Source organism: Podarcis liolepis (assembly GCF_965112155.1).
Source record: "Podarcis liolepis genome assembly, chromosome: 17".
NCBI lineage: Eukaryota > Metazoa > Chordata > Lepidosauria > Squamata > Lacertidae > Podarcis > Podarcis liolepis.
In genome coordinates this window covers 3,764,061-3,985,144 of record NC_139571.1, presented here as the reverse complement: position 1 = coordinate 3,985,144, position 221,084 = coordinate 3,764,061, and the positions used below count along the sequence as shown (strand labels likewise).

The 221,084-nt window shown below is 46.7% G+C and overlaps 3 protein-coding genes and 1 long non-coding RNA gene across 18 annotated transcripts; 2 read left to right on the top strand and 2 right to left on the bottom strand.

The window, feature by feature from the left end:
• Nucleotides 1-13,108: 13,108 nt before the first annotated feature.
• On the bottom strand, nt 13,109-35,075 carry DUSP9 (dual specificity phosphatase 9). Of its 3 annotated transcripts, none has more exons than XM_083482823.1 (4): nt 35,005-35,075; nt 23,023-24,342; nt 18,265-18,687; nt 13,109-15,831 (listed from the first exon to the last, which is right to left on the bottom strand). In XM_083482823.1, exons 2-4 carry the CDS (start codon nt 23,378-23,380, stop codon nt 15,533-15,535), a joined length of 1,080 nt encoding a protein of 359 aa, XP_083338949.1. In that variant the 5' UTR covers nt 23,381-24,342; nt 35,005-35,075; the 3' UTR covers nt 13,109-15,532. The 3 variants fall into 3 exon arrangements, with proteins under 3 accessions (XP_083338949.1, XP_083338950.1, XP_083338948.1); XM_083482824.1 differs by lacking the exon at nt 35,005-35,075 and adding an exon at nt 28,490-29,003; XM_083482822.1 differs by lacking the exon at nt 35,005-35,075 and adding an exon at nt 28,190-28,966.
• Nucleotides 35,076-46,572: 11,497 nt separating this feature from the next.
• LOC310696844 lies at nt 46,573-49,422 on the top strand. The gene is made up of 3 exons (XR_014520764.1): nt 46,573-46,862; nt 47,122-47,185; nt 48,466-49,422. It is a non-coding gene; the product is annotated as an uncharacterized lncRNA (long non-coding RNA).
• Nucleotides 49,423-50,683: 1,261 nt separating this feature from the next.
• Nucleotides 50,684-64,421, top strand: CCNQ (cyclin Q). Of its 4 annotated transcripts, XM_083482850.1 has the most exons (7): nt 51,094-51,303; nt 51,376-51,404; nt 54,087-54,198; nt 55,107-55,290; nt 57,489-57,621; nt 58,641-58,868; nt 63,328-64,421. In XM_083482850.1, the coding sequence occupies exons 3-7, from the start codon at nt 54,111-54,113 to the stop codon at nt 63,415-63,417; spliced, it is 723 nt and encodes a 240-aa protein (XP_083338976.1). In that variant the 5' UTR covers nt 51,094-51,303; nt 51,376-51,404; nt 54,087-54,110; the 3' UTR covers nt 63,418-64,421. The 4 variants fall into 4 exon arrangements, with proteins under 4 accessions (XP_083338978.1, XP_083338976.1, XP_083338975.1 ...); XM_083482852.1 differs by lacking the exons at nt 51,094-51,303; nt 51,376-51,404 and adding an exon at nt 50,684-50,728; XM_083482849.1 differs by having other exon boundaries at nt 51,166-51,404.
• A 1,888-nt stretch (nt 64,422-66,309) lies between these two features.
• Nucleotides 66,310-200,893, bottom strand: ATP2B3 (ATPase plasma membrane Ca2+ transporting 3). Of its 10 annotated transcripts, none has more exons than XM_083482779.1 (24): nt 200,545-200,893; nt 155,297-155,459; nt 154,865-155,179; nt 140,645-140,842; nt 138,948-139,205; nt 138,185-138,310; nt 135,145-135,270; nt 130,614-130,652; nt 128,733-128,774; nt 125,333-125,497; nt 122,247-122,461; nt 120,909-121,151; nt 119,436-119,677; nt 118,202-118,436; nt 117,237-117,416; nt 114,917-115,004; nt 114,571-114,677; nt 106,501-106,692; nt 104,976-105,189; nt 104,612-104,823; nt 103,059-103,166; nt 90,021-90,203; nt 81,562-81,648; nt 66,310-69,780 (listed from the first exon to the last, which is right to left on the bottom strand). In XM_083482779.1, the coding sequence occupies exons 3-24, from the start codon at nt 155,067-155,069 to the stop codon at nt 69,457-69,459; spliced, it is 3,789 nt and encodes a 1,262-aa protein (XP_083338905.1). In that variant the 5' UTR covers nt 155,070-155,179; nt 155,297-155,459; nt 200,545-200,893; the 3' UTR covers nt 66,310-69,456. The 10 variants fall into 10 exon arrangements, with proteins under 10 accessions (XP_083338905.1, XP_083338911.1, XP_083338909.1 ...); XM_083482785.1 differs by lacking the exon at nt 130,614-130,652 and adding an exon at nt 159,309-159,563 and having other exon boundaries at nt 81,495-81,648; nt 200,545-200,892; XM_083482783.1 differs by having other exon boundaries at nt 81,495-81,648; nt 200,545-200,892.
• Between the last annotated feature and the right edge of the window lie 20,191 nt (nt 200,894-221,084).

The window sequence follows — 221,084 nt, the reverse complement described above, 5'->3', positions numbered from 1 at the left end:
TTGTTCTGGGTCCTCCTCCTCTCTCTTGTGTGTGAGGGGAGCACCCTGTTGCAACAGTTCAATAAAGATCAGGCTTACTAACTGCTTTGCTTATCAATATTCTCTGGTTGGCCTCTGTTATTTTATCCTACCGATGGAGAACCTGCAAAGGACTCTATAAGGGCTCTTATGTCCCCCATAAGGGAATAAGGGCAGATTTTGTTTACAACATCCTATTTTAAGGGTCCTGGGAATTGTAGCTTTGTGAGGGGTAAACTACAGTTCCCAGGATTCTTTGTGGGGAAATGCATGCTGTGTATGCCACCCTAGTTTTCTGCATGGAGTTTTCTTCCCTTCTAAAATGGAGGAGTGATTTACCCTACAAGCTCCCACCTGCAGTATGAGGTGCTACTGCCCAGATGCAACCAAGCCTTTGCCTCTTAAGAGTTAAGCCCTACACCTGATATGTGAAAATGCCCAGTTGTGAACATACAATGCAAAGTTGAAGGGAGGCATTTGTAATCTGAATGAGCACTCCTGGCCCCTTGCAGACTACTGCCCTTGCTACTTGAAACCACATGTGTGAAAATGCATCTTCCTGCTTGGACGAGCTCGCTGGTTATGTAAGCTGTGTTTGTGCTGGCTGAGAGCTGTAGATGTCTCTCGCGATCTCTCTCTTGCTGCAAGCGCTCTTCCCCCTGCCTGTTCTTCTGCCTTTATAGTATGTGGTTGCCAGGTTGCAACCTGGAGGGTCTCTCTGTGCCTTTACGCCATTCCTTCCACCCTTGTGTGCTCTCCTCCCTGCTGCGCTGTGCACCTGGTACCTTGCTTGCTAGACCAAGGGGAGACGGATGGAGGGCAAAAGGACGAGAGAAGGAACAGGCAAGAGAAGCCGTGGCTCACTTTGTTGGTCGTTTTAAAAGCTTGTAGCAAACTGACCTGGCAAACACCCACCCCTTTCCATTTGTGTTCTCTCTGCACTTTAAATAAATGCCACTTTTAGACTGACATTTGCTTGCACAAATGTGGTCTTCAATGACGGTAGGACAAGCAGAAATCAAAAAGGCGATGCTTTCCCCATCATCACTTCTTCATGCCGGGAAAAGCGTTGCTTCCTAAACTGGTGCATGGTGGGCTGCTTCTGAATGCACAAGGGTTGTGGTCATTTCTAAATGCTGGCAGCTGGTTCTCGTCTCTCTAAAAGCTCCGAAGTTAGGCAGCATTCAGGAAGTGCAGCACCAATAGAGTTTCCTCTGAATTTTGAAAGGAGCTTCAGCAATAGTGTTGCCAGCACAAGGCAGAAGTGTGGGGTACCACTAGGCAGAACAGGGAAGGTCCACAGTTCATTGGCAGAGCATCTTCTTTCCATGCAGAAGGTCCTGGGTTCAAGGCCCACTGGCATATCCACGTATGGCTGGGAGAGACCCCTGCCTGAAATCCTGGAGAGCAGCTGCCAGTCAGTGTGGACAATACTGAACTAGATGGACCAAGGGTCTGACTCAGTGGAAGGCAACTTCCCTCCTACAAATGAGTATGAGTCGCCGCTGCCACCCCAGGCAGCAGGGTTGGCTTACCACGATTTGAAGCAAATGAAATAATGCACAAATCACCAACTAAAGAGGGGGGGACAGGAGGTTCTGTAAGACCATTAAGTCCAGAGTGCAAAATTACCCAACTGTCCCATTGAACGTGAGTCTTTTTTATATATAATAAATTTTTATTAGTTTTCAGTTATAGGCCAGTATAACAATACCAATAATAGCCTCAGTATAACAATACCAATTTATGATACAAATATTAATACCAATCATTCTAATACTGAATTAAATAATTTAGTTAATGTTGCCCCCCGTGTGCTAGGTTTGATGATTTCATAATCTTTAATTCTGCGTTCCAAAATCTTATTAGTTTCATAATAATAATCTCTTATACAACAACTACAATATTAACAACTTCTATTTGTGTTGAAACATTAAATGATTTATAAAGCTTCAAGTGAGGAATAATAACAACAATAATAACAATAACAATAATAACAATATTATTATTAATAATAATAATAACTTATTATTTATACTCCACCCATCTGGCTGGGTCTCCCCAGCCACTCTGGGTGGTTCCCAGCAGAATATTAAAAACACGATAAAACATCAAACATTAAAAACTTCCTTAAACAGGGCTGCCTTCAGATGTCTTCTAAACGTCAGGTAGATGGGAGGGTGTTCCACAAGATGGGCACCACTACTGAGAAGGCCCTCTGCCTGGTTCCCTGTAACATCACTTCTCGCAGGGAGGGAACCGCCAGAAGGCCCTCGGAACTGGACCTCAACTCAAACTATATTCTTGCTCATCCTGTGTGTGGCAATTATTCTGTCCATGGTATTTCTTCCTGTCCTTGTAAGATGTTATGTCTTTCCCTCAATTGAGGCTGTTATTCATCATGCCTTGGGCGGAACTGATATCCAGAAATTTCTCCATTGCTCTGGCTCATTATTCGTTGTTTTGCACCAAGAGCTTTAACAAATGCAAAAGTTGCTCTGTCCCAGTAAATAAACTGTTTTCACCATTTTCCCTCTCAGCCTGGGAAAAAGAGCGGTCTGTCAAATTGCAGATGACTCAATAAAGAACCTTATCAGTTCCTTGGCAGCTCACAGACTCCTTTCATCCTTCCTTCCAGCTGAAGATATATGGCCAGTTATCCTTCCAATTAAATTAAATTCCAAGCCCTCTTAGTGTTATTCAGTTCACTTCATAGATTATTAAGTTTCTAAGTTTCTGAGAGAGCCAGTGTGGTGTAGTGGTTAAGAGCGGTAGACTCGTAATCTGGTGAACCGGGTTCGCTTCCCCGCTCCTCCACATGCAGCTGCTGGGTGACCTTGGACTAATCACACTTCTTTGAAGTCTCTCAGCTTCACTCACCTCACAGAGTGTTTGTTGTGGGGGAGGAAGGGAAAGGAGATTGTTAACCGCTTTGAGATTCCTTAGGGTAGTGATAAAGCAGGATATCAAATCCAAACTCTTCTTCTTCTTTTCTTCTTCCATCGTAAACCTTTTGCAAAATATAGCTTCCCTCCCTTTCCCCTTATTTTTACACACACAGTTCTGTTTGATGTTATATTCCAAATTTATAATCCAATTTCTTCCATCCTCACTTGTACAAATATAATTTGAACTAACATTCAGTGGAGGGTTGCCGAATCCTAATTGTAGAGAAGGAAACTTTAAATAAAGAAATTGTAGGCTCCCCTCCCCCCATCTTTTGCACCGAATGAAGTCTTATCTCAAATTCAAACTTTAAAGTCTGCACTTGGTTTGTTCTGCAGTTTGTGATCTCATTTCTTCTAGCATGCACCTGTACTTTAGTCCAATTAAGCTCTAATTAACAGGAGTTGCTCTGCTTCTTAATGGCAGCGTTGGAGTGTTTTTGCCAGGCAAAGAGCTTTTGCACTCAGCACCTCCTTGCCCCCTGCATTCCATGCAGGAGTGAGAGCCAGATACCAAGACAAAATGCGAGTGAAGCCAGTTCCAATCGTCCCGGGGGGGGGGGGGTTGCAAGGATGGTTTACCCTCAATCATCCTTGTTTTTCCTTCGCCTACGATCTCCCACTGTCATGGGGGCTGCCTCCATTAAGGCAGAGCTGAACCAGAAGCCCCACTAAACATGAGTCTTGTCCCTTTTGGAATGTGGTCACTCTTAACTAGATGGGATATTCATTCAGCTACACCTTGCTTCAAAGTGTGACAATAGGGAGCATGAGAGGGAATTTTAGCAGATGCAGCTTGTCCTCAGCCCTGCATGATGTGCTGCTCTTGCCTCAGTTCTGTCTTCTACACTACTAAATCGGCAAGAGCCCTATTGCTTCCTAATGCCATAGCTTGCTTCCTGCATTTTTACATAGAAGGTAAAAATCCCTGCCTGCTTCTTACATTCCTGCAGTCCTGGATAGGAAACATACTGGGCAAAGCTTTCTCTTCTCTAGAGAGACAACATGGCAAAACCTGGCTCCTTGAAGGAGGCTGGGGTATGTCAGGCCCAGGGGCCACCTGCCCTCCTCTGAGCCTTACTCTCTGGCCCTTGGCACCCTCTGCAGGCCACACTGCCTGACTAGACTGTGATGATACATGAGAAGGGGGCTCTGTGTGTGGCCTTTTGTGCAAAGAAGAGCCACGTTCTTGTGCCACCCGTGCCTTTTACCTCTTGGAGCGTGGCCCATGGAAGGCTGTCCACAAGGGAGCGGGGCTCTCGGGCTGAAAAATATTCCCCACCCCAAGATGCAAGGATGGAGAAGAGCCTCTTTTGCCCATGCAGTTCCCTTGACTCCCAGCAGATGGCAGGCACACCTCGCCTCAGAGTCAGTTTGCCTCTTGGCATCCCATGCGAACTTGGTGGGTGTTTTGAGGTTGCTGCCAGGATTATGCAACCACCAATGACGAATCCCTCCTGTCTCCTGGCTGAATCACACCTCCCCACACACATCAAGGCAGCCTCTCAGAGCCATCCTCCTCCTCCTCATCCAAGTGCACAGCTGATCTCGGTGGCCCTTTTGTGCTGTGTGAGCGGGGATTGGGGGTTCTTGCCCCTGGAGATGCTGCTGCAACCCAGAGAGAACCGAGAGGGATTATGAGGCACAGGAAGGAGGAGCAAGAGGAGGAAGACTTAGCAGGAGCCATCCAGGGCCTCTTGCCATGGCTCCTTCCCTCCCCACCAGTGCTGCCAGCAGGACAGGGCTTGCGGTGTGTTTGAGGGGGAGAGTCCCAGGGATCGAATGAGCAGTAGGGCTCCCAAACACAGAGTGGGCCTAGCTCACCACACATAAGAAAATAAGGAGAGTCCTTCTGGATCAGGCCTAGCATCCTGTTCTCACAGGGTGCCAATGAGAAAGCCACAAACAAGACCCTGACCACCTGCAATTCCTGGCCACTAGTATCTGTAGCTGCACCACTGTTCCTCTCCCTCGGCAGCGTTTTCATGGCAGAGGGGAAGCTGGCGCCATGAGCAAATCTGGGGGCAGGGTTGGCAGTTAAGCAGAATGGGGGCAGGGACAAAACAGCTGAGCCTGCTCTGGTGCCTGTAACAGCAGCATGATGCGCAGCAATGAGCATGTGAAGCCTTTTCCTGCCCACAGCATGGAGGGTGAAGCATCACCATCACCTGCCACTAGCAGGCATGGCCAAACTCGGCCCTCCAGGTTTTTTGGGACTACAACTCCCATCACCCCTAGTTAACAGGACCAGTGGTCAGGAAGATGGGAATTGTAGTTCCAAAACAGCTGGAGGGCTAAGATTGGAGGGACGCCTGTGTCTTTAACAGTCCTGGGTTTTCCCCATGCTTTTCTCCCTTGCATGAAAAGCTGCCTCTGTTGTGGTTTCCTTTTCTATGCCAACACAGCCCTGTCCTCCTTTGAACCTGGCCATCCCACTTGTTCACACCTTCAGATAAAGTGGCCATTAAAGGAAAGGACGGGGGGGGGGGGAGGAGTTATAAAGTGGGCAACACTGCCTGTGCTGAAGTCCCTGTCATCAAGAGTCTGTGGCACAGGCCCTATGCATTCTGATACATGAAAACCTTCTTCCCGACTCTCCAAAGCACATGCCTGGTAAAGTAGCCAATGGAACCTCATGCCTCAGTAAAAATGGTCAAGTTTTTAAGGTGTCACATTGCGATGGTTGACTTTAGTCAGATATATTTTTCTCCTCCTTTGTGTGATTTCTGAAATGTCGAAGGTTCAAATTACGCACCTTTGTAAACAATGATTGTGTGTGTGTGTGGGGGGGGGGAATCCACCCTGCCTTATAAATATGAAACCCTGTCCAGCAGAACTTTCCTATGATCCTGTTTCATGTTGTCCCACCCTGTTTTTGCCAGAGCTGAGAATGGCTTTCTTTCTTAGGAAGGCCAAGCGCTTCAGCGGAAGCGGCACTTCCCCTTCTCTCAAAGAAGGAAGCCAGATCTGGCTCCAGGATCAGGCTGGCAGGAAGGCCTGTTGATCTGGCGCAAAAGCCATCATGAAAACAGAAACAGCCTTTTTAGTGCAAGTAGTGGCTTGTTTTGAGGATGATAATAGGTGGCACCAGAGGTGGGGGCATGGGGTTATGCGCTCCCCGAGAGAGGAGCCTACCCTCCATTTCTGAACTTCTGTCGTTCACACATGCTGTTATTTTTCCTTTTCACCCACCTAGAAGTATACTTTGCCTCCACATATTTCCCCCCCTCATGCTGCCACTGAGAAGGATCCTTACTATGCTATAGTTTAGTTCAGAGTTTTCCAAACTGTGTGTTGCGACACGTTAGTGTGTCAGCTGCAGTGTGTAGATGTGTTGTGTGAACACTCCCTGCCCTCTTCTCAGGGCTGGAAAGGGGTTAGTTTAACCTTTGGTTTGCTAGTAAAACTACGGTAAATTGCTATGTTGCAAAATGATGCAAGTCTAAAAAGTGTGTCACCAACATGAAAAGTTTGGTAAGCTTTGGTTTACTCTCTGCATGCCTTTCCTTTCAAGGGTTGAGCACAGGGCAGCAGTAATGCGTAAGCTCACGGCGCCCGGGGCAAGCTTGCACTGGAGGTGGGGCATGGAGGGTGAAGCAGCCCACCGGGGCACCCAGCCCACACTGCCAACCCTGCCGGAGCAACCTCACCCCAGAGCCAAGCAGGGCTGCGCTGTGCCACCTGCTCACCCATGCAGGGGGAGCCTGGCCAGATGATGTGGCACTTGGTGGGTACAAACTAGGCATCTCCATGCCGGCACCCCCAGTGTGGCCCAGCCCAGTGCTCCTCTACATGAGCAAAATCAAAGCTTTTGTGGCCTCAGCCACACTGTGCATTTAGCACATTCTTATATCCATTGAATAATCATGGTTTCTTCCAAAGAATCCTGGAGAACTGTAGTTTGTTGGAGTGCTGTTAGGAGACACCTCACGGAGCTAGTTCCTAGCAACCTAAAAAAAACTACAGTTCCCAGGATTCTTTGGGAGAAACAGTGACTGGTTATAAGAGTGCTTGAAATGTATGGTCTGCATGTGACCAATGCAAAACCTCCAAGTGTCCCTATTTTCCAGGGACATCCCTGATTTAGAGAAGCGGTCCTGGTTTCTGATTTCACCCCGAGATGTCCTCCTTTTCTTTAGGATGTCTCTATTTTCATTGGAGAAATGTTGGAGGGTATGGAGTTACCCGACCCCCGAGCAGTCTGAAGGTAATCCTGTATAGGGAAGTTTTTAAATATTTAATGTTTTGTTATGTTTTCATATATGTTGGAAGCCGCCCAGAGTGGCTAGGGCAACCCAGTCAGATGTGTGGGGTATACAGTGGTACCTTGGGTTACATACGCTTCAGGTTACAGACTCCGCTAACCCAGAAATAGTACATCGGGTTAAGAACTTTGCTTCAGGTTGAGAACAGAAATCGTGCTCCGGTGACGCGGCGGCAGCAGGAGGCCCCATTAGCTAAAGTGGTGCTTCAGGTTAAGAACAGTTTCAGGTTAAGAACGGACCTGCGGAACGAATTAAGTACATAACCAGAGGTACCACTGTAAATAGTAAAATTATCTTTATGGAATGGGACGTCCCTTTTTTTCATCAGCGAAATGTTGGCGGGTATGCCAGTGATGTGAAAATGCATAGAAAAGTGTGGGATAGCACTTGCTGGATGATGTTGTATAACCTCCCCACAAGCTAATCAGAATGAGTGCCTAAGAAACAATTGACATCACTTAATGTCCCCGCAAACTTCATGCAAACCATTCAGGATGAATGAGCTGCCCTGGTTTCAGTTTCTCTATCAGTTATGAGACACATTGGGTGACCTTAGACCAGAGACAATAAAAGACACTATGCTGCTGCACAGTCTCCCACCCTAACCTATTTCACAAGGTTGTTGTGAGGATAAAAAGTGCAGAGGCATTTTATGCTACCCTCTCTTCCTTGGAGGAAGAGCAGGGTGGAAGAGGGTGGGATATGATTTGGTCCTCGGTTCGACCAAGTGGGCTCTCTAGTCCACAAAAACTTTTGCCACAATATATTCTTTCATCGTTCTGGTGCCACAGATTATCTCTTGTCATTTTCCCACCCACAAAGCATTTAACGTCCTGTCTTGTGGCGTTTTTTGTGTGGACACAATAAGGACTGTAAAGCACATAGCACAACACAATGAGGACAAGAATGACTGTTCAGGCGACAGCAATCTCCTCTGCATAGGAAGTTGCCCTTCCTGTCCTCTGACAGGAAGAAAACTGGGTGAAAATAATCCCTCGGAAACAGCTTGCAGGAAATGGCTGCAAACAGGGGAAGGGTGGTGGTGGGAACGGAAGCTCACAACCAGAGAACCAAAAGTGTGCCTGTGGAAGAGAGACCAAGACACACCGGGGCAGCTAGTTCTCCCTATAGGACTGTGACATACCCCCCTCCCGTCCCTTTAACACAATGACAGAACTGTTTCCTGGCATGGAGAAAGCATTTTTATTTAGCAAGAACCTCTTGCTCCACCACAAGCTGTGGAGAACCTTTGCCTGTCCCCCTGATGCTGCTGAACTATAACTCCCATCACTCCCGGCCATTGCTGGGGCTGATGGGAGATGTAGTTCAGCAACCTCTGGCAAATCAATGGTTCCCCACACCAGCCATACAAGAAGCGCAAAGTCACACACGTGGTTTTCTCCACACAACCCTTTAGCGCCACAACAACTCTTTCAGGTAGGTCGAGAAAGAGAGAGAATGGCTGGCAAGAGAGAATTTCATATCTGAGTGGGAGCTTGAACCCAGCTCTCCAAGGATCAACATTATAACCCTTCCATCTCCATTCTCTTCTAAGGTAAACGAGGCTGAGAAAGAAATGAGTCCCTCCTCAAGACCAAACCAGGATGCAATCCATGTCCACGCTTGCCTACTCTGACTTTTAAATGGAGGATTTTTCTGTTCTGCCTTTGGGCAACTTTTGAAGGCCCAGCCTACTGAGTGGCGTGGGGAAGATGAGAGCTGGATTAAAGTGGTAGAAAGAGATTGTCACACGTGTATATATTTCTGTCTTCTCGTGCTGCAACCATTTATTTTTGTCCTCAGGTGCCTCCGTCCTTCAGGGCCAGGAATGATAGCTGGTCTGGGCCTCCCCACAGCTCAGTCTGGCATTCGGACGATACCTGCCTGACGGTGGGCCTGGTTGTGACGTCTAATTGGCAGGTTTCTCCCACACTCTTTTCTTTTTAAAAATGGGATAAATTTGTCCCTCTAAAATCTGGTGCGACTGTCAGCAGTGTGACATTCCCAGGAACCCCTTATATGTTGTGGATGCCAGTGACACAGGCCACGCATGCATTGCCCCCTGGGGAAGTGAAAGTGTGTTTGTATGCGCACACACACACACACACACACACACAGTGCCAACTGGTGGAAGGGAAAGTCCAATATGGGCATCCCCCAGGATTACAGCTAGTTTCCCTCCCACTCCACCCTCTTCTCAGAACAGAAAAGAGCCTGGTTACCAAGCAACTGAGTAGAAGAGTTTTTAAAAAACACAACGAAATGAAAAGACACAAAACAGACACAGATGGGAAGAGTGCAGAGAGCGCCAAGGGAGGAATCTTGTACTAAAGCTGAACCAACCACCATGCTGAAAAAGGGAACCACAAATTATATTTGAAGCATGAAACAGGAACATGCAGCCCAGTGCAAAAGGGCACGGATTTGCGGGTCAGCTGAAAAAAATAAGTACCATTAGATGTGTGGAGATCTCCATCTGAGTTCTTTGCTGCTCATCATCAACATGGGCACCCTTGCCCTTTCTCCCACTCTAGCAAGGTGGCAGAAACTTCCTAGAGCAGCCAGGACCATCTTGGATGTGACCAAAAGAGGCTGCCATGTGAGGAAGCAAATGTTGAGGATGCCACTGAGACACTAGCATTTTCCTTCCAGGCTGTGGAGTGCAGCTAGGCTTTTGGTCAGGTTGTTTTGGCCTGAAATTCACCCAGTTATAGAACTAGGTTACAGAAAACTACGTATCTGCTTATGAGCAGCGATTCCTGCCCCGCAGAGTAACATCCAAATCTCCCCCTTTGGCCTGCTGGCCTTCGTTTTCTTTTACATTTCTGAATTCTGAACCTCTTTTTCATTCAGCTGCACTGCACTAAAATATTGACCAACATCATCCTGCAATGGTTGGGTTATAGCTGGAGTCGTGGCAGTATCTGGGCAAGCCTGGTAAAACATGGCCAGGGATGACGGAGGGATTATAGTCCAGAAACAGAAACAGAAGGAAGAGGACAGTGAGATGAGGAACAGGCACACATAAAAGGTTAGAATGAAATGTGGTTTAAATGCTTTGAGGGATAAGTGACCTTAGGAGGACATTGTCCTAAAAGGCAGAATAAAAGTATATAGGTATATTTGCAAGGCAATCTTAAATAGCAATAGCAACTGTCTTTGGAACTGTGCATGTGCAGCCCCCAAATACATTGGGGACATAAAAAGAAATGTGTGTGATGCAACACTTGGATGTTGTAAGTGGTTGCGGGATGTGGGTGGCGCTGTAGTCTAAACCACTGAGCCTCTTGGGCTTGCTGATCAGAAGGTTGGTGGTTCGAATCCGCACAATGGAATGAGCTCCTGTTGCTTTGTCCTAGCTCCTGCCTACCTTGCAGTTCATAAGCACGCCAGTGCAAGTAAATAGGTATCGCTGTGGTGGGAAGGTAAACAGTGTTTCCATGCGCTCTGGTTTCTGTCATAGTGTTCCGTTTAGTTTAGTCATGCTTGCCACATGACCTGGAAAGCTGTCTGTGGACAAACGCCAGCTCCCTTGGCCTAAAAGGGAGATGAGCGCTGCAACCCCAGAGTCAGCCACGACTGGACTTTACCATCCAGGGGTCTTTTACCTGCTGTAAGTGGCCTAAATATGAAACTCCTGGATTTGCCAGGTCTGGTTTAAATACTGTCAGGCTGGCCTACCAATTCTTCCTTCCCTGGTCAACAGCATAGCCAAAGGGACGGGACCCTCCCAAAAGTTGCCGGACTACTCCCATCATCCATGGCCAGTGACCACACTGGCTGGGGCTGAGAGGAGTTGGTTCCCCACCTCTGCCACAGCCCATCATCACAAACTGTGAAACACCAGGCAATTTCGGTTACAATTAGTTTTGAAATGGTTGCCACTCTAGGCTTCAGGTCTCTGTTAGTGCTTCCCAGAACTCAGTTCTGTCCACTTGCAGAGCAATTTGGTTCCTATCATCATTGTATTTGGCAAGTGTTGCAGATCTGAAGATCTTTCTTTGCTTATGATCTGCTTTCACTTACACACATCCTCTGGAAGAAAGAGTAGCTGTTAATCAAAGACCCTCTGCTCCTCTTATAGCCAGTAATTGACCACAACCATCCTGGGATGCAGGGGTGGGGGCAGGAAAATAGAAGAGTGTTGTACAGGGAAAACATGTTGCCTACATCCATAGCTCAGTCCCAGGCATCTCCAGCTAGAGCAGCCAGCAGCCCTGGAAATCCAGTCACGGTCAGTGCAGACCAGGAATGGGCAACCCTTTTCTCCTATGTAGGAGACACATTGACTCAGGAGTAATTTGTGGGGACAGAACAGAAGCAGTGAGCAGAGACAGAGTTGAAGATGGGTGAAGTGAGAGACAATGTCCTGAATTAATCATCTAGAATAAAGACCCTCAAACTTCAGTCTTCCTCAGATTAGAACGCCAATCCTGTGCAGGTCTTCTCAGAAGTAAAACCTACTGGGTTTGATGGGGTTACTCTCACCTAATTAGGAGGGGTTTTTTTTGTTGGTGCTGTAGTACAGCAGACCAACACAGCTGCTGTTCTGCAAAGCAAGTGAAAGTAACTCCCAATTTTAGTGCCACACATGGAGAGCAGATGCCTACCTAATTATTCTCAGATAGCTGGCAGGTGGACTCATTTTTCCAAGGCATAAAACTGGGAGATGGGGCGGAATCAAGCAAAATACTGTACCAATTTTCCGGAACCTACACAAGAGGGAAGAAACTATTTTAAAAGCCTGGAAAATCGAGGAATTCAAGGAAACCTGGCAGCTAAGGAGGTAGAGGTTAAGGGGCTTCAGGTGTAGAGAATTCTGAGCTAGTGGTCTGACTCTGTGTAAGACAGCTCCTAAAATCACCTCATCTCAGGCTTCTTCTGCCTTCCTGGGAATATCTCTCCTCCTTGAGCTGCAGTCAAAACCAGAAATCTCTCCATTCCCCCTCCCAGCCCTATCCAACCCTCCCATCCTAATCCAGGCTAGAGGCACACACTTAACTTCACTTAACACAGATTACTCTGAAAGAGAAGCTGTTTGCTGACATTCTTCTTTTCTTACATTGGTTCCCCAGATGTTGTTGGACTACTAGGACCCCATCACCCCCGAGCGCTGGCTAAGTAGCCTGGAGATGATGGGAGCTGCAGTCCATTGAAATTCCGGGACCCAAGACTGGCTCTGTGGTTCCTGCCATCACCCACCAGCTTTTGCTCTGACTTCTGATCAGCCACAGTCAAGGCCACTGGCGGAGAATAGTGCAGCTGGTTAGAGCATGGGGCTGATAATGGCAAGGGTGCAGGATTTCTCCCCATAAGGGACATCTGCACAATCCTGAATTGCAGCGGATTGGACGAAGGATCCTCAGGGTCTCCTCCAACTAATTCTGATTCTCTGTATCTAAGAAATGACAATAAAAATGGTAAATTCTGCAGAGACCCACCTCTTTTGCTTCTCCCCACATACTTAGTCAGGGGAAGGTTAAACAGTAAGTTGTCTTCTACTCAAAACATCAATGAGTGAGGTTTTTATTTATTTCTGAGTATGTCTATACAGCCACATTTTAAATTATAAAGATGATGTACACTATAAAACACCATTCTGTTTTTTATTTAAAAATCCAGATGATCTCAGTGATGACAGTCATGGTAGATGTGAGGAACCTTTTCCCCTCCAGATGTTGCTGAACTACAGCTCCCAACAGTCCCAGCAAGCCTGGCCAATAGCCAAGAAAGATGGGAGTTGTAGTTCATCAAACATCTCCAGGGCCAGAGGTTCCTCACAGCTGGGTTAGTGGCTTTCTTTGGATTGGTCTTGTGCATGTGAAGTGGTTCGCCATCAGCTGCTTTCATCAGCATCTACACCAAACAAATCCACACTCCTTTGTATTGTTTAAAGGCCTGTTTTTATTGAAGTGACTGTGTTGCCCATGGCAATGACAGTCCTTGCCTGTCTCTGCAGTTGGCTCCGGAGCCATATACATTCATTTCAAAAACAAAGAGACCAGGATGCCAACCATTATTATTATTATTAATTATTATTATTAAAAAATGATCATCCTAAGGCAGTTCTCTTAGCTGCCATGAAGAAAAGAGGAAAAGAGAAAATGACGGACCTGCATTTTTCACATACAGGTACACAGGACTGAAGTCTACAGCCAAATAAAATTAAAGGTTGTGTCCAGGCAGTCCAAATTCCCCCCTGCCCAAAGCTGAATTCTGCAACCCACATGAATGGTACTAGATGAGCAAATTTGCATAATTGCTTGTATTTTGCACAACCTAAGCTGCAGTCCTCTACACCTTTACCTAGGAATAAGTCTCATTGGACATCATAGGACTTAATTCTATGCAGACACATGTAAGATTGCACTGTTACTCTGCAAATTTTTGCTTGCAACTCTGCATCCTTTTTCCTGCTTTTGCTAATCATAAGGAGGTCCACTATGCAGGACCCTGAAGCCCACCCGCTTTGACCCCTGGAGCCCCTCATTCTGCAGCTGCTCAATATTATTTAGCAACCTTTGCCTGCAAGCACTTTTAAGCATATCTTCATAGCCAAAAGGGCTAAGAAAGTTGCTTTAAAAAATATCAAGAAAGAAAGGCGGGATCAGGAGAGAGCCAATCCTGCAAAAATACCAACTTATGGAATTGCAGCAGATCCACTGTGAAGAAACCTAGGGAACTATCGTTAAGCAGGGGGCACCAGAATGCCCTGGACATAGTTTAGAACATACAGGCACAATCTGTTATCTGACTACACTCACTTACAGGCAATGGTTAAGTTAATTCATTTTTTTAAAGGAAGTGCTGAGTGCATGCCTACTTAGTAGAAGTCACATCCTTTTACCCAAGAACTGTAGCCTATTGCAGGGGAGCAGTCTGTGGCCAGCAGTCTGCCCATTTATTTACGTACTACTTCTTTGATTGTTTTTCTGCCCATGCTCAGAGGTGCTCTCTTCTTTGTTACTACTTAACTTGTGCCTGGACGGAGCACCTGACACTGAAAGCAAGTTTCAGCCCTACGTTCTGGCCACAAATTAAGCCCTGCATGCAGGCCAAGCAGACGCTGTCTAGTACTCACATACACAGCTCTGGCTGCTTACAAGCAGGCATTAAGGCATACACACATTCAAAATTTGTATAAACACAGACATGAAATTCTGAGCTGCTCCACTTTCTCCACCTCTGTGCAGGAACTGATCACCATGCCCCCTACTATCTGGGTCTTCCAGCTGGCTCCCTGATGCAAATCTGCTCCAAAGCTTCGACCCCACACATTTTCCTTCTGCTTTTCCGAAATAGCTGGATTAATTCCAGAGTGGCTGGCCGGCCTGCTTTTGGGATGGGAAGTTGTGGGGCAGATGATGGTTGAGGTATGATGAATGATACAGGCTTCTGAATCTGCACCCAAAGCTCGCAGGTTCTTGACCCAGAGATTCCTTAACTGTCCCAGTTCCAGAGCTGCAGTTCTTGCATCAGGCATGATAGGATTAATTCCTAGAACTGGAGGCCAAAGGCTTAAAAAGGTGTAGATTCTTTTGTTTGGTGTCTTATACCATTCCTGGCAGGGGCTCCTTAAGGCAATTCTAGAGTCACAGACAATACACCGTTTTGGATTCTGCGGTTCATGGTTCTAGAACCAAGAACAAGATAGATAGTTGGGGAACCTTTCACCTTTGAGATATAGGTTTCTAATCTGGATTATCCCTTTATTCATTACAGAACTGCCACAGGAGACTTGTTTCTCTCTTTCATATCCCCCCCATTTCCCCCCTTAAACTGAATGATGTCACTCTAGAACCAGACGTCCTGGGGAGAGAGGATTCTCATGGGAGCCGTAGGTCTGCAACCTAACCAGTTTCTAGATTATGGCTGTAGAATGGGAAACGTCCTATATAAGATGGGCATTTTAGCAACCAGCAGGTTCCAGCCCTGAAAACGGCCCATTCCAAATCTTTTAAAATCTAACAGGGTGGTCTGGACCACACGGTCTGTGTGTCCAGAGGAAACACTCAACATTTGTCCAGGGATCTTGGGGGAATGGAGAGGCAGGTGGAAGGGTTGTGGGGGCAGGGAGGGTCTTTGGTTATGGATCTGGCCCCATCAGCTGAGCTGCATGTTTGGGAAGGTGTGCAGCATCCACAGCAACCAAGGCAGCTGTAACAGGTGCCTTCCTCTCTGGCGTGAGGTATTCAGTTGGTCCCCCAAGGGACTCTGCCACCAGGGCAGGCAGGTAACACTGAAGAGGAGGAGGAGGAGGCCAACGACGATGACAAGAAGAGAGGCCACTGCCCTGTTTTGGCCCTACGTGGGATCCAGCTCAAAGACGCTGTCGTCAGTTGGCGAGGTGAAGAAGCAGCTCTGGCCAGAGGGGGGGCGCCGGCTGGCCCTGCTGAGCCCCAGCGACTTCTCAAAGTCCAGCAGCTGTCCCATGAAGTTGAAGTTGGGCGAGATGTTGGACTTCTTCCGCTTCACCAGATCGTAGGCGTCGTTGAGCGACAGGTTGAGCTTCTGCATGAGGTAGGCTACAGTGACGGTCACCGAGCGGCTGATCCCCGCCAAGCAGTGCACCAGAATGCCACAGTTCCGGGACAGGGCCTCATCTGGGACAGAGAGGGAACGAGAAAGGGAAAAGGGAAAGAACAGGTCAGGCGCGTGAATACGGCTGCACTGGGGGAAAAAAAGCAAAAGCAGCGGCATCACCTTGCCAACAAAGGTCCGTATAGTTAAAGCCCTGGTTTTCCCAGTAGTGATGTGTGGAAGTGAAAGCTGGACCATAAAGAAGGCTGATCACTGAAGAATTGATGCTTTTGAATTATGGTGCTAGAGGAGACTCTTGAGAGTCCCATGGACTGCAAGAAGGTCAAACCTCTCCATTCTGAAGGAAATCAGCCCTGAGTGCTCACTGGAAGGACAGATCCTGAAGCTGAGGCTCCAAGACTTTGGCCACCTCATGAGAAGAGAAGACTCCCTGGAAAAGACCCTGATGCTGGGAAAGATGGAGGGCACAAGGAGAAGGGGACGACAGAGGATGAGATGGTGGGACAGTGTTCTTGAGGCTACTAAGATGAGTTTGACCAAGCTGCGGGGAGGCAGTGGAAAACAGGAGTGCCTGGCGTGCTCTGCTCCATGGGGTCACGAAGGGTCGGACATGACTAAACAACAACAAAACTGGGGCTGTAAGGGCTGGGGCAGAGAAAAAAGTGGGGATGAGGGAAGGGTGGCAGGACAAGGGAGGCAGGTGGGGAAGAACCCAAGTGTGTGTGTGTGAATGTTCAGGTTAAGAGCAGTGCTGAGGATATCCTGCAACTTCACTAGTGAAGAACTCAGCTTCCTAAGAATCCTATAGTAAATATATATATCAAAAAGCAAGTTTCTAGTCCTCAGGGCAGACTGTATATAGACATTGACTGCTGAGATTTCACTAGCCAGCGTGGGGCTGAGTAAAGCTCCCAGTGATTCAATAGGACTTAAGTGCCCCACATACTGCCATGTTCCTCCAACTATATGAAGCAACTAAGAAAGATGTAGATATGCTTGGTCACATAAAAGTAATAAAAGTGATCTTGCTTTGACTTTTCACACAGACAGGCTTGCCTAAGCACCACCGCAGCAGGGCAACGGCCCTTTACATCCAGATGGAGACAACTTTGACAAAAGGTCCTTGGTGGGCGTCATCTCTCCTAAACTGTCCCAGAGACTATTCTTCCATCACTCTAATTCTTTTTTAAATGGAAGATTTTATGCTGAATTTTCCAAAGGAAAAGTCTGAGAATTGTATGTCCATGATTGCGTGCACTGCAACAGCATATTTCAAACTGTGCCAAAGAAACACAAAATCTAGGTTTAGAAAAGAGTGTGAAAATTGTTCTCTTCTGGCTCCAGTTCCAGAAAGGCTTGCAAAGAATTTGGAAGTTTGGGGGCAAAAGGAAGTGGGCAGCAAAAGAGAGAATGAAACAATGAGGAAAAGGGCATTCGAGCTGACATTAGAGGATCAGGGGAGAAAGCTAAAAAAATAGTTGTGGCCCATGATAAGGGACAAAGGTAGGGAAACTAGGAGGCAAAGCTCTGGCCCCACTGACTTTGGGCAAGGCCTTTGGATCACCCAAGCCAGGGATGAATCCTGGAAGCCAGGCCTCCTGCCCTTCCTTGGTCCTACCTGACCTTAGTTCAACCACCAGCAACTCACTATGGGAACCCAGGCTTGGAAAACCACCCATTTTCAAGTGTATCTACCTGCCCACTGGCCCCAAAAACTAGATGCACTAGTGCAGGCATCCCCAAACTCGGCCCTCCAGATGTTTTGGGACTACAATTCCCATCATCCCTGACCACTGGTCCTGTTAGCTAGGGATGATGGGAGTTGTAGTCCAAAAACATCTGGAGGGCCAAGTTTGGGGATGCCTGCACTAGTGGGACAATCTCTGGGGTGTTGGTCCCAGCTCCTTACCAGTGGCGTAGCGTGGGTTGTCAGCACCCGGGGCAAGGAAAGTAATTTGCGCCCCTAACCCGTGGATTTGCGCCCCCTAACCCGTGGATTTGCGCCCCCTAACCCCCAGATGTTGCACCCGGTGCGGCCGGGCCCCCCTGCACCCCCCACGCTACGCCACTGCTCCTTACTCACTTGCAAGCCCCAGGGTACTGAAAGTTCCCAAGTGGTATGTTACAAAAAACTGTGGTAGACACAGTGTTTCTAGGTTCTCCGCCTCCTTATGAATCAATCATGAATCACAGAATTGCAGAGTTGGAAGGGACCCCGAAGGTCCATAAGTCTGCCCCCCCCCGCCAACATGAAGACACAAAGGTGAGTGACGGGGCCCAACTAGTAGTCAGCCAGCTGTGAGCTGCAGTGAGAGCCAGTTGCCTCTCAATGGACTCAGATGACTGTCTCGGGGACACAAGCCCTATTCCCTCAAATGCTTTGCAGGGGCCATGTGAATGGGTCCTCCGATGGCCAGCAGACAAGAGCCACAGGAAAACGCAAGCGGGAGGCCAAGGGGGGGGGGGGGGTTCTGCCTGCCTTTCCCTTCACTCACCAATGAACTCAATGGCCTCAGGGAAGAACTGAGAGAGGTTCTGGCTCCAGTGGTCCGAGATGGGGATCTGCTTGTAATGGAAGTCGCCGTTCTTCTCAAAGAGGTTGGGCAGGTTGGGGGTGACGTTGAGGATGTAGCGGATGCCCAGCTTGGCCAGGGTGTCCATGTTGGCAGAGTCACGGGCGCTGCCCAGGTAGAGGTTGGGTAGAATCTGCACGGGGAAGGAGGGGGGGCTTGCCCCTTCCGACTCCATCCCACTGCTGAGGGGCCCCGTCTCTGCATCGGAGCAGTCGGAGCTGAGGCTCAGGCCGCCCAGTCCCACCACAGGAGCTGCCGGGGGCACAGGTGAGCTACTGGCACTGGCTGTGTCCAGGTTGGTCTCACAGAGGTGCGGCCATTCAGCCTGAAATTTATGGAAGCCTCCTGCAAGGAAGGACAAAGCCAAGAGACAACTCAGCAGCAGCAGCACAACCACAGTTGTTACATGCAGAATTAAAACACTGACAGTGGAGGTTAGAATCATAGAATCATAGAGTTGGAAGAGACCACAAGGGCCATCGAGTCCAACCCCCTGCCAAGCAGGAAACACCATCAGAGCACTCCTGACATATGGTTGTCAAGCCTCTGCTTAAAGACCTCCAAAAGAGGAGACTCCACCACACTCCTTGGCAGCAAATTCCACTGTCAAACAGCTCTTACTGTCAGGAAGTTCTTCCTAATGTTTAGGTGGAATCTTCTTTCTTGTAGTTTGGATCCATTGCTCCGTGTCTGCTTCTCTGGAGCAGTAGAAAACAACCTTTCTCCCTCCTCTATGTGACATCCTTTTAGAGGTTCCCCTGTCATAGTGGGGACACCCTTTCCTATAATAATTATTAACAATAATAATAATAATTTATTATTTGTACCCTGTCCTGAGTTGCACCAGCCTCTCTGGGCAGCTTCCAACAGAATATTAAAAACATAAGACATTAAACATTAAAAAAATCAGTCCCCTAAAGGTTATATAATTACTCATCTCCTTAACATCTAATGGGAGGGCATTCCACAGGGTGGGTGCCACTACCAAGAAGGCTCTCTGCCTGATTCCTTGTAACCTCACTTCTTACAGCAAGGGAACTGCCAGAAGGCCCTTGGTGCTGGACCTCAGTGTCCGGGCTGGACGATGGGGGTAGATATGCTCCTTCAGGTATACAGGACTGAGGACATTTAGGGCTTTAATGGTCAGCACCAACACCTGGAATTGTGCTCAGAAATATACCGGGAGCCAGTGTTGGTCTTTCAGGACCGGTGTTGTATGGTCCCAGCAGCCACTCCAAATCACCAGTCTATCTGCTGCATTCTGGATTAGTTGTTTCTGGGTCACCTTCAAAGGTAGCCCCATGTAGAGTGCGTTGCAGTAGTCAAAGCAGGAGATAACTAGCGCATGCACCACTCTGGCGAGACAGTCTGCAGGAGGCAGGGTCTCAGCCAATGTACCAGATGGAACTGATAGAGAGCCGCCCTGGACACAGAATTAACCTGCGCCTCCATGGGCAGCTGTGAGTCCTGCACACCTGGTCCTTTAGGGGCACAGTTACTCCATTCAGGACAAGGAGTCCCTCACACCTGCCCCCCCCCCGAAGCAGTACTTTTGCTCTACCCATATCCATGACTTTCTGTACTTGGCAGTACAGTTAAGAGGCAGTCGGGAGCTCCAAGTCCTGAATCCTTTCTGCTGGAGGCCAGACCTCTTGCCCCCACTTTAACACGCCCCCCTCCCTTGCTTACAGAGGCTGCTGCAAAGTGTTGTGCTGGGAGATTGTTTGTTTACAGACTGTTGTCTTGGTGATATTACCTTTTGATTGCAGAAATCTACAGGGCATGTTTATCATAGATTACATAACAAGACACTTTAACTGCTACCATTCCAGGATTTTTACATTTTCTAAAAGAGCACAGAATCGTAGACCTTGAGGATCATCTAGCGCCAACCCCTTGCAATGCAGGAATGCGCAGCTGTCCCGAAACACCTGCACTCCTGGCAGTCTTCAGTGTTGTGGGAGCAGGGGTGCGGAGAATGAGGGAGACCTGGTGAAAAAGGGCCGTTCTCCTGCACTTTTAATAGTTGTGCAGAAGAGAGAATTTCAGAGCAGCTTGCACTGTGTGGGGGAAAAACCTGCGTTTTCATCTTCCACCTAATCATTGTTTCCAAAGGACAAAGTGAGCAGCGAACTACATGTTAAATGCTGCTGGGTGTAGCTTTGCCTCAATATATTTTTAAGACCATCTCACATGAAAAGGGAGCCGCAGAGAGAGTGGAAGATCTGTGGGTGGGAAGGAGAAGCTTTGCCTACGTTGCCTTTGTGCTGAAAATCACTCACAACTACGTTTCTCTCCAGGGAGGGAAAAACACAGGTTCAAGAATATTTTCCCTGATGTGGAGAAAAAGAGATGAAGGGGTGATTTTGAAGAGACAACCACCGCTGCTGGTGGAAAGGTTAAGCAGTCCCTCTACCCAAAAGGTTAAGCAGTCCCTCTACCCAGTCCCTCTACCCAAGGCTACAGCAATAAATAAATAAATAAAGAGTATCAAAGTTACACAGAACTGTGCACTGTGTTTGGCAACCCTACAATTAGTCAGTCAATAGGTGGACCCGGATTAAGGGTAGCCAACCTGGTGCCCTCAAAATGTTGTCGAACTACAAATCCCATCATCCCTGACCATGCTGACAGGGACTGATGGGCCTTGTAGTCCATAATCTGGAGGGTGCCCTGTGGTCTAGCTAAGGGGTAGCCAAGGGCTGAATCACAGCAAAGCTCCATGCACAAAGTGGGAGCTTCATATACCCTGCTGTAGGAGCTAAAGTGGCATTCTCATAGTTTGGACTGCACTGGTGGCACACTTGCCAAAAGGCTTGCTGAGATTTAGAGTCGCAAACTGATGATGGGTGGGGGGTGGATTGGCAAGCTCTTTTGCATTTAGCAGCAGCATGTTGTGCAGAAATCTGCAAGTGAAGCTTTTCACAGCATTGCAGAGAATCACCATTTGCTAAGGGTCTGCAAATCAAACTTTTGTTTAAAGCACAGCTACAATGACCAGTTGAAAAGCTGGCAGCCTTATTCACTACTGTTCTTCTATTCTGGCTCCCGGCCCAGTTGCTCTGATGGGTCAGGCCTAGGGTGACACTTAACAGGCTTGGGCAGCGGCCAGGGAAGTTTCCCAGGGCAGGCCTGTGCTGCGTTGCCATCCAACCCCCCACCCACCCACCCTGGCAGTCCCTCTTGTACATTTAAGAGCTGGGTGATAAAGGAGACCTTGAAAGCATGCAGATGTAGCCAGGGGAAAACACTTCACTTTCTGAGTTTCTGCACTTCAGGACTTCCTTTTTTTAAAGTCACAATAACAAATAAACACAGTACCCCATCAGTTTAAAAGGCCTGGGAGATGCTTTTGCCAGGCGCCTAAAGATATGTAATGAAGGCGCCGGGCGAACTTCCCTAGGAAGAGACTTAAAATCTCAGGCAGGTGTGAGGAACCAGTGGTACCTTCCAGATATTCCTGGACTCCAGCTCCCACCATCCCCCAAGCCTTGGCCATGTTGGCTGGAGCCGATGGGAGTTGGAGTCCACAAGAGGGACACAGGTTCCTCCATCTCTGATACAGGATAATATTCCTGGCTAAGGTCACTAGGAAGGGATGTGTAACAAGACCAAGACTGTGTCCACACCCCAATTTACTGTGTCCTCACTGCACTTCCAGGGCTGGGTTTGTAATCCATGTTCCCACAGTGTTATCCAAAATACATACGTATCCTGCACTTTGTTATCAGATGCTACCGTTTGAGGCGTTGTTTCTCAAACTAGCTTCACACTTGATTGGAGGCCTTAAGCCATCCTGTAATTCATCTCTAGCCAATGTGTTGCAGGGTGAAATCATCTGCTGCCTTGTCCCCCCACCCCCACGTGGCCCCTGTGTGTTGCACAAACAAAAACTAACTGAACTCTATGGTGCTAATATGGACACACCCTTATGCCAAGTCAAACCCCAGGTCTAACCCTGATGGCCAAGTTCTGCCTCGGCTGTCAGAGGCAGCAATTCTCCTGAGTTCCAGTTGCTGGAAACCTGCTCTGCCCCGTTGCCACAGCTGAAAAACTGCTGATTAGAACAGCTGGGGGGGGGCGGGACATGGCAGTACAGGGAGGGGTGCAATTGTGGTTATCTGCTCTCCTGATTCAGCAGCAAATTTAAAAACAGAGGAAATCTCTGGCTTGAAATCTGGCAACAATATTCCCTGCTCCACTGGAGAATGGACTGGTTAGGGGAAGGGTCCACAGCTCACAGGTAGAGCACTGCTTTGCATGCAGAAGGCCCCAGTTTCAATCCCCAGCATCTTTGGGAAGGGTTGGGAGAGGACGCTGCCTCAAACCCTGAAGAGAAGCTGCCAGTCAGTGCAGACAACACCAAGATGGACCAATGGCCTGACTGAATATAAGGGAGCTTCCACATCTTTTAGGCAAGGGCCACAGCTCAAAGGTAGAGAGCATCTGCTTTGCATGCCGAAGGTCCCAGGTCCAGTCACCAGTATTTCCAGGTAGGGCTGGGAACGCCCAGCCCCCGAAACCCCAGAGAACCTTTGCCAGTCAGTGTGGCTTGTCCCGAGACTGATGATCTGGACTCAACATAGGGCAGCCCCCTAGGAAAGAGATAAGTTTCCATATGTCAGGTAGCCCCGCCCCATCTCCCACCTTCTCAAATCCTGCTTTCCTCAGCACACCCACCTTGCAGGTAGTAGGCGGGGCAACCTTCCTCCCGCAGCTTCTGCAGAAGCGTCACCAGCACTGACCCTTCGTCCTCCTCCTGGCTCCCTGGTGGGGGCAGCTGGAGCGTTCCCTCGTCATAGAGGAGCACCGTGCTATCCCTGAGGGCCTGGGGAGGCCCCGGCAGCAAGGACCCGACAGAAAGATTCCCCTTCCGGAGACGACGTAGCAGCAGCCCCGGGAGGGCCACGCTCAGGGCCCGCTCCACGTGGGACGAGTCGTACAGCTCCCGGCTGCGGCAGTCCAGGATGTGGAGGCACGGAGACGGGGAGGCCAGCTCAGCCCGCAGCCACGACGTGGACTTTCCCAGGTCTTCCATGTGGCTACAAGCCACGGTCTGGAAGATGAGAATCTTCACGGTCAAGACTGCCCAAGCCAACCCTGCCAAAATCTCAGAGCGCCGCCTGGATTTCCCCCACTTGCAATGAAGCTTGCCACTTCCAGGACCTGAAAAAGGGAGTCTGCAGGGAAAGGTTTTGTCCAATTGCCAGATTGTTCCAAACTCAGGATCCAAAGTCCCAGGTGCCTTTGCCCTGAAGGAATCGCTACATCATGTTACCCATCCATCGCAATCCAAACAGCCTGGGCTAGCAAAGCAAGAGGAGGGTACAATGAGGGGTGCCTCCATGCGTGGAAATCATCCTTCAGTCTCTTTTTTGGGAGGGGGGAGAAAGGAAAGGAATGGTATGGTGCCCAGCCTCTCAAGAGGAGAAAGTAGAAAAGGAGAGATGGGTCCCAGGGCTTTGTGACAGCCTGGAGGAGAAGAGGCTACAGAGGATTCTCGCAGAAGGAGGGAAAGTGGCTTCTTGGACACTCCGCTCAGGATCCTGACCTGCCTTACCACTGTGGTTTCCCTAGTGCTGCCATGCAAGGGGAGATCTTCCAAATCAGGGTCAGCTGCAGCCAACCAAAATTAGGATCGCAAGTTGTGCCAGATTAGCCTCCCCTGTCTCTGCGTGTGAATCCAGCTAATATTGTTCCTGAGAGTTACCGGTAGATCTCTGCCAGTCAAGGAGAGCCACAACTTGTGTCCCAGCCTGAAGAAAAATCCCTCGATCCTCCTGCCAGCTGAAGTCTATCCAATGTCGCTGGAGAGGATGTGCTGAAGCAGAGGCCAGGGAGGCGTGGGTCTGTGGTAAGCAGGCATCCAGGTAAGCCAGTGGGGGGGGGGGTAGAAAATGAAGGAGGGAGAGAGAGAGAGAGATGCAGGCTCTGGGGACCAAGAACAGCACCTCAGGCTTCCAGAGAAGAAGGGGATGCTAGCACAGATCCTGGAGGAACCTGCAGTGGGAAAGCAAAACGGGAGAGTGAGGCTGGGGAGTGAGGGAGAGGGAGCACACAGGCAGCAGGCTAAGGGAAACAGGGGAAGTGCGTGTTCCCTTCCTGGCACCTTGCTGTCCCCTCCATCCTGGCCAGATGCTGACGAGAGACTTCCTGGCAACCAGAGGGAAGACAGCAGTAACTGCCAAGAGTCGGATGACAACATAGGCTGTGTACACACTGCAGGCACCCGGGGCTTTCATTCCTTAATTTCAAACCAGCCACATTTTGCACACCCAGGAAGCTTTTCGCTCTGAATCCCAGGTGTGTGGGGGGTGACTAAAGGCAGTCGGCGTGGGCGCAGGAGGGGAAGAGGCACTCCGCACGAGCTCAGAAGCACCCTCTAAGGACCATAGCTCCAGTGGTAAGAGCACGTGCTTTGCGCCTGAGCAAAGGTCCCAGGTTCAACTCTTGGCTCGTCCACCTAATGGGGAAAGGGCTCCGTCTGAGACACAGGACAGTCACGGCCAGGCAGTGCTGAGACAAAGGGACCCAGGCTGACTCAGGACAGCGGCTTCTTGCGTTTCTTATACTTTAGGGTTTCAAAAGGAGGAAGCTGGCAATTTCCTTATTCATGCTTTTCAAAACTATTGTGCAAATCTCTATGTCCAGTTACAGATTATGAATCAGTGGCACATACAATTAATTTATTGTATTTAATCAATTCGGAATAATCACCACCCTTGGCTCCATAATGCTCAGTCGTATTTAGGGTTGTCAACACCTAACCCCACCCCTAAAAACCCCTGCCCCATAACCTGGCCTGCTCTTTTCCCTTTAAGAGGCGATTGATCTGCAGAAAATCAGCAGAAAAAAAGCTTTTTGAGGCCTGGAAATAAGCATCACAGGCTAATGCCCGCAGATCAAGTGCGTCTGCTAAACATGCAGGTGCAAGAGCTGGTTGAAAAGTTGGCCAACCTAAAGCTGAGAGAGATTAAAGCCTCCACTCAGCAAAACAGAAAAGCACACATCTATTCTACAATGCTTATATAATGAACACAAGCAGGAAAAATTAATCAGCATTTTACAAGTTCCTAGTATTATTATTATTAGCAGCAGCAGCAGTAGTAGTGGCATTTATTAAATTTATATACAGGCAGCAGTGTTTTAGGCACATCTGATATGCTGAACTTGGAAGTAACCTGAAAATGTCAGAAAAAAGGGAGGGGTGGGGCCGGGTAGGGGTGTTTGCAGGCTTTTTCAATGGTGTTTCAAATATACAATATTTCACTTAAACGTGTGGTGCCTTGGAATGTACCACCCACGTAAATTGGGAGTTGCCTGTACTGCCCTTCATCTAAAAATCACAGGGAGGCTTACAGCATAAAAATACAAAATGAGAACACAAAATACATAACAAAAACAAACAAATCAATAACCCCTCTCCCACAAGCACACAGAAAAGGCCCCAGATCGTTTAAACAGTCAATGGCCTGGTTGTAGAGGAACATTTTCACCTGGCACCTAAAGACATATAGTGAAGGCTCCAGGCAAACCTTCCTGGGAAGAACATTTCCTAAGTGGGGAGCCACTGCAGAAAAGGCTCCTTCTCGTGTAGCTATCCTGAGGACCTCTCCTGGAGGGGGCACACAAAGACCCTCCAATAGTGATAACAGACAACTCTTCCTCTTCTAAGATCTAGGATAACTTTGAGTTAGGATGCATAGGTTTGGTTTAGATTCCCCCCCCAAGGGCTTTTTTCTGCAGGTCTATTCTGCAACATGACATTCAGGCAATAACGGAGCACTTGTCATGGATTTATACTGACCGTTTACACATCATTCTGCTTTATGAGCTGTTCTGTGATGCTTTCCCCATGTTGCCACATTACTACCGTCTAGAGGGGCACCACTGCGCTATAGTCAACACAAGCGGGACAAGACGCTTATTCCAACAGGCTTTTGGGAATTGACTGCTTTTAATTAAAAGGCTGGTGCTGTGCTTTTTATCGTAATTATTTGTATGTTTTAAACATATTTTATATATGTACAGTCATACCTCGGGTTACAGACGCTTCAGGTTGCTTTTTTTGGGTTGCGGGCCACCGAAACCCAGAAGTACCGCAACAGGTTACTTCTGGGTTTCGGTGGTCGCGCATGCGCAGAAGTGCTGAATCATACTTTGCGCATGCACAGAAGCGCCGAATTGCAACCTGCACATGCGCATGCGCGGGTTGCAAACAAGCATCCTGTACGGATCACGTTCGCAACCCGAGCATCCACTGTATACAGTTTTAATTCCATTAATGTTTAAAAGATTGTGGTTCCCCCCCCCTATGTTTTTAATGACTTGTTTTTATCTGTAAACTGCCTCGAGTCCCACCAGGGAAGAAGATGGGGTATAAATAATAAATCTAATAATAAAAAGCAAACTGAAACATTTTATTCTGTAAAAACTTACAGCGCTCCAGCAGGAGGTTATGGGGAATGTATCAACTGGAAAGAAAGCAGCATGTCCACCTCAAATCTTTAGCAGGCACCAACAGTATGGAAAGCAGGGTCCCATATAACCACCCCAATAGTACCACGAATCATCACAAAACCCCCCCAAAGGGTGTCTGGAAGGCGCCCAATGTGGAGAGCATGCTGAGCTTGCTGGAGCCTTGTTGGTAGTGGCTGGTGAGGTGGTACAAGTGGCTCCCCAATACCGCAGGTTGCTGCTGCTTTCAGAGAGGGTGGAGGTGCAGGGAGCATGGTGTGGCTTACAGTGGCAGGAACATCGGATCAGCTGCACTGCCATGTGCCATCCCGCCTAGTTCCCCGTGCCTGTCTACCCTCCTTCCCAGTAACCCAGGAGAACAAGGGAGTCCCACCTGCACCAGCCACAACTCAGACTAGTGACAGTTTATAATTTATTTGGAACGTTTCATTCGGTAAGAATTTTGCAGGCTTCGTCTTCACAATACTGCTGCCAAGTAGGACACCGCTGAAACAGACAAAGTTCACATGCAGTCTGCCTATGGCAAGAGGTGACACAAGTCAAGGTTGCCTTAGATCAGGTGTGGGGAAACCTTGGGCCCTCCAAACATAACCAAACTACAACTCCCATCTACCCCAGCAAGCATGACTAATGGCCAGGGATGATGGGAGTTGTAGTTCAGCAAACCTCTGGAGGGCTACAGGTTCCCCACACCTGCTTTAGATACAGTGAACTTTGGGAGGCATAAAAGGTAATGGAGCGGATGGCTGGGGTTCTCCTGTGCAAGTCCTGGGCGGGGGGAGATTGCGCCAGGTCAAGTACTGGGAGGGTAGTAGTGATGATGGTGCCATTTGGCTGTTCTGCCTCAGGCCTGTCTTGGATCTGCTCCATCTATCCCTTTCATCAGTGCTCTTCAATGCTGGGTTCTCAGATGTTGCTGAACTATAACTCCCACCAACTATAGCTCTCTGTGCCAAGGCAACCTCTTTCCTGCTGCAGCTGAAGCCAACCAAGACTAAACTTTTCATCAAAAAGTCTATTGTTTGAGTCTTGCCTCTGCCATGATCCCACTTCACAGACAAGCCTCCACTCTCTTGATCTCACCCTAGCAATGGAGATATTAATAACGACCTTTCTTAAAGAGTGGAGGCAAGGATTGCAAGGTGTGTACAGAAAGGGCATTCAGTGGAAAGAGCGTCCAGTGGAATAACACCCTCCCCCTCAAAATAATAATAATAAATAATAATAATAATAATAATAATAATAATAATAATAATAATAATAATCTGTTTTGCCTAGTAGCCCTTCTCTTAATCTCTAATGTGCACGGGAGGGCTGCCCGTGGTTCCTTAGTGATGGCACTTTACACATGCTCAAAAGCACCATTTACCTTGTACCGCTATGCAAGTTTACTTAGGGCCTGTAGCTAAAGCAAAAGTACTTCGCGCGTGCCCAGAAGCCCCGACTTCTCTTGAATCCGCCTCCCATCTTCTCAGGGCTGGAGTCAACCTGCCCGCCCTCCTGAGTTCAACGAACGGGATCGAGCTTCGGGCTGGTGTCTTTAGGATTAGGACTTCCCGCGAACTTTGCGCAGCTTCAGCCTCGGCCCGGCAAAGCAGAGGTCCCGGGCTGAGCCCTGGCCGCCTCAACGCTGCGGAAAAGCGGAGCCCAAGGCGCGCCTTCCTCTTACCATCCCGCCGGCGTCTGCGCCCAGGACGGGCCGCGGTTTTCGGAGCGAGCCCGACGCCGAGGCGCCCGCAGCGCGTCTCCTTCGGCCTCGGGAGAAGAGCGAAGCGGGCGGGGAGGACTCCTGCGCCAAGGCGGCTCTCGAGGCCAAGCGCTCCGCCGCCGCCGCCAGCTCGGCTGCTTCGCTGGGCTTCGGCTCAGTCGCCTGATGCGGCTCCTGCGCTTCCGTCGCCGCGAGAAAGGCGACTCGCCGCTGCGGCAGCGGGAGGAGCGACGGAGTCCTCGGCCGCCTCCATCTGCAGGGCGGCGGGGCGCGCGCCCAGGGAGCGCTGCTGCGAGCAAGTTCCGCGCGGGACGGAGAGAGACGCTGGGGAGACACTTCTTTGGTAAGATGCGCGAGGGAAACGGGCAGGCGAGGCGGCCTCGAGGCACCTTCTCCAGCGCCGCGCGGCCGGCCAGCCTCTCTCTCCGCCTCTCTCTCTCTCTCTCTGCCCGCCCGGCCAGGCGCGTCCCCACCCCGGCTCCACGTGGTGGCTGTGTACAGCCCGGAGCCCCGCCCCGCCGCCGCGCCATTGGCCGGAGGCGCCGCCCCGGGAAGGCGGAGCCGCGCAGCGAGGCGGCCGGGCGCGCACACGCGCGCGCACTTGCGCATCCAGCCAGCCAGCCGGACAAGGACGGGGTCAGGTGGGCGCCTTGGGCCGGGGCTCTGCTCCCTCGGCGTCACGGGGGTTTTAATACGCTTGGTCCCCTCCCTGTGCCAGAACGGCGGCTGTGCGGGCTTTCGGCTGCGTCCGCATCATACGGTTACGGATATGAGGTAACAGGGCCTATTAGTGAATAGGAAGGAAAAGGTAAAGGGACCCCTGACCATTAGGTCTAGTCGTGGCCGACTCTGGGGTTGCGGCGCTCATCGCGCTTTATTGGCCGAGGGAACCGGCGTACAGCTTCCGGGTCATGTGGCCAGCATGACTAAGCCGCTTCTAGCGAACCAGAGCAGCGCACGGAAATGCCATTTACCTTCCCGCCAGAGTGGTTCCTATTTATCTGCTTGCACTGGCGTGCTTTCGAACTGCTAGGTTGGCAGGAGCTGGGACCGAGCAACGGGAGCTCACCCCATCACGGGGATTCGAACCGCCAACCTTCTGATTGGCAAGCCCAGGAGGCTCAGTGGTTTAGACCACAACGCTACCCGCGTCCCGCCTATTAGTGAATAGTAGAAGGTAATAAATGGTAGCGTTTTGATTATCTGGGATATGAAGGGAAAATACCAGCTGCAGAGGGATTCCTTGGCTAGCCTAGGGCAGATGACCTGGCAAGCTCTGGCCGTTGAGAACCAGTACAGGGCCATTGAGGGCCATTGGCAGTGCAGGAGAACTGTCCCCTGAGATGTGAAGAGAGACAGGGGATTTGGAAGGTTGCCAGGATAACGGGGTGAGTTGTCACAGGAAGAGTTGGGGGGCCTTTGGTAGGAGCCTTGGACTAGCTGAGAACAAAGGGCAGAGCCATCTTGGCAGGCTGGCTGAAGGCAGGCTGGGAGAGATGCCTTGGGCTCCAGTGCTGCACTGCTGTGGGGAACAAGCCCCTCTTGAGGTGACCACACTGGACTTCCTCTATGTAGACTAATGGTGTAAATATATGTAATTTAACCATAATTCTAAAAGGATAACAGTCTCTGCTGTGTCTTAATTCTCACTGGAGCGTAGACTGTGGGTGAGCACCTGGAACCCCCTGGAATCTTGACACAGCTTGGCAGAGATTGGGGGTGGTGTCCAGCTTTTGTAACAATGCATTTAAAACACAGTCCCCACCCCCAAATCCCAGGAACTGTAGCTTACCCACCTCAGAGCTACATTTTCCAGCACCCGTAACAAACTACAGTTCCCAGGATTCTTGTGGGGAGGGAGGGAGGGAGAGGTCCTTTAACTGTGGCATATGTGCTTTAAGAGCCATAGTTCTGTGGCTGTGGCAGATTAGCATATTCTGTGTGATTCCGTATAATGGGAGTGGCAGCTTTGGCAAGAAGGGGTTTCCTTGCAAACAGGAATGGGGAACTTGTGGCCTTCCAGGTGCTATTGGGCTCTGACTCCCAGCATGACTGTGCTGGCCAGGGCTGATAGGAGTTGGAGTCCAACAGCATCTGGAAGACTGCAAGTACCCCATGTCTGGTGTAAAAGCATGCACAAGTGCTTTATACAACTGTGTCATATTTCAGTGGAGACTGCAAAGGAGAATTCTCTCCAGGATAGTGCTCGTCTTTATTTAAAACATATTTGTACACCGCCTTTCATCAAAATTGAGTTCAAGATGCTATACAATATTTTTGTAAAAGTAGAAAATTATCATGTAGTAAACTGACAATAAAGAAACATTTGTCTGGAAGAGCTGTTTCAGTTTCTTGGGACAGGTATAATGTTATGTAATGCAGGTTATGGCATTGAAATAGAAAACAATTCAGTTGACATAGTCCTAATCCCTGCAGGAAAAACTCAAAAGTTTCATTGGCCATGACAGGTGCAGAGAGACATCACTCTGCGCCTTGGTGAAAATTTATATAGCTTGCCATGAAAGTTAGAATGAAAAACCAGTTTTCAATTTTAGGTCAGAGACAACAAAGATGATTTGTGGATTTAAAGCAAAACAAAACAAAGTAAAAAGCACAAGAGGTGTGATAAGTGATGACAACGGATGAAATCTGTCTGAGCTAAGAATCTGAGGAACCCACTGGCAACAGATGCACCCAGCCCCCCTCCTTGACTGCTGCCACGACTACCTTTCCACTGTGGCATTGCCAGTGGGCAAGCAGCTGGGGCTTAGGACAGATGGGGGTGAGAGGGCATTGGTAGGTGACTCAGGCAAGTGCAGTAGGTGCCACAAGGGTGTCAGAGTCAGCCAGGATTCAGAGCTTCCTGGAGTTGGAGCTGGAGGAAGAAAGTGGCAGTATTCTGCCCCCCTTCTCAAACCAGTCCCTGCAAAGTTATCCACCTCACCTCCCAGCCGCCTTCCCAGCCATTTCAAAATAGCTAACCCACAAATAGTTCTAGCTTTTTACCTTAGCAGAAGCCAGACGCTGGCCTTGCTTGCATGGCCTATTATCTGTTTGCTTGTTTGTCACTTTATTTATTTTGTGAGTTGGTTTTCTTTTTAAGTCTCAAAGCAACTTAAGAAGATAAAATAGAAAACAAATAAAATCAGTTAGAAGCAATTTTTTTAAAAGTGTACAATACAAAATTTCTAGAATACTCATCCAACAGCACAGTAGGAAGGACAGGGCCTAACCCAACTCCCTGAAAGGTGATCAGCACAGCAGAGTCTAGCCTCAATACATTTAAAGCACTTGCCTTCCCCCAGAGAATCCTGGGAACTGTAATTGACCTCTCACAGAACAACAATTCCCAGCCCCCTTAACAGGGGCGCCGACTTATAAAAAATATTGGGGGGGCCCATACCGGGGTCCATACTGGCGGCAGGATGGCAGTGGTGCTTTTGCATGCAAGAACCGGCCTGCCCTCCCCAGGCTTCGCGCCGGGAGGCGGCCACCCCCTCCTACCAACGTCACCTTAGCCGAACCCAGAAAAAAAGCCCCGCTCCGGCGGCGGGAACTCCCGTCCCCTCCATTCTCCCCTCACCCCAGTCCCTCGCCGGCGACGAATACGCCGTTCCTCGGCCCCGCGGCTCCATTCCTTTCTAAAGTCCCACCGCTGGGGGTCTTCCTCTGACTGACCGACCTGCCCGCCCCTTCTCAGGAGCTCCCGGTCACTTTGGGAGGCGCGCGCCGGAGTCCCCTGTGCGGTTTTTGGCAAGGTGCCTAATAATTTTCTTAAATTATTGGGGGGCAGAGCCCCCCCAAACGAATTTTTGAGGGGGCTCGGGCCCCCTCAGGCCCCATGGAGTCGGCGCCTATGCCCCTTAACAAGCTACAGTTCCCAGGATACTTTGGGGAAAGTCATGCACTTTAAATGCATGGTGTGCACACAGATTTCATCAGAGACTCTGACTCAGAATCAATTCTGTCTCTGGATTGGCCCTCTTGCGGATCTGTCCCATTTCTGCACAGCTACTCTTCTGGGACTTGCTCCTTCAAGTCTGGCTCTTTATAGCCTTGCACTGACCAAGGTGATGGGCATAATACCCTTGCTTGGTGGCCCATTGAACTATGTATTGTGACATGGATGCAATAAGCAGATTTTAAAGAGCAATGCTAGATGGACATGCTTTGCATTTTTCTATCCCATCTTTCCTAGTGTTCCTATTGCCCTTACTGTGCAGGTGGAAACACATGCCTACAGCCTTGTTTCAGTCATGGAGAACTAGCTAAACACGGACCTAGGTAGAAGCTCTGTCAGTGATTCACAGTGAAGAAAGAATCTAGGCAAAGTAAATTTCCAAGAATAGTTTTATGAAACACACACACATGTGTCTGTGTTCTCCCCTCCTCCTCCAGTTCTGATCTCCTTAGCAACCTATCCATTTTCAACTTGTGGCGGGGGGGGGGCATGGGGGGGGGGGAAAGCTAAAACAAAAATGGATTTTCCAGTTTCTATGCTATGAGTGGGTGATTTTCTCTATTAATAATGATCCGTAAATCTTGGTACATGGTAAGGTTTTTCTGTTCTTACATTAGCCAGGAGGGCTCATGGACACCACTTGATTTAACCCAAGCATTCCTAAAGCTTGCTAAAAGCAAATGGCAGAGATGGTTGATGGGGGAGAGGAGGGAGGGGCGGGGAAGCCAGCAGTGACCCTGCTTTGAGTGCAACATCCTTTGAAAAACTGGTTGTTGGCCACTGTCCAAGAGAGGAACCTGGTGCTGTGAGCAGCAGAGAGGGTGGCTGCCCCCAAATCCATACCTGAGTAGGCTCCAGCCTCAGAAACAGAAATCAGAGATTCCATACCTGGATTTTGGAATATTCACCAAAACCAGTAAGCAGAAGGTACTTCTCTGCTCTGCCCCTGCCATATATAGTAGAGCTTTCAGTCCATTTAACTACTTTGCATCCCCTTGCCTCCCTCCCTGTTCTTGATTACAATTCTTACTGCATTATAGAAAGCCTTATAGAAGTTGTTACCAGCACTTTGACAACCCAAGAGCCATTACTTTACCACCCACCATTCAAAAAGCCTTAGCATTAACCGGTGGGCACTGCAGTGTGGTGAAGTTCCACTGGGTGGTTGTTTCTGCATTTGATATTGGGTCAGAGGCGCCATCTTCTTAACAGGATTGAGGGGGCCCGTGCACAATGCAAGGAGCCAGGGGGCAGAAACTGTCTTGGGCCTTGGAGTTGGTGCTCCTGTGCTGGTGCCTCTCCTCACCTGCTCACCCTTACTGGCGCCCAGTTGCCTTTCAGCAGCCTTTGGTGGGCGAGTGCAGAGTTCTGGCTGGCTGGCCGCCTGGCAGCAGCAGCAGCAGCCCAAAAAAGGCCACAGGGGATCCAGTGCTTCCCAGCTGGCCCCGCCTTGGATGCTCCTTGGAAGGTAGAGCTGCAGGTGTGCAGCCCCACCAAGCCCCCACGCTACCTCACTCACCTCCCTGTTCAAATGGGCTCTGCTCCAGTCCTCCCCATCTGTGCTCCCAATTCTCAGGCCCAGGCTTGTGGATCTCCCAGGAAAAGTGCCCTTGCAGTGCTGCAAGGAGCCTGGGGGCAGAGCTGAATGCTCTGGGAATATGGGGGGCTCTGCCCCCTCAAAAATACTGGGGAGGGGCAGAAACTGCCTCGTCTCCTAGGAGTTGGCACACCTGTATTAGGTGGTGCTACTTTTTACTCATGGTAATCCTGCCGTAATGAACACTCTGGTTAAGGAATGGCAAGAAACAGTCCCTAAAATGAAGGTGGCAAATAGGGGTGCTGGGCAGAGGTAGCCTTAGTCCATATTGTTCCATAGCTAAGCAACTGGTGGGTTTGTATCCATTGCCAAACTCTGCACAGATTACATAAAGGAAATCACTATATATTTCACGCATATGCACTTTCTAAATAATTCATCCTGCTTCCAAAAAGAGTGATGGAAAGCTTGTGGAGTCTGGGTGAAACTGATCAACAACAGCAGAAAATAATCACGGTCGTGGTTGTTTTTTAGGATACATTTTCAAGCTGCTCCTGGAAATCCTGAGGGCTAGGAAGTTAAGGACTCTGCTGATACAAAGGCTGGCACCAACCCAATCACAATTTTAGCAGGTTTGAAGGAGTCCCTGCCCTAGCGATTGCCTCCCCTCATTATGATTAAAATTGTAGAAAGGGTGCAAAGGCAAGCAGTTGTGTTGTATGGCAAATGCTTCAAACATTATTCCTGAAGCAAAGAGTGAAGGGCTGTTGGGAACTTTCCCCTAGGAAGTTTGTTCATTCCCAAAGGGCATTGTAGCATCAACCTCTCTTGACTCCCCTTGATGGCAATTCTCCCTCCTCAAATTACTCACTGTCCGCCTACACATCATCCCAACTGTCTCTTCCCTCGCACACAAGGAGCATTCCCATAGCCACACACACAATGCAGACTAAGCCTGTGGTCCTCACATACACTTACCTGGCAGCCAGCCCTGTGGAACTGAAGGCGAGTACACCCTCGCAGCCATACACACACCGCCATTTTCATTTTCATCCCACTAGTACATTTACCCCACAGATGTAAACAGCCGCAGCACTCGCCCTGCGGTGGGACAAACACACGCAAAAAGGAATGCTGCTTGCTCCCTCCCACGCACGCACACTTCAAAACACAACTGCAAGCGTGAACACAAACATCCTCTTTTCTCTCTCATGCAAATAAAGGCATCCATTCATCCCACTTGTGAAGCCCAATCATACCACTCATGGACTGGAGAGTCGTTTCTTTGGCCAATATGTGGAATGAATCTAGGCCCTCCCACCGTCTCTGAATGAGCTGGATTGGCTAGCACACTCTGGCCTGAGACCGATTCTACTTCCCCTCTCATCAAGGCAGGGCTATGGGATTCCTCGTATTTGTATTTGTTTTCATTTCTAAAATTTATGAGTGGCTTCTTTGCCAGGCACTTCAGGTGACGTGGGGCTGTTTAAAACCAACACCCAGAGCGGATTTGCACACAATGCTAAGCCAAGCCATGATTTCCTTGTAGGTGGACATCATTAATATCCTTTGGTGCCAGCCAGCTTGAACTGTTTTCCCAGGCTTTTGGCGGATTATGACAAGGTGGTTGATGACCTGTTGCAGTGGTTTCCAACCAGTGTGCCGTGGCACCCTGGAGTGCCTTGAATGATGGTCATGGGTGCCGCGGGCAACACTGGCCTTTGTCCCTCTTTCCTTCCTTCCCTCCTCTGATGCCCTCTCATGTCTCTGCCTCCCCAAGGCTTACACAGCTGTTCGGTGCAGCAGCCCTGGCTACAAGCCTTGCAGGCAAATGGTGTGTCTGGGGCTGGCCAGGGGGAGCTTCCCAGGCCTCTGTGGGGCAGTGTGAGGAGGCACCTCTATTTGGGGTGGGGGTGGGGAGCTCAGAGACCAGGGGCGGCTGCAGTGGCTGCCCAGAGGACGCCCAAGGAGAGGGAAGAGGAGAAGAGGCTGAGGGAACCCTCCACAGGGGAGAGTGTTCGAAAAGGGGTGAGGGGCTGCTATCTCTGCAGGCAAGGGGTTACATAACTGGACTCCTGAGCCCCACAGGGGTGCTGCAGAATGTGTGTAGTTGGTCAAGGGAGCCATGGACTCAAAAGGGTTCAATGTGCCTATTGAATGAAATGCCCTTGCTTTTTCTGCAGGGTTTGTTTATGGGTTATTGGAATGGTTTTATTGTTTTATATGGTGTATGTTTTTGGTCTGTCGCCTTGTGGTGTAGTGTGGTGTGGTGTAGTAGTTAAGAGCAGGGGACTCGTAATCTGGGGAACCGGGTTCGCTTCCCCGCTCCTCCACATGCAGCTGCTGGGTGACCTTGGGCTAGTCACACTTCTCTGAAGTCTCTCAGCCCCACTCACCTCACAGGGTGTTTGTTGTGGGGAAGGAAGGGAAAGGAGATTGTTAGCCGCTTTGAGACTTCTTAGGGTAGTGATAAAGCGGGATATTAAATCCAAACTACTACTACTACTACTACTCCTCCTCCTCCTCCTCCTCCTCCTCCTCTTCTTCTTCTTCTTCTTCTTCTTCTTCTTCTTCTTCTGTAAGTGACTTAGAAACCTTTTTTTTTGGGGGGGGGTATGTCGAAATAATGGAAATGGTGATGTGTGCTCATTTCCCCCCACTAGTGGGACAAGCATCAGCTAGATAGAGGACTGAATGCAATTGAGGTTAGGAGAATAGCAGAGGGGAAAGGGTTAAGCACCCTTACCTCACTCTGCTCCAGCCTAGATCCTCACTCCCTATCTGCTTTAAGTGTAAATAAATCCATACTGTTTGGATGCAGTACTAAGCCTTAACCATGGTAGCACCTGCAGCTTAAGGGCTCCCACTTGGTCCCTTTCTTCCTCCAGTAAGGAATCAACCTGCAGGAGTTGGCTTAGTGCTCTGCCCAAACTACTGATCATGGTTTGTTTTGCTTCGAGAGAAACAAGCCATAAGCTTTGTTCAGGTGAAACATTAAAACCAGACATACATCTGATCCAGGATGTAAATTAAGGATAGGAGGCATATTATGGATGCCATGTGTGGCAAAGCAAGGCTTCTCACGCATTCCAATATTTCAGATAATTAGTTTTAGATTTGTTTCTGTTTGTGTTCACACCAGGAGTGCTGACCAGGTGTGTGCTCAATGCGTGTGTATGTATGTATGTGTGTATATATGTGCCTTACTGGCAGCACAATCCTAAACATGTCTACTCTGAGTAAGTCCCATTGATTTAAAGCCTAATATTATGAAATATAATAAAAAAATTCCTTCTAGTAGCACCTTTAGAGACCAACTAAGTTTGTTATTGGTATGAGTTTTTGTGTGGTGTGCATGCACACAGAAGCTCATACCAATAACAAACTTAGTTGGTCTCTAAGGTGCTACTGGAAGGATTTTTTTTTTATTTTGTTTCGACTACGGCAGACCAACATGGCTACCTACCTGCAACTAGAATTATGAAATATATGCTTTTAAAAATGTGTGTATATCACAAAAATTGTACAAATATGTGTATATTATGTGGAAATGTGCACCAAAATGCTGAGGAATTCTCATGAGGACTTTTTTCAAAAGAACTCACAAACTGGTGTGAAAATGACCTGTGAACCAAACTTTAGATTGGAGAAATAGGAAATCGAAAGAAACTGAAATGAACTTATTTGCTGAGCCCTAGTGCTCACAGAAATATAGGAACAACCTACAGAACAAGAGAACAACTCACATAACATGTTTATTAATGCCCTGTTTCCTTTTCTCTTTTACTTCCAAGATGCAGCAATAACTTATGAAATGTAGTGTGAAGGCCAAGGACTTAAGACAGTTTTAAAAGGGGATTATACAGATTCATGGAAGAAAAGGCTGTCAATGGCTCGTCATCACGATGGCTATGTATTTCAGCCAGAATCAGAGGCGGCATCTCTAAACACCAGTCGCTAAGGAACCGCAGAAGGAGAAGGAGGGCGCTGCCCTCATGTCCCTTAGGCATCTGGCTGACCACTCAAGGAAACTGGATGCTGGACGAGGTAGGAAGTTGATCTGATCCAGCAGAGTTCTTATTATGTCTGCAACTCAACACAAACACCTTGTTGATGGTCAGTGGGCCAGCCATGACTCCCCTCTTCCCCGCAGCTTTTACTTAGCTGAAATGCTGCCGGCCTCTGAGTGTATCTCTCAGATGGCACCATCTCTTTTGAAAGAGAGAGACATGCCAGGAGCACATCATCAGTCAGGCTCACACACAAAGGAGCAGAGAGACGGCAAGAATCATCCTGACAAACAAAGGGCTAGTTTCACAGGCCAGCGATCACCCCTTAAAAGCCTCCCTCCCCTCCCCACTTTAATGGAAGAAGTAGTGAGTATAAACAGATGATCTCATCCCTTGGCTGGTTCATTCTGTTTCTCCATTACCCACTCAAGAGATGCCAGTGTGTGATTCCCGTACTCTCGGCAAAGCTGAGCCAGAGCAGAAAAGAAAGCACAATTTATGATATGTGTCAGAGAAGTCGCATGTCCTTTATCAAATCTTTCTTTCTTTCTTTCTTTCTTTCTTTCTTTCTTTCTTTCTTTCTTTCTTTCGATCAGAAACAGTTGCCTGATGCTTCCCAGACTTCTGATATAAAAAACACCTTTATTTTCTTCCTCAATTAAAATTGGAGTAGCACTTCCCTCTTACATACTCCTGGGAAGGATTACTTTTAACAGGTGAAAGACAGGCAGGCATTATGGAACAGGATGCAGAAACCGGTGGTTGTTTCTTTAAACAAACCTCAGCTGCGTTCTGATAAAGCACCTGTATTTGGGACACAAATGTTTAACCCAGCCTTTGTCAGACTGGTGCCCTCCAGCCAGATGTTTTGGACTACAGTTCCCATCAGCCCCAGGCTGATGAAGGCTGGGATAGCCATTTCCTCTACTGCACTTTGCAATGCATGTCTATCACCGGTCTGGTTCTCTCTGCACATGCACAGAGGGAGGGGTGGACTAAGGCTCTGTCCACACAACAGCCTGTTGAAGGGACCCTGATTGCATAGGCTCCTGAAGATGCTTAGGGAGTCAGGGCAGCAACCTTCTGGCCTGAAGATGCTTTGCTGCTTCTGTCCATGGCCTCTTGCCTGATGTGTTCACTGCACTCTTGGGCTGGTGAAGAAGTCTGGGAGGCCCTGAATTCCTAGGGCCCGAAGGAAGGTGCCTGTGAAGGTCCTGGCTCTGATTTTATGGGCCATGGTCCAGTGGGAGCCAGTTTAGTGTGCACCAGCCTGCCAGCATCATGTTCCCTGAGTCCCTGATCAGCAACATCAGGACCAGAGCCAGGAACCTGGTCCCCCTCCTCAGCTTGGGGCACCATGGCTTCCGACTTGGAATCTTGGTTGCTGCTGGACCATGAGGCCCTGCACAAAGAACTAGGATGGGCAGAGGGAAGGAGAACAGGAGCAGCTCATCAACAGTTTGTGTGGATAGCTGACTCAGCAGGCCGACAGATCACTTAATCACGGACTTCCTCACTTGAGTTGTACCAATTTCTAAAATGGCACCTAGGCATATAAATTAGCATAGGTTAATAAATATGTGTTGCCCTTAAAAGTGTGTGTGTGTGTGTGTGTGTGTACATGCCTTCTGCATTTCCTTTTCTTTTTTGGATGATGCAGAAGTGGCCATCCCAAGATTGAAAATGTTGCGGGAAAGGGGACAATTTGACAACTCTTCCTGGGCTCGGATAGTTCAGTGGGGCTGGAGAAACAGATAATTCTATCCATTGATTTTTAAATAAGGTTTAGCTCCCATCATAGAATAGCAATGACATCATCTTAAATTCAGGACTACATGCCTTGCATGAGTCATTCAAGAGACTATACCAAGGTGAAGAAAAGAAAGATAACATGACATAATACGGTCTGTGGAGAAACAATTGGTTTGTTGTATAGGCCTCTTCATGGGGGAGTGTTCAATCACAGGGCCTTATCTATAGTTTTTCTTAAGGCTGGATACAGCTGATATAGATATAGATATAAATACAGATATAGATGATAGAGCTATAGCTATAGATATATGGATTCAGCCTGCTGTGTGTTTTTCAGTCTCAGCATCCCTCGATACAACCTGAAAACCTACGTCCAGGAGAATCTTATCCAATTCAGGGCATTCCCAGGCTGTCTCTGTTTTTAGGTGGGTTTCAATCACATGCTAGCAAATTCAGGTTGCACAGTTATGATTGATTTCAAACTCTTGCCCAATAACCCCTCTCCCAAAGTGGGCTTTTTGCAATCTGGGAAGTGACAGAATAAGTGTAGGATAACATTTGCTTGATGTGGCATTGTCTAACCTCCCTGCAAACAAATCAGAATGAATGTTCATCTGGAAGTGACAAAGCTTTTCATCTGTTTCTCAGAGGGCGCTTCAGACTGCTGCTATTTTCAGGTGGGATTCAGTCACATAGTCATAGTATGACTTTGCTTACATTGCATTCTGTAATTTCTAAAGGGCAAGCGGGTGGTGCAGCGGAATTACAAGAGCAGTGCCCTTAAGCACATAGCCACAGGCCCACACCCAGCCATGCTGCTCCTGCTCTCTGGTGACGGGGGTGGAATCAGTGCCGTGGGGATGGTACCTGGAAGAGGAGGGAGCTGTCGAGGAGGAAAGGTGGGCCTCAGAGCCATGCTAGCCACAAACAGGCCTTCATCCCTGACATGTTGGTGGGGAGCTGCCAGTGCTTTGACTCCTTCCCACCGATGCTTCCCAGGAGTCTCCCTGCCCTCAAGCCAAGGGTCATTGTCACAGACGCTTTGTCAGGATGCAGTGATTTCAGCTTTGTATACTTGATTTTATAGTTTATACACTTAGCTGGAGTGCAGCCATCTTGGCTCTTGAGAGAACCTGTATGAATGTGGAGGTGGAACTGTCCATCTTATTTAAGATGATGGTGCTGATGGTGCCATCGTTGTGGCTGGTGCTCTTTCCCGCTGGCACTACAAGCTATGCTATCCTTGCACAGCCCAAATCTCTTCCCGGCCCCCTCCCAGCTGTCTGGCTTTGCTGCCTCCTTTCTCAGCCCTGTTTCTGCTGGAGCCTGTGACCGCTGAAAGAGATTTGACACTGAGTGAGGCTGCTATAAATAGAAAAAGGAGAAAAATCAATAACTAAGAGGCCAGACATAATGCAATTGTAAACCACACTGTATCCCATCCCATAGTGCTTGCTCCCCCCCCCCCCGGTGTCTTGGCTACCTTGCTTATATTCCTCCCCCCCCGCTCCCAATTGACATTTTAACCAAGATGGTGCTCTTCTTGAATACAGAGTATTTTCAGTGACAGGAAATGTACTTAAGAACAGCTCAACGTAGTTCCCCCCCCCCTTTAATTCTATATGCACAACAGTTTCTAATTTCATATTTGGAAAAGTTCTCTTTCTGTTCTCATTCTCACATAGCATGTCCCCAAATAACCTCCAAACATGGGATAGGCAGGGATTTTCATTTAAAAGTCTCAGTACTTCTGAATCACAGATTATTAAATTTATTTTTCCTGGCAAGGCAAAGTCAATTCATAGTTGAAAGCCTTTGAGGCTGGAAATATTACATATCATAATGGCTGTGTAGACTCCTGTCCAGTTTTCAAAGTGCTGAGATGTCCTGTCCCTGCAGTCCATTCACCCAGGTCTGGTTTCCTTGGGAAAGAGGTCACTGTACCAGAATTGTGCGACCAGTTTGGCCACGCTGGGTGCTGTGCTGCAGGGGGAGCCACTACAGCGCTGCACAGTGGATCATGAGAGGCAAAGTCTGCCATTGGCTGGACAATTACTGACATTCTGTGTTATATGGTTTGTGTATGCATACATTCACATACAGGTTGAGCAGATCTCCAAGCCATGCAAAAAAGAAAAGAAGAAAGAAAGGTCAAGCACATGTGAATCAGCCTCCTATTGCAGAGCCCACTGCATTATTCAGTTCTGTTGTGAAATAAAGATAGTACAGTCTCTAAAAGGCTGCACTTATACCCATTTACCCACTCTGAAGTAAGCCACATTGAACTCAGATGTGCATAAGATGGTTCTGTAGACCTCTGGTCAGCAGCTAATTTTCCTGAAGGGTCATTTAGAAGGAGGGGGGGGCACAGGCCCACACATCTGTCCTCTTCAGTGGCCTGTCAGAAAAGCTCCATTGCAAAGGAAGCCAATTTCTTCACACCTCTTTCTCTTTTAAGAGCTAGGAACCTCCAATAGTTGACCTCTATTCTAAACCATTTGGACTTTTATATTTGGATGGGCAGCTACTTGCAAGGTCCACCCAAGACATTGTGCTGCCTGAGGTGAAAGACAAGGTGATAGCTCCTCCCCATTCCAGATATAGAAGATGACTGCGTTGGTGGTTGAATCTTGTTTCAACACTGGTGACTAGGCTGATGTCCTCCCTAGCACACAAGGGCAGCAGGCTAGCTTAGAAGTCACAGGGTAGACTGTGGCCCTCCACGCCTCTCTGTTTGGCCCTTGGAAGTGTCCCCAGGCCACACTTCCCACTTGCCTTGCTTCACAGCCCAAATATGTTGGTCTGACCAGAATGTATCCTTGCTTATTTGGATAAAGAAATGGATAGGAGTATGTGAGGGCGGCTGTGTACACATTCCTGTTTACTCTGCGTCCAGCACGCTCCCACTGCTGCCTTGTGAGGCTGCAGACACACAGCGTTAGCCGCAATACATGTCTATTCTGCAGTTCCCACCAAACCAGGTCCAATCTGATTGAAACTGTAAGTCAAATGGACACCTACTTCCCCTCTCTACCCACTGGTGTCAGACTGTGGGCAACTTGGAAATATATCCAACTATAAGTGCTGCCCACGGTGCTTTTCTCACTGTGCCTAATGGTAGGGATGGCTCTGCCTGGGTCAGGCAAGGAGGGCTCATCCATGGCCACCTGGATTGCTGTTTGACCCTGGGCAAATGATCCTGAGATGGATAGGAGGAGTACGTGGTGGTCGGAAAACGTCTCTGCTTCCTCACCTTCTTTCATAGAATCATAGAGTTGGAAGAGACACAAGGGCCATCGAGTCCAACCCCCTGCCAAGCAGGAAACACCATCAGAGCACTTCTCTTCCCCATGACCTGCAATGTCTTCTCTCTCCCTCCCCCCCAAACCCAATTTGCAGTTAGCATTCTGCCCGCTTCCCTGATGAACAGCGGTGACTTCAAGGAGATGTGATACCTGAGACTTTTAAAAGGCTCACTACTTGACATACTCCTAATGGGTCTGATTGATTCTCAGGCTGTTCCCTGCCCACCCCACCCCCATGAAGGCTGCTGGAAATCAGCATAGATCCTAGCTAAACAGTAGCAAATAATAAGTTGTTCTCTCCATGTCCCCCCAGCCCAGGGAAAAAAAGTTTCTAGTCACAAACTGATGGCTCACATGTGAATGGAAACCACGGGAAGTGGGGGGAGACTGTTTTAGCTTACCTCCCTATGGTGGTTGTCGTTGTGTGCGCGCATACACACATAGCGCTGTGGTTCTTCAGACAGTGCATTACTTTGTGGCAAATGTAGCACATCAGAGAAAAGGGCTTGGACCTTTAGCTGCAACGGCCAGATGGAATGAAGGTTGGGAATCGTGAATACAGAGTGAGTCTCACCAGGCTTAATACGTCGAGAACGGCTGCCGCCTACATCTCCTCTTACTGCTTCAGCTCTAGATGCCTTTTTGCATTTATAGGCAGCTTCCGCAACAGCATGGATGCGACCTTCTAGAGAACAAACACTAACAAGCTTTGGGATGCTACAGTGTTCTACCTCGTGCCAAACAGCTCCATGCACCTCAAAAGCTTTCTTTCTTTGATCAACTCAACATGGCTGACCATCCAAGGAGCTGTGACGCCACATGTGAGAGGGGCTGGATCCATGGGAAAAGTGAGGGGATGCCTCACCAGCCTCTGTCCACATGCCCCTTTTGCAAGCCCACCAGCCTCTGCTTTACATGGGTTTCTCCCTCTGAATCTGCTCCACACTTGAACTGGGATAATTCTTCTTGCTTGCCTCAGAAAGAGGCACGTGCAGCAAACACTCTGGCTTCCTTGGGGCTGAAATGGAACCTGCAGTACGAAGGTGAGAGTCCCATCCATTGCTGTGGCCGCTCTTCTCTTTGGCCTTGGCTGCTATGGCAGTGTGGACCTCGGATGTGGCCTTTGGGCTGAAAAAGTTTCCTCATACTTGATGTAAAGATGCAGTTCTGACACTGGCTGCTTTTTTCAGTAGCACACGGCTCAATGTCCATGCAGGAAAGGCGATATACAAATGTAATTAGAAAACCTTAGAACTAGAAACCAGCCTTACAAGGTGCTTTCCTCGGGGCTCTTTGCAAAGCTTTGCAGTTATTAATCTATTCCAGAGGCCAGAGGTGGGGAAGATCTGGCCCACAGGCCAGTTTTGACCCTCTACGCCTCCCCATTTGACTTGTAAGGTTGTTTCCCCTGCAGGCCCCGCCCTTGATGTCAAAGTGATGTCAGGCATGGGTCTGGATCAGCTGCACCCTGTGGAAAGCAGGATTGACCTTCCTGCGCATCAGCTGAGGGACAGGGAGTTCAGTCTTGCTTTGTTCAGGTGCATGAACAAGTTCCCTGTGGGAACTCAGATGATGTCAGATGAATGAGAGGTGGGGTGGTTCTGCCTATCTGTCAAAGTTTGCTCATAGGGTAGGGGTTGATGAAGATCTGGCCCACTGGGCCAAAAAGGTTCCTCTTCAGTCAGCCATGCTCTTTTTTTGGGGGGGGGGGAATAAAAGCTAAAGGACCCCTGACAGTTAAGTCCAGTCGCAAATGACTCTGGGGTTGCGGTGATCATCTCGCTTTACTGGCCAAGGGAGCCGGCGTTTGTCCCCAGACAGTTTTTCCAGGTCATGTGGCCAGCATGACTAAGCCTCTTCTGGCGAACCAGAGCAGCGCATGGAAACGCCAATTATCTTTCCTCCGGAGCAGTATGTATTTATCTACTTGCACTTTGACGTGCTTTCGAACTGCTAGGTTGGCAGGAGCTGGGACAGAGCAACGGGAGCTCACCCCGTCGTAGGGATTCAAACCACCGACCTTCTGATCGGCAAGCCCTATGCCTAGTGGTTTAGACCACAGCGCCACCTGCATCCCTTTGGGAAAATACTCCATTCCATTTCCCCCACAGGAGTCATTCAACATACTGTGACCACTAAGAATGCTCAGTCTTTGTTTTTTGGATTATTTTCTAAATATTTTGTTTCTATTTCCAGGAACTGTGGGTTTTGCATGGATGGTGCCCCTTTGACTATATGAGTGTTGGCACTGAAATGATGAATTTGTGTGTGTGCTCTCTCTCTCTAATAACATTATTGATACGCTAAAAGCCCCCCCCCCCCACCATCAGAGGGAAGTGGGCTGCCTTCTTCAGTAGCATGTGGCTCTGTTCCCCTCAGTGAGTCACACAGATAATCTAGTAAAACAAATTCCTTGATCTGGAAATACATCTCTGTCGTAGAGTTAAAAGCTGAACCCCAGCTTTCTATTTTCAGCCTTTATTTAATTTAGAGTAGTTCTGTTGCCACTTTATAATCCTGAGGGTCTCTCAAACTGCAAAAAAATCTCAATAAAAATCACATCCAGGTCTGGTATCAGGGACATTACTGCCAGAGTGTCTCTGTGGTGCCAGGATTAGTCAGCAAGCATTTCCTGCCTTGGTCTTCCTTTTGGCTGCCATGTGGCTTCTGCCTAGTAGGTAGCAGAGCCTCCTTCTCGGCACAGGACTGGTGCTGGACAGCTGGACCTTTCTCAGCTCATGATGGAGGTGCATCTTCCCTTTCTGGCAGTTGCCAGGCAACAGCTCCCTCTGAGGCAAGAGAGTAGGGCTGAGCATCTGGAACAATGTGGGAACCTCTGTTCAAAGGCAGCACTTAGGAAATTCATTACCACACATGCCATGGCAGCTCCCATTGCCACAACCTCAAGGAAAGTCCAAAATCCAGGGAGCTGTGTTGATCCAGGAGACATGAATTTACATCCCTGATCATCCATGAGGCACAACTGTGGTTCTGTGCATAATTTCCTGGCAGTGAACTGCATTGAACTCAGTAGTGCTTACTTCTGACTGCATAGGTTCAACTTGCAAATCACACTGAACTTTAAGGCAAGACCTGGGAACACCTTCAGCCAACTGATACACAACATGTAGCCTAGAAAAGCAAACAACTCTGCAAAGTGGTGTTATCATTTTAAGTTGCGGGCATGAAGTAGGAACCCCAACAAAAGAAAGCCGTCTCCAGCCTCGCCTTGTTTATTCCCCATCCTTCTCCGACTTCCTTTATGTAATTTGCAAGAAACTTGAAATCTTCTTTACCACTTCATTCCATTGTCAAAGCAATGAATGTTCATTAGCTACCTCCTGGTAAACTGATTTGGCAGATTTGATCTTGTTTCAAAAGCATGGAAAACTTGTTTGACCAGGGATTTGTTGTTGTTGGCATCCGCCTGTCTTAAGAGACAATAGAGTACTACACTTGGGGGGGGGGGAGGTGTGAAGTAATACCACTGGAGAATCACAGCACCTGCTGTGGCTGCAGAGACCAGTAACTTGTAACTGCTACCTCCTGCATTGTTTTTGCTGTGTTAGCAGCACCAAAGGAACCTCCTTGTGGCGCACGCTTGGGCAGAGTGTATGGGGGTCCTGGGCAGCCCAGACAACAAGACCCCCTCTCCCAGCCTCACTGATATGGTCCAAAGGAAAGCAGAGCAATACATTTGGCACCAGCGTGGCTGCAAGAGTTTCCGGAAGGAGGCATACAAGAGACTACTGTGGAACAAAAGGAGTATGTGAGTAGCACACCACATGAGTGCAGTTCTCTCATGTTTTAAAAAACTATTGTCTGTCACTGGCCTAGAATTAAATTTATTTCTGCTAAAATGCAAAAGTAGCTCCCATTATGTTTATCCTGATTTCTCAGCACTCAGCAAAACCCTCACGATGCATCTCTCTGAAGGGTCAATTCATTCTGTTGCTTGTGGCAGCAGTCTCATGCCCAGAGTTTTCCCTGTGTTAAGTGCTCATGCTGCTCTTTCTCACTGAATTCAGACGGAGTTCAGCCTAGGAGATGGCCAGGTTGCAAGCAATGCCTCCCTCTGCTCTTCTGACCCAGGTAGTAGCTGGTGATGATGTGTATGAAACATTTCTGTCAAGGTTGTAGTGTTCTGCACACCAGCAGTGCAAGCTGCCGAGTATCAATTACTGATGGGAGTACAACAGTATGGAACTGGGCAGGTGCCAACTCATGGCTCCTTCACACCACACTGCAGCTTGGCATGATGTGGCTTCTGGCAAGGGTGCTAAAGAGAAGTTTTAATCCACTCCCCCCCCCCCCCGTGTTAATGAGATTCAAGCAGGATGTTCAAATGGGATGAGGGGAGGTAAAGGGGATTTAAAAGAAGTTCATGAGCCCCACCCTTGACTCACCACCATTTCCCCTCTTCTAAAAGCAACCAAGAAGCCCTCACAAAAGGCAAGGGGGACAGATCCCCTCTGCCCCCCTCCATATATCAAACACTGGTTTTCAGCTACTGCAAGTCTTAGATACTTAGAACACATAATCTAAGACACAAAGCACAGGTTTTAATATAGTGGAAGATTTTCACATTCTTTATTGGAATAACTCAGGTGAATATAAACTGTTAACCATCACGGCTGTGTGATATTGAGGAAAACCTGAGAATACGTTAGTCTTGTTAGAATTCACCTTTAAGGAAGCTTCATTTACTATAAACTAAACTAAGCTACTTTCTGCTCCTTGTGGTTTCAAAATTCTGTTTTGAGGTTCTAAACAACTTCAGCCTTTGAACGTTGTTGTAATACTACTACTACTAGTAGTATACTGCCCTTCAACCACAGATCACAGGACAGTTCACAACATAAAAATACACAAGAATACATCACAAAGCAAAACGAAGAATAACAACAAGCCAATAAACCCTTTCCTTAATTTACACCATCATAATAACTTACGTACATTTCCCTCCCCAAATGACCTACAGATATTGAAAGATAATATGTAGGATTTGCGGCTGAGTTGGATTTTGAAACCAGGTTTTACAAGGCCAAGGCTACAGCATTATTTGCTGTGGCACACAGTATTCAAGCTCTGATGTTCCAGAAAATGTAGGTCATGTTTTGTTTGTGGCTTTTATCTTGCTATCTGAATGTGTTCCTTGTGTTCCTGTTACCTTTAAATCTTGTTCACTGGGTTTTTTCTTCTGGTGTACCTCAGTGCCCAGTGTGCTCTTCCAATTTACTCTATGTATCTGGTGAAAGTTAGGTTAGACTTAGTAAATTTGTATTTATATGTTAATAATTTGCACTTTGTGAAATCGACTCTTGACTATGGATTTGAAAGTGCACGTCACAATAAACTGCTTGATTTTTCAGATGCCGCAGGACTTTTTCACTGTGACAGAGACTTGAACCTTGGAGGCATGTTCCTCAACAGCCTTCTAACGAAAAGGATATCCTCCCAAATGTTGTTTCAGACCCCCAGTCACTGCAGTACAATTGCATACATTGAAAATGTGCAACCAGCCATGAGTTGAGCAGTCTACATGAATGCAGGACATTTCCTTTTTCCCAGGCTTCATTGGAGAACTCCACTGGAGGCTGGATGGGGTTGGGGCTGGTGAGGCAGTCGTGGGCTCTCCCATCCATTTTTTTCCCACCTGCTTTTATCATTTGTCTCAACTCCCAGCCCCCACCCTACCAACCTGCTTGGCGAAGAAGTGTGTGAATGGCAGCACCAGATGGAAGAGAGGCAGGAAAAGCCCCATTCTCAAATTTAAAGGGGGAAACTCTGGGTTGCAAACTGACAACTGTGCTGAAACTGACCAGAGGCTTCCAATAGGGTAAACACCATGTGTTTTCCTGTAGAAACACCATGGTGCACAACTGGATGCCCTTGTCTGCACAAAACATGCCTCTCCTGCATTGGTCTCAACAGCCATAGCAGGAGTTGTAACTTTCCATGGGTTGACTTTGCCCCCCAATGGCACACTCTGAGACAGACAGATGCCATCAAGAAAACCAAGATCAGCTGGCTCTGATGTATATTACGGTATAGAAAAAACAGGGTGTTGGGCTTTTGCTGCCCAACTCCCAAGGGACTGAGTCCCCTAAGTCCATGATCAGAGATGAATGGATGGAGGCAAGATCCATAGAAAGCAAGGCAGATCTTTATTTTTCTGTTGCAACAAAGTTCCCTCCCCTCCTTGCAAGGAGGTAGGAGAGACCCAGAACAATGGTGCGCAAGCCCATATTTTGAAATTGCCCACCCTATAACCCCAAACCACCCCCAAAACATCATACCTACATCACAGAAAGAGGCGGTCTCCAGCAGAAATTGGAGTGTGTTACGTGGGGCCAGCCGGGGAAGAGAGGGCGAGCCCCCTCCGCCCCGGCCCTAAATAGGGCAAGCCACGCCCCCTCCAGCCAGCCGATTGGCTGGCCGGGAGGCGTGGCCGGGCGGGATTCCCTAGCTCTCGCGGGGGCTGAGACCAGCCCCCGCTCACGTGGGGAAGGGCGTGATGCCCGCAACCCCACCTCCTGGGGCAGGCCCGGAAGTGGCTATACCAGATAATGCCTTACTTGACTGCATTTTCTGGGTAGCCTGGCCATTCTTTTGAGATGGTAAATACTTTAGTTACTGAACCTCTTACACATATTGATAGTTTGCTCAGCTTAACAGATACTTGCCAGACTGTTTTTGCAGGGAGGTGTAAGCCCCTACAGTCCAAAAACAATTGGAAAACTTTACCCATTTCCTTCCTCCTTGCAGAGAAATACTTGAGGTCAATTTGGGAGAGTCAAACTGGCTTCAGGATTGCTCTCCTGTACTATTTCAGAGATGTGGTTTATATATGTTTGCCTTGTACATTTATGAACATTGATTCTGTATTTGAGACCTTAGAATTCTTGTAACAATTGTCATCAATGTGCTTGGTGCTTTACAGTCTAATATTTATTTAGCTGTGATTCCTGCGCTGCAGGGGTTGGGACTCGATGACATTTTGTGTCCCTTCCAAGTGCAGAGTTCTATGAATCACAGAAATGTCGAGTTGGAAAGAACCATGAGGGTCATCTAGTCCTACCCCCTGCAGTGTAGGAATATTTTGTCCAATGTGGGGCTCAAACCCCAAACCCTGAGATTGAGTGTCTCACGCTCTACCAACTGGGCTATGATTTGTATTATAACATAAACAGGAAAGCAAGAGGACTTCTTTTTCCTATTTTTTATATATGTTGTGGTATTGGTTATATCTTTTTGGTAATGCACTATATTGTTTTTTCTTATACTGCCTTTTTTGTTTTTCTTCTTTGTGCTTTGTTTGGTCCATAAGTGCTATAATTGTGGAAAATGTAATAATTTTTTTGGGGGGGGGAAGGAAAGCAAGAGGACGTGAGTGGAGGCAGAGCAAACATGTTTCAGTTGCACGTGCTTAGGCTTAGGTCTAGTGTGCGCTGCTGCTTAGCAATTTACTCAGAAGTAAATCCCACTGTGCCCAATGGGAGGCTTCCTCCTTAGCGATGGGTAACTCCGGACTCATCCATCCGTCAGGCCACTTGGTTCCAGATGAATTTTGAACCGGCACCCTCTCGTGGGGAATCGTCGTAAAACACACGCCACGGCTCTTCTCGGTTACAGGTAACTCGCATCTTACACTTGCACGACCACAGGTTTATGCGGGTAACGGGGAAATAAAGAGAGAGCTGGCAGGGGGGACGGGGACCTGTCCGTGGAAAGAGCTCTGCCTTGCTCCCGGAGCCCTCGCCACTCCTTCCCGGAACCCGGAAGGCTCCAAAAGCTCTTTCCGCGGTGTGTTTCCCCGTTTGTGTTTTCCTGCTGTGCGCGGAAAAACCTGCCCGGGCCGGAGCTTCAGGCCTCCGCTTCCCTTGCTTCCCCGAGCCCCAGAGGCGAGGCGGAGGGCGAGGACGTGTTTCCCCGCGGAGCCCTGGCACTGCAGCGCGGCGCCGAAGAAGCGCGCCCGGGGCAGCAGCCGGCGAGCGCAGAGCTGCGCCTGGAAGGGGCTCCGGCGCGTGGGCAGCCTCGGCGGGAATGAAGTCTCCGCCCCGGCGAGGAAGGGAAGGCCGGCCGAGGGGCGGAGAGCAGGAAGAGCCGCGCGGGAGCGCGCGGAGGAAGAGGGCGCCGCGCCCGAGAGGACGTTTCCTGGCGCGCGCCTCCGGCCCGGCTCCGCTTAAGGGCGACGGGGCCGAGGGAGCGTCCTTCCCCGCCAGGGGCTTCGGGAGCTGCGCGGCCGGGCCGGGCTCCTCCTCCTCCTTCCGCCTCGCCAGCTGCGCGCCTCGGCTCCCGCCAGTAGCAGGTCCGCGGAGGCGAGCGAGTGCCCGGGGTGGGTCGGGGCCCCGGAGGGGGCGAGGGCGAGGGGGGCCCCCTGCGCCCTCCTTTCCTTTGTGCAGATGGAAACCGGGGAGGCTCCGGAGCGGGACGAGCCCCGGGCGGGGGGTGGGCTCTGCAGGGCCGGCGCCATCCTCAGGGGCGCAGACCTCTCGAGGGGCGCAGTCTTATGCAGAATGACCTTCGTTGTATCTTACAAAGTTCTGATAACACTTTACGTTTGTATTTTATATTTTGAAGGATGTTATAATTTGTACAAGACATGTTTTGTTTTTTTTTGACAAATCGAGGTGAGCAACCAAAAAAATTGGGTGGAAGTACTTTGCCTTGCCTAGGGTGCAAACTAGATTGGCACCAGCTGGGCTGAATTTTGCAGACTCTGGGTGCTGCCGCGTAGGCCCCAGCGCTCTGGAAGTCTGGCGCCCTGGCACTGTAATGCCAGAAGGACTTTCCTACCGTGGTTCAGGGGCTGAGCATGGTGTGCCTTTCTTGCGCTCATCCTTCCTTCCACTCCACTGCCTTCACTGACTGGAGAACCCATTTTTGAAGATACCTTAGGAAATGTTGCTGGATGCAACTCCCTTGATCTCTTAAAGGTAAAGGGACCCCTGACCATTAGGTCCAGTCACGGCCGACTCTGGGGTTGCGGCGCTCATCTCGCTTTACTGGCCGATGGAGCCGGCATACAGCTTCCGGGTCATGTGGCCAGCATGACTAAGCCACTTCTGGTGAACCAGAGCAGCACACAGAAATGCCATTTACCTTCCTGGCGGAGCGGCACCTATTTATCTACTTGCACTTTGACGTGCTTTCAAACTGCTAGATTGGCAGGAGCAGGGACCGAGCAACAGGAGCTCATCCCGTCGCAGGAATTCGAACCACCGACCTTCTGATCGGCAAGTCCTAGGATCTGGACTCGCTCTGGACACAGTGCCACCCACGTCCCCCCGATCTCTTACTGTTGCTCAAACCGGCTCGGGCTTTTGGGAGTCCCAGCAGTACCACAGGTTCCTCCATCCCTGTCTTTAAACAGTCCTGGCATTACTGAATTGTGGGTTTCCCATTGGGGCATCTGGTCAGTCAAGGTGAGAGCAGGATGCTGGGTTGGAAAGGCCATTGACATGATCCGGCAGAGCTCTTCTTCCGTTCTGATTCATGTTAGTTGATTCTGCGTGTGCATACTTACTCTAGAGTAGAAAAGATAGCTGGGGGAGGAGAGTGGCTGCCAATATATATATGCATATATATGTGTGCTTATATATGTGCATATATGCACATGCTCCCTCCCTTGCCTTCCAGAGCCATATTCTCTCGCAGGTGCTCCCCCACTTACACAGAGAGAAAGACACATCACCCTCCCCCACACACGAAGATGTATCATCAGGATGGGGAGGGAGGGCAGGTTTAACGCCCCCCCCCCCGAATCCCACGCACACTGCTATTTGCTTTTCTTAACTCATTTTTATTGGATGGGGAAGTGAAGGCTTAAGACTCCCCCACCCCAGCAATCCTGAGGAACATCACCCACGAATCCCGCCTCTGCCGAACTGTGGGTGAGGTTTTCCCTGCTCTTCTGACGTTTGAGGAGGAAGAGGAGGGGTGTGTGGCTGTGGCAGAGGTGCCATGGGGCAGATCCAGCCTGTAGCCTAGTGGGTCTTCCTCACTGGCCTGTACAGATACTTTCATAGTGTCCTGCTGGGAACTCCTCTGATTTGTTTGCAGTGGGAGGAATATCAGTGTCGCACTCTTCCAGTTTGGCTTGCATGGCAGATTCATCTTCCCTCCTCCTCCCATGTGCTGTTCTGGGGGTTCTCCAACACCCACCCACTCCCACCCACACCGCTGATTCAGTGGAAGTAGGCCAGAGCTGCATCCCTTCTCTTAGTGCATGCATATAAAGTGTTGCCTTATCATATGTTAGGAACAAGCACGATCTTGTATTTTCTGGATGCCGTTTCCATTTAATCCTGTCCTCCTTGCACTACAACTTGCTCTGAGCATGGGCGCTAGTATTAGGTGCTGTCCTGCTCCTCTTGACAGGAGTTATAAATAGTTGCCCCCAGCTGTTTTATATAATGTTTTGCTTTTAGGCAGAGATGGACTTCCCTCCATAAAAAGGTAAAGGACCCCTGACAGTTAAGTCCAGTCACGAAAGACTCTGGGGTTGCGGCGCTCATCTCACTTTATTGGCCAAGGGAGCTGACGTTTGTCCGCAGACAGTTTTTCTGGGTCATGTGGCCAGCATGTCTAAGCCACTTCTGGCAAAATCAAACGCTGTTTACCTTCCCGCCGGAGCGGTACCTATTTATCTACTTGCACTTTGACGTGCTTTTGAACTACTAGATTGGCAGGAGCTGGGACCGAGCAACGGGTGCTCACCTCGTCGCAACTGGCAAGCCCAAGGCTCAGTGGTTTATATCACCACGCCACCTGCGCCCCTTCCCTCCATATCTCCTTAATTCAGTGCAGCCTGAGCATGCAACTCTTGCTAGACTGCCATGGCCTTAGGGAGTGGGGCAGGTGGTAGCAGCTGTCAGTCAAAGGAATGGGACTCAAAGAGCAGCATCCTACTGGGAGCAAGGGGCTGTGCCTAGGACGTTTCCTAAGGGGTGTTTCCTAAGGCGGTTTTGGGTTCTTTTTGCTTCTGCAGACTCTTTGGAACACACCAACATTCATGGATTCTGCTGGCTTGTCAGAGGCCGGTCGGGTATCTGCCGATGCCAGGACACACTTCAAAGTCTGCAGGTTCATCATGGAGGCAGGTGAGAGGGGTGCTGGGCTCTGCATTTTGCTGCAGCTGAGGAACGCTTGGTCAGTAGTGCCCCAATCCCTGTGAGAAAGGAGGGTTATGTTGGAAGGGGAAAGGTGATTTGAGGAGACACAGGACCAGGTGTGGCAACCTTTGTGGCTTGGAGGGTAGAGGGTCCTGCCTGGTTGGGTTGGAGACAAGCCCAGAGCTGCGAAATGGAGGAGTTGGTGGGCGTCATTGTAAGTCAATGAGAAACAGGAAAACAATTCAAGCAGTATGCTCTTTTAAAATTAATGCTGTTTTCAGTTAACTGTAATAAATTGTTAAGCTCAATGACATTTTGTTTTTAAAAATAAATTGCATAGTGTCAGTACTTTTGCACTCACAGGAATACTGAAAGGTGGTGGAGGCAGGCTTGGGGTAAAAACATTGTCTGAATAATTTGTCATATCTCCAAAAGGAAAAGGCTGGTTGCTTCATTTTAGAACGGAAGCTAAAACGTCAAGGAAAATCAAGAAATATTGTTTAGGAGGAAATCTGCCTTGATTGAGGGAAGGGGGAGCCCTTAGGAATCTTGAGGGTGGAAGCGACATTTAGGTGCCTACAGGCAGAAAATCTGAAAGCCCCTTCCTCCCAATGGTTAAAATGGGATGTAATCCACTGGGAAAAAATTCTGAGTCTGCATCACTGAAAGGAATTGGATCTGCGCATGGTTTTGCACAGCTCCCATTCATTTTAGAGAGGTTTGCGCAGGAGAACTTCCCAGTGGAATTTCCCTCACCACAACCTTGTTAGTTTGCCCTCTCCCTCTTCTGCACCCTGCTTTGTGGCCAAGCCACCTGTGAGTCAAGGGGCCCTGCAGTTTGCTCCCCCCCCCCAGCCCCCAGTCCTTGCCTTGCTGATTCTCTTTTCCATTGACAGGTGTGAAGCTGGGCTTGCGCTCTGTCCCCATTGCCACAGCATGCACCATTTACCACCGGTTCTTTATGGAGGTGCCTCTGGAACCTTATGATCCCTACTTGGTAGCTATGGCTGCCCTTTACCTGGCGGGGAAGGTAGAAGAGCAGCACCTGCGGACAAGGGACATCATCAATGTCAGCCACAGGTAATGTGGACCGAGTGTGAGAGCTGGACTTAGCTGTACAGTGGTGCCTCGCAAGACGAAATTAATTCGTTCCGCAAGTTTTTTCTTCTTGCGAGTTTTTCGTCTTGCGATGCACGGTTTCCCATAGGAATGCATTGAAAATCAATTAATGCGTTCCTAGGGAAACCGCCTTCAGACCAGGTCCGGGGACAGTCTGTCCCCCGACCTCTTCTGAAGGCTGAGGGGGGGGGGAACAAGGGCTTTTCTTCCCACCCCCAGCCTTCAGGGAGGGTCGCAGGGGGCTGCTTTAGCCCCCCCACGCGCTCTCCCAGCTGGAGAGGTGACCCGCGCCTATGGAGGCTCCTGCCATAGGCACGCGTCACCTCTCCAACCGGGAGAGGGTCGCAGGGGGCTGCTTTAGCCCCGCGCGCCCTCTCCCGGCTGGAGAGGTGACGCGCGCCTATGGAGGCTCCTGGCCTGCTCGGGATGGCAGTCCCGGGACGGCAGACAGCTCTGCGCCGGCATCCAGAGCGGGGCGGGACTTAGCGCCCCGCTCGGGATGGCGGCACACATCTGCCTGCAGTCCCGGGATGGCAGACAGCTCTGCGCTGGCATCCAGAGCGGGGCGGGACTTAGCGCCCCGCTTGGGATGGTGGCGCAGATGTGCCTGCAGTCCCGGCAGGGCAGACAGCTCTGCGCCGCCATCCTGAGCGGGGCGGGACTTAGCGCCCCGCTCGGGATGGTGGCGCAGATCTGCCTGCAGTCCCGGGACTGCAGGCAGCTTTGCGCGGCCATCTGGAGCGGGGCGGCTTTGCCCCCGGCTCCCGATGGCCGCGCAGAGCTGCGCTGAACCCGGGACGGCAGACAGCTCTGCGCCGCCATCCCGAGCGGGGCGGGACTTCTCTGCTGTCCCGGGGAGATTTTAAAATGCTGGGGGTCGGCAGCGAACGCTTCGCTCCCGCCCGCCAGCATTTTAAGATCGCCGGGGCAGCGGAGAAGTCTCCACTGTCCCGGGAAGGCAGGCGGGGGGGAGCAAAGACTTTTGCCCCCCGCTGGCCTTCAGAAGAGGTCCAGGACCTCTTCTGAAGGCTGGCTGTGGGCGAAAGTCTTTGCTCCCGACCGCCAGCAATTTAAAACAGGTCCCCGGAGATTTCCCTATGGGCTTTCGTCTTGCGAAGCAAGCCCATAGGGAAATTCGTCTTGCGAAGCGCCTCCGAAACAGAAAACCCTTTCGTCTTGCGGGTTTTCCGTCTTGCGAGGCATTCGTCTTGCGGGGTACCACTGTATTAGGAGTATATGTCTACATGGATGCAGAATAAGGCAAGCAGTTCAAATTTTTCTATTCCCTCCCCAACAGCCATTCCTTAGCCACTGAGTACGCTTTGTTCTCACTGGCCTTTTGGGGGGGGAGTCCCTTTCTAATTTACTTTTTTTGTACTTCTGCAGACCTTGGGGTTTCCCCAAGCCTGCTGATTCCGCCTTCTTGGTGTTGTACCTACATAAGGAGGCATACTTGGAGAACTGAGTTTGCTCTTCGGATGTACGGAATGAGGGATTATACAGTTGTGCCCCTCCTCGCTCATCTTGCCATTGTACCCTCAGCTTTCCACAGTGGGTGGGTGTGCTTGCAAGAGCAAGGAATAACAAAACCACCCTTCTTTTAATTTGGTTAAAGACGTACACATCCCCACTTGCTTTTCTGAACTGCTTAAATCCAGTTATCCTCTTGACTGGCTTATGTCAAAGTTTATTCACAAGTGGCAGTGCAGACATTTGCCCTGTATAGTAAAATTTGTAGGTCAACCCTAATGTGAACAGCCCATGTGGCATAAACAAAAAAGGACCCCTTGCTGCAACCATCAGCCAGACTAAAGAGAAAACCGACTTAAAAAGTGAAATAAATGCTTTATCAATTAGGCTTTCTTCTTGTTGATTAAAAGTGCCCCCCACCAATTAATCAACTAACAGCTGTAGTTGATAAACCTACTAGTTGTGGGGAACAAAGGCTGTAGCCCCATTCAGAATTCTAGGCAAGGGATTTGGCTTTCCACAAGATTTCCATAGAAGATTGTTCAGGCTTGGAAGGAACGCCTCCCTCTGTAAGACATTTGCACGCAGCTTTTTTTGGGTGTTCAGAGAAAGAGAAAAATCAGTTTAATTTGTCACCTGCAAGAAGGAACCCCATAAACCCCCAGAATTTTTCCTCTTCTCCCCCACAGGTACTTGCACCCACGAAGTGACCCCCTGGAACTGGACATGCATTTCTGGGAGCTGAGAGACAGCATTGTCCAGTGTGAGCTGCTCATGCTGCGGGTGCTGTGTTTCCGTGTCTCCTTCCAGCACCCCCATAAGGTGCGGGCTGCTCAGTGTGGGGGCTCAGGGTGCAAACAGGGTGCATGACTTGCTTGGGAGGCAAAGGGCTACACCTTCACGACTCTCCTCCCACCTGGAGGAACTGTTCCTTGCACCCCAAGCCTCTGGGTTCTGCTTCCACCTTCCAGATGGGAACAGACTGCAGAGGGTTAGACTAGGAGGAACAGATCAGAAGTCACAGTTCTGGCCAGAGAAGGGAAGGCAGACCTAGTAGTGGGGAGGAAAGATGGTACCCAGCAACACTCGTTCCCCAAGTGGTGGGGGAATGAACCCAGGCAGGCTGGGAGCCAGCACTCCTGACTTTGGAGCCCTTCTCCGTGGTTGAGAGCAGGTGCAGTAGGATTGGACCCTGGGGCATCAGGATGTAGGAATGCAAAAGCCAGTGTGGTGGCATGAATAAAGTACTGGGCTTGCGGGAGAGACCTGAGTTCAAATCCCTCACAAGTCATGAAGCTCACTGGGCAAATAGCTTGCCAGTTTCATCTGTTTTCCAGGGTTATTGTGAGAATAAAAGCAACACCTATTTTGCTTTGAAGAGTTGTGTAGAGATTTTTCCACTACCAAGTGGCCAGGTGGTCTTCAGTGGGGCTGGGGAAGCTGTGGCTTCCACCGTTCTCAATCATTAGTTGGGCTCAGGTTGTGCCTGATGGGAGTCCAGCAACACTCAGGGCCACAGTGGTTCCCTGTCCCTGGTGTTCAGGAGTTGTCCAGTTTTTTTTCTGAACCAAGGTGACCGCCATGCTGGAGAGCCACACACACGTGAGGACAAAGTGGGGAAAAGTTGTGAGATTGTGTTGTTAGCCCCAAGGGACTGAATCATGGGACCAGAAACCAGTGGGGCTGAAGCAAGGGACGTGGCCTTTGAAGAGCATCTGCCATGGATTTGCCACAAGCCCTAATCCCTTTTTGAAAGGAAGAGCTTTTGTGAGAGATGCTGCTCACAAGCGGAGCCCCGGGGTTTTCAGCCATCGCTGACACTTGCTGTTCTCTTTCTGCAGTACCTTCTCCACTACTTGTTGTCCCTGAAGCACTGGATGAACCGGCACAGCTGGGATCGGACCCCAGTGGCCGTGGCAGCCTGGGCCTTGCTGCGGGACAGCTACCACGGGCCTCTGTGCCTGCAACACCCCCCTCAGCATATCGCTGCATCCGTCCTTTACCTGGCCCTGCAGTGTTACGGGGTGGAGGTGCCTGCTGATGCTGAAGCAGAGAGGCCTTGGTGGCAGGTAAGGGCGCGGGAGTGAGAGGTGGGCGGGCCGCTGGCGGGGCAAGCAGTCAGGTATCCCCCTTCAGCTCGGCCTGGACGTGGACCTGGACTCTTGTCTTGGAGCTGGCCCACGCAGTATCCTCCTTCCTTCTTAATGGTCCGTTTTTATCCTGAATCAGAAGTATATAGTGCCACCCATTGGCTACTGCGCCTCTGCAGTCACATGGACTCCATGCTCCACACCAGCCACTTCCCTGCCTGTTACACAGTCATACCTCAAGTTGCGTTCCACTCTTGTCATGGACTTTCAGCTTATGAACGCAGCAAACCCAGAAGTGTTTACTTCTTGGTTCGCCACATGCGCAGAAGCGATCTGCGCACTTTGTGCACATGCAGAAGCGTTCGATCGTGCCGCGCACATGCACAGAAGAAGCGCTCTAGTTGCGGACTTTTCAGGGTGCGAACGGCACCCTGAAATGGATTAACTCTGCAACTAGAGGTACCACTGTACAGGGATGTGCTAGGCCTGGGAACCAGCACAGGGGGAGGTTGCAAGGCTGCCCCTGCTGCTCATCAGATCCTCCTTCAAGCTTTGGTGTGCTCTTAAGGGACAACTCAGGATTCAGAGGCCAAGTGATGCAGGTGATCTGCAGTCCTCCCAGTTTCTTATGGGAAAAAGTAAAAAGGCAGATCAGCCACAGGACCATTGCGCTGGATCAGGACTGGGGCACCAGGGAGCTGCTGCTTTGTATAGAAGCCCTTTCCCATACCTTGTCTGCTTGGTTCAAGTGTGCCCCCCCCAACCAGCTGCCCTTTAAATTGTAAGCCTGAGGGCAGGGCAATCCCTTGTTTGGTTTAAATAAATTGACCACATATAAAATAATAAATTGACCCATGGAACAAAACATTCAAGTTCCACATGGGGCAAACAGTAGCTGTGTATCAGTTTCAACTGGGGAAATTTTTTTTGTGTGTGTGTGGGGGGGGGGGGGGAGTTAATTCCGCCTCCCATTCCGCCGGGTGCAGCCTATGCATTCGTCATTTAAAAAACCCATGGGAGGTCCCAAGCACAGATCTCTGCAAATTCATCTTGTTGCATCCAGAGACTGGAGCACATCCTTGCTTCTCTTTGGTGAGAGGAATGGTCACCAGTGCTCCCCCCCCCCCAAATAAAGGTTCCAGTACTCACTATGAAGTTACAACACACACACACAGAAATGGGAGTGGGGAGAGGGAAATGGAGGACTTTCCCAATATCTGCAGCCATTTTACAGATTCTCTCCACCCCCCCCCCAATATTTAATTCTTAAGCGAACATGTGATACGTGTAGCCAATAGGAAACGCACCTATTTCCTACTCAGCTACTAAATAATCTTCATACTCCGGAGCTGTGACAAATTCCAAATATATTGGAGCGCTGCAAAATGCATGTAGTAAAGGAAGCCTAAGGCTTTCCCATAAGGTGGGTAGGTAGCAATTGAGCAAAGGTGGAGGGTGGCGGCAGAGGAGGAAATTCTCCCGCATGAAGCAACAGAGTTTCAAGGCGCTGGGGAGGCAAAGAGGTTGGAGATGGGCTTCACCAGCTTCAATGCTCGTCAGGAAGTGGGAGCAGCTAGGTCTTGGAAGAGGGAGACAGGGGCGCCCACTTTGGTGCTGCCAAAACCAAAGCTGCTGCCGCTTCTGCTGCCACCGGGGGAGACTGGGACGACACAGCAGCCTGCCGGGAGTGGCGGCTTTGGACCTGGCAGGTTGGCCTCTCCAGGAGGCCCATCGTATTTTGGCAGCGGCGGCAGCTGCTGTTAGGCGACTCCTCATCTTGCCCTTTGTCATCCTTCTCGGACTCATTCCTCTTCCACACAGAACATTCTGCTTAGGCCCAACTGCCCCTGGTGCACGGGAAGGAGCTGCCCAGAAAAAAGGAAGCGAGGCAGAGCACAACCACCACAGCAGCCCGGAGAGCGTGCACACACTGCCGCCTGCTCCTCAACGCACTCCCTGCAGCTGCATCAACACCACCACAGCCCGGGAGTTGTCACAGTGCCCCCTTCCCCTTTCTGCCATGGGGGAGGTGGGGAAGTAGCTGCTTTCTGTGGCTATGAAACACTTCCCTTCGTCACTATAGATGGTGGCAAGATCAGCCACCAGGGTGCAGACTATAGAAATCTTGTTGTTAAATATACCCAAGAAAAAAGCACACCAAGAACTCAGGCCAGTGTAAGTTTCAATAGTGGGAGTGGTCCCTACTCGCAAATCAATAGTCAATAGTAACAAAAACTAATTCATTCAAAAGTATATATTCTGACAAGGATTACAAACTCAAATAGAGATTACAAACTCTAACAGAGATTACAAACTCAAACTCATAAAAATATGTATAACACAATAATTCATTACAGAATTAAGAGATAAGAGTTTATGAGTAGTTATAAGTTCATGTTAGTCCAGATTCGTCGTGGAAGTCTTAGTTTTAATCATTGAGCAGAAGTCAGAAGTCAGTTATGGATTAGAAACCAGGACAGGGCCCTGTTTCGATGTATTCACCTTCATCAGCTAATTTTTAAAGGGTTGTGTAAGTTTGAAGACTTTCAGATAAAAATATCCTGCTATTTTCTACGTTTCTCAAGGATAACAAGTATGGGTAGATCAACGTGTATCTTGAGCTTGAGTTTGTAATCTTTGTTAGAGTTTGTAATCTCTATTTGAGTTTGTAATCCTTGTCAGAATACATACTTTTGAATGAATTAGTTTTTGTTACTATTGACTATTGATTTGCCAGTAGGGACCACTCCCACTATTGAAACTTACATTGGCTGAGTTCTTGGTGTGCTTTTTTCTTGGACTATAGAAATCTGCCATCTTGAGCCTGCAGAAGCATTGTGGGGAGTGAGGGAGAGGAAGGGTTATTATGGGATTATTTCTGCTGGGAGTGGCGGTATTATTGAAGGAAAAAAACATTAAAAGTGGTTCTGGTATTAGACTAGTGCAATGTAGTGGAAGATTTTTTTTTGGGGGGGGAGGAGAGGTTCAGGTATGGTGTACTGGCAGAAAAAAGCACTGTCCCAACTCCTCCCTAGAACATCTTGCAGAGTGTAGTAGTGTGTTGAAGTCACAAATCCTGTATCTCGGTTTTCTTTGCGGGTGTGGGCAGCATTAGTTGTGGCAAATCGTCACTCTAACGGGCAGGACCTGCTGTTTTCTCTGCTTAGGATGAGGATTTGCCGTAGCACTGGTGTAGCTGTGAGCATGAGAAGGGTACTCTCAGCCTCACTTTTCAAAGACATGGTTTGCCACCTCTCAGACTTTTGGAGGAACTCCTACAGAGCCTCTGAGATAGGAGATGTTGGATCAAGACCTGGTGTTTTAACTTGAGTGATGTCATTAAGTCACTCCTCTTGGAGGTAGAACTCCTGTCCAGGTACGGGAGTTTTTGTGAACTCAAGGGGATAGGCGAGAGAGGCAGGGTCCTGCGTGGTTGACAATTAAGGCTGGAGACAAAAAATAGCTTAAAAATAAATAAGCAGCTGAAGGTGACCTGAGAGAAGCTTCACTTCCATAGTGCTTATGCACATTGTTTTTGTCTTCCTGTTCCCTCTAGTGAAACAGGTATCCAAAGCCTGTTGCAGAGTTGAAAATAGGCAGAGTAAACATACCACAAGCAGCAATCTACCTTTCCAATCACTGTAAACTGGAAAACCACCACCACCACCTGTTTCCACCTTAGTGACTTCCCTTCTCTGCAGAACCTTTTCCTTCCTATCTGGTTCCTTATGAGGAACAGTTGAAGGAGCTTGTATGTTTAGCCCGAAAAAGAGGAGACTGAGAGGTATAATAAAGGTAAAGGGACCCCTGACCATTAGGTCCAGTCGTGGCCGACTCTGGGGTTGCGGCGCTCATCTCGCTTTATTGGCCGAGGGAGCTGGCGTACAGCTTACGGGTCATGTGAGCAGCACGACTAAGCTGCTTCTGGCAAACCAGAGCAGCACACGGAAACGCCGTTTACCTTCCCTATTTATCTACTTGCACTTTGATGTGCTTTCGAACTGCTAGGTTGGCAGGAGCTGGGACCGAGCAACGGGAGCTCAACCCGTCGTTGTGGGGATTCGAACCGCCGACCTTCTGTTCGGCAAGCCAGAGAGGCTCAGTGGTTTAACCATCTCAAGGGTTGTTGGGTGGAAGAGGGAACAAGCTTATTTTCTCCTGCTCTAAGGTAGGAGAATGGATTTGAGTTACAAGAAAGGAGATTCCTAGTAAGCATCTGGAAGACCTTTCTGACAGCAGGAGCTGTTTGACAGCAGAGTGGTCTCGCTCGCTTGGGAGGTGGTGGCCTCTAATTCCTTGTAGGTTTTTAAGCAGAGGTTAGATGGCCATCTGTCATGGATGCTTTAGCTGAGATTCCTGCATTGCAGGGCGTTGGACTAAGTGATTCTTGGGGTCCCTTCCAACTCTACAATCCTATTCTGGTTTTCTCTCCTTCTAGGTGTTCAGCGAAGATCTCTCCAAGAATGTCATTGACCAGATTGTCTTGGGCTTGATCCAGATTTATACTCTGGATACAGAAATTTCTTGAGTATATCGGGCCGTAAGGAGTAAGCTTCAGCGCCCCAAGTCGACTGGCCACTTTAAGTGGGGTTGAGGTGATAGTGTTGCTGCCTCAAAACACACCAAATTTGTATCCTGTTTTTTTTGAGCGACCCAGTAGAACAGAACGGACTGGATTGGTCTTTGTGCCTGGATAGACTGTGTTCTGTGGTGTCCCTGAATCCCTCTCCAGCCTGGAATTAGTCTGAAGCCTTTGATCCTCTACTCCCAACTTGGTGCCAGCTCAGAGTCCATGGGGAAAGAAGACCATGGAGAAGGAACCTGTTGCCTCCCTACTACAGGTGAAACATGTTGCCAGGATATTTCCCCCACCTGTTTCTGGAATGGTTCCCCAAAGCTTCAACGTACCAGTCATAGATCTTGGATGAAGTACTGTGACTCCATGACATCTGACAAAGACTCCACTGCTGTGAATGCCTTAATTCCAGAGTAAGAAAATTTCATGGATGAACTATGGCTGCCAATGAGTAGAAAAAAATGTCACTACTCATTTCAAGCCTCATCATGCCCCCTGCAGTTCTTTCCTCCCAGTGTTAGAAACTCAGACGTATAAACTAGGAGCCAATTGGCACCTTGAATCCAGGTTGCGGTTGCCCCAACAGACTGCCTCTTCACCAGGGGGTTGGACTAGATGACCCGAGTTCCATCTGACAAATTGAAATGTTGGCACTGATTGAACAGTCAGAAGTTCAATCCTTGAGTTCTTCCCTTTGCTCTTTCAAAACTCTAGAACTCGAGTTTCGTCCAGTTACACGGCAGTATCTTCAGGACATGCCAAAGTCTGTATGCTGATAGCACAAAATAATTAACGTGAGATTTATTGCCATGGAATGTGATGGCTCTTAAAAAGGATTTGGCAGATTCATAAAGCCTTGGACTTTCACTGCTATTAGCCTTGGTAGCTACTGGATGCCTTACTGGGAGCAATTCATAAATAAAATTAATAATAATAAGTAATGTGTCCACAGACAGTATACCTTCTGAGTGCCGTTTCATTCTTATACCTCTGCCTGTTCCACTTGGGGTGGGAGTCAATTCTCCATGCTTCATAATGGCCAGATAACAATTGTTAGCCGGTCCTAATGTGGCAGAGAAAGCTCAGGGAGGCTGTGCCTGCCTTTGGCAGCGAGACCAGTGTGGGCCAACTCTCAAGGACATGCTGCAAGTCAGGTCGAAATGGTGAGCCACTGCTGCTGCCATGTGCACTACAGTCAAACCCCCCCCCCCATTTGTGGTTTGGGGTGGTTTTGCCCCCACCCTGCTGTGAATGAGTGGAGGCAGATGCCAGGAGAGCCCTTTCTAGGGCATAGCTCTTGCGCCAGAGCCCCCTGCTGCCTGTGCCACCGAGGGCTGCCAGCTCACCACTTGCTAACTAGATCTATTCCAGATTGACCTCTCATTGCAGTACATTTGCAGCTCAGCTCCTGCATGTCTGCCATATTTCTACTTTAGCATATTTCTCCTTTATATTTCTACTTGAGTGACACACATCCTGAACTTGTAGGAATGACTCTTCAGTCTTCAGTGGCCCATGGAAGCAAAAATGGCATTTCTTCATCTCTAGGGTGAATGCCCTTTATACTTCGTATTAGAAGTCAGAATGGAAAACCAGTTCAGTTTTCAAATGGAAGTGAACTTAAGGACTGTGGTGTGTCTTCCAAACCTGGCAGTACCCTTAGCCAGCATACTCTAAGAGACAATCTACAGAGAGTATTGTCAGGCATCAAGTGGAGAGGATGCTGGAAGTGGAGTTGTAACAAAGGAAGCATCTGCTACTGGTTAGAGCAAGTTGGACCAGCCACACGGTGTTGCAGAGAGACGTGCTCCAGCTCTTGGTTCTAGCAAGCCAGCCACCCCCTCTCCCCACCACTGCCAGTCAGCATCTTGTGTCCCACATTGCATACTTAGCTTTCATTGTTTTGGGACCCCCTTCTGCTTTTAGGGTTTTTTTTCTACAGTTTTTTGGGACAGTGAATGGAGCTTACTATTAGTGTATAGTCCTTAGGATGGAGGAGAGTGGGGAAAAAGGTTTACCAAACTTACGCAAACTCTAGGTCCCTTATGGATGGACCCCAGTGTGGTCCACTTGACACTGATGGTGGTAGCAGCCAAAGAAAGGAAATAAACTCTACATATTATTTATTACAGCCCATTGCATTTTGAGAAAAAGTCCTTTATCAAAGGCACTGTAAATGTACAAATAACAAGAAGGATAACTGGTACAAAATGCAATAAATTATCATAAATTTCTTTTAAAATTTATCCGATACCCAAGTTCAGTGGTTTATATATTACTTGTACATTTACAATGCTCTTGATAATTCCCCCCCCCAAAAAAAACAAATCGGGCTTACAAACAATATTTTGTAGCACTTGTAGTTTATTTCTCCCCCATTTTTGCTTGAAAGTGTTGCTATCCTGGGACTATGGCTGGTTTTCTGCTTTCGCTTTGGGTAGCAGCCTGGTCTTGTTTTAATAATCAAGTCGTTAAAGCAGGCTTTGTGATTTTTGGATGGCCTCTTCCATTTGGACAAATGTACAAGCGCTTTTTTAAAACTTATTTATTATTATTATTTATTATTATTTTTAAAAAACCTTTCACCCTCTCCCCCTTTTTACTATGATTTAGGAAAAAAAATATCCCCAATGAAACGGAATCCCCCCTCCCTTAGAAGGAATGCCCTTACCCTCCCACACTTGTGAAATAGCAGAAACTCACTGATAAACACCTGGCAAAATTGTACAGCAGCAAAGTGATCTCTTTTTTGTTCGGATGGGGTGTGTGTGTGCATATATAAGCCCAGACTGGGACTAAAGCTTTCCTTAGGCGGCCCATTCCGTTTACTTGAAAATCAAACACTTAAGATTTCCATTTTTATTTTTTTCCCCTTTAAACACTCAGATGAGGAAAAAGAAACTTTTTTTTGTTTTCGTTGTTTTTCTTGGAAAGAAAAGATGACGACAAAAAGATTTACAGATGGGTTTGGCATTTGCCCTTCCGAAGAAGGGATGGCTTTTCTGACAGTGCTGCAGCTGGTATTTTCAAGCAGGTTTGCCCTGGGAAAACGCAGAGTATGTTCCACAGTTTCTAAATATTACAGACTTTTAGTTACATGTTTTTTATATGCGGAGAAAGCTGGGGCTGCAAGGGCTTGAGGGCGACTCATCTTTGCAGCAAAAGACAAAACAGTCTGGTCAGGGACAGCACCCATGAATCCTGACTCCTTCCCCATCTCTCCCTGGCTGCTGTAGGTACAGCTCCTTTGTCACCATGTGTGACAGAACCATGAATGGTTCTTTGGTGGCCTCTATGTAGCCCCACATTGCGGAACTGCATCAGTGCAGACCACGGCACCAGGTACTTGTAAGAAACTCTCAGCATCAGCAAAAGGGTGCTGGCCCTTCATTTAAGTTCAGGGGTTGCACTCTGCCCAGATCCGTGCTTGCTGCCATGGAGAGCCAGTGGCAGTTTGGAGCTTTTTGCAGGTTCTTTCTGGCAGGAATGTTGTATAACTGAGGTTAAGATAAGCTGGTTTGGTTTGGAAGAAGATGAACGCAAGCTTAACCTGGTGGAAGCCAGTATTCTCTCTGGGCAATAAAGGTGTTTTTCTGACCTTATGACACCATGTGCTGCTGTGCCGTGAACCTCAACTTTTCTTTCTCTGCCCTCGCCTGCTAGACCAAAGGTTCTCTAAGCGAGAGCCAATGCAGTGCATCCATCCAATAGCACGTCAGAGTTAAACAAGGGAAATCACACCCAGCCATGGAAGCTACTTGGTGGCCTCTGATACAGCATGAGATTCCTGATCTCAGGATCGTGCGTTTGATCCCACCTTGGGCAAAAGACTGCTGCAATTTTGGACTAGATGGTCCCTTTCAACCCTAGGATTCTATGAACTCGTTCTCTAACTCTTTGTCCTGATAGGATTGTTGCAGGACTAACATAGAATAATGCGCTATAGGCTACCCTGAACCGAGAGGAAGAGTGGGATATAAACGAGCAAAGAAAACATTACCTCCTCACCACCTCCTCACAGCACTTGTCTGTGCATAGGATCAAGGTAGCATGTGAGCCAGGAATACACACTGTTCAGCAGCCGGAATCTCTGCCACCTTCAAACGGTTGCTTTATGATTTTGGCAGAAATGTGTACAAATGGTACGCATTCTCTACTGCTGACTAGAATGAGGCACAGCCCACCAGGTCATTCACCTAAACGGGCTGAACAGTAATGCATGGGAGCTGCAAGAAAAGGCAGCAGTGCTCTCTTTTCTCTGTGCGGCAGACCAGCTTCCCAGTGCGTTGGGCCTCATGGACCTGTCTCCCACCTTGTCACTCCTAAGGGCACCCCAGTCCTCGCTGCCATGGTACCTTTGGGATCTTCCCTGATTGTGGGGATTGCAGAAGCTGAATTTGTGGGTTCGTGGCTCCCATGGTACACAACTGTGTGAAGGAAAAAATAGTGAAGTAGAATGGAAATGCATGAAGTCTCCTTAAGGAAAAGTGGAATTCTCTTAATAACCTTGTTTCTTCCAGCCCAGCATTTGCAGGTACTGTCATTGGGTCTGGAGATATGCAGTCCTTGAAACCAGTGTAAAAGGAAAAGCATTATAACATGACTAAACTCTGGAATAAAACTGAATATAAATCAGCATTATTAAGTAAAAATGAGTGGAAGCCAGAACTACTCGATGAGTAGTCATTAACTGCTGGCCACTAAGCCTGCATGCTTTCAAATGTCTTTCCCCAACCATGAGGGCTAGAAAACCTATTCCTTCATTTTGGGCACAAAATATAAGATTATCAGAAATACAACTTCTTTGCCAGTCTGATCAATGCTTTGAATGAGAAATTTCAAATATCAAGAAAGTGGTTGCTTTCTTTCTTAGTAGATTAAAAAAAAGTAGTTCAATCTTTATCTTTCTCCCCCTTCTAAACAGTCTCTTTTGCTCAGATATTTATTGGAAGCTGATCAAAATTACCAGCTTTAGGAAGCATTTGGATTGAGAGTACTTCCAGGGAGGGGGCTTGGTGGGCAGCACACCATGTCAGGGAGGCCTGCTTTGGGTCAGTTTCTGGATAACTGCCTGAAAAGGCCCACATTTTTGCCAGTGCAACTAGACTCCTAATTTCCGCCACTCCGCATCTGTGCAAGACCCAGCCCATCAGGGCTTCTGTTACTGTACTCAGCAACTGCCCCACAGTCAATTCCCACTCCCAGGAGGAAATAATCAGTGTTCTTTCCCCGGCAAACCCTGATATAAAATACAAGCTACAGCAAGCAATGATCTTTTTTTAAAAAAACAAAACAAAAACAGATTTGCCCCAGGCTGAAATTCCCTTGGGGGAGAGGGGAAAGGAGAAAAGAGGGTTTGATAACAGGCATGCGTTTATGGTCAGAAGGTCCGTTAATACATCTGTTGGTTGGTATCATATATATATATTTAGGATAATAGATGTCTAGATTATTCCTCTTTTTTCCTTTTTCCTTTTTTTTGTTCTTTTTCTGGTGCAAATATAGTTCCTTTTTTAAACTTTTTTTTGGGGGGGAGGGGAAACCTGAAAAGAGGTCCCAGAAATAAATCAAAGCAACCCCCAAACGGGGGATTATCGTGGGTTCGGTGTGTGTGTTTTGTGTCCAAAGAGAAACGAAGAACAGACTAGAGAAATGGGTGGTTGTTTTTTTTCCTGTACACCCTCCGGGACTCAGCCACAAACCCCTCATGGGTGATTCTGAAGAAAACTTTTCTCCCCCTTCACAGTTTGTCTATCGCTTTTCATTGCATCCATTCAGTTTCTCGTCTTCATTTGCCTGAGCCAACCAGTGGCAGAAACCGTGTCCATTTCCACCCCGTTAAGAGAAAAAACCTCCAGTGTCAAGAGGAGAAACGCCATCTCCTGCCCGCTTTCTTTTCTGACTCACTCAGCTAGTCCTTGTCTCCCAGGAGGAACTGAGCACCCCTGCTGTGCACAAAGTCATTTTGACTGGTTGCATGGTGGGGTTGTGTTAGAGGGAAGTTTCCATGCTGTGGAGCGGGCTAACAGGGCTGGACGAGGAGGTAGGTGTCTTGCTGGCATCAGTGCTTAGGTAGATGCCGCTGTCAATGGCGTTGTTGTTCTTGTTGGGGGATGGTGGGGGACTGGCTCGGAAGCGCCGTCTCGGGGGACCCTCGCTCTCCTCCACGTCTGTATCATCAATGAGGGGGATGTTGTGGATGTAGTCGTTGATCAAGAACTCGGGCGTTGTCATGAAGTTATGGATGGAGGTCTTCGTATCTGGCTTCTCCAGCCCTTCGTAGAGGGAACTACGGAACGCTTTCACTACGCGGATCTGCAGGGAAGGCCAAGAGGAAAGAGAAGAGAGAGAATGAGAGCTTGACTCTTGAGAGCCGGAACTGACGCCAGGCCACATTGGTGGGACTTGCTAACTTTGTCCTTTGCCAAGCTGGCTTGGTCAAGGAGAAGGCTGAGGAGAAGGGATAGGACCTTGCAGTCCTAACACTTAACTTTCCTCCTCATTCCAGCCCATGTCAGTGCAGGCCAAGCATTGTCAGTGGTTCTCCAGGGTTTCATAAATATCTCAGGTGAATTTGTTTTCAGCCCTGCTAGCTAATTGAGGGCACTTCTATGCTACAAAACAGCATATATCAGCTTTATGCCAGTTTAACTGTCATGGCTTCCCTCAGCAAATTGAAGCACAGTGAGGGGGCTAAGAATTCTGTATGTCCCTAATTCCAATTAAAGAGTTACGATTTCATGGGAATGACTGTTAAGCCAGGATAAGTCTGTGATGGCAACTTGGACGTAAGCTAAGCCATACAAATTTTGTGTGCTGCATAAGCTCTGCTCTGACCCACCTTTCATAGGCTATAAGCAGAAGCAAAGAGGCCAAAGAAGGCTTGTGCAGCTTTATACTGTTCTTGATATCACCTCCCGCCACCCGACTTCATTTTCTTTGGCTTCTAAGTCCCAAGGCCCGACTCAAAGCTGGTGGAAAGAGCGGCCGCCCATGCGGACAACCAGCCCCTCTGCTTTCTTAACTATAACCAGTTTTCGTGTGTTTTGTTGTTCTTTATTTTCCATTTCCTCGCCATACCTGGGATATTATTTATGATTCCTGGTGGACATTGATGGAAGGGGTGATTGGGGAGAAAGGTGAGGGGGACTAAAGGAGCCCTCATCAGCAGTGAAGAACTAAAAGGGATGAGAAGAAGAATCAATAGAAAAAATGGCAAGTGCGGATGGTTAGAACAGGAATGGGGAAGGGTGTTATGTGGCCAACATTTTTTTATTGGGTGAAACAATCTAGTGGCTTTGTAAGGGACAGACAGTGGAGGGTGGAAATGAATTTAATCTAAAGAAAGTGAGAGAATGGAAAAGAAATTGTGTGTGTGTGTGTGTGTGTGTGTGTGTGTGTGTAAAATCCTCTACACTCAGGAAAAATCCTGAACTTTTTCTTTTGGGGTACAGCATTTCATACCTGCTCTGTTTCTTTGCTGCTTGTTTCCCCCCATCTTCTCGCCCCTCAGTCTGGCAATTGACACAGGCGTTTAAAATTCAGTTGGGCTCCCCTTAATTTCCTCAGAGTTGAGAACATAGCAGCTAATTTACCAAAGGTGACAGGGGAGTAGCATTTGATTTCCCAGCTTCAGAAAAAGCTTAAAATATTCTCAGCCTGTCTGGTTTCACGAATGGAATGAACCTGCTGCCTCTTTCAAGGCAGGGCTGGGGGGAAATGGCCCAAAAATAAACAAGCAGTGTGCTTACTGCCATGTCCATCTTAATCAGCCCTGCAGTGCTTTGTGGGTAAAAATCCTACACAATTCTGCTCCTAGCTCAAAATTTCTGGTGAGTTTTGGTGTGGGAGAAGGGGGAACACTTTTTCTCTCATGAGAGAGGAGTGGCTCATCTTGATTAGCGCTTAGGAAGCTGGTGGTGGACAAGAGACGCATAATGTGGACTCGTCTGCATGCCCAGTGAGCAAAAGAAGTAGGACAGAAGCACAACATTCTAGGGCAGCACATGCAGTTGGGTGCCTTCATGCCACATCATGCTTTAGGGGCCCAGAATCCAGTTCCTGTACCCAGGAGATGGGGTGGGAAGGATCAAGCTGAGGAGAAGGCCTAAAAGAGAAAGACAGAAAGCAACAAAGCAAAACCCAGAACCCCAGCACAATTTGGAAGCATGCAGGAAAGGCAGAAATACTGGGTCATATACTGAAAGGTAGCTAAGCAAATAATGATGGAGCTTAGAGAGAATATGGTATTTGAAGGTCTGAGGCTCCTAAATGCTCTTTCCTCCATTGGGAACGATGTGCGGCTATTATGTGAGAAGAGAACCATTTTAGGTTCTACAGTCAGCAATGAGAAAAATATGGTTCTGTTGCTGTTCATGGTAAAGCAAGGAGTCCTACAACCGACTTTCAGCTTTGCGCAGAAAGTGAAAAACAAAACTAGAACCCAACATTTTAATGTGGCTGCTCGGAGTAAACTTTTAGTGAATACACACGATTTTTTGCTGGGTGGTAAGATACTAGATGGTGCACACAACCATTTGGTAAGCCCATTGTTTCTATTGTTCTGCCAGGTTGTGAGGAAAATCTTCATACTTATCAGAAACCCAGGAAATAAGGGGAGAGGTAAAATTTGTGTTAGCACATGATAAAACCATGCTGGCTTAACAAGTGGTTACATGTACACTGGTAAATTACCAGCTAGTAAATGGTCAGCTACATGAAGGGAAAGGGGGCAAGTTCCTATGCAATTATGTAGTCATGAATGTAGCAGGTGCTACATTCTACTTAGGCCTCGCTGGGACTGGGAGTGGAAAGATTTGTCTTAGCATCATATAATAAATCTAAAAGACTAGGAATATGTTCAGTTTACTCTGTTTCATGCTGGCAATGTCATTACTTTGCTCTTCACCCCTGGCCTCTGATTAGTCAAAGAAGGTAATTATATCACCCTGGGTTATATCATGTTTCAGTCCCAGGTATCTTGGTTGCTGCATTATGTGTTTAACTTGACATTATCTGTTGAGCCTTTACCCCTCAGGGTAACACTGTGCCCCTGCCATGAGGTAAAGTGAGCTTGTTACCTCAGGCAGATTTTGTGCACCATTAAGGGCAGCAGAGTTGGAGACCAATCCAACGCATGAAGCTCAATCCACCAGGATGTTCTCATGCACAAGTCCCACTAAAATGAACAACTGCTTCATAATGGAACAATGGTTCATTTCAAAAGGGTGTGGATATGAGACATTTTCAAGGTTAGTTAGCAGGAGGGAGGCCATGTTGTTTTTCCATCTCAATATGTCTTTGGTCAGCCTTGTCTAGCTTAAACATTGCTCTCCTTTTTGGTTTCCTGGCTCTTTCTTGCTCCCTGAACTGTTGGCAGTTGACTATCTTGGACCAGTGACCTCTTAGCATATCACCATCTACAGGGCAAGTTTTAAACGTTTCCAAGCACAATTCAAAGTGTTGGTGCTGACCTTTAAAGCCCTAAACGGCCTCGGTCCAGTATACCTGAAGGAGCGTCTCCACCTCCATCGTTCTGCCCGGACACTGAGGTCCAGCGCCGAGGGCCTTCTGGCGGTTCCCTCGCTATGAGAAGCCAAGTTACAGGGAAACAGGCAGAGGGCCTTCTCGGTAGTGGCGCCCACCCTGTGGAACGCCCTCCCACCAGATGTCAAAGAGAGCAACAACTACCAGACTTTTAGAAGACATCTGAAGGCAGCCCTGTTTAGGGAAGCTTTTAATGTTTAATAGGTTATTGTATTTTAGTGTTCTGTTGGAAGCTGCCCAGAGTGGCTGGGGAAAACCCAGCCAGATGGGCGGGGTATAAATAATAATAATAATAATAATAATAATAATAATAATAATAATAATAATAATAATGTATTATTAACTGGTGATTGTTAGGGTTCTGCCTATCAAAGAAGGTAGATTGCCAATCATCATACTAGAAAGACCTAAATCACTCTCGGAACTACATTTCTCAGAGTTCCTTAGGCAGTATCCCACGAGAGGCAAAAAGCTTTTGGGGGGCTGGGGGGGGGGTTCTTTTTAGTAGATAAAGACCTAAGGGGCAAAGGGTAAAAAGTAAAAATAAAACAGCCCTACATGCAGCATGTCTTCATGTGCAGTTTGTCTCTAAAACCTGAAGGTGGAGCAGGGATGCATCACCTTTTCTCTGTCCGGTTCAAATTGTCATAAATGGGTATTGTAACCATACTGTATGTAGCTCACAGGAGAGTTGAGAGGATGGATTCAATGAGACCTACATAATTTGTAATTCACCAAGCCAGCCCACAAGCTTCCTGTTTTTGGTATCTGCCTGTTTGTGTCAAGTATCTACCAACTGGTGGTATCTACACAGCTGGTGGGCTACATTCAATTTGCAGGGCCAAAGGCTGTGCAGAGCTGAATGAAATGGCCCCATAGTGCTTTTTCCCTCTTAAGAAGGGATGGAAACAGAGGATTATTACTGGGGCAGGAAGGGAATCAACTAAAACAATTTGAGATTTGAAATAGGGATATTGGTCGGGGGGTTTTTGTTTAAAGGAAGCTGGTGATGCCATCAGACTACATTCCTAACCAAGCCATGGACCCACTTGGAGTGCTGCCCTCTTAGGAAAAGGTCGCAGTGTTGTGCTGTGCAGATGGGAATGCAAGGTGGTGGATGGTTTGCAGCTGCTGGTACATATAGCAACGCGCCCCCCCCCCCAATGCACCACTGGGAGAGTGCAAGTTTTGGATGGAGGAAGTGGAGATGAGGAAGGAGGGGTTGCTTTCATGCTGCAAGAAAACCAGGGCAGAAAACCCCAAACTGTGACTTCAGAGAAGCAAAACAGCTCAGACAGACAGACAGACAGTGAAAGATGCCTCCAATCACAGCCTCAGGACACGAAGTGAAGAAAGACCCATGCATTGCTGCAACAGTACGGTAAACTTTCGAGTATTGAGGCCCATCCTTGCTGTTTTGGGGAGGAGACAAGGGAAGGGAGGATTATGAGTTCATGCTGTGCCACTGGTGCCTCCGTCCATGCCCCACAGGCTACCCTCTTGCCCCTGCCCCAAAGCGGATGGTAAGACACAGAAAAGAAAGATGAGCCAGCAGGTTGAGGGAAAGCAGCAGGTGAGGGGGGCAGGATAGGACCCTTTTGGAACATAAGGGTTCAAGACACTGGGTATATAGTGGAAATACATATGATTTAGCATTGGCTCTGCACTAGCAGTTCAGGAAAGGTTACAAAACCCACTGCTAACACCCCCCCCCCCGACATGTCTGAATTCCAGCCATAAACTGATCAAGTAGCAGTTCTGCTTCTGGGAAACTGCAGTTCTCTGACAGGAGCTATGCTTCTGTAATGGAGAATTCTCACCACCCTTACCAAACTACAGTTCCCAGGTTTCCCAAGGGGAAACTGACCTGGGCCTGCCCCACTAACAGGCTGAAGTTTCAAGTGTTCCAGATTTCATAGAATTTACTTTGTACTCTAGAACTCAGATCTCAGATGAAACCACTGATTCCTGAAATTGCCTGCCATCCCTTCGTCTCAGCACTTCTTCCTCAGCAGAGCCTGCCTCTAGGTTCCATATTGTGGTCATGTTAGAGCAGGGGTGGAGAACCTGGTAGTCTCCAAATGTTGTTGAGCTCCAGCTCCCATCAGTCCCAACCCAGCATACCCAGTGGTCAAGGATGATGGGAATTGCAACATTTGGAGGGCTAGAGGTTCCCCCAGCCTGTGTGACAGAACCCCTGGCTTTTATAAGATGAAATTTAGATGCCAGATCTAAACTCCAGCCCTCTTGTGTCTCCAACCTTAGCGAACTCATTCAGCCAGGGGAGGACTTTGGTCCTTCAAATTTCAGCAGCACCCTATGCAAGGCAAAAATTTGGCACCTGACCCTTGCCTTCCTTTCTGCTCAATTCACTACTTCATAGTTGTGGTGCCCTGTGCTGCCCCCCTAGGCTGAATGCCTGGTGCAGTGGAAATGGTTGTGCTGCCCTAAACCCGCCTCTGATTGAGCTACTGTAGGCACCCCTTGCAAGAGAGCCTTCTTATATTAATGGGGGCTGGAGAAGTAGAAGCTCCTCCCCTCCAAGAATGAATGACACCACTCACATACATGGGTGGAAGTAAAGACATGTATTCAGGAATACCACATGGATAGGTGAATCCAGTGGGTCTTCTTCCTCTCAACACTGTTCTGGATTTTAGCATTTACTTTATTCTAACTTCTGATTGGGGATTTTTCCAACTAGGTCAACCATGTGGGGCCTCTGGATTTCAGATCTGCTTTCTCCTTCATTAAGAGGCCCAAATGCCTGGTGAGCCTCACTCTCAGCTTTCTAAAATGCCCTTTACACGGTCAGATAGAAACAGTATTCTAAAACTGATGGTGCTGGTTTAGCAGGCATCTCTCTCTTCGTTGATCCTAAAGAAGCAGCCACTATAGAAAATCTGGACCTTACTGGGCTATGCTAAAATAGCTGAGGGTCTTCCTATCTTTTTCATTCTTTCTTTGTTTGGTGAGGTGGCAAGGGTTCCTGGGAAGGCAGGCTGCATCCTATACCTGCATGTGATGACCCAAGTCCCCATGAGAAAGCAGAAAGCAGCAGTGATGAGATGAAGGTGGCAGGTGAAGAGAAAACGAGGAAAGGGAGTTGGGGGAGGGAGAAGGGAACACTTTGGCTGGTTTATTGTTTGGGGTTATTGTTTTTTGTGTCTATTTTTTCTTTCTTTCTTTCTTTCTTTTTTTTAATTACAAAAACACTACAGGAAATCCCCGGCTGATACTGAGGTGGTTCCATCCATGATATCTCGGCAGCTGCAAAGGGGAGAGAATAGGAAGGGAAAGTTTGTAAGGGAAAGGTGCAAGGGAGAAGGAAGAGGGCAGGGGGTTCATGTCAGGCTCTAGTGAAAAGGGGTTCCAAAAATAGGTTCCAAAAAAGTCCAATGCAGCCTTCCCTCACCTGCTTCCATCCACCTATTTTGGATTACTGCTCCCATCAGCCTTAGCTACTGAGTTCTGAGGCTGATGGGAGATGTTTTCTAAACTCCTAGAGGGGACCAGGTTAGGGAAGTCTGGTCTAGTGAATATTGGGCAGCAGCCTGTGGGAGGCTGCAACCTTCTACTTAGGTATCCAATAGATCTTAGACTTGGGTATCGAATATTGGGTTTTGTTTTATGTTGTTTTTGTCAGGCATATTGTGCTTTGTGTATGTAATATGAACTCAGCCTCCCTGGGAAGGTGTTAGCGGAACTGGGAGTGTCTCCCCAATACTTCCTATTGTCAACTACAACCAATTATACCTTGATAACGTTATTAGTACAGACTTCAACTACCACATTCTGGTTCCAGATTTACAAACATGAATCAGAGCCCAAGTCTTTACTAGCCCTTGTTATTACGACAGCAGGATGGCTATTAGTGGGCAACAAAGTCTGTGTTGTCTTATACATGCTTATCTGGGAGCAAGTCCCATTGAATTCAGCTTATTTCTGAGTAGAGAGGTTTAGGCTTGCAGTGAAAGTTGCAAGTTGTGATTCTGATTATGCACTCCTAGGATGCCTCACGTCATGGCTGAGCTGGCAAATTGTGTACAGATTATAGCTTTCCAGATCCATGGAGCTGGTATTGTAGAGACCATACAATACATGTGCCCCATTTTGTGTGTATGTGCGACTGCTCTCACAGTATTGGCCAATTTGATTTTGCAATATAACAAATTCCTGAATGTATAACCAGGACTGCTGTAGTAGATACTTTTACCTCAGCAGTGGAGCACTTGGGTAATTTTAGATTCTGACTAATGGTCTTATGTGTGAGAGATGTCTTTAGAATATTTGATTATTTCAATATGTAGCTAGCCAGTCCTTTTGCGTTTGGGGGCTCTCCTGATCATTCTGCGGAGTAGAACCTTGGACATCTGCCCCAGAATCCTGCCCTGACAATATCACTGCTGCTCATGATAAACACAACTAATTTTGTCTTTCTAGCTTATGGTCAGGGAAAGTAACGCTATGATAAAAACATATAAGCAAACATTTAAATTGAATGAATTTTCTTAAAATAAATATTAAAACTCCGCCCCACTCTTATTTAAACACTAGCCCTAGCAAATAATGAAATGCACACCCACATCCAGATATGATTCTTACGTAGGGTCTACAATACCTGGCACATCTTTAAGAGTACAGGTAACTCACAACTTACGCACATTTAACTTGTGTGCATTCAGCTTTACATGCTTGGCAAAAAAATGTGCTTTGACTAAATGCAGAATGTAAGCCAGTATAAGTTGAGAGTCGCCCGTATATCAAAACAGATGAGCACTTGAGCAGTCAAAGTTTTTCCAAGCAGGCAGCTGCAGCCTTGAAGGAACTTTCACTTGTCACCAACTTGGATGTCGGAGTCTGCTATGAATGGCACAGAAGTCTTGCCAATAACTGCTCAGCTCATGTGTATAAGATATGATGTTAAGGGCTCGTCCACACTTCCACTTGTTCCACTGCTTTTCTACTGGGGAAACCTGCTGTTTACCACTGAATCAGAACAAACCTGTTTTTCTGCAGATTGATGTTTGTCATAATTCAGCAGTGGGTTTTCCCAGGGGAAAGTGGTGGGACAAGCGGAAGTGTGGACGAGCCCTAAGCTACAAGGGGAATTGCAATTGACTTTCCACACTATCAAGAGGTATATGTGTAGTTTTCTGTGCAGGCATCCTGTTGTGTTCTATCCCAACCTGCTGTGGTTGAAGCAATCTGAAATTCATTCACTATAACCCATGCAGTGAGTGGCGTTTTATGACACCACTTTTTTAAAAAATCATTTTAGATTAGATCTGAAATGTTATTCCACCTTTATTTTATTTAATGAAAGACAGTTATGCAACAGGAAAATGCTGTTAAGTGTCTTTCTGTATTAAGGTGTTATAGTGCTAAAACACTGTTAAATAATAATGCTAACTAGTGATTTGTTGCCACCCTGCCACAGCCCTGTCTAGGTAAGCTGCAGCAATGCTGGTCTCAAATGGTGTTGTTGGTTTTTTACAGCTCTGCCTACTACCGATGCTAATTCTTTATTTAAAAAAGATGTAATAAACTTTTGGGATGCCATCCATTTTATCAACATGGTTAACGGCAGTGGCCAAAAAGGGTTCCTGGTGTATAGGACTATACACCTCTTTAAGTAAATACATCTACATTTGTGGAAATTGTGTCACTATTCTGTTCATGTCAATTTCACCCTAATCATTTAGTGTAGAAGCACTCTTAAGACAGAAGCATTTGTGCCACCATGATAAGAGGAGGAAGGTGACATTGGACTCTATCAGGCTTTATTCCAAGAGGTGAGGTGAGATAGCTGCCTGTGGCAGTGATTTTAGGTGTCATTAACAGTTGCAGGACACAATCCACCGGGACGTTCTTGTGCAGCTGCCACTTTGAAATGAACTGTTACATGGGTTTATTCATTTCCTTATGACTTAATCAGGGGAGCTGCTCAGTATTTTGTGCCATGTGCTAATTAGGGGCAGGGAAGAGGGAGGGTGGAAAGTGCAGTTTGGATTTTCTGTTTCATGCACCAAAATGTTTCAGGTGGTCCCTGTTTATTCTGTGAGCCTGAAATGACAAACTCCCCTTTGGAAAAATTAGGGTGGAGAAACCCATTTGCCATCCACAACATGGTTCCTAAAAAAGAAACATAATCATCATCAAAACAAAATAAACCAAAATAACTGACACAGCACTTCCAAGATGCAAGAGGTGGGGGAAAGACCAAAGGCCATTAATGGATATCAATTTCCCAAGGAGCAACAGCAGTTCGCTGGAAGGGAGGAAGAGAGTTTAATATAAAGGCAGCATTTAAAGAGAAAAAGAGAGAGAGAGAGAGAGAGAAACAACTGCTGAAATTGCAGCAAAGATTACGAGGCCATACTCGAAGGTTTACGTGGTAGGATGCACACCCTTTGAAAAGCGAGGCCAGTACATGTCATACCAAAAGGTACCATGAAACTGCCACACCACAGCGCTGGCATGACCACCAGCATGGCTTTGATTGGTTAAAAGAAAAGAAAAGAGACTGTTGAAATATTCTAAACAAACCAACTTGCTGAGAATACCTGAGACCTAATCCGAGAGCTGGAGTTCAGGGAGTGGACAGCTTACCTCTTTGGTTCTTTCACTGTCGTGCAAAAAATGAAAAATAAAGAGGGGTTTTGTGCCCCCCCTCCAAGAAAGCATTGGCATAGCATAGTTTCTGAAGAGGGAAGGATAGGTGAGGCACAGGAAGGAGACTGAGGAGGAAAAAAGGAGCAAGGGAACCACTTTTTTCATTAACATACGGAGGAACTGGTCCATGACACCCCTGTGGGTGCCTTCAAGAGGCATATTCTCACCTTTTGCTTCTGAGCAAAGTGAAAGGCTCCCCTTTCCTGACACATCCCAGACCCCAGAGTTTCAGTCCTTTCCATAAACATGCTTTTCACTCTTGTAATGCCTTGAGCCTTCAGAGCAAGGATTGTTGTTTTCTCACACAATCTCTTTCAACGTATTTGTTTATTCAGAGGCTTTCTATAATAAATTCACTTTGAGTGGGGGGTGAACAAGAGCTGCTATGACATCTTCTCTGGACCCCATATGCTGTCTACCATGCATATTTAAACCAGTTTCAAACCTGCTGCGCTGCTTTGGCTCCCAGTCTAGGAACCGAGACAGGGCTGATCTAACATACAAATAAATGTAGTTTGCTGAGGATGCTGAGAATTCTGTTCAAGATCCTTGCCCTGCTCCTCCACACAGAACTGCAGTTCCCAGGGTTCCCAAGGAAGAAGGAGGAACTGTTAAAGCAGTTTGTCTCTAGTGCAAATGTGCCTGGAATCATAGATTTCTGATAGCTATCTTACAAAAAAAAAAAAAAAAAAAAAAAAAAGACAAATCTACTCAACACCCTGGATTTTTGATGGGCAAGCCTGACACTAAACCTGTCTGCACTGGTTTAAATGTGAAGTGTAGGTGGAAGATGATATTTGGAATCATGTAAGTGAAGATGTTTGCAGCTGCTGTTGAGCAAAGCCTCTTTATTCCAATGTAAATTGCACTACAGCTATTAGTGGCCTGAATCAGCCTCATCTGGTGTTTAGAGGTAACAATGCGAGTCTGACCTGCCAGCTCATTCTAGTGTCCTCTCCAGTCAGGGGCATGAAGTCACGGTTAGAAGGAAGAACTTCTCCTGTGTTTGGTGAATGGTTCTATGCAAAAAACTGCATTTCTTTTTCTTTTTGGTACTGGCTTCCTACAGATTTAATCTACACCAGAATTGCCTTGATCCTCACTATGCTCAACAGATGACTTCATATTTATCCCAGGAATGGTGATGCAATAAGCTGTTATTGTCCAAAAGTTTGATGTTGTGGGGTCTGGTACCCAATCTTTTGCTCTCCTCTATGCAACACCCATCCACCCCACCCCAGCAAAACTCTGACGTGCAACAGTGAGTGACACACACCAAACACCACAATAAACACCAATCACCATCAAGATGTGTGGCTAGGCCGAGAAAAGAAGCTGGATCCCCAGCTGGTAGTGCTCTACGGTGCTTCAGTTCCTTTGACTGAAACAGAGCCCCCTGCCCATGCAGACCCCTCCCTCCGTGCCCATGACCTCACCAGCTGGGGATCTGACTCCAGTCCATTAAAAACCAGCAGCCACTGATAGAGAAGGTGAAAGAGGTGAGCAAACGAAGGAGAAAAGGGGTGCAGGTGGCTAAAGAAGGAGGGGCAAAGCGCAGAAATTGTATGGCTTTATATAAGTTGTAAATCCGGCGTGACTGAGACCGGACAGAGAAAAAACTGAAATAAATAATATTGCAACAGTGATTGCAGCAACGAGGGGCCAAGGGGGTGGGTGGGTGGGGTGGATAGAAGAGAAGGGAGGGGATACTGGAGGAGGGCAGCAATAGGATGGGGGGTTTTTTGTCTTTGTTTGGTTTGGTTTTTTTTTTAAAAAATCACAAGCAGTAAGAGGAAATCAAGACTCACTCCCGGCACCGGCGCTGGCATTTGCGGCGGAGAGAATTACGTGAGTGGGGGTAGAAATATTGGTTACATCGTGCAGTTGGCTGAGGACGGAAGAGCGGCGTCGGACAGCCCCCTGAAAGGAGCCACTTCTCTTGAAGGTGCTAACTACCTCCATCTGCGGGAGAGAAAATGAGATAGAAAATTTGGATGGCAGCGGGCAGCGGCTGCAGTGGAACAGCGCATACCAGCCAGAATTGGCCATGCTGGGGGTTTGGCCTCCTGCCACAGTCTATGAAGCATTATGCACCAGAGGCCAGCTAGTGGGAGTTGGCACCACACTGATGTTCTTTTATGGAAAGAGCAAATTGCACCAGCAGAAGATCGAGGCAACTGGTCACACTTGAAGGCTCCATTTCTAAAGAGTTTACACAAAGTACAAACCCTTAGCAGCACATTATACCAGAATTGTTGGAGGGAAATCCAGCAAGACACAAATGGCTGTAGCCAATCCATTAAGAACAGAGTGCAAGGCACAACTGACCTGAGAAACTCGTTGCTACAAGATGTTTGTGAAGACCAGTGTTACAGCTTCGTTGGGGGAAATAATAAAATAATTAAAAGACAAGAATCATGGACAATAGGTTCATCATTAGCCATCACCAAGGGGCAAAGACTACAGCCTCAAACAAGAGGATGGTCATAAAACATTTGCACATTTCAAATTGCTATACAGTGGTACCTCGGGTTACATACGCTTCAGGTTATATACGCTTCAGGTTACAGACTCCGCTAACCCAGAAATAGTACCTCAGGTTAAGAACTTTGCTTCAGGATGAGAACAGAAATTGTGCTCCGGCGGTACGACAGCAGCAGGAGGCCCCCATTAGCTAAAGTGGTGCTTCAGGTTAAGAACCGTTTCAGGTTAAGAATGGACCTCCGGAACAAATTAAGAACTTAACCCGAGGTACCACTGTATAACTGAGCAGTAATACAAATCTCTCATTCAAGAAAAGTCTGTTCCTTCTCAACGTCTGGCCACATTCTAGCATGCCCAAGGAACTGAACCCAAGTTAGGATTTAACACATGAAGGGGTGGGGTTTTGTAGAACAGCTGGCTGGATCCTTGAGGACTGGGGTGACCAGCGATAGGGAGTAGGGTTACCTCCACTTATAACTGTGTCCCAGTGTATACCGTTTCACTTCCTCTTGTGCATGTGAACAGCTGGCATTAATTCCTAAGGGGAAAAGAAAAGCACTGCCCTTGAGGTCACAGTTGCTGTCAAGGCAAAATCTACTCCCTAGTGCCTGGCCTTCCTTGGCAGGACTCCGACAGAAGCAAGTGCAGTCTCTAAATGGTGCATTTTACAGTTCCCCTGCTCTGAATCTTGGGGGATACTATGCATGTTTTGAGCAAGATTGCCCTGAACCCAAGCACAGTTGATTGCATGAGAAGTCGCTGTAAGAATATACCCAGCTCCATGAAACTGTCCACATGTGTGGAAGCCCACCAGGAGCTATAAACAAATGAAACATAGTTGTAGGTCCCATTATGTTATGTCAACCACTTTGAGATCTTCTTGTGGATAAGCAGCATATAAATATTTTCTAAATAAATCTGAGACAAATTATAAATATAAGGCTAATTCACACATTCATACAATGAGATTCTATTTCTTTTATACTGTTGAAGTTGCCAAAGAAAACCGATTCTCCACTTCTGATTTGTTGAAACAACATGAACACAGTGGGCTTACTCAGAACAAAGTGCTATTTTGTTCTGTTGTTTTTATTTCCTGCTAACGCACTTAGAATTGCAGCCTAAATATTGTATATAAAAGCCATCCCTATTTATTGCTGAAGGTTGATTATGAGTAGCTATTCATTCTGTAGCCTATCTCATTGTTGGAGGCTGGCTATGAACTTATTTTGTTTTGTTTAATCTTAGTTATGCAAATAAAAATTGTTGGCAAAATTAAGTATAAAATAAAATGTCTGGCAGCCGAGTCCTGGGCGTGTGGCCGGTTTGTGCGCACTGGGCGCAGAGCCACAGGGGATGTCAGAACTATACTTCAGAATGTTAGAAATTATGTGGTTTCTAGCTGTAATGATTAAGTAAAAAGAAAAGAAAGGCTAAAAATTTAAATGGATAATAAGGGAGAGGATTTGCTAAATTAATAATTGGAAATTGGAATACAGAAAGGGGAGGTATGAGGAAGTTGGGGAAGTAAATTACAAGAAAATAAGGGATTGAAATTATACTTGTTTTTGTTTCTTTGTTTGTTTGTATTAATGTTTTGTCTTGTTATTATATAATCTGTGAAATTTTAATAAAAATCTTTTTTTTTTAAAAAAAAGAACTATACTTCAGAATGGAGAGGGGGCAGGCACTGGATTTTGGCCCTGCCCAGAGCGCCGGGGAAATTTGAGACCCCGAGGTCCCCCACTGCTGGCATGGCTAGGGCAATATTACGTCTGGGCTGGAAGAACAAAGTAGCCCCCCTGCCTTCCTGTTGCATATGCCTTCTGGGAAAAAACGGAAGAGTGTGCTGTTGTGCAGCTAGCTACATGAGTGCTCCAGTGTTGGTCTGTATAGAAAGGGAACACACTGCTGCCCAAGAGATAAATAAAAGAACAAAAAGAATAGTAAATTATCATTAAATTGCTCGGTCGTGTGTGAGCGGAGACGTTTGCCACTTTTTTGCTTTAAAATTGAGCTGCCCTACATTGAAGCATGCCGTGCCGTGCTATATAAGTAATGAATCAAAGGACTAATATTAGAATATTACTGTGTAGAAAAGGCTGTCTACCTGAACAAAAAATCACAGAGCATCTACCTCCCAATCCTGCAAATTACCCTCCTTGAATTCTTCTTTGATATAGTTCACTACTATACCAGAGTGTGAAAGCAAACAGGCCAAGATGTTTATCGAAGACTCAAGCAAGCGAGTCATAGTCACATGGTTAGGAAGACACCCCCTCCCCAGATTTAACGGGGTGGGGGGCATTGCCCCCACCCAAATATAGCAGTTGTAATTGGTACTTCTGAAACACACATAGCTAATTCATGCAGCAGGGTTATGGGAGCACTTTATACAGAATTGGGGTGGATAGTGGTGTCATCCATTTCTGCAAATGCCTAAGTGAGTATGCATAGCTCACATTACTTGTCCATTGAGAAAAAGGAGTGCAGGCATCCTATGGACAAGTCTGCTCCCATAGGCATTTATGTCTGTAGACCCTGGTTCAAAGTTTTTGACGGAGGTAAAAACACACCTGACTGCCTGTGTCACCTGCATGCCAGGGTTCTCTTTCAGCCAGCCCTTAGCCACTAACCACCTCATCTCATCTCCTTCCCACCCAAAAAAGCATAATGAGGTATTAAAGCTATTGATAGATTCAGCAGAATTAACCAGTGAAGCTTTTCCTAACACTTTGGGGAATGTTCCCCAGAAACAAACTTGCACAAGTAGAAAACTAGTATGTCAGGGAAAACATGCCTTGATATGCCATTTTTCTAAATGCAAGGATGTGTCATTTATTTTTATTTTTATTGTAGGAGGAATCATTCCAGTATGTAAACAACACCTGCAATAGGAAATGGTATAGGGATAGTCCATAGAAAGCCTTACCATTTGAATTGCACTCAATGTATGAACAAGGTGTGTCCCATGCACCCGACTGAGCAACTACGTCTAGGGGGCTCAGTGATGCCACAGGGGAAAGGGATGGTGGGGAAGGGAAAGAGCCCTTCAGTGAACCATGCGTAAATAGCAGAACCATAGAATATAGGAGTTGGAAGGGACCCCAAGGATCACCTAGTCCAACCCCCTGCAGTGCAGGAATCTCAACAAGAGCATCCATGACAGGTGGCCATCTGAAGTACCAGAATAAGAAACGAAAATCTGACTGCCGTTAGCAGTTCTCAAATATAGGCAATTGTATGGAACATGTGATGAATTTCTTCTGTTGCAGAAATCACAATTCTCTCAATTCTCAGTCTTGTGGAGTATTTGAGTCACACTGCAAGCTCACCTTCATTGCACCTTCACTTTTTCATGACTACCAGCAACATGTGAGCAGTGGCGCAAAGCCAGTGTGGCTCTGCAGGGAAAATAAATTAAGTGTGAGAGTTTTAGCTCAGACATGGACTCACTGAGGTGGCCTTTGGCAAGTCACTCTCTTGGCTGCACTTCCCCCCAGTTATGCAATGGGGAACTTGTCCTCACTAGGTTGCAGCAAAGGTTGTGTATATTGTTATAAAACCAAATGAACCCATCAGGGAATGGAGGGAAGGCCATGGACCAGTTGGGAATTCTTGATCTCCTGCTGGTGCAAATGGGATGAGCAGCTGGATGCAGGGCAGGAGAGGCTCCATCATTCTGAGGCCAGTCATCTTTTTATGCAAGGCATATTCTGAACCACAGGAAGCACCCTGCTCCCTTCTTCCTAGGCTGGCACCACAAAAAAAGCAAACGCATCAGCCAAAAAGGAGGACAAAGGAGGACACAGATTGCATACAATTTGTATATGCTAGTTTATATGTATAGGTGCAAGTTTAGAAATAATTACTATAATTTAAGTCAAAACACAACACATCTCACCATAGCAGGGAAGAAGACCATGACTAGCTGAGCTCTGTGTGTCTGCACAGTCCATATGCTAACTATTGATGGGCAACTTCAAGACAGGGCTCTTTAAACAGGGCCTGGACCACACAGACAGCCCTTCAGGTACAGGATTATCCCCTGCAGAGCAAGACACATGGTCATCCTACCTCTTTAACAGCTAGCCGGCCTCTTGGGAAATGCTTCCACCTTGCAAGTTGATGCAGATTGGTATTAACACCAGGTTGCTGCCATGCTTTGCCACCATCTCACAGGATAAAGCCAGTTTAGCGGGCTGGGGATAAGGCACAGCGCTTAAAAGTGAAAGAGCTGGGGCCTGGGCCTGCCTGGTAGCCCTACACTCCATTCTGGAAGCCCTGCTCCTTCATTCCTGCAGGGGAACATCTTGTGAAGTTTACCGTATGGAGCAAAACCAGGATCCCTGGGTTGCATTGCATTGCTGACACATGCTGCAGATGAGTGTGTGTTGTTTTCTCCTTAGAAAAGGGAATAAGAGGGTGGGGACAGCTGAGCAGTCTCCCTCACTTTGGAATGCCTTGGAATCAGCCATATTTACATGGAATGGAGCTGGTGCAGGAGAAGAGTTGGGTTTCCGGGTTCTATTCATTTCATTTCATCCATTAAGCAACAACTTTGCTATGCAACATGCCATTGGTCATTCCTCATCATGCTCCAGGCCTGAGAACTTCTGAGATCCCATGAGCATCAAGTCTTAAGGCAAACCACCTTTTGTTTGACTTGCTAAAGGGAAAGAAAAATTGCCAGGCACATGTCCCACTCCCTCTTTAAGGCAGTTTGAGGAAGTGGGAAGGGAGGAGGGGGTGGGTGGGGAAGGGCTGCAATCAGAAAGCATGTTGTTAGAACATAGAAGCTAGACATGGTTGTCTTGAAATCGTTCCTCTCACATGGACCTAGTTTGAAGTATGTGGCACAGAAGCCCCACAATGGCTAGAGGTGGTAAAACCTGCCCTCAGGTGGGTTTTGTGTCCGAGTATAATCTTGCATTCTTTTATTGCAGAGCTAAGACTGTGGTACTTGATCTTCAGTGCTCATGTCAGATACCAGATAATCCTAGATTTGATTTGCCTTTTAGAAATAAGACACAAGTTTCTGGACCTCATGGTTGTTTACAAGCCTGATGAAGTAAAAGTGGTTGCCTGAGGGTGCTTCCAGACTGTAGGCTATTAGACATTGCTCTTCTGCTTTAAACAACATGTGAAACTGAAATGAACTTCCCATACTTCACTCAGCATTGCACTTTTGCAGTATGTACATCTTATTCTGTTCTGTCCATATTAAAGGGCGTGACATGGCATTATGGGTAAGAAGGTACGGCAGGTTATTGTGGACACTGGGCTTAGCCACAACTTGAATTTTGCTCCACTCTTTAGTGTGGATAAGCCCACTGTTCTGCTCATGCTTCCAAGTTTTTCACAGCATCCACACAGCAACAACACCATCAAAAAGATGTCCCATAACCCCCCCCATTTAATCCCCATTTATCATTTTCACAGGTTCCCTTTTGATGAAGACGACTTTGAGTGGGTGCTGCACAAAGCTTGTATGTATGAGCAGCACCAAGGCTGCTACAATAAACTGCCACGTGGAAGCGGTGTAAAAATGCATTTCAGCAGCATGTTCATTTTATTTGTTAATTTTAACATTTGCAGTAGAATGCTTTTTCACTGAAGTGTTATTGTGTCGTTGCTCTTATTTTTTTGTTAATGTGACAAAGCATTTTAACACAAATCTAAAAGTAAAGCTTAAAAAAATCAACACACTGCTAAAATGGAGCCAGATGGATAGGTAATAATGAGTGTTCTAAGGTGAAAAGGTGTGGCTCAGTTGCCCCAAATGTCACTGCACACATCAAAACCGCATTTCTTAAAAAGATAAAAAGAAGGACAGAAGAGTAGAGTTAAGGTGCTTCTGCAGCAGTTCCAACCATGTCGACATTTGTGGGCTCTCAAAAGAAGTTGAAAAAAGTACAGGGAAAATATAGGGCAGATGCAATTTAACGACAATGTCATGTAGATGTCCCTTAAAAGAGTAAGTGGACAAAGAATGGCAGTTCCAGAATAAACCCCTAGTGTGGAAGCAGCCTGAGACTTGAAGGAGAGTTGCAAGGTTTCCAGTGACTATGGAAGGAGTTCTTTTCTGTGTGTCATAGTGCCTATTTTCTGTGAATACCTCTTTTCCTTATAACTGGGATAATGTCAGTGTCACTGGGTGGTATTCAACTAAGATTTACTCAGGATAGACCTACTGAAATTAATGGATCTGACTTAGGGCTTATCTGTATTTCCTGTTGTCCTGTTGCTTTTCCCTGGGGAAAACTGCTCTTTAGCGCTCCATCAGAGCAAACAGCAATCAGGTTTTCTGTAGATGTGGATGAGCCCTTAGTCATGTTCATTAACTTATATAGGCCTACTCTGAGAAAAAACCTGGATGAAAACACCCACCGTGTCACTGTTGTAGGTGCCAAATGAAACCTGTGTCTAATAAATCACATTTGAATGATTTATGGGTGTGATAGAAAACTAAGTACCCAGTCAATTAAGCACATTTGCAGAATTTGATCTCCATAGTTTATTCTTATTGTGGCAAACTTGTAAAATCTGGCTATAAGGAAAGCAAGGACTGTCTTACAGAGGAAACAAGGTGCATGTTCATACTTTGAGGCTCTAGATGCTATTCAGTGCAGTCGCCACCATATGGGGACTATAGACATCATTAATCTACAGGGAGGTATGTTCCTGCCACTAGTAGGATGAAGGGATATAAAACCCAAATGACTTGAAGGGCCAAATTCCTCATCACTCCACCACTGAAATGCCCATTCTCCTTCAATTTGACAAATATCATTTCCCCCAAACCTATATTCCATTTGTCCACCACCCACTGCAGGTGCTTCACTTTCTAAAATATATTCCAGGCAGGGAAGAAAAGAGGCTTTGAAAGAGGGTTCATAGCAAAAGTCTGCTTCCTGCACCTCCCCAGTACAAGGAGGCACACAGACATTTGCAAGTATGTCTTAGGCACAGATACCAATTTAATGTCAATAGCTTGGGCTATTTCAACAGTGGCTTGGTTTGAGAGTAAGTACACCAGCCTGTGGCTTTGTGGCCCAGCAAATGTTCAGATCGTGTAGACTATAGTAGGGTGAAAACACTGCAGGATCTTATGTTTGATGCCCCAGTTTTAACACCACACTGGGGTCCTGAAAAAACAGGAGCAATGGAGCATGGAGCATAACATCTTGGGTGATTTAGACAGTGCATGTTCTGCTGGCCTTACTATGGCTGCCTTCTGCCCTTCAAATGGGGCAAGAGCACAGAATATGGGCTCAGCTCCGGGAGCATGTGGCTTTGCAGGGATCCTTGCTGCTATCAGAGAGGTCAGAACTGAGTCCGTCTTTAGCTACAGCCACACTGGATGGCCTTGGACAAGTCACCATCTCTCATCCTCCATTCCCTACAAGTAATATGGGAATTCAAATGACCTGCCTGATAACTATAGAAAGGACTACTCTATGACTGCTGTTACTACTGCTACTTCCACCACCAACATTTCTGCTGCTACCATCTCAGCCACAGATTTTGTTCTCATTTTTCTGGGCATTTCCAAACCACCCAGCAACTCGTCATCCCATTTCTGCTTCTATAGGCTGCCTCTGTTCATGCATCCAAGCACTGCATTCATTAGTTCTTTCTGCTGAAACAAGGCAGCGGGGAAATGAAATGCTTAGACCAGCATTGGAGGTCTCTCTCTCTCTCCCCCAGGCATGAGCATCAGGTGTCTTGGGATGGGGTAGGAGATAACCAGATGAAAGGCTTATCGTCAAGTCACTGCTAAAGCAAAGGAAGGGTTGGGCAAGGGTGAGGGAAGCCCTGGCGGGAGGCGCCTCCCCATTATCTCATACCTGGGTCTGGATACGGTTGAGGCCACGGAACCAAAGGATCTGGCCACGACGGAGTTCCCGCTCAGCATGGTCAATTTCCTCCTCATCCTCCGCCATTTCCTCATCAGTGATGTCATCCTTCCCGGGGCCATGCCCTGCCTCCTTCAAGCATTTCAGGTGGCTGCTGGGGATCGTGGCAATGACCTACAGAAGGGAGCAGGTGTCGGTTGCACATCTCAACATTTTCTCAGTAGAATAGGAGCCCTTATGTGACTGCATAGCTTAAGCCAGGGGTCAGCAAAGTTTTTCAGCAGGTGGCCAGTCCACTGTTGCTCAGACCTTGTGGAGGGGCGGACTATATTTTGAAAAAAAAATTATGACTGAATTCCTATGCCCCACAAATAACCCAGAGATGCATTTTAAATAAAAGCACACATTCTGCTCATGTAAAAACATGCTGATTCCTGGACCGTCCATGGGCTGGATTTAGAAGGCAATTGTGCTGGATCCAGTCCCCAGGCCTTAGTTTGTCTACCCATGGCTTAAGCACACAAGAGCTGAATCTGGTTGGCTAATTACGTGTTACTTACGAATGCATGCCACTTGATCTCAATGCCATTTACTAAATTACATTAAATGAAAAAGCCACTTTAGGAGTGGGGAATTGGGAGAGAAGTATTAGCAGGGCAGAAAAGGGGCACTCAATCATTTCCCATGTGACTTTCATCCCTATCAAGATCCCCAGAATCTGCCCAAACTCTCTATCACCTCCAGAAGCAGCAAAAACAGTTTTTTTACAAGTATAAATTTGCTTGATTGCATGTGTTTGCGTGCAATGTTTGGTTATAACTCCCAAGATTCACAGCATTGGTTTTTTTGTTTGTTTTTTGTTCAACAAAAAGTTTCTAGCTCTTCAGGTGAGGCCATGGGTTTCAGACAGTGGTGGATCACCTTGACCTCACAGCACTGGAGTCGCTGCAATTTACCCAGAGGATACGAGGGGCAAGGCCAGCATTCTGCAAACATATCTGTGGGAGCTCTAGACAGACTCCCCAGCGCCTTGCCCCTCTCTCAGTGACACCTGCCAGAGGGGTCAGGTGAGAAGGCCCTCCACTCTGCTCTACCTACTAGTGGGTAGGGCCTGAGGGCTCCATTGCCTTCTGGGGAGCCCACTGAGGATCATATGCCAATGCCCCAAAAGTGACCACCCCACAGCTCTAGTATGTCCAGTTAATGAGTCAGCTCGTTAACTGGACATACTAGAACTAAACAAGGGTGTTGATTGGTGCTTCCCCAGTTTCAAGAGAAGGTGCCATGCCTGTCTTTAGTATCTGACTATATGGTGCACTCTGACAACTCACAATAAAAGAGGAGGTATAATAAAGTCAATCTTCTAACCCTACACGGTTGTTGTGCCAGTGGGCAGGATTCAGTGGCTTGCAATTTCTCAGGACAGCAAGAAAGAAGTACCTACACATGCTGCCTCTGTGCACAGTCCTTCCTAAACATTAGTCAGCCAGATCAGCATTTTGTTCCCAAGCCAGGGCCGGCCCACCCATGAGGCAGTTGCCTCAGCTGCCTGCCTCAGGCTGCCTCAGGTGGCAGCACAGGCATGCAATGGCATTTTCCGTTTTGCCCAGGGCAGCAAAACAACATAGGCCCAAGGTAGCTAAAATTCTGCGCATAGAAAAGCTAGAGTCTGTAACATATGTACATTATGCAAAGTAAGCATATTTTCATATATCTGTGCTGAGTTCGCAAGATATATTCTGTTTCTCCAAGTCATAGGAAAGAGGCAGGATACAATCAGCACACTGAAACCATACTCATGGCTTCTGAGATTTTACTGTGCATTTCAATGCCATCTTTGTAGCCACAAGGGCTAGGAACTTGATCTTTGTTTTAAAAAATGAAAGCAAAGATTCTTAGGAAGCTGAGTTCTGCACTCTGCACCCATCAGTTTTTCTGCACTTGTTTGGGATAGTGCAGTGTTACAGCATGGCTGGGAAGTTTAAATGCTACGTGAGTGTGGGAAATAATCTTGAGCCAAAATAATATTCAAGTTTTGCTAGATAATCAAAGGTTAAAAGACACATGGAGTTCCTCTGTAAATTCCCAGAGAGGACACTCTGTGAGGTCTCATCTCCTGCTTGCCCCGGTGGGAAAAGTAACAAAGGAAAAGAATCCTTACTGCTTCCTCTCTCCTCAGAGTTCAGTCTCGTTTTGCCATGGAACTGAAGAGAAAGGATGCTTGTTCTGTGTTCTCCTGAGAGCAGATTTCATTTTTTATCTCAACCATACATTTTATAGCATAGAAGTATATTCTGCCTGTCTTGTTTTCACTGCTGTAACTGAGGCATCAGGCATAAGCCTGCATTTTATTAATGTTTGATCAGGACTTGTATATTAGAGAGAGCCTAAAAGATTTTCAAATGTTTCATGCCAGGCAGAGAAAACCTTGGCCATTCTCCTAAGACAAGGGGCCCCTTTTGATTGATAGCAGAAAGCAATTCTCAAAGTCGTAAAAGCTGAAAATACAGACTGAGTAATGACACTGACCCTACATGTTACAGAAGATAACAAAGGCAGAGATAAATATAATTAGGAATGGGCAAATAGTAAAATGATACCATGGGCCTCTTTTAAACCTTGAGCTGTATTTTCTAAGGCCAGAGGCAAATGGGAGAAAAAACATCTAGCTGACAGAGAAAGAGAGGCTAGCTGGGAAGTCTTTTTAAAGCATCTAGCTGGGAAGTCTTTTTAAAGCTGTTTCTTCCTTAAACAGATAATGGGAAAAGCAGCTTGCTGAAGGGGGGGGGATGTAAACTGAAGAGGCTTCTTCTGAAACTGTTTTAAACTGAGTTCTTTTTTTTTTTTTCTTTCTCTCTCTACTTTAAAAAGGCCTTATTCCTTTTAAAAGGTTACCTATGATAATGTATGAAATATATTAGCTTAAATATATTGGCTTAAATGTAATTATGCAAAGGATTTAACAAATGCTAGAAGAGTTGTATTTATCCTGGAATTAAGTCAGCCAGCAGTTTAGCCCCCCTGCCAGACAGGAAGACGCCATCAAATGCTGTCCTGATATATTAGCTGTCAGACATTTGTTTAGAAACCTTCAAATGAAGGATATCTTTCAATGTTGATGTGAAACTCAAGATCCTTGACATATGTTTAAGATAAAAATTTAAGATTAACCATTTGTTTTAGAAGGCAATAGGGCAGGGAGGGCAAGAGGTGAGCTGGTAATTAAGATTCCTTGTTGAGACACATGTAAGATATATTACTACTTATTTGTCATTTATAGATGTAACAATATATAGCTGTTTGTGTTCCATATAAGGACAGGAGGATGTGGGTGTATCTTTTAGGATTGGATATAGCAATCAGCCAATAGGAAATCCAACCAGGCTGATTGGACAGAGGCAGCCCAAGGAGGAGCAAAGGGGGCTGGATTAAGGGAATATAAGTGCTGGCCATAATGGCAGGAGGCCAGGCCAGAGCTTGGTAACCATATACCACTGTGCCTCTCATTTATTTGTCTGACAAATAAATAATTATTTTAAATTCTCTATTGCTGCGTTGAATATTTCATTCCAGCTAAGCGTTAACCACAAGCAGGGTGCTACATTTTATGGTGCCCTGTGACTCGGATAAGTGGTCTGCTGGAACGCAGCCCCTTCGCTCTACTGAGCAGGGTACAAGAGAGAGGATCTCTAAACTGCTTACCCAAGCGCGCACTGGTAAATTTTTCCAGGGGGAACGCAGAAGTCTCGTCTGTCTGATACCCTGCTCACTGGCGGCGACGGACCGGGGGGAAACGGAACCAACCAGGGGTAAGTGCACAAAGGGATTTTTGGCCCTCCAATTAATTGGGAGGAAGAGAAGTCTTGATCAAACTTCTGCGTCTCAGTAAGTGGGAACTGAGTACGCTAGGTGGTTGGATACATCAGATGGTGGTCTGGTGGGGGAAAAGGGAAAGTTGGGAGGTAGTGTGTGGTGAAGTATCTAGCGCATTGTATGTGTGAGAAAGTACAGAGCAATCTGTAGCTGACCTGAGTGTGGAGTGGGCAGTACTTCGGTTCCTGGTAAGGCGACTTCACCAGGCAAGGAAATCCACGAAGCGTGTGTGTGAGTGACTGAGTGGATACTTCACAGGGCCATACAATGGGAGTTGGGGGTTCAAAAGGGGAAAATACACCTCTTGAATGTATGTTAAATAATTTTAAGAAAGCCTTCTCAGGGGCATATGGAGTCAAAATGACGCCAGAGCGCTTGAGAACGTTATGTGAATTAGAGTGGCCGAAGCAAAATACTGGATGGCCATCTCAGGGAACTTTTGATATAAATTTAGTAAGCAAACTTTGGTCCAACATCGCCAAAGAAATTGGAGGGTGCCCAGAACAATTTTCATATATAGATTCCTGGCTGAGCACATTAAATAAAAATCCTCCATGGATAAGGGAATGCAAAGTCCAACGATGCAAATTATTGGCTGTAAAAGCCGAAGCTAGGAAAGGAATCTTGCCAAATAAACTCAAACCCATTTTTGAGGGACCAGAGGAAGAGCTGCTTCCACCTCCACCTTATGCTCCACATCGAAGGGAGCCTAATCCAAACCCTCCACCAGTTGTAACCCCAAGGCAAGAAAGTGGAATGAATAATGGGGCTGGAGTCACAGAACTTGATTCCTTGATAGATTATGATAAATATCTTCAGGAGGCATTGGAGGCCTATAATAAAGCCCAAGCAGAAGTGGTTATTCCATCTGTGAGTCCCAGTAGAACTCCATCTACAGTCTCTTTTAGTGAAACAACTGATTGCCTACCCCAAACTCCTGTACATCCAAATCCTAGAGAATTATTACAGAAGTTACAGGGAGACCTTAATCGGTCAGCAAGCAATACAGCCAGGCGTATAAAGCTGCTAAAAGAACGCCTTGGGACAAATACCATCCCCTATGATTTGAGGCCCCTAGAGCAAAGCGAAGAGAAAGATCACGTAGTAGCCCCTCTCAGAAGAGTATTTGATGCACTTGAGGAGCCTGTGCTGGTTAACGGGCAACTCGGACCACGGCCACCTCGAACTTCGACCCTGCAATATATTCCATTCACGACTACAGATCTGATGAATTGGAAAACACACACCCCATCTTTCGCAGAAAAACCTCAGGCTATGATGGACTTGGTGACTTCAATAATAAATACTCATAGTCCTACTTGGACAGATTGCCGCCAGCTCCTGAATACTCTGTTCACCACTGAGGAAAGGAGAGACATAATTGAAAAGGCACAGATATATTTGCGTGAGCAGGCCAGAGTGGGAAATATTTTTAATATTGACCGTCATCTCCAAGACAACTTTCCCTTGGAAGATCCTAATTGGGATCCAAACAATGTAATTCACCTGGCCAGACTTACCACCTACCGCCAGACGCTTGTGCAAGGTATCCGCAGGGCATGCCAGAAGCCCACTAATATGTCTAAAGTCTCAGAAGTAGAACAGAAACCAAATGAGAGTCCAGGAGACTTTTTAGAGAGGCTGCAAGAAGCCTATCGTATATGGACTCCTTTTGACCCTGAAGCCCCTGAAAACAGCAGAATGATTACTGCTACATTTGTGGCCCAGTGCGCTTCTGACATTCGTAAGAAAATTCAGAAATCAGAAGGATGGGAAGGGATGCTGATGAGCCAAATTATGGCCATTGCACGCCGAGTTTATCGGAATAGGGATGAGGCTGAGAAACAAGAGAAGAAGAAGTGGCAGAAGGAAAAGATGGTAATGCTAGCCACAGCAGTGAAGCAAGACTACCGCCCCTTAAATGGAGGAAGAGGGCGGGGAAGGAATCCACCACTGGGAAGGAATCAATGTGCAAATTGCAAGAAGGAGGGTCATTGGAAGCGGGAGTGTCCTGAACCCCTGAGGTTGGAAGAAGTACGCCCAGGCCCAGGCCCAGGCCCAGGCTCCGGCCCAAGAAACCAGGGACGGGGACGGGGAATGATCCGAGATGGAAGATATCAGAGACCTGGACAAGGACGGAGTAGGGACAATGTCATTGGACTGGCAGAGGAGGATTTTACCCAAGACTAGGAAAGACCGGACTCCATAAAGTTAGGCTTCCAGGAGCCCACGGTCACGATTCAATTAGGAAGCCATTTAATAGACTTTATGATTGATACTGGGGCTGAATACTCAGTACTCCCAGAACTATTGCAGAAAAAGGCATCCAAAAGTGTAGTCATTAAAAGTGCCACTGGTCAGTCAGCTAAGAGGTCTTTCCTCCAACCTTTGGAATGCCAGATTGGGGGACATCGTTTAACCCATCAGTTTTTGTATATACCTGAGTGTCCAATACCTCTCTTAGGTAGAGATATGCTGTCCAAATTGCAGGCCCAAATCACCTTCACTCCTCGAGGTCCAGAAATGAAACTGCCATCAAAGGCAGCAGGAATAATTTCCCTCTCCGTACCTAAGGAACAATCATGGCGCCTAATGTCAGCCCTGCAAGTCCAACCCACATTGGATACAGAGTTAAACAAGCTCCTCCGAACTCTACAGGTGCCACCAGGAGTATGGGCCGAAAATAGCCCACCAGGAATGGCCAAGAATATAGCTCCAATTGTAGTAACCTTAAAACCTATGGCTACCCCTGTATCTGTAAAGCAATATCCTTTACCCCGGCGAGCAGCAGAGGGCATCCAGAAACATTTGGACCGCCTATTAAAATATGGTCTGCTTAAGCCCTGCCAATCAGAGTGGAACACACCCCTTTTGCCTGTTCGAAAACCTGGGACAGATGAATACAGGCCAGTGCAGGACTTGAGGCTCGTAAACCAGGCTATCGAGACCTTGCACCCAAATGTACCAAACCCATACACCCTGCTGAGTTTGATCCCACCAGAAGCAACATTTTTTACTGTATTGGACTTGAAAGATGCATTCTTCTGTTGCCGGCTGGCACCACAGAGCCAACCTATATTTGCCTTCCAGTGGGAAGACCCTTTAACAGGAACAAAAGGCCAGCTAACTTGGACGAGATTGCCCCAGGGATTCAAAAATTCCCCAACTTTATTTGGCACTGCCTTGGCGAAGGATCTAACAAGTTACCCCTCAATACCTGGAGAAAAGGTGGTTCTGCAATATGTAGATGACCTTATACTAGCAGCAAAGGATTTTGATACCTGTAAAGAAGGTACAGAGGAACTGCTCCACTTGCTCTGGCAAGCTGGCTACCGAGTTTCCCAGAAAAAGGCACAGTTATGTTTAGAAAAGGTCAAATATTTGGGCTTTGACATCTCACACCAACAACGAGCATTGAGGCCAGAGAGGAAAGAAGCTATTTGCCTTATCAAGGAACCTACCACAAGGAAACAACTCAGAGGATTCCTGGGAACAGCAGGGTTTTGTAGACTATGGATACCTGATTTCAGCAGTCTGGCCAAGCCCTTACATGAAAGCACTCGAGGTGCAGAAAAGGACCCATTCGTATGGGGACCTGAGCAGCAACAAGCCTTTTTAGTTATCAAACAACGACTTATGGAGGCCCCAGCCCTTGGACTGCCTAATTCGGAAAAACCCTTTCAGCTGTATGTACATGAACAGAATGGGATTGCAGCGGCAGTCCTGACCCAGAGATTAGGAAGTTGGAACCGTCCAGTAGCTTATTTGTCAAAACAATTGGACTCAGTAGCAAAAGGATGGCCTCCATGCCTAAGGGCAGTAGCGGCCACTGCAAGCCTTGTCAAAGAAGCTGATAAATTTACCTTCGGCCAGACAATGTATGTGAATGTACCTCATGCTGTTCTGACACTCATGGAATATAAGGGTAGTTATTGGCTAACGAACCCAAGGATGGCTAGGTACCAAGGCCTATTGTGTGAAAATCCCAGGATTCATCTACGAGTAGTGAATATGCTCAATCCAGCGACTTTGCTGCCCCTACCAGAGGTAGATGATGAAGAATCACATGATTGTCTCCAAATAATGGATGAAGTTTATTCCAGTAGACCCGATCTGAAAGATGAACCATTGAAAAATCCAGATGTTGTATATTATACTGATGGTAGCAGTTACCTGCATGAAGGTGCCAGACGAGCAGGATATGCTGTGGTCACCAATGAGGAAGTTGTGGAAGCTGAAGCTTTGCCTGCTGGCACCTCGGCACAAAAAGCTGAACTTATAGGTTTAACTAGAGCTCTGCAATTGGCAGCCGGATGTAAGGCAAACATCTATACTGATTCTAAATATGCCTTCTTAACCCTGCATGCACATGGTGCTCTATGGAAAGAAAGAGGTCTAATAGGAGCCCACGGGAAGGCCTTGAAATATGGACCTGAAGTAGAAATCCTGTTAGAAGCAGTATGGGCTCCAGAACAGATTGCTGTAATGCACTGCAAAGGTCATGGACGAGGAAGGGATCCAATAACCAGAGGAAATCATGCTGCTGACAAAGCAGCCCGAGAGGCAGCCCAAAAGCCTGTGGGAGGATTTATAGCAGCCCTCATACCAGAGGTAGTTCCAGAAGAAGTTAAACCTCACTATACCCCAGAAGAGAGGAAGTGGGCTGAACAGGAAGGAGCAGTTGTGAAGGACGGTTGGATGATCCTGCCAGACAATAGGATTTATGTACCTCATCATCTAGCAGGCACAATTGTAAGAAATTATCATGAATCTACTCACCTTGGTGGTACTGCAACCAGAGAGAGTCTCAGTCGGAAGTTGTATATTATTAACCTATCACAATTAGCAACTTGCATTTCACAGAAATGTGTTCTTTGTGCTAAAAACAATCCCAGGCAGGGACCGGTACAACCTCCTGGAATCCAACATGTGGGATATGTCCCCATGGAAAGCCTAATTGTGGACTTCACAGAGCTGGTCCCTTCTAAGGGATTCAAGTATCTCCTTGTGTTTGTAGATACTCTTACCGGATGGGTTGAAGCTTTTCCCACCCGAACTGAAAAGGCACGAGAGGTAACTAAGAGACTCCTCACTGAATTGATCCCGAGGTTTGGATTACCTAGATGCATTGGAAGTGACAATGGGCCAGCGTTCATTGATCAAGTAGTACAAGAAGTATGTCGAGTCTTACAAGTGAAATGGAGACTGCATGCAGCCTATAGGCCTCAGAGTTCAGGGAAAACTGAAAGAATGAATCGGACTCTGAAAACCCAATTGGCAAAATTAACCCAGGAAACGGGATTGGGATGGGTAGATGTGTTACCCATAACACTGTTTCGTGTTCGGTGTGCACCCACAAAAAGACTTAAGTTGTCACCTTTTGAGCTCCTGTATGGGAGACCGCCCTCCTTTGTTCAGGATATTCCAGCTGATCTTAAACAAATAGGAGACCATGTGACACAGGGACAAGTGCAATCTCTCTCCCGTGTTTTTGTTTCTCTTAACAGGTGGGTCCTCGAGCGCACGCCGTGCAGCATTGCCGAGCCGATTCATCAGTTCCAGGCTGGCGATAGCGTATGGGTGAAAGAGTGGAAACGTGATCCACTTGCACCTAAGTGGCGTGGACCTTACACCGTCTTGCTCTCTACTCCAACAGCGGTGAAGGTAGCTGAGGTGACCCCCTGGATTCATCACTCTCGTTTGAAGAAGTCCGAAGGCAGTTGGACGTGCAAAGGTGACCCCTCTAATCCTCTTAAACTGACTCTCTCCAAAAACCCCTGTATCTAGCCCTACCGGGAACGGGCTAGGTCACGGGCAACATTAGACGACCGGCCTGCTGCAGCCACAACCTGGAAGCTGGCTGACCTGCGCACGCCTGAAGCTTGAGGAGCATCTGAACCAGCGATTGTGAAAGGACAGATTCTCTTATACAATTAATTGACTGCCCACCCCCTTGTGGAACAATTATCAGAGATATTACTCATTGGGGATCCTCGGGATATATGTTTTGGTCTTGGTGGTTCCCCATTTCTGTCACTGGGGGAATTATATTGGGACTAATATTTATTTGCTATCACTATAAGGTAATCTTTTGTGGAAGGAATGCATATGCTAGACATCAACATGATTCTATTATTAATCCTGATCCCTTGGGAAGGGGAAGGGTCCTTGAATCTGGCCAAATTGACTAAATATGGATTCCACCATGACCACAATATGTGGGTAGGTTTAGCTGAAATGGTAGCCAATGTTGCAAATAGGACCAATTGCCTTGTTTGCTCTCTCGGGCCAGATGATTCAGAGGGAGGTATGCCCTTATTACCGATACCATTAGATGCCATTGGTATGGTAAGCGAAATACCACACCAAACAGAAGTACAGAATTTCCCCGGATGGAACTCAACTAAACCATTACGAGTTATACCTGTACAAGGGGAATTCTGTGTACATAAATCATCAGATGCAGCTGATTCTACCATGATAGGCTCTTCTCATTGTCACTACACTTGGGATAATATTAAGAATACCTGGGCACACGATACTACCTATCGAACTCGGGATGCCTTGCCCTGTGCACCTCCTTTTATTCATGCATGGAAAGTGGTATGGAACATAACTGTGACAGAAAAAGGCAATCTAACATACTGCACTGTGAACTCTCTACCTCTTTTGCTATTTCGCCTTCTGTACTCCACGTACCAAAGACCTCAGACACGATGGTTGTGGTGGATATGTGGAGAATGGGCATACAAGAAACTCCCCTCCAAATGGAGTGGGACTTGTTTCCTGGGATGGGTATTACCACCAATGTGGATTATGCCTACTAATTTGCCCAAGCGAACACGAAGAAACGCTGATATTTCTCGTATAGCAGGAGGAAGTACCCAAAGTTGGAGCGGTACTGATGATTGGCCACCAGAGCGCATTATAGCCTATTATGATCCTGCCTCCTGGAATCCTGGTGAGCTCATACAAGGGGCACGGGATCCTATTTATAATCTAAACAGAATAATTCGATTGCAAGCAGTAGTGGAACTTGTAACCAATGCAACGGCCCGGAGTTTGAGACTTATTGCACAACAATTGGATGAAAGTAGAGCCGCAATTTTGCAGCTGAAAATGGGAATGGATTATGTACTTGCCAAGCAGGGAGGCCTATGTGGAGTCTTGAACTTGACAGGGAATGCCTGTTGCTTTAACATTTCAGATAATGGTGAGGCAATCCGTGTGTTGGCCACAAAGATGGAGAATATAGCACATGTCCCAGTACAAACATGGGAAGGATGGGATATGGGATGGCTCACCAATTGGTTACCTAATGTCACAGGACTCAAAGGGATACTATTGTCTTGCTTGTTTTTCTTGACAGTAGTGGTAATGGTTTTATGTATGATGCCATGTATCATTTCATGTTTTAGAAGTACAATTAGCAAGATGGTTTCAAATGAAACTCTACCTCATATCATGGCCCTATACAGAGCTTTACCTCAGGAATATGATGAAGGTCAAGCTATCAAGGACACTTGGGACGAAGGTCCTTGAGCTTGAAAGGGGGGAATGAGGCATCAGGCATAAGCCTGCATTTTATTAATGTTTGATCAGGACTTGTATATTAGAGAGAGCCTAAAAGATTTTCAAATGTTTCATGCCAGGCAGAGAAAACCTTGGCCATTCTCCTAAGACAAGGGGCCCCTTTTGATTGATAGCAGAAAGCAATTCTCAAAGTCGTAAAAGCTGAAAATACAGACTGAGTAATGACACTGACCCTACATGTTACAGAAGATAACAAAGGCAGAGATAAATATAATTAGGAATGGGCAAATAGTAAAATGATACCATGGGCCTCTTTTAAACCTTGAGCTGTATTTTCTAAGGCCAGAGGCAAATGGGAGAAAAAACATCTAGCTGACAGAGAAAGAGAGGCTAGCTGGGAAGTCTTTTTAAAGCATCTAGCTGGGAAGTCTTTTTAAAGCTGTTTCTTCCTTAAACAGATAATGGGAAAAGCAGCTTGCTGAAGGGGGGGGATGTAAACTGAAGAGGCTTCTTCTGAAACTGTTTTAAACTGAGTTCTTTTTTTTTTTTTTCTTTCTCTCTCTACTTTAAAAAGGCCTTATTCCTTTTAAAAGGTTACCTATGATAATGTATGAAATATATTAGCTTAAATATATTGGCTTAAATGTAATTATGCAAAGGATTTAACAAATGCTAGAAGAGTTGTATTTATCCTGGAATTAAGTCAGCCAGCAGTTTAGCCCCCCTGCCAGACAGGAAGACGCCATCAAATGCTGTCCTGATATATTAGCTGTCAGACATTTGTTTAGAAACCTTCAAATGAAGGATATCTTTCAATGTTGATGTGAAACTCAAGATCCTTGACATATGTTTAAGATAAAAATTTAAGATTAACCATTTGTTTTAGAAGGCAATAGGGCAGGGAGGGCAAGAGGTGAGCTGGTAATTAAGATTCCTTGTTGAGACACATGTAAGATATATTACTACTTATTTGTCATTTATAGATGTAACAATATATAGCTGTTTGTGTTCCATATAAGGACAGGAGGATGTGGGTGTATCTTTTAGGATTGGATATAGCAATCAGCCAATAGGAAATCCAACCAGGCTGATTGGACAGAGGCAGCCCAAGGAGGAGCAAAGGGGGCTGGATTAAGGGAATATAAGTGCTGGCCATAATGGCAGGAGGCCAGGCCAGAGCTTGGTAACCATATACCACTGTGCCTCTCATTTATTTGTCTGACAAATAAATAATTATTTTAAATTCTCTATTGCTGCGTTGAATATTTCATTCCAGCTAAGCGTTAACCACAAGCAGGGTGCTACATAACCAAGTCTGGAACTTTATGTAAGCAAACAATATTTTTATCCTGACATGGCTTCTGTGTGATTCTTTTGTTTAGAGGGATGAAAAGGGGGAAGGCCCAGCCTGCTAAATTATTATCTGTCCTGGATAATTATTAACAAGGTTAAGCAACCTTGTCCCAGAAGTTTCTACATTTTATGCTGCACCCTGCTAACCAGACATTAAACTCACACAAATGAGGAAGAGGAAGGATAAATAATAAATAATATCCTATCCTACACTCCAAAACCATCCAATGATGAGCACAAATGAAGACGACAGAAGAAGGGTTTTCTTACCTGTCCCCAGACAAGCTCCCCAAAGCCCACAAAGAGACACCAGAGCCATTGCTGCGCATTCAGCGGCGAGCAGCTGAACGGTTTCCCCCCAAACTGCACAATGACGATCTGGGGGGGAAGAGAGGCAGAGTGAGACAAACTCCTGTAGAGGGAAGCCCACCCTCTGTATCTATACACACTGTTGGGAAAGGGGGGGCTCATGGGAGCTGGTGGCCAGGCAGGACTGCATATAGACGAGAGGAGATAGAAGACTGGATCCAGGAAGATCAGAGTGGGCAATACTGACAATGGGAGCGGAGAGCACACAAGCAAGGCTGCTTAATACTCTCAATGGGGCATTGGCAACAAAGCTATTGTTATTATATTGGATTTCCCCATAAAGGGCTAATCTGGATTAAGAGTCACCTTGGTTCCCAGCTTGAGAGAAAGGTGGGATACAAATATGGTACATTAAATAAATAACTAAATATATGGGCTAGAATATTGATGACAATAACATTGTGCAGACACTGCAAAAAAAAACTTGTATGCATGAGAACCAATCCCGCAATAAAAACATGTCTGGAAGCACCCCAAGTTGAAGGAAAGAGTCACAGATGTAACAGCAGGTCAAGGAGAACCAGAGGTCTGAAGAGGACAACCATGAAGATACAAGGAGCCAGAGCTCTCTCTGAGGCAGCCATATAGCTCTGAGGCAGAACTATGGAATTTGCTCTTCTCATGTTCTTAAACAAACTGCCCACAGTCTTGTCCTGACTTTTTCAAGGGCTGCTGGGACATGGGGCTAGAGCAATGGATGTTTATTCCAGCTGTGCCTCATTCCTCACCCCTCAAGAGAAAGAGAAACCTAAATACATATATATGCAATTGCACACACCTGTCTTCTGTTAACGTTGCCTCCCCCTTTCCCTCCCTCCCTCATCTTCCTCACTTTCAACATTTATACAGTAAGTTCCTTTAAAGCATATTCAAAACACATACTTTCCCTCAAAGGATTCTGGACACTCGTTTGCCCCACACGGAGTTACAATGTTCAGCAACCAGGGCTCCCCCCCCCCCAGCTGGAACTCACCAGAGCTCAGTTCTGGCACCTCTCATGTGGGTGCCCTTTCCATTCTAAGAGAACAAGGAAGACATTGAATCCTGGCACCTCTTTTTCTAGAAAAATAGCACTGCCAGCAACCCTCAACAAATGACAGCGCCCAGAATTCTTTGAAGTGGAAATGTGCTTCGGATATGCTTTAAAGGTTTAGTGTGTACACAACCTCAGTTAAGATGCTTGATATATTGATATAATAGCAACAACAGCCTATGGGGCCAGGGGCCTATGAAACCTTATAAGACACAAAGAGCACAAGCAACAATGTATGATAAAATTTATTATTAAAGCAAGAGTGTATGAAAAGCCCAGTTTCTTAAAAAAACAAGAGCAACTAGCCAGCCAGCCAGCCACCAATACACATTTCCATCCATGTATTCATCCATCCATCTTGTCTTTCCCACCCGCCCCAACTCAATTTGGTCCTTCACATCCATTTAGAGCAGGCCTGTACCTGTATGCCAAAGGTTCCCAGCACAATACTGCAGAAAATGGGGTTGCCAAAAATGCCATCGAAGACATTGCGCTCGCCGTGAATTTTGCGGGCGTTGATCTCATTGAAGAGTTGCATCATGACAAAGGTGTTGAAGATGATGGTGTAATGCTCTGAGGGCGGGGAGTGCAGGGGCGCATTGCGGCCGCTGTCAATGTCAAAGAAAACCTCACCTGCGGGTGAGGAAGGGGTGTGTGTAAAGCAGTGCATCACAGAGAAGACACTACACCCAGCAAACCAAGCCTCTCCCTCCTCCCTCTCCGAACCGTGGACCCAGGCCCACCCCTGCCCCTCCCAACTCCAGCTCAGTGTCCTAAGAACCCACCCACAAAGAGGAGGGTAAAGATGATAACAAGCTGGTAGACAGCATGGCCCAAAATATTCTTCATCATGGTGCGGGAAATGAGGGGTTTGTTCCGTCCGTACGGCTTGCGCAGCAGCAGGGCCTCCGTCGGGGGCTCGGTGGCCAGAGCCAGGGAAGCAAAAGTGTCCATAATCAGGTTAACCCACAGCATCTGAACTGCTTTGAGTGGAGAGTCCTGCAAGAGAAGTGGAGATGAAGGGGCATTGCGGCATTGGAACGTCAGGTATTTGATGGGAAGGGATGGCATTTTGATGGCAATGACATTGTACGGATGCTGTGAAAAAACATACATACATCAGTCCCACAATAAATAAGCTGCTCTGTCTGGAAGTATCCAGTGCCATCGGGCGAACAGGGTGGGAACTCCACATTTGTCTTGAAATAGGTAGTTCTGCCCTGAGGGTTTGGAGAACTGTTGGAAGTCAGAGTAGTCATTGGCTCAGGAAGTCCTTAGACTAGACTGGCCAATGATCTAAGTGAGCCTCATATGCTTGCATTTATTTTGGTTCAATCCACTTTGCAAAGGTTTGTTAGGGCATGGAAAGCAATGAACTGGACCGGTATTAAAACATCTACAGGATTAGTTCAATCCAGAGAGAATTTACAGATCAAATTTGGAGGTGTTTCTTCACGCTGTTCCTGTCTGCTAAAAACTCCCCTGTTAAGGGTGCTGGGGTTTTTTCTGTCTCTGAAATAGTCCTGATTCAAAACCACGAAGCAGTGGTTTTGTTTACCTTTATCCTTCAAGACAAATGGGCCTTACCTCACATATTATCTTTGGAGCCTGGTAAGCAACTACTCCTAAAGGACCAATTTACTCATCCCCAGAATTCTCCCCACTTTTTCAACATTCTGCTCAGAACATGGAGCTGGGCCTCAAACCTGCTTCCTGCCTGGTTCTCAAGTATGTTCTTATAGGAGAGCCTGACTTGATATTCTCCAAGAGCCATATATAATAGAGCAGCTGTATTCAGCATTTCTCTCATGTCAGATTAACCTCTCTGCTCCTCAAACATTCATTTTCCATGCACCTTTCCATGATTCTCCCCATATGGCTACTCTTTTCCAGAAAGACTATGAGATATACCTACAACTCCCAAATGTGTAATTTCCTAATTTTCGGGCAACATTAGTTATGTTCAGCAGGCATTTGCTTAGACGTGCAGTTGAGCAGGGATGGGAACAAACATACAAGGGACATACAAGCACCCCACCCCCAGTGCCCCAGGGCACACACGTCAGATCTCTATGCAGGTTGGTGAAGAGGGTTTACACACCTCAGAAATGGTCCCCACAATCAGGAAGTCTGATATGGCTGGCTCCTACTTGTGGGGAAGTTTCTAAGCACATCGCATCAAACACCCTCAGAAATCCTCTCCCGGGGCTGGCTGAGGGCAGGCTGAGGTCGGTGGGGCAAGTGTCCTCTTCCTCCTCATGGGCCAGCCTCCTCTACGCTTTGCCACTACTGCACAGCAATGAAGCCTACCTGTGTGATGCAGGCGCCAGTGAAGGCCACAATGACTGCCACCACATTGACTGTGAGCTGGAACTGCAGGAATTTGGATATGCTGTCATAAACGTTGCGCCCCCACATCACTGCCTTCACAATGCTGGAGAAGTTGTCGTCAGTCAAGATGATGTCAGAGGCCTCCTTTGCGACATCAGTGCCTGCTATGCCCTGGGAATGGCACAAAACGAAGGGTACTTTATGATAAGAATCCTCAACCATCTCTCTCCCTTGGGCCCAGTGGGTCAACTTTATAATAGCACTTTAGCAATTCAGAGAAGGACTTCTTCTGCAGGAGCTTGAATTTTTTTTTTTTTTATAAAATTTTTATTGGTTTTACAGATTTTTTAAACACAAACAAACACATAAAAAACCAACAAACACGTATAATTTCATAGCATTTTTTCATAAACTTCTTTTCCGGGACTCCCCCATACCCCCCCTTTCTGCATCCCAATGTCCAAAGTATTTTTTAGCAACTTCTAAATATACCTTTCCAACCTCCGTCATCTTAGTTATCTCTATAATCTGACCTTATATCACTGTATCCCTTTGTTCCTGAAAACCACAACACTCTAACATTCATCAAGTTTATAATAGTCCTTAAGATAACTTTTGAATTTTCTCCATTCTTCTTCCGTCTCTTTTCCTTGGTCACGGATTCTGCCTGTCATCTCGGCCAGTGTCATGTAGTCCATCACTTTCATCTGCCATTCTTCCAGAGTGGGTAGATCTTGTGTCTTCCAATACTTTGCGATGAGTATTCTTGCTGCTGTTGTGGCATACATAAAGAAAGTTCTATCCTTCTTTGACACCAATTGGCCGACAATGCCCAAGAGAAAGGCCTCTGGTTTTTTATAGAAAGTACTTTTAAGTACCTTTTTCATTTCATTATAGATCAATTCCCAGAAAGCCTTAATCTTTGGGCATGGCAGGAGCTTGAATTGATTCTGCCTTCATTGTCTCTTGTTGGAAAAGATGTAACCTGTTAAGTTTTTCTACCAACATCACAACCACAAATTTCATGCCTTTCTCCACCACTTCCTTTCCTCTTGGATGTCAAGATTTACCTTGCCAGAAAACTCTGAACACTTTCAAAACTTGACTGCTGGGAATATAATACATTATGGGTGGTAACCAGGCAGGTAAATTACAGTGGTATCTCAGGATGCGAACGGGATCTGTTCTGGAGCCCCGTTCGCATCCTGAACGGAATGTAAGACAAGACGGCACGTCTGCGCATGCGCGGGTCGCATTTCGCTTTTCCCACGCATGCGCGTGACATCATTTTGAGCGTCTGCGCATGCGCAAGCGGCGAAACTCGGAAGTAATGTGCTCCGTTACTTCCAGGTTGCTGTGGAACGCAACCCAAAAGCACTCAACCTGAAGCACATTCAACTCGAGTTATGACTGTAGTTGCATTTCCCCCAGGAAAATAAATGAGGCTTAAGATATGTCACACAACTAACTTCTTCAACTGATTTCAGTGGGATCTGTGTTCAACTAACTGGTTAGTCTGCATCCATCCCTGTGCAATTTGAAGCATGCAGTTTTATTTGCTTTACATAATTAATCGGATTGCGGAATTTGTGTTTCATCAGGTAGCTGCATTTTAATTGCATATTCAATGTTAAGTCTTCATTTACATTTATCACACATCTGCAGAACATATCCATAAACTGAATAATAATAATAATAATAATAATAATAATAATAATAATAATAATAATTTATTTGTACCCCACCTATCTGGCTGGGTTTCCCCAGCCACTCTGGGCGGCTTCCACAGAAACCAAAAAACACTAAAATATCATACATTAAAAGCTTCCCTGAATAGGGCTGCCTTAAGATGTCTTCTGAATGTCAGGTAGTTGTCCATCACCTTGACATCCGATGGGAGGGCATTCCACAGGGCGGGCGCCACCACCGAAAAGGCCCTCTGCCTGGTTCCCTGTAGCTTCGCTTCTCGCAATGAGGGAACCGCCAGAAGGCCCTCGGCGCTGGACCTCAGTGTCCGGGCAGAACGATGGGGGTGGAGACGCTCCTTCAGGTATACTGGGCCGAAGCCGTTTAGGGCTTTAAAGGTCAACACCAGCACTTTGAATTGTGCTCGGAAACGTACTGGGAGCCAATGTAGGTCTTTCAAGACCGGTGTTATGTGGTCTCAGCGGCCGCCCCCAGTCACCAGTCTAGCTGCCGCATTCTGGATTAGCTGTAGTTTCCGAGTCACCTTCAAAGGTAGCCCCACGTAGAGCGCATTGCAGTAGTCCAAGCGGGAGATAACTAGAGCATGCACCACTCTGGCCAGACAGTCCGCGGGCAGGTAGGGTCTCAGCCTGCGTACCAGGTGGAGTTGGTAGACAGCTGCCCTGGATACAGAATTGACCTGCGCCTCCATGAACAGCTGTGAGTCCAAAATGACTCCCAGGCTACGCACCTGGTCCTTCAGGGGCACAGTTACCCTATTCAGGACCAGGGAGTCCTCCACACCAGCCCGCCCCCTGTCCCCAAAAAACAGTACTTCTGTCTTGTCAGGATTCAACTTCAATCCATTAGCCGCCATCCATCCTCCAACCGCCTCCAGGGACTCACACAGGACCTTCACTGCCTTCACTGGTTCTGATTTGAAAGAAAGGTAGAGCTGGGTATCATCTGCATATTGATGGACACCCAGTCCAAAGCCCCTGATGATCTCTCCCAGCGGCTTCATATAGATGTTAAAAAGCATGGGGGAGAGGACGGAACCCTGAGGCACCCCACAAGTGAGGGCCCAAGGGTCTGAACACTCATCCCCCACCACCACTTTCTGAACACGGCCCAGGAGGAAGGAGCGAAACCACTGTATAACAGTGCCCCCAGCTCCCAACCCCTCTAGACGGTCCAGAAGGATGTTATGGTCGATTGTATCAAAGGCCGCTGAGAGATCCAGCAGAACTAGGAAACAACTCTCACCTTTGTCCCTAGCTTGCTGGAGATCATCAACCAGTGCGACCAAGGCAGTTTCAGTCCCATGATGAGGCCTGAACCCTGATTGGAAGGGATCCAAATGGTCCGCATCCTCCAGGCGTGCCTGGAGTTGTTCAGCAACCACACGCTCAATCACCTTGCCCAAGAATGGAAGATTTGAGACTGGGCGATAGTTGGCCATACTGGCCGGGTCTAAAGATGGTTTTTTAAGAAGCGGTTTAATGACCGCCTCTTTCAGCGGATCTGGGAATGTTCCCTCACAAAGGGAAGCATTCACCACCCCGCAGAGCCCATCGCCCAGCCCTTCCCGGCTTGCTTTTATTAGCCAGGATGGGCAAGGATCAAGGAGACAGGTGGTTGGTTTCACGCGTCCAAGCAGCCTGTCCACATCCTCGGGGGTAATGGATTGAAATTGATTCCATGCAACTTGACCAGACAGGGCTCTAGCACTCTCCCGCCCCAGCCCTGCTCCCACGGTGGTGTCTAGCTCCTTCCGAATATGAGTGATTTTATCTGCAAAAAACTTTGCAAAATCGTTGCAGGAGATCTTGGGGTCTTTACAAGGCCCCGGTGGCAAAGGTGGTTCCGTTAAATTGCGGACCACCTGAAAGAGTCTCCTGCTACTATTTTCTGCAGATGCAATAGAGGCGGTGAAGAAAGTCTTCTTCGCCGTCGCTATCGCCACTTGGTAGGCTCGATGTTGAGCTCTAACCTGTGTCCGGTCAGATTCGGAGTGAGTTTTCTGCCACCGACGCTCTAGCCGTCTCAGCGATTGTTTCATCGCCCTCAGCTCCGAGGAAAACCACGGGGCTGTCCGGGCTCCATGCAATCGGAGAGGGCGCTTCGGAGCCAGACAGTCGATAGCCCTGGTTAACTCCGCATTCCAGCGGGCCACCAGGGAATCAGCTGAAAGGCCATCAACATGGGATAAAGCATCCCCTACCACTCTCTGGAAACCATTTGGATCCATTAAGTGGCAGGGGCGGACCATCCGAATTGGTCCCACCTCCCTGCAGAGGGGAAGGGTCGCGGAGAAGTCCAGTTGCACCAGGAAGTGATCTGACCATGGCACTTCTTTGGTTTCACTTTTACTTAGTGTCAGATCACCCACGTCACTAGAGGTGAATACCAGGTCTAAGGCATGTCCATGACTATGAGTTGGGCCCAACTTATTCAGGGACAGCCCCATGGAGGCCATGCTTTCCACGAAGTCCCGAGCGGCCCCTTGTAAGGTCGTGTCGGCGTGGATGTTAAAATCCCCTAGGACAACCGAACTAGGTGTCTCCAGGAGAACATCCGCCACGAGCTGAAGCAGCTCGGGCAGGGAATCCTTGGTGCAGCGGGGAGGTCGGTACACCAAAAGGAATCCTGTACTGCCCCTATTGCCCAACTTCCAGAACATGCACTCAGAAAACTGGGTCTTCCCAGTAGGACGCCTGATGCAAACTAATGACTTCCTAAAGGATAACTGCTCACCTGGGGCTCTGGGTGGGCGACATTTGCCACATGGCATGGCTCTGGGTGGGGCTCTGGGTGGGGCTCTGGGTGGGCGACATTTGCCACATGGCATGGCTGCCATCTTCTTCAGCGGCCAAGGGGAGGGGTCGGTCACCTGGTGCCACCCCACCTCCGGCTGCGACAGTCTTTCAGATATGGGCAGGCAATGCCCAAAAGGCCAATCAGGGGGAGGGGCTTGGGGGTGCACCCAGCCCACTCCTAGCCTATTTAAAGGAGTGGCAAGGGGCAGGCTGGATTTCCCCAGCCACCCACCCTGTCTGTTAGGGCCTGATCAAGTGAGGAACAGGCGTGTGGTGTATGGACCTTGCTATGGTTTACTCACTTGCCATATTCAGGGCCAGGAAGGAATTTTCTCCTGGGCAAGCAAATTGGCCAGCTTGCAGGTTTTTGCCTGCCTCATAGCAACAGTAACAACTTTGGCGGATAAGGCATTGGGCTGGATCCTTAGTCACGGGAGTTCCCTGTTAGAGGGGTCCAGGAGGGGTGACTCTGTCCAGCAGTCCACAGGGGGCCCAATGGGCCAATACACTTTGCCCCATGGTGGCCTGTGTGGGGTCATGGCACCCAATCCATGTTGGGGGCAACTCCCCAACACAGGCTGACCCCCCCAGGTTCATAAACATGCCCAATGCCTGAGCCAAACCTACTCTTTCCTGTAATCAAAGTTGTGGCCCAATTCAACACAATACCAGTTTCCACTATGCGCCTGCGCTGGCAAAGAAATGTCTATGGAACATATTTTAACCTCTCCTTTCTCCTGCCAACCTAGAAGCCTGCCTAACCATCACTCTGACAGTAACCTCTCATTTCCCTCTACATCCCACATGTTTTGCTCATCTACATTATTCCCACAATACACTAGGCATGTGTATTATCTTAGTTTGATCGATTTTAAATTTAAAACAACATAAAAAACAAATGTTAAAATAAAGGGTGTGATGCACTGTACCTAATGGGATATATAAGAGAGCACTGCAATATTTTACCACCAAAGCATTCCAGAATGGTATTCATATTTTCCCCAAATTATCTGTCTTTAAAAAACCAACCTATGTTTGCTGTTTTGTTCTTCTATCTATGACTGGTGTGGGATAACCAGCCTCATATAATCAACATGCTTAAGTCTAATTAATGCCTGAAGGGGTTAATACCATAGAGTAAGCTGTCCTGCCAGGCTTAGCTATGTCCACTTCCCTTACCTTGGGAGGAAATAGGTAATCAGGCCTATTCTTCTTCTCCAGTCTACCTGAGAAGCTCAGGGTGTGAAGAGGTTTAAGCTGGTTGCTCCAGCTCAGACTGCACACCAAACCACTTATAGTTCCTATACCAATAATTTAGAAACTTATACTACTTTGTAACTAAGCCAAGTTTTACTGCCTGTGCAACTTTTTCTGAATGCTGTATGGATAAAGCACATGAATCTGATCATGGGGGACTTTATAAGTACACCATTTTTAACTTACCAAATGTGTGGTATTTTTCTATGCTAGGGGAAGAGGGAAACTTCGGAACTCACTTTAATAGGGCACATCTTAGGGTTTTACAGTTTATATTTCTACACTTTACTTTGTTGCATGTTTTGTGCATGCAAAATCTCTACAGTATTGGGGTTCTCTCATGAAAGAGTACTTGCCCCAAATTTGGATCAAGGAATTCTCATTTGTATATACTGATTTTTTGCTCACACTGACAAATGGAATACGAATGGAATGGAATTTAGTGAATTTTCAGAGAAATTGTTTGGCAGTTACAGAAGTTCTTCCAGGACAGGCTTCTTGTGATTCACTCATTGTGCAAATTTCTGGGATATGACAAAATATTTGGCAATTGTAAAGGTGAAATTGCTCACTGCACTGATAACCAACTTGTTATATAGAAATTATCCTCCGAAGGAGCAATGACTGAACATGTCCCACAAGATGTGGACTAGAAGCAGCCATTCCATCAGGTTGCAGCAGAAGGAGAGATGAGACTACAGGGCCACTCCATCAGCTCTGCTGGGAGACCAGCTCCATGTGGTTCCTCTCAACTGTTTCCACCTCAGCTGGTCATTATGAGAACTTTGCAACTTTAAGAACTGGTGCCTCAGTTTGCTTGTTGTCCTCTTCCCTCCTCTTCCCTTTTGCGTCCTGTCTTTTAGATTGAGGGCAGGGGCTGTCTTATCATTACTGAGTTTATGTAAGCTGCTTTGGGAGCCCTTTCAGCTGAAGAGCAGGGTAAAAAAAGCTTCAAATAAATAATTAAACAGTTGCCCCCAGCATTTTGCTTTTGCACTTGGGATTCACCTTTTTGTCAGTCTTTATTGAGACCAGTAGGCTCTGAGACATCTTCTGCAGCACAAAAATGCACATGGCTATCTAGTGAGATTTCTTTGATATATTTTTGGATTGGATACTTGGGTAGCCTGATGCCATATTTCAGGTCCTGTAAAGTGAATTCAGCATCAGAGTTTAAAATTTCGTAAACTAATATTGTACCTTTATTCTGAATGTTTGCTGTTTTCAGGATCATACATATTTATGGAGCAGGTTCCTGGACCACAAAGTTTAAATAAAAGTTGCATCAATTGAATGCAAATATAGGGAGTGCACATTTTTGTTGCAACTCCAGAAACAAAAGGACATTAGCTTCACGATTAATGTCATTGCACTGTTATACATACAGGATTCACAAACACAGGTTTTTGTAGAAATTCTTAGATCCTGAGATATTTCCATATTGGAGAGAGAATATGTATAACTGGGACTATTCCTTTTTACTAGTTTAAAAATCACAGGAGTTTCAATGTGCAAGATAGATTTGTGCTTTGCAGTCAGTGCTGCTGGCCCTTCAAGCAGAGCTGTTACCACTGATCCAAATCTTACTCAGTTCTTGTACAATCTGATGGAGTCCATTTCATTGGCTTTCAAACCACTCCTATACATGTCAGAAGGAAGAGATTGAATTCAATAGCCTGTGCTGTATGATAAATTTAAAGATTAACAAGGTTAAAATTAGGGATGTGCTGAATTTTCATGTTTGAACATTTTTGATGTAAAAATAGTGCTTTTAAGGGCTAGAATAACCACCAGCCTGAATCCTCAAACTCTATTTTCACTCTTGTTTGAGGTCTGTTCACTTTTCAATTAACTGTTTGTTCTGCACCATTATTTGCTTATTTTCAATAGTAGGGGTTGTGTTCAATGAACTTTTACTCTAACTAACTAACTAACTAACTGACTAACTAACTAACTAACTAACTAACTAACTAACTAACTAACTAAAAACTATTGATTTCACCAGATCTACTCTGAAGAAAGGTTAGCTGGATACAGCACAAGGGCTTCTTCTTGGCTATGAGATTCCAGCTAATAGGAGATCAAAGAACTAGAATGACAGTGACAAAACATCAACATGTAGCCAATGGGATCTGGCTATGTGATGCCAATTCAGAGCGAGGGCAGGCAAACTGTCCTCACTCTACGTGGGCAAGCATTTCCCTCCCTGTCTGCAGACCCCACAGACAAAGGATATGTGAAGGAAATGTCCCTGTGGACACAGGGAACTCAGTTCAGCATCTCTTACCATGGCAAAACCCACATCGGCCTTCTTGAGTGCTGGTCCATCATTCGTCCCATCACCAGTGACAGCAACCACCTGGCGCTGGTCCCCAATAGTGCTGTCGATTATGCCTTCAAGGGCAAGAATGTGGGTTAGCTAGTAGTGAGTGAGCTACACATCCAAATAAATACCAGTGACTTTACAGAGAAGTTTGCATCCATATATGGGTAAGACTTAGATAACCTGATCTGCATATTTGGAGTTCACTGGCTGAAAATGACAACCAAACCCCATGAAAGTCCTGACTCCCACCACCCCATGTTGTTCTTCCCTGCACTGACTAAGGGCAAAGAGACTGGCAATCTCTTACCTTTCACCAAGGTGTGTTTGTCGGTGGGTGACGATCGAGCCAGAACCCTCAGTTTTGGCCAGATTTTATCAAGGCGTTCTTGTTCTATCTGCAGGGCAGAGAGGCAGAGACAAGTAAGATATGCCTACCAGATTTTTTTCAATGAATCTGGGGACACTTTTTTTTTGGAAGCTGAGTAGCAACAGGTACTGGGGATGGTGAGGCAAAAGACCCTGGGCCCAAGCACACATGCATATTGTATAAAGGTGCAAAGCCCTTCTTTCGCACCCTGTAAAACATAAATGTGCAGTTTTTAAAAAACTGGGCGACGGCGTGCTGCCTGCCAGTGACTCCCAAGCCTTCCCTGATCTCTTGCCCCCCTTCTCCCTTTGTTTTGACAGGTCATGGGAGGCTTGGGAGTGGCGGGTGGCTGGCCGTTGCCCAGTTTTTTAAAAACTCTGCGCATTTATGTTTCGCAGGATGCAAAAGAAGGGCTTTGCACCTTGCCTGGCACAGAAACCATGTGCCTTGCTGGACAACGGCCAGCAGCCTGCAACTTCCTCCAAAGGGGGAAGGGGGCAGGAGATCTGTACCGCTGGACATCCCCGGTTCACCTTTGGCAGTGGTGATGGCAGCAGGCAGCTCCTGAAGCCAGCTAGAGCCAAGTGCGCTACCAGACTGGCTCTGGGCTGCTGAGGCTGCCGCTGCCATGTTTCCCGGGGACAGATTTGCAACTCTAGGGACATTCCGGGATGGAATTTGTCCAGGGACAGATTTGCAAATCCGAGGGCTGTCCCCGGGAACCAGGGACGTCTGGTAACCCTAAAGTAAGAACTACTCACTAATAAAGCGAAATGAGCTGCCTTCTATTGAGTCCATAGAGTTTGGTATTGATTGGACCAACTGGCAGTGACCCTCCAGGGTTTCAGACAGGGTCTTCCCAGTCCTACCTGGAGTCGCTAAAGATTGAACCCAGAACCCTTTTCATGTAAAGCACGTGCTCTGCTCCTGAGACCCTGGACCTTCCCAGACACGGAGCACACTTGTTGCAGACTGAGGCAGAAATAAGGCCGTAGACTGGGCTGCATATTTCATTCATTAATAGAAGGATCTATACCCCACCCTTAAGTATGACCTATCAGGGCAGCTAATAATATAACAAAACAATGTAAAAGTCTGTCGATTTTGGAAGAAGAATTCAATTCTTTTAAATGTTCCTCCCTGCGGGAAAAGTAGGCTGCAGAGCTGGGAAAACTTCCCTGTGGTTTGTTCAAAACTGAAAAACGGAATGCAAAAGCTTCTGACTTCCTCTTCTGGTGTGCAAAAAAGGAGGAGAGAAAAAGGAACACAGGAAGCTGCCTCACTAAGTCTGACCATTGGTTTAGCTCAGTGCTGTCTGCACCAGGGAATAGAAGCCTCAGGTCTGGAGCCCACCAAACCTCTGTACCTGACCCTCAAGAATCTCTCCAGGCCACATCCTTCACCAGCCCTCACTGAGTGTTTTTGCCTGGCTGCAATTTGTCCTTGAACTCTGACAATGCTACTTGCTTGCCTGGCTAGAGGATGGTGAAGGGTGTGTGACCATGAAGAAACTAGCCTGCTGTGCAAAAGTAAAAGTCACAGTTAATACTTGCCCGACTTTTGCCTCTGGCCCTGCCCACCATTGGCATGTGGCCCTCATAAGGTTGACCAGGAGAGAATGTGAAAAAGGTCCTAGGGATCTTAGTGAACCACAAGCTTAACATGAGTCAACAGCAGCAAAGAAGAAGAGGAGGAGGAGGAGGAGGAGGAGGAAGAAGAAGAAGAAGAAGAAGAAGAAGAAGAAGAAGAAGAAGAAGAAGAAGAAGAAGAAGAAGAAGAAGAAGAAGTAGTAGTGCTATTTTAGGCGGCATCAACAGAAGTCTAGTGACCAGATCAAGGGGAATAATAGCACGATTGTATTCTGCCTTGGTCAGACTACACCTGGAATATTTTATTGCGTGTTTTAAAGTTATGTTTTATTATCACATTTTTGTATTGTATTGCATTGGATTGTTATAAGGTGTACATTCTTTGTTTCTTCAGCTTGTAAACCGCCTGGTTTTGGCTATTGTAAGATAGAAAGATGGTATACAAAGTAAAAGTGATGATGATGGAATACTGTGTCCAATTCTGGCCACCACAATTTAGGAAGGATGTTTACAAGCTGGAACATGTGCAGAGGAGGGCAACCAAGATGATGAACGGTCTAGAAATGAAGGCTCAAATCTGCTGTCACTTTGCACTGCTGTTGATAATCATAGAATCCTGGAATTTTAGGAGCAGCACCATTCCAGGCACTTAAAATAATTTATTCAGTCACCTCTCCCTTTTCATTGCGGATCCGCCGGTTGAACTCCTTTCCTTCTATGCACAAGAAGTCCTCCCCTGGCTGGATGATGCCACACTTGGCGGCAATGGCCCGGGCTGTGTTTATGTTGTCTCCTGTCACCATGCGAACTGTGATGCCGGCACGTTGGCATTTGCGAATGGCATCTGGCACCTGCAAAGGAGGCACAGGGCTCACGTTGATTTTCTGCAATTCAACATGTTTGCTGAGCGATCACTTGCCCCCATATTGAAACTGCTAGCTGGTTTTGTTGTAATATACAGTTATTGATTCCCTCACATGCATGAAAGGGTTAACCTGAGCCCTGAGCTCAAGTTACCAGAGAGGATCAGTCTCTCCCCAATCCCCTTCTGGGTCTTTTCTCTTGGTGCTTCCTGGAACAAACAAGAAGCCATGTAAAGCTGACTTCTATATATTACTCAAATGAAGGAAATGGGCACAAATTTTCTTACATTTGCAAGTTATTCTACTAATTTTGCTAATGATGGGAATTCCTTCTCCAACTACTGGAAATCAGTTAGCCATTTCTCTGGCTTCTAAAATTTCAGTAGGCATTGCTAGTTATGCCTTTGCTGCCATGAGAGCTAGAAACATGATGCCCATTTTGCCTAAAATTATAAAAGCAGAAATTCTTAGGACGCTGAATTCTGCAACAAATTCTGGGTTGTTGTTGTTGTTGTGCCATTCAGCAGAATTGCAGCATTCATGGAGCATTAGCAAAGTTCTCCCTGGGTCCAAGTCCAACATACTATCCACTGTATCATGCAGGTGGTTGAAATCCATATTTTTGTCATTGTTATTAGCAGGGGTCCTGTCTGTCTGAGATCTTAGAACTGGAATCAATTCTCCTCACCCAGAAAACACCCAGGATGGGCTGTGAGTCCCAAAGGACAGACAGGGATTTGTTCATAGAAAAGGCACCCTAGTTTAGCTGTTACCTCAGGCCGCACGGGATCCTCAATTCCCACCACAGCAATGCACGTCAAGTCTATTACAATATCGTTCTCACTGTCCCATTCGGGCTCCTTCCCTGCTGGGAAATCGCGGTAGGCTATGCAGATAGTCCTCAGTCCATCACATGCCATGGGCTCTATCACCTTCTTCACCATTTCATCTCGGTCACGGGGCCGGAAGGTGCGCAACTCCCCATTACTGTTGAGAATGTTTGTGCACCTGGAAAAGGGGTAAAGAGGAACAGTTTACAGAGGATTATTTTCTCTTGAATATGCAGCTTTGCCACACATGATATGCAGCAGCTTGGTCCTCCAGGCTCCTTATTACTTGCGCCTGAAGGGGTGCCTCAGGGTTCTGTTCTAGGCCTGTTGTTGTTCAACATCTTAATACACAACTTGGATAGGGGAATTGAGGTGATGCTCCTCAAATTTGCAGATGACCTCCAACTGGGGGCGGGATAGCTAATGCCACCAAAGACAGCATTGGGATTCAAAACAACCTTAACAGACTGGAGAACTGGACCAAAACTAACAATATCAATTGCAATATAGGGCCAAATGTAAGGTTTTACACTTAGGCAGGAATAAGCAGCTGCACAAATCTAAGATGGGGAACACTTCCAGTGTGATTACTTTTGTTGGCATCCATCTGTTGCAATAGACAATGGAGTGCACCTCCAGGGGTGAGTCAAGATGCTGGAGAATCATAGCACCTGCTGTGGCTGCAGAGACCAGGCTCTGACTTCTGGACATTCTCAATGGTCTCACTGCCTTCTGAAGTAAGGCAACCTTCTCAGTACAGTACTGACATCCAGTAGTCCAAAAGTGCCCTGAAATTTCCTTTCCCCCATGTGAAGACCTTTTTATGTGCCTTACTTCTTAAAATATAATTTGAAACTGTTTGAACTTACTGAGTTTTTTGTGTCCCCTAACATCACCGCCATTAGTGATGTATACTTCTCTGCGGCTTTCTTGTTTTAGTAAAATTTGCTCTTTTCATTGGTTTTAAATTGTGAGCAACATTGAAAGCATTTTTGGAGTTGAAGAGCAGGGCAGAGATGCTGCCAAAGGACTGCATGATACTGTACATACATTATCGTGTATTCTCAAGTGTTGTTGTTATGCTGGTGCAAATTTCAGAGCACTCAGCTAATTCCGGGGCAGTAGCAACAACTTGTGTGGGCATCATTTAAACTCATACAAGGGAGCACAGACTCACTTTTTAAGGACGATTTCAGAAGCGCCTTTGCTGAAGAGGCGGTAGCCGCCATCAGGCATGCAGATGACGGTGCTCATGGATTTGCGGACAGAATTAAAGGTGTAAACCTTGTAGAGCTTCTCCTCAGGGATCTGTTCACGCACAGGCTGGTAGTCACGCCGCAGGTCAAGCACAAAGCCCAGCAGTGAACACTCCGTCTTGTTGCCGACCTGGCGTGGCAAGCCCCCCTCTTTCTCTGGAGGCTGGAGGAAGCAGAGAATAAGAAAGGAGAGCCTCATTCTTCAGTTCTCCAAACCTCATCCGTTTCCTCCGCCAATGGGCTGAACTAAAAGTTTTGGGATCCCACAACCGCAGCCCTGCAACAGGCCTTGAATTTGGAGGAATATCTACACATACATTTATACTGTGGCTTCCTCTCCACATGGATTTCTGGGAACTGTAGTGGATTACAACTTTCTGATCAAAAGTTCTTAGTGTCCTCAAACTACAATTCCCAGGGTTACTTGGGGAGCACAACAACAGAAATACAGCTGTGTAACCAACGTAAGTATGCAGAATGCAGCTGAGGAGAGTTGAATCCTCCCCAAATCCTCTGTCTATCTTCCTGCAGGCTCGCTTCCTTATTTTATTTATGTTTATGATTATCATTGCATTTATTCATTGCTTACTACATAAAATATCTCAAAGTTACTTACAATTAGGAAAGCGTGTGTAATACAAAAGCAAAAACACATCAGAAAGTTAAAAGAGCATTATTGTTCATCCTGCAATAACATAAAAAGGAAAAATCCTATGCCAATCTACTAGACACTTTTTATTCTAACTGGGGGAAAAGTGTCTGGGAAGCAGATTGCAAGGAGGTAAACGCAAGGAATCAGGAGGGTTCAGATCCAATCTCACTCATATGCCATAAAGGTAAAGGGACCCCTGACTGCTGACTCTGGGGTTGCGGCGCTCATCTCGCTTTATTGGCTGAGGGAGCCGGCGTACAGCTTCCAGGTCATGTGGCCAGCATGACTAAGCCGCTTCTGGTGAACCAGAGCAGCGCATGGAAACGCCGTTTACCTTCCCACCGGAGCAGTACCTATTTATCTACTTGCACTTTTTGTGCTTTCGAACTGCTAGGTGGGCAGGAGCAGGGACCGAGCAACGGGAGCTCACCCCGTCGCGGGGATTCGAACCGCCAACCTTCTGATCGGCAAGTCCTAGGCTCTGTGGTTTAACCCACAGCGCCACCCACATCCTCATATGCCATACCAGCTCTTAAAACTGATATTTCTCCCTTGCTTTATAAATGACGGGGGCAAAATAACATTTACAGTGGACCACGAGAATATGCCAGAGTCTTCCACAACATTTATGAGTTCCATCCTTCTGAGCTGCCCTAACATTCAAATGGCACCCAAAGTTGGAATTGCAGCATTGGCCTATCTAGCCTGAGGATGCAGTGGGGCATCCCTGGCCCCCACTCACTAGTATCTTGGTGGTGTAGGCACTGTTGATGGCGATGGCGTGCACAAGCAGATCCAGATTCTTGGGTGTAAGGTTGCTGGGGTCAGGGGTCTCCTTGTAGTAAGTGTCACCCATGTAGGACTGCACAACGGTCATGCGATTGGTGGTCAAGGTGCCTGTCTTGTCAGAGCAGATGGCGGTGGCATTGCCCATGGTCTCACAGGCATCCAGGTGTCGAACCAGATTATTGTCCTTCATCATTTTCTGCAGTCAAAGAATGAGATCAGGAGTTTAGCTGTACCCTAGTGTCTTCCTCTAAGGTGCTGAGGGGTGTGTGTTGAACCAGGACCTCCCACAGTCAGCTACCATCTAGGCTGTCAGCTGACCCCACAGAAGACCCCACAGTCAGCTGACATCCCAAAATATGCTGAGGCACCAGCCATTCCTTCTAAGCATGTCAAGTCATCTGAAAAATGCTTCCCATCAGCCAGCAATGAAGACTCTCTCTTGCTTTGCCTAACATCATACTAGCCCCGAACCACCTCCCTTTACATCATATATCTAATGCAGTATTTGATCTCCAGCCTCTTCTGCTTCTGTGTCACGGTTCAGCTGACACAGACCTTGAGCCTGATGAGGACCAAGGGGAGCAGGACCCTCCAACGATCTTCATACTACCAATGACTCCAACAAACCAACACATCTGGACATATTTGCCCCAGGACTGGAGACACCTTACACCAGTTGCCATTCTGCCCCTTATTTCTCACTCTAGGGTCAAGGAGCAATGGAGACAGAGAGCTGGGCAGGAACTTCAGAATTGCTGCTGAAATGCTTGCACATGAGGCTATCCAGGGGATGGGGAAGTGCAGGGAGACAACTGCTTGGACCAGGGCTTGGTGGGCCTCCAGCTTCCAGTTTGAGCTGCTGCATTGCTGAAGCAACAAGACCCATCTAAGCTGCAGCCTTTCTGACCTGGGGAAATGGACACTCCTATTTTCCTGACCTGTAGCTTGTTCATGACTATGCCTCCTGTCTAGCATGTCTACGGCCTTATCAAGGTCAGGCCCGGATTCTTTGGTACCTTCTGTAAGCTAGGCCCCAGGCCTGGCACTCTTCTTGACTGAATCTAACAGATATTGTACTGAGGGCAGAGCAGAAACAAAACACAGAAGGATCTAAACCACCATGCATCTAACTCCCATGGAAGTCTATCAAATCAATGCTATACCTTAATTTGTAAGAGATGACTATCAGAAGGCACTACTTTTGCCAACCTGGTATTTTAGAGACAGTCTCTCACATGGGAAGGATACCAACCCTGTGATGTATGCCAGACACAGAAAATTTGATTCTTACCTTCACAGAATAGGCTAAGGAGATCGTGACGGCCAGTGGGAGGCCTTCAGGGACGGCCACGACCAGGACAGTGACACCAATAATGAAGAACTTGACAAAGTATTGCACATAGACAGGGGTGCACTCAGCCAGCCATGCCTTCCCATCGATTACAAATGTCTCAATAACAAAATACAGAACCAGGATGATGACAGTGATGGCTGACATCACCAGCCCTGGCAGGAGTAAGAGAAAGAAAGAGAAACGAACAATCAGGTGTGACAATTAGACCTACGCCTGAGTACCTGTGATAACCCACCCAGCCCAAGTTCCACACTTTAAGAATATTCTGGCTCTAAAGCCAGAACACGAGGAATTGAAACTAAGGCTGTGTACACACAACATTATATTCAATGCTCACTGAGATCTCTTTTTTCCTATCTAGTCTACACACATTCAGGACATATTGCACATTTTATGCTCCTGAAAATAGCTTTTCACAGCAGCGGCATAGCGTGGGTTGTCAGCACCCGGGGCAAGGCAAGTAATTTGCGCCCCCTAACCTGGGGCAAGGCAAGTAATTTGCGCCCCCTAACCCGGGGCAAGGCAAGTAATTTGCGCCCCCTAACCCCTAACCTGCCGCCGCCGCCAGCTTCTTCTTGCTGCTGCATGGGCTGGGCTGGTGTGGTTCTCTCCCGCGCTCAGCGCTGCGCTGGGCGGCCGCTGCACTGTCCCTCCCCCAGATAGTCCCTCGCTCTCTCTCCACACCGCACGCCTGGCACCCACCCCCTCCACAGTGGGCGGTGACCCAGCGGCTCAGATAGGATTCGCACAGCCAGCAATACAGTGAGAGAGATTGAGTGAGCCAGGTAGGGGCAGAGAGCTGTGAGTGCGAGCGCGCCCCCCCCCCCGATGTTGCACCCGGTGCGGCCGGCCCCCCCTGCACCCCCACGCTACGCCACTGTTTCCCAGTTCCAAAAATAAAGGCTCAATGCAAATTGATTTTGCAATACACCTCACCCCTCCCATGTCCATTTGAAAATGGACGGAGTCAGTCCCAGTAATGAGGGTGTATCCACACCTGCCTAACAATGTTGTGGGCCTAACAAGGTCACAATTACCAATTCTTCATTCACCTGGGGCATGTGCAGGATGGAAAAGGTGTGGGTAACCTAACTGAGGGATTTCAAGCACATTGTCAAGGAATCCCACCTACCCTTGCGGGCAGCAGGGTCATTCTAGAATTTATGTTGAGGATTAGCATGAATGATTCCATATTCAAAAAAACCACATTTTTGCACTACAGATAGGAAGTGTGTCCACATCCTAAGTCTCCTTTGCAAGGCCCCTTTGCACATTACTCATTCAGTCCCCAAAGCCACGTCAGTTTTTTCTGCTAAGACAAGGGTTGATAGGAGCAGGCTATCTAGAAAGGCAAAGGAATTAAAATGTTCAGAAACTTGCAGGGTGATGGGGTGGAAGAGAAAGAGGATCAACGGGTAACCTCTTTTATATTGTTTCATATCTAAGTTGAGCAGTGAGAAATTGGGGGCAGCCTTCACAGGTCACAGATATTTTTGGAGAACTGAGCACTGGAGACTTGTTATTTACAAATATGCAAATTGATTTATGGAGGTGCCAGAGGAAGCAAACAGGTGATCAGTGCTGCCTCGCTGCAACAACTGAGTTTTTAACCACTTTTTTGCTACCCAAATTCAAACTACCGTATTTTTCGCTGTATAACATGCACCCGACCATAACACGCACATAGTTTTTAGAGGAGGAAAATCCGTAGGCATGCCACCCGTAGGCATTCCCTCCGTAACACACATAGACATTTACCCTTACTTTTTAGGAGGAAAAAAGTGAGTGTTATGGTGCAAAAAATACGGTAAACACTATTCAGTTCTCTTTGTTCACAAAGTTCTTTTGACCTTCCTCAGATCGGAAAAACCTGATTTCCCACCTTCACCTTAGCGAGTTAGGTGTGATTTCCATTCTAGACAATTGAAGCAGCCAAGTGCCCATTGTCTCCTCTCAATGACCAGACCAGGCAGATCTACTATGAAACTAATGAAGCTTAAGCTTCAGGGTCCCTAATCTCTGAGGGGCCCCAGAAGTGACTTTAGTACACATTGCTTTAGTGCACATCTAGTACAACTCAAATTTGCTAATTTTTTGTTGTATACACAGTATTTCCAAAATCCCAAGTTTGAGTCTGCAGCACAGATGTTGTAAAGGTGGAGGATTGCGTTAAGTTGGCTGCTAATTCTTTCCCCTTTTAAACACAGGTCAAGACCACTGAGATGAATAACAATGAGTTCATGAAAGTACTTAAGCGGATACCAAAAATTGCACTCACAGAAGATTTGTGGAGATCTGCCATGGAACAACCCCATTGAAGAAGATAGCAGTGGTTACCCGGACCTTGTTGCTGGTTGTGAAGGTCCCCCCCAATAGTTCAAGCTTCAGGGCCCCCAAAATGTAGGTCCACCACTGGACCAGACCACGCAAGGCTTAAGGAGAGACCCATTTCTCCGCAGAGCAAAGTGGGGACTGGGTCACACAACATTACTAATTGGAAGAGTTCTCCAAAATGGGGCAGGCCAATGATGCATTGGGCACCACCACCTCCAGTCCGTATGGGAAAAGGCTGCGTGTCAAATTCAGCTTCCTGAGAATCTCTGTTTCTAGTCCTTGTCATGGTTATGACGATATGCCTCAAAGTGGTCAATGCCTGCTGAAACCTCAGAAGACAGAGGAGAGGCTGAATATGGTTTTCATTGCTTCTGGCTGGGGCTCCAATAACCAAGACATTTCATTTCATTGTCCCTCCCAAACATTGATAAAACCTGAAGGAATGATCAAAAGTGTAAAAAGAGAGAAATAAATTGTTCAAAATAAAAGGAAATAAATTCATGCAGAACTTGCTTTTCTTCTTCTTTTTTGGGGGGCGGGAAGGAGAAGAGGAATTCATTTCTTTTTGTCATGCAGAGCACAAAGTCCTAGCTGCATCTTGTTTCCCATCCCATAAGAAAGGCCACCCTCCTGCTATTTCTCAGCATGGGTCGCTCTGCTTGGTCCTGTGAGACGGCATCCCAACATACCTGCTTTCCCGATCTGCACAGCCAGTTTGGTGAGCTTCCCTTGCAGGACAGATTTCTCTTTTTTGGGCACACTGGCTTTCTTCTTCTCTCGCTCTTCCATCTCACCACCTTCTGCACTTTTCAGGGGTTGCATCTCCATGGCAACTGCCCCATCCTGCTTTTTGGCTACAGAGAGGGGGGGGGGAGCAAAACACTGGTTCACCCATAAGGGAAGAATATCTGTCCCACCCTACTGTCATATTAATCCTACAGCTAGGATTGACACAAAACAAAACAAAAACAAACAAACAAAAAAGCCATCCTGCTCTTGTGCTGTTAAACAGCGTCCTGAGTCACTAGAAATAAGATACTGAAGCAGGAGCTGGGCAGCCATCTGTCAGGGGTGCTGCCATTGCAAGATTCATGCATGGAGCAGAGGGTTGGATAAGATGATACAGGAAGCTGCCTTCTACCCTTGGTCCATGTAGCTCAATATTGTCTACACTGGCTGGCAGCAGCTCTCCAGGATTTCAGGCAGAAGTCTCTCTCAGCCCTACCTGGAGATGCCAGTGGGGACTGAACCTGGGACCTTCTTGCATGCTCTATCACTGAGCTACAGCCCTTCCCTTAGGGTCCTCTAATGACTTCCAAGGCCCTTTCCAACTCTAAATTCTATGGCAGATGAGGTTTTCCACATATAAAGGTAAAGGTAAAGGGACCCCTGACTGTTAGGTCCCGTCATGGCTGACTCTGGGGTTGCAGCGCTCATCTCGCTTTATTGGCCAAGGGAGCTGGCGTACAGCTTCTGGGTCATGTGGCCAGCAGGACTAAGCCGCTTCTGGCGGACCAGAGCAGCGCACGGAAATGCCATTTACCTTCCCGCCAGAGCGGTATCTGTTAATCTACTTGCACTTTGACATGCTTTCAAACTGCTAGGTGGGCAGGAGCAGGGACCGAGCAACGGGAGCTCACCCTGTCGCGGGGATTCAAAACACTGACCTTCTGATTGGCAAATCCTAGGCTCTGTGGTTTAACCCACAGCGCCACCCATGTCCGTTTCCACATATATCTCCCCCCTAAAAACCCCACCAGCTGAATTTCTGTGTCACAAGGGTCTGGGTCACAGAAAAAGTGGCAGCCCCATCCCCTGACTGCTCTAGTGGGGCTCCATTCCCTGCAGCACATCTGGTGCCATCAGGGATGGGGAAGCTTTCCCCTTCTGGGGGCCGCATCCTGCTGATGATCGGGGCCAAAGACAAAAGCCCATGGGGCAACAGGTGTGACTTTGTACAATTTGCCACTTTCCAGCAATAACCACCCCGGAGTCCCCACCTCTCTCTCATACCCCCCCCCAAGCAAGCAAGAGGCAAGCAAGAGTTCATGGACACATTCAAGCAGCCAATGCACTTGAGGAGGGGGTGCAGTAGCGAGGAGTGTGGCCTGGGGGGAGTCCTGTTGAGGGCCAGACACAGAGGAGTGGAAAGCTAGATTTGACCCCTGGCTTGATGTTCCATTCCCCTGTTCCAGATGCTTCCTTGGGGGAAATAGGAATTTGCCTCCTCCTAGGGTAAGGTCGAGTGAAGAGCTGGTTTCTTAGAGGACCAGTTTCAGATCTGTCTAGCACACACAGGCATCCACACTGTCTCTTGTTGCCTCTTTCACATTTTCTCTCAACCCACAATACACCCCAGCTGTCCAAAAATATATACAGCCACTCTAGTGCAGTCTTATCGCAGGAATATCTCCCATTTAGAGACAGTGGAACTAAATATAGTTTAATTGTCATAGCCTCTCCCAGTGAACTCTGGGAATTGTGGTTCCCTGAATGAGATCTTTTAGACAAAAATCTCAGCACCTTTACACAAAACTACAATTCCTGGAGTCCTTTATAGGAAAGTCCTTCTAGTGCACAATTCAGGTGAACAATTCTTTACATGGTAGGTCCAAAAAAGCTTGTGTTCAGTTGGACAGCACTTTCTAATACTTACATACATGGCTATTGAACCAAGAGAAACACAGGCGTGCATGTGTGTGCACACATGTACACCACTCCTATCCCTTGTGATTCTAAATACCCAACACTGTCTGACATGCCAACATGTATTTTGATAACACTCTCCCACTAGCCTTTGTACAAGATGCTTATTTCCTGTGAACCATAGGAGTGTCAGGTCCAATACTGGAGTTCCAAAATCTCTGAGTTTATATTCCAGCTCCATAACTGACAAATACCGTATTTTTCGCTCTATAACACACACCCGAGCATAACACACACGTAGTTTTTAGAGGAGGAAAATCTGTAGGCATGCCACCCGTAGGCATTCCCTCCATAACACACACAGACATTTCCCCTTACTTTTTAGGAGGAAAAAAGTGAGTGTTATGGTGCAAAAAATACAGTATATGCAGTCTCTGCACTTTGGTACACCCCTGTCTGTAAACAGGGGATATTTTTATTCTTTTGTAACAACTACAGGAACTTTTCTGGTTGTGTTGGCTCTGCTTATTCTGAGCAGCACGTGGCAGGCCAAGGACTCTCTTAGTGTGACCAGAGGCAGAAGGAGATCAACCCTCTTGCTTTCATAATTGCACAGAAGGAAGAATGTGGAGAGGTGCAGCTTGGCGTGCAAAGGTTGGAAAAATTGTACCCGCTTGCCAACTGACCAGGATAAATACAGCTTGGCTACCTTTTATGATTTTTAGGTCAGTTGCCAGAAAAACAAGGGGCAAAATCACTCTACCCCTCAGTCCTCATTCACATGTGTGTGTTTTAAGCTGTACAGCTAGGTGAATACAAATATTTTGTGTTGGTGCTACCAAGGGTTACCATCTGAAGACCTCCAAAATCAGGAACTCACTGTGAATTTTTAAGAAAATAATGTATTACATGTGTCAGAACATTTTAACAGCACTTCATTTGAATATACCACCCTTGTAATGTACAAAATTGAAGTTGTTTTGTGCAGTTATGGTGCATGTCACAAATCAATGAGGTTTCTTGTTTGCCTTGAAATGAGAAAGTCTCAACTGCTAGACTTGTTCAGAATGTATGGGCTCTGCCCACAACTTACCCAAACCTCACTGGGCTCTGCTCCTGTCTCCATTGCAGGCTGGCTCTGGGCTTTGCTCCCCAAGTTAGCAAGCTTATTACCCAGCTCCACCTCTCATGTATTTCAAGAGATAACAACCCTAACAGGAGCTCTGCATGCTTTTGCCTTTGGTCACACAAGGTCTTGCTTTGCTTTGTTTAAACATGTCAGTTTTCTGAATGCAAATTACATATAGGGCTAGGAAATCTAGAATCAGTCTGTTAAAGCCTGGTGATGACTAACTGTTTCCACTATGGATACTACTCCAGCTAAATGTAGAACTACAGGGGAGGCATTCAAAATGTGTTGGGGGAGTGTCCCGGGATTTTTACCTTTGTTCTGATTATTCTCCACTGCCCCATCCTGCTGCTTTCCTACAACAGAAGAAGGGAACGCAAACACAGGACGCTTGAGAACAGACAACACGGCACCAGCACAGAACACACAGTATGGAGACAGCATGGGCATTGACAAACAAGACATTCCACCCCATCCCACTTTGCCCCATGGAAGAAGCTGGCTAGGTGACTTTACAAGGACATATGGACAGGCAGAGCATCTATTGAGAAAGAAAACGGACTTAATCTGGAGGGCTCCATTTCTGAGTCAGTTAGCAGATTTCCTGCTCCACCCACTACAAAACCACACACATAGCCCAGGCTGGGTGTGATCAAGAAGGATATCTTATTGGTTGTAGAAGTGCAGAGGGTGGGAGCTGGTTAAGGCAGGTTACTGTTAGTGCACAGTGCTCAAGGTGAGAGAGAAAAGGAAGTGGGACAGTTTAGTGTCTGGTTAGGCTGGACTTGAACTGCATCCATTGAAAAGAAATGGGATAGCTTTAGATCCCTCTGAAAAAGAGGGGGTAGCAACTGACTCTGTCTCAACCCATAGCAAGCCCTGGATGTACATGCAGAATACATGGATATAATGAAGTGTGCATTAATACAGCAACAGATATGCATATGTTTATTGGTTATTTAAAGTGAAATGCACTGAAAAACAGCATGTTTCCTACTATAGAGGATGTTTCTTAGGGAAGCCCATTAATATTGCCCTATGAGGACCTTTAGAAAGCTGGTAAAATGTTTCTTATTTTGCAAGAGAATGGGAATGTGCATATGTGAACTTTTGCTACTGATTCTGTGGTTTGGCTGTTGGAGTTGATGCTGTTTTTGTGTAAACCCAGTGTTTCCATGGAGGCAGCCACGGTCCCCCCCCCCAATACAATTCCCTCAGAGAGTGACAGAAGGTCACCAGATACTGATATTTTTAGGGGAACTTGCTTGTTCCACTGAAAGCAGCAGCAGCAGCAGCAGCAGCAGCAGCAAGAAGATCTGTCACATCAGCTGCTCCAGAATTCTTCTGCAGCTTTCTAAAGACGGGAAGGGCTTTTGGCAGAGGACCAAGGCCGGCATTGCTGGGCCCTCAGATTGGTAGGATTGTGAGTTCTAAAGTGGGCTCTGTGATCTGGTCATGATGATCCACTTGGCTCCCATCAGGTGAGATCCAAGCACTGCTGCTTCCTCCTCCATCCCTGCCCATATATTATAAACTGCTGCGGCTTTGACAGCATCAACTACATTCCCCGGGCTCTCCTGCCAGGCTTTCCTTTTTGGTTTTAATGGTGCTGCTTTAAAAAGGATTGATTGTGCTGCTGTTGCAATGTTGCAGCGAACCACCCTGGTGCGCCTCCGGCAAGTTGGATGGCAGGTAATGAACAAGCAAGCAAGCAAATAACCTAAATGGCAGCAGTGTGGGTTGTCTGTGTTGCAATCACAGCTGACAGGAGTGCCCCTTCAAGGGAGCTGTGGCCTAGTGTGTGCATCTCTATGTGTGTGGAGGAATTGCTGCCTTCTACGAATGTGCAAGGATGAAGGGGGATGCTTAGAAATGCATGTTGTCAGTGTCACATAGTGAGGTGGCAGCAGCATGCCTCTGATTGACAGCTGCTAGAAGGGCAAAGAGGACGGTGGTGTTAGGGATGCTGTCCTCATGCCCTGCTTGTGAGCTTCTGAGGGGCATCTGGCTGAACATTGAGAGGAACAAGGCTGCTGAACTAGGTGGACCTCTGGCCGGAACCAGCCAGGCTCTGCTAATGTTCTCGCTGGTGGGGACATACGTGTCATGGATGCATGTCTAGCATGCATGGTTGGCCTGTCTGGGAGTGTATGCATGTATTCTGGAGACGCAGATATATGCCCTTCTGCACATACCCCCCTTGTTCTCAGTTTCGGAAGTCTCTGCATTAGCGTCTGGGGAAATGAATGAAAGAAGGGACCATGGGAAGGAGAAGGTTGGAGTGCAAGAGGAGGGGAAGAAGTGCAAGAGGGGTCAGACGTGGTGGGGATCAGGGAAAAGAAAAACAAAACATTAATAAATAAATTTTCAGGGTGAACTGACAGAACGCAGCTGCCAGGGGGCCAAAAGGCCCTCCTCTCCCAATGCTCCTTTCTGGGCTTGGTCCTGAAGGCAGGTTCAGAACCAACGAAACACAGTGCTCCAAATTCCTCCTCCCCAGAGCTGATCCAGGAGGATATGAAGGCTGATGGTAGACCTGGGTGATATTTCAGTTCAATAACAGTCTGAAACTGGTATGAAGTTCAAATCGTGATACTGGCTTCAGAATTTTTGAGCTGGCAATACATTGTGGCTCCCTGGCTGCCACCAGCACAGGGCATTTTACTCCCTGTATGTTTGCCTTTGCCCGAGCAAGCTGGGTCGGTCAGGAGGAAAGAGGCAGCCTGCTCCGCTTGGCAAAGGCCAGCACACAGGCAGGCAGGCAGGCAGGCAGGTGGAGCACCTTCTCAGGCTCTCTCTGCTGAGGTTGGGTTGCAGAGGGAGGGAGGGAGCGCGGGGGCAGGATCTCCTTTGCCCAAGCAAGTGGACAGCCTCCTTCCCTTCCTCCTGGTTGCTCCTCTCTCCCTCCACAGCCCAGCTGCTTTTTCAGCCTTTCCCTGTGTTATTTCAGACACTGTTATTTCACTATATTGCAATGGTTAGCTGGTGATATATCACAATGTTGAAAACCAGATATTGCCCAGCCCTTGTTGATGGTATCAAATGCCAACCAGAGATCAGGAAGCAGGAGCAAGGACACACTCCAGCTGTCCTGCTCTCTGCAGAGGTCATCCATTTGACAAAGGCCAACTCAGTTCCATGAGCAGGCCTGAACCCAGATTGGAACGGATCTATATACTACTACAGTGATACCTTGGTTCTCAAACTTAATCCATTCTGGGAGTCTGTTCAACTCCTGAAACCATTTGAAAACCAAGGCATGGCTTCCAGTTGCCTGGAGGAGCTTCCTGCGCTCATGCAGAAGCAGCATCAGATGTTTGGCTTCCAAAAAACGTTTGCAAACTGGAACACTTATGTGTGGGTTTGCGGCATTCTGGAACCGATTTGTTTGGCCACTAAGCCGTTCGGGAACAAGGGTTCCACTGTACTAACAATAACAATGATGATTTTATTATGTGTACCTCGCCCATCTGACTGGATTGCCCCAGCCACTCTGGGCAGCTTCGAATAAAATACAAAAACACAGTAAAATATCAAACATTAAAAACTTCCCTCTACAGGGCTGCTTCCAGATGTCTTTTAAAAGTCAGATAGTTGTTTACTTCCTTGACATCTGATGGGAGGGTGTTCCACACGGCGGGCGCCACTACTGATAAGGCCTTCTGCCTGGTTCCCTGTAGCTTAACTTTTCACAGTGAGGGAACCATCAGAAGGTTATTATCCAGACCCTTGGTGCTGGATCTCAGCATTTGGGCTGATTGATGGGGGTGGAGATGCTCCTTCAGGTATACAGGGTTGAGGCCATTTAGGGCTTTAAAGGTTAGCACAAACACTCTTAAACATACTGGAAGCCAATGTAGGTCTTTGGACCAGTGTTGTATGTTCCCATTGGCCACTTCCAGTCACCAGTCTAGCATCCACATTCTGGATTAACTGTAGTTTCTGAGTCATCTTCAAAGGTAGTCCCACATAGAATGCATTACAATCCAAGTAGGAGATAACCAGAACATGAACATTCATCATAGAAACATTCATCATAGAACTGTAGAGTTGGAAGGGACCCTGAGGATCATTTAGTCCAACCCCCTGCGAGGCAGGAATAGGCAGCTGTCCCATAAGGGGATCGAACCTGCAACCTTGCCATTATCAGAACCACGCTCTAGCCAAGGGAGCCATCCTACTCACTCTGGTGAGACAGTCCAGAGGCAGGTAGGGTCTCAAGCAGGCATATTAAAAGGAGCTGGTAAACAGCTGTCTTGAATGCAGAATTAATCTGGCCTCCATGGACAGCTGTGAGTCCAAAATGACTCCCAGGCAGCACACCTGGTTCTTTAGGGACACAGTTACCTCATTTAGGACCAGGGAGTCCCCCACACCTACTCACCCGCTGTCCCCCATAAATAGTACTTGTCGGGATTCAACCTCAATACATTGACTGCCATCCATCTTCCAACTGCCTCCAGACAGGCACACAGGACATTCACTGCCTTCACTGGTTCCAATTTAAACAAGAGGTAGAGCTGGGTATCATCCACATATTGGTGAACACCCAGCCTCAACCGCCTGATGATCTCTCCCAGTGGCTTTATATAAAAAGCACAGCAGAGTGGACAGAGTCCTGAGTCACCCCACAAGTAAGCACCCAGGGGTCCAAACACTCACCCCAACACTACTTTCTGGACATGGCCCAGGAAGAAGGAGCAGAACCACTGCATAACAGTGTCCCCAGCTCCCAACCCTTCCACGGTTTTTGGGAACGATAGACCAGCAGAGTTGTTTAGCTTTTTTTTTGGAGGGGGGCAACAAGGATCGACAAGGAATGGCCCGTGATCGACTGGTTGGACATTCCTGGATTAAGATATGTTTGTCTTAAGGAAGTATAGAATTAGGCTGCCTGTTGGAAACAACAGAAGGAGAAGACTGGGAGGAGTGAAAAGATTTCGTCCTATAGAGCTATTTTCCTTGAAAACTGGAACCTTGTTGAGCTGGGAGTGATTGAGTGGAGTTACTTCAGTGTTTCTACACCTTATGTGGGTCTGAGGTAGTTAATGAGTTGAACCCTTCTTGTACTGAAGGCCCAACAATAAAGAGACAAACGCCAAAGGCTTTGAGTCATGACCAGTCTCTTTTCTGAATCAGACTCCAAAAATGATGAGCCATAATTCGGCAGATGAGTCAACAATGTTGAGCAAGAGTGCCGAGTCAAATGCAATTACACTGTGATGCCCTTTAGATGTTCTCCTGGCTGTGTGGGAGTCACTTATCCATGTGCAACTGAGAGGACATTTAAATGGCCCAATCACATGGGCCTTTCCCATGGAATCAGCAAACCCTCTCCCTGCTCCAGGAGCAGCACCTTTTCTGTGCAAAGGACCCTCGTAGTTTACCTCTCTGCATGTGGCTGGGCTATTTAAATGCTCCCAGTTGCATGAGGAGCTGCCTATGAATAAGCAGCTCCTATGTCGCCACAAGAACATTGAAAGGACACTTGTGCCAAAGGACAGCTGGATGGGACTGTTTTACATCAGGGAAAAGAGGTGACCTGCACCTGGATCTGGATCAATAGGGCAAAGGGATGGTGGGGAAATTGAGAGGAGGGCTGGCAGCAGAGCTGGCTGGTCAAGCATTTCTGCTTCAATTTTTTATTTTCTTTTTTTAAAAACACACAAGTTCTTGTGAAAGTTCATCAGTATTTTAGTGTAGATTTCTTCAAATAAATACATTTTTGTATGCCATTTTGCCTAATATGTGGGAACTAGGTAAGCTGAAGAGAGGCTTAGACTGTCAAGAAGTGAAGCATGTTAGACAAAAGCAGGAATGAGGAGCAAGGTCTGTAACAGCTGTGTCTGGTTTCACAGACGGAGAAGTCACAGGAAAAGGTAGTAGGGACTGAAAGAGGCAAGATCCAATCCAGATAGGGAAGGTGGTAAAGTGAGGGACAGAGCCAGAAAAGCTGGTGGGCCCAGGAGACTTAATGAGCCCAACAGAAGTGCAGTTCTGTCTCAGCCCTCAAGTTTGAGTCTGCTCTCCACCACTGTAAGAAACCCCCTAAACTGCTATCCAGGAACAACAGGTCAACATCTACAGCCCACAAAATACTTATTTGGTATCCAGTGCTACTGACCAATGATGCTGAGTTATAGTATGAGGCAAACATGTTTAATAGTGTAAGTTAAACTGCCGATTCAGGGAAAGATCTGGGCAGCAATATAGTACTGTGTGAGATATTGACTCTGTCCACATTCTACTTTTGCAGCACTTTTGAGTCACATTATTTCCCTCAAATAATTCTGGGCATTGTAGTTTGTTAAGGGCTGGAAATTGTTTGTGAAAGGTAAACGACAGTGCCCAGAATTCTTTAGGGAAAGAATGCCTGAAGGCACAGCTCTGCTTGTATAACCAAGGACAGCAGGATGATGCTAAACTTGAGGGCACTTGAATGAATTTGATGATCTTGAAAGCAATATCTAAGTAGTGAGGTCCTATTATGATGTTGTAACCATGATTGTGTGCATTGACTTAATACTACACAGATGAGAGACATTGTGGACAAAAGCTGGCCAATTTTGAAAACATTGTTGAAAGACAGACCCGAGAGAGACTGGTCATGTCACTTTTGCATTGGTAAACAAATGGCTGACCTGAACATGAAGACTTGAAATGTGTCACAAAGGCTACAGATATGCACTGGGGAATGGCTTACCTAGGCCAGAGGGAATACCTTACCTTTTTTGTCTTTCTTTTCCTCCTCTTCTCCACCAGCACCCAGCAAAGTGAAGATAATCCCAGTCTGTGAGTTGACCCCAACGGCTGTAACAACCATTCGCCCAGAGCCTTCCATGACGTGGGTGCCTGGGAAAACAAAGGGAGAGTCCGTAGGGTATCAGAAGAAAGTTGGGAACCAAGCCAGGAGCAGAAGCCTCAGATCTCTTGGAGTCACTACAAGATCCCATAGGCCAGTGGCTATTCAACCGTGCCCTGGGGAACACTGTGGTTCCGTGGAAGCTTAACAGGAATTTCTTGATGAGAAGACCAATAAAGGCAAACAACTCCCCTGAAAGGTAATTTGCCAACCACTAACAATTTCCCTTCAGGATCTGCAGCCACGGGAAAGTACAGGGTGATTTTTAGGTACATTATGTTTATGTGGGACATTGGTGAGCCTGAAAGTCCTGGCCAACGCTCTGCATATGCCCCCTAGACCACCCTCCAGGATCCTTTGTAAATGTTCATGAGTGTTTTGACAGACAAAATGAGGCACAAAAGGTTTCCTGAAGGTGGAAAGTTTGAAAACCATGGGGTGGTTGCCTACTAAGTGTTGCTCAGAGTAGACCAATTGAAATGAATGAACCTAAATTAGCAAGAGTCATTCATTTCAGTGGGTCTGTTCTGAGTAAAACTTAGTTGAATACCACCCCACAGTTGAGTAAATGATCACTTGGGTAGCCCCACTTCTCCCAGCTTCAGCCCCTTGTTGTACAGGAATTATGGGACTTGGGTGCCAACTGTAGTGGATGGATGAGGAGGGAGATTGTCAGGGTCCTCAAGCAGTGTGAGGTGCCTCCAGCCCCATATTTCCTGAAAGGAGGTGGGGAAAATGCAATTTAGTAGAATAGTAAAAATAATGGGCATTGGTGCGTGTCAGAGGCGCCAGCTTGCAAGGGTGATTGGGGGCCCCTATGTCATGTGTGTGATGTTGTGATGTTCCAATGTTGCACACGTGACATCAAGATGTTGGGAGGAGCCAGAGATGGGTAGGCTTTGGGAAGATGGTGGGAGGGCTCCTGGACCCTGTTGGAGCATTGCACCTCCCCCCCTAAGCTGGGCAGAAGCTTCCTGGGCTTTGGGAAGGGGGCGCCAGGCATCTGACAGGATGCTGGAGCCCTCCTTCCTCCTTCCCAAAGCTCTGTGCTTTTGGGACTTCGGGGTGGGGATGGCAGTGGCTTCTTTCTCCTCCATGGCCGTCTCTGGATATGTTCTTCTCCCTCCCTTTCACTGTCTAGGCTTTAGACTGTCTGCGCTCTCTCCAAATTTCAACTCTCCTTAGAATCTTCTCTAGTTCTCTCCCAGCCTCTTCAGAATCTCCTCCAAACCCTCCAGGCTCCTGCAGTAGCTCCTGCAACAGCTCCCAACGTGCTTCAGATGTGCTACTGCAAGCTAAATGGTGTTAAGATCAGCAGAGAGAGCCTTCTAAGCTACTGAATAGCAACAATAATAATTTTATTATTGGTAGCCTGCCATCTGACTGGCTTGCTCCAGCTACTCTGGGTGGCTTCCAACAAATATAAAAGCGTAAGAAAACATCCCTTCTCACAGAGGTCCATGCATCTGGCCCCTTCATTGTACAGTGGTACCTTGGGTTAAGTACTTAATTCGTTCCAGAGGTCCGTTCTTAACCTGAAACTGTTCTTAACCTGAAGCACCACTTTAGCTAATGGGGCCTCCTGCTGCCACCGCGCCGCCGGAGCACGATTTCTGTTCTCATCCTGAAGCAAAGTTCTTAACCCAAGGTACTATTTCTGGCTTAGCGGAGTCTGTAACCTGAAGTGTATGTAACCTGAAGCGTATGTAACCCGAGGTACCACTGTATAGCTTTTGTCATATGCTGAAGACCATACCCTATTATTTCAATAATAAATTGTTTTAACTTATTTTAAGATTGTGTTTTTCAATTGCTGTAACACACCCTTATGGTGAAGGCCGAGTAATAAATCTAATAAATAATAATAATAAGTTGCATTTTGCAGTTGCACTTTGTTTTAAAATATTGTTGCAAGGGTGACTGTCACACTTATTGTGAACGGAGTATGGTTTTGCAACAGGAGCTGGAACTGATGGAAGGCAATAGGAGAACTGGCCCAGTCGCCGAGGCAATGGGGGCACACTTCTGCTCCTGACACCCATTCCTACATCATTCGGCATATGCCAAAGTCACCATGGGTGCCACAGCAGCATTCGCAAGCTCTCCTACAGCAGAGGTTTTCAAGTTGTGATCCAGGGATCTCCGAGGGAAGTTTATCTGGGGCTTTGCAAGGAGAAGATCAGCAATGGTGATAGCAGCTACAGGTGAAGCTACAGGGTGGTGCTTTAAGACTCAGTTTGTGTGAGGCAAGTAGGCCCCCAGCTCCTTAAACCAAAGGGGGCTCTATGGCAGCCACACTCGTCCCTTGCAGATGCACCACAGTGGAACGGGTTTCCTGAAACCAGAGAATTTGGAGGCTACTGTCAGGGGTGGAGGAAGGGGTGTGTGGTGGGGGCGGTGCGGCCCAGGTGTCATCACTGAGGGTAGTGACATTCGGCGTGCCGCCCGCCTATGACTCCCAAGCCTACCCTGAGCTGTCGGGGGAAGGGGTGGAGCTGTGCCACCTTGCCAGCGGCCTTTCCCCCTCCCTCCTTCATTTTGACAGCTTGGGGGAGGCTTGGGAGTCACGGGGGGGGGGTGGCGTGCCATTGCCCCCCACTCCCGGGCTGCTTCCTGGGGGAGGGAAGCCTCTCCTGAGCTGTCAAAAGGAATGGGGAAGGGAGGAAGGCTACTGGCAAAGCAGCGTGGCTCCCTCCCCCCCCGCCCAGGAAACAGCCTGCCATGGGTGGCTCACTCTGCCCCATGGGCGTCTCGCCCCCGGGACGCTGGCCCCGCCCCATGGGACACTGGGTGCACAGGGGCAGCTAGTTCCGCCTCTGGCTACTGTCAGTGCACAGCAACCAAATCAGCACATGATCCTTCTGGCTTTCCTGAACTGCATCCCTTTCTTTCTTGTTCGCTCACCTGACAGCAGCATGGGATCCTTTTCCACTGATTTGCGCACGTGATCTGACTCCCCCGTCAAGGAGCTCTCATCAATCTTGAGATCGTTCCCCTGGATAAGCACCCCATCTGCAGGAAGCAAGTCACCTGGAGAAAGAAGCAGGTCAGAGTCATGGTCTCAAAGAACAACTCTGCTTAGGCTGCAATCCTATAAACACTTACCTAAGAGGAGTAATTCCCACAGGACTCAGTGCATCTCAGGAGACATGCACAGGATAGTGCTGTTCGTCTCCAAATACCACCTTCTGTTCCCTATCCCATCTCAGTTTCTTAGCGCTAGCAGGGGTGCCCATTTAATTACCCAATCCATATACTATGTTTGGAAAATGTGGTCTGCTAGAAGGATGTTCTCAATGTTTGTTCTACCACTGCAAAGCTTTCTGAACCTGGAATTATGAGGATGCCTTCTCCCCCATGTGCCACTGCAAATCTCTTGACAGTGCACCCATGCATCACATCTGCAAGGGAACCTCGCATAGAGGTAGTGTCTTGGTAACTGCTCCACAGCTGTGAACCAGCCCCATCTGATGCCACAGGCACCCTTCATGCAGCAAGGATCTCAAGGATTCCTCAACAGATGTTAGATCTCAGGACTGTCACAGATCAAATCCCAAAAGTTTATCTTGATATCACCACCCAGGCCCTCCCTGTAACAGTCATGCCTTCAGCAGGCCCCCAGTAATAAACCCAGCCCAGCCCGCCCAGCCCCTTCCTTGTCCCTTACCATATTTGATTTGAGCAATGTCCCCAGCAACCAGTTCAGCCACAGGGATCTGGACCTGTTGCCCATTGCGGATGACGGAAAACTTCTGCTCCTGCTCTATGCGGCTCTGCAGACCTCGGAACTGCTTCTCCTTACTCCAGTCATTGAAGGCTGTGACCAACACTACACAGATCACCGAGAGCAGGATGGCAGCACCCTCAATCCAACCAGCTTCTGACTCACCCTCATCCTCTGCACTGGCTGCCAGGTTCCCGCAGACTAGGAAAATGGGGGAGAAAAAGAAGGTGTTGGAGAGGCAGGAGGCTCCTATCATTATGACCACATCATCCTTCAGTCAGGGATGACGAACTAAGGTACCTCCAGAAGACACTGGGTGACAACTCCCATCATTCTTAGCCACGGAGTGGGGATGGTGGGAGTTGGGGTACAACAGCCTCTAGATGGCCACCATTTCCCCATACCTGTCTTAAGTCTTCGAGGTTTTTTCTTACAATCAAGTGGTACAGAATTTTTATTAAAGGCAGAGATCTGGGGCCCTGCTCAGCAGATCACTTTGCCATCTAAAGCAGGGGTGGGGGCTAGACATTAAGATCATGGAGTCCAGAGTCTGAAATTACCTAAATCACCTAGCCCTAGTCCTTCTTCCAGATTGTCAGTTCCCATTCTGTGAATGAGGCAAGTTAGTTTTCTGGAGTACATATGTCCCGAACATCTCACAACCTTCAAGTATGTTCCATAAATATAAATTTATCTTGGTGAATTTGCTTGTTGTTAACTACCAACCACTACTACATGGATCTGGATGATTGCCAAAGGCTACCCTAAATGGGTCATTGCATGGGTACGCTTGCAGTGTAAAGCCCAGTTCAGACATGGACTTGTGCAGGAGGACTATGGGAATAGCAGTCCTCTACCTCAGCTGAAAGAAGTAGAGAATCACATAATACTCTTTGTACATTAATAGTACTTCATAGGAACAGGAAAACAAATGAATCAGCAGAGTAGGTAAATGGAGCAGTCGGTGGAAAGTGATGGAGAACTCAATAAATTTCAGAAGACTGGAAAGCAGAAATAGTTGTTGATTCGATGGACGTTTCAAGAAGGCACATTGATCTTCTGTTGAAAGACAGATCTTAGTTTTGACCTCAGCAACGTGAAGCCAAAGGCAGTCTGTGTGGGCCTGGGATCAGGCCTGGGATCCCCAACATATGACGCTCACCTTGCTTCTACAAGATAGAAGGGCATTCAAGTCTGTTAGCACCTAGGCTGTGGGACACCTTGCCTTGTAATATTAAGCAAGCACTTCAGCACTTTGCTTCAAATGCCTGCTTAAGACCTTATATTGTTGTTTAATGAATGCTAGCTGTCCTGGGATCTTATCTTCAGGTGGGACATAAGGTGACCAGCTAGCTAGCTAATGGGGGAACCTATGGCCCTTCAGGTGTTGTTGGACTTCCAACTCCCATCAGCCCAGGCCCTCACAGCCAATGGTGAAGGATGATACAGCTCAACATCTTCTGGAGGGCCACAGGCTGCCAGCCCTGCTGCAGGGTCTTATGGGAAAGGCAATATCCTAGATAGGCTGGCTCAGAGCCCGCCTTTTTCCTTTAATTCCAAGACTAGCAGGCCATTACCTCCTTGAGAAGGGAGTTCTGCTCTCCAACAGACCTAATGACTCTATAAGGAGCACATCTCACCTTCACTTTCTTCGCCTGGTGGAGCATAAAAAGACAACCCCAGGGAGATTATGGCAGCAATTTCAAGAATGATCAATGTCACATCTTGGAGGGCCTCCCATACTAACTGCAGGAAGGTCTTAGGCTTCTTTGGGGGGATGAAGTTCTGTCCGTAGATCTGCCTTCTCTTTTCCAGGTCAGCTGTGTTGTCTGAGAGGCCTGTGGAGGTGGAGGGGGGAAGAAGAGAGAGCAGATGACATCAAGCTGTACAAGTTGTAATTCCAAAACTAGGTGATTTATGGAGGGCTGTTGCCTGATTTTCCATAAAAATGCTCCAAGTGGTGTGTAAAGTTCAAATGTACTAGGAAAAAATACATTTAAAAAGCAAAGATTAAAAAACAAAGAGTGGATTTCCTGAATTGGTGAGGGGTTGGGTAGATGGCTTTTGAGGGTCCCTTCCATCTCTAGTGTCTCTTTGTGTAATTTCCAGTTCCCAACATTCTTTCTCCCTGTGGCCTAGGCTTAAATACTTGCCCTTGATACGCTACTCTTCCATATGCAAGCTATTTTCTTTTAGCGTGGAGGAGCATCCAGTCAAGTGAACCCATCCCCTTATACTTTGAAATGGTACAGCCAAGACACAGGCTAACTATCCCAGTGAGAAATTCCTGACTACACGTGCCTAGACCTGGGATGGGGAACCTGTGGCCCTCAGATGTTGTTGGACTCCATCTTTCCTGATCATTAGCCATGCTGACTGGGACTTGAGTCCAGCAGGTTCCCCACGCATGACCTACACTATGAAATGTCATGGATGGAACCAGGAGTTCCCTGTTGCTGTTGTTTGGTTTAAGAGAGACAGGGAGCACCTCCAGTCTATTGCTATTTTGGAGTGGGATTCAATCATATACAGTGGTACCTTGGGTTACAGACGCTTTGGGTTACAAACTCTGCTAACCAGGAAGTGGTTGCTCCAGGTTAAGAACTTTGCCCCAGGATAAGAACGGAAATTGTGCACCAGCAGCGCAGCAGCAGTGGGAGGCCCCATTAGCTAAAGTGGTACGTCAGGTTAAGAACAGTTTCAGGTTAAGAACAAACCTCTGGAACGAATTAAGTTCTTAACCCGAGGTACCACTGTACTGTACTGGCAAATTCAGGATGCACAGTTATAGTTGATTGGGAGGTCTTCTGCAATAAACCCACTTCCCCCCAAAGTGAGGGAAAGTGAAAGTGAAATGCAGTGGAAAGGTTGGGGCACATTTGCCTTGATGCAACATAATCTAACTTCACAAGCAAATCAGAACAAATGCTCATTATATATCCAGCCTCCTCTGATCTCCCTGGAAACAACTCAGGATGAATGCTCAATAAACAGGTTGTCTGGAAGCAGCCAAAGAGAGGCCCAATAAAGTCATTGCCTGGCTTCCTGACTGGTGTGTCCTCTAAACTGGGGATGGGGAATCTCTGGCCCTCTAGATGCTGTTAGACTCATCAGCCTCAGGCAGCAAAGGCAAAGGTCAGGAATGATGGGAATTGTAGTCCAACAAATATCTTGAAGGCCACAGGTTTCCCAAACCCTGCCCTTAGCTTTCCACAACAAAAGGATATATTTTTGTTGGGAGGAAAGGGTGATGGAATGGAAGTTGTGCACTGGCATTTGGATATTTCACCCAGAATCATAGAATCATAGAATTGTAGAACCTGCTTCACCACAGCTTGGGCTTGGTCACATGAGGATCCACAAAGAGGAATTTGTTCATTCTGTTAAAGGTACTCAAGGACTGCCTATCCCCATATGAACTGACCGGGACCCTGCAATACATGGGGCTGCCTATGATGACCGTTCACAAACTTCAGATGGTGTAGAATTCAGCAGCCAGGTTGCTCACTGGGGCAAGACAGTTTGAGCATATAACACTAATCCTGACCCAACTGCACTGGCTACCAATTAGTTTCTGGGCCCAATTCAAAGTGCTGGTTTTGACCTATAAAGCCTTATGGCACACAACAGCAACACCTTAAGGACTGCCTCTCCTCAGATGAACCTATCTGAACCCTGTAATAATCATCTGAGGCCCTTCTTCTGTGCCTCCTCCACGAGGGGTCCTAAGGATGTGAACACAAGAATGGGCCTTTTCTGCAGTGGCTCCTTGTTTGTGGAACGTGCTCCCCAAGGAGGGCTGCTTGGTGCCTTTGTTACATATCTTTAGGCATCAGGGACAAACATTCCTCTTCTCCCAGGCCTTTGGCTAATTAAACAATGGGGGGTGTTATTGTTTTTGTTTATTACTGTGGTGTGTATTTTTGTGCTTTTATATTGTAAACTGCCCTGAGATCCTCAGATGAAGGGTGGAATATAAATTAAATAAATACAGAATTAAAAAATACCCCCAATACTCTCCAACCTTATCTGTTTAGTACTCCCTCTTCTTACACTGGTGGGGAACTATTACGAGGATCAGCTACATACCTGAGTGGGGGCAGATGCACCTGGACTGTGGTGCACCTGGATGTCAACCAGTGTTAGAAACTCAGGTATATAAACTAGGCGCTAAATGGCTCCTTAAACTGTAGCACCCTGCTTGTGGTTAACGCTTAGCTGGAATGAAATATTCAACGCAGCAACAGAGAAATTAAATAATAATTTATTTGTCAGACAAATAAATAAGAGGCACAGTGGTATATGATTACCAAGCTCTGGCCTGGCCTCCTGCCATAATGGCCAGCACTTATATTTCCTTAATCCACCCCCCTTTGTTCCTCCTGTGGCTGCCTCTGTTCAATCAGCCTGCTCGAATTTCCTATTGGCTGATTGCTATAACCAATTTTAAGATACACCCATATCCTTCTGTCCTTATATGGAATACAAAGAGCTATATATTGTTACATCTATAAATGACAAATAAGTAGTAATATATCTTACATGTGTCTCAACAAGGAATCTTAATTACCAGCTCACCTCTTGCCTTCCTTGCCCTCCAAAACAGATGGTTAATAATTTTAAATTTTTATCTTGAACAGATGTCAGAGACCTTGGGTTCATATTCTCATGCATCATCAATGAAATATCTCCTTTTGGAGGTCTTTAAACAAAGGTCTGACAGCCATTTGTCATAAGTGCTCGATTGGCGTCTCTTGTCTGACAGGGGGCTGGACTCATCTGCCCCCCTGGTCTCCTACAGCAATATGACTCTATGAAATAAGAATTTAACATTTCTTTCTTTCTAGATCCTTTGCATAATTACATTTAAGCCAGGATATTTCATACATTATCATAGATAGCTTTTTAGAAGGATAAACTTCCTAAAAGTAACAAGGAAGGAACAGTTTACAGCCTCAAAATAAAATAGGAAAAAAGCCTCTTCCCCTGTTCACACTTCCCCCCCTTCTCCAGCCGGTTTGTTTTCCATGTGCTCTTGGCCTTTTGACCTTAGGCTCAAGTTTAAGGCACATGGTTTTATTTTACTGTTTACCAAACTCTTAATTATGTAGGGTCTGTGTAACCTTGGTCTTCAGCCTGTAATTCCAGCTTTTACGACTTTGAGAATTGTTTTCTGCTATCAATCAAAGGGGGGGGGGCCTTGTCTAGGAAAACATTGCCAAGGCTCTCTGAACAGCTGGTCTGCCTGGCATGAAACTTTTGAAAGTCTAAGCCCATTTACCTGATCAAGATATAAGCCAATATATGCCTTGATTAAAAATGCAGTCTATATTCAGATGCCACAAAACAAAGGTTGCAGTCACCAAAACAGGATGTCTAGTTGCCATTTTGGGGCAAGATGGCTCTAAAGTCTTATTTTCCAAATGATGGACTGACTGTGATTGATTCTCAGTTAAACATCTGGCTAGCTGAGATGACAACCTTGAGCTAGGCTAAGAACGGTGAGAAGAAGTTCTTCTCAAAACAGAAAAGTCCCTTGATCCAGGGACAGTCCACATACTGTATATATTGGCCTATTCCTCCTTCTTTTTCTTAATGGTGACTGCTCCTGCTCAGGCTGCACAGAAAAAGCCTTTTGGTTCCTGAAATTCATTCTGATTGTGTAGATAAAATATAACTAATAGAATTCTATAGGATGTGGTGTCAGTGTGTGAAAACAGTCAAGATCCAATGGTCCCCATACATGCACCCCCAGGTGGTGCCAGCCTGTTGCCTAGGCATCTTCACTTGGCTGGAAGTGGTTGACAGCCAGGTGCAAAAAGCGCCTGGCTACTGGTTGATTTCGAACACTGATATTGGCCACTAAACGCCAGTGTGTGGCAACCCTTGCTCTATACTCTTCTGTATACAAAGGACAGAATGTTCTGAATGTGTTTGAACTCACAGCTGATCTCTCACAGCCTGATCTGCGATATCAAACATTGTGAAAACATTCTAAAGTATTATCATATTTTTCCATATATAAGATGCCCCCTATTTTTTTGAACCCTAAATTAAGAAATCAATATTTTAAACATCAAGCAGAACAACTTTGATATTTTATTAAATATTCAAAGCACCAGCACCGGTGTAACAACTCCTGCTGGTTCCTGGGGTGGTGGGGGTGCTCGTTTGTGGGGAGCAGCACAGCCTGCCCCCCAACTCCTGAGATCGCCCAAAGTTGTTGTGTTTTTTGGGGGGAGATCAGCCAAGCCAAGCACCTGGGAAGGTCAGTGGCAGCTTCTGGCAGCTTCTTCATGGCAGCTGCAGGAAGGCACCATAAGTAGTGTTTTGTTTTTTTTAACCCCTGTGCATTTACCATCCGTGTATAAGACAACCCCCAAATTTTGTCTAAACCTTTTTAGCAAAAAGCATTGTCTTCTACAAGAAAAAATATGGTATTTTCTTTTGTTTCAAGTAAATGGTTATGGGCTGTATACACACCATACATTTAAAGCACATTGCACACCTCAAAGAATTATGGAAACTGTAGTTTACCCCCCAGCGAGCTACAATTCGCAGCACTGTTAACAAATTACAGCTCCCAGGATTCTTGGGGGTGGGGAAATGTGTTTTAAATGGCTGGTGTGCATGCAGCCAGGATGGCCAGTTTAATTTCATAGAGACTTTAGCTATGTGCAGTCAAGACAGTGATCCTTTCTCATGTTAATAAGAATTTATCACACAAGAGTGTTACTATTTTCAACGGCAAAATGCTGGAAAGCCTGGGCATCCCAAGTATTCTCAAGAAACAGACAACAATGCCGAAAGCACTGTTGTCATGCAGCAAAAATTGTTCTGAACTGCTGTACACCTGTGTTATAGACATTTCAAAGAGTTAACACCTGTGGTGATGGAGGAGGCCTTCGCCCCAGGCCCGGATCCCACTCCTGTGAGATGAAAGAGCCCCAGGGTAGCACCGCAGTCATTCTCTCTTCCTTTGCTTAGCCTTGGACTCAGGGTGGGAGGGCTTTGTGAAATATTAAAAATGTCAGAGACCCAGGCAGCCAGCAGGAACCACAACTCAGGGTCTGTTGTCAGATCCCCCCACAGCTGGCCATGAAAGAGACCGGCCAGCAGATCACAGCAACCCTGAGTCCCTCTGACTAGGTGTGACTACCTTCCCAAAGCCAGGGATTCAGATTCCACTGACACTACCTCCCAATCTGCTCCTTCTCCCTCTGACCCAGGGGTGAAACAAGGCTTTATTTCACCCGGGTCAAAAACCCAGTTTGGCATCACCAGCACACAAATACACACAGGCTGGACGCCTCATTGGTGCATCACCCGGGGCTACAGCTCTGCTCTGACCACTCATTGTCATCCCACCACCAATCCTCTAACTCTGAGCCCTCTTCCCTGGGGGTTCCCGACTGGTGCCTCCCACCGCTCCTCTGGGGAAAGGGTTAAACCTGCACCTCCCCCCTCACTCAAATAAATCAGAACGAATGCTGAATAAACAGCCAACACCAGGAGCTTCCAGACAACCTAGTTACTGAGCAATTCATCCTGATTTGTTGGCAGGGAGATTAGACAACATTGGCTATTTAATATGCATGTTTGTTTGTTTGTTTGTTTGTTTGTAGGGATATTAGATGCTGTTGCATTCCAGTGCATTTTTCAACCTTTGGAGAATGTGGGCTTGTGAGAGGCTTCCCAGCTGCTTTGTGATTGAATCCCATCAAAATATAGTGACAGTCAGGAAGTGGTCGTCATGTAACCTCTCCACAAACTTTGTGCAAACATATCAAGATGAACACTTAATAAACAAGTTGTCCAGAAGTGACCCTCTGCCCACAGGCAGAAAACAAGGGCCAGTCTTTTCTCCTTAGATTAGAAAACAAAATGCCATAAACCTTGATGGTGCTACATAATAAAGCTGCAATTCTAAATGCATTTGCTAAGGCCTAGGCTCTCCTGAACACAGTGGGACTTGTTTGGGTAAGCATGCAGGGGAACTGTGCCCAAAGTATTTTGGGGGTGATTGTAATAAAGAGAGTCTATAAAGATCAAGGAGAGAGTTGCTGTTTGATGGACAAGATCGTATAGATGCCTGAGAACTTTGAGGCCAAGAAGGGATCTACTGACATTTTCCTGTCTCTGATGCTATTGCTACTCTCCCCCTGAACATTCAACTTGGATTTTGTAGTGCTGCAGGCAGATCTGAGTCACCATCACTCCCCACCCTCCAATCAAATTGTTTGCTCCCTCTCACACATTGAGAAACTCCAAGTACAGGATGGGGACTTCCCCCTGGTGAAAAAGGATGACTTTTTCCAGTCACACTTGATGCCTAGAGCAATTCTACCTTCAGCCCATATTATACTCCACTTGTGGCTGTGAACAGGGCTGGCCCCACTATTAGGCAGAGGGAGGAAACTATCTCACACAGCTGATTTTGAAAGTCACAGCAGGACAGCACCATGTGACTTTTAAATTTATTATTATTATTATTATTTTGCTCCCAGGGAGAGGCGCTCATAAGATGTTGTGCCTCAGCTGCCAACAGCAATCGACCAGCCTAGGTATAAGGCACTTTGACTTGGGTTGCGTTTGCAGCAAAATGTCCGGAGCTGGTCCTGGCAGTGAGGCCTCTAACACAGAGTGGCTGAGCTGGGATGACACTTAACCACTTGGCCTTTGGGTCTCTTTTGACTTTGTTGTTCTGTTTAATCTGGAGGATTTTGTGTGTGCGCACACACAGTACTTCGATTTACAACATGCAAAGTTTCCAAAGCACTGCAGACACATTATTATCAGGAATTCTTAAACTAGCACCCTGTGATGTAGGACGGTATAGCACCTCTTATAAATGAGACTGAAGCCTCGTTTATAAAAACACCAATCAGAGGTGACATGCAATGCCCACAAACAGTTCCCTGAACTGGACCCCTGCTTGCTCCCTGAAATCCAGCCTCAAGGGGTGGGAAAGTGACTTTGACTGGAGAAGCAGTTTGGGGAAGGAAGGAAAGAAGTGTTGTGGTGTGTGTGTGTGTGTGTGTGTGTGTGTGTGTGTGTGTGTGTTTAACCCTTTCCCCTCAGGCCATTGTGGAAACAGCACCCTGGGTGTGTGTGGATTTTGGTCAGAAAAACAATGCCGTGGCCAGAGGTGGGGGGGCACTTCTAGAAGACCTGCTTGTTGAGTGTTCAGCCTGATTTGTCTGCAGGGAGATTAGATGGTGCTGACTATTTACTGGCTGTTCATTCTGATTGGTTTGTGGGGAGGCAGGAAGACAGACAGATGCATCAAGGCAAGTGTTGTCCCACACTTCCCAGTGCATTTTCCCACCACTTTCCTCATGCAGGAAGCCTGATGTTTTTTGCAGAAGTGGGTTTACTCAGCAAGTTTCCCCAATCAGCTGCAAATGCACATCCTGGGGGCTTATCCATACTCCCCTTTATCCCTCCCTGCTCTTTCCAGGCACAGCTTTAAAGCTCCATGTCTGAGCACCCCCTTTTTTTTGCCCCTGAGCTTTCCCCGTGAAAACCTGCTTTTTAAAGCTGACACACAACAAATGGCAATTTGGGTTTTCTGCTGGAGAGCGCGGAGGAAATGTAAGTGTGGAGATGTCCTGAATTTGCCAGTGTGTGATTGCATCCCACCCCAAAATAGTGACAGGCTGGAAGTGCCTAGAGACAGGACTCCTGTTATCAGTGATGGATGGATGGAAGAGGAAATATCAGCAGGTGTGGCTGGTTGCCTGGGGTGGGGTGGGGGGAACGACATCACCTAAATCTGGACCCATGAAATAAAAGTGCAGGAGCCCTGCAGCCTTCCTTTGCATCCTCTCATGCAGACAACCTGCCAGCAACCATTGCATTTGGAATGTTCCCTGGGCTCACCTGTTTCTCTCCCCCCTTCCTCCTCCCCACAGCCTTGCTCAGACAGCTCCCGCTCCCTCCCCTGCTCCTCCTCAGTTGCAGGCACCTGCTGCCCTCCTCGTTTGCCTGATTTCTCCTTCCCTTCTCCTCTCTGTGTGATGGGGAAAGGAGCCTTTAGCTCCCTGCAGCAGAGAGACAGTACAGTACCGGCTGCTGCTGCTGCCGCAACCTCAAGGACAATTCAAGGGGAAACCGGCAAAGGGAGAGAGGCAGGCAGGCGTCTGGACCAGTCTGCCATGAATCTTCTGGCAGTTTCCGAAGGTCTCCTCGCCAGGCACCATTGCCCTCAGAGGAAGGAGCCTTACAGGGGGCTAAGAGGGGACCGCCTGAGCAGAGCAAGCCCCCACCGCCTCCCCACACACAGACAAAGGGAAGAGAGATGCAAACATGGGCATGCCAAGATTTGAACCTATAGCAGATGCTGGCCATTAACCATGGTCAGGGGCAGGTCTTTAAAAACAAACCACCCCCACACCTCAGAGAAATGCCTTCGATAGACTGGATATCCTGCCCCTAAACCCAGAGGTGTGAGGGCTGTCTTTGGTCACTCACTAGCTGCTAAATGAAATATATTCTGCATGTGTTCTGAGGCACTCTTTCTTTTCACACCCTTCACTGTGCTGAGGGGCAGACCAACAGGAAGATTAAGCACATGACTAAAAGTAAAGGTGAAGGGAACCCTGACAGTTAAGTCCAGCTGCAGACGAGTCTGGGGTTGTGGCACTCATCTCACTTTACAGGCCGAGGGAGCCGGCATTTGTCCACAGGCAGTTTTTCCGGGTCATGTGGCCAGCATGACTAAGCTGCTTCTGGCACAACGGAACACTGAACCCAGAGCAGTGCACGGAAACGCCGTTTAACTTCCCGCTAGAGCGGTACCTATTTATCTACTTGCACTTTTTGGTGTGCTTTTGAACTGCTAGGTTGGCAGGAGCTGGGACTGAGCAACGGGAGCGCACCCAGTCACGGGGATTTGAACCGCCGACCTTCTGATCGGCAAGCCCAAGAGGTTCAGCACCATCCGCATCCCCAGGCACATGATTAGGGCATCAGTAAAGCAGAGGCACAAAAAACCCACCTAATTTCTAGGTTTTTTGTGGGGGGTGGATCTAAGTAGCCACCTGGAAAACCTAGAAAGAGTCTATTTCCATTTCAGCATACCTGTAAATTTGGTGTCATTCTGAGAACTGTGCCCTGCAGCATCTTGCATTACCCATGTGGGCTCAGCTTCCACATTAGAAAGGTAATGTGAGGAATGACCCGTGATCTTTTTCCCTTTTTCTTTTAAGGGAAGGGGGTGGCAGCCCAAGAGCGGGTATTCTCTGCAGCAGCCCCTAAATTGTGGAACTCCCTCATTAAAGAGCTGCACCTGGCACCACCAAGATGCGGTTTGGGATGCATGCTGAAGATGCACTTCTTCACCCTGGCCTTTAACTCCCCATTCTTTATTTCTGATTGCAATTTGTTTTAAATGTTATGTTTTAAATTTTAACCTCCTCTGGGAACTCAGGACGAAGGGTGGGTAATAAATTAAAATAATAATGATAACACACATCCACACCCACCCTTACACTCAGGCATTCATACATAGCTGTTAATTCAGACATGCACTAACCTACCCATTCACTCACCTGTTATATTACTTACATCTGCTCAGAATGATTTAAGTCACGACCCCACCCACTTAGCTTTAACAATGCAGCTGGGCCATGTCTCCTCTGACTATTCTCTTCTTCCACCTTTCAGTGACCCGGGTTTTATGAAAATCTTCAACCCAGACAGAAATAGCCAGTGAATGAGTCACAAATGCCAAAGGTCCTTATAGTGTTAGAGCTGCCTATGTTGAGTCCGTCTAGTCTAGTGCTCTATCTAGCAACTGGATGCATCTTGGAGAGTGTTCAAATGGGTTGTAGTGGGGAGAAAGGGGGCTTTTAATGAAATTGTGAATTATGTGAATTATTTCCCCCCATTGTTAGCCAAATCATGCTCCTTAATCTTCTCAGACAGGAGCCAAGTGGCTGTCTGAAAAGGTAGGGCACTGGCCTCTGTTTCCCCTTTCTCTCTCCCCCCCCCCCCAAAATAATTTGAACACTGCTCTGGAAAACTCACAAATGAAGAAGAGAGTCAGGGGCAATTCTTTGTTGTTTCCCCCCAACATTTGGTAACTGGAGGTATAGTTCCTTTAGATATGGGAGACAGTATTTGGAATCACAGCAGAGACCTCAATGCCAAGATGGTGTAGGAGGGGAAAGCAATGTGGGGGTCCTCAGGTATAAGAGCCTTCGCAACCTAAGCTCCAATTCTGCAGGTCAGAAATGGTACCTAAATCTTCCTTTCTGCCCCTGGAACCACACCCATTGACCAACCCACATGGTCGCCCGTGTAAGTCACAGTGGTAAGGAGAGGGGAAGTTTGAATATGGGTCTGAAAACTTGTTGCAAAACAACTGGATGAGGTGGGATCAGGGAGGAATCAGTGTCTGCACTATCCTCAGGGAGCCCTGGCTAGTCCTTTGAGTGCCATAGTTTTACTGAAGCAAGCTCTGTGAGTGAAGTTTCTTTTCCACTTTCTCACCATAAACTTACTGTCAAGTCTTAGGAACATAGAATTCCATTTTATATGGAGTCAGGCCGTTGGTCCACCTAGTCAGTATTGTCTACACTGGCTGGCAGCAGCTCTCAAGAGTTTCTGGCAGGGGTTTCCCCTGGGGCCTTCTGCATGCACAACAGATACTCTGTGCCTTTTCTCTTCCCTTGCCACGAAGTCAGAACTGAACAGATGATGAAGCAGGAGGGGATCCATTTCTGACACCAGAGCTTTTAAATGTCAATGCTGAATGGCACAGAGGATCAAAAAGGAAAGACAGAGCTCACTTTCTCCCTTGGATGAACTGTGGCCTAGGCAAAAACACTGGTTTATGCAACCGTCAAAGGAGGATAGCAAGCTTTGGGTCAAGCTGCCCGCAGGAGGGGTGAGCTACTTTCTTTTCATGGACTACCAAATCAAACCCAGTTGGCTATTAGCGCCTGTCTGTATTAACCTTTGATGGCCAACCAGCCCAGTTCCCTTGCTGTGTCAAGGGAAGCAGAAGCTGGAAGCTAAAGGTGGCACAGCTCCACTTCTATCCATTTACACTGGGAGTGAAACCGCACAAGCTTTGCTCAGCCTTTGCCTTCACTCCCTTAACACATCCTAAACACATTTACTAGGAAGAAAGTCCTGTCTGCCCAAAAGCTTAAGGGGGTACTGACTATTCTGCTGCCTGGGGACGGGTCCTAGCTTACCATGCAGAAGGTCCCAGGTTCAGTCCCTGACATCTCCAGGTAGGACTGGTTGATACTGAGCAAGGTGGACCAATGGTCTGACTCAGAGTAAGACAACTTTCTATGCTGCTGTGTTTTCATGGCTCAGCTGATTCATCCTCGCCTCATCCTTGTGTCCATGGACCAAACCTCAGATTGCATTCAACTGGACTTATTTCCAAGCGTTTGCAGAGGACGACTAATGCTTGCTTTTTAGCAGTACCTTGGCCCTGCCCTATTATCTCTGAAGGAAACAAAAGTCTGCAAAACACGAATCAATTTTCAGCGTTTATGCCTCCAGCAATCCATCAGCCAATTTTGCTTCTGAGTCGCAAACGCAGCAGCAGAATTGACTAAACAGATGAACATCAGTTAGATTATAAATAACAATAACAATAATAGTAATAGTAATAATCATGCCAAAGTGATTCACTATACTTAAACCTAGAAATTGCCACGAAGATATGCCTGTCAGTCTAAGACTAAAACAGACTGTAATAAACAGCTGGTCTTGTTCCACAACTGAGAAGTAGCTGCATCTCAGCCTCATAAGAAGAGGGATCAGACCAAAGGAGCCAATTGCATGTCTACGGGAAGCTCAGGCACATGAGGCCAATAGCCTTTTCCTGCTGCTGGTATTCATGAGGCAGACTGCCCCTGCGGTAATATAAAGCCTTCATGGCAAAGAACCATAGAGGGCCTTGTCTTCCAAGTATCTGTCTAATTTCATTCCACATCTCAGAACATTTCGTTGTTTTAACTATGGTGCAGAAGTCCTCTTTGCTTGCTCTAAATTTCTCATAGTTCAGCTTCATTGGGTGACCTGCGGATCAAGTACTGTGAGAGATGGAGAAAAAACTTCTCTCAATCCACTTCCCCCATGCCATGCATGCTTTTTGCACTCCAAGGTGCAAGTGAACCTCATTCCATGCACATAGCATAGTTTAATCCTGCCTGTTTTGGGGATTCCAAGTCCCACCAGCCCCAGCCAGCAGGGACAAATGCCAGGGGGACAGGAAGTTGCATTCCAACAACGTCCAATGTCCCCCACCTTTAGACTATGGCGCTCTAGGAGCCAGGATCATTGGCCCCTATTAATTCTGGGATAAAAATAAGATTTGCTGGTGATAATAAAAGTATTATCAACAACAACAACAACGTTGCTATTAATAAATTAACTAAATTTATATCCTTCTCTTCCACCCAAAGGAGCCCAGAGTGGCAAACACAAAAGGATCAAAAATAAAATAAAAGCACATTTAACACATTTCAAAACATGTAAAATTAGGTTGAGATGGGACAGACTGGACCATTCCATTCCTCTAATGAAAGTATGATAATGAGAAAGCAGCAAGTGGAGTTTTAAAAAGACACTGGAGGCAAATATCATCACTTGCTTGCTTGTCGCAGAGCTGCCACTAAAGGGTCAGAAGAAGGAGCATGTTAAAAAGCTGGCAGCCTCAAAAATGGGCAAGTTTAAGAGCCAGTGCTCCTGGGTCCTGTTCTCACAGAACAGGAGAATCTGGAGGCTCTGAGGTTGTGTCCCCAGCTCTACAGATTGGGGGCAATTCGGGTGGTGAGATACAGGTTTCTTAACAAGTAAGAGAACAGACACTTTGTGTTCTGGGTTTTACGTTTAAACTGCATGAGTCACAAAGCAAAGAATTCACAAACTACAGTTCCCAGGATTGGGAGAAATCATGCACTTTAAAGGCATGGGGTGTGTGCAGCCTAAATAAAAGGGCTAAAAGCAATAAATAAAACAAAACTACAAAGCCCAAAATTCAAGGAAGTGGCCTGCTGAAACATTCCAAATTGGGCTAGAAGTTTTCAAGCTCTCATTGTAGCTGCGGCTTTGGACTGGTGTGTAAGGGTTGTGTGAACACATGTCATAAATGTGAGAGCTAGTAAAAAAGAAGAAGCAGAGACATCACCTTGCCGACAAAGGTCCGTATAGTTAAAGCTATGGTTTTCCTAGTAGTGATGTATGGAAGTGAGAGCTGGACCATAAAGAAGGCTGATCACCGAAGAATTAATGCTTTTGAATTATGGTGCCGGAGGAGACTCTTGAGAGTCCCATGGACTGCAAGAAGATCAAACCTATCCATTCTGAAGGAAATCAGCCCTGAGTGCTCACTGGAAGGACAGATCGTGAAGCTGAGGCTCCAATACTTTGGCCACCTCATGAGAAGAGAAGACTCCCTGGAAAAGACCCTGATGTTGGGAAAGATGGAGGGCACAAGGAGAAGGGGACGACAGAGGACGAGATGGTTGGACAGTGTTCTCGAAGCTACCAGCATCAGTTTGACCAAAGTGCGGGAGGCAGTGGAAGACAGGAGTGCCTGGCGTGCTCTGGTCCAGGGGGTCACAAAGAGTCGGACACGACTAAACGACTAAACAACAACAACAACAGTAATGCTTCTGAATACCAGTTCCTGGAAACCACAGAAAGGGTGAGGGCTCTTGTGCTTGGGTCCTGCTTGCCAGATCCCCACACGAATCTGGTTGGCCAGTGAGAACAGGATCCTGGATTCGATTCCCTGAGTCAGCAGACTCTCTCCTTCTGTTCTTAAGCATAGGAGACTGTGGGGACTGCCTGCCTATTCTGCCCACCCAGCCCCACCCAAAGCCTGGTACCTTCAGTGGGGGAGGTCTTGAGTCTCCTGCAGAGCCCATTGACATCGGTGTAGGTCTCCTGGACTTTCTGGATCGCCTCGGCGCCACGCAGCTCCATGAGGGAGCGCAACTCCGCCAGGGTGCAGCCAAAGCCGCCCGCATGGTTCAACTCTTGCCGTTGGCTTTTGGGGTAGAAATCCACTGAGCTGTTGGCCATGTCTCCCATGGTGGAGGTGAAGCTGCAGCTGAGCTATGCTGGGCAAAGGTGTGGGGAAAGGGGGCAGGGGGTGAAGAGTTGCTTTGGGCTAGGTCAGCCTGGTAGACAGAAGGAGAAACCTGTGGGGTTGGAACAGGAAAAGCCGTTCATTGGAAGGAAAGGAAGTAATTCCAGTAAATAACTTTGATTCCCCTCCCCATGCCCTGCATAGTAACCTGCTCAGCTTCCCTGCTTACCTGCTCAGTCACAGTGGTGTCCTCTGTTCATCCTACAGAGCCCCAGATGGAGGGGCCACAAAGTGTTATAGAGGCCAGCCAGGGGACCAAGCCATGGAAGAGGCAGAGGAGAAGTCCTTGTCAGAGTGTAGCGCCACAGGTCTCCCCACTGCAGAAAGAGAACCTGTCAGAAAGGCAACATGGGTGTTAGCAGAAAATTAAAAAGACAACCTTGCCACATACATACATCTGCGCAAACATAACCTGGATGTTTCTCTCCCCCACCCCTGCAGCCCCTTTCATTTATTAATCCCTTGTTTGTTTGTTTGTTTGTTTCCAGTATGGCCCTCTACATCCCAAGGTGTAGAGTCCTGGGTTCGAATCTCCCCGTGACCATGAAGCTCATTGGACCAGTCACAGTCTCTCAGCCTGAAGTACATCACAGAATTGTTGTGAGAATAAAATGGGGAGGAAGGGGACCCTGCATGCCACTTGGAGCACCTTGGAAGAAATGTGGGATAAAAATGTGATAAGTAAATATACAAATAACAGTTTAATAAACAAAAGCTACTACTTGTTTATAGAAGGAATGGCCATCTTTAATATTTTCTCCCATTTCCTGTAATACACCTGAGATACTTTCTCTCTCTCTCTCATGCACTGATCTTGCTAGGTCAATTCATCACCAGTGGTCAGTAGCTGACAGTAGGTCACATCCATGTTCATAACAACTTATATTCATTTGAGTCAATTCTGTGATATAATAATAATAATAATAATAATAATAATTATTATTATTATTATTATTATTATTATTATTATTATTATTTATACCCGCCTATCTGGCTGGGCTTCCCCAGCCACTCTGGGCGGCTTCCCAAAAAATTTAAAATACTATAATACATCAAACATTAAAAGCTTCCCTAAACAGGGCTGCCTTCAGATGTCTTCTAAAAGTCTGGTAGTTGTTGTTCTCTTTGACAGGGCGTTCCACAGGGAAGGCGCCACTACCAAGAAGGCCCTCTGCCTGGTTCCCTGTAACTTGGCTTCTCGCAGTGAGGGAACCGCCAGAAGGCCCTCGGTGCTGGACCTCAGTGTCCGGGTAGAACGATGGGGGTGGAGACGCTCCTTCAGATACTGTAACACACTTGCCTGCTATCTCTTGCTCTGCTTGGTAAAACACACACACAAACATTTTCTCCTTCTCTTTCCATTCATGATAAACCCATTCACTTGAGATTCACTTCATTCACTTCATGCATCTGACAAACTAACTGTGGCCTACAAGGTTTCTGCCAGAAAAAGTTAGTCTTTACAGTATTAAATAATACTATTACTTCTAAAAATATTACAAAACTCTTTGTTCTAAAACCTTTTCCTTGATACGCTATTTCTCTGCATGCAGAGTGTTTTTTGAGGGCACACATAAACATGAATACACACCTGTAGCTGAAGTGATGTGCTCCAATGAAATTATCACTCAATTCAATGGAAATCCATTGAATGCGTGAACTTGCCCTCATTAGACCTCAAATGCAAACCAAACTGGTCCCAGAGAGTGTTCTTTCCCGATAAACAGGTGGGGACTACATGCTTATTCCTGATTCTGAGGGAGGATTCCTTTACATAGTGTTTAGAGCAGGATGGGGAACAACTGCTGGGGTCCAGGACATGACTTTGTCCCCAGCTCAGACAGCAAGCCTCATGGGGGGTCTGTAGGTTTGCATAAGTGCTGCCTGGGGCTGAGTAACAAAGGGACGTCTCCAATCCGCCCCCCCCCCATGCTTTAAGAAGTTAAGCACAATATTAAACTTTAATTGTTACATATTGATTAAGGAATATACTGCATGAATGCTTGCTGAATGCATGTATGAATGCATATTTTAACAGCTGGGTAACTGACACTCCTAAATTAAAGCTTTGAGATACCAAACAATCAATGTACCCACCGGTGTCTAAGGCTATAAACAAGATATACACTGTCTGGGGCCTCCCAATCCAATGCTGCTCGCAGGATGTGATAGCAAAATAAAATAAATCTGCATTTATTAATATATTTTACTTTATTTACTTCACCTCCAAGATCCTGAATGAGTATGGCACAATAAGCTGTTGGAAAGGATGGAGAGCTGTCCAGGGTCCTGAAGCAGGCTCCTCAGCCCAAAGCTGTGCTTGGAGCTGATGCGGAGGAATTTAGACAATCTTTTATGATGACTGTACTAGTATTCCCACAATGGAACTTCTGTGTGACTATTACTTATGTAAATATAGTAACATGTCACAGACAAGTAGTGAAATCGCGGCTTATCTCCTCCTGAAATTCCTCTGAAATATGGGGTGTTTTGGACATATATTGCTTGCCTATTAATACATTGGCTAACCTCTGCTTTAAGAATGTTCTCTTTGAAAAAGTTTTGAGAACCCAGATCTACAGCAAAGATCTATCTTTCTTTGTCTTAAACACTTAAATCACTTCAGTTCTTGTATGTGCAGGGAGTTCCCACCCTCGCCCCAAGACAGCAACCAAATATGCTATTTCTCACCTGTAAGATACAGTCCAGGAAATGTTTACCCCTGAATCTGCTGACTCTATAAACTGTATCTCATCTGTCACTGTTCATAAACCTGGCATCTCCACTGGTTCTACCATTACTGCCTAGCCCTATTTTCATGACCTTGTCTCATTTCATACTCTTGTCTCATTTTAGCAAGGAGAACCCCCTGAACTCAGCTATAATCTGTTAGAATGCTCTGCATGTGTTAATTTCTGTTTTGCAAGATCTGATGCATGAATACGTTCCCTTTTGTAGGAGACGAGGAGTCAACAATGGCACTGTAACCATGCAAAATTATAAAATGCTCTGAAGACCATAAGACAAACCAATCCTTCCTAAAATGAATTGTGTTTGAGGGAAGCATGTTGCTGAATGTCTTGTGCCAAGTGATTCAGGTGTGTGTGTTTTCCCAGAAGAGACATGTTCCCATCCACCTGACCCCCCCCCTGTCCCCACTAGAATCATCCTTATCTCTGCTCTTCTAATTGTAATCATCAGCCAAGAGTTAAGTAACTGGGTGTTGTGTTATGCACACTCAACAGGGCTTTGGGCTTGGGATTGTTGAACAAGCATTGCCATCAGCAGAATGCCACAAAGCAAACTGCTTAAAAACCAAAGGGAATTGCAAAAGCAGCTTGTGACATTGGACAGGAGGGAATTACCACTGTTCAAGGTGGGGGGAAGTGAAAACCCCCACATGGTATGCCCAAACACTCAAATTTACAAAAATATATAGCAATTACTTTGATCCAATACGTAAGCTGGAGTAAACCTAATCCCTTCCTATTTCCCCAAAAATTGTGGGAACTGAGCTGTCTTCACATACTCAACCAGGCATGTGCGAGCCTGGTGTGCAATGTGTGCAAACACCAGGAGCCACTTGGGCAAGGCCAGTCGCATGGGCTGACTACAATGTCTGAAGGAGGCCTAATTCAAGGGACAGATTCCAAAGCCATGGCCAGGGCTGTAGGAACACTGCTATTCTGCGTAATGAGAGGAACTGTGCAGAGCTGGCTATTGGATACCAATTGGAGCGGCTGATAGAGCTCTTTAGTGGTCAGTGGGTGGTGCTTCAGTCTCCTTTGCATATCTCTTTGTTCCTTCCCAGTAGCAGCCAGTGTGGTGGGGAGGGGCAACTCTCCTGCCACCAGCATTGTCGCAGTTCACATGGGCAGGGGAGGTCACAGCTGTGTGGGTGCACTGACAGGGGTGCTGGTTTGGCTCTGCCAGTGCATCTGCACAGCCCAGACCTCACCACAATGCTGCTCCACCAGAGCCCTGTTCAGCGAAGCTGCACCGATGCTGGTGATGGGGTGGCTGTTCCGTAGTCCTCTCCCACCACACAGGTTGCTATCACTCTTCCCCGTCTCTTCCAGAAGTAGATATACCAATGACACAAAATAAAAGAAACCATGTAAAGGTGCTTAATTTACACAGATTGCAGATATCAGCTTTTCTTGGCACAGAACTGGGGTTACCTGGATGCAGAATTTTGCTTATTTTAGCACACACAGCCCTGGTCATGCTTGCACTTGGATCTCCTCCCTTCTCTTGCTTCTGGTTGGCGGAGTTGACTGAATGGGAATTCGAATCTTTAAACAAAGTCCTTTGCAGCTGCCTAGTAACTGGATGACATGCTCCTTAACCACTTCCAGATCAGCCCCAAATGGGTGGGAGTGCATCCTGCCGTTGCTAAGAAACCATACAAGGCTTCTCCCCTAGTGTTGCAGTTTCTGCCAGAGATAGAAAAACAGCAATTGCTCATTGGCATGTATGCAGATCTCCTCATACCCTAGTAATGAGCCAAGGCTCAGTAACTACTCAACCAGGTATCAAAAGATGCTTAAATTGGGAGCCTCTAGACCTTCACTGGACTACAATTCCCATAATCCCTGACCATTGGCCATGCTGGCTAGGGATGATGGGAGTTGGAGTCCAACAACATCTGGAGGACCACAGATTTACCATCCCAACAAAAAGCATACACAGTGATCAGTTTTTAATGAATTTAGCATAAAGTCATCTACCTTACCATTACACGTACATCATTTTGTTAATTGCTTTCTATTTGTTATTGCTCAGGTTTTTTAAGAACCCGATTATATTGGGTGCATATTTCTTTTCTGAGAGTGGGTGATACACATTTCAGCTGCTGAGCTCCCAAAATACTACCAATAGATATAAAGGGATTAAATAGCTGGACATTTCTGTAATAATACCTAAGAAATTCTTTCAATAATACATCTTTAATACTGCAAACAAATACTAATGAAACAGTCTTTTCCTTCATTACAACCTCAAAAGCTATGTAGCAATTTCTAGCATACTGTATTTTATTGATCTTATATGGGCTCAACTACCATTGATAATGGTTTGCAAAGACACCTTTTTAAAAGCCTAAACAACTGATGAGGAACAATATTCCAGATGGTAGCCTGCCAAGGTGGTTTAGAGAACAGGGTGCTGAATTTAGTACTGGGGGAAATTGTTTCCAAATCTTAACCAGGAATCTCACTCAGTGACTTTGGATCAGTCATTATCCTCTCCATCTACCCTGCCCTGAAGGATTGTTAAGAGCATCAGAGCCAGCCCAACACATTTTTCTACCTGGGGAAGAACAGCAAACATTACCTACTCCCCAAGTCCAGGTGTATAGGATCCTAGACTGGCCAAGTTATTTTGGCACTCATGGCAGAAAGTCCCATAAGCGCCATTCATTCCATGGGAGTAAAGATAGAACAATAAATGAAAAAGTAACATTGGCTAGTTTTTCATGGCACCCAGACTCTGCTGCCTAAGGCAGCTGCTGAACTCTGCCAAACAGTAGGGAATAAAATGGAGAAAATTGCGATCCAGCTGCCCTGAACTCCTTGGAGGAACAGATAAAAATGTGGTGAATGAATAAACAATGCTAGTATTCCATGTTCCCTGTTCCTAAAGTAGGGAAACTTATGTAACTAGGAAGAGAATTGAGGAGAGCTTCCCCACTTTTGTGGCTATCTTTCAGCCCCTAATGAAGGCTGGGCCATAAGTGCCTAAAATAAAATAAATCAGTATCAACTGAAGGTATGAATGGACTAGTAACTTTTTGCAAACCTATTTACAAGGCTGAGCTAAATAAAGAATGTGCAGTAGGCAGCTGGGAGCAATGAGGGATACAGGGAATGTGGACTTTTAAGGCCTGCAGCTCATGCCTGAATCTGTTACAAGGACAAACATTAAATCCTAAAGTGCCCCCTAAAGGTACAGTATATAGAGATGCTCTCTCACTTCTGTTCGTTGAGTGCCCAGCTGCTTCTGGATTCAGTCCCATCATATAATACTGTATTCACAAAGCATCCTCTTGAAAACAGCCACACCTGAATAATTCTGAATTTTTAGCATCCATTTACAAACAACTAAATTTTTGCTGCTGCACTAGTACCAGGAAATCCTGAATTCCTGGACATGTGTAACTTGAATACAGAGCTAACTCATGCTCTGGCAATTTATGCACACACCTGCCCCCACATTACTTGCTCTTTGTGGGGCTGCCCTTGAAAATGGCCTTGAAACTTCAACAGGTGCAGTAGTAATATAATAATAATAATAATAATAATAATAATAATAATAATAATAATAATAATAATAATATATTTATACCCTGCCCTTCCTGGTTCAAAAACCGGGCTCAGGGCAGCTAACAACAAATTTAAAACACTTAATTGTAAAATCACCATAAAATACAGTATAAAACATGAATAACAATAAAATTCAAAGTTCAGAAATTAATTTAGGGGAAATCCATCTAATAAGCATTAGATAATCACTAGGGCTAGCTGGCTGAATTAGTCCTACTTGGGCCAGCGAAGAGGCCAGGGGAGAATTAGCTGTGGGATCTCAGAGTGGGTAATCTTCATAAAAGGGGAGGGGGAGGGAAGAGAAGGGAAATAAAAGATCAGGCTGAATTCAAATTAAAGGCCAGGCAGAATAGCTCTGTCTTACAGGCCCGACAGAAGGAGGTTAAATCCTGAAGGGCCCTAGTCTCATGGGACAGAGCATTCTGGAATCATTCTGGAATACTTGTACTGGTTACCTATACGCTTCTAGGCCAAATTCAAGGTGTTAGTGATGACTTATAAAGCCCTGGATGACTCGGGACCTGGGTAGCGAAAGGAGCGCCCCTCCCAGAACTAGACTTCCCCTGTTTAAGATCTTTATACTGTGGTGTGGGAAGGGGCCTTCTCTGTGGTGATGCCCTGTTTATGTCACGCACTGAGGGACAGTTGTTGCTGGCTCTGCCTTTGTTTGTTCTAACTTAAGATGTAGCTGTATACCAAGGCTTTAAAAAGACAGGATTACGGCAGAAGGAAGGAAATATTCTGCACAGCAAGGATGGGGAACCTTTGGCTCTCCAGATGTTGCAGGACTACAATTTCCATAATCCCCACTGGCTGAGGCTGATGGGAGTTTGAGTCCAGCAGCATCCCAAAGGCCACAGAATCCCCACTCCTATCCAACAGTCTTAAAGGCAATAAGTGCTGTTATTATTAATATTTTATCTGCTCTCCCATTCTGGGTAGTGGATTGTTGTTGGTATTAAACCTGTGCGATTTTTTAAAAATTCCGGTTTCAGTACATGTTTAACATTAGCTGCCCCGTTGGACTATATGGAACTGGCGGAAATGACTGGCAGAATCCGAGACCAGGGAGAAGAGTCGGTGGAAGAAGACTGGAAGAAATTTAAAAACTATTTACAGAAATACTGCAAAATTAATGAATGTTAGATTGATGTTGGAATGAAGTTAAGTGGTTTTAGCAGCAATGTTACAAAGGAGTATGTAAAAATGGATTGTTAATAGGTGAGAATCTAAAGTTATAATATATTAAGATAAAGGATTAAGATAAAAACAAAGAGGGAAAGGATTTGCTGAATTAACTAACTGAACTGGAATACAAAAAGGGAGGTGTGAGGAGGTCAGGGAAACAAGTAAATGAAAGACAAGACATGGAAAGATTGATTTGTTTTTAATTGTTTTTATTTTTCTGTATTTTGTATTTTCCTTTTTCCTTTTTTTCTTTTTTTTCTTACTTTTGTAATCTTTTCTGAAACTTTAATAAATATCATTAAAAAAAAAACACATTAGCTGCCCCGAGCCCAGTCTTGGCTGGGGAGGGCGGGGTATAAATAAAATTATTATTATTATTATTATTATTATTATTATTATTATTATTATTAATTTAATTTTTACCACAAAACAGGTATTCAAATGTGTAATTCATGTCAATATTTGAATTTCCAAATGTGTTTTATGCTAAATTGTGTATCTTTTTAATGGATTATTTGAGATGGGAATTGTATATCACAAAATTCAGAGAAGTGCAAAATGTGAAAGGCAAATATGTTCCTGTCCATCATGTGCGAATGGGCTCAGTTCACTTAAAATTCTCCCTTATCCCTGGACACAAAGAGACTGCTATTTTCTAACCATGTCTGGAGCTAGAATATCCAGCCTAGATTTCTGTTTCACATGAGCTTCTGCTTTTCTGCTTAAGAGAAAACTCTTTGCCGTCACCAAGGGTCATTCTTAAACTCGTGAAAATGGCCACACGTAGTCAGACCAGTGGCCTAGTTAACCCTGTTGTCTATTAACAGGGACCACACAGAGATGACAGGCGGACTCTCAAGCAAGGCAAGGTTCTCAAATTGGACCCCTTCCCTGCTATTAGTCTCTGCTCCCTGGTATTCAGAGGCATACTATCTCTGAATACCTTTCAGAAACCTATCTTCAATTTGTTTACCAAATCTACTTAAAAGCCATCACAATGCCATGTTGGCCTGAGTTCCTCAGGACAAATTAAGCACTGTGTGAAGAAGCATTTAGCCATCTTTGAAACTGTTGTTTTCACTTTGAAAAATGATGTGACATATATGTGCTATGAAATAATAACAAAGTATTTAAAGTTTTACTAGTGGCAATCATTTGTTCCTATTATTATTATTATTATTATCAGCAGCAGCAGCAGCAGCAGCAGCAGCAGCAGCAGCAGCAGTAAGGCAGATTAGAAGGCACATCCATAAAGTGAATGCGTCACGGCTCAGTGTCAAACTGCAGAGACACAGAACGGGTAACCTGATACCTTTTATTGGACCAACTTTCACACACTTACACCAAAAGAAGTTTGTCCAGCAAAACAAATCTCTTTCCTCATCTCTTTCCTTGGAACCAATAGATCAATAATCTCTGCAACTTGCTGAGAGGAGATAACAGGCAGCATTCCACTAGAATGGGCACCATTTCGTAATGACTTGAGTGAAGGAAACTCATCTGATCTTTCAGATAATTAAAACATATAAATGTTGCTAGTTGCAATGACTGCAGAGGATGTGATTTTAAATCTAAAATGATTTTGCTTTATTTGAGTACCAGGCTGGAAGCAATAAAATTAAATTGAGCACATTCAAACCATTACATATGAGAAATAAAAACAAAATGAGCGACAGTTATCTTGGCTTAGGAGCTGCTGTGGAATATCATATGTAAGCTACAAGGAGACCATTTAGGGCTTAGCTGGACTATCGCATCTGTTTTGGTCAACATAATTTAAGGAGCAAACAAGCAAATTTGAGATTATTTGTGTTAGCAGCAAAGGATTAGAAATGGCTTGAACATGTCACTAGTGAAATATTATTTATTTTATTTCATAAAATTTATATACCACTTGACTGTAAAAAAAACCAAAAAACCCCTATCCCTCAAAGCACTTTATAACAATGAAACTACCAGTAAAAACAATTAAAACAGCTATTTTAAGCATTCAAATTTTCCCAACCCCATATTCAGGTGAATTGTTCTATAGGGATTCACATGGGCTCTCTAGGGTAGTCTGGTTGGCAAAGGTTGCTCTGGGGTTTCAGTGAGAAGGGGGGGGGGGAGAGATACTGCTCTGGATGCAGGGCCGGCCCACCCATGAGGCAAGGTGAGGCAACTGCCTCAGGTGACAGGATCCACAGGGGCAGCAGATCCCAATGCAGATCTTTATTTCCCCTCTTGCTCCTGATGTAGACCTTCACTCCCCACTTCTTCTCTAGCAGGGAGAGCAGAGGCATTTTGTCGTTTGCCTCATGTGCCAAAATGTCTCAGAGAATACTGGGCAAAGAGGTATTGAGAAGCTTTTGTTGGGGTGTTATTTTTGCTGTTATTTGAATTATGTTCTTGTATTGTTAAGGTTTACTATGAATGATGAGAGATTTGTTTGATTTTATTATGTGATTCTCAATGAGATGTTTTCATTAACATATTATTTGAATATTTAAATGTTGCTATATTTTGTAATTGTGAATCATGTAATCCCCCCTCCCCTTGTTGTAAACCACCTTAAGCATGGTATATAATGGGAAAGCAACATGCAAATAAATGGGGATGTTGCTGGGGGTCAATCCTGTGACCTTCTGCATGCAACCTGATATGCCTTGCCACTCAGCTGTGGCTCTTGCTAGGCTGCAGCCTGCAGGATTTTTCTATAGAACAAAAGGGTTGTAGGTGTCTGCACAGGTGTATTTTGATGCGCAGGTGTGCATGCAAATGAATCTTTTGCAATTAGAATAGATTTGATACCGATCGATGTCTGCTTTGTGCATCACCTTGAGGAGCCTTATGGCCAAAGAGCAGTCCCAAAATGTTATAGATAAATAAATATTGTGTGGCCAGCTCTTCTGGGCATCTCAGTGGAGGAATCTGGTCATTGGTGTGGGCTGTCACAGCAGCCCTGTGGGGCCCCCTCCCCCATCAGGAAGTGGCACTATTAGAGGTGTGAGTGGAGCACCCAGAAGATGGAGAGAGTGGGCAAGAGTTGCAGGAGGAGGGAAAAGGGAGGGAGGGAGGCAGACAGATGGACCAATGGAGAAGGAGTAGCAGAGCAGACCTGACCCCAATGGCCACATAAGAAGTCACTGGCAGAATGTGAAAAGTGACGAAAAGCAAACTTTTTGAGTTTCTGGTCCATGGTCTCTCCTGGCTTTGGAGGCGTCAATACATCTCCTTGCCAAGGGCACAAGGGAGCCCAATACACCTCTGTTGCTGTTTGCTCCATCCAAGCGCTAAAGAGCAGTTTCCCCAGGGAAAACAGTGCTAAGGCAGCTTCCCAGGCTCTTAATGGCATAAGAATTGGCCAGGCTGTTCTCTTCCTCACCCCCTTCTGGTCAACCGGCTACCCTATTTATATCCGGCAGCATTGATGGTGGCTCCCATGGCCTCCCCTCCCCCTTTATAGCCACACAACAACCCTGCGAAGCAGATGAAACAGAGAGGACTGCTCAGCTTTATGGTGGAGCAGACATGTGTGAATCAGGGCCTCAGAGCTGACTCACTACCATACGCTACTCCACACTGGCTCAGAATTCACTGCTTCTGTTGGGGGCTTTTCAAAATCAAATTTGGCAATCTTGGCTAAATATATTCATTATACTGCTTTCTGCCTGATTTCTATCCACATCAAGGTGTGAGTGACCACTCAGCCTTCGCCCTGTTTCTGAAGTCTAGAGGAGAGTGTTGGTCCTTAATTAGGGTTGGTACCCAACCTGTATAAGACAGAATTGTCCCTTATTTCAATGTAAAATGCTATATCCTGTATTGATTCAATACAGGATGCAGTTTATATTTCCCCTACTTCCTCTGCACTCCCTCTTCCTCCCCCTGCCTCCGCTCTCGCATCTTTCCTTTTTTCTCCTTGCTCCCTCTCCTCATCCCGCAAGGAGGAGGAGGACAAGGCTTTCTTGTTGCCCCTTCCAGTTCCTGCTCCTTTGGCTGGGCTAAGGAGACCATCCACAGAGCTGCAGCCTGGAAGTGCTGGGCCCAGTCCCTCAGAGAGCAACAGGTTCTGTGTCACTGTAGCTCAGAAGCCCCAATTCTGAACACAATCTGCATGATATTTGAGAGAGGAGGAGCGAGGGCGAGAAGTCACTCCCCACAAGGCATGTCCTCCCCCCCCCTTTAATGTTTTTTCTTGCTAAAGCACCACAACTCACATGTTGGGAGGCTCCTCTGACTAGCCTATCAGGGAGAAGGGAATATATTTGTATGAAAAAGCCCTCCATTGTGAGAACCTGCAGTCTGAAGTGACAAAAGTCCAGATGCAGGTACCGTATATCCTTCAACTATCATGAGGCAGCTGTTTCCAGAATGGGGACTTAGCTCGGCTTCCATGCCTTCTCCTTCCACACCACAGGGATGGCACATCAAGCTCCCTTAGACAACTGTCCATACCACTAGCAGAGCCATTAACAGGCCATTAACACTTTAAGGGATGCGTCTTCCACAACTCACAAGAGAGAAAGTAAACATGGTGCTTTCTAGCTGTCCTTGGACTTCAGCTCCCATCATCCTTGACAGACTGGCCAAGCTGATGAGAGATATAGTTCAGCAACCTCTGCAGTGAGGAGAAGCACCACATTCTTACAGTAACAACATCAGGTTTATTTAAGGATTCCAGTTAACTCCTGTTCTTATTCAAACTGCAATAGCTTATTCAATGCAATAGCTTAAATTGGACAGCACTAAATTGCATTCATGGGCATCATGTGAGTATTTCTTTTAATTATTATCGTATGATTGCTAAACCACTCTGCTGTAAGGAATGGTTTTAGTGAAAGACATTGCAACCCCTAAACTGGTAAAGGGGTAGTTGGAAGGGCATAATGCCCTAGGAAGGCCTGCGAGCAATTTGGCAGGGTTCACTCATGTCTCGCCCTCATTTATCCTCAGGTTTAGTTAACACAGTCAACTGAAAGAGGCAGAAAAACTTTCCCCCAGAAGTCTACCAATTTAGATTATGGGAGGGGTGGGGTGGAGGATAAGAAGGGTGTTAAATGTTTGAATGGCACTCTGCCATGGAGCAAAGCAGCACTGCTGCAGCTGGCAATGACTAACACCACCTCAGATTCCCAGAGAATGGCCTAGAATTGAATCCCCTGGTGCAGCCTTCCAGCTCACTATTTCTCTCTCTGAGCCAAACTGCACATTGGCTCCACATTTTTCTGCCATCCCTGCTGCCTAGGCGCAAGGGCTAAAGAGACCAACTCCAATGGGTGTTACATTCCAAAAACTGGAGAGAGATTCTTAGTTATCAGGAACGCATCTCCTGCAGTTCGCTTTCACTGATGAAAAATGATCGTTAGTAAGTAATAAAGAATGGTCAGCCAACATCCCCACAGCACCTTCCGGACTGCAAAAGTTGCCAGAGCTGGGATCTGTGTGAGCTCCCTGTTCACCCCGTGGTTGCTTCCTTTGTTCTCAGACCACAGACAGGTACGACCATCTGCCAAGCCAAATGTGGAGAGATAGGTACTTTAGCTTGCTTAGCTTGCTCTGAACACCAGCTACACCTGGCGAATAAGAAGGTGTGCATTCACTAAGCTTTTAAAGTACTCCTGCAGGTTTAAGAACAACATATAGTTTATTTCTTCAGAGTGCTGCTAGTTCTGGAAACTCACTAGTTGTGCACACACCGACACATGGGAACAATTAAATGGGCATATGCACTAGGCATGCATGCAAACAGAGGCAGACCTAGGCCCCCTTGGCAAGGAGCTGTATTGGTACCCCACCCCCATCCCTTGTGCCCTTGGCAAGGAGCAGCCTGGGAAGTGTGCAAACAGCATACTCCTTGCCAGTCTGGAGAGGTGTGCTTTTTGCACTCGCTCTGGGCCTGCACCCTTGGCAGGTACCCCCCTGCATGCAAAAGACACATGTCCCTCTTCTTGACTACAATGTACAAATAACATTGCTGCCTACCTATCTCCCTGTTTATCTGCCCAGCATCTACTGTATATATTAACACACGGCACACTGTTAAAATATTATTTGCCATTTCTTCTTGAATATATACAAGAAAGGGCCTTTAAACTTGGCTGAAAATCTCACCACTGCTTTTAAAATCTCACCTTTGCTTACAACTGAAATCTAAAATGGCAGATTTGCAAGTAGGTATTCCAATGAAAGATGCTCACACAGTTATTTGGTAACCATGGTGAGCAGCCTGAAACAGAGTCAAAGGAAAGGCTGAAAGGGGGGGGGGGGGCTAGATTGAGAAAAGGCTGAAGCAAGCTAGCAAGTCAGGTATGGCCCATCATTGATGGTGGACCACCAGTGATTTGCAGCCCTGACTTTTAGCCTAGTCTGTCAAGCATAGATTCCCCCCCAACCCCGAGAGCTGTTTATACAACACACTCTCTGTTATTTATTTTAACTGTCTTTCTTAATAACTGTTAATATTGCTGCATTTGTCAGGTTTGATTTTTAGATTATTATAACCCATGGCTCTTCCAGACTGTTTTCAGGTGGGATTCAATCACATAATGGCAAATGCAGATTGTACACTTTTGGCAGACTGTGAACCCCCTCCCCCAAACACAGGACTTTTTGCAATCTGGAAAGTGACAGAGAAACTTGTTGGAAAGTGTGAGCTAAGACCAGCTTTGATGCAGCACCATTTAACCTTCTCACAAACAGATCAGAATGAACATTCATTAAATAACCAACATTGCCTGATCTCCCTGTACACAAATCAGGATAAAAGCTCATTAAACAGGTTGTCTGGAAGTGCCCAGTCCCAAATATGACATGATCTACAGCAAAATATGCCTCAGTGGGAATCACAAAATTACATATGCTTTGAGACCCTCAGATCCCATGGCTGAACATGACTTAGGGTGAAAAATATATGTGTGTGAGGATATGCAGCCTCAAGAATACAACCCCATGTACATCACTACATTATGCATATAAGAGACTTATGTGGGAGGCAAAAAAACCCAAATGAATGATTGCAAGTGGAGAGCAAGAATTGCCTCCAGGGACCCTTGTTCTATTTCTTTTAGGCTATAGAACACCAGCAATGCTCATTGAAAGGAAATTCCAGGAGAGCCCTTTAAAGTGTCCTTGGAAAGAAGAAGAGTGCTGCAGATTTCTAGTGCTTTTGCCATATCATCTGAAAAGCATGCTCAGCATTTTGTGACATTTTAGTCAGTCCTAAAAAAGGCATAACACACTATAGATCTTGAAAGTTTTCTTATGGACCAACATGGCTGCTTTGATTCTTGTATTAACAACAACAACAACAACAACAACAACAACAACAACAACAACAGTTATTCAGTCGTTAAAAAGTCTCCAAGTGACCCCCTATCTGGTTTAAATTCTGGAAGAAGCAGGCAAATACCAAGACAGAAAGTGATAGTTAAAGATAACATCATCTTCCCAAATGTAACACCACTTAAGAGACAGTACTGGTATTTAACAGTACCGGTATTTAAACATATGAAGTAAGTAAGTAAGTAAGTAAGTAAGTAAGTAAGTAAGTAAAGCAACAATATACACCATGCCTTCTCTCCTCTACCACCACTGCACCAAACAACCTTGCTTAGTAGCCAGATGCTGTTCAACTACAACTTTGATCAGCCTCGGTCAGAATGGCCACTAGCAGTGGCATAGCGTGGGTTGTCAGCACCCGGGGCAAGGCAAGTAATTTGTGCCCCCTAACCCGTGGATTTGCACCCGCTAACCCATGGATTTGCGCCCACTAACCCATGGATTTGCACCCCCTAACCCTAACCCCCAGATGTTGCGCCTGGTGCGCCCGGCCCCCCCCCGCACCCCCCATGCTACGCCACTGGCCACTAGGCAGGGATGATGGAAGTTGTAGTCTGGCCACACCTGGAGGGCTACCCCTCATCTGACCTGGTGTAAATGTAAGCGCTTCTTCCAATCTCATTCGCCTGAGCTGCAAGATCTGCAGACAGTAGAGTCCTGTACAGCTTGCAATATTGTTTTGTGGCATTTTGGCTGGTCTAAGAAAGACAGTGTGCATATCTGTGGTGTGTATTATAATGTTTTGATTATAGGTGCTGCAATATGTTTTTTGATACCTGTCTGTTTTTTGTTTGTTTGTTTTTGACTATAACCTGTATTTGGTTGACATATAAAATCTGATGATGATGATGAAATTGCCCTAATGCAGATTTCTTTTGGAATCTTTCTTCCGGGCCGAGGCCTTTACATTTGACTTCACACTTTACGGCTCTCCAAGATTCTGAGGCAGGTGGGTAAAGGTGTCCCTAGGAGGGCTGTTGGCTAAATGGGCTTCAGATGAGGGCAGTGAGGGCACTTGGCACTCCATTCCCTGCTGGGGCCTCCTGTTCCACAACCCCTGTACTCCCAGGGAGCTCTTGCTATAATTAACTGCAGCCAGCTGGAAATTCCGCTCATCTGTTCCTATGAGCTCTATTTCCTTGGCCACCTTCTCAGAAGCTTGTAAAAATAATTATGCAAAGGGGAAAAACCTCAAGAATCAAGCAGTGGATGTAGGACTCCCAAGGGTGTGTGAATGCGAAAAAAGGGGGGGGGTTGGCGTATTCTCTAGAATATTGCTTTTCTGAATTAAAAGGCTAGCTAGCACAAGTTTCCAAACAGGCACAGCTTGGATGCTGTCATGCTGGAATGTCACTACGACTCTGACCAGGAAAGATGCCACCATGTCAGAGACAGCTCAGCCAAGGCAGCCCTCAAGAAAGCAAGGGGAGGGGAGTGAAGTTGGGGGCACATTCGTTGATTTATTAAATTTAAATCCCAACTTTTCCTCCATGGAGATCAAGCGGGCAAACATGGTTCCTGCCTTCTGATCCTCTCAACAATCCTGTCTAGCAGTAAGGAGGGCAAAACAAGGAATTATTCTGGAAATCCTTGTCAAGATTCTGTGGAACTGTAGTAAGCTCCTGTCAGGGGTTCAGGAGCAGAGGCAAGGGCAAGGGAGGAAACAGAGAGCGAGGGGGAGGAGGCAGAAGAAAAGATGAGTGATGACGACGACCCGAGATCTCCGAGTCTTTCCAGTGAATCAGAAGATTCACAGAAAGGAGCACCAGTGGCCAGGGCAAGGGGGGAGCCTAGGGGGACACCCCAGGAAGAAAGGGCCAGAGGGGGCTCAGAGGGGAGCAGTTGGAAATCGGGACCAGCGTCACCAACAGAGAGCAGGGGAGAGGAAGGGCGCCAGGGATCAAGCGCTGGAAGCTCACAACAGGAGGGAGGGCACGAGTCAGGAGTGGCCACACCTCCATCGGGGAGCGAAGAAACGGTCAGACGGAAAGTGGAAGGTTGGGCGCACGCGCCAAGTTCAAATGCACAGGAAGGTGGCGCAGTAAGCAGCCCGGAAAGGGAGCCAGGTCCTAAAGCCCGGCGCAAGGAGACAGGAGGGTCCGGGGGGTCAGCGTCAGAAGAATCTCGGAAGGAAGAGACCCCGGGGGGCAGAGGGACCCAGAGAAGAACAGTCAGGCGGAAAAGGTGGAGTAAGGCTAGGGTATTAAGTTGGTGTACAGGGGGCGGAGACTCAGACGGAGCTTCGCCGGTCTAACCCTTTAGACGTAGAGTTGCGCGCAGCAGCTTGAGAATGGAAACTGTAACTCAATAAAAGACTTTTACAAGTGACCGCTGGCTAGCGTGATCCTCTGTGAGCTAGGATCTGGAAGCAGCTCTGACAGCTCCCATTTGGATTTTATGAACATGCAAAGACATATGTGAAACAGAAACTAGCAAATATTTGGACTCTATGCATGAACTGATCTATTGGGACTTCTGTTTACTTTGTTGTACTTTATGTGTTTATGTGCGAGAGAAATATTTGATACTGTGATAAATACAGAAGAGCATTGTTTATGTGAATGCAAAACAAAACAAAACAATCCTGAATAGCGGGATGACCCATAGTCGCCTTTGACTGTCCTTAACCATCCCAGGGTCCTTTGCCTTACCTTTAAGTTAGGCTGAGACTTAAGTCCCTGGCACATGGTCACCCAGTGAGCTTTGTAGCCGAGGGAGGACTGAATCCAGTCCTAGTCCAGCACTCTGCTCACTATACCAGAGATTAGGAACATGTGCCTATCTAGCTATTATTCAGTTCCAATTCCCATCAGCCTAAGCCAGGATGGTCAATGATCAATGATTCACGGGGAAAGCTTCACCTATGGGATTTCTACCTGGCAGGCACCCATTAAACTCTATATGTTGCTGAACCACAACTCCCATCCTCAGTGGCCATTGGCCATGCTGGCTGGGCTGATAGCTGTGGTTCAGTAACATCTGGAGGGCCACAGAATCTCTGCAAGAAATACAGGTGGCAACTTTACTGAGCCTTATCATTTGAAATAGGTTCTGGAGCTGAGCTGTGGCAAGTTCTGGTTCAAGCAAGCATTGCTGCTCCGCCACCAGGGCCACAGCCACTCACTGTGGCCTCCCATCTCTGCCCATTTGAGTCTCTGTGTTTGTTGCCTTGCCTTTCTTCCTAAAGTCCGTGGGCTGGGGGAGAGATGGAAATAACCCCGGGACAACGCTGTTCCCTGCCAAAGATGCCCCATCCCAAAGTACACTGTCCAATCGGATTAACGTAGGGAAATCAAGAGAGTGCACTGCTGTTGTGCTTTATTTTATTTACATGACTCATTCACATCAGATTTGGATTTCTCAGTAGATAATTGAAGGGTTTTTATGCAAATAGTTATCACGACCAATATATAGAAGCAAGTGTTCAAGAAATCTCTGAACATTTCTTTGACAGTTTTTCCATAATGACATATCTTGTCGTGGGTGACCTTGGTCTCATAAACAAGGGCAATTCAGGTATCAGGGGTGGGGGTCCAGAACAAGCAACACTGCATCGTGCTGAATAATGTCTCAGCATCCCTGAGACAATTCTGGCAAGCTGAGCACATAAAACAGAGCAGGAATTCACTTGGAGAAGGCGCTCGGAGCAGAAATGACTGGACATTTCTCCTGCAGCTTCCCCCGCCCTCCAGCGCTTGAAATAAATAGGGCATGCAGAAGATTCCTGTGCTGGTGCCACTCACCCTCTCCCTCCCCCACCCCACCCGCCGCCCCATATCTCTATATTTGCAGAAGGGTGTTTCCCAAAGTGGGACATCTGGCTTCCTATGACAATTGGAGCAGCCCAGTAGGTAGGAGCAGATATCGACTCAGGGAAACTGCTGGTTGAGGAGTCTTTCCGCAGCACAGGGAGGCTGCGGGGTTGCAGAGGAGACCTGCTGGGATGGAAAAGAGATGGAAGACTGCAGAGCTTTGTCTGTCCTGTCTGGCAAGGCAAAGTCCCTGGCCAGGCAAAGGGGTGACTTTTCATTCCATGCCCTGGCGAACGGAAGCTGGTGGCAGGCAAACTTCCCAGACGATCATGATTATTTCGATTTATAGCTTGCCCTTCTTCCCCAAGGAGCCCAGGACAGCAGACACAGCAATAACAAACTTTGTTAAAAATTCTGAAAACAGTTGAAGACATTTTGAAGAGAGTTTAAAAAACACTATAAGGACATAAAAAAAATTCTTTAATTTTCAGTTGCAAAAATACATACAACACTATAGCTTCATATTGTAAGTAAAACAGTTACTTCAGATTTGCCAGGAACAGCACCTTTTGGTAACCAATGCCTAGGTAAACAGGAACATTTAAAAATTTCTCCTGACAATAGTGAAGGTGGCGGACACACCTCACTTTTGAAGGTCCCAAACTTGGAACCACTATCAGAAGGCCCTCTTACAGGTCAACACAAACCAGGCAGCACTTAGTGAAGGCACCACCAAGAAGGCTTGAGGTGGTTGATATTGGGGGATGCCTGCTTTTAGGTACTGGGTCCCAATATATGCTAGTGCTAGCACCCTGAATTTGGCCCAGTAGCTCCTTGTCAGCCAACGCAGTACAATCCAGACACAGGGTCTCACCAGGCAACAGTGCTTACTAGCACTCACATTCTGCGCTAGCGGCAGCCTGCAGACCGTCTACAAGGGCAGCCCCACATGCAGTGCATGGGAGGAAGTCACCAGGGCATGGACAACTGAGACCACTCTATCCCAATATAGGAATGGCCATGGCTGGTGAACCAGTTTAAGCTGGGCAAAAGCCCTCCTAGCCACGTTTGACTCCTGTGACTAGTTGGAATCCAGACCATGAACCTGTTCCTTCAGCGGGAGGGCAGTCCCTCCCAGAAGAAGTGGTGCACCCAATTCCCAGACATGGGAACCACTGACCAACAGCATTTCCGTCAGACTCAGTATTTATTGGCTACCATCCAATCCATCACTACCTCTAGACACCTGCCCAACACCTTCACAGCTTCTCCTGATTCCAGAGACATGTCACTGTACTTCCATAGCCCAGGGCTGGATCTAGACACATCAAAAAAGGCATTTCAGAAAAACGCATTGCAAACCTCAAAGGGGGAAATCACGTTGGTGAAAGATGGAACTCCACAGCGCCATCTGGTGTCACGGTGCTATAACACATACAGTATTTATTTACCAATACAGCTGAGTCCCAGGATGAGAGTTCCCAACATTTTCATATGGATATTAAATATCACACACAGCCCCCAAAGCCAAGGAACTGAGCAATGTTCTCCTAGTGCTACTTTCTGGTAGTGGTTCTGCAAGTAGGAGTAGAACAACTGTAATACAGTCCTTCCAACTTCTATCTAAGAGGTTCCAGAACACCAATAGTGTCAAAAGCTGCTGAGAGGTCCATCCATCCATCCATCCATCCATCCATCCACCCCCCCACATGCCTCTCCTGATGGCTCAGAGAATCAAGAGTATGCCCCCACCTAGCCCCACACAGAGGTCAGATTAACTTTGAGCCTAATTTCCTTAAACCCACGCTGAGCCTCAGTCAGCCCAAACCAGCAGGCTTTACCATTCTTATGAAATTTCATCAAGGTTGGACTGAATCTGCAGTGGGAAGGAATTTCTCAAACAGAGAACAGCCACCACCAAGATCCAGTCTATTCCTGCTGTCTGAAGCTGGCAAGTGGTCTGTCCCATTAAGGCTCCAAGGGTGTAATATGTTTCTCAGTTTTAAAAAGCAACCGTAAGGCAGCCCCAGGGGGAGAAAAACAACAGGAGAGGGTGGAAAATTCAAGAGGAAAAACACACAGCAGGTTAAGTACTCCTCTTACAGCTTCTGACCAGTCACTCCTCACTCAAGATTGCAGCCTCTGAGGCCGCTTTGCATTAAGAAAATTAAAGTCAGAAGAATGTGACATGTATCTGTGAGTAATCTCTCTAGTCGTCTGATCTTTTGCAGATTTCAGAGTGCCATCGTCATGTGCGGTGGGTGGGTGGGGGACTTGATGGAAAGCTGTCTGTAAGGGAAGCTGTTTCTCCTGGGTTTTCTGGATTCAAATGACCCAGTTGCGTTTTCCAGGCCCTGCAGTTCGGTAACCCTGGGCTCCTCTGTTTCCTTTACAGCTAAGACAAAGTGAGATGCTGAGACAGAAGATGGCACAGCTGACCTTTGTCTGATGGTGACAAAGCCAACTTTGACTGAGGTGCTTTTAATCTTGAACCATGCTATTATTAGCCAAACACCTTGTGAGAGTGAAAGAGAATGAATGAACAGCATCTCCTTTCCCAGGAGAACATTCAGGTTGGCCATCAAACAAAGTGGGGAGTGCGGCAGGGAAGTTAGCAGTAGAAATAACCTCAACTCTGCCCCTGTGCTTCAGTCAGAGAATTGGTTTGTCCCGTCCCCGCCCCGTCCCCCTGCCCCATGAGACACAAGACTCGTTTTGAGGGTGGTGATTTATAAAAACAAAATGTTGCCGTGCTGCTGAGTACTCCTGTTCCACATCCCAGTGAGCCAGCCAGCCAAGCTCCCCTTCCAAGCTATACCATTGCATGTTTCCATACTTCAGGGTCTATTCCATTCCACCTCCCTCTTCCCTGGCCCCCCAACACAACAGGCAGCATTCTGTGGGCACTGAGCATGCCCAGTCCATGCTGGATCATATAGGGTTTTTATTTCCTTTTCTAGAGATGCTTCAGCAAACCATGCGAACCCTCCTTACCTGTTGATGACACTGTTTTGGCTGCATGTCATGCAGACAAGAACTTGTAAATCTGTCTGTGCTTTGCTACCTAGAGCTGAAAGAGATGACCTTTCACACCCCTGCAGTACTGTACAGAAATACATGCAGGCCAGGGCAAAATAAACAAATAAATAGGGGGGGGGGGCATATTATGATGAAGGCACGAGCTTTTCCACATATTAAATTTCTGAAGGAGAGAAAAAACTGACTTGGGAGGGGTCAGGAGAACCCTAAGAACTGAGAACAGGTGAAGGAGAAGGAGGGTGTCTGTCAAGCTGCAATGCTTGTGCAGGAGGAATGCTTGTCATAGTGTAACATTGAATCCCCCCAATCTAATTAATCAGACCCTCCAAGTGTCCCTATTTTCCAGGGACAGTCCTGGATTTACAGGAGCTGTCCTGGGTTCTGATTTGATTCCTGGAATGTCCCACTTTTCCTTAGGATGTCCCTGTTTTCATTGAAGAAATGTTGGAGGGTATGGTGTTCTATGACTCCAGAGCCAAGGAGGTAAGTAGCTAAACAATCTTTAGAAGACATCTGAAGGCAGCCCTGTATAGGGAAGTTTTTAATGTTTAATGTTTTATTCTGTTTTTATATATTTTGGAAGCCGCCCAGAGTGGCTGGGGCAACACAGTCAGATGAGTGAGGTATAACAACAACAACAACAACAACAACAACAACAACAACAACAACAACAACTGAATGGGACATCCCTATTTTCATCAGAGAAATGTTGGAGGGTATGAATTAATGGGATGAACAGATCTCCAGTAGAATGAACTTCTATAACCCAGGTTCAGTCAGCTGGTGATTATAGAAGCATAGCATAATAGAATTGTACAGCTGGAAGGGACCCTGAGGATCATCTAGTCCAACCCCCTGCAATGCAGGAATGTGCAGCTGTCCCATACAGGGATAGAACCTGCAACCTTGGCATTATCAGCACCATGCTATAACCAACTGAGCTATCCATCAGCCCCAGCCAGCAATGGCCAACAGTCAGGGTGATGGGAATTGTCGTTCAGCATCATCTGTGGGGCCTCAGGTTCTCCATCCCTGCCGTAAAGCAAGAGGAAATGGTCCTTCTCTTCCCAGAGCAAGAGAGGATGCTCAGGCGCAATGGGTCAGCAAGCTTTTTCAGCAGGGGGCTGGTCCACTGCCCCTCAGACCTTGTGGGGGGCTGGACTATATTTTGAAAGAAAGAAAAAATGAACGAATTCCTATGCCCCACAAATAACCCAGAGATGCATTTTAAATAAAAGCACACATTCTACTCATGTAAAAACACACTGATTCCCGGACCGTCTATGGGCCGGATTTAGAAGGTGATTGGGCCGGATCCGGTCCCCGGGCCTTAGTTTGCCTACCCATGGTGTTCATCATCACTGCTCTAATCCACTGAAATCCCACAGTGTCATTCAGGCTCCGAGCCCTGCATTCTCTTTGCCGTGTTCCAAAATTTGCAGGATTTTTGGGGCTTCTGATTGTCCTGCACTCTCTCTCTCTCTCTCTCTCTCTCTCTCTCTCTCTCTCTCTCTCCTCCCCATCTAGTGCCAGGACTGGAGCAGTGAGTGGAAGCTGCAGTGATGCTGCCTGTGAAATATTAATGAGACTCTCTCTCTCTCTCTCTCTCTCTCTCTCTCTCTCTCTCTCTCTCTCCACCCCCAGCTAGTTCCAAAGCAGCAGCAACAACAACCCCACAAGGTAGGTGAGGGTGACTTGCCTAATGGGAGTGCCATAGCTGAGCAAGGATTTGGGCGACCCACGTCTCCTTGTTTCAAGTGCAGCCCGACCCTGGTGGCAGTGCTGACCCACCATCTCCATAAGCAGCGGAGTTATATGTCGTTAGGCCATCAAGCTGCACACTTCCTGCGCTGTTGGCAGCAGGGGCTCCCCGGGGTTCCCAGGAAAAGGCCTTTCCCAGCTCTGTTACCTGATGGCTCTTAGCTAGAAACAGCAGCAACAACCACCACCATCTTTGAGGCTAATTACAGCAAAAGCTTTCATGGACTAGAGAACGCTTTCACCAGTTGCAGGTGGACCAGATTATGATGCCATAATCAATTTGCTAGTCTAGCCTTCAAGACCTGTGGTGCAGTAAGGCAATTTTAGACTCTGTATTACCTCACTGGCTTCACAATGCAGCAAGCCACTTCTGCTGCCTCGAGAGGCCCTCTTGCTCAGTGGGGCTGGATTTGCCCCTCAAAGTCTCTCCCACCCACGTGGCATTTTGCTACAGCGGACCAGCACAGCACAGCCTGTCCTCTAGTTAAAAGTAACAGTCAGGCGTGGACTGAACCAGGAGCCTTCTGCCTCCAAAGTGTGCACTGCTGCACCACTGAGCTTTGGCGCTTCCCCATAATCCTCTCACGGGCCAAAGGCCCTCATAGCGGAATGCAGCTATCCTTCAACATTTGCGCTTCTCTGAACAAATGCATATATTAGGGAACAGCCACACCATGATGCATGGCATTAAAATAAACCACTTCCAATAATGTGTGTATCACGTACAATTTGAAACCAAAATATGTACCTTGGGTTACATATGCTTCAGGTTACAGACTCCGCTAACCCAGAAATAGTACCTCAGGTTAAGTACTTTGCCCCAGGATGAGAACAGAAATCGCGCGCTGGTGGAGCGGCAGCAGCGGGAGGCCCCATTAGCTAAAATGGTCTTCAGGTTAAGAACAGTTTCCGGTTAAGAACAGACTTCCAGAACGAATTAAGTTCTTAACCCGAGGTACCACTGTATATTAGAAGTGACCACAAAATGCGTACAAATTATTGTGTTGGCATTTTCGGGGGGGGGGGGGAGCAAGATTGCAAACTGATGTGGAAATGGGGTGAACTCAACTTAAAATTGGAAAAATAAGAAACAGAGGGCCATTGAAATTGACAGATTTCTTCACTCCTATTCTACATAAAATTGTAGAACTGGAAGGGACCCCGAGGGTCATCTAGTCCAACCCCTGCGATGCAGGAATCTCAATTTAAAGCATGCATGGCAGATGGCCAGCCAACCTTGGCTTAAAACCCCCCCAGGAAGGAGAGTCCGCCATCTTCCCAGAATGGCTCTACTGTCAAACAGCTCTTACTGTCAGAAGGAATGTCCTGGTTCTCTGGAAACTGTAAGAAGAGATGCTAGATTTCTAAGCAATAGAAATCTTGCACTTGCTCTGCTCTGAGGTGATTTGATCTGATGGATCATTTTTTTCCATATTGAAAACATCCCATAGAGCTTTTTTCATGTTAGAAACAGCAGCGCATGGCTCCTCCCACCTGCAGTCTGAAGTGGTACAGTCCAGAGTCCTACCAGCTCTTCCTCTATACATAATGTACCCACTGACTCTTAGCCTTTTGTGTAGGAGAAATGTTGTGTGCATAAGATGCAGCCCAGGCACCTATGGAAACGAAGGAGAGAAAAGCAGAAGGGAAAGAGGCACAGACATGGTGGGCTGATTGTCCACAGGGCCAGATATTTCTCCCAAACAACCCAGAAAAGGAAAATTTAAATACAGTGGAGGTGAAAACCTTCTTTCCTGAGGCAACAATCTCTGGGGAAAACAGCAAGTTTTGTCCATCTCAGCTCTGCTTTGTAATAATATTTATTGAAACAAAAGAATTTTTTAAAAAATACACACAAAAAGACAACATTACAAAAAAGAAAATAAAAACAAAAACATAAGAAGTAAAACAAAAATAGAACCATCCTTTTCAAATTCTCCAATTTCCATTACCTTCTTTCCATGACCTCCTCCTCCTCCCATCTCTTGTATCTTGATTAATAATTGTCACAGCAAATCCTTTTTGTCCATCTCAGCTCTGGCTGGTATTCTGATCTTGCCCACATCAGAACCCAAAACTTCTCACTCAGCCCACCAAGCCAAGTCCCCAGAGTGATGTGATGCAGCTTCCAGGAGCAGCAATGGCAGGAGCCCCCTGGAGAGGGCATCCCTGCCTCGACCGAGAGAGGCGAGGGCAGGACTGGGCAAGCAGGAGACAACTTCCAAATGTCTCCATTTCCTAGGGCCAGGGCCATGTTTTCTGGTGCTTGTCCTTGGCAACCACTGCCCTGTTTTAGCTTTTGGAGAATACTTTTTTAAAAATAAAAAAATAAATAGAATTTTGCACTTCCTTCGTTTCTGCTGCACTAGTACAGCAGCCACATACAGGAAACTGTGAGGCCTGCTTTTTTTAGCAAGCCGTGTGCCAGAAGCCAGTGCAAAAGGCAGACTACTTGCAGAGTAAAACAACTAACCTACACCTAGGATTGCCAACACTTCCTCCTGCGTGTTTAACAGCAGCTTGATCTGCAGCAGTGAGCAGGTGATGACATTTCTCTCCATGCTGCAAAAAGGCTTTTCCTGTTGCCAACCCGACTACACCTACAGCAGACAGAGCACACGGGCCTTCAGCAATTTGCCATGACAGAAGAGGTGAATCATAGAACTGTAGGGTTGGAAGGAACCCTGAGGATCGTTCTAGTCCAAGCCCCTGCAATGCAGGAATATGCAGCTGTCCCATACGGGGATCGAGCCTGCAACAGTGGCGTTATCAGCACCAGCTGAGCTATCTAGGCTGAAGGGCCACTGCTCGGTGGCAGGCACAGGCTCTGCATGGGTTCAATCCTCAGCATTTCCAGGTAGGGCAGCCAGAGACTACTGCCTGAAAGCTTGGATTGCTGCTGCCATTCAGTGTTGGCAGTACTGAGCTAGGTAGACAAGTGGCCTGGCAAAATGATACTGGGTGTGAGGACAGGGTGGTACACTGTTGCAGTGGCCCTATTTTCAGTTGTGAGATGACCTTGTGCTGGGTCCATCCAGCCCAGCTGGCAGTCCCTCTCCAGTGGCATCTTTCTCGCCCCTAATACCCAGCATAAGAAGAGCCCTGCTGGGTCAGAGCAAGGGCACAGCAAGGTCCAACATCCCCTTCTCACAATGGCCCTGACAGTAGAGGAGGGACACAGCCATTGTGGCTGGCAGCCACTGGTAGCTTCATCCACTGTTCTTGTGCTCTGTCGCTCTTGCCCTGCCCCTGTCTGCTTCCACCCACTGGCCCCTAATCTTAGGAATCACTGCTCAACCTCTTTTCTCCCACTGGGGTCCCGTTTCTCTTGCCTGGCCCTTCCTTGCCCCATTGGCATAGTGTTGGACCATCTGCCTGCCTGCTGCCGTCCCTGTGTAGCATCGAGGGCAGTGCCACGCTGGGGGAGGGGGAAACGCCTTTGATCTCCAGCTGCTGAGCAGGTGCTCCAGGTGTCTGCCTAGTGGCGGAGTTGCCCCTGCCTCTTGGTGCTGCAGTGCCCTGGCCTGCCAGTGCCAGGCAGCCTATTCCCCTTGAGGCCTGCCTCTCATTTCCAAGCCACAGATCCCTCCTAGCTCAACCCACCAGCCACTCTCAGCCCAATTACCACGTCAGAGCCGAGATATATACCGTTGCTATATTGACCGATGCAGCCGTCTCTGTGTCTGGCCAAGGGAGATTGAAGGGGTGAGGTCGGGGGAGTGACTCAAACTTCTCTTCCCCATTTAGGTCATTACTCAGGCCCTGAGCAGTTCCAGCAGGTGCTGGGAAGGACGATGTGAACTCCAGGCCTGGCTTCTAATGGAGCCATTAGCTGCTTGTTAGGCGGAGAGCAGATCTTTGGTGGAAGGCCAAAGCAGCTTAATGCACTGGCTCTGGTGCCCAAAAGAGGGTCCCCGAGGGCAAGGCAGGGTAGGGGAAGAGAGGGAGAAAGTGGGAAATGGTGGGTGAGACATTCAAATTCAGACCAAAGTCCTTGCTTTAACTCATTGGGATTTATCACCATTTAAATTGGGCCCACTTATGTATCTGATTGGCTATTGACACCCTCCGGCCTGGCCCACTACTTGGGGTCAGGAAGGTCTCCTCAACCCCACGTCAGATCAGATAATAATTCTAAAGAGTGTTTTTCTTTTTTAGCTTCCCCTATTACATGTAATTTAAGATCACTTGCTGAAATAATCTGAAAACAAGACTGTACTTGGGGGGGGTGTATGTGGTGCAAGGGTAGGGGTCGTATCTCTGGTGGGCTTGGGCCCCAAAAAGGCCACCAGTGCTTTTTTTTTTTTGCTTTTTTTCCTTCTATTTTTTTTTTAAAGATTTGTGTTTGTTAAATGTTTTTGTTTTTTCTTCTTCTTTAATGTTCTGATGTACTGTTGATGTTTTGTTTTATTGTATTTTCTTTTGTTTTTGAGGTTTTGTAACTGTTCATTGCTTGTATTTCTTTTTCTCTTTTTTTGTAATACTTAAACTCTAATAAATATCTTTTTTATATATAAAAAAAGGCCACCAGTGCTGTTAACACAGTGGTTTGGCTTGCACCTCAGGGAGGTCACTTCGATGCTGCCAGGGGTACTCCATTGTCTCTCAAGGCAGACGGACGCCAACAACAACAACAACCTACTGGTCTGGTGGGGCCCAAGGCAGGGCACCCTGCCATTGGTTGGAGCCAGAGCCAATGACGAGTGGAACTGTCTGAGTCTAGTTTTGCTCCATCGCCCTCCCTGCTAAGTTCCACAAGGAGCAACACTGAGACTAAGGAGGTGAAACCTGGCAGGCAGCACTGCCATCCCCAACAGAATGGTTGGAAGAAGGCAGGCAGGTGGAGACTGGCTAAGGGCAGACTGGGGTTGTTGGGGCAGCGCCCCATTCCCCTAATGGACCAGCCTCCATTGCTCAGCACTAATATTTATACAGGGCTGAATTCTGTAACCTATATAAAATTGTGCAAATTGAGCACATTTGCACATTTCTTTTTTCTTTCTTTGCATAATGCATTTTGCAATTTTGGTTACTATTTTTGCCAAAGTCTTGTTGCGCTAATCACAAGTGCCGGAGGCAGGGATGGCAAGAGAATGAGCTACGCGGAGTGCTGAAAACCTCCCCACCCCTCAGTCCTCTGAAAATCTATTTTGGCCACCCCTCTCACTTCCCAGATTTCAGCAAGTGTTTCACCCACACACTTTCAGGCACAGCTTCACAGCCATAAGGGCTAGAAACTAACTCTCTCTCTCTCTCTCTCTCTCTCTCTCTCTCTGTGTGTGTGTGTGTAGGCTGAGGTTCTCTAGAAACCACATTCATAGCCTAATAGCAATTTCTCCTCATTTTCTGTACACCAGTGGAGATCTCAGCATGCATGCAGCCCTGTCTAAAGCTACCGGTTCTGCCAGCATTTGACTGCAGTACATCTGCATGCACACCTCCACCTTTATAGGCAGGACCATCCCTTCTATTTCCAGTGTTCAGGCTGTGATGCCATGGATTACGGTGGCAAAACATAACGACCCATTCTGAAGAGGGAGATATCAAGAGGCTTTGATGATGGTGAGGGGGGAGCAAATCCCAGGTATGCAGTGCTCTGGAGCACAAGGTCTTGGCTACAGTTGTCTGCTAACTTATTGAATTATTGTGGTGACAAGGCACATTTTAGGAGACAGCATGTGGTTGGAGGCTGACCTAGGACCCAACTCTCCTCTGCGTAGGGGGTGGGAGGACCATTCCTTGTTTAGCAGCATCACATAGCTTCTTGCACCTCTGTTGTTTTGCATTACAACAGGGTTTCTCAGCCTTAGGAAGCTGCCTTCTACCAAATTGGTTCATTGGCCCATTTTAGCTCATTATAGTCTATGATGATGGGCAGTGCTTCTGCAGGGTTTCAGACAGGTGGCTTTCTCAGCCCTGCCTGGGGATGCCATTGGGGGCTGGACCTGAGTCTGTCTGCATGCAAGGCTTCAGGATACTTGCTCAGGTAGTGGGAGGACTGTGGCTTCCCCTTATGCCTAAATCAGGTTGAAGCCTCCAGTCACTTTGCGCTCCTGTCAGTGTGGGTGGGTGGGTGTGGGTGTGTTTTCAGGAGAACCTCTCCAAATCCCCCTAATGACTGCCATCTGGGCAAGCCCTAGAAGAAGAAAAGCCACTACCTAGAATGGAATTTTAAAAGCAGCATTTCCAACAGCACTCTCTCTTGGAGATGCCAGGGATTGGACCTGGAACCCTCTCCTTGCAAAGCACATGTTCTGCCCCTGAGCTACAGCCCTTCCCCAACTCTAGAAAAGGGGCTCCCTTGTGGGGCCCTGGACACCTGGAAGAGAGAGTGCAAAATTCCAGGGGAAAGGTCTGGGCTTGAGCCTTCCAACCCTTATCAGCCAAGACTATGGTGGGAAGATCTGAGGTCAAAAAGTTTAAGAAAGTCTGCATAACAGCATGCTGAGCTTGCCCCAGAGACTATCTCTTTGCCCCAGGCCTGTCACTGAATGCCTGGTCCTCTAAGACTGCAGCATCAGTACAGCCAAATTCTTCCAAAGCCTGTGCTATTTTTACCATCTGTTGCCAAGCGATGGGAGGTGGAGCCGCCTGTTTCCAGCTTTGCCACATTCCCTAACTTGGCAGAAGCCCATTGCAGGGAATAAGAGGGCTTAGGGGCTGCGGTAAGTATTCCCAGGGTGGTCTTAATCTACAGGATGGGAATTTCAAAAGTCTTTATAAGGCCTTGCGCGCCATTTTTCTGGGTCCTCCTCCTCTCCTGCTTGTGAGGGGAGCACCCTGTTGCAACAGATCAATAAAGATCAAGCTTACTAGTTGCTTTGCTTCTCAATATGCTCTGGTTGGCCTCTGTTATTCTCTCCTACCAGTAGGGAACCTGTGTAAGGACTCTATATGGGTTCTTGGATACCCCATAAGGGAAAAGGACATATTTTTATTTACAACAATAGATAGATAGATGATAGATAGATAGATAGATAGATAGATAGATAATAGATAGATAGATAGATAGATAGATAGATAGATAGATAGATAGATATAGATAGATAGATAGATAGATGATAGATATAGCTAGCTAGCTAGCTAGATGATAGATAGATAGATAGATAGATAGATAGATAGATAGATAAATAGAGATAGATAGATAGATAGATAGATAGATAGATAGATAGATAGATGATAGATGATAGATAGATAGCTAATAGATAGATAGATAGATAGATAGATAGATAGATAAATAGATAGATGATAGATAGTAGATAGATAGACAGAGATAGATGATAGATGATAGATAGATAGATAGATAGATAGATAGATAGATAGATAGATAGAAATAGATAGATGATAGATAGATGATAGATGATAGACAGATTGACAGAGGTGTGGGTGGGTGTATTTAGTAAGTATAAAGATAAGATAAAGACATGAAAATTAACCAGCAGTTCTGACTATCAGGCCTTCCACTGTTCCCTTTAAGGCTTCTAAGGAAGGCAGAACATCCAAGTTAATGGCTGGCAACCTTAGAAAATGAAGGAATTCAGATTCAGGCCTCAGCTGTGACCCACCTCCCTAGTCAGATGGGTAGCCAGATGGCAACCAGATGGCACATCCTTCAAAACCTGACATAGGAAAACAATTGCATTTATTTTATATATTCAGCAAGCCAAATGAGTGTACCATTTTTGTAGAGTGTGATCTTGGATGCCATGTCCTGCAAAAGCAACTGTGAAAAATAAAATTTGGGGTTTACATTTCCCTACTACTCGATAAACACATTTTCACTTTACGGTGTTATAAAATTGAAAGGGGACTTTAAAAAGAAAGTGTCTGTGTTCTACTGCAAACACACCTTCTTCTCCAAATGCTTAAATCTGCCAGAAATTTGGTGTGTTAGTAAAGTTGTGAAATTCAGTTTCCAAGTAACTCAGATGCTATTGTGCCAAACCACACTGAGGCAAATGGAATGATTGCAACAGCACATAATCCTTTCCAGTGAGGCTTCCAGAGGGGTGAAGGCCCCCAGGGAGATACACCAATATGTATAAGGGAGATTATTAATTTAAGAAAACTGACAGCATATCAAGGGCATATAAGAGACTGCAGGAGAATAGCAGAAAGCTGGGAACCAACAGTAACATATATTCACAACTATAATATGATTCTTGTTGGGCTGTATGGAGTGTTAGGGGAGGGGTAGCACCTCCAGTGTAGGACCTGTCATGCTCCTTCTGGGGTTGTTTGCCCACCTTTGGTCCCAACCCTGCACTCAGCTCTCACCTGTGGCTCCTAGAAGCTGTCAGCATGCAGCAGTGGCCACACCTGGGAAATAGCTTCGACTGGCCAGATAAACCAGGTGAAGGGAGCTGATGGGTCTCAAGCCCTCGGTGAGTTAGAGACTTCACCTGCATGCAAAGGCGGGGGGGGGGGAGTGTAGTGAAGTTGGGAAATCTTAGCAGGCTAAAACTTTGGCTCATGTTAAAGAAGAGCATTGTGGGAGAGCCAGGTGCTGTAGAATCCTGGGAATGTGTATCTGTTTCTTTAAATGCAGACTTTCTGTCTTTAAGAGTGTGAGTAAGTTATCTTCTCCATCTGTAGGAAAGGGAGTTTCTAGCTGATTTGTGGTTCTTGACACCTGGCTGTCCCGGACAGGCATGGATTCAGTGTGAATGGGTTATCTTGTTAATTTACAACTCAAAGAATCTGGTTGTCTGTGGGAATGCTTTAATCTTCAAGGTCTTGGGACAAACAGGATTCAGTTGCCAATTCTGAACACCAGTTCTGAAAGACCTACATCGGCTCCCAGTACATTTCCAAGCACAATTCAAGGTGTTGGTGCTGACCTTTAAAGCCCTAAACGGCCTTGGTCCAGTATATCTGAAGGTGCATCTCCACCCCCATCGTTCTACCTGGACACTGAGGTCCAGTGCTGAGGGCCTTCTGGCGGTTCCCTCACTGTGAGAAGCAAAGCTACAGGGAACCAGGCAGAGGGCCTTCTCCATAGTGGCGCCCACCCTGTGGAATGCCCTCCCATCAGATGTCAAAGAGATAAACAACTACTTGACATTTGGAAGACATCTGAAGGCAGCCTTGTTTAGGGAAGTTTTTAATGTGTGACATTTTAATGTATTTTTGATCTTTGTTGGAAGCCACCCAGAGTGGCTGGGGAAACCCAGCCAGATGGGTGGGGTACAAATAAATTGTTGTTGTTTCTTTGACTTTTGACAGCTGGAGCACAGAGTGGTGGTTGTTAAAACTGGAGGGACACATCATCCTATGCACAACAACAACAACAACAACAACAACAACAACAACAACAACAACATATTCTTTCAATCAGTTTGTGGAACAATGGGTGGGTATCCTTCAGAAACTGGAGGGTAGCAGCCCAGTGCCTCGTGTCTCTGGGGTTTCCCACCCTGCCATTTGCTTAGTCGCTTCAGGGTCCAGAGAGATGGAGCAGTGCTCTCTGGGCATCAGTGGTGCTTCTGGGGTTCCCCTGCACCTGTCAGGGGCTGGAGGCCGGGTTGCATCTGGGAATCCCAGAGTGTCCTTGCTGCTTTCTTCAAGATGATGTTAATGCCCAAATACTGGCACCGAGGGAAGACTGTCAATAATGCAAAAGGACTCCCTACCCCCAGAACTGATGGCTGTATCCAACTTGATGACCTGACTTTTCAAGGTGCAAAAATCTGCGCCTCTGACAGTAACACCAGTGTGCGCCAACATACAGTTAGGGAATCAATGCTTCCCAGGTTCAGCACCTTGGACAGCGTTTCCTTGCATTGCCTTTATTTGAAATAGGGATGTCATCTTCTCGTTTGAGAGGCTACTACTACTTCTTACTTACTTCTCTCCATCACCACCCACTATGGAAAATGCTAGACTATAAGAGCAAGGAAAATCATATCCACTGCAGCAAGTTCACAACACATTATTGATTAATTGGTGAAATTTATATCCTGCCGTCCTTCCATGGAATTCAAGGAGGCAAGCATCCTAAGTGATCTCCCATCCAGATACGGACCAGAACTTGCTCAGCTTCAATGAGATTGCTGCATAGAGTGCCTTCAGGCTTAAAGCAAAGCAAAATATCATGGAGGAGGAGGAAATCTACAACCTCAGCTTTACCACTAGAATCCTGCCTTAAGGCACCACCAGAGCTCTGCAAGGCAAATATTCTGCAAAATATCTGAGCTGCCACTAATCCAGATTCAAAGCCAACACAATTCTAGTGCTCTCCAAAGACCTGGTCTGCTATCAAGTATTTTTGTAAAGAAATCAGAAATCAGAACATGCAATTAAATTATTGTTATTTGAGATAGCTTTCCTTACTTATGAGTAAGCCTCACTGGATGCAGAAATAATACAAGCATCACACTTCACTCTTAACTCTCATTATGTGTATAATAAAAAAGGTAAAAGTAAAGGACCCTTTGATGGTTAAGTCCAGTCAAAAGCAACTATAAGGTTGCGGTGCTCATCTCCCTTTCAGGCCAAAGGAGCCGGCGTTTGTCCACAGTCAGCTTTCCAGGTCATGTGGCCAGCATGACTAAACCACTTCTGGTGCAAAGGAACACCTTTATGGAAACCAAAGCGCACAGAAATGTCATTTCAATAATAGGAATAGGATAGGAATAGGAATAGGAATAGGAACAGGAACAGGAACAGGAACAGGAACAGGAACAGGAACAGGAATAGGAATAGGAATAGGAATAGGAATAATAAGCTCCACTGAAAACACTGGGACTATATCAGAGGAAATATTCATAGGATCAGGCTGTTAACAATAAGAATATTTTTGTTTGTGTTACAATGGTACCTTGGGTTAAGAACTTAATTTGTTCCGGAGGTCCGTTCTTAACCTGAAACTGTTCTTAACCTGAGGTGCCACTTTAGCTAATGGGGCCTCCCGCTGCCGCCATGCCACCGCCTCACGATTTCTGTTCTCATCATGAAGCAAAGTTCTTAACCCAAGGTACTATTTCTGGGTTAGCAGAGTCTGTAACCTGAAGTGTCTGTAACCCGAGGTACCACTGTATTGTCAAATACTATAGTGATGTTTTCTCTTGCAAAAGAAAATATACTGTATTTTTCTGTGTATAAGACTAGGTATTTTTCCTAAAAAATAATGTCAAAAATTAGGGGGTGTCATACATGGATATATCTCCCCCCATTTTCTTAAATCTGAGTCCCCCAAAATAGAGGGCATCTTATACATGGGGATGTCCTATAGATGGGAAAATACAGTATATCTTCTGCAGATCTGTGTTAAAATTCTGACTTTTCTCCAACTTAGTTAACAGCAGCATTTTATTTATTTCATTAATATTCCTGTTTATTTCAGCACCAAAGGTGTTTTCACACACAATGCTAAAAGCCAAGTGTACAAACTGTATTACATCTGGTTTAAAAATGACTCCTGCCAGCTTTCCATCATGCCTTCACATTTGCATGTGAGCAAGAATGTACAAGGAGGGTTGAAATTCATTTTTGGTAGTGGTGGGCTTTGATTTTTGTTTTTTAAGTCCATACTCCCTCAGGATCCCAGATAATTACATGTCTCTCCAAAATCACGCCAAATGCAAAAAGATAACCTTCCTGGGTTAACATTAGCAACCAACGCTGGTCCAAATGAAAAAGTGTCATAGCATTTCTGGAAAATGTTCAGATTCTGTCCATGCTCGGTGAAGTGCGCCATAATTGTGGAGCTGCTTTAGAGAATTATTACCTATAGCACCACATGGATTTGCCACATTGTGGGAGCGGTTAGAGGAGTGGAGCCTGCAGAGATTGTGATGGGGGCCTGGAACAATAGAGCATGATGAGGCCAAGCAAACTGAGGGCTTCAGGAAACTCATCATCTTGAATTCTGCCCAGAAAGCAAGGGAAAGGCCCTAGAGCACTGGATTAATGTGCACCTGAAAATCTCCAGAGGAACATGAAACATTGCCTTATAACCAGTTCAGGGCCCTTCCAGTCATCCTTTTATTGTGCCTTCATAATGATCTGTGCTCATGATGCTATCAGAGCAGTTATACACAAGGCCGCTTTCAATATTGTAAGTTTAGGGGTGGACATTCTGCTTCATTTCCTATTAGTTCATGCCCTGTAGCTTCCTGTTGAAATATGGCAGCTGCTCATGCCACAAGGCCCTGACTGATGATGCTCTTTGCATTAGACACAGCAACTTTTGCCCTGTGCTTTCCTGGCCTGTATCTTGAGTGTTGTTGTTTTATTTTACCACATCACTTTCCCCAGAGAAACGTGCTTGTTACTGCTTAATCAGAGCAATGGGCAATTCAGCTTTTCTACGGATTGCCATTTGCTCCAATTTGGCGGTAAAGAGCGGGTTTTTGCAGAGAAAGCAGTGGAAAGGGAAAAACCACACTTGGACACAGAGCTTTAAAGAATAGACCAGTGCCTGGAAAGAGTGTACGCAAGCCCTTACATAACTTCAGTGTAAGAGCATTCTTGTATTTAGGTATTCTGCAGCTTCTCATTAAGATACAGGTCCCACCCATTTCCTTTTGCAGTACTTGAAATGTGTGAAAAGGCACCAGATCAGACAAGGAAAAGAACAGGCCACAACTATGCTCAAGGGAGGGAGTCAGATTACACGTTGCCTCACATGGAATAAAAACCAAGATTCCACCTAGACCAGGCGTCTTATCCTGCGCCCTAGAGGGGCTGCCACTTTTCAAGGAGGACGAGGTGCGTCCGGCACAGTTAACAGTTGTGCAGAAGACGTTCCACTCAAGAGGCTGAAATTCCTTCTACACGGCCATTAAAAAGGCAGGAAGAGCCTTGTCCTCTTTTCCATCTGACCACTCGAATCCTGACTGCAAGTCTCAAGCTGGAGCCTCGCCCAAATTGCAAGCGCAGATTCTTGAAGTTAGGTTGCTATGGATAATTGGTGTGGGGGCACATTCATCAGCCCCTCCACCTTTTATTTTTATTGAGCAAAGGTCCAGGGTCGGGTCTGCGATTCAGGAACACTGGATTTTTCTCAATAATGTTTCTTAAAAGTTAAATTAAATAATTAAATTAAAAATTAAATTAAATTAAATTAAATTAAAAATTAAATTAAATTAAATTAAATTTGGAAATGCAGTAAAATATTATAAAAATAAGGAACTGCAGAAAAAGGGGGAGGGGAGTCGAAATTATATATACTTAATAAATTGTTTTGTTTTTAGGGGGGGTTGATGCTGTAAAACTAATTGTATAAATAAAAATTTAAAAAATGTTTTTAAAAACAGCACCCCAAAAAACTTCTATTGCCAATACTCTTGCATAAGAACCTTTCTCACTGTCTCCTGTTACAGCCACTCTCATCTAGCTGTTCTGCCTTCCATCTGCAACCCTGGCGCCACTTTAATGAAAGCTACTAAGCAAAGTAAAAAGCGCTACAGGCCAAACATGTCTGAACATGTGCAGCAAGGTACCTCTTATTTACCACTCAAGCAGCTTCCGCACCCTGAGCAGCCCACCTCCCAGATGCTGCTAGACGACAGTTTCCATCTTCCCTGTCCATTGGGGCTGATGGGCATTCAGAGTCAAATATCTGGAGGGCACCAGGTTGGGAAACGCTGCACAAAAGCAATTGCAGCCAGTCACTTGCTCACTTAGAGTTAGTTATCAGAGCTTCCTTCCAGGTCAAATGGCAGGGTTGCCATCTCTGCCTGAACCCTAATCTCTCTCTTTAAAAGAAATGAAACTGATATGACAATATGGACTTCAAATCAGTTTGTGATGATACATTGAGGTATCACCCAGCCTTACTAATCAGCATGGCCAGAGGACAGGAATGATGGGGACTGTAGTCTGTTAACTTCCGGATGGACACTGCGGTTCTAGGTTATGTGCTCTCAAAACACTGCTAAATCTTATACCCGTGTACACCACCTTTGAATTCTTTTTCACTCCATAAGTTTTTTCATATATGACTAACTCTTCAATCCAATGCCCATTTATCTTGAATAAACCCCATTAAACTCTGTGGTGTGCACTTGAAAATGTCAAGGCTGGATGTGACAAAAGAAGTGTGTTGAGGGTATGCTGGACTGCGGCCAACCAGAGCGTGTTGCCATGTATTATGGTGAATGGCTGGGTGCCTGTTCACATTTGCCACAGATTTCTTGCAGTGTGGCCCTGAATTTCTAGTCCACCTAACAGGGCAAGCAACAAACCGAAGGGGAAGAAATGCAACGTAAACTGAGTGCTCACAGCACACCCCTCCGCTGTAGGATCAGCTCCAGCTTATTCCCAAGTTCCTAACTGAAATGACAGGCAGGCAAGTCCGCAGACCAAGATGATGGCTCAGTAGTGCTGTCCCTCTCACCCACTGAAACAAGTGGTTTGCCCTTTTATTTTCACAAGCACTATGTGAACATTCTTGCACTTATCTGTTAATTTGTTGTGTTATTAATTTTTTCTTTTAAAGAAACTGAAGTCTTGTCATTGGAGTTTCCCCCCCAAGCATTTCACTGATGTAAAGGCTGTGGGCCACTCAGCACCCTGAACCAGCCTCTTCCTCCAACCTTGCAGAACCAGTATTCACCCCCCCCCCGCAGCTTTGCATCCATCTTCACCCATAAATTCTGCCTGCAGTGTTTCTGAGGCAGGAGCTGCACTCCATTGTCTGATTGAAATGGGTACTGGCTGCCTAAATAATGTATAAGCTGTTGATAGCAGAGAGGCCTGGCTGGCTGCGTTCGGCCAAAGGGGTAGGAGACCAAGGCTGATCAGTAATGCACTGACCCCTGGCAAGTGCCAAGCAGGAGAAGTGAGACACAGACACAGAGAAAGAGGCAGGCAGGCTTCAGTTGAAATGGATGGTTCACAGTGTTTTAAGGGAAGTATCTGTAAGGATGGATGAAGAAACCTGGATGAAAAGAGGAGGAAGGAGCTTGAGTAGGAGGTCATCATCCACCTGCTGGGACTCAAACCAGGAGTCTCCTTGGTCTGTGGGCTAGTAGCGCCCCCATCCACTTGAGATCACAGAGGGGGAGAGGGAAAATGAATTTGATGTAAGTGAAACATGGCTCAGATGGTAGAGCATGAGACTCTTAATCTCAGGTTCATGGGTTTGAGCCTCCCATTGGCAGGGGCATAGGAAGGGGTGTGTGGCCCACCCCGGGTGTCATCCTTGAGGGGGGTGACAAAAGCGCACACTGCAGGGGTCGACACTTACTGCGGGACCTGGCCTGCAGTGCGCCTGAGACACGCATCTCTCCTGGGAGTAACGCAGTGGATCCGGGCCCCACGCTGCCCAAAATGGCAGCGTGGGGCTTGCGTCCACCAGGCGGACTCCTTGGTCAGCTCGCTACACCGCCCCCCTGGGCAGATCGCCACAGCGCCCCCGTGCATGGATTGCCGAAGCACCCCCATGCAGTGCCCCCGTGCATGGATCACTATGGCGCCCCTGTGGGCGGCTCGCCCCGCCCCTGCCGCTCCGGGTGCTGGAGCAGCTAGCTACGCTGCTGCCCATTGGTCAAAAGATTCCTCCATTGCAGGGGGTTGGACTAGATCAACCTCACGGTCCCTTCCGACTCCACACTTCTGTGATTCTATTCTCTCCCTGCCCTGCAACTCCAGTCTTAGCAGAGCTCCATCAAAGGCAACCCCTTGCTCCCATCTAATCAGATCTGCATTTAAGGATCTCTGCCTGCCTATTCCTCCCCACCTCCCTGCTGCTTGATTCTGGCCTTCATTTCAGCCCTCCTTCAGGTGAGCTTATCAGAGCTCAAATCCTGGCATACCATTAGCACAGCTTCCAGGTGGGCTGGCCTGTGGATCTGCTCCAGGATGCCAGCAAACTCTGGTCCTAATCCTTCCAGGGCTCCTACTTCAACTCCATGTGCTTCACTGCCTGTGGCCCAGTGCAGATGGTGGGTCACAGATGCGTTGGACAAAGGAGCCATCAAATTCAACACATAATCATAAGATTATGACCACCATAATCTTGGTGAATCTCAAATGGAGAACACCACGCTGAAGCCCCCCCCCCCCCCCCCGCATACCAAGCAGAGCCATTTGCTATGATGAGGGCTGTAGACATGTTGATTCTTTGAAAGTGAAGGAAGGTGAACCAATACTGGGCACAGTATTCAGTTTCCTTTAATGTATGAAAAGCAAGGTCCTTTCCCTAATGGAAACAAAGCTATGTTGAGTGCTAAGTCTAGCAAAGTTTTCTTGGAAATCAGAAAAACTGCTGAATCATCTTTCATTTGGGCAGAGTTCTTAACCTTCTGGTTAAAGAAAAGCAGCAAAAATTATGCAAAATAATATTTTGCATATTTTATACAGGTAACTGAATTCTGCTCCTTGAGGATTTGATGTTTTTTGTCCCTGCACCCAGTGCTATTTTTCTAGAAAAAGAAGTGCTGGAACTCACCATGAACACCTCCCTTGTTATCTTAGAATGGTAATGGTGCCACCTGAGAGGCTGAGAGCTGAAAAAAGCCCTGCCAGAACCACAAATCATCATGTTCAGTTAAAAAAAAATTCCCTTCCCAAAGATAATCAGTCAGTCAAATCATGAGCACGCATGATCATGAGCTACATTCCAATGTATACCAAAATTTTCTCCTTTATATAATAATATACAGAGAGTGGGCTACTAGTGGGTTTCTTGGCCTAGTAAAAATATTTGGCTTCTTTGTGAGGTATTAATATGATTGTTTTCACTTATTATTACAGACGGAAGGCCTTTCAAAACGCAACTTCTGCCAGGGCCCAGGTTTGCGGGCCTCTCAATATCCCACCAGTGGATTAATGCACAGATGGATAGAAAACATGTAATCGGGTGACAAATGAAAGAGAATGAATGAGTAGCAGAAAATCAATGCATTATGGCAGCCTTGGGCACCCGGGCACCCTCCAGATGTTTTGGACAACCAGCTCCAGCCAATTATAGTCTGAAACATCTGGAGGGCACCAGGTTGGCAGAGGCTGGATTAGGGCCTGGATGGAGCTATGAGTGGAAGTGTCTGAAACCAAACCTGGCATTGATCTCTTGCCTGAAATGAACTTCCAAGGACTAGGAAAACTACTTCTCAATTTCCCCCTGAAAACGCCCCCTTCCCCCAGGCCATTGTACATTGTGTTCCCCCGGCCAGGTTCAGAAATTGGAAATAAGCTCATCTGGAGGAGGCAGGCGGGGGGGGGGGGCAGAGACACACTAGGAGAAATAAATTGAAGGCAGGGGATTAAGCATCATTCTCATCTATGCATTCTCCTCTGCAGTTGCCCCTACACACACACAGGAATTGTGCATTATCTTGGCAGACAAAGGTTTGGAAAGAAACACACACTCAGTGGTTTTAGCAGGAGCCCCGGAGCTCACCTTCCTAGTATTTCCATCAGATCTGGCCTATCCAGAGGATTCATACTGCCTTCCAATCACAGCAGCTGGTGTTGTGTTGTGCTATGCAATTCCCTGCTACGCCTGAAGTCCCTTTCCTAGGCTAGATCCCAAACTTGAATATTCATTAAGTTTCTGGTTTAAGCATCTGATATCCTAATAAGGTACATTAAATATGTATCTGTAGAGATATTCCATAGAAGATGTGGAAAGCCAAAGGTGCAGAAAATGCCCCAAGAAGAATTTCTGGGGTTGAATTATCCCAAAAATACTAGTGCACACATCTCTCTCCTCCACCCACAATTGTTTACATAATAGACTCTGGGCAGGACAGATCATACAGACCAAATAACAAATACAGACAAATAACATACTATGCTAAATAAAGCTAGGAGAATTTGCTGTCAATGGAGATACAAGCATTCAATCAGAGGTGTCCTTCATGGGCCAGGGCATCCTGTTCTTCAAACTACAGGTGTTTATTGGCCTTATTACTTCTTACTATCTCCATGATAGAACTCTGCATATTGAAAGCCTGTTGTTACGAACATACAAATGGACTAATTTACATAGTATGCACACCAAAAGCACAAATCCCTTTACTTTTATTCTTAAAGGATAAATAACAACTTACAAATATTTTCTAAAAGTTTTACAGAGATTAAAAGGCAGCACAGAAAGAAACCACAGAGAATGCTCTTAAAATGTCCCTTTCCACACTCCTGTTCTTTACAAAAGCAAGTGAAAAATATCACTCTTATTCCCAGCCCCCAAATCTGAAAATGACACCCCAGTTGTTGTTACAGAAAGGCTGTAGCCTTCTCTAAGGGGGGAGGGGAGAAGTTTGTCTGGCTGGTCCGGGACCAGAGATGGGGCAGGGTGGGGAGTGGCGGAGACATGACAAGGGCGACCGCAAGAAGGGGAAACACTTGAGCAGGTTACTTAATACAGGATTATATAAGCAGAGAATGGGGGGGGGGGGGTAGGTGGATGCTTAGTTACTGGAGCTAACCATGGTTCTTGTGGAGAAAGCTAACGAGAAAGCTAAATTATGGAGGAAGCTAAATTTCCAAGGCTGGAAATTTCCTGGAGGTCATTAATCTCTCCCTTAAAACAGCATCCATCATAAGCACAAGGTCTAACTAGAGAAGATAGATGCAGCACAGGTTTCCCCACATTTTAGCAGTGAAGGGTGATGGGGTCCTTGCAGATCTGAAGGAGATTCCACACACCATATACCGGTAATTTGCTGTGTTGAAGATAGATGTGTGTAGAAAATAACAAGCATTCAAGATGGCTGGATGAATGAACCCAGGCACAGCTCTGTGGGCACCACAGACCCATGTGAGCAGGTGAGGGGAAATAAATGGGTTGGCTAAGAAGAGCTGTGTAAATATAATAGACTTGTGAAAGAAAGTGTGGGTATGTGGTTGGATAAGCAGAATTTCTAAAAACAAGTTGTACACAGGGTCAATGACAGAAGCAAAGAAGAAGATATATATATAGTAAGGAGGAGAAAGGGAGCGAATAGAGCCTGACTTGCACGCTGACTGAACTGACGGAGGAGACTCCAGCCCACAAAAGCTGCTGCCACATTAAATTTCTCAGCCTCCCAGAGGCCATCTGACTCTCTGCTGTCTTTGCTGCTGCAAACTCAGTTACCTCTCTGGAAGTTGTCACCAGGCTGACTATCATTCCTCTCCACCACACAAGCATGAAATTTGTGTGTGGGGTAATCATATGTCCAATTTGTTTGAGGGTGTTATTCGTGCATTGTGAGAGTTGGGTCTCCCCCTGGAACACCCAACATGTGTGGGGTCGAGGGGACCCTGCTCTTTCCCACCAGACAAGAAGGAATGCCTGCCTGGGAAGGGCATGAACCAAGGGAGAGGAAGGCAAGGCCCCTTTTAGGCCGTAGGGGACATCACCCTTCCTAAGTCCAGGTCTCACTTTTAAGTTGCGGCTTGGGATCCATGATTTTTATCTCACATAGTTAGGATACTGCAACCTTTTACTTGCTCACTTTATCCAGGCCGGCTATTTTCTCGCTTCCCTTCTTTTGTCCTATTTCTCTGCCAGGCTTTCTCCTTCTCTTGATCTCTGTTCTCTCTTTCCCTTTCTCTCTCATGTTTTACTCTTTCCCTCCTCCCCTCCTCGTCTCCAAGAGATGGTTGCGGCACCATCTTGCCGAAGCCTCCTCTTTCCCACAGTGGCCATACAGACGCCTCGGGGACGCAGAGCACAGGCGACCCTTCGATCCTTCGCTGCTTGTTCTCACAACATATGGTACCCCAAGGTATTCTGCCTCTGAACGTGGAGGCTCCAGTCTGGCTACAAGCCACTGGGAGGCCTCTCATCCTTCGTGCCTTTCTCCCATCCCCTTCCGCAGCCACCTCAGCAGCAGCCAGGGCCCCAGACATCTTGTGCGGGCAGCGAATTCCACCAGTTCATTCTGCCCAGAGCGCAGAAGTGCCCGTCACTCCGTTGCACCGAGGGGTCGTGAAGTTCTGGCAGCAGCAGAGGCAGAGGGAGGGAGGGAGACAAGTGGATGACCCTCAAAGGGAAGGAGTTCCCTCCCCACCCCGGGAAGGAAAGGCAAAGGCCAGGGGGGGGCTGCGGGGGGCCATCCCGGTCTTGCCAACCTTCCTGCCGCCCCCGCCCCCATTTGCCACCTGCTGCCGGGCCCAGAGATTCCTGCGCTTCCGCCCCCCGCGTGGGAGCCCACGGCCCACCCCCTCCCCGCCAAGGCCCCCTCGCCCTGCCCGCCCCGCCTCCGCCAGACTCTTCCCCACCGCCCCCCCCACGCTGCCAATCAGGCCTGCTCGGCCAATCAGGAACAGAGAAAGCCAGCCCCGGCAGCCTGTGGAGCCCGCCCCCTCCCCTGCAGTTGCCTGGAAAAAAGCGAGCGCCGGAGCGCGCCCGCCCGCCCGCCCGCCCGCCTTGCCATCCCGAGCAATGCGCCAAAGGAGAGCGCGGAGAAGGCGCTCGCTCGCTCGTTCGGTGCCCTTGGCGAGCTGCCGGCGGACTCGGCGGCCGCGCAGGCAGGCTCTCCTCCCCCCCCCCCCCGCGCCCTCGGCGCCGGCCGCCTCGTCTCCTCCACCGCCCCGTCTCCTTCCCAAGACGTCCTTCTCCGGAGCCGGCCGCCCTCGCGACGAGCTGAGGTCGCCATGAGGCCCGTTGGCTGGCCCGGGGCGGAGCGGGCGGGGAGAAGGCCAAGAAGGCAGGGAGCCTGCAGGACAAGCAGCAGTGTATCTCGAGGGCAGAAACCCCAAAGGGAGGCTCGCATCCTTCCAGCGCCGCTTTTGCGCTACCGTGGGGGTCTGGCTAGGCTAGCCTCTCCCGGGACCGAAGGGACCTTTGGAGCTGAGCGAGATCAGCCGGGCTCTGAGATGGAATACCCCACAGAATACCCCCCCTCCATCTCCCTGCTGTCTCGGGCCTTTCTCGACCCATCCCCGCGTACTTCAGCCCTTTGCCCTCGGTTTTCTCTCTCGTCATCCCGCCAAGTGATCCAGCGATCATTTCGTCTCCTTTCTTCGTTCGCAGTCTCCCTAACCAATCCCTCGGCCCCTCCGTTTCCTTTCATTATCCAGCCCAAGGCACTGAAAGAAGCTGCCCCCAAAGGATCCCGAGAGATTCGTTCCCACATTCACATGTTCTTCCATCAGCCAAGACATTTTGGGGAGGGAGAAGGAGCAAGAGGAGGAGTGTTCCCCTCCCCCGCATACGACAGCAGGGATGGGGGAGGCTTGGAGCTGTCAGAAGCTTAAGTGGCTGCTGCCCCCTCCTCCTCCTGCCCTCCGTTTAATGCAGGTACATCGCTGCAGTGGGTGGGTGGGTGGGAGATCCCTATTGGGCTTGAAGTACGCCCCCACCCACACCCCCTTTGCTGATCTGGCCAGGTACGTCACCGGTGCTGCCTCCTTTCTCGCGCTCCCTTTTCGCTCCGTGTGTGTGTGCGCGCGCAGCTCTCTCTCTCTCTCTCTCTCTCTCTCTCTCTCTCTCTCTCTCACACACACACACACACACGGTCACCACAGGAACATGTCGCTGTCACCTTGAGATGCAGGCAGGCATTGCAAGGTGCACCGGAGGAGAAATAGACGCCAAGACAAAAATGATGGGAAGGGGCAGTAGAGGAGGTGGGAGGGGGGACACGCGCAAGACACGGGACGCTCTCCCCCCTCCCCTGCCCTCCCCATGCACATTTTGCCACTTCTCCCTCCCTAAAGCTGGAGCCGCTTTCGAATTCTGCCTCCTCCTCCTCCTCCAGGTCTTCTGCTCAACGCCTCTCCTCTCTTCCCTCATCCCTAAATTAAAGGTTGCAGGGAAAGTCTAGTAAGGTGGTTTTTTTTTCCTTTTTAAATCCCACCCGACCACCCAGCCTTCTTTTCTGCAGTGACTTGTCCGCACGCCATCCCGACCGCATTGCCCTCCCTCCCCGCGCACCCACCCCCAGCTCCGCGCATCTCTGCATTACAGATGACGGAGGCTGCCCGGATTCCCCTCCGCAAGAGGAGGAAGGGGGCGTCTTTCATCCATATCCCCCCTCCGGAAAAAAACCCCAGGCTCTTTTATTTTTATGTTTTGACCGACAGTCTTTTCCATCTCTCTTTATTCCCTCAACTCCCCTCCAAAATAGAAAGTCTCCTCAAGAGGAGCTACTTACCAGGCCATGCTAGAACCCAGGAGAGACTGAGGTGGGGAGGAGGGAGGCAGGTGAGGGAATCCGCTGCGGGGAGAAGATGAAGCGCGGGGTGGAACTGCGGGTCCCTCTCTCTCTCTCTTGGCCCGGATCCAGTCGAGAGGAGGAGGAGAAGGAGGGGGAGCTTCCTCGGCCTGATTTGCCCCCCTCAGGAGGGGATCGGAGGGAAGGGGAGGGTCAGGGCAAGGGTGGGGGGAGCCGGTTGTCTACAGCCCCGGGGATGCTGCGGCTGGCATCGCAGCGGCTACATCCTGCAAGGATGGAGAGAGCTCGCTGAGCGCTGGTCCAGCTGCAAATCTCAGCAGAGCGGGGAGGGGGAGACGAGGGGAGCAGGGGAACTGTGGTGCAAGCGGGGGGGGGGGAGGGAGATGTGACTGGAGGCCGAGAACCAATCGCAGATCTCAGCCTCCTGCACCCCCTCCCCCACTTCACGCAGCCAGGTCCATCCCCCCAACTCCTCCTTGTTCTCCACACCTCCCCAAATCAAGAGACACCCATAGATGTATTGCTGGAACTCACAGATGGCTGCTTCCTCCCCCCACTCCAGTCCCAGTGATGGTACGTTCCAAGCAGCCTCTCCGTCACTGATGGAAAGGATGCAGGGATGCAGCGATGGAAGGACCATCTGCTTGGTGCAGATCGTACCTGCCCCTGTAGCATCACAGCCACAGAGTCCTTGGTCAAGTGGGCAGCTCCGGATGCCTGAGTGGTGCTGCTGGTGGTGGATGGGCTGAGAGGGAGTGCCTTTCCCAAGGCCATCCACGGAGCTTCATAGCCAAGTGGTGATTTGAACCTGGGCCTGCCACAGCCAAGCCTCAAACGCTTATCCATTGCATTCTAGCGACGCAGACACAGAGTGGCAGGACCCAGCTAAGGGTGCCACACACAACAGAAGAGAGGGCTTTTTCAGTCATTTCGGCAGGGTGCTGTGGAGAGTCAGGAAAACTGCCCTTGCCACCATGTCACCCAACATCACTACTATTATGAAGGGTAAAAAGGAGGAGCCCTTTGCCCCTTTCCTCTACTCAGAGCCTATTGCACTTGTACCTGGTGCTTTTGCTGGATCCTGCAGCTATCAAACAGAAAGACACCTGGGTGAATTTGGATCAATCTAGCTGATCTCCTGTGCCTATCTTCTTTCTATCCTCTTGTTTGTGCAGTGCTATAATCCCTGCCAGGTTTTGGGTCATTACAACTGTCTGTGATCTCTCTTCCAGTCAACTATTCTCATTTTTTTCTCCTTCTGGCTGCTGAAAACTTCATGAACAGGGCCACAATCCACCTCAGCGCTTGTTTATGCATGTTCAAGCCCATCTAAATAATGAAGTGGCTGAAAACAAACATTCCTGATGTTCAGCTACCTTTCCATACTGCCTGATGAAGCATTCTGTAACTTGAAGCTTGCATACTCTGATGACAGAATAAACTAGTCAGTCAGATTACATCTGTCACCAAAACTAATTTGTGTTAGAACTGAACAGAAATGTATCAGAAGACTAATCCCATCATTTTCTCTCACCGTCCCCTAGAAAAAGTAGGCCACTTTGCAGGATTGTTTCCAAATATTCTCCAGTGTGTGTGTGTGTGTGTGTGTGTGTGATGCCACTGCACCCTCTTCAATGCCCTGGAAGGACTCCAAGTTTGTGTATTGAGAAGGATGCAAAAGAGTGACCAGGTACACAGTTGCTGCTGTTGCCACTTGCAAGAGCTACAATAACTAATCACAGGGTGGGGGGAGGGATAAAACTATGCTACTGTCACTGCTTGTAATAAGTCTCACCTCTGAAAAACTGCAAGAGAATTTCACCCCAACTAGGAAGAATTTAGTGAAATGGTCTTCAGCTTCCACCTCCAATTTCTTTGTCCACAAATAAGAGGTGATTCACTTCACCAGGCACACAGATTTGCCCCCAAAATTGACACTCTGAGCAGCTATCTTCTGCAAAACAGAAATCTAAGAGATCAGCATTTGCTACCATAGAAATATTATTGTCCTTCATTTTGTACAGGTTTATGTTGCCACATCTAGTGTGTTATGACCCCTTGAGATGAACACAGGTCTTCCAGATGCTTGAGAAACAGGTCCCTATCCTGTGTGTTGCTGTTACGATTTATGGAGCAGTTTGCAGTTCTAGGCTGGCAATGAAAACAGGAGGTTTATCAAGTTCTTCTTCATGGACACTCATACAAAGCAATTGGTTTGGTGGGTGTGGTGGTGCAAACATTGCACTTACCAAGGGTTGCTGTGGAGCTATTGATGAAGGCTTCAACTGATGCAATTCATAGTGGTCTGACAGAGGTTACCAAGTGCAGAGTGGATGCCCCGGTGTCACTGCTTTTTCATTGCCTACAATAAGTGCCATTAACTACGAACCCCAAAATTTGGGATCCCCTTCAAACCAGTGCCAAACTTTTGCAGTTGATTTGCAGCATCTTGCAGAGATAACCAGTGCTTTTTTCTGGGGGTACACAGGGGTACGCATACCCCTAAACATTTTGTGAATCTTTGTACTTTTGTCCATTTACTGTATTTATTTTTCCAGATTTGAACTATAAAATGGTGATTTTCTTGAGTCAAAATGAGAGTACCCCAAACATTTTTAAAGAAAAAAAGCACTGGAGATAACCCTGCACTTTGCAGCACCCCACAAACTGAGCAATTGATACACCAAACATGGGGTTTGTACTTAACATTGACTATGAACCCTAAAATTTGGGGTCCCCTCCAAACCTTCCTACAAACTGTTGCCTGATGATGGCGTTGGCATATAAATACCGAAAGAGCCCGGATTTTCATTTCTTTGAGGCAACCAGTGGTCTCAGGCTGACATCATGAGAGCCTTTCTAGCCACACACCCCATAAAAGTCCAAAAATGCAGGCAGATATGTTGATCTACGTATTTGGATCAGGTTCAAAATCTATCATACTCCAGAATCCTGTTCCCACTGTGACCAGCCAGATGCCAGTGGGAAGTTTGCAAGCAGACCAGAGTGCAACAGCGCTCTTTGCACTTCTGCTACCCAGCAGCTGCTGTTCAGAGGCATGCTCAAAGACCTTCATCATCTTGGTTACTCTTTTCTTATCCCCCCCCCCCAGCTTTCTGAGAACCTTATTGAGATGAGGCACCCAGAACTGTACACTGTGCTCAGGCGCAGTCTCACCACAGATTTGTATTACGACATTATAATATTGTCACTTTTATTTTCAATGCCTTTCCTAGGGATTCCTAACATGGAATTTGCTTTTTTCACAACTGCCACACACTGAGCCATAGCTGTCAATGTTTTCCCCTTTTTAAGGGAAATTTCCTTATTCCAAATAGGATTCCTCACAAGAAAAGGGAAAAGTTGACAGCTATGCACTGAGCTGACACCTTCATCAAGGCCAAGGTCTCATTCCTGCTCAGTCACTGTCAATTCAGACCCCTAGCTATGGGAAGTTATATTTTTTTGCCCTGATGTACTTCACTGTTAACTTGTTTACACTGAATTCCATCTGTCATATTACTGTCTATTTACCCAATTTGGAGAGATCCTTTTGGAGTTATTCGCAATTCCCCTTTGTTTTATCAATCCTGCAGAGGCTGGTATCATCTGCAAACTTTGCTATCTCACTGTTTACCTCCAAATCTAGATAATTAATGAACAAATTAAAAATTGCTGGTCCCTACCACTGATCCTTGGTGGACTCTGCTTTCCACAACCCTTTGAAATACTGTCCATTTCTCCTCTCTGCTTCCTGTTTCTTAACCAGGACCTCTCCTCTTCTCCCATGACTGTTAAGCTTAATCAGGAGTCTTCAGTGAGGTACTTTATTAAAAGTGTTTTGAAAGCTGAAGTACACATTGTCAGCTGGATTGGTTGTGTGGATGCCATTCAGACCCAGTAATCTGACAACCTTCAATTCTCAATGAGGCCTAGAAATTCATCATTTGTCACTATTAGTCTCTATTATAATCAAGCAGCAGTACAGAGCACAGAACTCAATTTATTAGACTTAGCATTAGCGCAATCGTAAGCACAGTTTCCTGGGAGTAACTGCATTGAACTCAGTGGTGCTTCCTTCAGACTATAAAGGTTCAACTTTCAAAGCATATAGAGCTTTCTTTACCGAAGGATCTTCAGTGAGTTGAAATGCAGCCTTTTGCTTTTAATTCAAAAGGCAAGCAATCTCATAAAGTGTTACCTTTAAAATTGCCTCGAAGAAAAGGAAAGAAGTATCCAGCCTCTGCTTTATTTATTTTCCTGATTATGTGACTTCTTCTGTGCTAATCTTTTACAAACAAACTGGAAAGACTCATTATCCTCTCATTCAAGACTTGCAAGAGCCAAGAAAGGTTCGACAGTTATCCCTTCACTCTGCAAAGAAGTTGCCCTTCCTTCCTTCCTTCCTTCCTTCCTTCCTTCCTTCCTTCCTTCCTTCCTTCCTTCCTTCACACCAGTTAATAATTTTTCTGCAATTCCATTGTGATGCCTATGGGCTCTTGAGAGGGCTCTGTGTGTGTTAGCAAGGCCAAAGGAAGGTGCATTCTAGGTGCTATTTCCCCAAACTAAAAAGCCCCATGCTATGGAGATCAACCCAATGCCTGAGCCTCCTCCTCCCCCCCCCCCCAGTAATGCAAATGTAATAAGAACAAGTCACCCCAAGCATGGAAATTAAATTGTATTTTTGTCCTAAAAGGTGGTCTAAAAATGTCTAAATAAACATATAATTAAAATAATATATTAATGTATATCCCATGTTTCAGCTTAAAAATTGCCCCCAAAGGTGACTAACAAAATCACATCAACCATTAAATTCATTAGCCTGGATTATCAAGTAGACATTCATATCACGTGTCTGAAACTCATTGAAAAAGCCAGGAAACTGTGTTTTCTTATGGGTGCTGGGAATTGTAGCTTTGTGAGGGGGTGAACTACAGTTCCCATGATTCTTTGGGTAGGTGCAATGCGCTTTAAATGTTGCATGTGTCTCACAGGGGAGGTCATTCTTTAACACAGCGGCCACCACAAGGGGCAAGCAAACTTCCGCAAACTGTGTCATGCAAGTTGTTAGATGACTGTGGGGAAAGGCAATCTCTCTTTAAAAAAATCATAAACAAATTTATTACAAAGAAGAACTAGGAAACAAATCAGGAAGCAATAATTTAAAGAAAATGGACACTGTATTGAGAATATGGAATTGAGAATTCCATATTCTCAATACAGATAATTCCATAATTGAGAGAATTCCATAATTGAGAATATGGAAATAGCATTGATGAAATAGCATTGATACAGGCATTGATATCTGACATTGTATCTGACAATGTATCTGACATTGATACGTAAATGGAAGAAGGCAGCCAGCAGTCTCTAGCTTACCTGTGTGTCATCTGATTTACGCACCTGCCCTAACAAACAATAGGTGCTAGATAGATAGATGATAGATAGATACTTTGGGCAGCTCCACACGCCCTCCCTCAAAGCAGGCTGGCAAATGCTCAAGCAGGAGTGCTTCCCCCAGTCCCCAAAGCATAATGATTTATTAATTTTTTGCCTTGCCAAGCAGGTTGTTTTGAGCAAAGCTATCAGCTAATGGGCACTGCTGGCCAGCTGGCAAGGCAAGCATGATCCCCACTCCAGGAGCCCACTGTCAGCAGCACTTACTTGCACCATGAATTATGGATGCACCCTTGGTTTCCGCTCTTTGGCGTTCCCAACTGGCAGAGACCACGCTTGTCTTCACCAGCCTTCCCCAACCTGGTGCCCTCCAGATGTTTTGAACTACAACTGCTGCCAGCCCCACCTGGCACAGCCAGCAGTTGGGGATGATGGGAGTTGTGCTCCAACAATGTTTGAGGGCACCATGTTGGGAAAGGCTTGACTCAGAATACTTTTCCAGCAGCAGAGCAGAGACGAGGCAGCTGAAGAGAGGGAAATGAGACTGTCAGCATCAGTGGTGGTGGTGGTGGGGGCACTGCAATGGGTGGGGGTATTTGCTGGAAGCTCAGAAAATGGCACTTTCTCATCTGTCAGCCAATGCCTCAGGATGGCACAAGGCAGGCCTATAGCTAAGTGGGGAGTGGGGTGGGTAACTGCCTTCCTGGGTACATTTAATTCCCACCCCCATGTAAAAATAAGGTGTGCATGATTCTGCCTGCACACGTTTCTTAGTTTGAGGTTTTTGTGGTTGCGTGGAAACTCTCAAGGAGTAGTACAATGTCTGTCAAATATGTATCTTGCTTTTTCTTCGATTAAGGAAAAAAGCACTTTAGAAAAGCCTTTTGATTGAGTGGAGGTTTTTTTTTAATCCCAAGTGCCTATGAAGACAAATACAGTTGTGCCCCTTATAACCAGCCTGCTCTGCCTCCCCCTTGCTGATATCCTAGCAACGGCCCTGACACAAGTTACTGGTAGGGAGCAGTGTGGAACTTCAGTGTGAGATGTGTGTGTGTTTCAATTTAGTCTTGAAACATATACAAGAGCAGGCCTTTAACCTTTGCTGTAAAGCTCAGCCTCGAGATCACCTTTTCCTATCCCCCCCCCAATAAATTGGACCATAAACTGGGTTGCCACCTGTGTGGTTTCACCTGCTCCAAATGCTTAAAATCTGGGAATTGCCTCATCACCAGGCACCTTCTCTAACATAAACACAGCAAGTCCTGTGCTCTTGAGGGCCTGGGAGATGACAGAGAGGTGGCTCAGGAAGAAGGGAATAGATTGGTTTGGGTTCTCCCTGCCTTCTGCCATCAATTGGCTGATTTTTATGCTGTTGCACATGGGAGTTTAGATCACATCCACACCATACTCTTAAAGAGCACTTTAAAGAAACCTGGAAACCGTAGTTTTTGAGGGTGCTGTGAATTGTACAGTAGCTCTGTGGGTGCGTAAACTACATTTCCAAGGGCTGTTTGGAGAGAGCCTTGCCTGTTAAGGTGTGCGGTAGATATGACCTTAGATCTGTTGAGAGCAAGGAAAAGATGAGCCATGCCAGCGCAAACCCTGTGACTCAAGTCACACCCACACCAAACATTTAAAACACTCTTATGCTACTTTAGCAGTCAAAGAATCCTGAGAACCGTAGTCTGCCAAGGATGCTGAGAGCTGGTAGAGACTCCCCCACAGAGCTGCAGTTTCAGCACCCTTAACAAACTACAGTTCCCAGGATTCTTTGGGGGAAATCGTGACTCTTAAAGAGGTCTTTAAATGGCAAGTGACAGCAAAGGAGGAGGATGGAGCAGTGAGGGTGGGAAACACAGCAAAACACCTGCATTCCCCAGACAAGTCTATCTCTTCTCCAGGATTGGTGGAAGGTTAAGAATAAGGAAATAAGGGGAGTCCTGCTGGGTCAGACCAAAGAGCCACCTAGACATGGGCGTAGCCAAGGGGGGGGAGCTGCCCCCCATAATAATTAAAAAGCAATACAAATCTGATGTTCTGCCCCCCCTAACAAAAGCCTGCCCCCTAACAAGAATCCTGGCTATGCCCATGCATTTTGACCAGCACCCTGTTTCCTATAGCAGCCAACCTGGTGACTCTTGGAAGGCCACAAGCAGGCCCTGAAAGTTACAGCCCCCCCCCCCCCCCGTTGATGGACCTGCCCTCTTTAACTGTGTCTAAGTCTTAAAATAAAAACTTGTTGGGTTGTTATGGATCCCTGAGCAAGTGAGCATCATCCCCTCTCCTTGCTATGCACTACCTTTGTCCGGAAGAAAGAGCACCAGCACCCTCATCCCTGTGGGAATCTTCAGGGAGGCAGGAGAGGATATATTGTTTAATAATATCCTTCCAAACTTGTGTTAGCAAGTTCTATAATTTAGCAGAGTAACATTCCCTTTTTAAACTTACACAGCGGATAACTTGTTGCCAGGCTTGCATAAGCCTCAAAAATAAGTTTCCTGGTAATTCCCCTTTATTCCCTCCTGAAAAAGAATAGACACGACATAGTCCTGTATAAAAAGTATAAAATGGTTTACTCACACATTCTGTTTACAGATGGATCCCAGAAGGCAGACATAAGTTATAAAATATATACACTTGGAATCTATCCCATAAGGAGATAATTCCTTTGTCTTCTCTTGGCTTCTCAGGCTGATGCTTCTTCGATGAAAGCAAAATGGAGTAGAGAGAGATGTGCTGGCCAGCCCTGTGTTTTGTTACCTGCACAGGTGAGGTCACACCCACCTCTGGTCACATGTAGAGGAAGTTTGTCCCAGCCCAGGAGGAAACAGGAAGTTTATCTACTGGCTGGATAAACATCCCTCTTCATGTCTAAACATGTCCACTCTAGGAATGTTTTATTTGACTGCTCTGTGTTTCACATCCCACAATCCCAACTGCTGCCCTGACCTATGAGAATGCTTTCACTTTAGAGTTGGACTGTGCGTCCTTCGTTTCACAGCCCCAGTCCACTCTTGACAGTGATGAAAAGGGAAGGAGCAGCGGCACTCAGTTTGCTTTGGTGAGAAAGTGGGGGGAAGTTAAAAAGTGATGCCACTGACAGCCACAAATGAGGCTTCTTGTAATGAAAGGCAGGTGAACGAAGCTATTCTTTGTCTAATGTTGAGCTGACTCCATACCAAACCTTTACAAGGTTGTGCAGTGTGTATAACGACGGTTTCAGTTAGCAGGTGCTCTATGGAGGCCTGCGTTCTCTGCAGAGGACAATATTTGGACAAATGAATGAGATTGTGCTGGTGTCTGGTGACGACATTGATGTGCTAAAAGCAGCAGAGACTCAGTACAAGTTGCATCCTGACAAGACTGGCAGTAACTTTCTCGATCACATAAGCCAGGATTACTTGGGGCAGTTTTCTCAAACACACACATAATATGTATATACATTCAAATACAAATGTTATGGAACAAAGACTGTGAAATGACTGGGCAGCTTGACATTTATTATTTACTTACTTACTTACTTGATATTTTTTTTAAAAAACCATCCTCCAGATGACTGTGGGAAAATAAATTGCGAGTGAAGGTATAGGAAGAAAGGTAGCTGGAAGGAAAATTGATTTCCAGGACAGGACAACTCCCTCCTCTGCCTCTCCGCAGCACTCAGCTGTCACTCAGCATGCAGCTCCCATTCACCCAACCTGTTTTCTGCTGGTCCCGTTGTGCTTGACCAAAGTTGTGTGCCGACAGGAGGAGGAGGGTGTCTTCCAGGGAAGGTGGCTCTTGAAATCTGTTCTGTGTCTACACTTGTTTTTATTTTAAATGCACGACACCCCAGTCAACTCTGGGCATGCTTTTGAAAGGTCTTTGCATGTGACCAGTCGTGCCATATGTAACATGTAACAAGCAGAAATGCATGTCCCATTTAAATAACGCAGTGCAGGCATGCAGCACCTGCACTTGGGTGCACATCCAGGTCTTATGCTCATGGCTCCTGATCAAGCAGAAAGACCACTTAGATGCATTGATTGGGGTGGATGGCTGGGAAGGCCTGGACACAAATACATGTGCAGTGGTACCTCGGGTTACAAACGCTTCAGGTTCCCGACTCCACTAACCCGGAAGTAGTACCTCGGGTTAAGAACTTTACCTCAGGATGAGAACAGAAATCGTGCGGTGGCAGCAGGAGACCCCACTAGCTAAAGTGGTGCTTCGGGTTAAGAACAGTTTCAGGTTAAGAACAGACCTCCAGAACAAATTAAGTTTTTAACCAGAGGTACCACTGTACATGCATTTGAAAAATATATGAATGTGTCATTACAGAGATTTAAGGTGGCACCCAAAAATGAAGCTTATCTTGGGAGTGGGGAACCTCCATTACTGTTGCTGTTAAAATCGTTGAACCTGGAATGTTGCAGATCTATGTTCAAATCCACAGTCAACCATAAAGCTCCCTGGATAATGTGATCTTGGGCAACTCACAAGTCACTTGGGCTAATGTACCTCCCAGGGTTGTTCCAATAAAAAATGGGATAAACCCACATAAGTCCAGCAGGAGTTCCTTGGAGGAAGGTCAAGATAATAATAAAAAGTGATAAATAAATTATGATTATCAAGTGCTTAAAATGCTACTAAGTGTTGTACAGAGAATGAAACACAGACAGGTCCCTGCCAGGATGGGGGGGTGATTTATTACCATTATTCTAATGGCCGTGAGACACATTTTGTGCTCAGTCTAAAAAACTGTGCAATGCGAAATACACTTTTGTGCAGTTGACTATATGGGATTTAATAAAGAACTAGGTACATTCTAAAAAAGAAATAGATGAGAAATGATAAAAAGAAATAGAAAATGAAGATGAATACAACTTCGTTTCTAAACTTCATAACCATTTATATTATGAGATTGATTACTTCATTAGTCAAATGAATTTATTGAACTCTACATAAACAGTGTGTGTAAGTGTACAATTGTCACATATCAGTACAAAGAAACACAGAACAGAAGATCGCACAGTTGTGCCATTGTGCCTCCTCTCACATGATGATGTGCACGTTCACATTTCTTCTACAGCGGTACCTCGGGTTAAGTACTTAATTAGTTCCAGAGGTCCGTTCTTAACCTGAAACTGTTCTTAACCTGAAGCACCACTTTAGCTAATGGGGCCTCCCGCTGCTGGCACGCTGCTGGAGCATGATTTCTGTTCTCATCCTGAAGCAAAGTTCTTAACCCGAGGGACTATTTCTGGGTTAACAGAGTCTGTAACCTGAAGCGTATGTAACCTGAAGAGTCTGTAACCCGAGGTACCACTGTATTTCAAAATGGTCAGATTGTCATCATCTGGGTCTGGGTGTTATGAGCAGTTTCGCCTGCAAGCCTGGGGGGGGGGGGAACCCCTTAAACCACATCTGCTCTCTTAACTGTGTCTTTGGTTTTGTGCTCTTATGTTTTGTCATTTTTTAATTGAAACTTTTTAATATATTAAAACTTTTCAACATACAAGGCAATAAAAAAACAAAGAAATCTACATAAAAAAATAAGAAAAAAGAAAACAAAAGAGGAAGAGGAAGGGAAAAGAAAAGAAAAGAATACAAGCCCTCCATCAGAGGTAATCTTAACGCTTGTCTCACACAAAAGCGGTTAAACCCTCTCATCTCTCACCTGAGAGCGTCCCTTTCTTCTCCTAGCTCCAACCCTGGTAGATCTTCCCTGCCTCTCACACAGGGTCCTTCAGCAACCATCCATCACCTTCCTGTGTTTACCCTCATTAAAGCAGAACAGAGAACATCAAAAAACAAAACATAGGCAAGAGTAAAGTGAATAGAAGAAGAAAGAAAAAGAGGGAAACAGGAAATAAAGATAATATTAAAAGGGGGGACTTATGTATACTGTATAAAGATTATTCAAAATATTCAGTGCTCACTCTAGGGTGGTATCCAGCTGTATTCCAGGGTAATATCCTGCTGTTCCTCAAAATGCTAAGTGGTGTTTTCCAAATCTTCAACCCTAGATATCTCAAGGGTTTTGTTCCTTTCCACACAAAAGGTCCAAAAGGGACTCTTCAATTGATATTATCACTATATGTCAAGAATAGTTTTTCTCTGGTCTGGTATAGCAACTTTATCTCCAAGGAATTCCAACATCCATTATGAGAATAATAATCCACAATTTTTACTTGGTGTATATTCATTAATTCGTACCTAGCTCCATATCTTATGATCCCATTTCCTGTTGGCCATGATTTTCCACCCTAATTTAGAAAGAAAGTTTCTTCCATTTCTGCTTCTTACAGTCTTTCCCCAGAAGAACCACTAGGGGCTTGGTGGCTTTTCCCTCTGAATTCACTCCACCTTGTGAACAGGATCATTTATCTCTCACCTCATTCTCTGCCATCTCAATATGTTTCTTAATGTCTCGATCACTGGTTTCCTTCCACTCCTCCAACATCACAGCTCCATCGTTTGTCTGTTTCACTCCTCCAGGCACCTGTGTGGAGGTCCTCTCCATTCCATAATCTGTTGCCTCCTGCTTTACCGTTCCACTCTCATATTCAGGCAGATCTTGATGAGTATTTCCCCGCAAAGTTCCTGTGTATTCTTTGGTTTGATCTTTCTTTGATCCATTTTTATTCACCATTTTACGTATCTCAGTTCTGAGCTCTTCTAATTGATCATCCAGTAATTGCTGCATGATACCAACAGTCAGTGGGGTGTTCAGCAGTACCTTTGCCGTATTGGGCTCTGTTAGTCTCCCCCTTAACAGTCTCTGCCTTGAGTAAGTCTGTCCCATTAAGAAAAAAGTGCATTCCTTTCCCATTTTCATTTTAAAGCCAGCACTTCACAAGCAGGATGGAGAGTTAAAAGTAATATAAAATGAAGATTCTTAACAACCATAGCGCCCTTATCCATGTATAAGCTTTCTTAATCACAAGAAATTAAGATACACTTTTTGCTTTATTCTTAGGTCTGTTAGTTAATGCTTATTCTGATGCCAGCAGTCAATTTGCATTCTAGGTGAAAATTAATTGGCAGACAAAGCACATAAAATTGTAATTCCTCCCAATCTTATAAGTAATTAAAATAAGGGAGGTTTAGCTGACCTGATGTCCTGAGGGCAAACCTTCAGGGCTATTATGTGGGCATGATGGCAGTTCCTCACTCCAAGATTCCCCTCTGGCATGAAGAGCATTAGAGATTAATTCCTTGATCTTTCTGTCTTCAAAAAGAGAGTGTAACAACCAAGATTTACATCTTGACTATCATTAATCACCGCTTAATTATCTCTGTTGATGGAGTTTCAGCAGGCAACGATTATCCAACCATCTTTCCTTCCAGAAGTTTTGTGCTCTCATTTTTTTAAAAAATCATTGATGCCTTAGAATTCTGTTCAATGCATGATGACACATAGTGATAGTTATATATGTATTTATTTTCTGAATCGACTTAGAGTCTGTTTCTGTTAACTGACTTCACGGTGATGTTTGTGCTGATGGGGCTTAGCTGCCAGAAGACAACCATACACTTTGTGACTTTTCTGTATGCATCAGATAATGCAAGAAAGTAAACCAAAAGGGGTGATAACATTGTGTGAAGATCACTAATGTTGTCAAGCTGAAGTATCTCCCTGTTATCTCCCTCTGGCCTCTACTGGCTCTCCAGACCAGGACTTGCCAGCAGCTGTGCTAATAGGGCAAGGGCCAGGACCCTGGACAGGCAGGCAGCATTGGAAACATGTGCTGCCCAGCCAGGCATGCACCAGTTGCTGGGGCAGCTCTATAAAGCCTGCCTGCCCTCAGGGTGGGATCTTCCCTCTGGGAGTGGTACTTTGGGGGTGGAACAAGGATGTGGGCCATCCTCCTTGTGCTAAAATTATGGTTTTAATGGGGATGGGGTTTTAACTTGGGTGGGTGTTGCTTCTTTGTGAGGTGTGTGGGGTTGTTTTAAATTGTTCTTAAGTGTCATATGTTAATTTGTATTTTGTATTTGTATCCTTGGCATTATAAGGCTGATTAATACTTATACTAATATTAATATTAATACTACAAGCTGCGGGAGCATGTACTCAGCTTCCCTGACTGAGTTAAGCGTTCATCTCTGAGCAAGATTAGATCTGTGAACTCCACATCAGATCGTCAACAGGGGGACAGAAAATTATTGATCATCACCCCTGATTTTGGAGTGGAAGATAACCCTCACCTGACTTTTCCCCTGCATTGATGGATGCTCTGTCTGTAACCAAGGAGGATGCATACATGAAGATATGCCTAGCTACTGCAGTTCCAACTGTCTTGCTGCAGGGATCTTTGGCCGTCCCCAGTATTCATTTCGCACCATGGCCACAGGGTTCATTGGCACATAGAAAGTACAGCTTCTCATCATCAGAGTTTGTGATGAATTTTGCCATTACATAAATTGTATAATTTCTGGTTTGCTCCACACTATCACATCTCATGGACAATGCCAAAGTGCCAGCAATTAAGTGCACTGCATAAATTCTTTGTGGGCAGCTGGAGTCAAGTACTGAAAGTCCATCTTGGGCCCACATACTGACTGCGTGCTGTTTAAAGAAAAATAATATGCTGCTTTATTCAAAACCACTATTGCAGGAAATGAACAGGCACTCACAGTCCGCTTCTTTGCATCTGCCTTTGCATGCAGCAGGAGGCTGTGAACTTTGCACAGTTTTCATTTGCCTTGGATATTGCTTTTCCCATAGAAGAAGTCAGCAGTTTCCACAGTTTGTCAGTCAAAGTTCTCTAGTACTTTCATAGCATCATAGAATCATAACATTGTAATGTTGGAAGGGACTCCAGGAGTCCCTAGTCCAACCCCCTGCAGTGCAGGAATCTCAACTTAAAGTACTGTATTTCACCACATAATGGTCACCACTGCATAATAGTTGCGCCCCCTTTCTTCGATCCCTAAAATCAGTCCCAAAGCATTCACCACAAAGTAGTCGCAGAGCATTCTCTGTACCAGATGGATGGCCAGACAACTTCTGCTTAAAAACCACCAAGGAAGGAGAGTCCACCACCACCTGAGGAAATCCGTTCCACTGTCAAACAGCTCTTACTGTCAGAAGGTTCTTCCTGATGTTTAGTTGGAATCTCCTTTCTTGTAACTTGAAGCCATTGGTTCCAGTCCTACCCTCCAGAGGAGAAAACAAGCTTTCTCCATTTTCCATGTGACAGCCCCTTAGATATTGGAAGATGGCTATCATATCTCCTCTCAGTTAACTCCCACAGCTGTTCCTCATAAGGCTTGGTTTCCAGACCCTTGATCATCTTGGTTGCCCTCCTCTGTACATGTTCCAGCTTGTCAATATCCTTCTTAAATTGTGGTGCCCAGAACTGGACACAGTATTTCAGGTGTATAATAGAGTGGAATACTAATACTTATGCTGATGCAGCCTGGAACAGCTTTAGCATTTTTATCCCCCCCCCCCACATCACAATGTTGGCGCATGTTCAGCTTGTGGGCTACTAAGACCTATCTAGATACTTTTCATATGTGCTTATATTTGTGCAGCTGCCTGTTCTTCCTGCCTATTTGCAGAATCTTACATTTGTCCTATTGAAATTCATTTTGTTCTCCAAAGCCAGTGTGGTGTAGTGGTTAAGAGTGGTAGACTCGTAATCTGGTGAACCAGGTTCGCATCTCCTCTCCTCCACATGCGGCTGCTGGGTGACCTTGGGCTTGTCACATCAAAGTTTTCTAGCATGACTTGTTTTTGAGAAACCTATGTAACCACATAGGTAACCACAGCATCCTTTTCTAAGTGCTCACAGACTGACTGTTTAAGTATCTGTTCTAGGACCTTTCCTGGTATCAATGTCAAGCTGTCCAGTCAGTAGTTGCCTGGGTCTTCTTCTCCGCACCCCCTTTGAAGTTGGAAACATCTGCCCACCTCCAGTCTGCAAGGACCTCACCTGTTCTTCAAGAATTCTCAAATATTATAGACAGAGGCTCTGAGTACATCCACAAGCTCCATTAGTCCTCTTGGGTGCAGCTCATCAGGCCCTGGAGATTTGAATTCATTTAAAGTAGCTAAGTGATCCTTTACCAACTCTTTTTCTATCTTGGGCTGCAGCTTGCTCCTTGCATCATTTATTCTATTATCACAAGGCTGGGCAAAGTAGATGTTGAGTAGTTCCCCCAATAGCACGTCTACAGTGAAAGGATTGCTCCAAATGCTTCTTATTTGGCTTTTTCCAGTAAATAGTTCTACGTTTTTTTTGCCTTAGGGGGCACTTTAGTAATAGCTGAAAATATCCTGGAAACATAAAACATGTTCTATGTTTAACATATTGTCAGCTATTTTGATGAAAATGTTCTAAGTCATTGTCATTTGGGTCATGGTTTATGAAGTTGGAAGAAAGCTTCATAAAGTCCTTATGTCCTGATGTTCTACCAGATGTGGTTGACTTGGACATAGTGCTTTCAGTGTCTTCAACTTCCTCCTGATTGCTGATGGGGGAAGACTCATATTTGATCATTAGTGGTGCAACAATAGTGTTACAGCAGTAGATTCTTTAGCAGGTCAGATGGTAACATAGCTGCCAATATTGTGTTGGAAGATAGTACATTATATACATTGGTGAGCACAACCACGGTAGGCGGTGGTAGTGAATTAGAATCATAGAATCATAGAATTGTTGGATGTTACTAGCTAGTGCTGCAGGAGAGTTGGCAAAGTGAACTTTTAGGTCGGAATGATTTACAAAAGACACAGAGACACCAGCACTGGTCTACACAGTCCTTGCCTAGCCAGCCAGCTGGAAAGGAGTGTCTGTTTGCTCACCCAGTCTGGAGACTTTAGCTCAGGGGTAGCCAACCTAAGGCCCATGGGCTGGATGCGGCACAATCGCCTTCTCAATCCAGCGGATGGTCCGGGAATCAGCGTGTTTTTCCATGAGTAGAATGTGTCCTTTTATTTAAAACACATCTCTGGGTTATTTGTGGGGCATAGGAATTCGTTCACCCCCCCCAATATAGTCTGGCCCACCACATGGTCTGGGGGACGGGGGACCGGCCCATGGCTGAAAAAGGTTGCTGACCCCTGCTTTAGCCACTAGCCGCACTAAATGCTGTGCCCAACCCATGCTTCAAAAGGAAGGTGCATCGAGGGAAGGCTTTGGTTCTTAACTGGTACCTACCCATGCCTTTGACCTCTCATGTAACTGCCGATCCTTGCAACCTGTGGCTTGCCTTATGTACCATTCCAATCTGACAGGCAATAAAAGCCTTTGGCAAAACTGGAGTCATGAGTTCTACTTCCTCCCTGCACAGGGAGAGCCTGGACACAAAGGGATCCAGAACCACGGGTGTACAACATGACCAGACATTTTAAGCTGTGTGATGAAGGGTAGCATACTTCTTGTTAATGAATTGCCTCCCAGGAGAAATATGCATATGTCTCTGATGCTGTCCAGCAGTTCCTAATGGGTCAATCGCCTAACGTTGCACCACATTCCTTTGCCCATGGTTGTGACTTTGAAGGGCACTTGTGAGATGGCTCAGATTTAGCACTGTTTTAATTCTGCACCAATATCTGTGCACTCTGTGAGAGATCCTGTGAGCCATGACCTCTATACTCTTTATTTTAGCATGTGTCAGCTTTGCTCATGTTTTGAGTCTTGTTTCATTTGTGTGTGTGTGTGTGTGTGTGTGTGTGTGTGTGTGTGTGTGTGTGCAGAATTTGGGATATTGTTCTGGCAAATAATGGGGTGGTAACAGGAAGGGCAGTAGTGTCAAATGATGAGTAGTAGAGTTGTGTGCACTTGGATTCATATCCTGGGGCCACAAGGAAGAGACTGGTAGTTATAGGGACCCATAAACATCTCTGTCTGAACACTGAAGTCTTTTCCTGACACTATTAGCATTTTAGTTTTAAATGGCCTCCCCATCAAATAAGAGGGCCAGCAAGTTTATACCCCCCCCACTGTATATAAAATATGATACACATGCAATTTAAAGTCTGAAGAATCAATGTTTTGTACTAGGTATATTGTTCCACATGACTTCTGCACAAATTGCATTGCACACAGACTCACAGGTGAAGAGAAGGCCATTCTGTCCACATACCACTAGTGTGCAAGCGTTGCCAATGGTCCAGAAAACAATAGCATGCCCTGCTCTTGTACTTTTAGACAGCAGCATGAAGTACCGAAAGCAGCAAGCAACCCTTTTCACATCATGAAGAGGAACACCTCTTACTAATGTCTGCAGCTTCTGTCAAAGGCCCAGTTACGGAAGAAAATAGGGATATGGGAATGTGTCGTATTGCTCTATTGTTCCACCTAGCTCAGTGTTGTCTGCCACAGTGGTTGCCTCTCCAGGGTTTTGGGAGAGGGTCTTTCTCAGCCCTACCTAGAGATGCTGGGGATTGAACCTTGGACCTTTTCCATGCAAGGCTGATGCTCTGCCCTTGAGCTACAGCTGTTCCTTCTTAGGGTAGTTGCCCTACCCCTCTCAGTAGCAAAGGCACATGCAGCCACCCCAACAGAACCCGGCCTCTCATGTTTGCTCTGCTTGCTGCACTGTGTCAGAGGGGGCAGGGAAGCAGGGAGACACGCACATCTAAATTTAAAACAGCTCCTAAGGCAGATGGAGACTTGAGTAGTTGGGTCACGTTGCCATGGCAACGAAAGTTTTCTAGTTTGGGATGGTGGGATGGACTGGAGAGATAAGGGATAAAGAGAGAAAGACAGGAAGGAGGCTGATTTGGCACCAAGGAAGTTTATCACAAACTATCACCAGAGCTGTGTGGATGCTGTGATTCTGTGAGAGGCTCAGATTTCCTTTCTTTGTCAGATGGGGAAGATGATAAAATTGCTGCAGTTCAAATGGTTCTTAAAAGCACAGCTAAAGGGACCAGTTCAAAAGTTTTACAACCCAGTACAGATGAATGTGGTTATTCCTTAAGAACATTATTTGTATAGCCATCACTAGACTTTGCACACTGAAAGATTATTGTAAGAAGTGTTTACATGCTTATAGGTACAGTTTCATTTACTTTCTAATAAAGTAAGTAGTTGGTCCTATGTTGATAGCAGCGCTTCAGTTTTTATATTATTTATTTATCTGTTACCATCCTAAATTTGTCTTTTTGCAATTAACCTATCTTGAATGTGGGCGCAGACCTTTGAACCTTGCTGAGTGTCTTGCTCTGACCCCCTTTATGTGCAGCGTGAAGAAGCACTTTCGTTGGTGTGTCCCGAATCTCCTGCCAACCTAGAATCATAGAATCATAGAATCATAGAGTTGGAAGAGACCACAAGGGCCATCGAGTCCAACCCCCTGCCAAGCAGGAAACACCATCAGAGCACTCCTGACATATGGTTGTCAAGCCTCTGCTTAAAGACCTCCAAAGAAGGAGACTCCATCACACTCCTTGGCAGCAAATTCCACTGTCAAACAGCTCTTACTGTCAGGATGACAACAAGGATCCTCAAGGATGACAACACAAGGATCTCTCTAGCCACTTTACTCAATCCATGCCTCATTTTATACACACCACATACACACTGACTCCCCCTCCCCCCACACTACAATAACCAAAACACCGTAGCCTTCCTAATAGGGTGATTGCTCCCAGTCTTTTTACATTTTTGTTGCCCTGTCTCCCTTCTCACTTGCCAGGTGGCCTGGAGAAAAAGGTGTCTGGTGTCACCTGCAGCACTTAGACTTCCCAGACAGTCTCCTTTCCAGGGACCTGCCTGGATTGCCAGATCAGGCAGGATGGGGTCCACTCAGAGCTGCAGGTGCTGGAGAATGGACCTCCTCCTGTCACAAAGGTCAGTGGACCAAGTCACACCCTTTGACCTTTATATTTGCCTGTCTCTAGGGAACTTTGATCTCCTTCTTAAAGCTCCCAAAATCAAAACGAATTCTGGAACAGGTGTTCTTGGGGGGAAATAATGTGCTTTTACTGTTTGGTATGGATGCAACCTAAGTCCTCCTATCTCCAAAGAAAGGGTGGAGAATCTTTTGCCCTCTAGATGTTGTTGGACTCCAACTCACATTAGCCCCAGCAAACATGTCCAATGGTCAGGAATGATGGGAGTTGTAGTTCAGCAACTTCTGGAGGGCCACATGGCCTGCCCTCATGATGTAAGGCCCCACAATACCTCCATCTTTCTTTGTTCATCATCCTGCGAGTGGGCATATCAACACGTACCTTTCCTCTGCACGTTACAGGCACAGCCTGCGCTTTAAAGCACCCTTTTATTTTGCTCCCAAAATGTTGTTCAAAGAGCAGGTTTTCCGGGACAAAAAGAGTGCTCAGACACGAAGCTTTAAAGCATGGATCCAATGCCAGATTTTGGGAGTGACGGTGGTTCCCTTGCACACGATGCTGAGCTGAGGGGGTAGCCATAATTGGGAAGATCCATTTTGGGGCAGCAAATTTTGGCCTCGCTCAGGGTGCCACACTACCAAAGATTACCAAAGTCTGTCCCTGGAAAGAGCGGAGCAAAAGGTAAGTGTGAATTAATGGCTCGGGAATTGCCAAAATAACCTTGATGCTTCTTCTTAATGCCCCTGGTGAGTTTCCTGCAGAGGTAGAGCCTGACGGCTTCTCTCTCCCCCACCCCCGCTTCCTCTTCTCCTGATGTGCTCAGTCGGAGCAAGCGGGAACTGGGTTTTCTGCTGTCTGTTTTTAGGAGACTGCTTCCTCATGTATTTGAAAATTATAAAGGCACCATGATTAAATAACTACAAGTCCTCTCTCTCTCCCCCCCCTCTCCCCCCTCTCATATCCAAACTGTAGCCTTGTCCCTGGAACACCTCACTGCTCAGAGAAGTGGGCAGTGTGTACTGATATTCTGTGATGCCCTTTGAAAACTGAGATGCTGCAGTGATAATACATCCTGCAGCTTGGCTGCCCCCTCTCCTCCGCACAGAATTCACACAAGGCATCAGAGGTCCTGTTCCACACCCTTGCTGTAATTATACACCCCCCCACCCTCCAGAATGGCCTCCTGGACCCACATTCCTCCCACCGCTTCATGTCAGCATCACCACTTACTGCTGCTGCTGTCTTTCTTGGTGATGCTGTTAGAGCCAGTCTGAGTCCAGGGAGGGGGAGGGGAGAAAACAATTATCCTCTCTCGATCCTAGAATGG

Coding starts and splice junctions, on each gene's coding strand:
- DUSP9 (XM_083482823.1), bottom strand. CDS start 23,380: ATGGAAGACCTGGGAAAGTCCACGTCGTGGCTGCGGGCTGAGCTGGCC. Junction 18,688..23,022: donor CCCCGCCTACTACCTGCAAG/GTGGGTGTGCTG, acceptor CCTTCCTTGCAG/GAGGCTTCCATAAATTTCAG. Junction 15,832..18,264: donor TGAGGCCATTGAGTTCATTG/GTGAGTGAAGGG, acceptor TCTCTGTCCCAG/ATGAGGCCCTGTCCCGGAAC.
- ATP2B3 (XM_083482779.1), bottom strand. CDS start 155,069: ATGGGAGACATGGCCAACAGCTCAGTGGATTTCTACCCCAAAAGCCAA. Junction 121,152..122,246: donor CCTTAGCCTATTCTGTGAAG/GTAAGAATCAAA, acceptor CTTTGACTGCAG/AAAATGATGAAGGACAATAA. Junction 114,678..114,916: donor CAAACACACCTTGGTGAAAG/GTAAGAGATTGC, acceptor TTGCCCTTGAAG/GCATAATCGACAGCACTATT.
- CCNQ (XM_083482852.1), top strand. CDS start 54,111: ATGGATTCTGCTGGCTTGTCAGAGGCCGGTCGGGTATCTGCCGATGCC. Junction 54,199..55,106: donor CAGGTTCATCATGGAGGCAG/GTGAGAGGGGTG, acceptor TTCCATTGACAG/GTGTGAAGCTGGGCTTGCGC. Junction 55,291..57,488: donor ATCATCAATGTCAGCCACAG/GTAATGTGGACC, acceptor TCTCCCCCACAG/GTACTTGCACCCACGAAGTG.